Below are 217,500 nucleotides of genomic sequence, written 5' to 3' on the forward strand. Positions count from 1 at the left end.
TGTGTCTCCAAAACTAGACATGATAGGGCAAAACGGATGCCGTTTTTGGAATCAGCACCCCAAATATACCCAGGAATTGGTGTAATGTTTAAGGAAGCAAAATGTATGTTGGCCTGTGTGATAGCAGCTGGGGGACAGGACAGAATTTGCATAAGGGTGTCAGCCCAGGGCGAAGGGGGAAATTCTCTTTTCGCAGTACTGCAGCTGCAATCCAGATCAGGCTTCCGAGAAAGAAACAGTGGCGAAGAGCAATAATTACCGAACTCCAATCTAGGCTGCCACCTGGAGACCTGTATTTAGGTTCTGATTTCCCTGCATTGGTCTCCCTGACTTTTTCTCCATAGCTCCCCCCCCCCCAACAGTTTAGAAACTGCGCACGGACCTGGAGCTTGAGAGATGAAGCTATCAGTCGATTGTGCTCATAAAACACCCCTCTACCTGGAAGAGCAACTGATGACAGCAGACAAGTAAAAATCCAGAGTTGAAGATATTAAGAGTTCCTGGACACATTTTCCCGGAGCATTCTAATAGGATATGAAGACAGTTGGGCATCACTTATCCGGGGCCTGGAGAGCCATGATTCTGTTGATGGAGTGTCCTCACCAGGTCATCTGTGGCTTCCCGTGTGGTCCCCTGCCAAGAAAAACTATCTCGCCGAAGCTGTGAACATTCCCGGAAATGAATATGAGCTCTTGCGGCATAGAAATGAGGAACTTCAATTTCTGCCGGACCATTTTTCTCTGTCCCTTTCTAAGAGAGGAGCCTCCGTGATCGATGCAAACGGCAGGACGATGCTGGTTTCTGAAGTTCCATGCATACCAACAGAACGCCAGAGCCCCCGTTGTCCAGGTGCCAAATCTATCAAGCGATGAAGGTAGACCGTTCCTTGCTTGAAGGACTTGTTACGCAGCGCCTTGCAAAACATACTGGACTAGCTGGTGAGCATAATTTTCTTTTTGACTAGCATCAAAATGAGATGGCCTTTTCAATATGTGAAGAATAGCACACTTAATAACACTGGCCCAATAGGGCAGAGTTTCACATCCAGCTTCGGCTGAGAGCCTGGTTTCGGGGCCACAAGGTTTTATCTTGCAAACATGGAACTCAAATTTCTGCCCCAGAGGGCAAAGTGGCAAGAGGGTATCCTTCAATTTGTCTCTATTGCCCTTCAGAGCCTAAGACCACTTTAATTCCTTTCACTTAGTTTAACACACCCAGGGTGCAATCCTAATTCTGGATACTGAACGGAAGAGGACATGTGGAGGAGAGGAGAGTGGGGGACTAGAGCATCAGAGGAAGTCTGGAGGATAGTAGAGTGTTGGGCTAGAACCACAAGAACTGATCCTTGGTAACTCCTCATGTTTTTTAATTCCCAAATCCATGTAACAACCGCTAAAACTTCTCCTTGATATAATTATGACAAGCATTCATTCTGGGTTAACACAGAAAATTGAGCCACCAAGAAATCTAATTCACTTATGTACCATGGGAGCTGAGAGAATTATAATCCATAAATGGCATGTATTGCAATTATTGTCAGAAATTCCTGCCTTAAGCAGTTACGACTATGTGATTGCCCTGCAAATTGATTCTGATCACTGCTTTTCTGATGGGTGCTATTAAGATGCTCTTGTCAGTTGACTCAAGTAGGCAATGTAAGGATTTTTTCCCCCCTCTTTTAATGGCAAGGGGTTGTAGATCAGTGGCAGAGAACCTGCTTTGTAAGCAGAAGGTCCCAGGTTCAATCCGTGGCATCACCAGGTAAGGCTGGGAAATACCCCTGTCCAAAACTCTAGAACAGGGGTCTCCAAACCCCGGCCTGGGCAGCCCGTAGTCAGCCTCTTTCCGGCCCATGGTCAACCTCTTGTCTCCCGAAAGCCTCTGGCCCACTCAGCTGAACATGACCAGAACTGTGCTCTGATTGTGTCTGGAGGGTGTTCTGAAGGCCAGGGAGTTTGAATGAATGAGCACATTCATTCATTTATTCACTCATCTAAGTTCCATCTCGAATTTATTTATTTAAATTTTCTATTTGAATTTTTTTCCAGCCCTCCACACCATGCCAGACATTTGATGCGGCCCTCTGGCCAAAATGTTTGGAGACCCCTGCTCTAGATGCTACTAAACCTGGGTACAGTCTTCCCTAGCCTAACCGGCCACTTTCCACATCATGAACCAGACTAACATGTGCAACAAGTGGATCGCCTTAACAGATGTTGCTAAGGCATGAGTGATCCATGCCACATCCCAGCCCTAAATAGGTGCAACTGAACAGTGGCCTTATCCTGAGTAAGCCCATTGGTTTATCTAGCTCAGTTGTGCCTATGTTGATGCTCTCCAGGATTCCAAGAGCCTCCTAGACCTCCCAGGAGATCTCAGTGATTTAACCTGGGACCCCCTGCATGGAATACAGGACCTCTCTTACTAAACTGGGGGTCTTGTCTAATTCCAAAGCTGCCTTATTCCAAATCAGACCCTGTGGTCCATCTAGCTCAGTTTTGTCCACATTGGTTAGCAGTGGTTCTCCAAGTCCTCAGCCCGATCTGAAGATGGCAGGGATTGAAACTGTGACTTCCTGCATGCAAAGCAAGTGCTCAGTCATGAGCTGAGGGTGCTCTTGATGAACAGGTAGAGCCAGCGGCATCACAAGGGTTTGCGTCAGCCAATGCAAGAGCTCATTGTGTCACCCTATGATGGACTTCCTCCCATACCAGACCATACAAAATAAATTACAATCTCATATGCACAAGCTAAATGCAGAGGCATCATTAGGGTTGCTGTCACTCCCATAGACTTTATTTATTTGAATATATAACAATACAGGTCACCCAATAAATCAGTAACCAATTAAAAAACAACAACTAATGACCAACTTGATGACACTCACCCAACTGAATAAGCTATTAGGCGCTCATTCTACTATCAGCTCTGATAAGAGTGCCACAGGTTGAGAAACACTGATTTGCATTAGCTGTTCAGGGTTAAGAACATAAGAACATAAGAACAGCCCCACTGGATCAGGCCATAGGCCCATCTAGTCCAGCTTCCCGTATCTCACAGCGGCCCACCAAATGCCCCAAGGAGCACACCAGATAACAAGAGACCTGCATCCTGGTGCCCTCCCCTACATCTGGCATTCTGACATAACCCATTTCTAAAATCAGGAGGTTGCGCATACACATCATGGCTTGTACCCCGTAATGGATTTTTCCTCCAGAAACTTGTCCAATCCCCTTTTAAAGGCGTCCAGGCCAGTCGCCATCACCACATCCTGTGGCAAAGAGTTCCACAGACCAACCACACGCTGAGTAAAGAAATATTTTCTTTTGTCTGTTCTAACTCTCCCAACACTCAATTTTAGTGGATGTCCCCTGGTTCTGGTGTTATGTGAGAGTGTAAAGAGCATCTCCCTATCCACTCTGTCCATCCCCTGCATAATTTTGTATGTCTTAATCATGTCCCCCCTCAGGCGTCTCTTTTCTAGGCTGAAGAGGCCCAAATGCCCTAGCCTTTCCTCATAAGGAAGGTGCCCCAGCCCCGTAATCATCTTAGTCGCTCTCTTTTGCACCTTTTCCATTTCCACTATGTCTTTTTCGAGATGCGGCGACCAGAACTGGACACAATACTCCAGGTGTGGCCTTACCATCGATTTGTACAATGGCATTATAATATTAGCCGTTTTGTTCTCAATACCTTCTAGACAAGTGTTGTTCCCTGGACATATGTATTGGCAACCTTCAGTCTCGAAAGACTATGGTATCGCGCTCTGAAAGGTGGTTCTGGCACAGCGTCTAGTGTGGCTGAAAAGGCCAATCCGGGACAATCCCTTCCACACCGGGAGCAAGTGCAGTCTGTCCCTGGTCTGTCTCCCTGGCTATGGGCCTTCCTTCTTTGCCTCTTAGCCTCAGACTGTTGGCAAAGTGTCTCTTCAAACTGGGAAAGGCCATGCTGCACAGCCTGCCTCCAAGCGGGCCGCTCAGAGGCCAGGGTCTCCCACTTGTTGAGGTCCATCCCTAAGGCCTTCAGATCCCTCTTGCAGATGTCCTTGTATCGCAGCTGTGGTCTACCTGTAGGGCGCTTTCCTTGCACGAGTTCTCCATAGAGGAGATCCTTTGGGATCCGGCCATCATCCATTCTCACGACATGACCAAGCCAACGCAGGCGTCTCTGTTTCAGCAGTGAATACATGCTAGGGATTCCAGCACGTTCCAGGACTGTGTTGTTTGGAACTTTGTCCTGCCAGGTGATGCCGAGGATGCGTCGGAGGCAGCGCATGTGGAAAGCGTTCAGTTTCCTCTCCTGTTGTGAGCGAAGAGTCCATGACTCGCTGCAGTACAGAAGTGTACTCAGGACGCAAGCTCTGTAGACCTGGATCTTGGTATGTTCCGTCAGCTTCTTGTTGGACCAGACTCTCTTTGTGAGTCTGGAAAACGTGGTAGCTGCTTTACCGATGCGCTTGTTTAGCTCGGTATCGAGAGAATGAGTGTCGGAGATCGTTGAGCCAAGGTACACAAAGTCATGGACAACCTCCAGTTCATGCTCAGAGATTGTAATGCAGGGAGGTGAGTCCACATCCTGAACCATGACCTGTGTTTTCTTCAGGCTGATTGTCAGTCCAAAATCTTGGCAGGCCTTGCTAAAACGATCCATGAGCTGCTGGAGATCTTTGGCAGAGTGGGTAGTGACAGCTGCATCGTCGGCAAAGAGGAAGTCACGCAGACATTTCAGCTGGACTTTGGATTTTGCTCTCAACCTGGAGAGGTTGAAGAGCTTTCCGTCTGATCTGGTCCGGAGATAGATGCCTTCTGTTGCAGTTCCAAAGGCCTGCTTCAGCAGGACAGCGAAGAAAATCCCAAACAAGGTTGGTGCAAGAACACAGCCCTGCTTCACTCCGCTTCGGATGTCAAAAGGGTCTGATGTGGAGCCATCGAAGACAACAGTGCCCTTCATGTCCTTGTGGAAAGATCTGATGATGCTGAGGAGCCTGGGTGGACATCCAATCTTGGGGAGAATCTTGAAGAGGCCGTCTCTGCTGACCAGGTCGAAAGCCTTTGTGAGATCTATGAAGGCTATAAAGAGTGGCTGTCGTTGTTCCCTGCATTTCTCCTGCAGTTGTCTAAGGGAGAATACCATATCAGTGGTGGACCTGTTGGCTCGGAATCCACACTGCGATTCTGGATAGACGCTCTCTGCAAGTACCTGGAGCCTCTTTAGTACAACTCGGGCAAACAGCTTTCCTACAACGCTAAGGAGAGAGATGCCGCGGTAGTTGTTGCAGTCACCCCTCTCACCTGCCAGGAGTGCCACCCCACAGACTGCCAGGAGATGTGCTAACGACTACTGGCTCCCTGGACATGATATGAATTGAAGCTGGGACTTTCTGCATACAGTTCATGGTTTCTACCACTAAGCTCCAGCCCCATCCTCGGTGGCCAGGACCGACGTCCCTGTGGCCGGTCCCAATCCTGTCAATGTTTAGACTTCCTGCATCGAACAATAGTTCTGAGTTCTTCGTTTCCTGAACGGTAAAAGGTGACTGGAAAGAATGTTGTGTCTGGGCAGGGGAAGCTATGAAGATTAACTCATTAGCAGGGAGACACTGAGACACCATGGTGATGATGAGCGCCTTTCAAACAGCGGCACGGAAATGAATGGCTCTGTAGCCTGCGCAGGGATTGGATGATAAGGTCCGGAGACCGCATATTGAATGATGAAGATGAAAGGGAGTATTGAATAGCTGCCTCATTCACTGAGCATCATCCATCCTCGGTTCTGACGGGCAGCCAAGCTAGCACCGGAACGGCAAAAAATAGAATGTTATCATGCAATTAAGCATGGCCTCATACAATGCGCACGGTACGTCGGGCTCCAAATTGGTACGTCGGGCTCCAAATGTCATGTCAATTCTTGCGATGCCTGCCGTCGGAGAAGTGGACATTAAACACAATGCCCCCCTGTGTCCCATGGTTTATAGTCTGAATATGGTTTACTGTTAGGATGTGAGGTTCTGTTAGGTTCCTCAAGTATCCTAGTAAACACACTGGGCATGGTCTCCAGCCAAAGTGAAGTCCTGCTAGTTTCAGTGGAAGCCAGTAAAGCCCAAATTGGCACTGAAACAAACATAGCTTAAAAATGCCCAATGTTTGCTTCAGCGCGTAATGCCGTGGGAGTTTACTTCTAAGTAAATGCGCATAGGACAGGGCCACCAGTCTTGGAGACTAATTTTAAGGCCACAATGTAAAATAGCAAGTTGTTAAATTGACTCACTTCCTCCTCCCCCGGGGATATAGTCGGGGAGGTGGAAGGAGCATAACAGCAGAACTTCTGCTATAGCATAAGCAGGAGCATTTCATGTGCTGCCTTTGAAACGAAAAAGTCCGGCTCAGCAGGAGACAAACTGAGAAATTTGTCTAAGGGTAAAAGTGCAAATCTGCCTTGCCCCCATTGTATTGGCAACCTTCAGTCTCGAAAGACTCTGGTATCGCGCTCTGAAAGGTGGTTCTGGCACAGCGTCTAGTGTGGCTGAAAAGACCAATTCGGGAGTGACAATCCCTTCCACACCGGGAGCAAGTGCAGCCTGTCCCTGGTCTGTCTCCCTGGCTATGGGCCTTCCTTCTTTGCCTCTTTGCCTCAGTCTGTTGGCCAAGTGTCTCTTCAAACTGGGAGAGGCCATGCTGCACAGCCTGCCTCCAAGCGAGCCGCTCAGAGGCCAGGGTTTCCCAACTGTTGAGGTCCACTCCTAAGGCCTTCAGATCCCTCTTGCAGATGTCCTTGTATCGCAGCTGTGGTCTACCTGTAGGGTGCTTTCCTTGCACGAGTTCTCCATAGAGGAGATCCTTTGGGATCCGGCCATCATCCATTCTCACGACATGACCGAGCCAACGCAGGCGTCTCTGTTTCAGCAGTGCATACATGCTAGGGATTTCAGCACGTTCCAGGACTGTGTTGTTTGGAGCTTTGTCCTGCCAGGTGATGCCGAGAATGCGCCTGAGGCAGCGCATGTGGAAAGCGCTGTGGAAAGTGCATGTGGAAAGCCTTGCCCCCAGACGCATAATGAAAGGAGAGGAGAAGGTGGACTGGCTCATACCCCTAGGGAAGGGAGTAGGAGTGTGTAGACTTCATTTCATTGGATAAACAGCCTCGGAAGAGAGCAGTGGTGGAAACAAGCTGAACTTCTGACTAAGCACATATTGGGTGCCACTCTAGTACAGCGTTTCTCAATGTTTGTCCACTTTGGTCCAGATATTGGAAGTACCACTGGAAGTAACTGGCGATGATGTCATTGTCAGTTATCTCCTGGTTGGAAGGCCAGACACAACACCACAAACTCCAGAAAGAGGCAGGGCTTTTTTTTTTTTTGAATGCGCAAAAAATGCACACTGGAGCTCTGCATGCCAAGCTCTGACTACTGCTTGGGTCACATGGCATTGCTGTTCTCACTGCCAGGCAGCAGGGTCTGGCATGCCCCCAGACATCACCTCAACCACTGGTTGAGAAACACTGCTGTAGTATCTACTGTGTGTGTGTGTGTGTAGAGAGAGAGAGAGAGAGAGAGAAGAGCATATAAAATACTGTATACAGTATTTGGATTTTTTTACTCCTACCTTTTAATGTTGATGCATTTGTTTTACAGCCCAATCCTATCCACACTTTCCTGGGAGTCAGCCCCATTGACACTAATGGGACTTACTTCTGAGTAGACATGCATAGGATTGGGCTGTTAATCAGCTGCAACCCCTCCAGGAGTTTAGGATGAAATGACCTTAGATCTTTCAATGAAATGCAAGGGAAGCCCGGAATGGTGCTGACAGCGAATGGGAGGGGCTGTTGTGTTGCAGCATCTGCAGTATTTTCCGAGGCATCCCCCCCACCCGGCTATGCTACTGGACTGAGGAGACCTCTAGCAGTTGAAAATCCCCTGCAAGTAGCCTGGTTAGAAAAACAGCACCGCAGTGTGGTGTATTGGAATTGTGGAAGATCTTGTGAGGAGACAGACTGTGGGGTCTGCAGTGGCCCTTCGCTGTGGTGAATCTGGGAGACCTGAAGTGGAAGCCTGGGCTGTACAGCTGCAGCCATTGAAGGTCTTTAGGGGTAAAAGTAGCACCTGGAGGTTGAAGAGACTGTGACTAGCAGAAGGGGGGGAGTAAGTGAGAGGGAGAAGGGTGTGTGTGTGTGTGTGTGTGTGTGTGTGTGTGTGTGTGTGAGAGAGAGAGAGAGAGAGAGAAGGGTGTGTGTGTGTGAGAGAGAAGAGTGTGTGTGTGTGTGTGTGTGAGAGAGAGAGGTGTGAGTGTGTGTGTGTGTGTGAGAGAGAGAAGGGTGTGTGTGTGTGTGAGAGAGAGAGAGAGAGAAGTGTGTGAGGAAGAGAGAGAGAACGGTGTGTGTGTGTGAGAGAGAGAAGAGTGTGTGTGTGTGAGAGAGAGAAGGGTGTGTGTGTGAGAGGGGTGTGTGTGTGTGAGAGAGAGAGAGAAGTGTGTGAGTGTGAGGGAGAGAGAAAGGTGTGTGAGTGAGAGAGAGAGAAGGATGTGTGTGTGAGAGAGGGGTGTGAGTGTGTGTGAGAGAAGTGTGTGAGTGTGAGGGAGGGAGAGAGAAGGGTGTGTGTGTGTGAGAGAGAGAGAAGGGTGTGTGTGTGTGAGAGAGAGAGAAGGGTGTGTGTGTGAGAGGGGTGTGTGTGTGAGAGAGAGAAGTGTGTGAGTGTGAGGGAGAGAGAGAGATAGGTGTGTGAGTGTGTGTGAGTGTGTGTGAGTGTGAGAGAGCGAAGGGTGTGTGTGTGAGAGAGGGGTGTGAGTGTGTGTGTGAGAGAGGGGTGTGAGTGTGAGGGGGAGAGAGAGAAGGGTGTGTGTGGGAGTGAGAGAGAGAAGGGTGTGTGTGTGAGAGAGAAGGGTGTGTGTGTGTGAGGGAGAGAGAGAGAAGGGTGTGTGTGTGAGAGAGAGAGAGAGAGAAGGGTGTGTGTGTGAGAGAGAAGGGTGTGTGTGTGAGAGGGGTGTGTGTGAGAGAGAGAAGTGTGTGAGTGTGAGGGAGAGAGAGAGAAAGGTGTGTGAGTGTGTGTGAGTGAGAGAGAGAGAGAAGGGTGTGTGTGTGAGAGAGGGGTGTGAGTGTGTGTGAGAGAGAGAAGTGTATGAGTGTGAGGGAGAGAGAGAGAAGGGTGTGTGTGTGAGAGAGAGAGAAGTGTGTGAGTGTGAGGGAGAGAGAGAGAAAGGTATGTGTGTGAGAGAGGGGTGTGAGTGTGTGTGTGAGAGAGAAGTGTGTGAGTGTGAGGGAGAGAGAGAGAAGGGTGTGTGTGTGTGTGTGGGAGTGAGAGAGAGAAGGGTGTGTGTGTGTGTGTGAGTGTGTTAGAGAGAGACACACTGCTGGAGACGAATGTGTGGCTGCCATACCCAAGAGCTGCTGCTTGGAGAACTGAGAGGAGACCCTGCCACCCCCAGGCAAGCTGCCTACTAGTTACCTTCTTGTTGGTGCTGGGTTACACTGGTAGTTTTTGTATGTCGCTACAACCAGCCATGTTTGAGCCCTGAGGAACTAATTAGTTTAAAGTGGGCATAAGATCTCTAGAACAAGCTTGGAAAGGGAGTGTGGCAAAACATGTTGTTAAGCTCCTATTGGATAATACCCAGCACGTGGGCTGCATTCAGCTTGGGTATGTCTGCACTGCATGTGTCTTACACCAGCCTAACAGTGCAATCCTGTGCATGTCTGCTCAGAAGGAAGTCGCATTGTGTTCGGTGTGGTTTCCTCTCTGGAACATTTGAATAGGATTCCAGCCTGAGTTGGTCCAGTACTTATTTTGAATGCTTGTCAGATAAAGCTTTATCAAAAGAAAAAAGCAATTCCTTAGCCTGCAATCCTGTAAACACTTTCCTTGGATTAGGCCCCATTGAACACAATGGGACTTACTTTTGTGTAGACAAACAGGATCACACTGTTAGAATACTTCCAAAAATTTCTTTATCTTTAGCCTTTAATAAATGCTGAATTTGAGGCTGTCCTTGTTCTGAAATTGAATTCTTTCTGAAACAAGTACTGCTTTATACTGACCCCTGCTGGAAAGGAATCTTATGAGGAATTTTCTCTTTCCTTACTTCCAATTTCTTGACTGTTACAGTATTTAGAGTATTTTCAATAATGTACATTCCAGGTCCATGCAGGCTGCAATCCTATACATATTGACCTGGGAGTAAAAATCCCCTTGGAGCCAATGGAGCTTACTTCTGAGAAAGACACACAGAGGATTGTGCTGTGACCAGGTATCTGGAACAATAGTGATGCCCTCAATAAAACTTTAAACAAACCAATCAAACCTCAATCACATTTTAAACAAGACCAGAAAAAAACCCCAAAAACTCAAGGAGCAAGATACAAAATTGACACCCAAACGCTCTCTAAAGTAAAACTAGTTTAACCTGGTTCTAGATAACTAGAAAAAGAAGAGGCTTCTCTGAGGAACGAATTTCACAAGCTTGGTGCCACTGTAGAGAAGACCCTGGTCTGCATTGCTACCCAGAGCTGACCAAAGGTCTCTGATAGAGCATCATGCCAAATGCTGTCCCCTTACCTGCTAGGTGCCATCTCTATTCCCTGGATCTGAAAAAGAACTCGGAAACAGAGTAGAAATGTGGAGGAGAGCAGTGTCCCCTTAAGGTGCACTTGGCAATGTAGAAGTTTGGAGGTGATATCATCACCCAACATCCAGAAGCAGCACTGTGACAAGTCATGAATGTCACAGTGGAAGAGAGTCTTCTCCACAATCCCCTCTCAAAGACTGTTCTGGATAGCAACCTCAAATGAAAAGCTGATATATCAAGTTGCATGCATTGAAGACCCATGTGGCCTAGGGACACAATCCTATAGCCATTTTCCTGGGAGTAAGCCCCACTGAACTCAATGGAACTTACTACTGAGTAGATGAGCGCTGTGAGATTAATCGTCTTCCAGTTGGTTTCATTTCACCGAGTTTGCAAATACTGCAGACTTTGTATATCAGTTCTCTGTGTGGAAAAAATCTTTTGAGCCAATGTATCCTCAAAAGAATAAGGGGGGGAAAAATGAGTTTCTTAGGAATATATGCTAAGCAGCCTTGTGTCCAACACCTGATCAATCCATGCAATCCTGTCTCCTTCTGATCCATGGTCTTTGGGTCACAACCCAGCTGTATAATCTAACATCTTGTTGGCATCCTTCAGTCTCGGAAGACTATGGAATCGTGCTCTGAATGGTGGTTCTGGAACAGAGTGTCCTCTCCAGTGAGTGAAGCCTGGGTAAAGTAGATATGGAGGATAGACTGTTACCCATGCAGCAAATCCCCCCTCTCCACGTCGCTGAAATGGTCCAATGGAAAGGCAGAGGCCAATACGGTTGGTTCCAGCGGCGTCGCAGGAGTTGCCAGAACGTGACTGTGTTCAGCCATGAACTGCCTCAGGGACTCTGGCTCCGGATTTAGCCTCAAGGTTGACTCCTGAAGCCTTTTCCATAACTGGATGTAGCCACAAGGCAGTGGAGGTTTGGGATCACAGTTTTCCTTCTCTCAGATGAGCTGCCTTCCCAGGCTAACGAGTCCCATCTACCCAGTGGCTGTTTAGTCACCTCTTAAGACAAGTACAGCCAAACTGAGGGCCTAATCTTATCTCCAGCCCCCCAGGGATCATCTAACATAATCATAATCTAACAAAACTTAAGCAAATCCAGCAGAGGGAGCTATTTTCCTAGTTTTCACTAGGCTTTCAATAGGATTTCCATTCTTTTGGAATACCTAAATCACTCTTTTGCAGCATAAACAAATCCAGGTTACACTCAACTGGCCTCCAGACTTACATTCCCATTGTGAATCTGTCCCTTTGGACTGTTGTCATTTTTCATTTCCCAAGCAGGACTGAAAATGAAAATTATTTTTCAACGAACTGCAAAGTATCTGATCTCTTTCTTACTGAGGCCCCAAACCTCTGTGCATTTCTCTAGCCACATTTGCAAAATCAGATGTTCTCTGGTTCGTTCCCTGCAGAGATAGGTTTGGGCAAGTGTGAATTTTACTGTTTTTTCCTTATTCATTTTAAACAAGGTCTTTTTTTACCTTGTTGATTTTAGTGTGTTCTTGAACTGTCCTGACTGCCAACTGATGACATCTTTCCACATACCTCACACCTTCCTAAACATAAATGCACAGAATGTTTGCATCCTGTCTGTCTCAGTGGTTCCCAAACGGATGGGTTGTGACCCACCAGGGGAACCAGAAGAAATGCCATTTCCCTTTAAGGGGTATGGCCCAGAAATGGGTACCCCGACCACTGGGTGCACTTTTAAATGTACCGGTGTGTGTGTGTGTGTGTGTGTGTGTGTGTGTGTGTGTGTGTGTGTGTGCTGGCCTTTGGGACAGTCCGGGAAGCGCACAACCTCCCCTGGGGGCTTACCTGCTGCTCTAAATAGCTCCAAGCAGTGATTGACCAGAGCCCAGTTCTGGTTTTTGATTGAACCTGGACCCGACCAGAGGCCAGTATGACCCCCAGGTACATTTAAAAGCTTCTTGCTTCTGGTGGCAGTGCAATCCCCTGCTCTGTCCCTTCCCTACAAATACCACTGATCTAGCTATTTAGTGGTCTTTCTAACTCTGAAGGCCCCCCCCCCCAGGTGACTTACAACATTTTTACAACACAATAATAAAAATAATGGTAAGAACTCTTAAACCAGGGCTGAGGAAAGAAGAACTCCTCTCTAGAGAAGCTGGTGTTATAAGCTCCCTCTGACCTGGGGACTACTTCCTTCCTCTCAGAGAGATTTTGATCTCCACTATCTTTTTAACCTGGCCCAGAACATTGAGATGATTTAGTTTTGATTCTCATCTTCCTGAATTGGACTATGTTAGCTTTTCACCTAGCAGAAAATCAGCTCACTGACTCAGAAGTCCATTTATTTTAATAGAATTTGCTCCCAGGTCAGGTGAGGGTGCATATAGGATTGCAACTTCAGTGACTTGCAACTAAGCAGGCGAAAGGCTTCCACTGAACAGTCTTGGGCTTGAGGTAGGATGAAGTGTGACATGAAAGCTCTGTCCCTGATTTCCAATAGCTGCTTCACACATGCAAGCTAGTGGTTCTCAAATGTTTTACCATGTGTGGGAGGGGCCACTGGACAGTAATAAAGTGTGCTTTGCATGGAGAAGCTCCCAAAGTCTCTCTGGCTTTGCTGGGACAAGGTCTAGGAATGACCCCGAAACTTTAAAGAGCAGCTGACATTCAAATACTGAACCTGTGAACCAACCTGATGTAAGGTAACATCATAGGTTCATGTTGCACTGACCAGCTTGTGAACATGTTGGTGAGAACTCCACCTCAGACCCAAAAAAGCCTGCAATCCTAACCTCACTTTCCTGGGAGTAAGGCCCATTGAACACAACAGGACTTACTTCTGAGTAGACCTGGTTAGGATTGTGCCCTAAGTGGCAATGACATTGCCCTGCTTTTCTTTCACCTGGGGCCAACATTTTGAACCCAGTCTTTTTTTTGCTGCTGTGAACTTTTTGTGCATTATTAACATTCATTGCACAATGCATGCCATGTGCTAGATTTGGTCTCCCTTAGTGCTTCAGGCAATAAAGCATAAGCACATTGAGAGGTACTGATGTGGTGCTGGGGGTCAAACCTGGAAAGGGGCAAGCTTCTGCATTGTGACATCAAAGATGGTGGAGACATCATTGCATTGTGCAATTGCATTGATGTCACTGCATTGTGACATCAAAGATGGTGGAGAGGTTGCAACAGTTCACCGGTTGCTTTTGTAGTTTGCAGTCTCACCACTAGGCAACAGACCTGTGGTGGAACCAACTGGCACTAGCAAAAGTCACTAGAAGGTTTCCCGCTTGCTGATGCACGATGAGACAAGTTTGTGGTACTGCAGTTGTGTGAACAGCGGCTTCTGTGTCTCAAGCCCTCACGCAGAGGAACAGATTTGCAGAATTGGTGGTTCCATGGCAATGGAACTTAGCTGTGTGGCTGCTGGTGTCTCACACATCCCCAGAGTACTTGTGTGGGGATGAACAGCAAGAAAGAACATTCCATGGTCTAAGACCAGCACCATATGCAATGCCTATGCTTTGGGGGCTCGGGGGCAGAGTCTCGCACTGAATTTCCCATGGCACCTCTTCCCTGCCCTGATGATGTATTTGCTGCTATCGTTGTCAACAGATACTGAGTGTTCAGGGGTTGGCTTAGGCAGGTGGGCCATCCTGGGCTACGTGCTCCTGGCCAACCTCTGAAGCCGCCCACGACCTTGTGTTTTGATTGCCACAGAAACCGTGTATGCGAAATATACAGCCACTGTGCACGTTTGGCTTTCTCACTCCATCATGTGCTAGTTGTGTCACTTGGATTGTTCGGGATCCACACCTGTACTAATTACGCAACTGGTTTACTAGCAAGGTTCTGCAGAGATCCCTGGAAGGCTCCTAGCACAGGCCTGCAAAACACTTTCTCCTGAGCCAAGGAAAGAGTGAGGGGCTATAATCTTGGAGGTTTTGATCGAATGTGATGATGCATGGAATTGGTATTGGGTGTAGGCAGGGCCAGACCAAGACCTCCTGATGCTTGAGATGACATGCCAAATGCTGCCCCCTTAGCCAGCCTCATCTCCTTCCAGTTTCCAACGTACTAGCTTGGCATTCTCCTCCCCTCCACATTTTTTCCCCTCTCTATCTCCCTCTTCCTCTCCTAATCCAGGGCATGAGAGGAGCAGTGGAGGCAGGTAGGCAGACAGATATGGGTTCCTGCCACCAATCAGCTGCCTGGCCTTGGGTGTAGGCACCATAAGATGCTCCTGCAGACCCATGATTACAGCCTATGTATGATGATTGTGTGTTTGAGTTTCTCACTCTTGCAATAGCGGTGATGATTGTGTGGTTGAGGCCTGGTGGGAACTGGGCCTGTGAAGTTTGCGGTGCGTGCGTCTTTCCTGACATTGCTGCTTAATCCAATCTTCTCAATGTGCTTTTGGATGTTCTCACTCCAAGCTCTACATTTCCTTTTGATCCTGTAGCTGCTGCCTGACACCCACAGATGTTTTATTACAGCAGTCAGCCCTCATCTCCATTGTACACACCCTAGGGGCCTCTTGCTCCATCTTGCCTGGCCAAGAAACATGGCTCTTGGCATACAACAACAGGGCATCTTACCTCACCACTGGACCACCAACTAGCCATGCATGAGAACCATCAAGGCTAACTGTGGAGGAATAGTCAGGGGAAGAGCTGAAGTAAAACATTAGAACTGGAATCAGGTCACCTTTGTGTTCCTTCCCACACTATTCTGCATATGTGAACTCTTGGATGTTGATTGCCAAACTTGTATTCGTGGAAGCACTTGGCTTTTTTAATGCAATGATTTCGTCCTTGTTGGTGTGGATACATCTGTGAAAAATCTGCTAGTATGCTCTTCTTATCAAGCTGAGTTCTTAGCCTGCCTCATCCACAGGGTTTAGGTGCATTAAAAATGTTTCTATGTTCTTCCCAGGGCACTCCAATCAATGTCTGGATTTTTTTTGACCAACAAACAAATATAACCCCATAAAAATCCATCCCATCAAGATAAAACTTAGCCTAGATTGGAATTTTGCTCTTGGCAATACCTTAAGGTTGACCACCCAATCAAATGTGAGTTAATTTGCTTCAGTTAATCTGCCTCACATGTTCTTATCTTCTAACATCTTGGCCATCCCAAAACTATGGCATTTTAGTCTCCCTGTGGGTTCATCAAAACTTTACCTTGAGTTTATGTTTGGTGGGCAGGGCACTGGAAGCAAATATATCATCCCAAGCAGAGCTGGCTCACTCCTGAGGCTAACTGAGACAATTGCCTCAGATAGTGAATAGGTAGGCAACATCTCCACAACTGCCTACTTTCCTCCCCTGCTCCTCTCTCTTCCCGCCCCCTCCCTCAGATTTGGAAAGAACAAAGGGAACAGAGTGAAGAACGACATGTGGGCACTCTAGCCCACCATTCTCTTCTCCACCAGCTTCTGCTCTATTGCCTTTTTCATGTCCAAATCCAGGGAGCAGGAAGAGGAGGAAAAATGGTGGAGATCACTATGTTTGGGCGAAGATAGCACCAGGAGTGGCAAGTCTTTGACCAATGCTGATCCAAGGGACCAATGATGTGCTTATGGGGAAAAAAATCCCCTGCATGCCATCTTCATGCCTGCGTGAAGTTATCTGCCCCATAGCTCCTTCTCCCGAAGAGCCTAGCCACAGCTCTGTGGCTTGCCTCTTTAGCTGGGGGTTGTGGTGGCCCAGCAAACTGCAACAGATTCTCCAGTGTAAATGCCTTCTTTGGATCTCAGCCAGAACACTTTGTAAATTATAAATGCAAAGTGTAGCATCAGCGCCCGGCCTGAAAAGGAATATAATCGTTAATGTCTCGTATAAAGATATAATGCTCTTGACAATCATTTTTAGTTTCGAGGCAGTGACTATCCTGGGGATGCAAAAAATGTTATATTGAGGAGAGCCGTCATAAAAATGGGTGATGTTTCAACTCCAAGTGCTATTTATGGGACGGCGGATGCAATAATCCTTATTAACAAACTTGGCCTCATTTATCAGACATTGAGAGAAGGAGCTGCCTGGTTGTGGCTGAGCAATGATTTGGGGCGTATAATTTGGGACAATCCCATCAGACTGACAGGTCTCCAGAGGCCAAACCAAAGCCTTCGTGCTACCTGAGATTGATTGCTCAGCAGATGCAAAAGGATGTTCCTGGAGCATTAAGTAGAATGGTTAACATAGTGGTTTTGCCACAGCTTCAGGGGGTCATGGATGATACAGAGCTTGGATTCATTTCACTCTGGTTTGGGGAATGAACATGCATTGTCTTGGTTGATGACCTAGGTTAGAAATTGGGTAGGCAGGGAATCAGAGAAGGGGGAGGGGTGAAGGGGTGTACAAAAGCAGGTGCCCCCACCAATTCACTCAGGTGAGCTCGATCGGACTCAACTACAGAGGTCAGCTGTCACCGCAGGTACTTTCAACTGTCTGCCAGCTTCTACCTTATTGCATGATTCTTCCCCTCAAATAAAGATAGAAGGATTGTGTGAAAGCTGGTGTGGTCTGGTTAGAGTCCTGCACTTGGAGCAGGAAGAGCTGGGTTCAATTCCCCATCCATCCAGGAATCTTCCTGGGTAAACCTGGACAATCGCTACCTCGCAGCTGAATCCTACCTCACAGGATTGTTGTGTGAATAAAAGGAAGGGGAGGAGTCATGTGTACCACCCTGAGCTGCTTGGAAGAAGGGTGTTACAGAAATGTGATAAATACGCAGTGTGCAAATCATGTGTCCATTTAAAAAGTATCTATGTCATAGGAAGAGGGCCCTTCTGACTGTGCCACCAGCAGCAGGGGTGAGGGGATGGCAGCTAGAAATAGGGCCTTCTCAGTGGTGGCTCCTCACTTGTGCAATTTCCCTCCCCCTGGAATTAAGAACGGCTCCTTCTCTGAAGACCTTTCAGCAGGGCCTGAAGACTTCTTTTTTCAAGAAGGCCTTCGACTGACATAGTGGGCTGATGTTTTTAATGAGGTGTAATTTAAATAGTTTTGTATGATCCTGGGGTGTGTTATGTTTTAATTGTTTTTTAGTATTTTAATTAGTATAGGTTTTATTCTGTAAGCCCCCTTGAGTGTGGGAGAAAGGCAGGATATACGTTCTTCAAAGAAATGTGTGATGGTATCTGCTGGGTGGTTGAGAGAGGTCTCATGCTATGCTTCTACCATGTAGAGGCTAAGTGAACACCTGAACTGGGCTCTGCCATTCCAAAGAAACAAGGTCTTGCCTCCGTGCATGCATGTATTGCGTAGTGGTAAACCAAATATTGGATTCCAGGTAGGAGATCTTTCATGCTAATCCCATTGAAGCTCAGAGGAACATTCAGGATTTGATTTTGATCTTTATCATCAGTGTGACGATGACTGATCTACATTTGGGTTAGGGCTCACCACAGATATAGTGGGCGGTTGTCATGGCATGTGGGATACTTAGCAACACAACATGCTAGGCTCCAAATTAGCAAGCAGAGCTCCAAAGCATGCTTTTCTATGCTCAAAAAAACGCTCCCATCCACCCTGAGCCTCTTACTGGTGTTATTTGTGTGACATTTGGTCTCCCACCCCAGATCTGTCATCACCAGTAAATTCCAGTGGTACTTCAAATATGGTTGGCAACCTTCAGTCTCGAAAGACTATGGTATAAGCCTACAGCACCCAGTATTCCCAGGCGGTCTCCCATCCAAGTACTAACCAGGCCTGACCCTGCTTAGCTTCCGAGATCAGACAAGATCGGGAGATAGTGTTCAGTATAGGGAGGTGGTTGGCAACCTTCAGTCTCGAAAGACTATGGTATAAGCCTACAGCACCCAGTATTCCCAGGCGGTCTCCCATCCAAGTACTAACCAGGCCTGACCCTGCTTAGCTTCCGAGATCATGGTATAAGCCTACAGCACCCAGTATTCCCAGGCGGTCTCCCATCCAAGTACTAACCAGGCCTGACCCTGCTTAGCTTCCGAGATCATGGTATAAGCCTACAGCACCCAGTATTCCCAGGCGGTCTCCCATCCAAGTACTAACCAGGCCTTACCCTGCTTAGCTTCCGAGATCAGACGAGATAGGTGAACCATATGAAGTGCTATGGCAGAGGACAAATGAGAAGAAATACCGGAATAGACCTCATTGGGTTGAATTTGATGTCAAAAGCCCAGCGCACACCCTCTTCTTTTTACTCCACTTCTTGCATCGCAGGAACTGGGGTTGCTTGCTTCTACCTGACTTATAATAGCGACAACTAGCCCTCCACCAGGGAGTATCCCTGCTCAAGAGAAAAATAAACCTGTTTTGTGATGGCCTCATTGCCAATCAGGAGATCTCGGTAATAGCACGCCTTGAGATAGGTTGCATCTTTTTGCGAACAGCAGATAGAAGGCAAAAGATAATTCTGCTTGGAGAAGTTTTTTTGTTTGTAATTAAAAAAAAGAGTTGGGAATCACTGATATGCACTGATGGAAAGCTTCCCATTTATCTTTTTCTCAGGATCAACCAAGGAGAGGTAGGAAGGAGGTCTGGATCTCCAACCCCCTCAAGCACTGGGTGGGGAAGACTATTAATCAACTCTGAAGTATCTGTTACTGAAGGCTTCCTCCCTTCCCTGTCCTCTTTTGTGCAGTCACCATTGTTCTCAGCTAAGATAGAAATAGTTGCCTCTGTTTCATCCTAGCTCCAATCTTTTGCCTTATGACATGACCCAACTACTAAGGGAGAGCTTGTTTCATGTGCTGTCCCCAAAGGAGGTCAGGGTGGTGTGTAGCTGGGACAGAGTCTTCTCCATTGGGGGCCCCTGGGTGTGGAATTCCCTGCCCGTGATCTGCTTCACCCACAACTCCCCTCTTTCTCACAAAAACCCAACATCTGCTTCACACATCATTCAGCAGTTATTGGGGACTGACAGCCAGCGGCTTATGTTGACCCATGTCGGCCAGCCATCTGCCTGACTAACAGTTGCAGAGGACGAAAAGATTCTCCTTTCCATCCTTCTCTCTCCACTTCTTGGTGGGTGTGCCACTGCCACTTCAACCTCCATCTATTATGGGCTTTGCATCTATTATGGCTTAGTGTTTTTTTTCTTTATCCAGCATGTAATTAGTCTGTGGAACTCCTTGCTGTAGGATGTGATGATGGCATCTGGCCTAGATGCCTTTAAAAGGGGACCAGACAGATTTCTGGAGGAAAAAATCCATCATAGGTTACAAGCCGTGATGAGTATGTGCAACCTCCTCCTTTTAGAAGTAGGGCACCAAATGAAAATCCCAGGTGCAAGGGAGTGGTACCAGGTTGCAGGTCTCTTGTTGTCTTGTGTGCTCCTTGGGGCTTCTGGTGGGCCACTGTGAGATGCAGGAAGCTGGACTAGATGGGCCAATGGCCTGATCCAGTGGGGCTGTTCTTATGTTCCTAACTACAATTCCCAGGAAGCCTTGCAGGTCTCTTGTTATCAGGTGTGCTCCCTGGGGCATTTGGTGGGCCGCTGTGAGATACAGGAAGCTGGACTAGTTGGGCCCATGGCCTGATCCAGTGGGGCTGTTCTTATGTTCTTAACTACAATTCCCAGGAGGCCTTGCAGGTCTCTTGTTATCTGGTGTGCTCCCTGGGGCATTTGGTGGGCCGCTGTGAGATGCAGGAAGCTGGACTAAATGGGTCTTTGGCCTGATCAGCGGGGCTGTTCTTATGTTTTTATGCATACCTGTTCCACTTATGTTTCCTTTCCTCTTTGGTTGGGTTGGGCCACAAAGATGCAGCATGCCTTTGTGCCTGGCATGCTATGAAGCAAACCTCTTGGTGACAACTGGTCACTAGGGAATTGCCCAGCCATACCAGCAATTATTGGGGTGGAGTTGGGAGAACAGCCTATATATTTCTCAGGGTAAATCAAGAGATGTGCAAGAAGCCACGTGCCACTCAGAGAGGGCTGTGGCTTGGAGGGTTATTTATCGTTGGCATTCATATCCCCCCGTTTCATCAGGATTGATTGCCAGGCGGCTGGCAAAAAAAATCGGTGAAATGAGACAAAGGGCCCAAACTGCAATGGCAGAATTGGCCAGACCTAAACATATTCATGATGAAGCCGTGCCAATGTGATCACAGCCATTTTCAGTCCTGCAGCAAGGTTGCTGAGAAGACTGGACACTGAAAAGCAGGAGGATTGAGGGCCATGGATGCAAACGGGTGTGGAGAAAAGCGAGGAAATGTATAGGACGACCTCTGCTGTACCAGGCCAAATGGTCATTTAATTGTAATGGAAGATCAGAAGATCATCAGGTGGATGCTGTGGTGTTGACAGCGATTCCATGTTATGACAGCTGGCTGACAGCTCTGGGAAGGGCAGGGCTGGCTCCACAGCTGTAATCAATCAAGGCCAATGGAGACCTGGTTGGACACCTGAGCTTCATTTGACCTTGATGGGGCTTTGAATGAGCTAAGGAGGTGGCCCACAGCTGAGCTGCATTTGCACTTAATGGGACACAAAGGATAAAAGGCAGCTTCAGAAGGACCAAAGAAGCCGGACGCTGACCCAACCGGGAGCCGGATGCTGACCCAGAGGGAGAGCCGGAAGAGGGACGCTGACCCAGAGGGAAACCCGGACCCTGACCCAGAGGGAGACGCTACTTGACCCGGAGGGAACCAGACCAAGAGGGCTACCTGACCCAGACCTACAGGAGAAGGGGACTGCCAGGACTCTGCTGGAGGACACAGAAGACTGGGAAGACTGGACTGTGCTTTGGAGACCGGATTGGACTTGAATTAGAGGCTTCAGACCTTTACCCACTGAGTTAAGTGGAGTTTTGGGGAGGGAAAGCCTCTAGACAAGAGGACTTGCAGGGAGTGTCTGTGTTCATAGCAATAAATTTGGGTAGTTGCTATAGATGAGGAGTTCTGTGTTCATTCCTTTGCACACCACAGCGGTTGTTCTAGAGATAAAGAGGGTGTTAATTAGCCAAAAAGCGGGCATTAGAAAGGAGTTGAGATATTTGGACGGGACATTATTCCAGCATCTGTTCCCCAGAAAGGCCAACTAGACACCACTGGAGAATCCACAAGTAGGCAGGGACACATGGTCAGGGGAGGCAGAGCCTCTCACCTGTCGTACTCCAGTGAACATAGCCTCAGATTCCCCTGTGATTGCTCAGGCACTCCATTCAGTTTCTGAGGGGTTGCACATTTACAGCTCTCGCTGCCACTGCTGTAGCTTCTCCATGTAAAGTAACAGGCACATGCCTGTTCCTATAAAGGGAGAGACCAGAGCTGTGGAAGTGAGAGTGGTGATTGCACATGCACTGTGGCTTCTGGGTAGCCCCCAGAATGCCGTGCACTGCCGCCACAGCAAGTACTTCCCCGGACGTTCACTGCAAGTAGGAGATGATGGCTTAGCTCTCCTTTGCTCCCCTGTGGTTGAGCTTCAGAGGCATATTTCTGCTGAGCCCAGAAGACGCATATTGCCGGATCTCTCATGCAGTTGGCAAGAATCTCTCACAGGGCCCAGGGCTGAAGAGGAAGACTTGTGTGCAAATGCTGGGAAAAGATTCACGAAGGTCAACAAAATTAAAATCCCACATATTGCTTCAGGACCATCAGCCCGGGCTTGTACTACAGGTTCCAAGTCTCGTCATTCTTCATCTCGCCATAGGAAATCTATATCTGTTCAAGACTGACATATGGAGATGCTTTTCCTGAAATGTAACTTACAACAGTTGGCAGCAAACTCCATCACTTCCAAGAGGCACCAAGAATGTGTTGTGTCCTTTTCCATCTGCAGCAGGAGACCATCCGCCATAAAGGCTGGAACCAGAGCAATTGCTGGCAGGCTTCCATGAGGATTTCAGCACAGACAACCAGCTGAGTGTTTCAGCTCGGTTTCTACAAAGGGCCTCTAGGAGAGGCTCCTGAATGTCCTCTCAGGTTGTTCTTTTTATTCATGCAAAATATGCATCGATGGTGCTTTGAAATGATCAGAGGAAAAACTTACAGCGTGACCATGTCCCTCCCTCCTAAGTTCAACAGCAACAATGAAAATGGTTTGTCTAAAGCAGTAGCATAGCTAGAGGGGGGAGTAGTAGGTACTGCAGGTGCCGAAACGTATCATGGAAATGGTGTCTCTCAGTTGCCATCAGAGCCATTCCGAGCAGTGATGACAACACACCGGAGAGACACCATTTGATTCAGCAAGTGCCTGAATGTTGCTGTTGCTGCCTGGAATGGCTCAAATGGTGGGTGGGAAGGGCTGATTACACAGTGCATTGTGGAGCTTGTAGTACTTACTATTCCACCCTCTTGCTATGCTACTGGTCGAAAGCCCAGCCTTTGTCTCTTGGGGAGAGAAACACCATTAGCTCTTGGGGAACCTATCAACATAGAGCTGGCATATGGCCAGTTACCCTGCAGATGCCTGATCTTGTCTGATCTCAGAAGCTAAGCAGGGTCAGGCCTGGTTAATACTTGGATGGGAGACCGCTTGGGAATACCAGGTGCTGTAGGCTTCTACCATAGTCTTTCGAGACTGAAGGTTGCCAACCAACCATTTGTCCCTGGGACTTATGCATACAGCCAATACTGGCCCCTGGGAGCCCCCAATGGGGGCTCATGATGACCTCCCTCTTCTCTCCTCACAGCTTTGCTGTGGCAGTGGAGAGAATTGACTCAAAGAGTGACAGGATCGTTACTTCCTGGACAACTGTGTCCCGGTCAAATGCACCCCTGTATTAGACATTTGTGACTGTTCTTTTTGCATCCCGGACATTTTTGCACAATACATGTATATTTTGATTAGAGGTACTTTTTAAATTTTTTTTAAAAGTGGAATTAGGATTAGCATTAGGGCTGGGATAAGAGGCTTAGGATTTATAGCATGGGGTTTGTTGGCCAGTTGTAGTGGGATGCAAATGACCAAGACACACACACACAAAAAAACCATCCACGAACATTCAGGGACATCAAAGACCAGGACACATTGGAAAAGAACACAATTGTTCAGCATGCAAATGCTCTAGAACAGTGTTGCTCAAACTGTGGGTCGGGACCCACTAGGTGGGTCATGAGCCAATTTCAGGTGGGTCCCCATTCACTTCAATATTTTATTTTAATATAATAGACTTGTTGCTGCCGTGGTATGTGACTGCATTTGGGGGAATGTTACAGATCTATGCTTTTTAATAGGGTATTGTGCATATGCTCCTAGGATAGTGTGGGTAGGACTGCAGCCTAGGATTGTTAAAAATTTTCTTGCTTGATGATGTCACTTCTAGTCATGACATAACTTCTGGTGGGTCCTGACAGATTCTCGTTCTGAAAAGTGGGTCCCAGTGCTAAAAGCTTGAGAACCACTGCAAAGTATCTGAGAACATGAGAAGAACATAAGAAGAGGCTTGCCGGCTTATTCTGTTTCCCCCAGTAGTCAGGCAGCTGATCCTGGGAAGCCCACAGGCAACCTTTTTAGAGTTGACCCATTGCAGCTGCTGGGGCTTACTCCAAGGCAAAGAGCTTAACATCCCCTTAAATCTAGGAGATCTCTAGCAGCCAAATCTCCCCAGCGAGATGCAATTCATCCAGCACCACTGCAGCAGTGTGCAGGGTTGTTTTTAGTTAGGATTGGGCTACCCATCTTATTATTGGGAATAATGGCTTGGAAGGAAATCACAGGAAGCTGTAAAAACTAGGAGAGCATATGGTCGAGGACCAAGAGCTGCACCACTGCTCACTTTCCAAAGCACTCTGATGAGGCTGTGTCCAATAAAGAGGAAACCTGCTTTCTCCAGGCCAGGAGTTAGTAGAATTCCCATCCTAAAAAAACCCCTAAATATGCATGTTCAATAATTAAGCTGTTTTGCAAAACTGCTCTTTGGCTTAATTAAGAGGGAACTCTCACCACAAATGTGATTTTTCCCCCCCCTCCTCTTTGGAGACTGTTAAGTGTCATTGCAAACAGTATTTTTAATTAATCTGTACACAACACTTAAAAGATCAAAGTGTGTAATAAGCTGAAACTTGCCTGGGAATGTGCTTAAACTTCACCCTTTGATTTGTGCTCTTAGAGGAAGCTAATTGAATGCTGTGATTCATGCCTTTATATGGAGGGAATGGCATCTTACAAACTACGGTTCCCAGGTTTCTTAGGGCCAGGAATTTTGGCCCCTCAGGGCCAGTACAGAAAGCATCCAACCCCATCCTGGGTTTTGGAGCCCATTGGACCTGAGCCTCTCTGAACCCATCCCACTTAGCTCTGTTTCATGTTGCCCTGACACAATCTCCCCCTACCATTCCCACAGCACTAAGGTTGCAGTCCTATACACACTTTCCTGGGAGTAAGCCCCATTCAACATAAAGAGACTTCTGAGTAGACCTGTCTAGGCTTGTGCTCTAAGACACAGCCCCATGGGGTTGGTGTCAAGAATCCAATACCATTTATCCAATACAGTTTTTGTAGCCTTCTGTATTTATTTGAGAGTGTCATATTTTCTGCTGAGGGCAACCATGTGGTGCAGTCTACATTTTCCTGTTTTTTGTTTGATAACAAGGGTATCCATAGTCCACCATTGTCATGAAAACTGACAAAGCAATATTGCATCTTCAGGATTGGTTATACTCTATTACAGACCAAAGATTGCACTTCTTTGCATGGCAAATAATTAATTTATGGAACTCATGGCCACAAGATTAATTTATGGAACTCATGGCCGCTAGCTTAGATGGCATGTTTGTGGAGGTCATAAGAACTTAAGAAGAGCCCTGCTGGTTCAGGCTAAAGGCCCATCTAGTCCAGTTTCCTGTATCTCACCATGGCCCACCTTATGCCTCCAGGAGAACACAAGACAATCTGTATGCTAGTGCCAATGTCTTGCATCTGGCATTCAGAGGGCATATCTAGCAATGGCTACAAGTCACTATGGAAATGAGCCACCTCTGGGTTCAGAGGCACTATAACTGTGTGGTGGTTGGCAACCTTCAGTCTCGAAAGGCTATGTTATAAGCCTACAGCACCTGGTATTCCCAGGCGGTCTCCCATCCAAGTACTAACCAGACCTGACCCTGCTTAGCTTCCGAGATCAGACGAGATCAGGCATGTGCAGGGTATAACTATTTCAGGCCAAAGGCACATCCAGTCCAGCATTCTGTTTCCCACAATGCCCAACCAAATGTATCTCAACAGCGCATAAGCAAGAGATTATGGCAAAACCTTTTCCCATAGTTGCTCTCCTGCCACTGGTATTCAGAGACATGCATCCTCTAACCTTGAACATAGGGTAGAGCTGTCACGATTGATAGACATAGAATGCTGCCTAATAATAAATCAGACCACTTGTGCAGCTAGGTCAATAATATCAACAAAGACTGGTAGACGCTTTTTTCCCCTCTGCCCTACCTGGAGTTTCCAGGGATTGAACCTGATACCTTCTGAACGCCAAGCATGTGCTCAACTAACTGAGTACTATTTACTACCTGAGGAAGCCACCTCAGTTGACCTCATGGATGGGCCAGCCCTCGATGTACACCATTCTTATCTTTTCTAACCTCGTTCTCACTGCCATTCCCAAAGAATCTGAGGTAAAGCTGGGACAGCGTGACTAGGTGCAGGCCTAATTTATGGGCTTTTTTGATCCTGCAAGCTGTTCTTCAGCAGCCACGAGCAGGTTACAGCATGTGCACTAATTAAATGCTGCCATTGAGTTTCTATAGGCGCAGTGCCAGGAACAACATGGATCTATATCAAGTAACAGAATAAACAGCACCAGCAAAGTGTGAGAAACAGCAGCCAACCTCTGACAGAAATAAGTCCTCATCTGCAGGAGGAAGATCACATAGTTGTTCTTATTAATGTATAGGAAGAAGCAAGAAAAAAATGGGCGGGTGATCCACAGACTGGCCCAGGCCGGGTTATGTTGGGAAGACTGGTGAAATGGGGCAATGTCAGGAGATATATTTATTTGGTCCGTTTTTGTACCATGATTCTCCCAAGGAGCTCAGGATGGTGTACGTGGTTACTTCCTTTCTTTTGTCCTCACAACAACCCTGTGAGGTAGGGGAGGCTGAGAGATTGTGCCTGGCCCGAAGTTGTCCAGGAAACTTCATGGCTGATTGAGGATTTGAACCTAAGAACCCCGCTGGATCAGGCCAAAGGCCCATCGAGTCCAGCTTCCTGTGTCTCACAGTGGCCCACCAGATGCCTCAGGAAGCACACAAGACAACAAGAGACATGCATCTTTGTGCCCTCCTTTGCATCTGGCACTCCGAGGTAGCCTACTTCTAAAACCAGAAGGCTACACATAACCATCATGGCTTGTAACCTGTAATAAACTTTTCCTCCAGGAATCTGTCCAGTCCCCTTTTAAAGGCAACTGGGCCAGATGCCATTGCCATATCCTGTGGCAAGGAGTTCCACAGACTAATTACACACTGAGTAAATAAATATTTGCTTTTTGTCTGTTCTAACACTCCCAACACTCTATTTTAGCGGCTGTCTCCTGTTTCCCATTGCAGCTCGACTCACGAACCTGGATCTTCCAGGTATAAGTCCAATTCCCAAAACCGCTACACCATCCTGACTCTTTCTCCCTCTTAGTGGGGAATGCCTCTTCAATACTCATTTGAGGCAATGGGCCTGATGCTATGTTTTTAAGTGCTTGTGAAATGAGTAAACGAACCTCCAACTTCAATTTCTAGTACATGAGGGCAGTCATCAGTTAATTGCATGAGTTTTAGTTGATTGTTCAATCAGTCAATTAATTCTGCCCTCATCTGCATATGAAAATACAAGGATTTGCAAGGGAAACACACACCTGTGTTTTTAGATGGCATGAATGTGTCACAAGAAGAGACATCCCCCCCAGCTCTTATGCATAGATGATGGTCTTGGAAGAGGCATTCCTCCTCTTCCATGCAAGAGGGAAGGACCCTTAAAATTATGCTTACCATTCAGCAAAAAATGACCTAACCTGGCTAAGCACAATGAAATTGAGTGTTGGGCGGGTTAGGACAGACAGAAGAAAATATTTCTTTACTCAGCGTGTGGTCGGTCTGTGGAACTCCTTGCCACAGGATGTGTTGCTGGCGTCTAGCCTAGACGCCTTTAAAAGGGGATTGGACAAGTTTCTGGAGGAAAAATCCATTACGGGGTACAAGCCATGATGTGTATGTGCAACCTCCTGATTTTAGAAATGGGCTATGTCAGAATGCCAGATGCAAGGGAGGGGACCAGGATGAGGTCTCTTGTTATCTGGTGTGCTCCCTGGGGCATTTGGTGGGCTGCTGTGAGATCCAGGAAGCTGGACTAGATGGGCCTATGGCCTGATCCAGTGGGGCTGTTCTTATGTTCTTATGTCCTCCATATTTCTGTCTTTTGGAATCTTACTTCCAGTGTGGGGGTAGAGTTGATCCCCCCCTAGGATTGCACCACCTGCCTCTAGGGCTTTGCACTTGATTTCTGTTTGTTGAGCTCCATCCATCTTACCATCTCTCCTCACCTCCTGCTCTTTGACAACAACCCTGCAGATCCTGAATCTCTGGGGCCCTGACCACAATGGGCTCCACCTCTGGGTTGGCCAGCCTTTACTGTGGACCCCAAAGTGTGGTGGCACCGTCCACGCTGCAAAGCATACAGACGGGAGGAAGAGGCTCCTTCTGGTCATGCACTTGGTCACATTGGAAGCTTCCATGATTCTTGGAGGTTGTCTGGGTCCACAGTGGTTATGCATGACAAGGGTTTAGCCTTTCGAAAAGTTCTTGCTGATGAATTCTAATTAAGCAGCTGTTGATCTTTGAACCTGCCCTACTGTTAGGGATTGACTCTGGTAAACAAATCCATGTTTCAATTGACAAGGACAGAATCCTTTAATCACCTGCTGCTCCCTCATCTTTACAGCTTTGATCAACTAAGACTGATTCCATGTGTCTAAAGTAGCAGGAATCAAGGAAGTACCTCATTAAAGGGATGCACCTGATTGCAGAAGGAAACAAATCTTCCCCTTGTTGACTTATCCATCATTCCACCCTTCCTCCTATGAGCTCAAGGTGACATGCTTGACACTCCCTCCTGTTGTCCCAACCACCCTGTGAGGTAGGCAAGATCGGTACAATGTGGCATGGTGGAGAGAAGCTCTTACCGTACTAGAGCCAAGGGTCACCCAATGAAAGGGAGTGGTGGCAAATTTTGGATGGACAAAAGGAGGTACTTCTTCACACAGGGCATGATTAATCTGCGGAACTTGCTGCCGCAAGATATAGTGATGGCATCTTCTTAGATGACTTTAAAAGGGGATTGGAGAAATTCACGGTGGACCATCAATGGCTACAAATCATGGTGGCTACTCACTACCTCCAGGTTGAGAGACAGCTTTCGGGGACCTTGGAGCAAAACCCCTGCAGCTGGGTACCATCGATGGCAACAAACCAGGTTTCCATCACATCTGCTAAAGCCAGTGACAGCAAGGAGGAGGATTTGAGCCTATAGATGCTCTCAGTCCTCCACTGCTTCTTAGTAAGGCTTCCTTTGGTCCCTTTGTCCTGGTTGGCTTATTGGGTAGTGGTAGGTAGCAGTTTGGACACAAAGCATCCCCATGAGTTGTGCAGCCGGGATGATGAAACACCTGGAGAAATGAGAATTCTATGAGTTCTCTTGCAGAATAATTCTTGTAAAAATCCCATTTGAAAAACCACTGTGAGTATGAGAAAGGATGTACATAAATACTGTAATAAATAAACCAACCTATGGGGGGGTGGGGGTGGAAGGGAAACCTAAATTCAGAAATGACATTTTCTGCCAGAGCACCATGTTCTGCACATGTAAACCCAGAGCCACCTTTGATCCAGTTTACATGACCATGACTAGCTTGGAAAAAGGCATAACTGAGAGCCATACCCAATATGGTAAACATTTTTTTTAATACTGAAAACTAGGGGAAAAATGCAATTATTTGTCTTGTAGTCTCCTCTGCGATGCCATTATGTGTTAAAAGATTTCAAGTGCAAAATCAAGTTTAAATATCCCAATGAAATTATCCAATTTCGCATTATTTTGTGGAAGCTAAGTCATCTGATTTTTTAAATTTTATTTTTTTAAATTAATTAATTTATTTTTTTGCAAACTGTATGCCATGCTGATTTTATACCAGATGCTTATTTCCTCTGGTTCATTTAGTTTCTCAGCATTGCATACATTTTTTTTAAATTTAATTATTTGGTGTAAAAAGAGCAGCCGGTGAGTTGCTCATTTGATGGAAATGTAAGTGGGGGGTGGGGGAGAAAATGGCATATAATTATTGTTGTCCGTTCATTGAAGAACACTAAAGTAAGATAATGTCGGTAAATCATAATGGAGAATTGGTCTCATTGAAAGAGATAAGTCCCCAGGAGGTAATTCGTGAGACGTAAACTGTGAAGTGCATGCTGGGTGCTTAACGAAAAGTGTGTTCAGATCTACAGTGTGTTACCCATTTAAAAATCTAATAATACTAGGATAATAAACAGAACCATCCAATGTTGTCATAATAAGAATTACATCTAATTACTGTGAGTTATTGCATGAGTAATGGTTCTAGCTGGTTTGAGTTGTTTTCAATGACAGGACTGCTTCCCAAGTTCTGTTAACACCAGGCAGAGTAAACAGCTGCGTAAGCACGCTTTAGCAATATTCTGTGTTTTATGACTTTTATTTAGTAGAGTTCTTTAACATCCAGCTTTGCTTGGAAGCTGTCAGCACCTGCCTTGAGATCTCAGGATGCGATGAGAGTTTAAAGAATATCTCTGAACAAAATAGTGGACTTTTTTCCCCTACAGTGTTGAAGGTAGTCTGCTGGCTCCCCAAGCTATGGTTTACTTCAGGGGTGCTCACACTTTTTTGCCTCGAGAGCTACTTTGAAACCCAGCAAGGCCCGGAGATCTACCAGACTTTTTTTTACAGTGTTCGCGCCATCATAACATATAACATTTATGTGTACAATGTATGTTGGTGTACATTGAGCCCCACTTAGTATAACAGGACTTACTCCTGAGTAGACATGCCTAGGATTAGGCTGTGAGGCTGCAATCCTAGCCACACTTACCTGGGAGTAAGCCCCATTGAGTACAATGGGCCTTACTCCCGGCGTTTCCTCCCAGAGGCACCTGAAGGGGGGGTCGGCACTCCGTGATCTACTCATTTTGCCTCGCGATCTACCGGTAGATCGCGATCCACCTATTGAGCACCCCTGGTTTACTTTATAGTAATGTTTCTCAAACTGTGGGTCAGGACCCACTAGGTGGGTTACGAGCCAATTTCAAATGGGTCCCCTTTCGTTTCAATATATATTTTTAATATATTAGACTTGATGCTAATAAGGTATGTGACTGCGTTTGGGAAAATTACAGACCTGCACTTTGAACAAGCTACTATATATACTCTTTTAACAATGATAGTCAATGGGACTTACTCCTGGGTAAGTGTGGGTAGGATTGCAGCCTAGGATTGTTAAAAATGTTCCTTCTCGATGATGTTACTTCTGGTCATGACATCACTTCTGGTGGGTCCTGACAGATTCTCATTCTAAAAAGTGGGTCCCGGTGCTAAATGTGTGAGAACCACTGGTTTATGGACCATAACTTGAGGAACCAGTATACTGAGAGATGCTGGGGTTTATGGATGTCTGAGTTGTGGGCAGCTGTGGGCCCAATCCTATCCAATTTTCCAGCACCGGTGCAGCTGCAATGAAGCCCCAAGGTAAGGGAACAAATGTTCCCATATCTCAAGGAGGCCTCTGTGACTGCTGCCCCACCATAAGATGCAGTGCATGCCCCATTGGCACAGATGCACCAGCACTAGAAAATTAGATAGGACTGGGCCCTGTGCTGGCACTTTTGCGCAGATACAGTACAGGTGAGGACTCTTTATCCATGAATTTGACTACCCACAGGTTCCAAACCTACATATTGCCTCACTGAAGACCTCCCAGATGCAGGTCTTATTGTGTTTATAGTTTTTAAATGTCTTTCATACATATATATACATTTTATGTTTTTAATATGGTTTTAATTGTGAGCCGCCTTGAGCACCCTTCATTGGCTAGAAAGGCAGGATATATATACTATAAATAAAATAATAATAAATAATGCAACCGGTAAAAAAAGGGGGGGTCAGGTTGCACTCCTTTCCTGACAGTAAGCCCCACTGAAGTCAATGGAACTTAAGGCACAGATCTATCCGACTTTCCAGCATTGATGTAGCCGCAATGAGGTCAGGGAACAAATATTCCCTTACCTTGAGGAGGCCTCCATGACTGCTACCACATCATGGATGCAGCGCATGCCCCATTGGCATGGCTGCATCAGCGCTGGAAATTTGGATAGGATTGAGCCCTTACTCCCTAGTAGACATGCCTAGGACTGTATCTGTCCCCAAAATGTTCTAGAGACATTCTTTATCTATTGTAGAAGGCATGTTGCAATTTTGCATGCAAGTAGACTTGGGAAAAAGCAAGAGGCTGATGCTGCCAGCAATCGCCCTCGGTATTACAAATGCACAAGTGACCTTGTTTTCATCTGTCGGGTGTCGGCAAGGCTGTGCCAAGCCACGGGTTTGCCCTCTAGCCTCATGCAACATCCAGATCCCGAAGGAGGGGGCAGGTGTGTTTTGCTCCTGGTGACTCTCCCTGCACATGGCCGTGAGGTCATCTGCCATGGGAAGAGCTTGGAATGTTGGAGGCCGTTGCAACAACTTTCCGTGTCGGAAGAGTGGTGTGCAGGATGCCAGCCTCAGTGACTCAGTGTAGGCAGCACCAACAGGCCAACATAAACTAACCCTGGTGTTTCCTGGTCTGCATCACTTCGGCTGCTGAGCAACAACTAAAAGAGGAGGATTGCTGACCTGTTGGCAGGTGTTGCTGCCGTGAACGGGAGTCCAGCGGTTCCCAAAATTTGTAGCACCAGGGCCCACTTTCTAAAATGACACTCGGCTTTTTGAGACTAAAAAAAGTGTCACCTGATCAGCTGCTCAAGCCTCTGTTTTTACCCTTTTTTTAACCATGGTGGGGGGAGGCCACATTCTGGAGTGTTTCTACGCTCCATGCATTGGATTGGGACCCTTATGGTGGCCTTGCATTCTCCTTCATCTGGCCTTCGATAGGAGCTAAGGCACATTTACCTACTCAAGAGTAAACGTGCACATACGACTCAGTTTTGCTTTCCATAGGGCTCCCTACATTTTCCTTGTCAGCTTGGGGGTGGGGAGAGACAGCCTTCTCAAGTGTTGTGTTGTTTTTTTTAGGGTGCCTCCATTCATCAGATCGCAACTATTCCAGTGGCGTTGTGTTCCTCTCAGGCTGCCCTTCGAAGTGGACTGAGGTACGGTCACCTACCCACGAGTAAACGCACAGGTGCGGCTCCCCTTCACTTTCTATAGGGCTCAATACATTTTCCAGTTTAGCTATCAGCTCACCGGTTTCATGACCCCCCAACAATTGGGTTAGGAGACACGGGTGGATTGTGACCCACGGTTTGGGAAACCCTGTACTAGCCACCCTCTTCCTGGCCCTGTGGCTGGTAAGGTTCCTGGGTCAGATGCATCCAAACCTAAGATTTCAGAGACAGGGACTAATGATGACGTCCCAGACAGCAACTGTTGCCCTGCACATGCCTGATCTCGTCTGATCTCGGAAGCTAAGCAGGGTTAGGCCTGGTTAGTACTTGGATGGGAGACTGCTTGGGAATACCAGGTGCTGTAGGCTTATACCATAGTCTTTTGAGACTGAAGGTTGCCAACCACCAGAGCAGGGGTTGGTTATGTCGCTCAACTGTCATTGGCAAGGCAGGGGGAAAATCTGATCCTGGAGCAGTCTGGGCCCAGCAATGACCATAAAATGACCCAAAATTCACCTTTGCCACCCTGTGTGTCTGAAAAAGAAGCAAGAAACAGGGTGATTTTGGGAAAACCACCAATCCTTGAGGCTGTGCAGTGGTTTGGGAGTTGAACTTAGATCAGGAAGATCCTGGTTCCAATCTCCACTCAACCATGAAGCTTCCTGAGTAACCTTGGGTCAGTCTCTCTCTCTCTCTCTCTCTCTCTCTCTCTCTCTCTCTCTCTCTCTCTCTCATCTACTTCACAGGGTTCTTGTGAGGCCAGAAGAAGGGGAGGAACCATGTAGACTGCCCTGAGCTCCTTTTAGGAGGGGCAGTATAAAAATGTGGAATAAACTAAATGCGCAGTGTAGCTTTCTTTCTCCAGCCATGCTGATCTATGGCATCAAACTACTCGTATTAATATTACTAGGAATATTAACTTATTGTTTTGAACGCTGCCCAAATCGAGGTACGAAACCAAAGCGTTGCACTTCTGAGCTCACCCAACAGTTTCTGCAGGCTTCCAGGAACCGTACCTCCCCGTGCACAACAGAAGCCGTAGCCCCGCCAGGCCAATTATAACCAAATTGCAGCCATAGAGCCAAAGGAGTTTGCCTTCCAATGCTCCATGAGCATCTGTCTCATTTGCAGACTGAAGAGGGTAATTTCTTTCAGGAGATATGAATCAACAAGCAGGCATGGTGTTGGCCGTTTATATTCCCTGTGTGTGTGATGGTGATGATTGCAGTCCTGCTTTGCTTTGATCCTTAGTGGGTGGAGTTTCTGTGAAACCAGTTTGACGCCCCGATTATGCAATATCTCGTTTCTTTCCACTCGTGAAGCCTGAGCACAACTGCTTGGCCTCCTTCTGAGTAAAGCTTGCAAGCTTTGTTCGGTTCACTTCTAGCTGTTCTCCTGTGAACAAGGACGAACATGTTAAAAACTAGGACCGACATTTAATTGACTCAGTGGTTAATCGATTAAAAACCAATCTCAGCATTTCTCAGACTGTGGGTTGGGACCCAGACACCTTTAAAAGGGGATTGGACAGGTTTTTGGAAGAAAAGTCGATCACAGGTCACAAACCATGAAGGGTATGTGCAACCCCCTGGTTTTAGAAGTAGGTTACCTCAGAACGCCAGGTGCAAGGGAGGACACCAGGATGCAGGTATCTTGTTGTGTGCTCCCTGAAGCACCTAGTGGGAAACTGTGAGCTGGAGGAACCTGGACTAGATGGGCCTTTGACCTGATCCAGCAGGGCTGCTCTTATGTTCTTATGACAGCACTGTGAGCCTTTTTGATGTATGTCTGCACTGGCACAGAGGTTGATGTCCACATCATAGTGTTCTCCATCAGCATGGTGATCAGCACGTTGAACATAAGAAAATAACAAAAGTCCCTCTGGATCAGGCCAAAGATCCATCTAATCCATCCTCTTTCCCACAATGCCTCTGGGAAGCCCACAGGCTCGTGACGGTGGTGAAGAATCCGTTGCCCCTGAGCAAAATAGTGACTGCATACCTCACACGCGTGACACGGAGGCGTTCTCATCGCTGTCCTTAATTGGTGTGTTATGAGACGTTATGGTTAGGCAAAGACTCCAGTGGAGGCACCCAGATCAAAGCTCAAGCTCTGAACTGCCACACTCCGTCAGGTGTAATTTGCATTATGTACATTGGAAGTCTGGTTGATGCACACCCTGATTCACTTCGGTGGTTTCTTGATGGTAATCTGGTTCCTTCTCATTCTATGGAATGTTTTGGGGAACCTCCTGATAGGTATGATGGAAGCTGGTGTAATGGGATTACCAAGATGCTACAATTAGAAGTCTGTAATTCAAACCTTGCACCCACCGTCCTTTGCTCGGTGGGCTTGTTGTGTGGCCTTTTTCCCCTCGAGTAGGAGAACTCATAGTTCATGGAATCCATACAGCACCTGATTTGCATGCTGAAGGTTCCAGACTGAATCTGGAGGTAGAGCAGAGAAGCCCTATTTGAAATCCTAGAGACCCCACTGCTAAGCCAGTGTCGACAATACTAAACTGCAAGGACTAATTATCTGACTTGGGCAGGAACATTCCCTGATGCCATCTTTGATCCACCACCTTCATGCTTCAAAACCTACAAGCCTGACGGTGCTCCTCTTGAGCTGCTGTGAAATTGGGAAATGCAGGACTTCACCCCTACCCAAAGGAGCTCAGGGTGATGCACATAGTTCCTTCCTCCTTTGGTTCTCACAACAGCCCTGCAAGGTAGTTTAGGCAGAGAGAGAGAGAGAGAGAGTGACTGGCCCAAAGTCAACCAGGAAATTTCATGACTGAGTGGGAATTTGAATCTGGCTCTTCTAGGTCTAAGTTTTGTTCACCAGGACAGCACAAACGGAAATATTTTCCCCTAGTTCTCCCAAGCTCTCTAGCGATGGTAAAAAACTAAACATTTAAAAAATACCATGCTAATCTACTTTGCCCCCCCCCCCACACTACCTGTGATGGATTAATAAACATCCCTTGCCCCACCTACAGCGTTTGGGCCTCTTCAGCCTAGAAAAGAGATGCCTGAGGGGGGACATGATTGAGACATACAAAATTATGCAGGGGATGGACAGAGTGGATAGGGAGATGCTCTTTACACTCTCACACAACACCAGAACCAGGGGACATCCACTAAAATTGAGTGTTGGGAGAGTTAGAACAGACAAAAGAAAATATTTATTTACTCAGCGTGTGGTTGGTCTGTGGAACTCCTTGCCACAGGATGTGGGGATGGCATCTAGCCTGGACGCCTTTAAAAGGGGATTGGACAAGTTTCTATAGGAAAAATCCATTACGGGGTACAAACCATGGTGTGTATGCGCAACCTCCTGATTTTAGAAATGGGTTATGTCAGAATGCCAGATGCAAGGGAGGGCACCAGGATGAGGACTCTTGTTATCTGGTGTGCTCCCTGGGGCATTTGGTGGGCCGCTGTGAGATACAGGAAGCTGGACTAGAAGGGCCCATGGCCTGATCCAGCGGGGCTGTTCTTATGTTCTTATGTTCACCTCTCCTTTTCGCTCCAGTTTGGAAACATGGTTATTCTATCTGTGTTCAAAAATCTTGGCTAAGGTCAAAGTCAACAGAGAAGACTGGGTGGGTGGGAAAGTGGGCAGGAAGTAGGTGAGGCTTTCCCCATGGTGAGCAGTCACACACCCTCTTGAGTGCACACAGGTGCCAGCAGCAACACCGGGCATTGTGCCCAGAATGTCCTTTGGCTCCAGAGCATTCTGAAACCACAAACGTCCATGCTTTGCTTTGCCACCTGGGCCCTCTTTGGATTGGCATGGGCATGGAGAGCAATGTCACATCATTGGCAAGGTCATCCAGGCCTTCAAAATGTGTTGGGTGTGTGTGTGTGTGTGTGTGTGGAAGTGAGAACAAACAAGTGTTTCAGGGAAAAGCATGACTCAGGTTAACCTTTCCACAGCCCTGGAGACTTGATGGACTTTTGGCAACTAAATATAGACAATCTGGAATGAATTAACGAGCGCCATCAACTCAGGGCTGCTCACAGTTTAAATCTTCATTTGTCAGCAGGTCGAAGGTGGGAGTTGAAGCTATGATGATGGGGGGAGGGTACTGCAAATACAGTATTAGTGTTCTTTCTACTCAAGCATAGTAGTCAAATTATGGCATGGGACTAAAAGAGACATCACCTGAGATGGTGCAGGTGTTTTTGGTGGATGCTCAAAGGCAAGGGTCTCTAAAATTTTCGGCCAAAGGGACTCATCATGTATCTCCCATGGTATCGAGGGCAGGAAAAAAAGTTAAATATAAAATTTAAATAAGTTCCATTAGAGATAGATTAATGAATGAATAAATAAATAAATAATAATGACAACTAGGTATTTATATACCACCTTTCTGGTCATTGGATTACTCCTCTGACTTTATTCTAGGCGGTTTACATAGGCAGGCATTTCTAAATCCCTCAAGGGAATTTTTACAATCATAGAGGTTCTCTCTTTCAAGAACCAACATTTCAGATGGGTCTTCCTGGCTTTATCTCACTTCTGGCCTCCAGTTCTCCCACGCAGGCTGGCAAGCAGCTCCATCTCTCACATGGAGGGCAACCAAGACACTTCTTGCTTAAACGAAGAGCAGGTGGAATCATTCAGCTCGGCTTTGTCAGCTGCTTCAAGGTCTCGCCATTCTCAGCCGTTCAGGGATCTGCTGGTGTCCTCAAACTGGCGACCTTCTGATGTTATCTTTGGGCTAACGGAGGCTCTACCCTCTAGACCAGACCTCCTGCCCAAATGGGCTCAAATGTCCAGGATTTCTCCAAGCACAAACACAGCCCAAGAAATAAAGAACACGCTTAAATGGATCCCTTGCCGCACAGCACAACTCTGGTTGTGTCTGGTCAGCTGGGCCAGAGGCTCTCAGGGGATCAGAGTCTGACCAAGGGCTAGGTAGAGTCTCGCTGCATCTGACCCCCGGGCCAGGGTTTGGAGACCCCTACTCTAAGGAAATCCTTGCATGGTTGGGTCAAAAACTTTAGGCTTGCTTGGTGTGCATTACGGATGCAAAAATATCAACAGTCTACAAAAAGTCAGTGACTCCCACCCTATGGAACCCTGGGCCACTTGAGGTGCACACATCCCCTGTTTTGATTTTATTCCATCATACGTTAAGAACTAGATTCTTTTTGCCAGGCTTTTCCAGTTAAGTTTTCCTCAAATTACGATCATGCTGGCTGTTTTCTTCTGTCGCCTGGGGTTGGGTCTCTTTTTTGTTGTTCTTTATGGTTACTGTTATTTTAATTATGACTCCATCAGCAGCTTTGCATTGCTTGAGAACACAATCCTGTGTGTGTTTATCCAGAGTTAAATCCCATGGCATTCAATGGTGCTTACTCCCAGGTAAGTGTGCATAAGGGTTGAAACCATAGAGAGAGTAATGCAGGCTACAGATTTATGGATGGATGGATGGTTAGAGCAGTGTTTTTCAAGCTATGGGTTGGGACCCACTAGGTGGGTCATGAGCCAATTTCAGGTGGGTCTCATAGCACTTAGCTCAGCTGCCATTAAAATTACAGAGCTGAAAATACAGGGTACAGAGCTGTTGGATGCAGCGGGCTCCTGGGGAGAGGGGCCTGGTACTTTGCCCTGAATAGGCGAGATGATGAAAAAGTGGGAGGACTGTGTGGTTGGAGAAGGATCCAAGTCTGCTTTTTGCTTTGACATGAGCTGGAATTTTTGAATTCTAAGCTATGCAAAATAACATCACAAGTACACAGTGTAATGGGACCTTGGGCTGATCATGGCTTAGATTTGAAGCCTAAATTGATGGTGTCATTTCCAGGTTAATGACATCACTTCCAGTGGGTCCCGACAGATTGTCATTCTAAAACGTGGGTCCCGGTGCTAAAAAGTTTGAGAACCACTGGGTTAGAGCATCAGATCTAAGTTGGAACCTCATTTCCACTCAGTCATCATGAGGACCAGTGAATGCCTTTGGGCAAATCAGTCTCTCAACCTCCTAGGTTTTTTAGGGGAAAAAAAATGGAGAACCTCATCCTGAGCTTTTGAGATAGGAGTGGGATAAAGATACAACAAAAACTAGAGCTGAAAGACAGGCAGAAATTCAACATGTGAAGCCTTTCCCATCACTACTCCTCCATGCGGGTTCAGCTTCACAAGTTACATTTCTGCCTGAGTAGGGTTAAAAGTCAAAGAAGGGCTGCCAGTTCAATAACCAAAAGTTCCAAGCAAGTGTGAAGGAAGATAAAATGTATTTGAAGTCTCGGCCTCCCTTCCACCTGTCTGACTACAACCTGATACCAGTTGGGTAGCTTTCCAGTTGCCTCAGATTGTCCAGAGCAACAATTAGGATTATTGATGACTGGTGTGCTAATGGAACTGTTTTTGTCAACTGCACCATTGTTTTTTTGCAAGCTGTGATTGCAATCAGAGGTAATAAGCACTTTGCATGGCCACTTCATCTATTGTTCTCCATCTGATTGTCGAGACACTACTCCAAACTCTCAGATTGTAGCCTGGGCCTTTCAAAAATTACACACCAGACAAAAATGTAGTAGTTTTCACTGAATTTCCATCAACGGAAAGCTTCATTTGTTGCACTCCTGATTTCTTTAGTCCTCAGTAAGATTGGCAGGGGGAGCAATATGTCTTTAAAGAGAAGCCAAGATGGTGCAGTGGTTCTGGTGTTGGCCTTAGATCTGGAAGATCCAGGTTCAAATCCTTGCTCATGTTGGCAACCTTCAGTCTCGAAAGACTCTGGTATCGCGCTCTGAATGGTGGTTCTGGAACAGCGTCTAGTGTGGCTGAAAAGGCCGATTCAGGAGTGACAATCCCTTCCACACCGGGAGCAAGTGCAGTCTGTCCCTGGCCTGTCTCCCTGGCTGTGGGCCTTCCTTCTTTGCCTCTTTGCCTCAGACTGTTGGCCAAGTGTCTCTTCAAACTGGGAAATGCCATGCTGCACAGCCTGAATGGATGATGGCCGGATCCCAAAGGATCTCCTCTATGGAGAACTCGTGCAAGGAAAGTGCCCTACAGGTAGACCACAGCTGCGATACAAGGACATCCTTGCTCAGCCAGAAAGCTTATGGGGTGACCTTAGACCAGCCACTATCTTTTAGTATAACCTATCTCACAGGGTTGTTGTGAGGACAAAAGGAGGGACAGAACCAGGCACACCACCCTGAGGTCCTTAGAGGAAGGGCAGTATAAAAAGGTGAAAAGGGTGGCCCGAAACTTTTTAGTTCCTGAACATACCAAATGCTGCCCCCCTTACTTGGTGATGCGCCAGTCTCTGCTCCTCTAACTCTCAGGTTTGGAAAAGGATGAGAAGTACAAAGTGGACGTATGGAGGAGACCAGAGTGTTGGGCTAGCTAGACTGGAGCATTGACATGCTAGCCCATTACTTTCTTCTCCACATTCCCTCTTCCATTCCATCCCCAGCTTCCTTTTCCAATCTAGAGAGTGGGAGGTGGAGCAGTGGAGACAAGTAGATTGACAGTGGAGATTACCCTTGCCAAGTTGCTGCCTTAGGTGACTGCCTCAGTCAGCCTCATGGATGGGCCGGCCCTGTTTAAAGGTTTTGATAGGGCTATAAAATGTTCCATGACTATGGGAATTCTCTGAGACAAAACTCTGCCCTTTCTGAAAAAAACAGCTTGCAGGATTGAGCTGCTGATCTTGCACAAATCGCCTTCCCAATTAAAGGGTGTTGGCTGGAAGCATTCTCCTCCTCCCAAAAATGTGTTCTGTTTCTGCTACTGGGGATGATGAAACTGACATGTGTCTAAATGGGAGAATCCTCTTCACCAGGAGCTGGATGTTGGTTTTGTTAATGTAGTAATTCAAATTACCATCATTTTGTCAATTTTGACCCAGTTTTTATTCTGACTTGTCAAGTCATGACAAAGAAAAGCAATTCAGCCTGGGCACTTTGGGGTTTATTCTGTGCTTTCCAGCCAGGTGCTGGAAAATGAAGCAAACCTGGTGTGTGTTTTTAAATTCCCTCTGCAGCTGTGCAAATCCAATTGCATGTATGGGTGATACAACTGGTAGATTTGACAATGTGGGAAAAAACCAGTACAGTATATAAAAAAAAGGAAATAAAATGGAAGCGTATGATGGAATCCAGAGTCCATTTCTAAATTATTTCAGAAAGGTTTAAGGCAATGTTTCTCAAACTGTGGGTCGGAACCCACTAGGTGGGTAGCGAGCCAATTTCATGTGAGTCCCCATTCATTTTGATATATTTTTAAAAATATATTAGATGTGATGTTACCATGGTATGTGACTGTATTGGGGGAAATGTTACAGATCTGTATTTTTAACAAGCTAGTGTGTATATTCTTTTGACAATGTTAGTAAATGGGACTTACTCCTGTGTAAGTGTGGCTAGGACTGCAGTCTAGGATTGTTAAAAATAGTCCTATGTGATGATGTCACTGCCGGTCATGACATCACTTCTGGTGGATCCTGACTGATTCTCATTCTAAAAAGTGGGTCCCGGTGTTAAATGTGTGAGAGCTACTGGTTTAATGTGATGCTGCTCTTCCAAAATCAGTTTAATTATTTTGCTTGCAACAGTGTGAATGTATAGCTTTTTATTAATGCTGTTGAGTTTGGGTTTTTTTAATCATTATTTGTAGTATGGGTTTTTTGTGCTTTTTTCTGGAAAGATTTTACTTTGTAATTATCAAATGAGTAGTTATGTCTATAATGGTTATCATTCTCTGTTTCATTTTTGGATGTCTGACTTGAAGATCTACCCTATTGGATTTGGGAAGTGGGGTGAGAAAAGGTTTGGGATGGGCTTTTAACCCTGCTCATCAGGAGACAGCATAAAATGAATGATTACACAGGACAACACACATTTTGCTGTCTTAAAAGTTAGACCTATTCCATGGTATATTTGGAAGCCATGGCACAGCCTTCCTCATGAGGAAGCTGCTTGAACCATTCATGGTTACACTTTATGCCCGAAACTAGATGTGACAGGGCAAAACTAATGCCCCAAATTCATATGAAACCACCATAAATTTTGGAACAAAAGTTTTTCTGACCCTCAAAATTTGCAGGCCTGTATCTGAAGTTCTTCCAAATATGCCTTGTATTTTACAGCAAGACCACCACCCTAAAAACAATTATTAATAGAAAATTAATCAATAAATGCGGCACTCAAAGCATGGCCTGAGAAAGAGAAGGAGAAAAAGATGTTGCCCAATCCAGGTGAGGCTGCCATCACCTGGCTTGTGAGAGAGGGAGGTCTGGCTAAACCCCTTTCCCCCTCAATCTGAGGCTTCCAGGGACGCCTACTCTATCTAGCCATGATCCAAACTCCACATGATGAAGAATGAGGTGTAAGCATAAGTGATATAATTCTAGACTGTTCTATTTCAGATGGTGGTGAGAGGTTGTATTTTTGAATCTATGTCCTCTATGTCAGCAGTCTGGAAACAGTGGGTCTGAGACCCGCCAGAGTGTCATGACCCAGTTTTGGGTGGTTTGCAAAACTGATGGCAGATTAGGCTTGTGCACCAAGGGATAGACAAGCTGCTACTGGGTGGGAGCACTGCTACCCAATCACCATTATAGCCACATCCCTTGGCATTTATAACCAGGCAGCAGCCTCTAGGGCTAGGGTTCCCAACCCATGGTCCGCAGACCACTGATGGTCTGCAGCATCCCCCCTGGTGGTCCACGATGTCTCGGTGAAAAAAAAAAAAAATGCTCTTCCAGGCAGAAAAAAAGCCTCTGCAGCGCCAGCAGCCAATCAGAGCAGCTCAGAGCCAATCAGAGCATAGCCTTTCTCGGTCTCCTGCCTCCCCCCTCCACCTCCCTTCCCTCCTTGTCTGTGAGTGCCCAGACAAGCAAAAAAGTGAAGCGCAGGCGCCTTGTTAGGTGCGCGCGCGTTTGTGCAGCCTCCTGGCTCAGCTGCATGCAGGGGAGAAGTGCCCTGCCAACCACTGCCTCCAGCCTGCTGCCTCAATTCCTTGAGCCTGTGCCTTCAGGTGAGCCCTGGCAGCCTGGTTTCTCAGGAGTCAGATCAGGACTCCAGCCAGCCTGGGGAGTCCCTTTTGTGGGAGGGAGGGGGGGCCTGAGTGGGGGAGGAATGGGAGTAATGAGGAGGAGGAGAAGGAGCAGGCTCCCAAAGGCATCGCTGGGCTGGCGGGCTGGCTGGCTGGCTGGGGGGGCGGGTTTCCCTGGGAGTGGGTTTCTCTGGATGTGATTTCCCTGGGAGTGCAGACTCCAGCTGGCCAGGGAACACAGAGGAAGGGAGTTAGAGGCAGTGTGGCAGCCGGAGAGGGGAGAAACAATATGCTCAACCCCCAGCCCTCCCCAGTTGGCAGGATTGGGCCCCTTGGGTGTGCTCTTCTAACGCCCAGGGGTGGAGCAAGGGATCCAGGCAACCAGGTTTTGGCACCCCTTTTGGAGAGGGAAACAGGCAGCATCTCTGCTGTCTTACTGCAAGTTGCCCACCTGGGGAGAAGCAATCCCAGAAGTTGCAGAACAGGCACCACCGTAGCCAAATACAGCAGGTGTAACCCCTGACTCTTCCTCCTCAGAAAGCAGCAGCAGCTTTGTCCATGGGGAGCCCTCCCCCACCCCACTGCCATTCTGAAATGTCTGGTGCTTCTCCTTCAGGACCCACCTGCCTAAATTGTGTTGAACACTTTCCTAAGGACTCTGGACTCACAAGTGGGGGGAGCAGGGCCAGGGCTGTGTAACAAAAGGAACTGTGGAGGGATGTGTGTGCTTTTTGTTGGCTCATTTAACTACCTTGCATGACTTGTCTGTCTATAAGCCCCTTGTGCTTACCCTCTCCCTTTTTGAGGTGTTTTTCCACACTTAAAAGAGGCAAGGGCTGTGCGTAATGTGGTCTGGTGCGGGGGGGATTGAACTGGGTGGGTATGAAAACCTCTGAGTTGGGGGGGGGATTATTTTGTGTTCCATGTATTCCATGTAAACCCAAGACTTTCACAGCTAGTGAAGCAAATGCAAGCACAACCATCACATTAATTATTAAATAATCTTCTTATGTATCACAAATTTAATTGTATTTTTTTGTGTGCGAGGGTGGGGGGGTTTGCACGTGGTCCCCGCCGTCTCCAAATTTTGCCTTAGTGGTCCGTGAGCTCCTAAAGGTTGGGAGCCACTGCTCTAGGGCCTCTTAAAAGTCTGGGAACCACTGCCCTTTGCCAAAAACACCCTGCATGTAGTAAACCAGCAGCAAATCAGGGAGAAGTCTGTACTAAACCTTTACTCCCATGTGCTCGTTTTCTACATGCAATGATGGTAATTTTGCATGGGGAAGCATCATTAAAATATGACTCCCTCCCCCTGCAGTCTAAAGTGGAACAATCCAGAAACCAACCAACCCCTTTTTACCACCTCACTGTATACCACATGGTGATAGGGACTCCACGCGCAGTGGTGTGGGGGGATGGAACAGAAAGTGGGACAGGAAAAACAGGAAGGCTCTCATCGCACCAGGCTGTGATGAAAGGATCTGTTTTTATAATCCCTGGAATTTATTTCAGTTTCTCCACCGCCTTGCTGAATTTACTGTTTGTACGGTAGTTTCCGGCCGATCACCTGTGAAAAAAAGGATATGCACAATTATGGGATTGTTCTTGTGCCGCTTTAATGAATGCTGTAAGTAATTGCCACTGCTTTGCTTTGAAAGATATAAGGGTATAATGACTGTCTGGCCATCGCATGCCAGTGCTGTTATAAACATAGAGCACAGATATGGTTATTATTTTATGGAGACAAAAGACTCGCTAGTGGTGAGACCAGAATTAGATTGCCCTCAATGTATATGTTTAGCAGCCAACTTGAAAAGCTAATGTAAGATTAAGGCCACTGTCATTTGCCTTTGTGGATCTGGGAAAAAGATACTATAGTAATTAAAGGGCCAAAGAGATGGGCTGGTTGGATACTGATCTGCTTCTCCTTGGGAAGGCCTTGATGTGAGCAGGGGGTGGAGAATATATGGATAGGGAGAGGTTGGAAGTGCTCAGCTTCCCCTCAGCATCTCTGGGTGTTCTTGCACAGGAGGGATAAAGTGGGTCTTCCTGCAATGGAGAATGCAGGCTATGTTGGCCAAAATGCTCATCTTTATTGCAAATACCCAGGCTGGCCCATCCATAAGGCCAACTGAGACTGGTTGCCTCAGGTAACAGATTAGTGGTGACATCCACCTTTGTCCACTCACCCACCTCCAGCATATTCTTCTTCCTCCTGCAGCTTGGGTAGAGGGTCTGCAGAGGGGAATGGTGTGGAAAAGGAAGTGTGGAGGAGAAGTAAGTGGGGAGGGAGTGGCTAGGGGGCTGCAGCCACTCCTCTTTCCTTTTTACAAATTCAGCCTGCAACAGAAGAAGTGGCAGCAAAGTACTGCTGGCCAGTGTTATTAAGCGCACTCTCTCAGGCACTGATCTTTGGCCAGCTCTGCAAATACCTGGCTTCCTCTCTGTGTATAATTATCAATGATTCACAGAAGTAACTAGAGGCTGATGGGTTAAGCTACATTGGTGAAAATGGTTTCAGAACTATCCCAACATTAAACGAAAAGGAGGCAGCTGAGTATGACCAATGTAGTGAATCAGATGCCTGTGAGATTCTGACAAACAACACATGATGGAGTTTGTCCTTTTCTGTTATTTGCCCACTATCTAGAATCAGAGGTATACTGCTCCTCAATCTGGAGGCTCCATGGCCAATAGGCATCCATTGATGTAACTTCTATAAATGTGTCTAATGCCTTTTAAAAGCCATCTTGTGTCTGGAACCCCTCAGGGGAGAGAAAAACTGGGGAGGGGGCTATTTGCAGCACACACAGAGAGAAAATGTAAGTACCAGAATGAGGTCTCTTGTCATCTGGTGTGCTCCCTGGGGCATTTGGTGGGCCGCTGTGAGATACAGGAAGCTGGACTAGATGGGCCTATGGCCTGATCCAGTGGGGCTGTTCTTATGTTCTTATTTAAAACCAATTAGATACCCCCTTCTCCTTGGCACTCCAAAACAGCTTTGTTAAAAAAAAAAAATATTGTCATAGTTCACTCACACAAAAACAGCACATTAGTGACAGATTGGATTGGACTGCATTCTTTTTTTAACATAAAAAATAAGCAGAATGGCATACATTTAACTTTACATCACACAGGTCAGAATTTAAGCTTTCTCAGGCTGCAATTTTATACTCACTTTCCTCTGAGTAAATCCTATTGATAGAGGTAGGAGAAAACAGTTTTATTTTTTCGTGGATTTCAGTGTTTTCCAAAAGTCAGAAGTGCAGAAAGCAGTGCTGTGTGTTTTTATTCAAAATTTACATTATAATTATAAATTATAATTGCTTTACTAGGTAGGTGATAAAGGTGGTATAGTGTCAGCAGATGCAGTCACAGTCTTTACCCATGCACACCCCCATAAATTAAAAAAAACACAAATATAACAGTTTTGTTTTTCTGCAGATTTGGGGGTTTTGTTTTTGTTCTTGTTTGTTTAACTAAAATGAGAAGCGCAGAAAGTGGTGTTATGTGTTTTTATTTTATTATCACCATTTTCTCCCACTTCTGCCTAGGGCAGGGGTGTCAAACATAAGGCCCGGGGGCCGGATGCGACCTGCGGAAGCTTTTTATAGGGCCCTCAGGCTTTCAGCTGCTGAGTAGTGTTGAGGTGTTACTGCTGAAAGGGCAGCCCACATTAAAATTGGGCTCTCCCATATCTTGAAATATGATCAAGATTCACATATTTTCTCTTTTGTCATTTGCAGCTAATGAGTTCCTAAGTGAGAAAAAAAGTGTTTATTTTTGGTTATGACCTGTTTAATGACATCACTTCTTGCCTAATGACATCACTTCCAGCCCTCGGCAGGCATCATGTATGCTATGTGGCCCTCCGTATGAAATGAGTTTGACACCCCTGGCCTAGGGAATATAATGGGCCTTGCTTCTGAGTAGACAGGCAATAGAACTGCAGTGTTAGCGTCACATTTGAGGAAGTGTTGATGCAATATCTGAGCATGCATTCTGAAGGCCTGAGAAGGCCAGCCATCGCTGGTTTCAGAGATACTCCTGGAGTGATCCTTCTCTTTAGGAATTCCTGATTCCTGGACTAGCCCTGCATTCAATGAAAATGACTCTCTCTGTGCAGGTTCATCCTGGAGGAATGCACCTCCTATTATCTCAGGTCCTCCACCCCAGCAGGTAAACTCTCTTCTCTCACAACATACTGTAAGTCAGCCTTTCTCAAACTGTGGGTTTGACCCAGTAGGTAGGTCACGAGCAAATTTCAGGTGGTCCTCATTCATATCAATGTGCATTTTATTTTTAATTTATTAGACTTGGTGCTACCATAGTAAGCGACTGCATTTGGGGAAATGTTACAGATCTGTACTTTTAACAGGCTACTGTGGATATGCTTTTAACAATGATAGTCCATGGGGCTTATTCCCGGGTAAGTGTGGCTATGATTACAGCCTTTGGGATGTTTGGGGAATTTTTAAAAAACAGATCAGCAACTGCTTGAGAGGATTAGATGGGAGGCATTCTTTATTTTAAATAAATTTTTAAGCTTAAATTTATTTATTTACTTATTACTTATTTAATTAGAATTGATTTTGTCATAAAGGGTTAAAAATGTAAAAAGTTAAATATGTTCTTGCTTGATGATGTCACTTCTGGCCATGACATCACTTCAAGGTTAATGACATCACTTCCAGTGGGTTCCAACAAATCCTCATTCTAAAAAGTGGGTCCAGGTACTAAAAAGAATCACTGGTGTAAGTAAATGCACATAGCTGGGAGAGACATACATGTTCGCTTAACTACAGAGTTAATGCACACAGAACTATAAGCACTTTTTAAAAGTTATTTTTCCACCCCCTTTTTTGGAATAGCCCCACCAAGGTGGCCTACAAAGGTTTGAAAGCCTAAGGTAAAAATACATGATGATGGACAGGCAGCTTCCCTTAACACTGTTCTGACTTGCTTTGGAAACATGGGACTCCTTTTAAGGGTCTCCAGTGTGGAAGTGAGGCTGCCATATTGACTATAATGGGACTTATGTCTGAGTAGATGCATGCATAGTTGTTGGCATCCTTCAGTCTCGGAAGACCATGGTATTGCGCTCTGAATGGTGATTCTGGAACAGAGTGTCCTCTCCAGTGCGCAAAGCCTGGGTAAAGTAGATATGGAGGATAGGCTGTTACCCATGCAGCAAATCCCCCCTCTCCACGTTGCTGAAATGGTCCAATGGAAAGGCAGAGGCCAATACGGTTGGTTCCAGCGGCGTCGCAGGAGTTGCCAGAACGTGACTGTGTTCAGCCATGAACTGCCTCAGGGACTCCGGCTCTGGATTTTGCCTCCAGGTTGACTCCTGAAGCCTTTTCCATGACTGGATGTAGCCACAAGGCAGTGGAGGTTTGGGATCAGAGTTTTCCTTCTCTCAGATGAGCTGCCTTCCCAGGCTGACGAGTCCCATCTACCCGGTGGCTGTTTAGTATAGGATTGGGCTTAAAGGCTGCAATGCTATCCACACTTGCCTGGAAGTAAACCCTATTGACTTAACTTCTGAGTAGACACATGCATAGGATTGGGCTCTGAGGCTGCAATGCTATCCACAGTTACCTGGGAGTAATTCCCATTGAGTATAAAGGGACTTACTTCTGAGTAGACATGCCTAGGATTGGGCTCTGGGGCTGCAATGCTATCCACACTGATGTGGAAGTAAGCCCAACTGATTCAAATCGGACTTACTTCTGAGTACACAAATGCATAGGATTGGACTCTGAGGCTGCCATCCTATCCACTCTTACCTGGGAGTAAGCCCTATTGGCTGTAATGGGACTTACTTCCGAGTAGACCTGCCTGGGCTTGGGCTCTGCGTTTGCAATCCTAGCCACACTTCCCTGGGAGTACGCCCTGTTGACGGTGATGGGACTGACTTCCGAGTAGGCACGCCTGGTCCCTTCCCTCCCAGTGGGGCGGGGCCGGCGGCAGGTGAGCGGAGCGCGGGCGGCTGGGCAGCGGCGGCGGCGGGCGTGTCCCGGCGGGCAGGGCGGGCCGAGGGAGTACCAAGCCCGCGCCCCGCGCGCCGCCCGGCCAGTGCCAGCCCGGCAGCCTCCCCGACGGTGCAGCTCCAGCCCAGCCAGCGCAGCATGTTCGGCGTCCAGCAGCAGGTGCAGCCCACGTCGCTGCCCCCCTCCCTGGGCGGCCGGGCGCAGCAGGTGCCCTGCTACGCGCCCCCGCCCATGCCCTGCTACGCGCCCCCTCCGCCCGTGCCCAGCTACCAGCCCGTGCCCTCCTACGCCCCCCCGCCCTGCCAGCCCTGCGGCCCCCCCGCGCCGCCCCGGCCGCTGCCCGCGCAGTGCCCCCCGCTCTCCCGGCCCTTCCGCGAGCCCTCCATCCTGCCCCCCTCCACCCTGCCCCGCCCCTGCCCCGAGCCCTGCCCCCCCTCCGTCCTGCCCCCGCCGCCCCAGAGCTGCCCCATCCCGGCCCCGATCCCCTGCGGGCGCCCCGGCCGCCCCAAGCCCCTGCCCCTGCCCCTCCAGTGCCCGGACCCGGTGCCCTGCCAGGACGGCTGCGGCAACGGCGGGGGCAGCGTGGTCTACGAGCGCGTCCGCACCTACAGCAGCCCCGGGGGCAAGCGGGGGCCGCTCCTGGACACCCCCAACGGCTGCTCCCCGCGGGCGCCCTCGCCCTTCGACGCCACCCCGGGGTACCAGCAGGTCATCTGGAGCAGCGAGCCCGCCCTGCAGGTAACAGGCACCGGGGGGGGGGGGAGCCCAAGCCTAGCCACGTCTCCTCGGAGGTAAGTCCCATTGCAGTCAGTGGGGCTTACTTCCGAGTTAGTGTGGCTAGAACTGCAATAAGTGTGGCTAGAATTGCAACCTAAGAACCCATTCCTAGTCACGTCTACTCAGAGGTAAGTCTCACTGCAGTCAGTGGGGCTACTCCCGGGTAAGTGTACTTAGAATTGCAGCCTAAAAACCCGTTCCTAGGCATGTCTACTCAGAAGCAAGTCCCACTGCAGTCAATGGGGCTTACTCCCGGGTAAGTGTGGCTAGAATTGCAGCCTAAGAGCCCAGTCCTAGGTATGTCTACTCAGAAGTAAGTCCCATTCTAGTCCATGGGGCTTGCTCCCTGGTAAGTGTGGCTAAGATGCTATTCTTGGGGTCCTGAGCACTTTAAGGCTGCAATCCTAGCCACACTTTCTTGGGAGTAAGTCCCATTGAACGCAATAGGACTTACTTCTGGGTAGACATGCATAAGATTGGACTGTAAGGCTGCAATCCTGGCTGGCAGTAAGTTCCATTGAACACACTAGAATTTACTGCTGAGTAGAGGTGCGTAGAATTGGGCTGCAATCCTAAACCACACTTTTCCAGGAGTAAGTCCCACTAAACGCAATAGGACTTACTTCTGAGTAGACATGCATAGGCTTGTGTCTCAATGGTTCTTGTTCTCACATTGAGCCTGCAGAACTGTGGTTAAGAAGAAACGTTATCCCGCCTTCTACTTGCCTCCCCTTCTATCTTGGTTTTTGGTGTGCTCTCCTTGACTTGCCCGCCTTACTCTTTAGCCCGGTGTTTCTCAAACTGTGGATTGAGACCCACTAGGTGGGTTAAGGTCCCTATTCATTTCAGTGTGTATTTTGTTCTGATGCTGCCAAGGGATGTGACTGCATTAAGGGAAACGTGACAGACCTCTACTTTGAACAGGCTACTATGTATATGCTTTTAACAATGTTGGTCAATGGGACTTGCTCCTGGGTAAACGTGGATAGGATTCCAGCCTTTGGGATGTTTGGGGAATATTGTTTAAACAGACCAGCAACTGCTTGGGAAGGTTAGGCGTGTTCTTTATTTTAAATATATTTTAAAACTTATTCTTACTGTAAATTTTTAACTTACATACTTGATTTGATTCTGTCATACATGGGTGTTAAAAATGTTCCTGCTTGATGTTGTCATTTCCGGCCATGATCTCACTTCTAGGTTAATGACATCACTTCCAGTGGGCCCCAACAGACTGTCACCCTAAAATGTGGGTCCCGATGCTAAAAAGTTTGAGAACCTCTGCTTTGGACCCTGGATGGGAGATGGTTGACTCCTGGCTTCCCATTGCTGGTTGTGCTCTGGCTCTCTGCCACCTGGCTTTTGGTCAGATCTCACACTTGTAGGCCTAAAGAACATTCTGCCCCTCCTGAGAATTATGGGACTCTTTGCACATGTGTTGCAAGCATAGCGCTGCACAGCAGCAAGTCAAAACATTGCCCCAGGGCCTGCTGCCTGGATTCCCAGTACACCATGACTGCCTCCTCAACTCTTAATGAGCGTGTGGTTAGTTCAGCAGTGTCTCCAAGAGCTGAAATGCACACTTCTGATACTTTCTAAGGGTTGTAAAGAGGCATGGAGGTTGTCCTACCTGAAATTTATATGTGCTTAAGTGATTGGTTGGCAACCTTCAGTCTCGAAAGACTATGGTAGAAGCCTGCAGCACCCGGTATTCCCAGGCGGTCTCCCATCCAAGTACTAACCAGGCCTGACCCTGCTTAGCTTCCGAGATCAGACAAGATCTGGAGATAGTGTTCAGTATAGGGAGATGGTTGGCAGCCTTCAGTTTCGAAAGACTATGGTATAAGCCTTTGTTGGCAACCTTCAGTTTCGAAAGACTATGGTATAAGCCTTTGTTGGCAACCTTCAGTCTCGAAAGACTATGGTATTGCGCTCTGGATGGTGGTTCTGGAACAGCGTCTAGTGTGGCTGAAAAGGCCGATTCGGGAGTGACAATCCCTTCCACACTGGGAACAAGTGTAGTGTGTCCCTGGTCTGTCTCCCTGGCTATGGGCCTTCCTTCTTTGCCTCTTTGCCTCAGACTGTTGGCCAAGTGTCTCTTCAAACTGGGAAAGGCCATGCTGCACAGCCTGCCTCCAAGCGGGCCGTTCAGAGGCCAGGGTTTCCCACCTGTTGAGGTCCACTCCTAAGGCCTTCAGATCCCTCTTGCAGATGTCCTTGTATTGCAGCTGTGGTCTACCTGTAGGGCGCTTTCCTTGCACGAGTTCTCCATAGAGGAGATCCTTTGGGATCCGGCCCATAGGCTATATAAGCCTATAGCACCCGGTATTCCCAGGCGGTCTCCCATCCAAGTACTAACCAGGCTTGACCCTGCTTAGCTTCCAAGATCAGACGAGATCAGGCATGTGATTGGAGTCTACCTTAAAAAGCATACACAAAATCCTAGTTATTAAAAGTGTTAGGTGATTTTTCAGCTCTTTTTAGTTCTTTTTCTCCATTTCTCTGGAATTGTAGGTTTCAAAGAGGAGCTGTAGTGCTTTTGCTGAGCTGTAGTGTCTTGAGATGAGGGTGTGTTCGTTGTAAACATTGCAGCATTCTGGCATTCCCAAGTGACATTGAAATTTCCCATGTTTCTAAATTGAATGCAATACATACCTTCAGTTTTGAAACTGAACATATGCACATTATATTATCCTATAAACGTTCATAAAGTATATAATTAATATGAAAGGAAATGTATATTTTCTTTAACTGCACGTTGTTTTATTGTTAATATTGTTGTTGTTTTGGAATATTGATAGCATTTGTGAATGCATAAGCTCAGGCTCAAAAGTGCTTTTGATGACCCCTCCCCCATCAAATAACGACTCTGTTTTACTCCAGTTTTTTTAGCATTTGTTATATTTTACCCATTTGTTGTGGCTCTTTTATCAGTGGTGGATTTTCTTTGAGTTACTGGGGATTGTCCCCTTTTGAACATATGATTTATATGTTTGGGAGGAGGTGGCATTGTGCATACTAGATCCCTTGGACTTCTGAGCACTAAATGCGAGTGGCAATCTGCTCCACTATAAATCACCCATCAAGTTACTATTGGAATGTTTTTGTAGGAAGCTATTTTAAATTAAAATCAGTTGCACGGAGGTCATATAATAGGAGGGGATGCAGTCCACTTCCAACCTGTTTTGTTTCCTGGTTTTCGTGTGTGAACCATCCCCCAAGGACCCAGCTTTGTTGTGGAAACTTGGGGCTGGGTGAGGGGGAGACGAGAAGGCTGCACATTTGTGTCTGATATGACTCGGTTCACCGGTACGAGAGTTCCGCAGGACTTGGGAGAGCATGTTTGCATGAAAAGATCTTCAGCCAAGCAATTGAGGGGAAAATGGTGTGCTGGGTGCTGTTGATCTGTTGATAAGATAATATTTTGATGGAGCAGGCAGTCTCTTGGGCGGTTCTGCTGTGCAAACCTCATAAAATGAGGGCAGATCAGAGTACATTAATGCGCTTGCACAGCTTCCTTTCATGTGCGATCAAACCGCAGTCACCCATTTTGATGGCACTTGTTTTGGAAAATTTCCCATGAGTTCTGACTGAAACAATGGTTTATCTTACAAATGTGGGGTTTAGTGGGATTGGTTCTGTTTGTTCTGTCTCTCAAGTTTATACCCTGCCCTCTCACCAAGGAGTTCTGGATGGTTCTTTGAAAAGGTCAACAGGCATGTGGATGTGGGAGAACCTGTGGACATTATATATCTGGATTTTCAGAAGGTGTTTGACACGGTCCTTCACCAAAGGCTACTAAAAAAACTCCACAGTCAGGGAATTAGAGGGCAGGTCTCTTGTTGTCTGTTGTGCTCCCTGGGGCATTTGGTGGGCAGCTGTGAGATACAGGAAGCTGGACTAGATGGGCCTATGGCCTGTTCCAGCGTGGCTGTTCTTATGTTCTTATGTACACGTGTGGCAATCTCACTCCCGCCTTAAGGCAATTCTGGGAGGTAGAATTAGGCTGAAAGCTACACCTTGGATGAGTGGGAACTTGGATCTTCCCAGGTCAAGTCCAACCTTATCTCCAGCTGTTCTTGTGTCGAACGCAGCATTGGGAAATGGTGTGCCAAGGAATCTAGCGAAAGTTAAGACCAGAAGAAACCTTACCTTTTACCACGTGATTTTGCTGTTTTCTTGTGGCTTTGCTGGCTGTCTGATTGCAACACCATGCGAATATTTTGATTTGCAATTTGTCTTTCTATGCAGTTGACACGGGTTCCCCCTCCAAAAACACAGAACATACAGTCTTTTCCATCTTATTCAAGTAACATTTGGTAGGGAATGAACATAGTAATCAGTTCTTAATGCGTACTTAGAGATAGAGCTTCCTATTTCCAACAAGGTAACTGACACAGAAAGGGCGAGGACCTGACTGAGACTTCCTATGGGCAAACAGCTCTGTTCCCTGAACCTTTTAATTTTTTGCCCCCCAGTCTAAGCAAATTGCAAGTGACTAAACTCCTAGGCCATAAAGTGAAGGCTTGTTCTGGCTCTCAGATTTCCTGCCCAAGCAGTTTTGTTGTTGCCTGGAACAAGTTGAAAGGGTTCCTTGCGTGCTCTGTATGGGTTAGTTGCATGAACTCATAACAATCAAGCAAGTGGGATGAAATGCAAGCAAAACAGTGTTTGTATCAGAAGAAAGGGAGAAGCCCTGATGACAGCATGGAAGAATGGGAGATGGGAAGAATGGGAGATGGAGGTCTTCAAGAAAGCCCCCAAGTAGGAATCGAATAGCAGTTGTTGGTGGAGGGAAGGGCTCGGGGTTTTTTCAGATTCTCTCTTAACTTTTATTATTTTTATAAAAAGTAATCCCGGTGCTTGTGTCATTATAAGGAAACTGTACAAATAAGATTCTACTCCATTGTTGTTAAGAGCTTGAATTTAGCTCAAACTTGATGGGTTTGAGATGTTCTGGTGGACCACGGTGAGATACATGAAGCTGGACTAGATGGGTTCTTGGCCTGATCCAGCCAGGGCTCTTTCTGATGTTCTTTGTAACCTCCAACCTGCAACATGGAATCCACCTTCAGTGGGCAGAAAAAGTGGGCAAATAAGTGACCACGGTTCCTCCTGTCCTGCCAGGTGCTAGCTAATTAGCATGTGCTACTGCTATGTCATTCTGCTCCTCCTATCCTTCCAGGCCAATTGGAATGTAAGGTGGGGTAGAGAGAGGCATGGTGACAGCGTGTGCTCAGTTTTGAAAGATGGAGGGAGATTTTTTTTGGCCAAAATCAATCCCTCCACAGCTAGGATCTCCAGCTAGATTTACCACATCTAGGATTCTTAGGGCCCAGTCCTATACAACTTTCCAGCTCCGGTGTGGCAACAATGCAGCCCTGTGGTAAGGGAACAAATGTTCTCATACTTTTAAGAAGGTCCCAGTCACTGCCCCTCCACCACAGGATGCAGTGCACACCCCATTGGCACAACTGCACCATCACTGGAAAACTGGGATTGAGATTGGGCCCCCAGTCTGCTGTTCTAATTGTGCAGGCCTGAACCTTAAATGGTGATGGGCAGATGGTCACAACATGCACAAGGCCGACATCCATCCTGCTTGTTCGATGCAACAAGCATCCAACCTGCTCACCTGTTGAAGACTTTGTTCTATCCCAGGGGTGTCCAAACATTTTGGCAGGAGGGCCACATCATCTCTCTGACACTGTGTCGGAGGCTGGGGAAAAAAAGAATTAATTTACATTTAAAATTTGAATGTAAAAAATTAAATATAAAATTTAAATAAATACATTAGAGATGGAACGTAGATGAATGAATGAATGAATGAATGAATGATGGGCTCAAATGTCCAGGATTTCTCCAAGCACCAACACAGCCCAAGAAATAAGGCACACTTAAATGGACCCCCATTCCCCCACCCCACAAGCACAATTCTGGTTGTGTTTGGTCAACTGGGCCAGAGGCTCTTAGAGGATCACAGGCTGGCTGCGGGCTGGATAGAGGCTTGCTCCGGGCCGCATCTGGCCCCAGGGCCGATGTTTGGAGACCCCTGTTTTAAAGGGTCAACAGACAATATACTGAGCCAGGAATACCTCGTACAGTGTCGTGTCTACCTTTACATATTGATGATATAAAGTTATAGAAAACATATAGATGTTTTGTACAAACATCTATATATGATCACGGGCAAACTAGTTCTGTCCGTCCGCAGAGGAAGCTGATTGCACGCAGCGCTGATTGATACACGGGTCATCATACATCCACTCCTCCCTGGGCAGGTTTTGCAACATTAAAAAAAATGTGTGTTAAAAAGAGAAAAATAAAAATAAATAATGAATGAACTTGTAAATGCATAAAGGTACAAGCAAGACTTTAAATGGGGGGGGGGTTGACTGTTGATTAAATCAGCCTTAGAATAGAGAGAGAGCGCGCGAGAGAGAGAGAGAGAGAGCGAGCGAGAGAGAGTGAATTACAGGGCAAAGGTGCAGGAAAGACAGGCTCACCCTGCAAGTGAAATACTCTAACTCCTGGTTTTAGATGTACACAGCCTAAGACAGGGATGTCAAACATAAGGCCCCTGGGCCAGGTGTGGCCCCCAGAAGCAATTTATCCAGCCCCCGTTATAATTGGGCTCTCCCAGTAGGATAATTGTGCTCTCTCATATCTTGAAATTATGAACAAGTTTTGCACATTTTCTCTTCTGTCATTTGCAGCTAATGAGTTTTTAAGTGAAAACCAAGTGCTTATTTCTGGCCATCACCTGCTTAATGATGCCACTTCTAGCTTAATGTCATCACCTTCTGCCCTCAGCAGGCACCACGATTGCTATTCAGTCCACTATATGAAATGACACCTCTGGCCTGAGTGAATGGGTTCCGGTTGTCCTAGGCTACTTCCAGATCAGCTGGAGGCAAAAACCGTACCTGCTTCACTGTCAGGATTAACACAATCAGCTGAGACCCTTCACCTGAATGGGATTTAAGGCATCCTACATGTTAAGTACTGTAAACTTATGTGATCACCGACAGTCACATTCCCTGGGGAGCCCACACCACCGATATGGGACAACCTGACATCACTTGATAACTTGATTTATATGGTATTGCTACAGTGTAGAAGCCTGTAGGGAGAAGTGGGAAGCACACCAGACACATTTTGGAGTCCTAGGGTACAACCAAGGTCATAGTCACAGGGAGGGCTGTGGACGAATGGATCCCTAAGAGTTGTTATAGACCCCATCCCTGAAATGTGAGTTGAAAAAATTAAACGTGGCAAGTCTCTAGCTCTTTTGAATGCAGAAATACTGTATAAGGAGAGAAAAAAAACAAAAACCACAGGCCAAATTTTTATCCAAGAGGCAAAGGCCAGCCGAGAAACAATACAATCCAGAGGGGTTGATTCTATGGAGTAAGAACTGCACACAGAATAGCAATGCACCCTGGAAGTCTCCATAAACCAAGCCGGTCTAACAGGTTCTCTGCAAAACATGAGTCATTACTACTATACTTCATTACAGATCTGTTAGGGATCTCTTAAGCAAGCTGCTTTGTTGGCAAGACTTTGCCCTAAATGAAAACATTCCCCAGCACAAAGCGACACTGGGCCAACGCTCGGGAAATCGCTGCGATGCATGTGCAACGAGACCGGAACTCAACAGACTGGTTTGCATACAGTGGTTTGCAGATGGGACTGCAGCCAAGAATCAGCTGGGCGACAGCTTCCGGTCAACAGGATAAGACCGGAACTCAACAGACTGGTTTGCATACAGTGGTTTGCAGATGGGACTGCAGCCAAGAATCAGCTGGGCGAAAAGGCAGTCTGAGCATGTGTTTTTACCCCAGGTTCATCCCTGTCTACCTACTTCTTTATTTTTTGAAAATATATATATATATATATATATATATACTCGGCCTTTCCCCTGCCAAAGCAAATGCACAATGCTACTTGCAACATTTTATAACACCACAGATAAAACAATAAAGACTATACAAACGGTTTAAACTACTGGTTCCCAACCTGTGGCCCATGGACCACAGGTGGTCTGTGAGACCCTGACATTTGAAAAACATAATAGTCAGACCACAGGCTATCCTCATTTCACAATCTCCCCCAGAGCTTGCGGCATGGAAATTAGGAGGTTCCTATGTCTCTATAAGGCAGGGTCGGTGTACATTAACACTGCTTGTGGGAGTTCTTTTCTTGCTGAGCCATTGGATAGAAAAGGGGTGCCCAAACCCTGGCCCAGGGGCCACTTGCAGCCCTCGGGGGCTCCCAATCAGGCCCTCAGGGAGCCCCCAGTCTCCAATGAGCCTCTGGCCCTGCAGAGACTTGCTAGAGCCCGTGCTGGCCCGACGCAAGTGCTCTCAGCATGAGGACAACTGTTCGATCTCTCGCCTGAGCTGTGGGATGAGGGCTCCCTCCACTACTTGCTGTTTCACATCTGTGATGCAGCAGTGTCAGTGAAGGAAAGGCTGGCCTTGCTTTGTGCAAGGGCTTTTATATGCCTTGAACTACTGCAAGACCATTCATTCTTATAAGTTCCATCTCTAATGTATTTATTTAAATTTTATATTTAATTTTTTTTTCAAGCCCTTGAAACTGTGCCAGATATTTGATGTGGCCCTTCCACCGAAACGTTTAGAGACCCCTGCTTTAAAAGGTAGTGTGGCAGTGCAGAGTTCTGGGCACAAACCTCTCAAGCACCTGCTTTGTTGTGTGACCTCTCCAGAGAAACCCCAGGCATTGATTACCCAGCTGTTTAAACATTCAACAATTAAGAACATAAGAAAGGCCCCACTGGATCAGGCCATAGGCCCATCTAGTCCAGCTTCCTGTATCTCACAGCGGCCCACCAAATGCCCCAGGGAGCACACCAGATAACAAGAAGACCTGCAAGGCTTCCTGGGAATTGTAGTTAAGAACATAAGAACAGCCCCACTGGATCAGGCCATAGGCCCATCTAGTCCAGCTTCCTGTATCTCACAGCAGCCCACCAAATGCCCCAGGGAGCACACCAGATACAAGAGACCTCATCCTGGTGCCCTCCCTTGCATCTGGCATTCTGACATAGCCCATTTCTAAAATCAAGAGGTTGCACATACGCATCATGGCTTGTACCCTGTAATGGATTTTTCCTCCAGAAACTTGTCCAATCCCCTTTTAAAGGCATCCAGGCCAGATGCCGTCACCACATCCTGTGGCAAGGAGTTCCACAGACCAACCACACGCTGAGTAAAGAAATATTTTCTTCTGTCTGTCCTAACTCTCCCAACACTCAATTTTAGTGGATGTCTCCTGGTTCTGGTGTTATGTGAGAGTGTAAAGTGCATCTCTCTATCAACTTTATCCTTCCCATGTGTAATTTTGTATGTCTCAATCATGTCCCCCCTCAGGCGCCTCTTTTCTAGGCTGAAGAGGCCCAAACGCCGTAACCTTTCCTCATAAGGAAGGTGCCCCAGCTCAGCAATCATCTTAGTTGCTCTCTTTTGCACCTTTTCCATTTCCACTATGTCCTTTTTGAGATGTGGCGACCAGAACTGGACACAATATTAGCTGTTTTTTCCCCAATACCTTTTCTAACGATCCCAAGCATAGAATTGACCTATGTGTTTTGAGATCCTATCTTTGATGAGGCATTCCACCATCTTACCCAGTATAGATGTTAGGCTGACCGGCCTATAGTTTCCCGGGTCCCCCCTCTTTCCCTTTTTAAAGATCGGTGTGACATTTGCTATCCTCCAATCCTCTCTGGCACTGTGGCCGTTTTGAGGGACAAGATTGTGCCTGTTAAGTTTAAATATAATTTTTTTCCCAACCCCAAGACCCCTCTTTCTGTAATATTCTGATCTCTGCAACCTTTCAGGAGAGATGGGTTAATAGCAAATCGATACTTCTGGTTGGCTTTTGTCATTGGAGCTTGTAATGCCAGTGCTGAGCATTTTCTGACATTCTAAAAACTGAAGATGAATGTGGCCTCTTTGCAGAGCAGGGAAAGGTCATCTTGAATCTAGTTGCCCTGACTCACTTTGATGCTCGGAAATGTTGGTGAGTGTATACGTGCCTGAGTTCCAAGGTGATAACGGCAAAGCCGCCATCCGTCTCCAAAATCTGGAAGGAAGGGATTCTCATTCTGGAATCTGGGGACAGGGTGTCTCTAGTTACTCAACAGGAAAGGAGGTTCACTGTATGTGGGCATATTGGTGAGCTCCTCTCTGCCTGTGCCAAGATAGGCTAAGTTCTGATATTTAAAAGATGGAAGAAGACCAGTTTTATAAGCATCATTGTCTGAGCTTGGGGAGATTACCGATGATGATGCTGCATTCGCAGTGTACCGTGACAGTGGCCAGCCTCTTTGGCGAGAGTGCCGCGAGTCAAGTTCAGGGCGTGAGCTCGTACTGCTTCAGAGCCATCTGTGTGAAATTCTGATTCACCAGAAGCGGTTCCATTTATTTTAACTGGCTTTGCGGTTGCACCCAGCATTGTTCATGAGTGTGCTTTAATTTAATTATGGGTTCTGGGGAGTGCGGAAGTGGTTGCCTGTCTTCTCTCCTATCACTAATTTCTAAGTCCTTTCGACTTTGTGGATTCAGCTTTCTTGATGATTTGCTGGTTTTTCTGCACGGTATCGGCTAAAAGTGCACTTACTGGGACCTGCATCAGTGGGGCTGGTATAATTCTTTAATAGCGCATCATCAGTGTACCTGCAGGGGTGGCTCAAGACCTCATTGCACCTAAGATGATGTGCTAAATAAGGAGCGGAGGGGAAGTGTGGAGTGGGAAATGATGGACTTCTGCTCGATTCTCCTCTTGAATTCAGGAAGTGGGAGAAAAAGGACTGACAGAGGAGGGCAGAAGCAGGTGTCCAGTCTGACGGGGGCATCCCCACCAGTCTCACTCTATCAACTGATGCTTTGTGTGCATGGTACTTTACAGAGTTATCTAGGAGTCCCTGCTCCCAAGGAACTTACAATCTAAAACGGATAATAGAAGAAAACAATCAGGGAGGGCGGGACAGTGAAATGTAACAAGGTGACAGTGTGGGCAAGTGCCGTTGACACTTGCATAAAGCTGGGTTGTGGTTGAGAATTCTGATTAAGAGGATAAACCAACATCATGCCCAAATGTTCTGTCCCACTGAAATCAATTAAACGTGCCTTGGATTTGCAAGGTGCGAATGCAAGAAAAACATATTTTTAAGCTCATGTGTTCTACAAATATACTATCCAGAATCTTTACCCAGCATGTAATTTGTCTGTGACAACTCCTTGCCACAGGATGTGGAGATGGCATCTGGCCTGGATGCCTTTGAAAAGAGATTGGCCAAGCTTCTGGTGGAAAGTCCATCACGGGTTACAAGCCATGATGAGTATGTGAAGCCTCCTGGTTTTAGAAGTAGGCTACGTCAGAATGCCAGATGGCAGGGAGGGCACGAGGATGTAGGTTTCTTGTTGTCTTGTGTGTTCCCAGAGGCATCTGGTGGACCACTGTGAGATACAGGAAGCTGGACTAGCTGGGCTTTTGGCCTGATCTAGCAGGGCTCTTTTTATGTTATGTAGAATCCAGTGCTGGGTGCACCGAACTCGGGTTTGATGCTGTGGGATGGAGTGAGACGGCCCACGTGGGACTAATTTTACTATTGGGTGTATTAACGTAGATCAGAAACAAAATAGTTTTAGAACTTGAACATGAGAAGCTGCTTCATATTGAGTCCATTAGTCCTTCTAGCTCAGTCTTGTCAACACAGGTTGGCAGCAGCTCCCCAAGATTTTAAACAGGGGTCTTTGCCGCTCTTCTTGGAGATGCGGTCAGGGATTAAAGTAGAGACCAACATGCTTTATTCCTGAACTCCACTCCCATTATGGTGAAGCATGAAGAGAGATTCTGCTCTCCCCCCCCAATCCAGACTGCTGTTTGGAAACTGATTGCAAATGACCTCAAGCAGTTCCAATATTTATTATAGATATCTCACGTTTGCTTAAAATGAAATGTTGGGATACGGTTATAGTCGTATTTGTGACTGGAGAAGATAAAACACCGTTTCAACAAAACCAAACCCAAGGAACAGGCTGTGGGAAAAGTTTTGAAAGAGTCTCCCTGCAAACCCTTATTCAAGTGGCAGGCTGACAGTTGTAGGTTAGAGATGGGTTGGCTTTTCTCTATGCTTTTCCTGGCAAATCCCTTTTGTCTTTAACTGCTGCTTGGCAGGCAGAGATCAACAGGCAAAAGCTGTTCCTAAAATCACAGAAACCTGCTGGGAAAATAGAAAGCATCCTTGTTGCCAAATCTGTGCTAGAGCACCATAGCTATGGTAATAGATAGGTCCTGTTGCAAGCTTAAATACTGCAAGCTGTTCCATTCAGGGTGCAATCCTAATCCCTTATGTCAGTGCTTTCCACTGACATAAATTTCCTAAATTTATTAAGTATTTATATATTGCTTTTCAACAAAAAAAGAAGTTCACAAAGCAGTTTGCCCAGCATAAATAAAATGGCCCCCATCCTGAGTGACTGCAAACCTATAGCCATTACCTGGGTGCAAATTCCATTAATCACAGTGGGGTTTACTTTGATTAAACATGCGTAGGATTGCAGTTTAATAGGGCTTACCCTACTACTTAGGCAGCAGGGTTTGTTTGTTTTTTTTAAACACTTACAAAATCTTCAAAGAACGAGGGAAGGTCTCTTTTAAGACAGTGGGGAATTTGCTGCAATATGTCTTTGCCTCACTGGAAAAAACAACATCAATAAGCTTCCTGCTTCAAAATGTCTCCTTTACCCCTATGCAGATTTAACTGATCAACTCCTATCATTAAACAACCAAGATCTATTTAAGCTGCAATCCTTAAACACCGACCTGGGAGTGAGCCCTGTTTGTGCTGATCGTGGTGGTTGTTTGAGGGCCAAGCGCACAGTTTTGTGTGAAAGAGTCAGCCTCCCAGCTGGAGGTGTCTTTTATTCGTACAAGACAGCCCCATGGGGGAGTCTGTCTCCACAGAGACCAGGATGTGTATGGAGTGTTGGGTCAATCTTTCCCTGAATGCCCTTTGCAAGCCAAAAATCTCCAAATCTGTACCAGTTTAAGAAAACACCGACAAATCTGGGCACTAGATTTTGGCTGCACACTTATCTTGGAGCGTCACTGAATTTAGAAGAACTTATTTCTGAGTAGGCATTCATAGGATTGCGCAATTGATCACATTTTGGGGGAGGAGATTTTGAAATATCAAAAATATCACAGCATTTGTGAGAGAACCAGTGTGGCTTGAGTGGTTACTGGAGTGGGTGGGCTGAGTATTGGATTTAAGACACAGGTTCAACTTATCAGTGATCCGTGAAACTTGCTGGTGGTCTTGCTTCAATTACCTACGTAGCTCCCATTAGCGCTGGCTCAAGATTTCCTTGTGCTTGAGGCAGTGTGGCAAATGCTATGTCTGTTACCTGGTGCTGTGTCCGCCTCTGCTTCTCCAGCTCCCTGGATCTGAAAGGAAGCGTGGAGGGTAGGAGAGTGGTAGCCTAGACCAGGGGCTTCCAAACTCCAGCCTCGCGGGCTGGATCCGGTGTCACAAGGAAAGCCCCTCAGGCATGGCATGGTGGTGGAACAACCTTCCCTTTTTGTGCTACAGCCTGTTATCTTGGCAGCTGATGACTGCAGATGCACGCTGGTAGCTCATCAGTAGCGGCTTCCACTGGGAAATTGGTGCACAGAGCCTTCTGGGTCAGTCAGCAGCAGAAGTGGCTGCCCGGCATGAGTTTCGACAGTGATCAGTTGTGAAGAGTGCCACTCTTCTGTGCCACTGCTGTGCTTGAGGGGCTTTCGTTGTCACACATGGGCTGGAGCTTGGAGACTCCTGGCCTAGACAGAACGAGCTAACCACTCTCCTACATACACCTTCTCTCCATTCCCTTCCCAGTCCAGGGAGTGTGAGAAACAGTAGAGGTGAGTGGGCAGACCAGGGTGGGCTCCCCTGCCAGTTTGCTGCCTGAGCCAGATTTCTCAGTCGACCTCATGAATGGGCTGGCCCTGCCTCGCGGGGGTTCTTGTGCAGATGAAGGAACAGTTGTGTGGGATCCATTGTGCTGCCCTGAGCTCCCTGGAGGAAGAAAGGGTGAGATAAAAATCAGATGGGTAAATATTGAAGAGTAGGCTGTGTGTGGTACAATGGAAGCAAAGAGATGGCTTCGAACTGTAAAAAACAAATATGCTTACCGGATGGCAGAGTGATTGCTGTTTTTGCGGCATAAGGGTCCCAGTAGTCTGGAGACAGAGCTGAATAGCTGCTGGATGTTGTATTTTCTGAAAATGGGGCGACGTTCTTGTTTGTTTGTCCCAGGGCTCAATCCTGAAAGCAGCATCTAGCCGCTTGGGCGGCTCATCTAATTAAGTCCAATTAATACCTCTTGCAAGCCACACCTTAAGATTGTGATAAACTGCAGATTTAGGGCTCTGCAACCACGCCTAGTTCCCCCCTTCTCTCTTTCTCCCTTCTATTCTCTTTGCTTTGCCTAACATCCAACCCAGCGGTCCCCAGGATCAACTGGCCCTTCAGTCTCCCCCACAGTGTGCGTTTCTTTGGAATTCAGAGGAAGGTGGGGGCCAGGGGAGATCTCTGGAGATGGCTGCAGGTGAGCTGATCCTTACCTACTCTTACTAATAATCTGTACTGCTGAGTCACAGAAGGACCTGAAAGGGCTGGAATGCAGGCCTCAAAAGGCCAAGAACCTGAGATGCTGCCCTTCCCACTACAGTGATACAGTTTTAAAGGACAGAAATGCCAGCATCCTGTTTTCATTGTTCTCTGCTGGTCTTCCGATGCTTGACATTTAGAGCAGATCTGTGTGTTCAGAAACATCCCTGGTTGGTACACTGGTTGGCAACCTTCAGTCTCGAAAGACTATGGTATAAGCCTACAGCACCCATTATTCCCAGGCAGTCTCCCATCCAAGTACTAACCAGGCCTGACCCTGCTTAGCTTCCGAGATCAGACGAGATCAGGCATGTGCAGGGTAACAGTTGCTGTTGGTGCAGCCCTGCTTGGATTGCATCACTTCAGCAAGTGAGCAGGGATCATGGCCTTTCAAAAAGGTTTTGGTGGTAGGTCTTACTATCTTCCAAGTAGAAAATCCTGGCAGGTCATGGCGAAAAGGTTAGCTTTCCATTTGGATCGTCCAGGAACGTAACTAGGGGCAGTGATATTTTTTGGGTTGGTTAGCTATACCTTACTTTTCAGCCAGTTTAGAATCCCAAAGTGGCTTGCATTGCAATTAATATTTGTTGTTCATGGGTCTGCTCACATCTCAGAGGGGAAGGGGCAGGGCCGGGCCATCTATGAGGCCAACTGAAGCTCTTGCTTCAGGCAGCAATTTGGTGGGGGGCGGCCATCTTTGTCAGCCTGCTTTCCTCCACTGCTCCTCCTTCCACTCTCTGGATGGAGAAGGAAGAGGAAATGTGGAAGGGAGGAGAGTGCTGAGCTGGAACATTGAAGGATTGGGAGCACATCATGACTTCGATATGAGATGGACTGGGACAAAAAGTGTAATGTGATGGGAGCAGAGGAAGGGAAGTTGGGGGCCAGGGGAGTTTCTGCTCCCCTCACCCCTGCACTCTGTGTGGTCGTTTAGACATGAATGGAGCCAGGGGTAGCACTGGGTTTCCTTGGGGGCCTTTCAATACCAGGACTAGTACCCAGTGCACCAGAAGGGAGTGGGCTGGGTGCTGCGGTGACCCCAGTACAGGCCTTTGCCCCAGGGCATCCAGCAGCCTGACGCTGGCACTCAATGGAGCAGTCATGCAGAAAAACAAACTTGACTACCGCCCCATCGCGCCTTCTTTGGCTCCAACTCTCCCAAGGTCATGTTTGTGTTCAGATGTCTACCACGGAGCATATTTAGACACCCGCCTGTCAAACCGAACGTGGGATTCTGACATCCTTTGTAGAAGCTCCTGCCTAACTGGTAGGCAAGCCTGAAAGCCGGCCAGCGTCGCGGTTAGGCGAAACCTGCCGTGGCGCTTCGGAGTCTCTTCTTTGCTCCTGGATTTGGAACCCACCCTTCTAAATCTCTGCAGCTTAGGCTTCATGCCACCGTAAGATCTGCTTTGATTCTCTGCAGCCCATATGACTTGTGGGCTGATCGGAGGCCGGCGTAATAATTTTTGCAGCGCCTTCCACCTAAGCTGGGGAGCTTAGGAGCGTGAGTTGCCTGTTTCTCAGGCCCCCGAGGCTGTGGGGATTGTCGAGGCACGTTTGTGAGGATCTTCTCAAGGCCGTTTTCCTTGAGAAAAGTTTTCATAAGCATGTGTTTGCACCTTGATGTGTTATCTTCGGAGTATAAAGTGTGCACAGTTTTTTTTTAATCTTTTGTTTTGTACACACCTTGTTTTTTAGGCATTTGAGAGAGAATGTGTTTTATTATCAGAAAATAGTGGTCAGCCTTTGAGAGAACGCTGGGCTGAAGAGCTAAGCCTCTTTTCTCCCCTTCTCTTCGGATTTGCTGTCACCATAGGCTGCCGTGTCACTGGTTGGGACTGAAGGTTCCAGATCCAATTGCTATGTAGAATTCTGGGCTGTAGCATTTCAGACTGTACCACTTCAGACTGTGGGGGGGGGGGATAGTCATATGCACTGGCATCGCTAGGGGTGTGTGGGGGGTGCGGGCCGCACCAGGTGACATGCTGGGGGGTGACACACCCTGGGGGAGGATGGCTAACATCGCGGGGTTAGGAGCTACCATGCCATGCCATACCATACACCGTTGGATGCGGAATGGACAGCGGAGTGCAGTGCAAGAAACAGAATTGAAATTGCTCCTTTTGTTCAAAAGTTATGGCCAAAAAACCAGAAGGAAAAAATGCATGGAGCCCTAAGGAAAGTGAAAGTGAGTCGTTTCACCCGTTTACTCACGAGTAGGCAGACTTGCCTTAGTCGAGGCAGGCTGAGAGGCTCCAAGGACGTCAGAATGGTCCTCATTCAATGAGTGCAGCCCCCAAAAACACCGGAGAAGGAGGTTCCTCCCTCCCAGCTGCCTCCCTCCCAGTCTATGGAGCCTTATGGAAAGCAAAGCAGTCTCACAGTCGCGTTTACTCGCAAGTAGGCAGACGTGCCTCGGCTAGTGGTCAGGCCAGGCAAAGGGAAATGTGAGGACACCAGAATGGTCCTGAGCCGATGGAGCTGCTCCAGAAGGCAGCCTCCCGCCCTAAAAAGAACAAAAACGAGGCTTGAATGGTAAGGGGAAAGTTTTCTGTTTTGCACTTGTGAAACCAGGAGGGACGTGTGCTGCATCCTGGCAAGGTTCTTTGCCCTGATTAGGTGGGAAGATGGGACCCTGGAAAGGGGGAAGGGCTGTGTGCTTGGAGAAGGATCCAAGCCTGCTTTGACTTCCGAGCTGGTATGTTTGAATTCCGAGCCATTCAAAATTGCAGTACGAGCACACTGTGTGATAAGAGCTTTGGCTGATCGTGGCTTAGGTTTGAAGCCTACGTGGATGACGTTGCTTCTGGCCATGACATCACTTCCAAGTTAATGACCTCACTTCCGGTGGGTCCTGACTGTCATTCTAAAAAGTGGGTCCCGCTGCAAACAAGTTTGAGAACCAGTGGTTTATTCCATGCTCACTCAGCACCCTCCCGTTTTCTGTCGTTGGATCACACACAAGCGGAGTATCTGAACTGGAGTGAGTGGGTAGCAGGGAGGAGGTAGAAGCTGAGTCGTGCCAATGGCAGCGCTCCTCACTTTGATGTTCCCTACTTCATAATAGCGGGCATTGAGTTAGATTATTTTTCTGCACAGGGATTGTGTTGGGACTCATCCGTTAGAAGAGCCAACTTGAGTGTTTGCTCCGGGCTCTGTTGACCTAGTTTTGAGATGGCTGTTATCTAACATAGGAACGTTCTTTGCATCAAGACGAAGAATTAAAAAAAAAAAGTCATTCGGTTTTTTGGGAAGGGTATTTTTCAGGGTGACATGGATTTCAGCAACGGGGCTGAATGTCAAATGTTTGGGGTAGGATCCAACCAACCAACCTTAAGGCATTCTAAATCACAGTGATTTAAAAGGGAGAGGTGAAAGTTAAACATGTTTTTGAAACATATGTGACTGAAAAGTGCTTAGGGGCACAGGGCACTGAGGGCCCAATCCTATCCTACTTTCCAGCACCGGTGCAACCGCAATGCAGACCCAAAGTAAGGGGATAAATGTTCCCGTACCTGGAGGAGGCATCTGTGACTGCCTCCCCACCAAAGGAGGCTGTATATGCCCCACTGGCACAGCTGCACCGGCACTGGAAAATTGGTTAGGATTGGGCCCTGAGTCAGTAGGATCCTTGGTCCACTGCAGTATTGTCTACACCAGTGATTTTCAATTTTTTTTCCTTCCTCATGGCACGCCAACTTCTTTGGTCTTCAGCTCTTGTGATGTCACTTCCGGTAGACTCGTCCGGCTTCTCCAGCTCTGTTTTTAGGACAACTGTCTGTAGTAAAATATTGTCTGTCCCTCTTCCTCCCCTGGCCCTGCTTCAGCCAGAAGAGATTTTCCACCAGAAGAGTTCTTCAGCGATTTTTCAACTGGTTGAAAACCGTTGGTCTACATTGACTGGACGGTGGCCTCCACATTTCAGACCAGAGGTCATTCCCAGTCCTCCTTGGAGATAGGAGGCAATGAACTTAAGTCTGCCTGATTGCAAAAAAAAATAAAAAAAAATGCACTCCACCACTGAGCTGGAGCCTCTCCCCATGGGGGAGGGAGGGCTGCATCATGGCCCCTTGAATCTCCAACTTCTATTACAAATGTCACATATTTTTTTTTTTAAAGTGTACTTTTCAAACAGTAATTGGCTGAATGAGGACTCTGTTTCAGAGTCAACTTAGACATGTTGTTAAATTCATTCTAAGTCTTTTTTTTGAGGCTTATACTGAATTCAAGACAGCCACACTGTGCTCTGATCTGGATTGGGACCATGAAGCAGAAGTGGGGGAGAGTGTATAATCCTGTGCCGTCTGGCTGAAAAGATCCCCAAATCTGGTACTTGCTATGGTGGCACACAGCAGTTTCAGTGTGGGGTTTTCAGGGGGAAAACAGCATGGAAGAAAAAGGTGTGACCTCACTCCCCCCTTCCCCATGCTCTGGTTCCATTCTAGATTCCCCACCCCATGCTTTACTCTGTGTGACAGTGAGTTAGGTTTGTACCCTCTGTTTTTGTCCACACTAAGGGACAGGGTTTTGATTGGCTCTCAATGGTTGGCAACCTTCAGTCTCGAAAGACTATGGTATGAGCCTACAGCACCCGGTATTCCCAGGCGGTCTCCCATCCAAGTACTAACCAGGCCTGACCCTGCTTAGCTTCCGAGATCAGGCAACGTAGTGTGCTTTCAGAAAAAGCTTTTTTCCCCAGATAAGGTCAGTCCTTGGATGCCGGTGTCTGCATAAAGCTGGATCATACGAAGGATTTGGTTCTCAAGCTACCCACTGGCAAGGTCTCAAAAACACCTTCCTTGCTGTTCCTGGAGCCACTCATGCGCCGGGGCCTTTGATGCGATCCAGTTCTGTCAGTCCTGCCACCCAGCAATTGCCAAGAAGACATTTTAAGTGGGGGGGCGGGGCGGGGGGGCAAAATAGACTCCACCCAATGTCATGTAATGGCCAACCTGCCTCAACAGGACCTTGTGGCTTGCATTGGGTGTGCAGTTCTTTCTCTCGGGTTGTGTCAATAGCTTTTCATCACTTTCCACAGAGCAGCCATCAGGAGAATCTACAATAACCGGTGTGTTTTGATAGTATTGTGTACTCGAAGCTGACAGTGGGCCCTCCTAGATCTCAGAAATCTGGCCCGCGAGACCTTCCTCTCTGCCCTTCCAGTTGCTTCCTGTCCATGGCTGAAATCTGGCCCTTGCAGTTGTGGTGCTCCTCCCTAGCAGCTTACCAGCAATCAACCTATCGCAAGCACATGATTTTTGCAAGTGTATGTTGCAACTGTGCAAGAAGGGTGAGCCCAGTGATGATGTGTCTGTGCAGTGCTTTTGAAGAGAGAGTTCTATTCAGTGGTGTTGCTTGGGAGATTCCAGAGCTCCCTGTCGGCCTTCATCCCCCAACATATAGCTCCCCAGAGAGCCACAGCCCTGTTCCCAAGACTAATTTTGGTCCTGTGTGTGCATGATATTGCTAGCCTGACCAGTGCTGCTGGGGTGCTGGCCCAGAAGAGACTGGGGACTTGCATGGGGAAGATAAGGGAAGCCATTTGCCATTCTTCTCCCAAGAAACTCTGCACGTATGGGCGCTTGTCTGCATATGTGGGCACATGCCTGCTTACATGCAGGATTTGAAACAAGATTAAAGAAGAAATGGCGACAATCGGTTGATGTATTTCCATTGCATGGTTGCTTCTGTGTTCTGGGGGGAAACCTCCTCCAGTGTGTTGATAAGCAGCCCTTTGAAAAGAAAAAAGCATTGCCCTCCTCCTGTGTAGCAGTGCCACACGTCCCTCTGGCAAGGTTTGGCACACGGGTTTTTGCCCCACTGTAGTTAATCTGGCTGAGGTGCCCGCCAAGCCGCCGTGATGCAATTTTCACTGTTGCCCTTCCCCAGGCTTGTTGCTGGGGGAGGCGGATTTGCCCCACCCCCTTTGGGGTGAGGTACAAGGCTGAGGGTAGAGGGTGTGCAGCAGTGAGCAAGCCGCAGGTGCATTGTGGGTGTGGGAAGTAAGCTCCTGACAGCCTTGGTGAGCAATTGGGTGGATTTCCAGGCTAATCTTTTGCAGGTAGGCAGTGCATGGACTTGGGGGAAGCGATGCTTCCTGAATTAATCTTCAGTGCTTTCTCTTCTCCTCCACACTTCCTCCCCCTCTCTGGTTCCCACTTTCTTTTCAAAGCCAACAAGAGGTGGAGCATTGGAGGCTGGCGCACTGCCAAATAAACAAGGTTGCACTTTGCATGCACTGCCTCTGGTGTTGCAGTGTCTTGGGCAGAGGGGGGAGGATTCACATGAACACTCGTTTCACATCAGGACTTGACTTTACGCATGAACCTGTTCAGTGTTGGCCCCCCTCCCCAATGGAAATAATATGGGGGTGGTTCTGCCTTCAGCTGAATTTCCCATCGCTTTTATTTATGTAAGTTGAAGTCAATGGGACGCGATCCCAAAGCTGTGCATTTTGTCCAAGAGTCCATCCTTTGAATTATTCCCTCTTGTATCTCCGCATTTAGTAATTACTGCTCCTTGCTCTTTTCCCCCTGCAGGAAATCCCGTCTCCATCCTTGAAATTGTCTCCTTATTCTCAAGGCAGCGTCCGGAGGATTATTTTAGAGAATAACGAGCAGGTAGGACGGCTTGCTTACCTTCAGAACCTTCTGTGATATCATCAACCCTCCTCTAGAAGGTGGCTTGAATCAGCTGGGGTGGGTGTCGATATCTCATATTTGAAAGGCGAGATCCTGTTGATTCAAGATGAAATCCTCACCCCAAGCTCCCCGACTGCTTGAATCAAAAACTGGCTGAATTCCTCTTCCAACCATTTGCAGTCGGTGGGAGTAAATTGAGATGCAGGGATCCAATGTCCTCTCCTGGAACACAAATGGCAGTGATTCCTTCGCTTATTAGGTGTGGCCACTGCAGCTTTCTTCATATCATTGTCGTTTTGCTTTATGTTTTAATTTTTATAATTATTTTATACCTGCAGGAGCCTCTGTCTCCACTCCTCAGAGGGGGAAATAATGTGATCTATGAAAAGACAATCAGAAAATATGAGCTGCTCAATCCCGATCAAGTAAGAGGCTTACTTTTTAATGTGGCCCAGGCAGTGCATGACATTAAGTGCACCGCTGAGGGGGGTGTGTGTGTCCCCTGATTTGTGGCCTTATCACTGGTCTGTTCCTTTTTCTGTCTGAAGTGCCACAGAATGTTGTTCTCCTCTACCCTTGTGGTTGTCTTCTGTTCTGGCCCTCTTAGTGGCCTTCTCTCTGGAAGCCAGGGGCGGTCCATCCATGAGGCCAATTGAAGCAGTTGCCTCAGGTTGGCAGATGGGGGGTGCCCGCTTCTGTCACTTGCTTCTGCTGTTTCTTCTCCTCCTCTTCCCACTTCCTGGACTGGGAAAGGAAGGGGGGGCAGAGCAGAAGTTTAGAGGAGAAGAAAGAGATGGGCTAGACTGATGGAGGAGGAGAAGCTGGACATCATCAGCGAGCAGATCTGGGCACACCGCCTTGAGTACCAGTAATCTTGAGCCAACCCGGCTGGAAGTGCATCCCTCACCTTGGTCTGTCTAAATGAGTAGAGCGAGAACCTTAAAACTCTTTGGACTGGGGACTATATGCTGTTATTGAACCATATGCCTTCCAGACATCCTGTGCTAAGAGGGGTTTTAATTTTGCAGTGGTTTGGCCTTTGTTAATAAAAACTGTTTGACAGACTAGGGTCTCTGCTCCTGAGTTGACTGTTTGCCCGAGAGCGGGGATACGTTTGGGTTGTGTGAATCCCTAAGTGGACCCACTTCCCAGAATGTTCCTCTCCCCTCCCTTTTCACCATCATTTGCTTTCTAGACACAAAGAGAGCACCTGGTCCTTTGTAACCGCAGAAGTGGGGGGGGGGAATGAACCCAGAGGCAGTCAATAATACAGCTTAGCATTGCTCTCACAATGGAAGATCAAATGAGAGGTATTTTACTGCATTTTCTGCTTCCCTGATGTTCCAAGCCCAGCCTTTTTACAAGGTTTGTTTCCTTGTGAAGAAGCAAGACTGAAGATTTCCCTTCCTTAAAAAAAAAAAAAAAAAAAAGTCTGTTCACACAACTTTAGAAGTTGAGCAGGAAGGAGAATGTGGTCAGTGCTAACCTTTAAAGTAGCATCAGTTACCCAAAATAGCAACATGCCCTTAGAGGCCCTGCAAAGACAGCTTTTTAGCAACTAACTGTGAAGTTGGTGGGCCGCTGTGAGATACAGGAAGCTGGACTAGATGGGCCTGATCCAGTGGGGCTCTTATGTTCTTAACTACAATTCCCAGGAAGCCTTGCAGGTCTCTTGTTATCTGGTGTGCTCCCTGGGGGCATTTGGTGGGCCGCTGTGAGATACAGGAAGCTGGACTAGATGGGCCTATGGCCTGATCCAGCGGGGCTGTTCTTACGTTCTTATGGATCCCTAATGACTTCCATTCCTTTAGGAGAAGCAGTACCAAATCTCCCTCCAGCAAGCACCGTCTAGCCAGTGCCAAGTCAGCCAGCCGGTGGAGCAGGTGCAAGTGGTTCAGCAGTGCGAGAACACCCAGACGGGCAGGCCCTGTGACATCACTTCAGTCTGCGTCAGTGACGCTGGAAGAGGGAATCTGAAGAGATACTCCATTCAGAGCTGTGAACCAGTAAGAAAACTTCTTATTTAATCTATAATAATTTCTGGTGGCGTAGCTGGAGGGGGGGTGGAGCACTCAGGCTGCCATTCCTGGTGGGGGGAGCAAAACAGAGCCGTACTCCGTTTTGCTCCCCCCGCCGGGAATGGCTCCAAAGGGAGGGGCCGCTTGCCTGCCACGCTGCCAGTCTCAGTGCTCCGCCCCCCCTCCAGCTACGCCACTGCTAAGTTCCCAAAGACTTTGTTTTTGTCTTGCCTTGGAGACCCAACTAATAGTTTGGGAGCCTCTGAGATTGCGGCACTATTGAAGCTAACCTGGTGTGTTGGAAAACCATGGAGAGCTCCCGTGTCAGAGGAGGATGTAATTGTTTAAGCCAGTGGTGTTCAACTGTTTTCATCTCCCGGCACACTGACAAGGCATTAGAATTGCCAATGTACACCATTCTGCCAGTGGAGGCTCACGTCCCCTGTTGGCCCTACTAATAAATGACCTTCCCCCAAACTCCTGTGGCACACCTGTGGACCACCAGTGTGCCACGGCACAGTGGTTGAAAATGGCTGGGTTAAGCAGTGATCCTGCGCCCCCTGGAGCTTAAACCTTTAGGTCCAGTTTGTGGATTAGCTACAACCAGGATAAGAATGTTCAGGATCCGTCTCTGTGCTTCTAAATTCTCTCCCCTCATGCTGATAGGAAAATAGCCAAAATGGGACGTTCCACAGGGAAGATATTGCTGGATACTGACTAAACTTCAGAGGGTTGTGGAGTTTTATAACTTAAAAAAGGGGTAGGGGGTAACATAAGTCCCCCAAGTGCTTTATTTACAGGGAAGTCTAAGGGTTAGAGAGAGAGAGAGAGAGAGAGAGAGTGTCTTGGATTCCTAGAGAGGTATCACTTACTACCAGGTGGGAAGCAAAGGATTTTTACTTTCACTTTCACCGCTGTTGGGGCAAGATTTTGCAGAGCACCTTATAGTTTGCTTTGTGAATGTTGAGGCTAGAGAAGGACGGCCTGGGGTGGTATAGTCCATGCTTACTAATTCAAGATTTTACCATCTGCTGCCTGGGCAGAGCAGGCCTCTAGCCTTGTGTGAATGAGCCAGCATTTCCCAAATGCTGACCGTTGCCATTCCAGGCACTGTCAACTTTCAGAGTGGAAAGAGTGCCTGCATCAACTGGGAGTCCTCCAGGGGTGTGGACGAACCCGAACAAAGAACTTTATTTCGCCTCCCCCTTAGGTGAAAATCTTTCCGGAAATAAATGATCAGTCGGATTCCCGCTACTTTGGCGAGCTCCTCGCGGAGCTGAACCGCAAGAGCAGCGACCTCTACAACTGCTTGTTCGAGCACGTCCAGAAGCTTGGAGGAAGGTATTGTTGTTCCCACTCCTACCTGTGGTATCCTTGGAATCTCAGGAATGTGTTCCTAAAGTCCTGGAAGGAGGGCTGGGTGGCTGAACTGCGTTCTGTTTGCAGTGACTTAATGATCTGTTGAGGAAATAGATTCTCTTAACTGAATGCCGTAGGTCTTGATTTTTGCATTCAGAACAGTCAGAACCTGACTCCTCAGTATTGCAGCCACAACATCTGTGTTGCATGATTGGAGAAAAGAGTGTGTGTTTTATGTAGAAAGTTTCCTACTTATTAGTATGGGAGCTTTATGTAATAGATACAATTAATGAGCAATGTGATCGCACTTGTTTGTTTGGACAAAGTTCTAAACAACACAGTCGCACTTGTTTGTTTGGACAAAGTTCCAAACAACGCAGTCCTGGAACATGCTGGAATCCCTAGCATGTATGCACTGCTGAAACAGAGACGCCTGCGTTGGCTTGGTCATGTCGTGAGAATGGATGATGGCCGGATCCCAAAGGATCTCCTCTATGGAGAACTCGTGCAAGGAAAGCGACCTACAGGTAGACCACAGCTGCGATACAAGGACATCTGCAAGAGGGATCTGAAGGCCTTAGGAGTGGGCCTCAACAGGTGGGAAACCCTGGCCTCTGAGCGGCCCGCTTGGAGGCAGGCTGTGCAGCATGGCCTCTCCCAGTTTGAAGAGACACTTGGCCAACAGGCTGAGGCAAAGAGGCAAAGAAGGAAGGCCCATAGCCAGGGAGACAGACCAGGGACAGACTGCACTTGCTTCCAGTGTGGAAGGGATTGTCACTTCCAAATTGGCCTTTTCAGCCACACTAGACGCTGTTCCAGAACCACCTTTCAGAGTGCAATACCAGAGTCTTTCGAGACTGAAGGTTGCCAACAACAGATCGCGCTTGTATTACCGGATGGAATATTTACTGTAGAACAGTTTCTCAACGTTTGTCCTCTCCTGTACTACTTCACATGGTCCACCTATTCAAACTACCACTAGAAGTAACTGGGCAATGGCATACTGTTACCCTGCACAAGCCCGATCTCATCTGATCTCGGAAGCTAAGCAGGGTCAGGCCTGGTTAGTACTTGGATGGGAGACCGCCTGGGAATACCGGGTGCTGTAGGCTTATACCATAGTCTTTCGAGACTGAAGGTTGCCAACCATACTGGGTTGGGAGGCCAGATGCAACACGACAAACATGAGTAAGAAGCTCAGGGTGGACGGGAGTGCTTCTTTGATCGTGGAAAAGCATGCTTTGGAGCTCTGCCCACTGAGTCAAGCCTCCTACCACTGTTTGTTGTGTCACATTCCTGCTCTTGCTGTCAGGCAGCAGGTGTCCAGGGATCCCACAAGTACCACCAGGCACCACCTTAAGTACCACTGGTGGTACCCGTACCACTGGTTGAGAAACACTGATGTAGATGTTTTGTCTTGTTATGAATTTACAACCATTGGAGTGAAAATTTTGTTGTTTTTGACAGATGAAAGCGATACAGTGGGTGTCTGCAGGGGATCTGTTTCAGAACCCCTGTGGATACAAAATTCTGCGGATAATGAGAACCATGGGGGGAGGGGACAAGCTGGCATGAGACCTCATAAGACCACCTGGACATGGATATTCAAATGTTGGCATCCTTCAGTCTTGGAAGACTATGGTATCGCGCTCTGAATGGTGGTTCTGGAACAGAGTGTCCTCTCCAGTGCGTGAAGCCTGGGTAAAGTAGATATGGAGGACAGACTGTTTCCCATGCAGCAAATCCCCCCTCTCCTCGTCGCTGAAATGGTCCAATGGAAAGGCAGAGGCCAATATGGTTGGTTCCAGCGGCGTCGCAAGAGTTGCCAGCTGTGGCTGTGTTCAGCCATGAACTGCCTCAGGGACTCCGGCTCCTGATTTTGCCTCGAGGTTGACTCCTGAAGCCTTTTCCACAACTGGATGTAGCCACAAGGCAGTGGAGGTTTGGGATCAGAGTTTTCCTTCTCTCAGATGAGCTGCCTTCCCAGGCTAACGATTCCCATCTACCCGGTGGCTGTTTAGTCTGTTAGTCGCCTCTTAAGACAAGTACAGCCAAACTGAGGGCCTATTCTTATCCCCAGCCCCCAGGGGATGGATATTCAAATATGCAGATGTCAAGCCCACAGATAAAGGGGGTCCACTGTACTTCTGTCATGCAAGAGGAAATGAATGAGCCTTGAAAAATAAGTTGTCCTTGAATATTATGTGAATAAATGATAACACTGATGATTTGGAAATAATCAAAGCTTATATTGTCTTGTGTCTTTTACAGGAGATATGAAATTGAATGCCAAGTAAGTATGCAGAACAGTTCCACTATTCATGATCAATGGCTACAATTCAGTAAAACTTGCAACCAATACTTTGGCCTGATGCAGACCATAATGTCTAACCATGGTTAGCACTACTAATCAAGCTTTATTGCCTTAATTCAAACGTATAGGAAAAACCATGCTTTAGCTTTCTAGGCAAGCCCTTCCCCCTGAGAACAGGAAATACAAAACAAGGCTTAAAACTACAATCATGTGAGCAGTGAATGGCTTTTGAAGGGACCATCAAGGCAATTTAGTAGTCTCATTACTTTTCTCATGAGAGTGTAAGAATAGCCATGCTGGGTCAGGCCAAAGGCCCATCTGGGTCAGCATTCTGTGTCCCACAGTGGGCCCACCAGCTTGCTCTAGGAAGCCCAGAAGAAGGCATTGTCCTCTCCCATCATTGCTCCCCAGCAACAGGTACCCAAAGAAGTATCAAATGTTCTAACCATGTTGCTAACTATTTTTGCGTGTTAAAATATGCACTTGCAATGTATAGATTATACCAGTGCAATTGGAACATTCTCAGATTAACCAGTAGGACACTACGAAGCAATGGGGCCTCTGAGGACAGGCTTCTAGGGAAATCTGGGGGCTGGCACCCACGTTATGGCTGTTGTGCAAGGGGCCACATAAGCTGTTTCATATGGCGGTTATGGTGTTGGTCTCCAGGGGATGAGCACAAGGGATTTGGTGGTCACCCTGAAGTCTTGGGTTGATCCTGCATTGCACAGCAGATATATTGGTATGTCCCCATTCCACAGCACTTGGTGTATGCACAAGTTGATTTGTAGTGAGAAGGAAGCATGAGTCAATCTGCATGAACAGTGTTTGCTCCACCTGCAAAACCAAAGTATTGGAATCAGTTCTGACTTTGGGCTCTTTCTAGGCTCTTTTGGGCTCTTCATAATAATTTGTGTTTATTACAGGTTGTATTTGATTATTAACAAATAGAGTATTCTTAAAGATAAAAAAGGTATAAAACAAATTATTTTTCTTATCTTCTTTTAAAACAGACAGAAGATATTGAGAGTTTGATTCCTAAAGGGCTTTCAGAATCAACAAAGCAGCAAATCCGCTACCTCCTGCAGGTAGGGTCTGTTTTCCTTTGTGTTTGGAAAACTTTTCTTTGAAAGGCCATCTAAGCAATGCTAGATGGTCTTGTGCTACGTATTTTAATCCTTATTTGAAATAATTTGTCTTCCTGATGTATGAAGAAATGTCACTGGAGATTCTGACCCATGTTCAGTACAAATGAGCAAAAACATCAACTTGTTCTGTTACGCTCTCTGTTCAACTTGTACACACAACCATCAAGTAGAGTGCTTTTGCTTTAACAGCTAAAGTTTGTGGGGATCTAACACATCCTTTAAACATATTTCAAGTCAGTCATGTCTCTGTATCAGAAACTGCCTGATTCGTACCTTGATGCTCATTTGAGTTCGCGTTAATACCATGTTCTAAAGTAACCCTTAAATGCATTATCTTCTGCCCCAGATGAGAGCAACAGCTGATAAGTCAATGAGGCTAGTCCTTGCCACGTTCAGCAGCCTTCGAGAAGAACTCGTCCATCTTCAAGATGACTTAGGGGTAAGTAACAGGGATGACTAAGACTGTGGCCAGATACTTTTGGCAAGTGTCACATGGATCATGATTTCTCATACTGCAGTCCAAAAAGGAAGTTCAGGCATACCCAGAGGAATTCTTGACTTTTATTTTCTGTCAAATGGCAGAACTTTGTGTTGTAACAATAACTGTGTTTAACCCAGTGAAAGTTTGTGATAATGTTATTATAGTTAATATAGTTACATTGCCACTTGTGAGCCTCTTGGGGGCGGGAAACCATTTATTTATTTTGCTGTGTAAACCACTTTTTGAAGTACTCTTGTTGAAAAGTGGTATATACAGTGGGCCCATGGGAACTGCCTGCAGATAGCAAATTCTGTAGAAAGTTGTATCTGTGGGTGGACGGGGGGGGGGACGGGGACGGGACCCTGGAAAACCAGAAGTGCCTTTCGGAAGCCTTCTGAAGCATGGCAAGGCTGGACCTCTCCGTGTCTCAGAAGGTCTCCTGAACATGATTAGACTGCACTTCAGTTGCCTCCAGGAGGTCTCTGAGGTCCTCAAGCTGCAACTTCGCAACCACATACATTCAAATTCACAGGTGCCAAGCCTGCCGATAAGGAAGGCCCACTGTACGTATTCTTAATCATAATAAAAAAGCAGTATAAACCACTCTAGCCATTTTTTTGGTTGAAAATGGTATATGGTTGTTCTTAATATCATCAACCCTTGCAGTATCATGTAGCAATTTTTCATCCTCTCTTTGCTTGGCTGAAGCCAAAGTTGTACTAGTTGCTTGTCCCTCCAAGAGGCTCCTCACCACACACCCACACCTTGCTGCAGTGCAAGGTCTTTACTGTGCAAGATCTTTGAAGGGGAACTAGAAGACTTCTCCTTACCCTGGAACTACTAGAGTTTCCTTTTATCCCAGCTACTCTTGCAGGGTGGAGATGTGCCGGCCCATCGGGTTGTGGCTGGGATTGCTGATGATGTGGATGTTAAATCATGCTCTGGTTTTGTTCCTTCTATGCTTCTTTTTGATCATCTTATGGGCTTTTGTCCTGGGAAACTTGATTCCAGTTTCAAGGCAACTGAGAGATCCGTTGGGGTTATGCTTCAGATCACTGGAGAAAACCCTTTCAGAACCGGTTTTCAAGTTTGGTTTGATTCCATGCAATGGGAAAAAAATCTTACTTTTCCCCACTTAAGCGTCTTGTCATCCCCACATCCACCAGTGCAACACCTGCCCCCTTGAATTTACAGTTGTGCCTTTTGTGATGAGCGGTTTGGTTTTGCAGAAACTGGAAACTGATAAGGAGCTGCTTGAGAAAGACCTGGCTTTTAAAGCATGCCAAGTGAAAGAATATGAAACACTCTTGGCATCCGTCCGAGAGAACAATCGCCAACAGCAGGTAAGCTTGCATCCTTATCGCGAATGAAATAATGGCCCCCAGTGTGGATGTCTGTTTAATCAAGAATGATTTCTGCACAGGTAGGCAAAAGGCCAACTGATTTCTACATTGCCTGTGTTGTTGGGAGGTAGATGTTTATTTTTCCAGGAGCTGTTGTTCAGTTGTTGTTTTTTTTAAAATTTTTGCCAGAACCTTGCGTACTCTTATGCCTGCCCCGGCTTCTAATGGGAATGTATTTAAGTTGCAAAACTGGATGAGATTTGGACATTTGGGCAATTATTTCCCTACTTATGGGGGAAGATGCAGAAGTTCTCCTTCAAATATTATGAACCTGCAGAAGCTATAAGGCTGAATTTCTCCATTGAGTACTATCAAGTAGTCCAAACTTTACTTAAACTATGTTGCTTGTTGCTAAAAGGGGGAGTTTATGCGTTCAACTGTCTTCCAAAGCTAACCTGAATTCTCCCTGATATGCTAGCTTTCTATATGCAGGGGTTTTTTGTTCTTTCAAACAGAAGCAATCAAACACACAACTTCTTCCCAGCCTGTAGCCTGGAGGAATACCCCCCAGTCAAAACATTACCATTTGATACTACCAACTCTATAAATTCCCCCCCCCCTTTCTGCACCACTAACAGGGTTTTCAGGGTTGCCACTTGAATAAAGAGTCAATCATTTTAGTGATGATTTATTAATCTGCATGCAGTTGCACATGCATAAATTGATAGTTTTGAAGAAAAAAGTGGCACGCATTGTCTTCGGAGGCATCTCCCACCTGAGTGTATGTGGAAGAGAATGCCTCTTCTCAGCATACAGCATACTTTTTCATAAGCATACTTTTCAAAAGTATGCTTATGAAAAAGCATACTTTTTCATAAGCATACTCAGCATACTTTTTCATAAGTATTCACATTAAAGAGAAGTAACTCTGTTTGAAAAGTGTTGCCTGATTGAGGTGTTTAGTTTTTGCTGATTAAAAGGTTTTTGCTTGACTGAGTTAACCAATTCATCCTGTAAAGATTGCAGCCCTATAGAGTCTGCAGTGCCATCTTGGGTGCATGCCCCAGGTCGTCCTCCCCCCCCCCCAATAAAGCTCCTCTGGATGTTGTTCCACTGTGTGCATTCTGTGTCCACGGAATGCAATGCTGAGCACATTCGGGCACTAAGAAGTTGAGTGAGCTGAGCCTGTCCACGGGGCAGTGAGCTCTGCCTTAAATGTGATTAGATTCTGCGAGGGACCAGTTAGCTAAACCCTTCTGTCTTCTGTGGTGTATTCGCAGCAAGCCCTCCGAGAGTGCACTCTGAAGTGCCGATCTCTGGAAGAGCAGCTCCTCTCTCTTCGGCACACTGATGGGGAGAGGGAGTTTCGCCTGAAGGACCTGGAATACAGCAAGCGGGCCTTGGAGCAGGAGATCCAGAACTTGAGACTCCAGGTAAGGCATCCCTTTGTTTCCATTCCTTGGGGGAGCCAGCACGCCAGTCTCTTCCTAAAGGATTCCTCAGGCCTCACTGAAAGTCACTAAGCCATTTATACAGCAAAAGAAGTTGGTTCCCTGTCCCAGGAGGGGCTCCCAATCTGGAAAGAAGCCTAAGGGAGATATTAGCAAACAATTCCCGGGGAAGATGCTCTGATAGGATGAAGAGGGACAGCTGCTTTCCTGCTGCTAAATATAAAGAGAACCACCAATGGAAAAAGTCCTCTTTGCCCAGTTAGCAGACAACTCTCTCTCTCTTCGCCTCTCCAAACAAGGATTTAATTCCTCTTTTGTCCTCCTTGTATTAGTCTAATGATGGGTGATGCTGCATGAAATCCTGGAACCAGCAGTGTTCCAGTGTTACCCCAACAGTGCTACCCCAACAGTGTTTTCTGCAGCAAGTGGCCTAAGGTGCAGAAATAATACATGTGTACAAGCGGAGTCTAGGGAACCTTTTAACACTGGCATTTCCTGGACCTGCCCCAGTTTGCTGCACTGCCCTCAGCCTCTTCGTCTCATAAGAGTTTTGGCAAGCTTCATAGCTCACTGGTACAGCTCATGCTATACACTTACAAGATCCCAGACTGTGTGGGTGCTGAGCAAGGGCTGGGAATCGCAAGTCAGGAACTGAATGTGCAAAACCTCTCAAATTGTTTCCTGTCAAAGGGAGCCAGTGAGTAACTTAGATGGGTGAAGTTGCATAAGAGACTGGGATTGCTTTAAGCTATTTCTGCCCAACGTTGTATATATGCACCAGGGATCAAATGCGTACACCTCTGGGCTGGGCAGAAAGGGGTTAACTGAGGGCTTGCCACTCTGGCTCTGTGACGTACACTTGTGTATTTTTGTATTCCATAGCCACTCTCTGAGTGTTTATTATTTTGAGGTTTGCATTGCGACAACCCTGTCAAGCAAGTATGTATGTATCATCCCCATATTGGGAAAGGTTGAGGCAGCAATTCTGTCCTGGGCGTAAGCCCTATGGATCATAATGGGACTTACTTCTGAGAAGACATGCATAGGATTGTGCTGTGAGCGTTGGCTCAGAGGTGAAATTCAATCTGAATTCCTGATTCTAGTCCTAGTCGTTCCTGGCACCACCAGTTACCTAAATAGAAAAATAAATTAAATAAAGGGAGCTACTGCAGTACTGGGATAGAGGGAACAGTATATAGCAATTTGTTGGCATCCTTCAGTCTCGGAAGACTATGGTATCGCACTCTGAATAGTGTTCTGGAACAGAGTGTCCTCTCCAGTGCGTGAAGCCTGGGTAAAGTAGGTATGGAGGATAGACTGTTACCCATGCAGCAAATCCCCCCTCTCCATGTCGCTGAAATGGTCAAATGGAAAGGCAGAAGCCAATTCGGTTGGTTCCAGCGGCGTCACAGAAGTTGCCAGAACGTGACTGTGTTCAGCCATGAACTGCCTCAGGGACTCTGGCTCCGGATTTTGCCTCCAGGTTGACTCCTGAATGGCCTTTTCCATAACGATGTAGCCGCAAGGCAGTGGAGGTTTGGGATCAGAGTTTTCCTTCTCTCAGATGAGCTGCCTTCCCAGGTTGACGAGCCCCATCTACCCGGTGGCTGTTCAGTTGCCTCTTACAACAAGTACAGCCAAACTGAGGGCCTATTCTTATCCCCAGCCCTCAGGGGAATATAGCAATTACTTGGCTGTGATTCAGTGACTTTCATGGTGGTGATAGCCCAGCCCATAGGTGTACACATTTGATCCCTGTTGCGTATATGCAACATTGGGCAGAAATGGCTTAATGTGATCTTTTATACTGTCGTCACAGCTTGTGCTTCCTGTAGATAAGGTATTCATACTCCCAGTACAGGCATAATCATAAGCTACTTGAATAACAAATACTGTAGGTTCAAAGGTTACTTTCAGGAATATACTGTACACCTTGATGCACCCATAGATTCAGGTTGAGGTATTGCATTACTGTATATACTGTATATATTTGTTAACGTATATACCAAGAATACAAGAGACAAGATGTGTTAAACAGTTAACTTTCTTTAGGTACAGTATATATCAGCGGTGCCGAAACCCTGGCCCGGGGGCCACTTGCGGCCCTTAGGGGCTCCCAATCCGACCCTCGGGGAGCCCCCAGTCGCCAATGAGCTTCTGGCCCTCCGGAGACTTGCTAGAGCCCATGCTGGCCCAACGCAACTGCTCCCAACATGAGGACGACTGTTCGACCTCTCACCTGAGCTGTGGGACGAGGGCTCCCTCCACGACTTGCTGTTTCACATCTGTGATGCAGCAAAGGAAAGGCTGGTCTTGCTTTGTGTAAGGCCTTTTATAGGCCTTGAGCTACTGAAAGACCTTCATTCATTCATATAAGTTCCATCGCTAATAAATTCATTTATGTAAATTTATTCAAATTTTAAATATGAATTAATTCATTTTTTTCCTGGCCCCTGACACAGTGTCAGAGAGATGATGTGGTCCTCCTGCCAAAATGTTTGGACACCCCTGGTATATATAAAAAACATATGTAGGATGAGAATTGGCACACAATGGATGTATTTTCAGGAACTTCACAAAGAGTGTACTCGTATGCATGTCTAGTCAGATGTAAGTCCCATTGTGTTTCATAGGGCTTACTTGCAGGAAAGTGTGTACTGGATTGTAGCCTTAGGAGCTTTTGCATAGCACAGTCAAAAGAATATCACATTCAAGGGCATGATCTCAAACCCAGCTTGCAAAGAGTCAGGGAAGAGGTGAGGAAGTCCTACCTGGTTTCCTCCAGGGCCAGACTGAGAAGGCTTATTTCTTCCCTAATCTCTTACTGGACATTAAAAAGGATTAAACAGTGTTTTGGAATCAGGAGGCAGGGTGGTTAACTAGTGAATATGCTAGAGAAGATATGTTTAAAGATAAGGGGTGGGATGTAGAGATGAAAGAGGCCAATAATTTGATTTTGGAGCAAAGGAAAGGATCCCAGTGTCACCTCTGGTCCTGGAAACTTAGGAAAAATTTTGTAAATTTGCTGAGATTTTTCCCCCCATTTTGCCTACTCATGAGAAAGCACCAGCATCAAATTAAACTGTGCACCTTCAGTGGAAACCCTTTTACTTCCTTGGACTCATTTTTTGAGCAGGAAAAACATGTGAAAATGAATCAAAGCCAAAAGGCCAGCTGTCAAATCTAAAGCCATTGCTGAACCAAACTCTAAAACATTTTCAGAAAAAGCCATTTTCTTTTTCCCCCCATATCACGGATGTCCCCCATTTCACGGATGACAATGTTTTGTGTTTGAAAAGCTGAGTTAAGTGAATGTCTTCTTCTTGCACAGGCTTCTTCCAATCCTATGATCCAGACCACCACTGATGAACTCTCCAGCCGCTATGTGGAGATGATCAACCAACTTAGGGAGGATAAAGACAGACAGATCTCCAGCCTGCGGGTATGTTTTGCATTGTTTTGGAAGCATATGGGTTCAAGTCTACAGGGGAACCTTATAGAATTCTTTGAAAAGGTCAACAGGCATGTGGATGCGGGAGAACCCGTGGACATTATATATCTGGACTTTCAGAAGGCGTTTGACACGGTCCCTCACCAAAGACTACTGAAAAAACTCCACAGTCAGGGAATTAGAGGACAGGTCCTCTCGTGGATTGAGAACTGGTTGGAGGCCAGGAAGCAGAGAGTGGGTGTCAATGGGCAATTTTCACAATGGAGAGAGGTGAAAAGCGGTGTGCCCCAAGGATCTGTCCTGGGACCGGTGCTTTTCAACCTCTTCATAAATGACCTGGAGACAGGGTTGAGCAGTGAAGTGGCTAAGTTTGCAGACGACACCAAACTTTTCCGAGTGGTAAAGACCAGAAGTGATTGTGAGGAGCTCCAGACTGGCAGAATGGGCAGCAAAATGGCAGATGCGCTTCAATGTCAGTAAGTGTAAAGTCATGCACATTGGGGCAAAAAATCAAAACTTTAGATATAGGCTGATGGGTTCTGAGCTGTCTGTGACAGATCAGGAGAGAGATCTTGGGGTGGTGGTGGACAGGTCGATGAAAGTGTCGACCCAATGTGCGGCGGCAGTGAAGAAGGCCAATTCTATGCTTGGGATCATTAGGAAGGGTATTGAGAACAAAACGGCTAGTATTATAATGCCGTTGTACAAATCTATGGTAAGGCCACACCTGGAGTATTGTGTCCAGTTCTGGTCGCCGCATCTCAAAAAAGACATAGTGGAAATGGAAAAGGTGCAAAAGAGAGCGACTAAGATGATTACGGGGCTGGGGCACCTTCCTTATGAGGAAAGGCTAGGGCGTTTGGGCCTCTTCAGCCTAGAAAAGAGACGCCTGAGGGGGGACATGATTGAGACATACAAAATTATGCAGGGGATGGACAGAGTGGATAGAGAGATGCTCTTTACACTCTCACATAATACCAGAACCAGGGGACATCCACTAAAATTGAGTGTTGGGCGGGTTAGGACAGACAAAAGAAAATATTTCTTTACTCAGCGTGTGGTCGGTCTGTGGAACTCCTTGCCACAGGATGTGGTGATGGCATCTGGCCTGGACGCCTTTAAAAGGGGATTGGACACGTTTCTGGAGGAAAAATCCATTACGGGGTACAAGCCATGATGTGCATGTGCAACCTCCTGATTTTAGAAATGGGTTATGTCAGAATGCCAGATGCAAGGGAGGGCACCAGGATGAGGTCTCTTGTTATCTGGTGTGCTCCCTGGGGCATTTGGTGGGCCGCTGTGAGATACAGGAAGCTGGACTAGATGGGCCTATGGCCTGATCCAGTGGGGCTGTTCTTATGTTCTTATGTTCTTAACTTACGCTCAGCAGGAAACCTAACATAAGGAGAGTTCTGCTGGATCTGGCCTGTCTAGGCCAGCATTCCATTTCACACAGTGACCCACTAACTACCTCTGGGAAGTCCACAAACAAGAGATGACAGTAGACGTCTCTCCTGTTACTCTCCCGCTGCTACATTCCTGCAAGTGATATTGATACAGGAAGCTGGACTAGATGGGCCTATGGCCTGATCCAGTGGGGCTGTTCTTACGGGATGTTTATCTGGCATTTTTGTGGCTGTACAACGGAGGGCCAAGCTTAATGTAAATTCAGGCATGGCCAGCCCAACCAACTGCAAAATAATCTCTCAGCAGTATGAGGGACCTTCAGCTAAGGGCAAGAGAAGCTCTCTCTCTCTCTTTTTTTTTTTGGATCCTGCTTGCCCTGGGCATTCCAAAGGACTTTCAGTCCAAAAGCCCGAAGTTGAAATCTCAAGATGGTTCAAAGTGCAGGAAAGTTAGGATAGACAAAAGGAAATATTTCTTTATCCAGTGTGTAGTTAAACTGTAGAACTCCTTGCCTCAGGGTGTGGTGATGGCACCTAAAGGCCTAGATATCTTTAAAAGGAGATCAGACAGATTTATGGAGGAAAAGTCCATCACAGATTGCAAGCCATGATGCCTTTGCATTTTAGAGGTAGCATATCTCTGAATGCCAGATGCAAGGGAGTGGCAACAGGACAGTTATCATGTTGTCCTGAGTGCTCCCAGAGGTATCTGGTGGGGCCACTGTGAGATACAGGAATCTGAACACGGCCTGATCCAGCAAGGCTCTTCTTATGTTCATGTATCTACCTCTAATATTTGCAGCAACAACAAATATTAGGTTGATGGGAGCTGGCGTAGGGAGAGCGTTGCTTCCCTCAGGGTTCCTAGTGAGTTCATTTGGGATTTGAAGCATATGGAACTTCATATTTCATAGCTCCTGTTTCCTACTCACTGTACTACACTCTGTGCTGAGAAGGCCGTTAACCAATTTCCTTCAGCATGTGCTGGAATAGTCTTTCAGCTGTCATAAGACTCTTATTCTGTTGCAGTGAACACAACTAACATGGTTGCTACTCTGGAAGTTGTGAGCCAGTTGTGTTTCCATCTTTGCCAATTCTGTTGCTTGACTGTCTTTTCAAGCCTGTCAGTAGCAAAACTCCCTTGTTTTGTGGCTGCTCAGCTCATGCTCTACTATTTCTCTTCAGTCCCAGTTACGCGAGTACCAGACAGATTTGTCAAGGAAAGCTGGGGACGATGTTGACCTCCAGATGAGACTGCATGAGCTGACTTTAAAGCTGGAAGAGAAAGAGGCTTGGATTAAGCAGCAAGAAGACGTGAGTAGCACAACTGCAGAAAGAGCAGTGGGAGAGGTCTGTGTCCATTGTCCTGGCTTTCTCTCCACCTTCCACTGTGACCCTGTCCTGTCCTGAAGTTGAGGGAGAAAGGAGGAGACGACCAGAAAGAGTTTGGATGACTTGATGCTTTGGGTTTTTATTTATTTGTCTGCACAAATACGTCTACAAAAGATCCATAATGCGAGTTGTGTATCCCTGCCTCCGGAAGTTAAACACAAGCCAGTTTAGAAAGAGTTTCCTTGCATGTTTCCTTGAGGTCAGTGGGAGTGGAGTGAAGCCAACTTCCTCTGGCCCACCTATGATAGCTTTAGTCGCAATAGCCTTGCATTCTTGCAGGTTTGAATATTTTCCTTCTGATTTTTCACCCTTCCTTTTTAAAATTATCTCAGGAACTCTTCAGGTTGAAGCAAGAAAAGCTGTCCATCAATCCATCCCAAGGAGTAACAAAGACAATCATCACTAAAAGGTAAGGTTGTCATTTTCTGGTTTTAAGAGCATCCATTGTAGATACTACCAGAATTCCATAGATTTATCCGTTGCTTTAAATGTCATTTGCATGTCATCCTTTAATTCCATTTTTCCCCACCCTTCCTCCAAGGAGCTTAGTGTGGCATACATGGTTCTCCCTGCTTGCCTGTTTTACCCTCACAGTAGCCTTGTGAAGTAGGTTAGAATGGAAGAATGTTGTCAGTCTATACAGTAAGCTTCATGGCTGACTTGGGGGTCTCTGAAGCCTTAGTTCAACACTGACCACTACACAACACTGCCTCTTGCTAATGGATGGTGGTGAAATATGGATTTGGCTTCATTCACTTTATATATTTTGAAGATGTTTTTACGTGCCATGTTAAGCAAAACATAGTGTGAGAGTGGCCCCTATATACACAGCAGCTTGAAATGGAAACAACAACAACAACAAAGCACTTTCAGCAGTTAACAGACTTGCAACACCATTAGTGGAATTAAGATTCATTTGGGCTTCCCCCAGATGGTGAAAACAATGGGTGGAGAGCAAACAGAGAAAACTACATCAAAGAATATACAAGCTTTTATAAACAAAAAGGAAATATAAACCACATTTGCAAGAAATGTTACTGTCATTTTCTATCCTATTGCTATATCAATGCTTAATACAAAAATAATGTATGCATAGCCAACCTTTGGACCATCAAAGTATGTAAATTAAGAGGGGGCAGTCCACTTCCCCCAAACTATGACCCACTTCCCTAGTCATGACTAACTTAGCTTAAGATAAAACCCAGTGCTACTGTTATACATTTATGAGACCATTTATAGTTAAAATGATCTCATAGCTAGAGGTGTTTGAAAACAGTGTTATTTATTTTACTCAGAAGTAAGCCCATTGTGTTCAGTAAGACTGAGGGCACAACCCTATCCAACTTTCCAGCACCAGTGCAGCCACAATGCAGCCCCCAGGGTAAGGGAATAAATGTTCCCATACCTTGAGGATGCCTCTGTGACTGCCTCCCCACCACAGGATGCAGTGCACACCCCATTGGCACAGCTGCATCAGCACTGGAAAATTGGATAGGATTGGGCCCTTAGGCTGTAACCCTATCTTACTCACCGGAAACAAACACCTCTCTCTACTCATAGTTAAGAACCAAGCTAAACATGATGTGGGAGATCCTTGAGTTCGCTTTGACAGTTTTCACTGCAATAATAATAAATGCATTACGTCCACCCTTTGCATACACATCAGACTTTTTGAATGGTGAAAGCACTGCACACATTTTATTGCGATGTAACCTTTACAGCAACTTTGTTAGTTAAGATGTATTACCCCCTACTGCACATGGAGAAGACTGAAGCTAAGAGGGGAATGGCTTGCCTAAGACCACTGAGCAATTGTGAGATTCAAACCAGAGTAGTTCTTGGTACGCAGCTCATGCTTGAAGCCATTCTATAGAAGTGTAGAATTGTTCAGCGGCAATACTGAGAGATGCTTTTTTCCAAATATCAGGTACAAGAACCAATATCCTATCCTTGGGCTCTTGTCCGATGACTACAAAGTTACATCGCCCATCAAAGAATCCCAGACGATTGTAATTGAAAAAACAGGAGAAATGTGGAAGCAGGTAAGTGATTTCTAGGGTAATGTTGTTTCCAGAAGCCACCTAAGATACAGAAATCCAGTGACCACCAGTAAGGGCTCCCTGCTAGATCTAAGAGTACAATTGGTAGACCCTACAGAAGAATCTCTTTACGCACTGAGTAATAGATATTCCCAGGCTATGTCGGACTGTGCAAAATTTCTACATACAAAATCCTTTAGTATAGGAAACATTGTTAGTAATTGGATTTTGCTGTTTTTGCATTAATGGTGCAGCAGATCTGGCAATGAGAACCTTTTCAAAGTTGTGACAAATGAATTTGTGGAACGACAGAGCTAAAATGTTTTGATCCAGGACCTTCATTCTTAACTCATTCTTGGCCTCAAGATCTCTTAAATAATAAACACGGGTGCCCAAGCCCTGCAATCTCTTGGGGTTCACCTGTTATGGGTTTAAAAAGCCAATTTTGCTTTTTTAATGGCAGTTTTGCAGTTTTTATGGCACCTAACCAAAGAATCAGGTGCCATAAGACTTTTTTAATTTAAAAAGAATACCATTGCAAGCAGAGACTAGACAGCTTGTTTGTTGTGCTGGCAGAACTAGTGTAGAGGATTCAGTTTCAGTGATTTAGCCAGTGCCCAAAGGCTTGGATCTAGAGATCTGTGTGGTTCAGCTTGTACAGTGGCCTTTCTCATTTCCTCCCCCTTCCCACTGCAGCCTCTTCAGTCCCCCCCCCCCCACCAAGCTCTTCCTGATCAGAACTGTATGATGTGGGATGGGGGGGGCAGCACATAGAAGGATTATTTGGGACACACTTCCTTGCATGAATAGAAGCACCTTCAAGAGGTGTCGCGTAAGGGGAGGGATGAGTGTTTCCACAGTTCCCACTTCGTGTGCATTGCTTTTGTCATGTTCTGTCCCCTTTCCTTCCAGTTCAACTGGAAGGAGGGGCTGAGACTGGCATGGGAACAATGTGCCTTTTTGGGAAGTGGTGGGAGAGAATGATGAAGCACAAAGTGCCACGGCAGGGAAGAACAAGAGTGGGAGGGAGACAAAGGGAGACTAAAGATTGGGGGGGGTGGCTTGGCCACAGCAGCCCCTCCACAGCCTGTCTCTGGTGGAAGTTACCTCTTCTAGATGCACTAGCCCAGACTACAAACCTGAACCTCAAAACAAAATGGTGGCAGCATCACTGCCATAGCCCACCTGTTTGGGTCTTTATGTAGAACAGAGGTCTCCATGTGCAGGGATTGTGCTCAACAGATTAAACTGATTATAATAAGTCTTCTTGTATACAAACACGAGTGTTTGATTTGTGAAAGCATTTCTAATGATCATGAGTACAGTGGATGGTGATAACAGGCTTTGTTTCTTTTTCAACAGGAATCCTTTACAGCTGATTAAAGAAGTCCTTGCTTTCTTCAAGAATGAACACATCCCCTGGACAAGTCATTACTAAGAGGAGTTAATATACAAATGAATGTTACTTTTGCTTTTCTGTAGGGTGTTTTGTTGTTTGTTTCCATAAATGCTTCAAGTCTGAAACTTAAGACCAGCCCGGTTCAGGGGAAGGCAAGCTACTGGATAGAATTGATTTAGGAGGAAAGTCTAACTTTCACTGTTGACTCTCAAAAATCCATGGTTTTCAAATGTTCTGCTCTCAGCCATAATGTCAGCTTGTCAGCTGACAAAACACCAGTGTGTTTGTCAGAGAACCCTGACATGTTGAAGTGGAGCAGGAGGCATGTGCTAGGATTCACCATGTTCATGCACTGGTCAAGCTTGTTTGGTCTTCCCACTGACCCATTTGAAAGGGGACTGAGACCCACAACTTGTCAGTTGCTTGGACGTTGCAGGGGAAGATCGGTGATGATGGATAAACTCCAGGGCTGCTGAGAAGCCCTGAGAAGCCCATATTTTTGTGTTTAGAGGTGATTATCCTTCCTGGTGAGGCCAATTTTGCTTTTTAAAACAGTTTTTGCCAGTCTCAAAACTTTATGCAGTGACTTGTCACCATGCTGATCAGTATACTTAAGCTTGCCACTAGAGGAAGGCAGTTGGATTTCTTACCATTTGATGCTCCTGGTTTCAGTTTTGTTTCTTGATATCTGTGTGTGTGAGACAGAATGAGCTGCCTACTGCATCTGAAGATTGAATGCATCTGCTGAAATGGACTGTGGATCACAAAAGCTGCTGCTGAAAATAACTGGCTAGTGTTTATGGTGCTACAGGTCTCTTGGTTTTGCTGTTGGCATTTGTATTGGCTAGGGATATTCAAACTGGGAATTTATCTCAGTGGAGGGAAAAGGTGGGCTCTTGTTCCCCACAGAAGATTCTTGAGGCTGTTACATTAAAAATTTGGAGGAAAACATTTGCATTTAAGAGTAAGCTCTTTCTCAGGAAAGTGTATCTGTCCTTACTGATCGTCTGGTGCAGGAACAGTGGGGTTCCCTAGAACAGCTTGAAAACCACTGCTGTAAACCATGTCTATTTGCTGGTCACATTTTTCATATCATCTTGGTCAAAAAGAAAGCAGACATGCATTTTTGACTGTAACTGATGTCTGACTAAAGTCAACTGGTTTTTGTTGTTTCGTGAAAAAAATTTTTTGAAATATAATCCAACTGTCCTCCTGGACAGTTGGTAATGATGAGGTTGCTTTTGGTTGCATTGTTGGGTAAGGTTGTGTGGCAAGACAGAGTAGTTGAGACTAGATTGCAAACATGTTCTTTCAAACGCATAGTACTTGTGGCATAAAAATTTCAATCTATTGGGCATCAACTGACTAAAAGGACAATTTTCCATTGCATGCCATTTGTTATGATCAATAGGGATGAATAGATGCCATCCAGAGAAAATTGTTATACTTGTTCTATCACCCAGGCAATTGCCACCAGAGTTCATGTGACTCTTTCTTGCAAGTCCACAGAGCCTTTATGAAGACTTGAAAAAAAACTTTGCTACCAAGACTCTCCTCCAACTTAACTGCTGAATCTGGAATGCTCTCAGGGAGGAAGAGCTGGAGCTGTTTCAGGTGTGGCATATCTCTTCATCTTTGAATGTTCAATGGCTCAACATTTTAATGGTGTTTCTGCCAAAGTGTGGAAGTGACTGGGTCTCTGTCCAGATTGCTTATAAGCTACGTTAGAGGAACGAAAAGAGAAGAAATTGTGAGAACATATATAGAAAGGTTGGAGTAGATGACTTGGAAATACTGTATATCCCATTCTATGTAAGATGCAATTATGTCTTAGGACTGATTTCTTTAATAAAATATTATTTAATTTGTTTTAACAAGGGGGACTGATGGGTGCGCTGTATTCTCTGATCTTATGCCAATAACTGTTTTGCACAGTGCTTTTGTTTTCTTATTTGTGTTCCTTGTACTGGGGGTGGGGGGAACTACTAAACAACCCGCTAAAGTTGTTTTATTAAAAAGAAAAACCACCGCAATTTGGCAAAAAAAAAATTTCAGAATCTCTAGACTGATGGCTTGAATATATGCGCAACTTGCACTTTTAGATTGAGGAACTGAAAAATAGCTGGATTGCTCTCTTCTAGGATTTCAAAGTAATTGAAATTTACATGGAAATTAAATTTTTTTTTAAGTGGCAGGTGGTTTCTTTAATATGGGAAAGCTTAGATACCTTGCGGCTTAATTCTGCTGTTCATATGTTGTCAAAATGACCAGTTTAATTAGTTGAAACTTTGGCTCTGTAGGCCACAGCAAGTTCCTTGGTGGTTTCTGCTAGAGGTGGTAAACACTACAAAATGATATTGTTAGGGATATGATAACTACAAAATGATATTGTTTAATGGATTTGGAGTGTCAATCATAACTTGTGACCCACCAAACAGAGCTCAGGCTGCTTACTACCCATTGCCAATCTCTCCATGTGCAGTCCCAGGCAAGCAGCAGATCCTAACCTCAGGAGGGCCTCCCATTCAGGGTGAGTGAACTGCTTCTGGCATGGTGTTTGTCTTTGTACAAAAAGAATATTGGGTCCCACTGCAGTTCCCCTGATGGCATCTAACTGAAATGTGGGTTGAGCAATCTGCTAAGTTGTCTGGATGTTATAACCAAGCGGTAGCTTGAGGCTTGCCTCTCTCTTTTGGCTTTTTTGTCTGTTCTAAGAGAAAGCTGGAAAATCAAACTAAAGAGACCCTCATAAGGGCAAACCCAGTAAGATGAATGAAAATTGGGCTTGTCCAGTCAGCTGCTTTGGCACAATTCCTAATCATGGGCTCCTAAAATCACAATTCCTAAAAGATGGTCAGAGTTTTGTGGCTAAAAATGGTTCAGTGCAGGGACCGGCTGTGTGGCTACACAATATCACTTTGCCAGATTTTTCTAACAATTTGCTTTGTATGTATGGGTTCCCCCCACCCTCTTTTTCCTAGCCTGACAGAACTGCATTTTGTAGTCAACATGAACAGTCTATTTCTGTATTGATAAGCTCTTGACAAGGGCATAGATGACTATCTTTGTTAAATAAAATAAGAAAAAAAACTGTGTTTGATTTCTTTCCTGTATCCTGAACACATCTTTAAAGGACTTCTAAACACGTGACCTATCACTGAGCATAATTGCTTCACTTATTTACCACATCTAATGCATTCATGGTGGTTTAGTTTTAAAATAATGACTTATACTGCAATAGACAACAGAACTGGAGAATAAGCAATTCAGCTATCACTGCCTTAGCTGGTTCTGGGAGGAGAGAAGCCAAATGGCAGGTGGTCCCAGGTAGAAATTAGTGAAAGCACCCACTAAAAGTCCAAGGTCCTGGTAGGAAAATGTAGATACAATAAGTATCTGATACCTTACAATACAATAAGTATTTAATACCTTACCTTTTCACCTCGTAAAACTTTCTCCACGCAGGGGCTGTGTGGTTACTATGGCACCATCACTGTGAAAAGGAGGGAAAAGAAAGAGGAATTGGTACACATAAGGGGAGAGCGGCCATACCATTGGGGATTCACTGACAGAAAAGAGCCACAACCACTAAATGCTGAATGTCTACTGTAAGCCATGCTCTGACCACTTATCAAGTGAAACTTTTGAAGCAATAACACAGAAAGAAAGATTTGGATGTTATTCTGGAGTAGGAGATAGTTGAGTAACTTGTTTTTAAAAAGGTTACGGGCTTAAAGCCAAACAGCTTCTTTAGGCACACCCAAAAAATTGAATGATTTTCCCGTGTGGGATGGGAATGCTTGTGAAATACAAGCCCACCCAGTGGGCCCATAGAATAAACAGTTCAGTTCTTGGATACTGGCCTACATTTAATTTTTTTAAAGCTTTCATGTTAACAGCTGAATGGCAGCAGATGTATGGAGATATTTTGCAAGGTGCATTTAGAAGTATTTGTCACACCACCTGTAAATTCACAACACCAGCAGATCTTGGTGATTACTCTAGCCAAGGTGTGTGCCCAGCAAGGCAGTCCTTATCCTCAAACATCTCATTTTTACAATTCTGTGAGATGAAAAGATGTTTGAAAATGGAACTACTGAGGATAAAAGGACTAAATTATGGAAACAGTCTGGAACACAAGCACATTTAAGTTATGCTAACATGCTGAAACAGGGACTAAGCACACACCCTGATCTAACACATTTATTTGCAAGTTAAGTTCCATTATTCATTGGTGCCTACTTCCAAGTAAATGTGCTTTGAGGTGCAAATTCAGTTACTAAACTCCATACTAAACTGCAAAGCAGTTCCATTTCATTTTGAGGTGTCCACCCCTTCTGTGTGACACCTGCTAAACAGCCGTTATTTTTTCTAACGCTATGCTAACTGGCTTGGCTCATGGAGAGACAAGTGTTAACTTTGAGTTTAAAGTAAATTTTTATTTCATTCCAAAGCTTGCACACACACCCCCTTCCCTCCGATGAGGCAATTAGAGCTATGACTGAATGCCTTTTTCCACAGCAGCCCACTGAAAGCATGTTTCATGCAAGCACTCATTCAAATTATTATTTAACTTTATTATAATAAAAGAACACACAAAATGAAAAGAACAAACATGAGCACATTCAAATTAAACAGATATGCTTTCCTTTAACACACATCTTTCAAAAATATTAGGAGGAAAAATGGAAGTCTTTTTCTGAACATAGGTACATATTGTTGGGACATAGTAGCATACTCAATTTTAAAAGAGATTCCAAACAAGGGCCAGTAAAACACCAGCTTGGAATTTTTCTAATAGGCTTAGCACAGCTACATGTGCATTTTGCTTACTTTAAATGTCACCTTTTGAACTTGACTATCACAAATCCAATCAATGACTAACAGTGGTGTACCAAAATTCACATCACAACAACAGTTCACTGAGATATGAAAAGAAGGCACCAAGAGGTAATATTGCTACAGTGCCTGTTTTAAAATTTCAAATGATTACTCACCAGCAAGATGGAAGAAGGAGTCCTACCAACCATCCTTTCCTGTAAACAAAAGTAAAATGCTGGCACATTCTAACTGGAAACTCAAAAGCACAATTATTTCCCATGCTTACCATAAATGTAAAAATTTACTGTAAAATTCTGAAAAATCACAATCAGGACACTACACGACTGACATCTTAAAAAAGCAACAAGGACTACGATATACTTCTGGCCTGGCCTGAGCAAAGACTGCAAATTTTTCCAAGAAGCTTGGAGTGCAAGAGATGCATTTTATTGTATGCTCATTACAATGAGTAACACATTTAGAAATAATAATCCCACATAACAGTGACAAATCTTATTTTACAGCGTGTACATCATTTTTTACAGCCACATAAAACACAAGTAGTTTTCTAAGGTTTCCCAAAGTTAACTTTCTGGAGTTTAGAAATATAAAAAAAATTTATTCTCAAGGAACTGATTCTCATCTGGTGCAAAAACAAAGTATGAACATTATCCAAAACACAAAGCCACAATATAGTAGCATGAAGTAAAGTTACAATTTTATCATGTGAACAGCTGTGTGCAAACATGAAGCAACTTAAAAAAAAAGTTTTAAAAAAAGTACACATTATATGCATAACATTTATGAACAGGTTTTTTTTTTTTTAAATTAAATAGCCCTAGACCAGCTTGTTATATTAAGCGCCATTTTGATTTGCAGCATGCTAACACAAAGCATTGTTTAAAGGGATGCATATTTCAAATGTATACACTGTAAACTGAAGATCCACCTCCAAACTTGAGTGTCAGCATATTGTTCTGGTTAAATACTGCATATATAACTTTCTTACAGATTGAGAATGCATGTTTCTAGTATGACGTAGGTATTGTATGGTTTGATTAAAAGGTGCAACTTTCATGTCTATACTGAACATTTTATAGTAGCAGGTAAAGACCACAACAGTCCAACCTGCCAGAAATACTGTCCCTAGCAATTCTCAAGGCGTTCCTAAGTACTGTACTTTCAATCTTGATAGTCTTTTTTGGGGGAAGATAATAAAGTAGCAAGAAAAACAACAGTGCCAAGTTTTAGCATGAACAGCCACCTTTTGTTAAAAAAAAATTGTTAGATCGGTCAAAAGGTACTTTTCGTCATTTGCCATACTAAACATTCAACTGCAGTTTCAAATAAAAAAGGGAAATTATATACATACACGTTTTTAACCTTAGCACCAAACAACACCTTTTGAGCTCAAAAACATAATGCTCTATTTTTAACACCATATCCTGCGATAAAAATAGATTAGCAGCTCTGAAAAACATGTTTAAAAATTGCTCATTGAACCTAAATTGAATGAAGGAAACCAAGTTTCCTGATGTGTCTGTTATTTTTTTTAAAACAGGACAGATCTCAAAATTTGACCAATTCCCATATTTCCTGGCACAATTTAAAAATGTAGTAACCAAGCAACTGGTGTCTATCTCTGACTTTGCTGTTCGACAACATCATAGGATAGACTTGTCTTAGCAAATATTTTTAAATAACTCTTGTCCCCAATTTTTACTTTCAGAGACAAATGGCGTTATTGATAAAGGGCTAAGATAACTGTCTTAGTATTTTCTTTAGCTTAACAATGTATAATACTTTAAACAGAAGACATTCAGAGTCTCTTTCTGCAGCTTTTTGGACATTCATTCATCTCTGCTTTTTATAGTGTTTTTTAGGTTCTGATGAGCAACCATAATAGGGCCATGAGATCCCGTCAACCCTAATACTTTTTAAGACTTTTAATACAAAGAATGTAAAGTTATGACTTAATATCAAGCTTTGAAACCAGGAGAAACAGTTCATGAGAGTTTTCTTCCCCAATTTAGCGTATCAGTTTCTAAATCGCTTCCCTTCCACAGCCCACGGATTACATGAGAGCCTCCTTGTGATGTCTCATTATATGCTGATTTTTCTCTGATGGCCGGCGGAATCCCTTTTTGCAGTATTCGCACCTATGTGGATAGTCTTTCGTGTGTATTGATATGACATGCCGCTTGAAGCCCGATGCATCTGTAGTGCTATACTCACAATACTGGCATTGATAGACTTTCCTTCCACTGTGGGTCTTCATGTGCTTCTTCAGTTCCATTTGCTGCCTAAATCCTCTCTTGCATCGTTTGCACTTAAAAGGCAAGTCCTTGGTATGAACTGAGAGGATATGCCCACTTAGGACAAAAGGATCTGAAGTCTTAAAGTCACAGTGCCTGCACTGGTGTATCTTTTTACCTTTATGGGTCTCACTGTGCTTTTTGAGCTCCGACGGGCGGTGGAAGCCTTTTTCACACACCTCACACTTGTGAGGGAAGTCTTTAGTGTGAACTGATATGATGTGCCGTTTCAGGTCGCTTGAGTTGGTGCTCTTATGGTCGCAGTGTGAGCACTGATGTGTTTTATGCCCTTGAAATAACTCGGTGTGCTGCTGGAGTTCTTTCTCGTCTGTGAACGCCTGAGGACAATGTTCGCATTTAAAGGGCAGGTCTGTCCCATGCTTGGTTTTGATGTGTGTCTTCAGATTGGACTGATCGGCACAACGGAAGACACAGTGCTGACACTGGTAAGGCTTCTCCCCTGTGTGGGTCCTCATATGTTTTTTGAGCTCGGAAGGGTGGCGGAATCCTTTCCCGCATTCAACACAAACATGAGGGAAATTCTTGCTATGAACTGCAAGCAGGTGTCTATTGAGCAGTCCTTGCTCTGCTGTCTCATAGTCACAATATTTGCATTTATGCAGCTTAGGTTCCTTGTCCCTTAAGATCAGTTTATTTGAACTGAGGGGGCTGGCTTCTCTATAACGCCTGGTGTACTCTGTGAACTCGTGCGTCTTATCGACCTTGTTGATAAGCTTGTGGCTTTCCAGGTGGTTATGGAAGCTTACTTTCTTGTTAGTTGTAAAATCACAGTCTGTGCATTGATATTTCTTCTTAATCATATGATCTGGGTGATTTTTCATATGCCTTTTCAAGAACCCCCTAGATTTAAATTTTTTCCCACATATATGACACGGGTAGACCGTCAAGGGCTGTCCATCGGGACCAATTATGACAGCTGTTTAAAAATAAAAGCAGAAAAGTCCATGTAGTAAACCATAACCATAACAACAAAATCAGACACCAATGCAGTACTGCAGACAATAATCAAAAAGAAAATAATGACTTAGAGCCCAAGACTAAGCATGTCTACCTCAGGAATAAGTCCCATTATAGTCAATGGGGCTAGTTCCCAGGTAAATGTGGATAAGATTGCAGCCTTAAAAAGTTACAGTGGTTATAACTGTTTGTATCATTACGGTAATGTCAGTTTCCATACTACAATCCTATTTTCAGTTCTTCCTAATCTTACCAGTGCAAATAAACCTTGGCTGTCAACATTACTCCCACCATTTGCTCTGGTGCTTTACACTTTGGAACAAAAGATGGAAGATCAGAGCAGTTCCTGAAGCCAATGCAGGACTTACAGCTTCATGGTCAAAATGAGCCCAGAGCTAAAGCTATAAAAGGACAGCCTTTCCAAGTTTCTCCCTCAAGACATTTGCTTATTATGCCTGTCAAAGGTATACTTTCTTTTATTTACAGAGGAGTAGGCAACTGGAGAACTACTAGCAACCTGCACATTTAAATTCATATACATATATGTACACATGAACATTAAACTTATGTTTTAATCCAGTAGACTCTAAGTTTCTCCTCAATAAATAATTACATTTCTTATTTACTTTCTATATTGTGATGCAAAAAGGAGCTTAGCCAACTTATTTCTGGGAGTTGTGCATTATGTCATATAGCCACACTTGGCTAGAACAGCATAGTCATGCATTCCCAGTCTTCCATGAGGGGCAGATTCTCTGATTTCCAGTATTTGACACAAAGGACCCTTGCTGCACTAATTGTGTAAGAAAACAACTCTCTTCTTTAGTTCTTAATACATTTTGCTGTAGACATTAATTAAAATAGCAGAGTGGGTCCATGTCAACCAAGATATTTATTATATTTAGAGTTTTCTTTAAACACAATATACCGCATTTTGGTGTTTAAGATACTTTCCAGAAATTAAAATAGATTACTTTTCCAGTTAGAAATAATACTGGGGCTGCATCTGCTGACACTATAGCACCTACCTAGAACACTTTTAAAATTAACAATTAAAATTAACAAAAATGACAACTTGGAATAAAAACACGTAACACCAGTTTCGGCCTTTCAAACTACGAAATCTGCGAAAAATAAAACCATTTTCAAACACCCCTAATATATGTTACTTGTAAATATTTAACCAATATTTTTGCCCATGGGAGAAACCCACTGTAAATCACAAACTGCTTTTTCTTCCTTCCTGCATTTCCAACACATTTGATCCCAAGTCCCCATACTGAATGGCAGGTTCTAAGCATTTTGTTTCTGCTGGCAGATAAGCTTAAATAACCTTTTGCAGTTCCTGTTTTGTGATCTTTACTACACTAAAAACACCTAAAGGAGAATATCTTCCGAATTCCAACCCAACATGCCAATATATTGACATAATTAGGAACAATAGGAATTTGAGATGAAACTGTGTTATAAGTAAGCCAAGGGAATTATAAAGAATATAGACAATAAAATGAAAGGGTTAAAAATAACTCATTTTAGCTTCCTGCCAGAATTTTTCTAATGATTCTAGAATGCAGAAATAGCCACCTGCCTTCTCTCATCTGTTTTACGGCTTAACAACTACCAAAACATGGGTAAAAAATACCAAGCAAATGATTGTACCTGTTTGCCACTGCCTGGCTTCCCCTCTCCTCCTCTTCTTGGCCTTCTGTTTAAGCAGTCTGTTGGTGCTGATGCTGTCACAGATTTGCAGATATTGTGTTGCATTACCATTCTTGTTTTCTAATCTTGCATCCAAATTGGTTCCTGCAATAAAAGACAAGATGTTCAGTTCCTTGTCAGGGCTTATTTGGGAAAACTGTTGGCACTAAGACTAGGATGAGGTGCCTCTGGTTTAAAATGATGCTAAAAGCATCAGAAAAATCTGTGGTACTTTTGTTTAATAGCACAGTCAATAAATTTCATATTTTTACTTTTAACAGTCATTCATTAAATTTGCAATCCAATCCACTTTTTAAATTAGGCTCAGTGGGATTTACTTCTGAGTAAACATGCTTAGGATTGTGCTGTACAGCTCTTTATAGTGGTTCCAAGGTGATACAATGGATACAAAGAAGTGGGTTGTCACATATGCCGGTCTACAGCTCTCTGCTTGAACCCTGAGCCCCCTTTCCAGTATCAGCCCAGAGAACTTCTTTCCTTTCCCACTAGCCTTCTCATGTAGTTCCTTCACCAATAATGAGATGGAGGCTACTGTTTTTATCAGCAGGTGTCAAGCTTAAAATGCCACATGAAACAAGTTGGGAGTGGTTGCCTTTGCTTCTATCACAGCAAGGGCACCATGGCTGCAGCTGTGGCTAGTCCTACCCCAGTGGCAATGAAGTCAGTTAACAGTATTTAAAGGGGAAATTATATGCTATATAATATAATACACACACACACACACACAAACACACACACACACAGAGTACTTATTTATTGTACTAGTATTTGTCTACTATATTAAATTGTTGATGGAGCCCATGTGTAGTTAACACCCTCCCTTTACAGTATAAATATGAACCATTTTTCATATCCTCACCTGGTGTCTGACAGTCTTCATATCTCCTGGGAAGTCTTCTATCATCTCCTAGAAAAACCAGTTACTGAGTGAAGTAATTCACAAAAAGCAACTGCATGAACACAACCATTTTGAAATGTTCCAACAGAGAAAGCAATTGAGCTAATACCTAGGTTTTATTCATTACCAATCCTTGCTTTTTAAAGCACACTCAATGGGGTGCTGTAGCAAACCATAATCACATGCTTGCACTTTATATACAGGGCCTGGAAATTGCTTCCAAACTAACTACAACTAATTTCTGCCTCCAGTAACTTATCTTTTCCTTTCAATGTCATGCATGCAGTTGTTATGCTACTTCTCCTCATGCAGGCAAATAAGCATCACTTAGCCTTTTAATGTTCACATGGCATGTAAGGAGATGCCCACTTCCTAAGCAGGAAAAAATCATCTACGCTAGGAAATTCTCTTTGCATTAACATGTCCAGAGGACTGTATTACAGTAGTAACAAACAGGGCTTTTTATGGTATTCACAGTACAATCCATGCCTGTCTATTCAGAAGTCAGTCCCATTATATTCAGTGGAGCTTACTCCCTGAAAAGTGTGTTTAGAATTGCAGCCTCTGTTCACTAAACCAAAATGCTCCATTAGTAAAGCCGTAGTTAATAAAGTACATATTTCTGGCCACTTCATGTTTAATGATGTCACTTCTGGCCCCCCATAACATAATGGGGAGCCATGACCCACAGAGGTCAAGGGAGACATGGGCTGGAAAAGTTTGAAAACCACTGGTTCAAGGTTGATCACCTAACCTGGCCAAGCATGATATTCCAATGGCCTGGAAAATAATCCAATTTACCAGGTGCTAGTTTGCATGTATGCACGAGAGCACAGTAGAATTCTATGTCTAGGGCATGTTTATACTAGCACTTCTATGCCTGCCTCTCTAATACTACTGAGAGGTGTGAAGTATCATGATAGTTATCTTCTGTATGTATATCTACATCTGCCCCCAAATAAGTTTACTTGGCAATAGCTGAGACCTTCCTTACTAATACTGTTAAAGGACATTATTATGCAAATACATTTCAACTGGAAATGGCTGAGAGTACTGTGGGTGAATATTTTTGTGTAATAGGTCATATTACTTTTAGATAACTTCAAATTACTTCAAATCTTCTTAGGGCAGAAGGAGATGGATGAAAGGCACTCAGCTCCACAGAAGCCCTGTGAATTAAGTGAGGAGTGGGAAAGGGGGAAGGGACTCTCATGGAGAGAGAATCTAGCATCCTACCATAAGCAGCAGCCCATGCAACAGGAACAAAAGTTTTATTCACACCAGAATCTTCAAGCTGTGCATCAGGAAGTGATGTCGCTTCCTCTTCACCCACAATAACTTCCATGTAAACTTCATCTGCTATTTCAGCACAATCTAGATTAAGATTTAAGAGAGACAAAATTAAGGATAATTGCTATGGAACCTAAATTTAAGCTTACTCATTTTATCTATTTGGTGCAGCACCTTTCGACTAGTGACTAAGCCCTTCTGTGAGAAACTAAAGTCAGGATGCCAGATGCAAAAAACAGTCCTGAAGCACATTCCTGCACCCCCCTCCCCCCAAATGTTTAAACCCAGTTGCAATAGGCTTAGCATGATTTCTGGGTGCAAATGACTGACCTAAATAAAATTCTCATTTGAATGCATCAGCCATCAAAAATCAAAGCTGAATCACACTTTCCTGATAACGAAAATACTTATCATATATGTGACATTTTAGGGCATGCAAGATACTTCATATGCATTCTCTCAAAAATCTTCACAGCAACCCTGCAAGGTCAGTAGCACTATCCTCATATTGCAGGCGTGTGTGTGGTGTGGTGCTGGTGAGTGACTTTATGAAGGTCCTGAGTTTACTATAAGATATTAGAGTTGAACTAGGAACACTCACTCAAGATCAGCCTTGTCATCAAGGTAACAAAAGTTATCGGCCACTCAACCCCCTAGTCATGGGTGGCAGTTTAATTTTCTTTACCTTTTTTCTGCTGCTCCTCTGTCAGCAGCAATGGCCTTATCAGAGCTTATCCAGGGCTGCTTACATTTGTGGCTGGGTTTTGAGAAACATTTTTTGTCATACCTTTATGGACAACAGAAGCATTAGAAGCACTGATCATTTTTTGTACCCACCTCTTGCCAGCTGCTATTCATGTTCCTTTAGAATGCACCAAAAAATAACCCCAGAACAGGACACAGGGTCACTTTCTGGCACATTCTAAAGAACAAAAAAAGTCTAGCAGGAACAGACCGCCAGGAAAGTTACCAGCACTTCAAGCACTACTAAAGCCACTGCTGCCCAAACAGGTGCAGAAGAAAGTTTTTAATAAGAGAAAAGCCATGCCAACACCATTTGCCAGGTAAATGCTTAATGCCAACTCTGCTCTGAATACACGATGTCTAAGCAATATTACAGACATTAAATTTTAAAATTTAAAGTGCTAATTATCAAAATAAACAACTGTGAAAGAGAAAGCACTGTTAGATGTGCTTGATGGCACCTTACTGATTTATTTCTTATCACATGCTGCAGAACATAACGCATTCTCAACAATGAGTAATACGATCTAATCCAAGTAGAAGTAATGCAAATTGATAGTGAGAAACTACTGACAATTGTAGGTTTTATCTACGAGTTAAGAAATGTATTATTCATTAATGGAGGTCTTATCTATATGCTACAGTGAAGGTCAGAAATGTTGTCAGTGTTGATATTTACCTTGTCAATGCAAACTATCCAAGGCGCGTCTTATTAATGGCCCACAAAAGCAGAAATAAAACAGTGAATGTTTACAATTACATACATGTGGTAGTCAGCATTCAGTGTAATACCTCCAGCAAGGGTCCCTTGGTAACCATGGATTTGGTATCCATGGATCCAGTTATCCGCTGTTCCCTGTGCCCATTACCTTTGTTTATCTTGTTTATGCTCTTACAAAACAATTGGCGTCCTGCTTTTACAGGATGCTATAAGCAAAAAGCTTATCAGCAGGCAAGCAGGCAGGCAGAAGGGACAAGCTTCCTGCTTCCTGTTAACATTCTCTGAGTCAGCCCCTCTAGTGTGAAGACTGCCTGCCTGCTTATAAACTTTCTACTTATAGCATCCCGTAGAAGAAAGATGCCAATTGCTCTGTGTGAGGATAAACAAAGGTAATGGGTGTGCGGAGGGGGGGGGGGACAGGAGGTTATCGAGATAGGCTTTCCCCTTATCTGCAGTTTCTGGTATCCTTGGGGGGAGGGGGCAGAAACCTATCCCCCAAGGATACCGGGGATGCTTGTATCTATTTTGGGACATTGTGAAAATGCCCCTGGGATTGCCAAGATTCTCATGTAAATGTCAACAACCAGAACAATTCTGGAATTTGCCAAAACATATAGGTTTGCTTATATAGCTTTATTGCATGTGTATTTAGTGTAATTTCATAGAGAAACTGCGTATCCAGACAATTGACTATCTGCATATCAGATAAAAAGATTGTGATATGACAAATGAGTCATTTTACAACACCAGGGGTTTTACAGTTGCTTGAATTTCAACCTGTCTGTGAACAAGTGCACATTATGTACCAAATACTGCCTCTTGGTTGTGTATGAGCTAGGGGAATTGGGTGAGTGAGTGTTAGGATTTCTGTCCTCTTTTGAAACTTCAAGGCTCACTTAAGAACACAAAGATAAAATCCACTCAAGAGTACACCTCGCCGTAGTTACAAAAGAGGCAGAAAAATGAAAATATTTTTTTTGATGACAATAAAATATGTGGTGTTCTTACTAATGTCTTCGTCCTCCTGAGAGGAATCCTTAACAGCCATATAAACCATCTTCTCTCGCTGCACTCTGCCCACGCCTCCTTGCTCTATAACTCCAGTTACAGAATGCCCATTATGGAAGTCACTCTCTGTTACAATTTCTGTTCCACCTTGAAGAGAAGGAATAATTTTCAATGCATAGCATTTTAACAGAAAACTAGTCCTATATCAATAAAATGTTTCTATTTCTCTTCTGTGCCCTGGATGAAAGAAGAGATGGACAATTAGGCAGCATTGCTCAAATATAATTAGGAGAGATAGCACAGAGAGGCAGCATTTTATTTTGTATGTAGCATGACAAACTCACATAGGCTGGGCATATGACAGGCATGAGCAAGCAGGGTATCTTTACAGTGTGTGGGGAGAGGGAGAGGTTCTGGAACTGGAGTGAGATAACTGAGGCAGAAGTGGTGGGGGGCGGATTTCATGCTACTTGGAATGTAAAGGAAGAGCTTTCATTTTATTTGCGATCTATTTGCTCTAAATTGTCTTATGAAAGGTGATGAAAGAGATGTCATTGAAGAGGCTACTACAAAGAAGTATTTGTTTTGAACAGAGTAGACATTGTTAAACAAGCTACTGCATAAACAGGCCAAGATACATACCTATTTCCACATCATCCTCTGCTTCAGCTTTAAATATGTAAACTTTAATCACTTCAGAACCAAAACCATCATCCTTTGAAACATCATCATGGGACACTTCAGTGCTGATTTTTAATGGTGTGTTTCCGATGTGATCTAGTTTTTCCCCAACATCATCCACTATAAAAAAAAATACAAATTACAAAATTACAAAAACAGTTAAATTGAGGGAAGCTGAGAAGCAACTGTTAGCAATGCTACCCAAGAATCCTTGGTTCTTCTATGCGCAAAACCCAATGTAACTGCCAATAGGAGGCTGGCATGCAAGCCAATCACCTTGTTGTTGTTTATTTTGTGAAGATTTCACATAATATAAACAGATTTGTTTTAATGCATTATTTTTCTATTTTAAATAAATCAACCGTTTTGCCTCTAAAAAATGTCAGCAAGTGCACTGCAGAAATGTGCCTGTTAAATTAAACGCCTGATTAAGTGACTAAATAGACCATGAAATTTTGTGTCTGTATTGTGTTGCTGTTCTTTTTCCCTCCTCAAAATATATAGTATTAAGGGGAAGGATGCACCTTTCCATTTAAAAAAAAGAAAAGAAATGAATCTTGTCTGCTTTCATCTTTGCAGGATTTGCAAAATATCAAAGTATCTAATTGCACAGGTGTAGCTTGCTTCACATACAGAGTAAGTCACGTTCCAAAATAAAAAAGGGCAATGTAACCACTTTTGTATAAAAAGTCCATGAACTCCCTAAAAAGGCCGGTACACATAAAACCCTTCTGATTTCTGAGACTGGAAAGGGCTATGGGACTATACAGTATTCTTGTACTGGAATTCCTCCCCTTCGTACACTCTTTAACCACGGTTAAGGCTTTGGCTGGTCTGGTCTCATCCATGTAGGCTTCAATCTTTACTAAGATTTGCTTGCCAGCTTCAGACACTGGTTAACAAATTCTGTTTAAGAGTGAACCATTTTAAGTCCAGTGCCAAACTAAGTCCTAACCACATCAGTTAAGGTTGATGAAGGGGGGAAAACACCATATGATCCAAGCCTGATCCCAATCCAGTAACTCATAAATAAAAGAAACCCACTAAAAATGTTCTTTTAACCGAGCGAAGAGCCCTGTTAAGTCAAGGCAGTTAGATCTAAGCCAGCGATTTTCAACCAATGTGACATGACACTTTGATGAGCTGCAAACGGTCCAAAGAGGTGCTACAGGAGTTTGGGGGGCGGTCATTTATTAGTAGGGCCATTGGGGATGTGAGGTGTGCCTTCTCACTGTGCCGTGAGATGAAAAAGACTGAAAATTGCTGATCTAATTAAGCACCATTTACTTTGCTGAAAATAAGATGCTTGAAAGGGCACCTCAGTGCAATTTGTTATTAAGAGGTCATATCACTTTGTAAGAATCATTTTCCCCCCAAAAAGCATATAACTGTTGTTTCAGATTTGGAAACTATATGTACTTATTTATGTGAACTATTTAAAACAGGGGTGGCCAACTTTTCAACTTGAGGTCTCCTGGACTTTTAACAATTGTGCAGAGGGAGGAATTTCAGCAGGTGCAGTTTGTCATCTCACAGATGGCTCCTGAAGTTGAAAGGTCGGCTGTCCCTCTTTTATAAATACAAAATGTTTATATCTCACATTTCCTCTTTCCATCAGGAGGAGTCCAACAGAGCTTATACTTTTTTCTACATAGCAGCAGTAGTACAGTTACATCTCGTTCCCGGAACCCTCGGATAAACAAAATCGTAGGTGAGGGCACACCAGACCTCTAGACCTAAACAGAGCTGCCCTCTAGTTGTGTCCAGAGGTGTTCTTCTAAGGCCTTCCAGAGGCCTTAGAAGACATTCGGAGGTCTAGGAGGCTGCATGCAGCCTTCCAGAGCAGGGGTGTCCAAAGTTTTTGGCAGGAGGACCACATTATCTCTCTGACACTGTGTTGGGGGCCGGGGGAAAAAAAAAGAATTAATTTACATTTAAAATTTGAATACATTTACATAACTATACATAAATGAATATATTAAAGATGAACTTATATGAATGAATGAAGGTCTTGAAAGAGCTCAAGGCCTATAAAAGGCCTTGCACAAAGCAAGGCTGGCCTTTCCTTTCCTGTACTGCATCACATACTTGAAACAGCAAGCAGTGGAGGAAGCCCTCATCCCACAGCTCACGTGAGGGATCAAACAGTCGCCCTTACACTGAGAGCAGATGCGTCGGGCCAGTGTGGGCTCCAACAAATCTCCAGAGCGCCAGAGGCTCATTGGAGACTGGGGGCTCCCTGAGAGGAGATTGGGGGCTCCATTGAGAGGCCTCGAGGGCCGCATGTGGCCCCAGGGGCGGGGTTTGGGCACCCCTGTTCCAGAGGCTTCAGAACACCTCCAGGACGTGACAGGAAGGCGCTTACAATTGCGTCTGGAGGGTATACGGGGGACCCGTGTTGAATTGCATCCGCAGATGCAAAATCTGCGAATGCAAAGGCAGGACCTATAACTGAACACATACTACATAATAAGTAATACTTTAACGTAACAGTGTATCTTTCCTTCATGTGTGTTTACACTGCCTCTGCTGGATGTCATTTAATGATACCTGCTAAAACTGCAGCAGTTTTTGGTGTCACTGATGAAACCTGTATTTCAGAAATCTTTGAACGAGTCAGAACAACGCTGAAACTAACGGAACTAAATAGAAATAAAAAAGCTAATCACTCAAAAAAAATTAAAAATATGACTGTTACTATTAATTCTTGCAAAATTAAGCTTCTGAGACTGAACAAATGTTTTTAAAGAGATGGCTTTTTTAACAGTATGAGCACAAGCCATCTCATCCCACCCACATGGTCTGCACACTTAACTGCATTACAAAGCATCTCCACAGAATGTAATGGAAACATGTGCTCATGTTCTCCCCCCACCCCACAGCCTTCCCAGGCAAAGCAGGGCAGCTGGATTCACATATAGACAGTTCTCCCATTGGAAGGGGCAGTTTTGTTCCTCACCAGTGCAGAAGGAGGAATGTCACTGGGGAAGGAAAGGGCTCCTTTATGCCCTGTGGAGATCCATACTATATGAGCAAAAGTGCACACAGTGGAAGGGATGGATTCTGCCAATAGTGCATAAAAGGTCTTTCTTCCCAAGCTGTGGTTAACAACTCAACAGTCTGAACTTGGATCAATACAATAAAAGTTTTCCTCTTCTGGAATATAATAAGTTTACTTCTTATTACTGAAGGTAAAGAATTCTCTCAAAAACAGTTAGGCGGATCGGTTATATTGCTCAAATGTGCCTAAGTCAGAGAGGAATTCAAAAGTCGATACTGACTCAAAAAAGCAATGTACAGATGCTTGTGGCTAGCAAGCCTAAAAATATCAGACTCTTCATAAGCACTGAAGCAACACTGAGACACAACAACTAGAGGATACAGGCTAAAACAGATGCTGTCAAGACAAGGTGATTACATGTGCTTTATACATATATATTTTGAAAGGCAAAAAAAACTTAGGGCACAAGCCTAACTAGGTTTACTCAGAAGTAAGTCCTATTGTGATAAATGGGACTTACTACCAGGAAAGTGAAGTTAGGATTGCAGCCTTAGAAAAGGAAGCCTCCTGCCTTTTGTGCTGCAGTAGTTTCCTTTGCTTAAAGTTCTAGCTGAAGTAGGTTTTCCAGTCTGTTTAGTGAGTTTTCCAGCCTGATATAGCATAGCCAAGATCTGCACATTCTATTGCACAGGTTTGAGTCACACAAATTGTTCAAGGAGAACAATAAAAAAGGATCTTTATGAATTAATGCTGCAAACTTACACCACCTGACAAAGAACACTAGCATTTTCAAGGTGCCAGAAATACCAATGCAAAAGCAAAAAGGCAAAAAAACCCCATAATTTATTCAGTTAAAAAGATATTGATATGCCTCTTACACACAAATTATTAACAGTATTATTAACAGTATTAATGTAACTTGCAAGTTCAGGGTAAGTGCTAAACCCGCTCTCAACTGTTTTTCATACTTCTTCATTTCTCATGAATAAGATGATAAAAAATAGAAATGCTAACTGTTTTTACAATGACTTTCCTTCTGCAGATTAGTTTGGACACAAGTTATGCTCTCCCATTGTACCCATCCTATATAATCATACATATGTAATTACATATGTATTATATAGGTATGATATTTTACATATGATTACATATACTGACAGATATGTATAACATTACATAGAATCACTATAGACACTCCCCCTATAAGGCGATCTCACAGATGATGCGAGGGCAGATTTTCAGACAAAAATCATGGAATATTCCATGACCCTTGGATGTCGGGGGAGGGGGGAGAGAAAGGTGCTTGTGAGGAACAGCTGCACCTTGCCCTAGAGACTGATTGAAAGGGAGGAAAGAATCAGAGACGTACCACTATTTTTGAAGATACAGGTGAAGCCTGTTTATCCACAGATTTTTCATCCACGTATCTGGCTCAACGCGGGTCCCCAGGACCTGCGTTGAGTCAGGCTCAGCATCACCTGAGCCCTCCGAAGGGGACCGGAGCTGTGCTCCAGTTCTCTTCAGAGGGAGAAAGGGGTGAAAAATCACGGGTTTGATTATCTGCAATTTTCAGTATCAGCAAGGCGTCTGAGAATAGATCCCTCACGGATAACGAGGTCCCACCTGTTTTAACAAGGTGCTTATACAGTACTGTGTGCCATTCCCCTCTTCTGTGTAATGGAACAGCCCAGGGAAGGGAGGGAGGAGAAAGGAAGCGAGGACAATTTTTTCCAGTCTCCAGTTGTACTGAGCTTGTAGTGGGCAGGCCTTAAGACCCAGCAGCAGTCAACCTGCCTGCTGAGTCAAAGTGTAGGGTAGTTGCAAAGCATCTCCCTATAGGAGAGAGCTGTTGGGTGAGGTAAAGCATGGCCAGCCAGAGAGTGAAACTGCACAGGGTGAGTTCGTGCCTGCCGCTCCTCTGGGCTTCTGCTGGCCAACCCAACACCCCTGAGTGACCCGTAACTGCCCTGACCCCAAGTGACCTGCAGACAGGACAAGGAGATGGTCTATGCTGGATAATTTTGGTAAAAATTTCTCACCTTATCAGCAAGTATCTACAGTATACAACCTATCTAATGATAGTGCATGAGTAATCTATGAAACTAACTAAGTGTAAAGTCCAAATTGATTATAAGAACTGAACTGTTCCAAGTACTCAAATGTAATTACATCCTTCACCAGTTGTTGCCTGCTTATCCTTGCTGAATATCCTTGCTTCTTTTATCATGCAAACAATGACAATGAAAATATCCTAATACATTCTAGTGCTAAAATAATAAAGTAAAATATTTGTAGCACTATGTACTATAACATATTAAAAAACACAAAGAATATCTTACCTCTACATTTTTTTCCCCCAAACATATCTGTTAAAAACCAGAAGTCCCCTTTGCCTGGAAGTCAGCAGCATTACAACAATCAGTATTTTAAAATCATCATCCAGGAATCAGTTGTGTACACCACACAAAATCAACAGTTGCTGAACAGGCCTATTTCTCAAATATGTCCAATTTATCAATAAAACTCAAAAGACCCCAAAACATTTATTTGAAACAGAATGAAGTTTGAATTCAGTGTTGTTAGGTAGAACAAAAACGATATTTGAATAGAATACGGAGCTTTTAGCCTTTAGGGTGAAATTTAGTGTCATACCCAACTTGGCAAGAACTAAAGGAACAACTGTAAGGCCAGGTTCAAACATTGCTTGCTATATGTGATTATGGTCAAAAAGCCCTTCCCTATGCAGGTGGTTCACACAGCATGGAGCAGTGCCCAAGAGTCTCCTCCACTGGCTGGCTTCAACATGTAAAGTGCTTATATGCATTTTTAAACTGAGGTGGACAGAAGAGATATTTAAACTTTTCTGAAATCACCTGCAAAGGAAAAGGTTTTTCAGCCGTGATCACATCAGAAGTAAATCTCCCCATGGAAAGTGAAATCAAAATACAGTTACAGGGGAGCCCCCGTATCTGTAGATTCACTTATCTGTGGATCAGGTTCACACGCCCCCCCAGTGCACGCCCCCTCTGGAGGCATTTGGAGCTCTACTTGTCTCGACCCAGTGGGTCTGCACTGATAACAGTTTAAGATCAAAGTAGTAGGAATGAACCGCACTCATCAACTTGGACTCTACTAAGTTCACTAAGTATGTGTATTGCAACTACTGAAAAATGCACACTAGCTTTTCAATTCCTGATTCAACAGATCTTTGCCCTGGACAAACCCTACTTCAGTTTAACAACTTTCAATTAATAGGTCAATGCATGGAAGCTTGCAGATGGTATAAGCAGCATGGCACAAGTATGAACTCAGTACAGACATTCCAGTCTAATTTGTTTTCAGTCTTACAGTAACACTGTCATTTTCAAACCCACAGTTTCAGAGTCATACTGTCTAGCCACATAATGAGACCATGGAAGAAAAAAAACCTGAATCAATCTCTTCAAGTATCAGAGCTATCAATATAATATTACATTTTTCATAACACAAATAATTGCAGAATTAGCTATGAGAGAATTTCAGAAATGCCTGTCTGAAAAAAAGAGAGGAGAATCTTGCCCACCTCCAACTTACCTTTCGTAGCTGTTTCCAGGTGTGAGATGTTCAGAGTCACCGTAGATTGCCAGCTCCCAAGTCATGTGATGCCTCAGCATGCACTATGCCAGTGATATCACAACCACCATGGAAGCCCCTGAGATACGCACCACAGTTTAACAGCTATGCAACATTTTTGAAAATTTGATTTTCCTAGTCTCTCTCACAGGGAACAATATAGGAGCGTATTTATAATTTTAGTGAACTATCCAACACCAGATTGCAAGGGAGGACAACTTTTGGACAACACACCAGATGTGGCCCAGCCACCCATTACATGGCATCATTTCTGAACATGTGTCCTGCAGTTTACTATGCTCATGGCCCACACTGTAACACCATGCACTGCTAGCAACCAGCTCCACTGGACTGCCACACTGTTGCAGTGAAACTACTTGGGGCAGTGGAGCCCTTTTAACACTGAAGGCAGACATGCCTGTTGGCTAGAGAAAATGGCTCAGCACCAAGATAAAATTGCCCACCCCTACTATATGTAATAGATTTTTTTTTTTTAAGGAGGTGGTGGTGGAACATTACCTTACACCTAAAGGACAGCTCCAGTGTGGTTCTGTAGTGGGTATAGGATCACCAGCATTATACATGCAGTGTCATCATATGGATCAAGAGCTAGCAATCCACAGTGGGTGCCTGAACACCGCAAACCTGAAAAACAAAAAGGACGTTTTATGTTACTAGTGTGGAATTTTATACTGCCTATCTGAGCTACACTTTAATGTACAGTGGGCCAACTATATCCGCAAGGGTTTGGTTCTGGGACTCATTAAAAAAGGATCTCTGCAAACTACAAGCAATCTAAAATATGTGGCACACTGTGTTTAAACAATGTTGACAAAGTTGATCCCAAGCCGTGATTCCTGAGTCATAGTATTGGTTGGTTGAGCAGTTTACTCTTTGTGGATAGATTTTTCCTTGATGTGTGTTGCTTGGGCTGCATGCTTTTTGGTGTCACTGTTTTGTAGAATTTGTTACAGATGTATTTATGCCATTAAAGGTTTACTACTACTACTACTACTACTACTACAATGTTGACTATTTCTCTGGAAATCTCTTCCATTTTGACATTTCATTTTCATTCGCATTTTATATGAAAGTACTAGTGCTTAAAAACAATTTAAAAATCTGTTCTGGTCTGCTGTAATGTCACTATTTCACTATTTCAATTCAAATGACTTTTGCGCTTTGCTGACCAATATGTCTACTTGGATTTTTCAAACATGAAAATGACCTCTCACAAATCAGGAAAAAAATAGCCAAGCCATTCATACTCAATACAGTGTTCTACTGTCTAATCCAGCCATTTTCAACCACTGTGCTGTGGCACACTGGTGCGCCATGAATGGTATGCAGGTGTGCTGTGGGAATTTGGGGGAGGGTCATTTCTTAGTAGGTTCATGGGGGATGTGAGGCCCCCACCAACAATATGGTGTGCCTTGCCAACTGTCAGAAACTGATGGTACCTTTACCTTGTCAGTGTGCCATGAGATGAAAAAGGTTGAAAATCACTGGCCTAATCTGTAACACCTTTAAAAACTCAAAACAATTTTCTAAATATTTCAGATATTTGAGCACAACTCCACTATAAAAAAAGTGAGGTTTTTGATTTACTTATAGAATTTATACCCCACCTTTCTATCCCGTTAAGGGCACTAAAGGCGGCTTACAAATTAATAAATTTCCTGGATGACTGATAGCTTAAATTATAGTGCAAATATTACAGAATATTACTGCTATTCCGATTAAACCAGACATAGCTACTTATTAGGAACCAAAGGCTTGCTTCTCTTCTGACACAAGAAAGAGCATATAAACATGGCTGTGTCTGTGTTTATGAAACTTGGGTTTAAGTTTATTTTAGCACTGGAATAAAAGCAGTGAGTGATTAACTACCATGATGCTCACAAGACCACAAACATTCTATGGTAGTCCTTGGAATATTTAAAAACTGCCAGCAAGTCCCCCTTAGTTTCAGGCTTAAGGTATCCCCACATAATCACTGGTACCTAGTGCTTCCTCTATGACAACATCAGTTTGCACCACAGTCAAGAACTCAAGAGCACTCCTCCCTCCTTCTCCTATAGCTTTATGATGAGCGCAAACATCTGCACTATTGACCATTAACCATAGTTAGCTTTAAACCAGGGTTTGAAACCAATTTCAAAGCATCATTTCAAATTCTTGTTTAAAGCTAACATTGATCAACTTGGTGGAGATGTAACACTAACCATCATTAGTGCTCAAAAATGGAAGAGGGGCTGAGAAGAGCATGAGTTGGAGAAACACTCTCAATTTCTGATGATCACCATAATTCACCCATGTTCTTCCTCGGTTAAACATATTCAGATTCTTCTACCTTTCTTGAATCACTTTACCCTTGACAATTTATCAATGCTATGACTCTCTTCTGAACTATTTCCAATTTGTCTGTATCCTTCTTTTAAGTACAAATACTCAAAAACACTTGAACAAGATGTTACAAAGGCTGAGTGGAACTATAATGTTACTTTCCAAGTTTTAGGCCGCAATCCTAACCAACTTTCCAGCACTGACTTAAGGGTAATGCAACTCTGAGGTAAGGAAACAAACACTGCCTTACCTCCATGACTGCCCCCCAACTGCAGGATGAAGCACATGCCCCAGTAGCACAGCTATGCCAGTGCTGGAAAGTTGGTTAAGATTGTGCCCTTAGTCACACATCTGCTAATATAGGACAGGGCTCCACAAATTCTGGGTGCCAGGTTGCCATGATGGTTCAAAATTGCATCATAGTGCCTGAGAATGAACACAAGGCTAAAGGACTGGCAATACTATAAAGCAGGGGTAACAGTAAGTAAAGTACAATAAACTTCAAATGTTTGAGAGCATGAACAAATATTACACACGTTTTTACTGTTGTATGCTCATTTTGTAAAATTTGGTTAGAAAAACATATACATGTTAGAAATACATATACACAATATTTATTCATGTACAAGTATGTGCCAAATAACTACGATCCAGACAATGATGGACTACATATACAATGGCAGTCCCATAAGAATAAAATGGAGGCTTGTAGCCTAGAAACAACAGATTATACCAGACTGTCCCACTAGATGGTGCTGTGCACTAAGAATGGTTGCACAATGACCAAACCACCTAACATTCCTCAAAATATACCCGGACATTAAACAATGCATACCTGTATGCAGTTTTTACATTGTTAATCTGTATTAGTTTCAAAAACCATAAAATAATTTCTTAAATATACTTACTCACCACAAGCATTAAACCTGCATTTTAATCCAGCGGACTCTCAGTTTATACTCAGTAAATACAGGTGTGCCTCCGTATCTGCAGGGGTTCTGTTCCAGAACTCCTTGCAGTTAAACCACGGATACACACTAATACCTCCCCCCCCGCTCCAGAGCCGATTCCTCCAGAAGGTCCTTTGAGTCCAGCAGAGGCAGCGGATGGATGTCTGCAGCCTCTGTCGAGCTCAGACTGAGCCTTTAAGTTTAAAAAAAAATGTGACTTCTGGTTTCTCTGTGAAACCAGAAGTTGTGGTTTTTTGTTTTTTGTTTTTTTTAAACAGAAAGGCTCAGTCTGAGCCTGCCAAAGGCCATGGACGGAGTCCACAGCCTCTGCTGGGCTCAGAGGACCCTCCAGAGGTGAGTGGAGCAGAGCTCCCCTAGCCGCCAGACGGAGCATGTACGCGGGGGGGGGGGGGGAGCTCTGTGGACCTGATCCGCAGATAAGTGAATCAGCAGATACAGGTTTTTGTGACCCAGTATTTTCCTCCTCTTTGGAGAAGAGGAAAAATAGCTCAGTTTCTGTGCTGTCTCTGCCAATATTAGCAGAGGGTTAGGAGAGCTATTTCTGGCACCTTCCTCCTGGTGGATAGAATTGTGTGTGTGTGTGTTTTCCTGCAATGCCCCAAAAGATGCTTTAGTCTTGGCATTGTTAGAGGGAAAATGGCAGCCCCCACAAAACTTAATGGCTCCAATCTGGATCCATCATCCACCCCCAAAATGGCCTGAATCAATGAAAACTGTAGGGTATGGGGGCATGAAAGTTACTGGGAGGAAGCCACCATGAAGAATTTTGATGCCCCAATCTGGATCCTTCACCCCCCCCCCAAAAAAAAGCCCTTAAGCTTTTACAGCATACAAGGTGCATTCTAAAGAACTTTTGAATACATAACCTGCACAAACAGGAAAACAGGACTTCATCCCACTATAGTTAATAATCACCTTTCATCAGATCATACCAAGTCTGAATTGTATCAGTTTCATGCACATTCTCAACTCTACTTACAAGATATCATTAAGTAGTCTTCAGATGTGCTCTTGCCATCATCATCATCTTCAGTTTTTATAGTAACTGTAGAACCCGGAACAGTGCCAGCTGCCTGAATCACAGTTTCTGTATCTGAATTGGTTACAAGAACCTCCTCCGAAACCACTGTGGGAGAGTCAGCTCCTGATACGGAATCCTGTACCACATGTTCCAAATGTCCATCAGGGCCCGTAACAAGATCAGCCACAAAAACCTGATCAGGAACTCTAACAGTTTCTGTTATAAGATCCGAAGTCAAAACATGATCACTGGTATCTAGTGCTTCTTCTATAGCAACATCAGCTTCCAACACAGATTCAGGAACAATCACACCTTCCGTGACAACATCAGTTTCAGTTATGATATCAGGTCCTTGGACAACTTCAGCTGCTAAGCCATGATCAAGGGTGATTCCATCATCTGTGACAACATCAGAAACTAGTACAGTTTCGGGGACTGACACAACAATATGATCTCCATCAATATGAGCGGTACCAGCCATTCCAGCCACTATGAAACAATTGTGAATGAGGAAAGGTATTAATAGTCGCATTGCTGCAGTACAAAAACATGAATCTAAGGAATACCTCTAATGAACAGCTAGCTAAAGCACTTTCCTGCTCCTAATACATTTAATTATAGTTTAATTTACACCCAGTAATGTAACACAACTGTTGAAAAAATGAATAGCTTTGTGTGAAATGGCACAACATTACAATAGTAAGAGTACAAAAGAGCCAAGTGTTCTATCATTGTTTATGGTGAGATTCTGCCTTAAGGTAGGGTGGGTGGCAGTGGCTCACAGGAGATACAGTCTTCTGAAGAGGAGCAGCAGGACAACAAATCTTTTACTAGCCTTACAGTCCAATCCTATCCACACTTTTCTGGGAGTAAGCCCCATTGACACTAATGGGACTTACTTGGGCTGTTACTCTGTTAAATTTGTCTCACTCTGAATTGAAGAATTCGGTTTGATTCAATTGATTATACGCTTGTTCAATTTCCAGTTATGCTACACTAATAACGACAAAACAGAACATTACATGTCTTGCAGTCTGGCCCAGTGGTTCCCAAACTTTTTAACTACGGGACCCACCTAGGTTTACTAGAATTTTAAATAAGATCTAGAAAGAAATGATGTTTTATTTATAACTAATAAGAACCAGAAAAAAGACCCTCAAACATTTATCTCCCTGCATGCAGACACGTTGCAAACTGCAGGAAATGAGCTCTTAGCAGGGTAATTAGCAGCTACAGTATCTGATTTTTCAATAGCCTCAGGGTTTGAGGCAATTTGTTACTTGATTTCTCCATCACCCTTTTGCGACCCACCAAAAATCGTCCCCAACCCACCAGTGGATACCAACCCACAGGCTGGGAACCACTGATCTAGTCTATGCATGTTCATTTTAAAGTAAATCCCACTGTATTTAGCTGGGCTTACGTGGTGTGTTTAGGACTGCAGTCTAAAAAGAATGCAATTCTCTATATACAACTTGAGAATACAAATAAACTTGTAGTCTTGCTTCTGAGTAAGCACTATTAAGATTGTACACAATGGAATGTAAACAATTACAATAGTTTTTACCTGTCATCCAATATAGTACACTGTAGCTTAATTAAATTCAGATAATTTAATATTGTACTGTGATACTATTTTCAAAGATTCCTTTGGCAACCTCTTTGGCAAGTCTGCCACAATTCAGACCTGAAGGAAGAGATAATGCAGTTCAAGTGTGCAGGGCTACACACAAGCATCTCCATTTGCCTTGGTGTGGTCTTTTCTCTAGCCTACTGAGGTGGCAGATGTGAGCCACAAGATAGGTAGGCAGGAGTGCCGGGGCGAGCTTTCGCTACAGACAGGCTCACAGATTCTAATGCTTCTGCACAGGAGTGCCAAGAAAGCTCACTCTCTGTCACAGTGCAGGTGCCAGTGTCATAGGTTGTTCATCCATAACATAATGCAGCCCATTAGCAAATGTTTCAGTTAAAAAATAAAAGTTGTGGGTTTGTTTATTTTTACCAAAATCCTGCATAATCATAGTGTGAGGCATTTTGGACTCCTGCGTCTGCAACCCAAGACTTCCACCACCTGGATCCATAATCAGCTGCACTCATTCACGAACTGTGAAAAGAAAATAATATAGTAATTACTACATGCTCTAATATGATTTAGCATAAATGCAATAAATATAACAAAGCAATGTCTAAAAGCCCTTATGCATGCTTAGTTGGAAGTAAGTTGCAGCCTAAGGCTGAAATCTAATACACACCTACTTGGGAGTAAGGGCTCAATCCTGTCCAACTTTTGGGCACTGATTCAGCTGTGCCAGTGGAGCGTGCACTGCATTCGACGGTGGAGAGGCAGTTACGGAGGCCTCCTCAAGGTAAAGGAATATTTGTTCCCTTACCTTGAAGCTGCATCAGCACTGGAAAGTTGGACAGAAGTTAGAAGCCCTAAATGTCACTAAACTCAATACAACTTGTGAACAGACATGCATAGGATTGCAGTGTTAGTTCTATGCAAAATTCAGAGAAGACACATTTAGAAAGCAATCTATGTGGAGCTATTTCTGAAGACAGCTTGAAGGCTGAAGCCAGTACAAACCATGACAATCTGTCTCTTACTGGAGGGGGTGTTATTAGAAACTTAATACAATTCAATGCAATTCTCCTGACACAAAGCACTGAAAGGCTTAGATCTACCATATTTTACCCTTCTCCTCTCATATATAATACCACAACCTATGAACTAGCAATATCTGGAAAAAAAGTTATAAGCTGTTTCTCAGTCAAAGAAACACAGCAGGTTATAAATCAACTTTTAAAAAAAACTCCACAAAACTGACACTATTCATTAAGGTTCTTAACTGAGGCATTTTTCCTGATCACATCGACAAATCTCTGAGAAATATAACAAGATTTTAAGATATTTTTATTATTAGTCTTTTGAGGCTGGAGTAAAATCCAATGTAAGGGGAAGTCACAAATGACAGAGGGTCAATCCTATCCAACTTTCCAGCAACGATGCAGCTGTGCCAATGGGGCATGCATTGCATCGCACTGAGTGGGACAGTTACGGAGGCCTTACGGAGGTAAGGGGATGTTTGTTCCCTTATCTCTGGGCAGCACTGTGGCTGCAACGGTGCTGGAAAGTTGGATAGGACTGAAATCAACAAGGCAGTAAAAATACAAAGGGATATGTCTATACCAATTACATGTCAGTACTGAATCATCACTCAGCCTTAGGCTATGGTTGCAGACACTTTTTTAAACATAAGCAGCCAATATATGCTTATTTATAAATGTCCCACTGAGTTCAATTAGGTTTACTTCCAAGTAAGTGTGCACACGATTGCAACGTTATTCCAGTAACTTTATCACTTTTTCCCTGTAATATTTCTGGCTACATGCATACTCTATCCTACTCTTTTGGTGCACATTTAGAAAAAGCTGGATGAGAAGGAACCCATATAAAATTCACCTCCCTGTCTAGCTTGCCTCACTCAACAGGCCCACGGCACAAGAGGGAGTGCAACAATGCCAGCCAAACAGATGCTAGCCATGCTGTATACATGTCTGAGAGAATAAGTCTATATTTTGCCTGTACCTGGATGGGATAGCAGGGCTGCCATTGTAGGTCTCTTACCCAAAGGCGGCAAAAACCTGAAGCTAATCCTGGTTCAGTGGGGCTTACTTTAAAGTAACTCTCCATAGTATGAAAGCCTAGAAAAAGGTGCAGAATACCAATGTATAAATTCTGAAATAAGATCTGGATACATTATTTAAAATAATAGGAATATCCAGGTGAGCAGATCACCATGGGTCTTTCACATTAACAAAGAAATACTACATAAAAAACAGTGCGCACACCCCATGTAGGAACTCCCAGAAGAGCAGCAGCCATTGTAGTCTGTTGCAGTGCAAACAACAGACAGCCCAACCCTATCCACACTTTCCTGGGAGTCAGCCCCATTGACTCTAATGGGATTTATTTCTGAGTAGACAGACATAGGATTGGGCTGACAGACTCTTAAAGACCTTAAAGACTCCTTTCAGCACAACCTTTTGTGTACCATGGTCCATTTCATCAGATGCATCTACAAAAACTTGTGCTGAGATAAACTGGTTAGAAAAGGAGCAGTGATGGTGTTTGCTTGCAACTGTCACTCTGAACACATTTGTACCAAATCCAGACATTTACAAGGGACTGAGTCCTGCTGATTTTTGATAGTGCTTATTACTTATCACGGAGGCCAATTGCAAAGAGCAGCCCAGTGCAATAAACTCAAAATTCTGTTTTTTAAATCAGTTATAATAAAGTGAGTTCTAGTCCATGACACTTCCAGCGCAATCCTACACACATCAACTCAGAAGTAAGCTTCACTGAATTCAATCTTAGTAACTTCTATGACTGCACCTGTCACATATTTAAGTCATTTCTGCCCAATGTTGCACATACATAACAGGGACCAAATGTGTACATCTGTGGGTTGGGTAAAAATGGGTTAAGGTGCAGAGACTCTTCGTTTGCAGTTGTTGCTGCAGTGTCCAGTCAGCATGGATGAAACTGCAGTCTGAGATTTTATAACCCAAAGGCTGTAATCCTATATACAAGTAGGAGTTAAGTCCCATTGAGAGATCAATCTTATCCAACTTTCCAGCACTGATACAGCCATGCCAGTGGGTTGTGCACTGCATCCTGTGATGGTGGGGCAGTCCTGGAGGCCTCATCAAGGTAAGGGAATGTTTGTTCCCTTGTAACTGCATTGATGCTGGAAAATTGGATAGGACTGGGCCCTAGAGCAAGACTTACATCTGAGTAGGCATGCAGAAGACAGTGCTGTAAACACTCTAAGGGCCTAATCCTATCCAACTTTCCAGCGTTGGTGCAACTGCAATGTAGACCCTAGGTGAGGGAACAAATGTTCCCTTACCTTGTGGAGGCCTCCATAACTACCCTCTTACCACAGGATGCAATGCACACCCCATTGACATGGCTACACCAGGGCTGGAAAGTAGAATAGGATTTGGCCCTTATTTGGCAGTGAACCCCCCCCCCCCTCACTGAACTCAATGGGGCTTTACTCCCAAGTACATTCGGGCACAGAAACAGGAAAGGTTATTTCTGCAAAGTGCAAAAAAGAGGTAAAAAAACTCCTCCTAACAACAAACACTGCAATCCTATGTACACTCACCCACAAGTATGCATCACAGAACAGCGTGGGACTTCTGAGTGAGCATGCACAGGATCATACAGCTGTGAGAAATGGCCCATTTATAAACAGCGGCTACATCCCAGTAGGCAGGCAGAAGACCGCACTATAAACACTCTTATTTGGATGTGAGCCCCCCACTGAACCCTGTGGGGCTTTACTCCAAGTAAACTTGAGCACACCATCAGGAAAGGTGGTCATTTCTGGAAAGTGCAAAAAAGAGGAGAGGAAGAACACTCCACTCCTCTTAAGGAGAATGTAGCACTCAATCCTATGCACCCACAGCTGTGAGCATGCACCACAGAACGATTCGGGAGCTGTTGATTACTTCTGAGCAAGCATGCACAGGACTGCACTGCTAGCCATGAGAACTGAACCATTAAAAAAAATCAAAGCAAGATCAAATCAATCAGATCAATATTCGAGTTGATATCAAATATCAACAATATTAAAAAATATATCTGTGTGTTTATGTGTACATATAGAAGTATACACACACATTACACACACAATTATTTTTCACATTTTTATTCCACCCTTCCTCCCAGGGTGGTGCACATGATTTCTGCCCTCCTTTTTGTCCTCAGAACCACACTGTGAGGTAGGTGAGGCTCAGAGCTGGGGACTGGCCCAAGGTCATCCAGGAAACTTTGTGGATCTTCCAGGTCTAAGACCAACTCCTGAACCACTATCTATCTATCTAGTGAGAAAAACCACTGTTTATATATGGTTGATATACATAAATATACATATTTACACATGGCTATTATATATCTTATATATAAAACCATTTTATATACATATATACATATGCATACATACATATCTATATCTACATCTATATCTATATACAGTGGTGCCTTGCATAACGAATGCCCCGCGCAGCGAAAAACTCGCATAACGAAAGAGTTTTTCGATTGAGTTTGGTAACTCGCATAATGAAAATTTCTGGCCTTGCTTCGCATAACGAAAAAATTTTTAGGTCCGTGCTTCGCATAACGAAAACTTTTTAGGTCCGTGCTTCGCATAACGAATTTTTTAAAAATTAAAAATTTCGTGTATGCTTCAAATTTTAGAAATCCTCTGTACAGTATGTATGCCTTTAAAGAGCACGTAATAAACACTTTGTAAAACAAATTTGACTTCATTTTGACCTTTTTTGCCCATAGGAACGCATTAATTAGATTTCAATGCATTCCTATGGGAAAACGTGATTCGCGCAACGAAAATTTCGCATAACGAAAGGATTCGCGGAACGGATTAATTTCGTTATGCGAGGCACCACTGTATATTCTATCCAATCCAACCAATATTTCATTTCATTTGATATCAGATATTTTTTAAAAATCAAATTATTTATATATATATATATATATATATATATATATATATATATATATATATTATAATAATATACATTTTGTGTGTATGTATGTGTATATATGTGTGTGCATATATGTGTAATTTATGTGTGTAATTTATGTGTGTAATTAATATATAATATACATAAATATAAATAACGTGTGTGTGTGTGTGTAGTTTATATAAATTTACATATATATACACATTTACACACACACACACACCTCTGGCTGCAGACCAGGCGCCTTGCGGTCTCCCGAGCAGGGCGTGCGAGGCGCGTGCATGAGGCGCGCCTCCCAACAAGCGAGAGAGTGCGACGAAGAGCGCGCCCGTCCGCCGCCGCCGCCTCCAATCAGCGCCGCGCTGCGCAGACAATGAAGCGCGCCTGGCGGCGGCGGAGCGCCTACTCCGGGACGGGGAGGGCCGGCGGTGGGCACAGCCTCCTTCCCGGGGCGGGCGCGGCCAAGACAGCGCCTGCCTGACAGAGAGCCGGGCCGGGCCGGAGGGAGGCGACCGCGGCCAGCGCGGGGGGCCGAGGACGGAGCGCGGCGCCGGCGCGAGACGCCTCCTCGCAGCCCCCGGCGCGACGCCCCCCGCCCGCCCGCTCCCCCAACCCCCGGCCCGGCCGCCTCAGCCGCCGCCATCTTGCCTGCCGCCATCTCGCCCCGGCGCCTGAGGCCGCAGCGGGCCTAGCACTGCGGCGGGGAGAGCCCGGCGGCAGCGCTGCTGCCTGCGGCCTGGGGCCGACCCGCGGAGAGCGGGTGGCGGCGGCGGGGCTCCGGTGACGAGGCCCGCCCGGCGCCCCGGCCTGTGCGGCCTCCCCCCCCCGCGGCCGCCACCGTCCCCTCTGGCGCCCCCCCCGTGCGCCCCCCGCCTCCTCACCTGGGCCGGGCGCGGCTGCGGATCGGGCGGTGGGGTGGGAGGCTCTCCGCGGCCTGGCATTCGGGGCGCCGCGGCCTGCACCAATCAGGCTTGGGCCGGGAAACGGCAGGCGGCGGGAGCGCGCGCGGCCTGCTCGCCCCGCGGGAGCGCGCGCCTCCCCCCTTAGCCCCCCCGCCGCTCACGTCACTCCGGCGCGGCCTGCAGCCTCCACCAGCGGCCGCACTCGCGCGGGGGGCGCGTGCGCGCGCAACTGCGGCCCCCTCGCGCCCCGAGCATGCGCACAAAGAGCTACCGAAGCCGCGCGCCAGCAGTCCCTGCCCCCACTAGGGGCTCAGGCAGGCGAACCACAAACAAACAAAGGGGGTGGGGTCCGGCCACCTGGAGTCACGTGGCTGCAAAAAAACGAGGCAGGCGACGAAGCGAACCCAAGAAATGGGGGTTTGATTCTGCGGTTCTCCCTGCAGAACATGAGAGCTCTGCAAGGCTGAGCACATCGCCACCTTTTTTTGTTTTTTTTAATGTGTTAAACATATTAACGTTCATATATTCTTGTATTACATTGTATACAATAATTGTGTGTATATTCCAAACAACACAGTCCTGGAACGTGCTGGAATCCCTAGCATGTATGCACTACTGCAACAGAAGTGCCTGCGTTGGCTCGGTCATGTTGTAAGAATGGATGATGGCCGGATCCCAAAGGATCTCCTCTATGGAGAACTCGTGCAAGGAAAGCGCCCTACAGGTAGACCACAGCTGCGATACAAGGACATCTGCAAGAGGGATCTGAAGGCCTTAGGAGTGGACCTCAACAGGTGGGAAACCCTGGCCTCTGAGCGGCCCGCTTGGAGGCAGGCTGTGCAGCATGGCCTTTCCCAGTTTGAAGAGACACTTGGCCAATAGTCTGAGGCAAAGAGGCAAAGAAGGAAGGTCCATAGCCAGGGAGACAGACCAGGGACAGACTGCACTTGCTCCCAGTGTGGAAGGGATTGTCACTCCCGAATCGGCCTTTTCAGCCACACCAGACGCTGTTCCAGAACCACCATTCAGAGCGCGATACCGGAGTCTTTCGGGACTGAAGGTTGCCAACGGTCATACATATATACCCATATCTGTATACACACACACACGTGTATATATATGTACATATAAGGCGGGGGATACAGATATATATGTGTGTGTTATAATTATAATATACAAATAATACAATACAAAATTACATTAATAATTATATAATAAATTATATATATTCTATTATATATATATAATATATATATAATACATATTATACTAGACAATAATTGCTCTATTATAATTTTGTATTATATTATTGTATTATAATAATATAATACAATACCAAGATCCAGGTCTACAGAGCTTGCGTCCTGAGTACACTTCTGTACTGCAGCGAGTCATGGACTCTTCGCCCACAACAGGAGAGGAAACTGAGCGCTTTCCACATGCGCTGCCTCCGACGCATCCTCGGCATCACCTGGCAGGACAAAGTTCCAAACAACACAGTCCTGGAACGTGCTGGAATCCCTAGCATGTATTCACTGCTGAAACAGAGACGCCTGCGTTGGCTTGGTCATGTCGTGAGAATGGATGATGGCCGGATCCCAAAGGATCTCCTCTATGGAGAACTCGTGCAAGGAAAGCGCCCTACAGGTAGACCACAGCTGCGATACAAGGACATCTGCAAGAGGGATCTGAAGGCCTTAGGGATGGACCTCAACAAGTGGGAAACCCTGGCCTCTGAGCGGCCCGCTTGGAGGCAGGCTGTGCAGCATGGCCTTTCCCAGTTTGAAGAGACACTTTGCCAACAGTCTGAGGCTAAGAGGCAAAGAAGGAAGGCCCATAGCCAGGGAGACAGACCAGGGACAGACTGCACTTGCTCCTGGTGTGGAAGGGATTGTCACTCCCGGATTGGCCTTTTCAGCCACACTAGACGCTGTGCCAGAACCACCTTTCAGAGCGCGATACCATAGTCTTTCGAGACTGAAGGTTGCCAATACTATAATATATATGTACTACATATTATACTAGACAATAATTGCTCTATTATAATTTTGTATTATATTATTGTATTATAATTCTGCACTTAAGTTGTACTGAAAATGTGTTTATTTGTATATTAATGTTATTAGTCACTAATAACAATATACAAAACACATTTGCAATACAATTTAAGTACAGAATTTTATAATACAATAATATAAAACAATATTCCTTGTATTGGCAACCTTCAGTCTCGAAAGACTATGGTATCGCGCTCTGAAAGGTGGTTCTGGCACAGCGTCTAGTGTGGCTAAAAAGGCCAATCCGGGAGTGACAATCCCTTCCACACCGGGAGCAAGTGCAGTCTGTCCCTGGTCTGTCCCTGGCTATGGGCCTTCCTTCTTTGCCTCTTAGCCTCAGACTGTTGGCAAAGTGTCTCTTCAAACTGGGAAAGGCCATGCTGCACAGCCTGCCTCCAAGCGGGTCGCTCAGAGGCCAGGGTTTCCCACTTGTTGAGGTCCATCCCTAAGGCCTTCAGATCCCTCTTGCAGATGTCCTTGTATCGCAGCTGTGGTCTACCTGTAGGGCGCTTTCCTTGCACGAGTTCTCCATAGAGGAGATCCTTTGGGATCCGGCCATCATCCATTCTCACGACATGACCAAGCCAACGCAGGCGTCTCTGTTTCAGCAGTGAATACATGCTAGGGATTCCAGCACGTTCCAGGACTGTGTTGTTTGGAACTTTGTCCTGCCAGGTGATGCCGAGGATGCGTCGGAGGCAGCGCATGTGGAAAGCGCTCAGTTTCCTCTCCTGTTGTGAGCGAAGAGTCCATGACTCGCTGCAGTACAGAAGTGTACTCAGGACGCAAGCTCTGTAGACCTGGATCTTGGTATGTTCCGTCAGCTTCTTGTTGGACCAGACTCTCTTTGTGAGTCTGGATTATATTTTATTATATTCAGTTCAGACACACAGCTTGTGTGTGAAAAAGAATGATCAAACAATAGAAAACGGGAGGGCACTGAATGAACATGGAGAATAAGATCTTTGTGTGTTCTTGTGAAATTTTTAAGTGCTACTTTTAAGAAAAAAAACATCTTGCTTTTGGTGCACTGAAACCTTTTTCTGCAGAGTTGTTTGTCATAAGTAATAAAAAACAAACACATCAATTTTAGAGTATCAAAAACATATTTCAGACTGCAGCTGCTACTGTAGAATTCCTGTTGTATGTACAGATCTCCTAACCTGTACATACATCCTAATCTCCTAATCCCCCATGATACAAGGTTCTCATCCATTTCTCATGTGCCTGAAAATATGTCTTCAAGGAGCAGTCAGATTTGTATGCTGCAGCAAATGCAACCAAGACCTTTACTTTAAAGACTTTAAAGACAAACCCATTCATTTCACCATAAGTTTCTTTGGACCTTTCATATAAAAATATTTCTGCTTTTCAACTTTTTCCAGTTTGTTCTCCAAACTTTCACTTCCAATATATCTGATGCACAAACTTCTAGGGAACACAGTCAAATGAGCAAAATGTTTATTTTTTTTACGGACGTACTGAAATAATCGGCAACTGTGAAATTTGGAATTCAAGAATGCAAACATTTACTTAAAAGTAAAACTTACTGAGGGCCCAATGTCACCCAACCATCCAGTGCCACTGCAGCCCTGTAGGTAAGGGAATAAATGTTTCCTTACCTTGAAGGGGCCTCAGTGAAGGCCCCCTCCATTGCAGGATACAGCGTATGCCCTATTGGCACAGCTGCGTCAGCACTGAAAGTTAGATGGGCTTGGACCCAGAGTTCTGTTGGACTTACGCCCAAGAGACATGCATAGGATTGGGACAGACACAAAGATAGGACACAAGGACATAACTTACAGGAAGTAAGGTTTGTGATTGTACAATGCTGCTGCTTTCTTCTCCACTGCAAATTATGAAGCTTCAATTCCAATGTATACAATGCAAAAATAAAAGTCTATCCATGTGTGCTTCATTTAACTTGCAGCTTCAGCTCTTGTTTACAACAGGTCACTTTCTTTTTCACTGTTCAGCAGGGTAAGGAGCGAGGCAGAGAATGAGAATATGCCCCTAAATTGCAGGAAACCAATTTTGGGAATCGGTGAATGTGTTCTTAATTGCTTTTGTTCTTAGCTGTAGAACTGGAAATGAGAACAAGAAGCATATTGTATGCCATGCATTCTCTGTCAACCAGCGGGGAGCTCTTTTGTGCTGCAAAAACAGACTGAATTGACTGCACAAGTTGGGTAAACTATGCCAGTGAGAGGCTTTTCCTGTTCTTTGGTTTTTATCTGGTGGAATGGAGAGTTGGATGCACAAATGGGAAAGTAATCTCCAAATTGAGGGATTCCTTGACCTTAGGATATCACATTCTCTCAGTCTCAGTTTCCCATCTGGAAAATGGAACAGCAAGACCCTTTACAGGGATTTTGTAGGGGAGAATAAACTTTGGGGATAGCTACCCAACTATTTAAGGCTGAGAGTTACAGAAGCCATTGTTAGCAGCAAGATACATGATGGTTGGCAGGAGCAGTTGAATTTGGAAATTAAAAAAGAGGAGTTACCATTGATTGGAGTATTACAGAAATCCAAACTGTGTGATGTTGAGGCAGTTTTCTCCAGGAAAAGGTGCATGCTTGCTAAAAGAATTTCTGATCTTACACAAGGGCCTGCTGATGAAATACTTGCTGCATCTTCATAGAAAGATGCAACTCTATATGACAGTAAAAGACGGTGAGCATCTTTTACTGCAAATCAAGTCTTTAGGAAGTTAATTTTGTTTTGCTTTAATGTGAAGACTACACTGAAACCATTCGTACGAACACCATTCCATACAAGGTCCACGTTTGTTAAAAGCCGCTAGTTACATTCTGCGGGCGCCCAAACTTATAGGGATTTCCACCCCTTTCGGCATTCCGATAATTTGCGGGTTGAGGGCTGCTGTAGCTGGGCCGAGGAAGTGCTGGTATGTCAGAGTTCTGGAAAGGAAAGGAAAAAAAGGGAATAAGTTTGTGCCAGTGTTCCAGTTCCTAGGGCAGCTAGGGATTCGATATTCTAGCTTGGATTTGATGGATTTGAGAGCCATCCAGCTGGACTTGCCAACACTAGTCCACAGTGATGAAAGAATTTATCCTTCTGTGTCATGAATGTTTGCAATTGGGTAAAAAGAGAGGACCAATAGGGAGAGAACACTCCTCTCCTTCCTCCCCAAAGACACCTCTCTGTGTACCCTGAAGCTGACCTAGGATGGAACATTCAAACCAGAGCTCTAGGTTCATACCACAATAGCCTTGAGCTTTCAGATGTAAACTGGAGTCCCATGACTGCCTGGCATCACCAGAAAACCACAGCCTTAATGGAAATGTAGCTCACACACTTAGCAGTTTGCTCACCTGATTTGGGAGTGGGACCTTGAACCTTCCGTTAATTTGAAAACAAATATATCAGAGCTTGTGGGGGTAAGGTGCCAAAAATGGGATAAATGAGAGCCACCCAGCAGGAGTGGCCACAGCAAGACATGTGAGAGTTGTAAGCAGTGAACTGGGCTTTGCAAAACACCAGCCAAATCAAGATGCAAGCTATGAGGCTGTCCAGCTAGGAAAGAGTTAACTGTAGGAAGATCTTTCCCACCCATGCCAGGAGGAAGCTGAACTTGTTCAGGCAGGGAAGTCTTTCTTAGACACTGTTTTGCTTTATTTTGAACTTGGCCTCTTGCTCTCAAGTACAGAATGGAGTGTCTGCCTTTTTGCTTGTTCCATTTTCATCCCCAAAAGCTTTCCCTTTGATTTGTAAAGCCTACCTAGTGTTTTAACCAACAGAGCAACTGTCCCTGCAAGGAATATGGCCCCCTTTCAGCACTATCCTGGAGACAGCAAATGGCCCTGTGGTAATTTCTCTGTGATTTAGTGGCTAGGATTGAGCAGGGTGCATGTTGAGAAGACTTTTGATCCCCTCCCAGTCATTCTGTCCTCTTTGGTGTCAAGATAGGTTGGGCATAGGGTTGGGATTCCATTGAATTAGTGGGAACTGGAGACACCACCTTTTGATTGCCGACCCTTGAGATTCATCTCCATGTTTTGTTGATCAAATAACAGCCCCTTGTATAAGTGAGGTTGTTTGTACATACAGTAATCTGTTGCATGGCGACAGCAGTGAATGGATTTTCTTCTTCGTAATCCACATTGGGTAACTTGCTTCCCCAATAACTAAGCGGCTGGACTGGAGGAGGCTGGTTCCCCAAAGCACTGCTGTTTACTGAAATGGCTTTTCTCAATGGTTGCGATGGAATATAGCTATCACAATAAAATTAAATGCTTTGTTTAAAAAAGGTTAAAAATATATAGACAATATATAGACAAGTATTTATTTATTTAAAAGATTTATACCCCACTTTTCCTTAAAAAAAGATCAAAGCAGCTTACAAGATTAAAATACATAAGACAAAAAAACTTACATTAAATGTAATTAAATACATAAAAACATAATAAATAGGTACAGTAGTTAGATAAACAGCAATAGAAACACACAGCCCAACACGATAATAAGAAAATATTACTGCTAAGTAAGGCAAATGCCCATCTGGGAAGATTCCAGTTCTAAAGGTCCAGTCCTATCCAGTTTTCCAGCACTGATGCAGCCATGCCAATAGAGCACATACTGAATCCTGCAGCTGGGGTGGGGGGGGAGTCATGGAGTCCTTCTCAATGTTTGTTCCCTTACCTCGGGGCTGCATTGTGGCTGCATTAGCACTGGAAAGTTGTATAGGTTTGGGCCCTATCTCACTAAACTCAATACAACTTGTGAGTCTAGAAGCACTGTTCACAATCAGGTGTGCAGCCACACACCTTCCAGTCAAGCTCCATGCAACATGGAGACATTTGTGACACTGTCCAACTGCCGAAGGGGTCAGCGGACTGGCATAGTCCCCTTAGGGAATATAGCCTATGAGTGAGGGGGATCCTGCGTCTTGGACTCAGTCTTCCCCATCTGCATTATGGAGCTAAAACACTTGCATGAAGGAATGCTGCAAGGCTAACTTCACAGTAATACATGTGGATAGCTTTGTGCACTCAGAAACCATCAGTCAAATGGTAGACATTATTATTCTGACTCTCCCAAGCTCATTGAATGTCTGTAAAAGCCATCATCACTCAATTCTGTAAGCATTTTATCTTCTGACACAGAGAAAATGTGAAAAGGAGGCCAAAAATTAAAGCTCACAAAAGGACGTCCTACCTGAAGTCTCTAACAGGGAGCGGCTGGACCTCGGCATCAGGTTGGTATTGGAGCGAGATTTGGGGGAATTTAAAATTTGGTGCAGCGCCAGCATTCTGTACCCCAAAAAACAAATACACAACAGGAGTGGAAAGTAAACCACGTGCCTGAGCATGAAAGTCAAGATACTTGTGTTCTCCACTCAGATGTTTTTAACATCTGGAAACCCAGGAGAAGGGGTACTCGCAGCGCTAAGCCCTCAGCGTAAGGATTACGGTGCATGCGTCTCCCACTCAGATATTTAATGCCTGGAAGCCTAGAAGAAGGGGCTGAAACCCAAATAGTCAGTGGCGTTGCTAGGGATGTTCAGGGACTGCAGGCCATGCAAGATAATGCGCACGGGGAGGTGGCACCACTACTGGCCAAAAATTTTTAGTATTTAGTCTTGGTATTTTCGAATAATACCGTCATGTTATATATCATTCCATGTGTAATTTCATGCAGAATGCAATGAACCCAACCACCATCAAAAGTTATAGCCATAAAAACCAGTGGTACAGGGCAATGGTACATCATCACACCCACTGCCCAGGGCATTGCCCTACCCACTGGAGGTCCATCATGGGGGTGACGCACTAGCCTCCCATCCCGGGTGACACAAACCCTCGTGACATAACTGGCTGCAGTTGAACTTATGTGCACAGTTAACAGTATGTCACAAAGGCATCTCCATCTCCAACAGGCAAAATTGTACCATGCTTCATTAGAACAGAGCACAGATACTGTGGGTTGCACACTCAGCTTTATCTGGTCACAACTAAGAACAATAGTCCCATTGATTTTAGTGGGACTTTGAGCACACTGTATGCATATCTGCTCAGCAGTCTCACTGCATTCAATGGAATTTACTCCCAGGAAAGTGTGTATAGGATTGCAGCCTTACAGGCCAATCCTATCCAACTTTCCAGGGCCAACGCAGATGTGCCAACGGGGCATCCTGCAGTGGAGGTGCAGCCACAAAGGTCCCTTCAAGGTAAGGGAATGTTTCTTCTCTTACCTCAGGGCTGTATTGGCACTGGAAAGTTGGATAGGATTGGGCCCTTAGTCATCACTGACATCCAATCTAGGCATGCCTCCTCCATAGTTCCACTGAGTTTAGTGGGACTTCCACCAAGGTAGCCTTACTGCAGCCTTAGTAGTCACTAACTAAACTAAGGCTGCAATCCTATGCACCCTTTCCTGGGAGTAAGCCTAACCTAACACCATAGAGCTCATTTCAGAGTCGACATGCATAGTGAAAATAGCTTTCAGCGACAGGTACCCAGTTACCACACACAACAGGGATATATTTCTAAAATCAAACAGTGCCATCTACTGGTGAGAACAAAGCATCTTTCAAAAATTTCCTTTACAAAATAATAAAAAATAATCATAATAAATCCACAGCCACAACACCCCCCCCTAAATTAATTAATTAAAAAAAATTACCTTTACACCTTTTTGTGGAATGGCGTATCTTGGGTCATCAGCAAGGTTAGGAACATATTCTGGGATAGGCTGTGCTTGTGCTCTCACTTGGCTTGGAGGAGTGCTGAAAGAGATGTTTGTGTGTCATTTAAAAAAAAAAATATTTCTTGCATATGTTTAGATTCTACTAAAATCCCAGTGTATAAGTGAGTGCCCCCCACTTCTGGAGCTCCGTGTCTATTGGAGTGGAGTGTTGGATGGGAATGAACATTTTCATGTCTGTAGTTCAGTGATTCTTAAACCTTTCAGAACAGGGATCCACTTTTCAGAATGATAACCAGTTGGGACCCACCAGAAGTGATGTCACTGACCTGGATGTGATGTCATGGTCAGAAGGGACATCATCAAGCAGGACAATTTTTAACACCCCCCATATGACAAAACCAAATCTAATGAATTAAGCAATTAAAATAAAAGTTTACAATAAGCATAAGTTTTAAAAAAATTTAAAATAAAGAACCCTCCCAAGCAATTGTTGATCTTCCAAAGACTGCAATCTTATCCACATTTACCTGGGATTAAGCCCCATTGACTATCATGATCGACTATCATCATTGTTAAAAGCATATACATAGTAGCCTGTGAAAAGTACAGACCAGGAACATTTTTCCAAATGCAGCCATATTCCACAGTAACATCAAGTCTACTATGTTCAAAATAAAATACACATTTAAACGAATGGGGTCCCACCTGAAATTGGTTTGCGACCCACCTAGTGGTCCTGACTCACAGTTTGCGAAACACTGCTGTAGTTATTTAAGAAGCAATATGGGCAATGAACGTGCAAATAATGTAAATGTCCCTGCAAAGTGCTAGTCCCTGAAGCTGTTTTCCAGTGGATTCGGTTTTTATACTCATGTGTGCTTTGCCTCAATTTACAGTCCTTTAGAGAAATATGTATAAGATAGGAGCATAAATGTGAAATAAACTATTGTTTGTCTCTGTGAAATCTATACATTGGACAACATTTGCCTTGACCTCCAGAAATTCAGTTTACACTTTCTGTGGCTGCCCTTTTTTTCTGGTTTTTCAAGGGAGGTGAGATGGTGGGGCTTAATTTTACCCTATATGCCCCTCCACAGGTGATTTACACTCTAAATATTACATCTGCACCCATCTCTGTTTATAACACCACCTTAGGAGGTCTTGGTCCTGCGAGGTGTACCAAATGCTGCCCTCCCTTACCTGATGACGTGACAACCTCTTGACCCATCGATTGGATTGGAGAGGGGGACAAACAAGAAGAGGAAAAGTGGAGGAAACTGGTGGGCACGGAGATGGTCTAGCTCACCACTGTCTTCCACACTTCCTCTGTCCCTTCGTCCTCTCTTTTTCAATCTAAGAAGAGGAGGAGCTGTAGAGGCAGATAAGCAAATGAAAGAGGGCACCCCACCAATCTGCCCCTGATGCAACTTTATCAGTCTGCCTTGTGGGGGGAGGCAGCCCTGTTCATGGCTATATTTGCAGTTTCTAAGAACTGTACAGCCATCATCCTTGGCACATAAAGCTTATGATCTAGCAATTAACCCACACACAGAAGTTTCCTTCTGTGCAGACATTGCCCTCACTGGCTCAAGGCATCGGTCTTCAGAGTTCCAGTATATTAAATATGATGCACAAACAGCATAATATCACAGGTTTAATAGGAAGGGTCTGTAACTCGGTGGCAGGGCGCAGGCAGGAAAGTCTCAGGTTCAGTTCCCTGCATCTCCACGTCAAATAATTTAAGGCGACAGAGTTAGGAACAGTCTATGCCTGAAATGAGAGATGCTGCCAATCAGGGCTTTTGTAGAATACACAAAGCCCCCAAATATTGCTAGAAACCATTGGTCCATCTAGGTCAGTATGGTATATGTTCTTATGTTCTTATGATGGAGCACTGGTTTAACTTTGCATACAGCCTGACAAGCTGCTGAATCCAGACACAGAATCCAGACTATTCCATCCCTTCAGTGCCTACAATTACTGGTTTTCAACATTCCTAAATGCGTTTTTTTTTTTTAAGTACACATATGTTTCCTTTACAGCCCAATACCCAAGAGCTAGTCTGCAAGTAAAGAACAGTCCCATATTGAACGTTTTCTCCTGGGTGACATAGTTCAGACTGAAGGCAGGGGACTGTAAGCTTGACTGATCTCCCTAGGTATCTAGATGACTCATTCCATCACATGGTCTCCCTGTTTGATGGAATCTCCCTGTTCAGAAAAACTCAAGAAAGCCATAAACCATCAGTCAAAGGGTATCCACCCTGATGTTTAATTTAAACCAGCCACTTGCCCTTTGATTTCTATTATGGGGCTGAAACCTTCCTATTTTATACAGGGACCCCTGTACTTCACATTCTCCATTTGAGATTCACATGGCCTCATCCTCTGTCTTCTTACTCAGAAGTAAATCTCATTAAACTCAATGAATGGAAGCGCACGCAGGAAGTGCAGGAGCCTTCACTGAAAAGATGTAATAACTGACTCTGAAAATTGAAAAAACCAAGGGTTTTAATATGACAACCTGAGTGGGAGAATTTCCACTGCATCTGAAAGAGACTTACCCAGGTCCTCTCGGTTTTTTCTTCCGTTTGTTGCAGCAATACATGATCCATTGCATTGAAACACCCACAACTGCAGCCAGTGTCACTGCAGGCAGGGAAGAGATGATGATCAAGTCCAGAGTGCTCCAAAGTTGGTCACATTTCGGACCCATGTACCAGTAATTTTCCCACTTGACCCGGTAGGAAGGGCACCTGCAGACAAGATAAAGCAAGCAAACGTGGAAATAGTATTTGCAACAAGAAAAAAGTACAGCTGGCCTCTGGATTCTAAACCTCGGACTGGGATACTGTCTCTGCAACAGGTGGAGGGAGTGAGATGGGGTAGTGGCAGGCTCCGGTTTCCTTTATTGCTAGGAAAGGATGACTGGGGATGGTCACACACTTAGGTTCTTCATTGAGTGTCTCCAACATTTACAATTCAAATTTAAGAGCAAAAGAAGCCTCCAGGCAGCAGGTGCTGAACCAGCCCTGATTTACCTTCCCACATTCTGCCCTACCTGCCAGAACTGGCCCAAGATCAGCTCTGGCACCCAAGATGAAAAGTCCCATAATCCTCCCTTGGTATTATAAGAAAGCTCCTTTGAGAAGTGTATGAACATTCATGAATGTTCACTTTGAGAAGCGTATGAACAGGCACCAGCACCAGCAGATCAATTCAGGTGGATCTCCAGCTCGGGGCTGGTATCAAGGGTTGGTTAACTTGGGTCATCAAAAGTCCCACTATGGCTGCCCCTTGAAGCCTTGGCGGGAAAGGATGGTGATCTCTAGACAGGATGCCAAGAGGAATTGAATTATAGGTAGAGAAAGATGGCAGCCACCAACATGGCTGTCCAATTCCCCCATAACTAAGGGGGCCCACTAAGATCCCTGGCCGTGGCCCTCCATGAATCTGATACCAGCACTGCCCCAAGTGTGAGAATTTGGCCATTCTTGAGCTTGTGGCCAAGCCACACTTTCCATCCTCCCAAGCTCCCAAGCTCCCCGACTCTCAAAATATATAAAAAATAAAGAAAGGACTTACTTGCAAAAAGGCATTTCATCTTTACAACCGCAGGAAATCCCTTTTGGGCAGAAATCAGCTGTATCGCCTTGGCAGTTTTCAAAGTCAGCAATGCCAGTACAACTGGCTGTAAACAGATAAAAAAGTTAAGCTGTATCAAACAATCTCTCTCCCTCTCCATTTTAAGGGCCTCATCCCAGCAGCCTCTGCTGCAAGAAATACAGGCTGTCCCCTGGCATAAGCCATCTTGGCTGAGTAATTCATTTATTGTGCCCATGCATCTAACCGCCATTCTGGAGCAAAAACATATTTTCTCTGTTTTTTCGACTGGGATTGTGCGCATGCCACAGCATGTGTGATCTTGGGAATGGCCTTCCTTTCTGGATAGCCCAGACAGGCTATCCAGGAGGCCAAATGCAGCAGTCACCTCAGGTGGTGGACTGGCAGCTACTGCCAGCCTACCTCTGCCGCTCTTTTCCTCCTTCTACTCCCTAGATTTGAAAAGGAAGAGGGTTATGGAGAAGGGGAAGTGTGGAGGAAAAGGAAGTGGCAAGGTAGAGACTCTTATTTTGCTTTTTAATAACATGATAGAATTATAGAGTTGGAAGTCCAAGGCCATGTAGTCCAACCACCTGCTTCATCTTCATCATCATGGAAATAAATATACAGTTGAATACTCTTTTGCATAAAAATTCTATCCCTGGCTGTACTTATTAAAAGCTTCCTTTTCCCAGGAGTCTAAAGAGAAAGCAAGCAAACCTTTTCCCTTATATTTCACCTGTAAAAAACCCACACCCACATTTCCTCTATTTGGCTACCAGAGAACCCAGAGTAGCTTGCTATCTTTAATTACATTGCTCCATGGTTACTAGTCTATGACAACTTGCCTGGGTTTCTTTCATATTTCTACCAAACCTCCTTTTAAAGCTTCAATTTTATACCACCCCAGGAGCCCCCTTTAATCCCAAAATGAAACATGGGACCCAGATAATTGCATGTGTGTGTGTTCATCTTACTCTCTTTTTCAGAGGATGACGAGACCCAAAAGGAGGACAGTGTGTGTGTGTGTGTGTGGGGTGGTTTCCTTAATAGTTGTTAGTATGCAAAGATTTTTCAGCAGGGAGCGCTTGCTCTTAAGACAACTGTATCTTCTGCAGTAATCTCTGCTACTCAAATATCAGGTGAGCCCTCCTCCACCTTTGCATCTGGAAATCTCTGTCCCAGGTTCGAAAAAAAGGTAGACAAAAAGAAAACAGTGATGGCACTGCCACTGAAGGTCAGTTCACAGCCTACTTGTGAGCATTGCCACTTTAGAATCAATTATCTAAGGCAGTGGTTCCCCAAATTTTTTTTTTTACTTGTGTGCCCCTTGGCAGCCCATTTCTATAAATTGTACCCCTCATATTACCTCTGCAAGGCATTCTAATGCCAGCTTCGCAAGGCATTCTAATACAGACCTGCCTTTTCCCACCATTATTCAATTCTTTTTCAAGAACCCCTAAAGGTCCTGGCAAGTACCCCTGGGGGTAGTTGTACCCCACGTTGGGAATCACTAATCTAAGAGTTTAAAAAAAGAAAGCAAAAATAAAATCCATATTTTTTTCTCTTGAGCAAGAAGACCAACCACCACAATGCACAAATCCTAATATAGCCTTCAACTCTTATGTGATTGAAACCAACCCCTTTTAAATCAATCCAGGTCTAGAGAAGCATTTGCCATCATCATTGCTGGTTTTTGTGTCTAGGAAATCATGTAAAAAAATCTACCCCCATTTTTTTCTTACGTTCTGTAGCTTGTGCAGCCAGCCAGCCGGTGGAGAGCAGAAACAAGAGAGCAAAGGAAATGCTGGAAGTCAACATCATGGAATCCTGTTCAGCATCGAGAGCTAATCCAAGTCTCCTTGCTTCTCCAGATTTTCACTTTTTGATTGTACTGATGAGAGCAAACCAAAGGTCATAGATATTGATGCTGATCATCAAGAATTACTAATTAACTTCTTTTAAGAGCCACGCTAGAAGTGACATGAATCATGCTCTATAGAGGAATCTCTTCCTCTATTCACATTTCTTCATTCTTTTCCTTGTTCCTATATCACATATAATGAATACATTGTTGAGACTTTAACCTATCTTCTCTGTAATGGAAGGTATGGTTCTTCCTGCAAACACCTGTTATTGGAACTTTGTATTGCCTCATCAGCCTATCTTATCATAAATCAGAATTTATCTAAGGCAGGGGCGTCCAAAGTTTTTAGCAGGAGGGCTACATCCTCTCTCTGACACTGTGTTGGGGGCCGGGGCAAAAAAGAATTAATTTACATTTAAAATCTGAATAAATTTACATACATTTACATAAATGAATATATTAAAGATGAACTTATATGAATGAATGAAGGTCTTGCAATAGCTCAAGGCCTATAAAAGGCCTTTCGCAAAGCAAGGCTGGCCTTTCCTGCTGCAACACAGACGTGAAACAACAAGCAGAGGAGGGAGCCCTCATCCCACAGCTAAAGCGAGAGGTCCAACAGTCGCCCTCACACTGAGAGCAGTTGCGTTGGGCCAGTGCGGGCTCCAACAAATCTCCGGAGGGCCAGAGGCTCATTGGAGACTGGGGACTCCCTGAGGGCCACACTGAGAGGCCTCGAGGGCCACAAGTGGCCCCAGGGCCGGGGTTTGGGCACCCCTGATCTAAGGTATTAGCCCAACTCTGTCTATCTCAATGACACATTTCTGAAAGATAGACTGCTCCTTCCTCAGTCAGCACCAGGCTTTTCACTAAAGAACTAATTGGCCACATATAATTTGACATGGTGGATAACGTATTGGGCTTGGACCAAAACCAGAAGACTTGAGTTCAAATCCCCACCCAGCTATGAAGCTTACTTGGGTGACTTTGGGCCTGCTGCAGTCTCTCAGTCCAGCCTACCCCACAAGGGTGTCACAGTCAGTTCTAAACCTTGTCCTGGCACCTCCCATAACCACTCTCCTACTAAGACTATATACAGCAACCACAAAAGCCTGTCATCTTTAAATTTCTTCATAAGTGTATTTTCTTCTTCTGCCATTTATCCCTATTTTGATACTTTATTTAAAGGTCCGACTCCTTTCATTCTAAACCCTTGGAGTGGTTTACAATACTTTTAAAATGAACGGACCAAAACTTAAAAGTCCTCAGAAGTGCACACACACAAGTGGCAAATGCAGAGGCCTCAATTCAGCAAAACTGTTGGCGCAGTCTCTCCATTCAAGAGAGGTCTAGACTTTTGGGACATACCTAATATAATTCTGGGGCCACTGTGATGCCATTCGAGCCTAAAAAAAACAACACATACAGAACTGCAGAACACAGCGCTTTTGAAAACCTCTCAAACCACGGGGCAGATTCTCAAGTAAATCAATTCATTTCCTCAAACTAAAAAGGTGTAAAGGTCAGGGAAAGTCCAAACCACCCCGTAACTTAGTTCCTTCTAGGAACCGCAGAACCAAGGACAAAAAAGGCTGTAAGCTTTAAATCAATAGATTAGTTAACAAGCGTAGGGCTTATCAACCTTTTTTTCCTCCCCATTCCCTACCCCCCCCAGTACAAGATCTTAGAGATCGCCTGCTCCCGTACAATCCGGCTCGTCCTCTTAGGTCATCAGAGAAGGCCTTTTTACAAGTGCCGCCACCTAGGGAGGTACGTGGGGCGGCTGCAAGAAATAGGGCCTTCTCAGTAGTGGCACCAACGCTATGGAACTCCCTTCCCCCTGAGTTAAGAATGGCTCCCTCTCTTGAGACCTTTCGGCGAGGCCTGAAGACCCTTCTGTTTAAACAGGCCTTCTGAGTTCTCGGCCTTTTAACATCTTTTTAACATCTTTTAATATTTTTTACAGGCCTGATTCTTTTATGACTTGCTGCTGCTCTATGCTCTTTTTACCTATTTTTTACTCTGTCTGCTGTTTTTTATGATGTGTTAATATGTTTTTATTTGTTTTTAAATTATGTTTTTATATGTTGTAAGCCGCCTTGAGTCCCTTTGGGGAGAAAGGCGGGATAAAAATAAAGTTATTATTATTATTATTATTACTCCCCTATGCAGATTCCACTTTTCTGCCTACTCCTACCACCAGAGAAGGTGCCACCAGCTGGAGTATGCACAGTTGTCCCAGCAGCAAGGGTGTGGCATCTCTGATCACTGCTGCCTCCTGCTATCTCCTCTGCTCCTCTCCCTTCTGATCCAACCTGCTGCCAATCCATCTCCACCCCTGGTGGAGTGAGGCCAGACAGAGCGGGGTCCTGCAGAGCCAAGCACCACCTGCCATGAAGTCAGGTGCATAATATAATGCGCTGACATGACTGGTGGAGAAACTTTAATTCAGTGGTTCTCAAACTTTTTAGCACCAGGACCCAATTTTTAAAATGACAATCTGCCAGGACCCACCGGAAGTGATATCATTATCCTGGAAGGAATGTCATGGTCAGAAGTGACATCATCAAGCAGGACAGTTAAGTTATGTAGGAGTCACTATCCCCATAATGCAGATGCGGAAGACTGAGGCCTCAAGTCTTGCCAAAGCTCACCTAGGGAGTTCATGGCAGAGATGAGATTTAAACCTGATTCAGCCTGAGCTTGATCAACAGTGCAATCCAATGCATGTTGACTCAGAAGTAAGTGCCACTGGACTCCATGGGGTTTTCTCCCATGTAAGCCTGCACAGGATTGTAGTCTCATCCACTATGGTACACCATTAATCCAATTGTTTTTTCACTCCTGACTAAAAACGCATCTCTATATCTGGATAGTTACTATAAAGACTGATATTCCGCTTATCTGTCAAAAATGTTGACATGCACAGTGGCTAAAGGCAGCTAACCTAAAGCAAACAACCATTCCAACTCAATAAAACCCCCAATGCAGAAAGGACCAGTTTCATCAATAACTGCCACCTCCCAGCAATAAGACCCCCACATCTCCCAAAGCCCTTCTAAGGAACTTATGGCCATGAGCCAGAACTTAAGGCCATGAGCCTATCCTAGGCTGGCTTCTGGGGAGGGGGCATTCTACAACTGCGGAACAGGGATTAAAAAGACCCTGTCACAAATGCCCACCTACTCAACAACAGGTGCTGGCAAGTCACAGAGCAAGACATCTGACACTGAACAAAGGGCACAAGAAGGGACACACGGAGGGATCAGTTCTTTAAAACAAACATTTGTTTAATGCTGCTGGAAGTGCACATGCATTATCTTGATGTGGCTCTTCCAGCAATACTGCAAGACATGTGTTTTTATCCCCATTTTTCAGAAGGGGAAGACTGAGGCTGAAGGAGAGCAGCTTGCTCAAAGCCAGACAAGTGAGTTCTTAGCAGAAGCAAGATTCAAGAGAAATAAGCCCCAATCTGAAGCTCACAGCCCAATCATAAACTGTGCCAGAACAGGCAGCTCAGTTGGCCTACCCAGTATCCAGCACGGAGTTGGGGCTGGTGGTGGCTCAGCCCGGGGCAAGGGGAATGTAATCCCCAGGGCAAGGGAATACGGCAGCAGCCCCAATGGAACTGTGCCACCTAGAGGTGATGCAGTTCCAAGCTGCCTGGTGCTGCGCCAAGTTGCCCAGGAGTGGGGCAAGGGCCGGATGCTGGTTCCACCCCTCACCTGGTCCTGGGATGCCCATGGACTCACCCTCCCCAGAACACCCCCGTTTAGTCCTTCCAAAACCCCCGTACCAGACCATACTCAGCTGACACAGACTAACCTATGTGCCAGCTCAGAGAGAACTTATTTGGCAGAGGCCAGCGCACAGACATGTGCCAGCCTTCATCCTGTGTTCCTCCAGCCTTCCTCCACAAGGCTCCTCCTTCCACAATGGAGCGGAAGTATCTTCCTGCACTTCTGTGATACCTCCAGGCCGGTTAGGATTGGGCCCCCAGTCTTCTATCAGCTTTCAGTTTTTAGAAGTTACCTGGGTCTAGGCTTTGCTACACTTCCAGGAGGAAAAGAAATTCAAAGGTGTGAGTTGGGCACTGAGAAAGTTTCCCTACAAGCTGTTCTAGTTTGGCTCTGGTGTGCAGAGACTCCCTCCACGAGGTGTCCTTGGCCATCTCCAGGGAAGAACCCAAAACGTAACCATAGTTGACCCACCGGTTTCCTTGTGTCTGTTTCCATTTCTCACACCAAGTCACTTATCACAGAGGGGGAGATTAGGAGAGGCTGAGTGGGGAATTGTGATGCTGATCCCATTGTGACTCTCACTTGATGAGGGTATGCTGGCTTAGCCACCCACTGAAGCAGCAGGGCGGGATGGGAGTTGGCCAGCAGCAGAAAGCAAGAGCAAGTAAAAAAGGGCAAGAAAACTGGGTGGGAATGAAGGCAGACCCTTTCCTCTTTTTCCGTGCTTCGCCTAACATTAGCCCTTTGAGATGGTGAATGAAGACCCACCCCAAGCAGAGGCCCAGCAGCACCCAAGTTTCTGTGTGGGAAGCGATCGAACCCGCTGCTGCTCTCTGCTCTCATTATGTCGAATGCTGACTGCCCAAACCGCTTCCGGGTTCGCCCAGCAGAGCCGCAGGACTGCCCAGATATCCTGCGTCTCATCAAAGTAAGCGGAAACAGGAAACCAGGTGATGGGGTGCCCAACAGTCTAGTCCCACATGTGCTGGCACAGCAAATACGTGCAAGAAAACCGGGTGCAGTCGGAGCCTGCCCAGAACCTCTCCCATACTCCTAGCCCAGGAGTCTCCAAACTCTGTCCCATGGTGCACCAGGATAATAATCTCAGGTGCGGCATGGCAGTGGAGAAGCCTTACCTTTCTGCAGCACAGTCTCCTATCTTCATACCTGATCTCTGCAGAAACTCATGCTGGGCGGCTGCTTCCACTGCACATTGCCCCAGAAGGCTCTGCGGCCCGATTTCCTGGGGGAAGCAGCTGTTCAGTGCAAGTTTCTGCAGAGATCAGGCACGACGATAGGAGGCTGCTTCTCACCACTGTTGCGCCACGTCCTAGATTATCCTGGTGTTCTGGATCTGGCCCGCGGGCCGGAGTTTGGAGATCCATGCTCTAGCCCGGGGGTCTCTAAACCCCGGCCCGGGGGCCAGATGCAGCCCACGGCAATCCTCTATCCGCCCAGCAGATCTCCTGAGAATCTCTGGCCCAGTTGACCAAACACAACCAGAGTTGTGCTTGTGGGGTGGAGAAATGGGAGTCCATTTAAGTGTGTGCTTTATTTCTTGGCCTGTGTTGATGCTTGGAGAAATCCTGAACATTTGAGCCCATTCATTTATTCGTCCATCGAAGTTCCATCTCTAATGTATTTAAATGTTATATTTAATTTCTTTTCCAGCCCTTGACACTCTGCCAGATATTTGATGCGGTCCTTCGGCCAAAAATTTTAGACTCCTGCTCTAGCCCGCCGCTCTCCACTCCACCTTTTTTCCTGCTCCCTTCCTCTCTTCCTTTTCAAATCCAGGAAATGGGGGGAGGAGGAATGGAGGTGGGCAGGTGGAGGTGGGCATCCACTGCCTGAGAGTAACACCTCAGTTGCTCTTTGATTCCCATGAGGATTCTCTGTGGCCTCAATGGAAATGGACAAGGACTGACAAACCTCTACCCTTGGTGACCTCCATCCTGGCTCTCTGGAGTGCTTCCTCCTGGCCCTTCCCCAGCTTTTTATCACCCTGCTCCCAAACTGCACACGTTTCTCATTCCTTACTTGTATGTGTTCCATTTCCTTGCTCCTGGGCAGCCATTAGGTTGCCTTCTTCCTTGTTTAGGGGTAAATGCAGCTCCTCCAAGCATCTCCCTGATCTTTGCAAAAGGACCCATCTGCGGGTCATCACCATCTCATTGCTTGTGCCAGTAGCACAGACACAGCTTCCCATGAGCACATCCTTGTCAGACTGGGACCTGTCTACTAGCCATGATGGCTACATGCTACCTTGAGGTTCAGGAAGCATGCTTCCACCTCCTGCTTGGGTCTTCCTGGGGACAGCTGGTTGACCACTGTGGAAAACAGGAAGCAGGACGGGTTGGGCGCAGCAATCTAGCAGGGCACTTTTTACATTCTTATGGTATGTTCTCTCCCACACCAATCTGAAATGCAAATGAAATAATTTCCACATTATTCCTACCTTCAGAGGCTGAGCTTCACTCATCCACTGGACTGAAGCACACCATTCCCAGTGGTTCTAGAGAGTTCCTTGCTAACAAGCTTGACATTCTGGTTTCTTATCTCCACAGGAACTAGCTGCCTATGAAAACATGCCTGAGGCGGTAAAACTAACAGAAGAGGGTAAAGATGACAACTGGCATGTTGCATTTAGAATACTGACATTTTCATTTATTTATTGCGTTCTTATCCCATCCAAACTACGGGGAACTCAGGGAAATATATGCGGTTGGGTTCCCAGGGCTGGCCCAAGACTCCCAATGCTTGAGGTGGTGCACCAAATGCTGCCCCCCTTTACCTGGTGGCAAGCAAACAGTCACTGCTCCTCCTTCTGAAAAGGGAGAATGAGATCGCAGAGGAAGTGTGAAGAGAACAGTGGGCTAGAACATATTTGGTAGGCTCAGAGACACTCTAGCCTGCCACTCTTCTCCACAATTCCTCTTTTGTTCCTTCTCCTTCTTCCTTTTCCAGTCTAGGGAGTGGAAAGAGTTGGGCAAACACAGGCATCCCTCATTAACCCATTACTTGTTGCAACTGCCTCAATTGACCTCATTGATGGGCTAGCACTGTGTCATTCCATTAGGTGGGAATCATGTTTTAAGTTCTACCTTGTATAAAAACACTCAGCCCAAAGAAAACTAAATAAAAAGGAGATCGACTTCTCCCTGACGTGCTAGGTTTCTATGGGCAGGGATTTTTCCCCCTTGGGAAACGCTTTGCAGTCTGCATAGTCTGGTTTTGTATCAGGCATGCACATGGTCATGAGGCCTGTAAAAGTAGCACTTTTGACACTTGTTGCAGTCAGAGGACAGGGTCCTGACAGAACCCAACAAATGGGTTCTGGTGGAGCTCCAGCTATTCTGCTCCCCAATCTCCTATGGCAGAACCCCCAAATTTGCCCTGAGTTCAGTTTTGCATGGATGCTTTTGGAAAAATTGCAATCATATTTGTTCATTTATATTGCTATTAATTGCATAACTTACATCAAACTTTTTTCAGATTTACTTAGAGATGGTTTTGGACCCCGTCCTTTCTTCCAGTGTTTAGTAGCAGAGGTGATGCAGGACGAGCAAAAAGCAGGTCAGCTTCCCAGGAAAACAAAAATGTCATTCATTTTTGACTCACTGCAGAGATGGCGGCAAACCTGGACGTGGCTTGACTCCACTCCAGTTCCAGACCTAGAAAACTTGGCAAAACTCCACGTGGCAGAGCCACGGCGCATCTTGAGAGAATGCAGCACATCTTGTGCAGTGAGTAGCAGCTCTGCCGTGTTCGGGTAGCTGCTGTGTCACAGCCCTGCAGAGCTCCACTGACACCCCCGCTTCCTGTGATGGTCACGGGGGGGGGGCAAGTCTGACCCCAGACAACTAGGCGTCATTCCCTCCCCATATCCCTGGACCTGGTACCCAATGGATTCCATGATCCACCAATCCGGCCTCCCGCAGTGCCTACTAATGTTGTTCAGAGGCTTACCAAAACAAATTTTAAAACAAATTTTCCAAATAATCCAGAGGCTGTGGTCCTATTCACACTTACAGGGGAGTAAGCCCCCCTGAATAGTATTGCTTGAAGCATATACTTAGCCTCTTGAAAGTACAGATCTGTTACATTTCCCCAATTCAATTACCATGGTAATATATTAAAAATCAAATACACCTTGAAATAAATCAGGACCCACCTGAAATTGGCTAACGACCCTACTAGTGGATCCCAACCCACAATTTGAGAAACACAGCTGATCTCTATAGCTGATATCTATAGCTGAGTTTTTAAATTTTAAATACTCACGAGGATATTGAAGTGTGTTACTGTTGATTTATCTGTACATTTGGATACTGTGCAGTTTTCTCGGACAGTGGTGCTTTTGGCCATAAGCAATGAATCTGTAAGTATATTTTTACATTGATGGCATATATCCTTATATAGTGGGTTGATTTCTCCCCAGGTCCCAATATTGTAGGTTTCGCGATGTACTACTATACATATGATCCTTGGGTTGGCAAGTTGCTGTACCTGGAAGACTTCTATGTCATGGATGATTTCAGAGGTAAAAAAATACAGAGGTTCTCACTCTTTTCCCAATATGAGCCAAGTAACTTTTCCGCTGAGCCATTCAGAGAGTTCCCACTGCAGCAAACTCCGTATTTCAAAAACAATGAATACGACTGGGATCAAAACATTGATCGTGTGTGTGCAAGTTTTCTATTATTCTGTACATATACACCCCTATTTTCCTCATGGATCGCTTCAAATGGGTAGGGGGGAGACAACAGAAATAGTTTCAAATGCATAAACTATTTAGCTCGGTATCTTGCTCACCAAAGGTGTCTTTTCATCCTGTTTTGGTAGGTTGGGGCATTGGAACAGAACTCTTAAAAATATTAAGCCAGGTAAGTTGATAATTGAATTCAAGACCTTAAACATTTAGTGTTGGGGGCCTAATTCCTGATTGCTGGTTACAGATGGGCCGTTTAGCTCTTTCAGTTAGTTATGAGTAGAGGTAGGAGAAAACAGTTTTATTTTTTTCGCGGATTATGGTGTTTTCCAAAGTTGGAAGTGCAGAAAGTAGTGTTATGTGCTTTTATTCAAAATTATAATTGCTTTAAAATAGGTAAGTGGTATAGTGCCAGCAGATGCAGCCACAGTCTTTACCCTAACCCCCATTAAGTAATAGATAAAAACCAAACAAAACTTTCTTTTTTTTTACAAAAATGAGAAGTGCAGAAAGTGATATTATGTATCTGAGGCATGGGGAGGCGGCGTGTGGCTTGTCCACACCTTGGAAAGCCTCCTGGAGGCATCCAAAAGACATTTCCAGATTTTTGTCCCCAGGGGATGTTCTGGGCATCTGGCCTTTGGGGTTGTTAACCTTGGTTGTTAACACCCTGGGGGTGCCAAAAGTTTTTGTGCCCCTGGGTGTCACAACCCTTAGCTAAGCCACTGACCTCAGGAAAAACTTTTTTAAAAAAACTTCACTTTGAAGGGGAAAGTTATGATTTCATGGGGGGTTCTTTTAAACATAGCTCTGGCCGTGATAAAACCCCTACCACCTTAGTTAACTGGACAGCTGAATTAGCCCCAAGCTCAGAAGCATAAAAGCACTTTGCCAGCTAAAATGTTCTATGGAAATTATTCATGAAATCACCAGCGACTGTTTTTAATGACTTAAGTGGAAGTCTGACAATAGCGGGAAACATTATTTTGTCAAGTCCATTTTATTTGAATCTTTCAAGGCTCCGAAGAATTGGCAAACAACCATTAGCCATAACAATTTATATTCAGAACTCTAAATGGATGTATTCTATTCCTGCACATCACTGTACAATTGGTCCAGATGAGAACATCGTGGTAGTTTGAGAATACATGAAAACTGTTTGTTAATTTTGTTTCTTTAAATTCCAAGCTGCATTTGGCATGATACCACTTGGGCAACAGAAATAACTTATAGATTAGAAACACGTTGCCCAGCTCAGGGTGCGCAGACCTCTGGGAATGGCAAAGAATGAAAATGGGAGAGAATAAAAGCACATCAGCAGGCTGGAAAAACAAAAAGGATAGGAAAATTTAAGGGGCTGAAAAGATGCGTCTATTATTTGAGGCTCCAATGAGATCAAACGCCTGGCAGGTTCAAGCAAAGAGGGGCTTCCCAGAGGCCAAAGAGATGCAAATTCTGCACTCTATGGAGACAAAAACGAATTGTATTTATTTTGCAGTCTTCGTCTTTTTCTCAGCCTTTGACATAATCAAGCATCTTTGGGCTCAGAGGATGAGCCAGTTTCCCAGAAACCGAATAGGTGTTTGATAGAGCAGAGGTGGCCAAACTTGCTTAATGATAAGAGCCACAAATGATAAACTTCAGATGCTTGAGAGCTGCAGGAGAGATGGTTTGAGACCTGCAATGTTTAAGAAGCACTTCAATCCTTAAAATATATTTACGCACCATGAACATTAAATGTATGTTTTAATCCAGTGGGATCTCAGTTTATACCCAATAAATAATCATAAACTTTGAATATTTTTAGTTTACCTTTTATATTGTGATGCCAAAAGGAGTTCAGCCAACATATTTCCAGGAGGAGCACATTACATGTTAGAGAGCCATGACATGTGGCTCGCGAGCTGTGATTTGGCCACCCGTTATATAGGGAAATCGCTTTCTGCCAAGTGGGACCACTGGTGGATTATTTAGCTTGCTGCCGTCAACCCAGACTGACAACAGACCTCCAGGGTTTCGGAAAGGAACTTTTCCTTGCCCTACCTGGAGATGCTACCAAGCAGGGGATCTGGCCCCACTGGCATGCACTGACTCCACCCACTGATCTGTGGCCACTCCCCTTCAGCCCCACTGGGGCATCAGATCAACACTTTTCCTGCTGTTTCGGGCTTCCCTTTCTTGGGTCATTATTATCACTGGTACAATAACATATCCAAATGATTAGGCACTGGCAACGCAACCCCACCATTCAATTGCGTGCGTTTTCCCTTTTCGAGCAGATCGCAATTGACAGCAACTGTGGCTGCATGCATTTTCTTGTCGTCGTGTGGAACAAGCCATCCATCGAGTACTACATGAGGCGTGGCGCTTCCGACCTTTCCACTGAAGAGGGCTGGCATCTCTTCAAGTTTGACAAAGAACACCTTGTCCGAATGGCTGCTGGAGAGTAAATGGAAGGGCCCGCCCCTTCTACTGCTCCAAGCTCTGAATGCAATAGGCTCAACCAAGTATGCAAAATCGCTCTCTCTTTCTCCTGCACCAATCTTCCAATTAAAACTGGCTAAAAAGCAGGATAGTAACACCAACAAACATTAAAAATAGTTTGCCTGTTTTAAGACTGGCATTATTTTGATACACTCCTGTTGTATTATTGAGCTCTGCTGGTCCTTGTATTTTTATTTCGCTTCATGTCGTCTTGCAATGATTTTCAGGTGGCCTAAGTCCAGTCTCCCAACATACCTCTAAAAAGGATATTGCTGAACTGTAAAAGGTGCAGAAAAAAAGAAACCAAATGACCCGGGGCCTGGATCACCTTCCTTAGGAAGAAAAGTTCCAATATGTACATCCTGAGGGGATTCGTTTCCAGCACCCCCATGGATATCAAAACCTGGAGATAACTAAATCCATGGGTTGTGGTCCAACAGGGCCTCCAGATGTGACCAGAACCCTGTTCCACTCATATCTGGAGCAGTTCTGAGGCCTACAGAGACCATGTGAGGCCTCAGAAGGCTCCCAGACGCAACCACAGAGCACCTCCAGTCATGTCTGGGAGCTCAGATCCAGCCTTCCACCATGAGTTTGGAAGAGGTGGTGAGTTAAACCTACAGGTCCCAAATCTGACAATTAGGAGTTTGGATACAAAGAGGCAAAGAAGGAAGGCCCACAGCCAGGTAGACAGACCAGGGACACACTACACTTGCTCCCAGTGTGGAAGGGATTGTCACTCCCGAATCAGCCTTTTCAGCCACACTAGACGCTGTGCCAGAACCACCATCCAGAGCGTGATACCAGAGTCTTTCGGGACTGAAGGTTGCCAACCAAAATATAGTTTCAAAAAAAAGGAAATTAAGAAGGTGGGATATGATTGAGGCATATTAAATCACACTGAAGATGCAGGCTGAAATAAACTCCCCCACTATAGTTTCCACTGTAGGGACCCGTCTTAAGATGTTAAGGAGACAGAGGTGTGTGCCTAGCTATGGATTTGCTGTACGTTATCTCCCCATGGGTGTGATAACCCCAAATTCCCCCTCAACTACTATCTGAGAAATACAATGCTTTTGTTGCAGTGTGCCAAGTCACCCTTGCACTCAAACCTCCAAAGCAAGAAAGCTGCTTAAAATCCATTGCACAAATCTGTAAAGCAATTATCCATAGAGATGACCGCTATCACTGTTTTATCCCTTCCTGTTTCTGAAGGTTAAGACGAGGTTACAGGGCCAGTCCAATAGCAAGACCCTGCAATTTGGGTATTGACACCCCCTCAATAAAAAATAGCGAACAACGAACGTTTCAATGCTTCTTTAGTATATTTAAAGTTATAATTTCTGCATTTGAGCAGAGGCGGCATAAAAAAATCTATCAACAGGAGGACTACAACCCACCTGAAGCACTTTGACAGCTACAGAGCAAACTGGCTCTCTGTATCAAGAGGCCGCAGACAGAAATGAGCAATAGAAAAATTGTTTGGTGGAAATGGAGGAGTCCACTGGCTGTGCTATGAGAATACTTGATCAAAGACCACCCCACCGAATACAAGTGCAAGTTACATAACGCCAGCTGAATGTCCCATTCATTGTGTTTTGTACCCTGGAAGATTTGCAGGTCTGGTCCATTAGCTTCTTGTGCTGTACATGTCTGCATCTTCTGGGCTGGACTGACCATGGTCCATCAAGCTGGGATCAGGTTTAAACTTGGATGCCTTCAGCGCATCTGTTAAACACATTGACACTGTTACAATGTATGCGCTTGCCACCTTCAGGAGAGATCCTAGTTAATATCAGAATGAGCTGGCACAACATAACTGCAGTGACGGCCACCTGAATTTCATACCTGTTATGACACTTGGCACTTTCAGTTCAGCTACAGAAGGCATAGATTCCATCTGGGTAACAGCGTTCTCTGGGTGAAACTGCAGTTCAGATGCTTTCACCTTCTCCTTTGATTCCTTGGCTATCATATGAGCTTCTGTGATGCTGTGGTCTATACTGGAGTCTGGAACTGAAACTTTCTGGGGCGGAAGATAAAAAAGGGAATTGTAACATAAGCCAGACCAAAAATGATAGCTATATGCATGCTTTGTGGTCACAATGCATTACAGAGTGGTTTCCAAATACAGATTTTTAATATCACACCCAGACGGTTGTTTGGCAATAGAGAAGCCTACGCAACTACAAAATGGAACTGCTGTAGAGGAAATGGTTAGAAACCAGTTTTAGATTTGCAGCCCAGGGAAGGAGAAGCCTCACTCCCTTCACAACTATGTATTCACTGCTACGTTTTCCTGGCAGCCATTCTGAAGGAAGTGCCGTTGGGGGTGCGCAATACCAAACTGGATCTGGTAGATCTCAATGATCTTCACTGAGATGGACTAATAAATTGCAACTATTTAAGTGATGCCTTATGAATCGCCTTGAGAGATCCCCATACGGGTGGGAAGACAGGATATAAGTGCTTCAAACGATAAATATCTCTAATGCCTCACTCCCCTTCTGGGTCTGCACGTGCTGGTGGCCCTGATCCCTCTGGATACAGTGCAACTGCTAACATTAGACATAGTCTATACTGGGCCAGCACATCTGAGCCACTGCCTTTGGGGTAAGTTAGGATTGGGCTGTAAGTTCTTTGCTAACATAGAGGTTCTTGTTACAGGCTACCAAATAATGGTAGGGGAAAGATTTGTGAGCTGTGTTTTTAAGTTAGGGCTCCTAAGGACTTAGACCAGGCGTAAAAAACACCCAACTACTTGGTCATCAGCTACAAATAAGCATTATAATTGGGCCATAAAGTGAAATTCTTTACTGAATTGGTTCTTTTTATTTGGGCCACAAATGGTAACTTTTTCAGATACCTGCAAGACAACTTGCTTTGAACATCAAGTCATAGCCCAGGAAGAACCTGGCACAGTGATGACTGGCCCAAGCTACCATTACTGTGACTACTCATCCTGACACAAAGCCTACGTTTGTGTGACTTCCACTCTTCCTGTCACCTCTGCCTCTTCTTCCTGCGCACATTAAATCAAGGCTGCAATGTTAAGTCCACTGACTAGGTTAACTGATATGTATGTATGGGAGCACACGAGGTTACTGCCAAAATCTTTGGGGCCTTTGAGCCTCATCGTGCACAACATAGCAGTGCTGAGCTTCCATGATGTTACCGTCTTTCTGCAGGCCAGCAACTAGAGATTTTGGGGTGAGGGGACTATAAGAGGATGACTGTAGAACATGAACACAGGCAGCGCCATACATTTAGAGCTATTGTACGACATGTTAATAATAATAATAATAATAATAATAATAATAATAATAATAATAATAATAATAATACAGGTATTTCTATACTGCCTTTCTAGGTCGTCAGATTTCTCCTCAGACTTTATTCAAGGTGGTTTACATAGGCAGGCTAATTAAATCCCCGTAGGGATTTTTACAATTGAAAGAAGGCTCTATCTTTCAAGAGATACAACAATTCAGATGTTTGGTTCTGATCTGGCCTCCATCCTCCCACGCTCAGAGCAGATGGAATAACTCGGCTCAGCTTGTCAGCTGCTTCAAGGTAGCACGGTGCCGGTGGCCTCGAACTGGTGACCTTCGGATGTTATCTTCAGGCAAACGGAGGCTCAACCCTCTAGACCAGAACTCCTGCCCTGTTATTGTGTAATGCTAGAAGCAGAGGACTTAGGGCCATTTCTTGGCCCAAACAATGTGTGGTGGAAGCAACTTTGCTTATGACTGAGCTGTTGGACATAAAACAGGGAGATCTGTACTTACCGAGAATCCCCCTTCTCAGTGGTCTCCATGTCCGTCTTAGTCCTTACAAGTGGGTAGCTCCTCCCTCTCAGGTAGGCAGACCAGAGTCTTTTGGTCATCCTGAGGGGAAGGGCTGCCTGGACTCCCCAGACTGTCCAAGCTTGAAGAGCCCTGCCCCTAACGCCAGATGTCCATCCAGAGGCACTGTAGTCCTCTGGTGTCACGTGCTGCGTTGCGTGTTGGCTCGGGGGATGAGTGCAGAATGGGCCCAGGTGGCGCAGGGCCCTACCCCAGGTTTACTGCTACTCTGCGTTGTACTGCGTCCCCCTGACTTTACGATTCTGGTGTTCAGCATGTACGGCTGCGAGGGCAGGCGGACTAATCCGGACATGGAGACCACTGGGAAGGGGGATTCACAGTAAGTACAAATCTCCCCGTTCTCCAGTGGGATCTCCATGTCCGCCTTAGTCCTTACAAGTGGGATGTGCCCAAGCAGTGCTCCTCAAGGGTGGGAGCTGCTGTAAGCTTATAGAGCCACGCTCTGGAGGACGTGCCTTGTAGTATTTACATACACAGGCACTGGGCTTTAAGATGTCTTAGCATATTTGGCATCAAGGACAGTCAGGCACGCCTGCGCAGTTGAGCACGCTCAACCAACCTTGAAAATATGTTGGGTCATTGAACTCTGTGCCTGTGAGCAGCAGAATGTTATGAAGGAGAATCATATCTAGGAATGTGTTTGTGGTTAAGCTAAAACTAGCGAGTAGGCAGCCAGTATAATCTTATTAACCTTTAATAACCCTTAATGTTGTAATAGTATTGTGTCATGTTTTTAAGATTTAATAAAGGCTGAGCGGGCTAGCCAGGAGCAGCGCATTTTCTCTTGATCTCCCAGCATTCTGCTTCGAGCTCTCCTGCCAGCATTATACCCTTTGAATCTATGACTGCCGCCTCATCCTTGCTCTGATTCCTTGCTATTTCAGTTCCTATTAACCCTTCAGTGCATCTGCTTTGTGTACTCTCAGCAAGCCACCAGGCCCTAGGCCTTATGGGCTTCCCAAGCAGCATCCAAACTGCGACATCTTTCAGTGCTCTGCACTCCCACCAAGCAACAAGGCCATAACAAGCCTTGGGTGCTTCCCAAAGCAGCATCTTGCGCTGCTACAGCGCCTTGCGAAAGCTGCATCCCCAGAGATGAAGGCGTCAAACTTGATAAATGTGTTAGGCGAGCTCCAGGTAGCTGCCCTGCCTACTGCCTCCAGGGAGGTGAGAGCCCTGAATGCGGCTGAGGTGGCGGCCCCCCTGAGGGAGTGGGCCACTATGCCCTCAGGGGGGTCCTTGCCGGATGCCCTGTAGGGCTCGGCTATGGCCTCTCTAACCCATCTGGAAATGGTGGGGGGAGACACCTTCCTGCCTTGGTCACTAAGGTAAAAAGGTAAAGATAAAAATAATAAATTACCCTCTTAGCTTCTCCAGTGTGTGTGTGTGTGGGGGGGGGCAGCCCCTCCCCTCAGTATGACCAAAAGACTCTGGCCTGCCTACCTGAGAGGGAGGAGCTACCCACTTGTAAGGACTAAGACGGACATGGAGATCCCACTGGAGAACTGGCTGCACATTTCTCCCCTTATATCGCCATACACAAATGGGCCTGACACCTCTTAAAAAACAAAATGTGAAAGTGCAAAGAGATGCCTGAGGGGGCCTTGAGGGAGCCAACACCCCCAAGACATCCATGGAACTGTGTTTTGGACACATGCACTTCAAAGTACAATGCAAATTAAAATACCCACACGCTGCCTACCTTGGTAGCTTTATTCTGGGTGAGTGGTACTTCAGCAGTGGATTTTTTTGTCCATAGCGATCCGATGGCTTCATAGGTTTTATGGCTTACAGCATAAACCTTTTTGCCCGTCACCTAGTTCAATTTTAGAAAACATTACTGTACTACACCACCAGCTTTAAAAATACTCTTGTGTAGGCAAGGCTAATCTGACTCCTCCACTAAATTGTGTGATTCACCCCACAGCAGAAGGAAATGCCTTGCAGTTATGGAGGACAATCGAGTCCAGGTTTTAAACTTTTAAAGTCTGGAGTTGAACGAAGGAGTTGTGAGAATTTTAAGGACATGGCGCATACAGAACTGTGGCATCAGTTCTACGTGTGTGACACTTAGAACATGACAAAAGTTCACTTGCATTGGGAGCGCTTACCTTTGCGACGAAGACCGACTGAACTGGGTAGCAAAAACATACACCCAGAGTGCCGAGACCCAACGGATAGGCAATTTTCTTAAATCTGGACCCTGTAAAAACCGGAATCAGTCATTTAAAATGAGGGCACTTGAAATGAATGGGGCCTGTCACCAAAGAATCCTCAGTCTGCTCAGAGCAACAGTGGACATATTCATTTTAAAGTAGCATCACCCACACTTGAGCCGCTTCTGAAGGAGTGATGAGGGGGCACATAAAGGGGGTTGAAGGTGGCATGCCACTCAGTTGGTCTGCAGGCAGAAGGTCTTCAGGAGGATGTTGTAGAGTGCTGCCTCTACATGAGTACAACCACATCCCTGCCTATGGTTGTGTTGGGGAGTGTTGGCATGCACTCAGCTGCTCATGGATACCACCACTGCTCTCTGTGCTGCGAGGAGGGGCTGTAGCTCAGTAACACAGCCTGTGTTATGTTCACAGACAGTCCTGGCTTCAACCCCAAACTTCTCCAGGGAGGGAGAGAGATCCCTGTCTGAATCCCTGGAGAGCTGCTGCCGGTCAACAACCGTGAACTAGCTGGCCAAAGGGACTGGCTCAGAATAAGGTAGCTTCCCAAGCCGACAGGGAAGCTGCTGTCACATGTGCCAACCTATTGCCTGGTTAACCTGCTGTTGAGGTTGTACACGCGGTGCAGAAACTGACTGGGTGAATATAACCCAGAGCCCCAAATCTTAAATAATCCATACCGTCAAGTCCTTATCACTGTGGAACAGGCATCACTTACCTTTCCTTGCCAGAACTACCCCAGTCAATCCAGAGATTGTAATTGCGCCGACTTTGGGGAGAAATTCCGGAGGTGGATTCTTCAAGTAAATATAGGCATCTTTAAAAACAAAAACAGACACCAACATCGAAACTGCAACACCAGAAGCCTATTTGATTTCACTTTGCGGTTCTAAGAATGGCAGGCAGAGGTGGGAAATCAGAAGACCCACCTAGTCTGTCACACTGCTCACAATGGCCAACCAGAGGTCCCAGGGAAGCCCACAGGCAGGAGAGGAAGGTCAGACCCGCCTCCAGCTATTCCTTCCTGCACCTGGCATTTAGGGGCACAAACACCTTAATAATAACTATTAGCCATTTAGGGGCATTTAGGGGCACAAACACCTTAATAATAACTATTAGCCACCAGCAGGTTTGTCCTCCATGAATTTGTTAAATCCCCTTTTAAAGTCTCCTAAACTAGTGGCTGTTGCCAACTTATCCAAATCATAAATGCCAACTTCACCACGCGGTATGTACAGTCAAGCAATATATTTGTAGAAACATCAGGATGCCCTTATTATCTCCCTCCCCAAAATGTGAACCAGATTTATTATTTACATGGCCAAAAGTGCATGGAGAGAGAATAGGTTTAAGCTTTGCATATACTCACCCACCTTTCCCAAACTGTACAGAAGATATTATTCCATTCTTGATGGAGAGGTAAGCACCCTGCAGAAACAAAACAAGTCAATTTTTCTCCATCTGAGCTTACACTGATGTGGTGAGAAACTCACAACTTTTACCTATAATGATCAAAGAACTGCTTTCACAAAGAGCAGGAAAGAGGAGTGTAAACTCTTTTAGTATGAGTTATTTGCAAGGAGGGAAAGAATGTGTGTTTGTGTCAACCACTGGGGGAAGAAATGCCTGTTGTGTTACTGGAATCAGGATCAATCCATATAACACAAGCGGGAAAAACTAAAATGTGACACACCCCCAGCTCCAATATTGCAAAAGTCATACCATAGGCAAAGCACAACATACTGAATGTGAAATTGATGTTCTTTCTATAATAATAAGACTGTCACAGAGTGTCATCAATGTGCAAGTTGATTTCCAAGGAAGGAGATGGCAGATCCCTGCCCCAAGGAGCTCACAATTAAAAAATGGCCACGAGGCAGACAACAGAGGAAGGGACTGGGAATCTGGCAGGGATAACTGGGACAACAATATGGCATCATTTCACATATGCATACTTAAGGTATAGCTCAGTGGTTCTCAAACTCTCTGGGAGCTTGAGAGCCACTAAGTTCTTGCATGGGCAGGAGGGGGGAGGCAGCTAAAGCAGAAGTGGAGCGCGATCGCTCCGCATCTACTTTCACTGCTGCGGGAAAGCCCTGCTTTCTACTTTCACTGCTGCGGGGTCGCGCCGGGCTCCCCGCACCCCCGGGGAGGCTGCAGGGGCTTGGGCACGTGTACCCAAGCCCTTGCAGCCCTTTTGAGCAGCGCCATCCTGGGGATTATGACACTGCCTCCGCCCCTTAAGGGGGCAGGGGCCAGGGCCCACAGGCTGGGGCGTCGTGACACCCTAGTTTGAAAAGCCCTGGTATAGCTACTGCACAGTATAGGCACTATAGGACCAAACATTTTTACTAGGAGTAAAACCCAGCTTTTGCCTTAACTGTGACTTATCCAACATTTGATGGCCATATAAAAATCCCTCCCCATGACTAACAGCTGGAATGCATAAAGTTTGTTTATGCATATCTTAGAGCAAAGGTTCTCAAACTTTGAGGGAGCTTTACTACCTCAGGAATTCTTGCAGGGGAGGGGCTAGGGCAACAACGCGATCCCCAGGATCGCGCCGCTAAGGGGGAAGAGGGGGAGTGCTTTGCACTCACGTTATGTTGGCAGGGCTGCAGCAGGCTGCAGGAGCCCTGTGCAGCCCTGCACAGCGCTCCCTGAGGCTTGGAACATTTGCTAAAAGAGGGCGCAAAGCACCACCTGCAAAACGGAAGTGCTTCTTGCCCTTTAGCGAACGTTCCAAGCCTCGGGGAGTGTTGTACAGGGCTGCGCAGGGCTCCCCGCACCTCCTGCCTTCTTGAAGTAAGTGCAAAGCACCCCCCCACCCCCTTTAGCAACGCGATCCTGGGGATCGCATCACTGCCTCCCTCCCCTTCCCCCACCCCTTGAAGGGACGGGGGAAGCGTTACACAAACTGGTGGGTCGCGACCCAGCAGTTTGAGAACTACTGTCATAGAGAGTAGTGTAATGTTTGACTTTTCCCAGTTTGGAGACCAGACCCTCCACGTCATACCACAAGCAGGTTGGGAAGCCCCCCTTGGTTTCAGAAGACACTTGCTGTCAAATGTGCGCAGAGAGGGTGCTATTGAAACATACAACAGTTTGGGGCATGGAACTCCTGCTGAAAATTTTTTTCTCAAATCTAGGCTATAAACAACAGGGTAATAAATCCATCCTTCCAAGTCATCTGTTATCAGACTAGCAGGTTCTTCTCCTTCTGCCACTACCACAGGCAGACTTAACTGGGGGTTGCTATTCTACTGCATTATCTATAGCCACTCCCCCTCAGCTGCAATACGAGGATAATACTAGGTAGTTATTTTATGGAGCTGACCTAAGAACTACATTGAGAAGCTACATGCTAAGTGTCTTGAACACTCAAAAGTCTTACACAAAAGTTGCAGTGGCACCTTTGGGGGCAAACGGCTTTTTATTTTTTTTATGGAGGGGGGAATTTTATTTCCTGGCACAAGGGGTGTGCTAAATCCCACCTTCAGCCACACTGCAGTTAAACCAGATTCTTTCTCCCCATCCACGGCTGATATTTTAAAGATAAATAAAAGACCCTCACCCAGCAGAGACTGCTGTGTTTGACAGGGCCCCACACTGCACAACTTTTGGGGGGAACAAAACCTGGATAGTTGTTTTGAATTTACACCACAAGAGGTCACTGCCAACACAGCTGAGAAACACAACAAAACAGTAGGGGTGGGAAGGAATTCTTTAAATTAATGAGGCTCAAAAGGCTTGGGGCTGATGAGCAACAAGGAGGCCCAGAATGTAATTCATTCTTGCTCCAGCTTTCTACCAATAGGAGGAAAATACTGTGAATGCGAAAGTTCTATGACTTTCTTTTTTAAATTTTTTTTTTATTAATACACACAAACATACACTGCAAACACACACTCCACAAACAATAGAGGTTGCAGGACATCATCTACCAAATTATTTAATACATCATTCTACATTCCTAATCTGCTATTCTTCTATACTTTTAACCCTCATTAACCTGAAAAATAAGGGAGAAAATTAAATGAACAAAAAAGAAAAAATAGAAAATATATAATTATCTCTAAATACCCTAAATTATACTTATAGACTACATATACTTCTTAGACTTTCTATATCATCATTTCTACTGTTCCTCTTTATATCAACCTTCTAGACTCCTTCCAATACCTAACATACAAAATATGTTTTATTAATATATGTTACTTCATATGATATATAAATCCTTCTTATCTAACTTTCCCTTTCTAAAAATTAAACACTTATTTTACCACACTAATAACCATTTTTACTATCTCTAAACTTAACATCCCCAAGTATATTTTCAATTACATATATATTTTTTAACATACAAATTTAACAATTTTTACTATCATATCATCATTCCAAAGCAATCTCAAACACTTTAATTCCAATTCTAATTCTTCTAAATTAACCTAGAAAATACTAACATATCTCTTATCTCAAATATAAAAATATCTACCAAATCATTACTCTATTTTGAATATCAATTCTTCTCCTTATCTCAAATTCTGTCCACTCATCTTAATATCTTACATTTCTTCCATCTCTTTTTCCTAATAAACTTCACATAAATCTTTCTCCACAATCGGTGCTTTAATAAATGTCCTCTTCTTGTTACTTCCATCAAATCCAAATTCTGGCAGATCCTCTCCTTCTCTTGATCCATTTCTATGCCTGTCAGTCCAACTGTTTCTTCTTGGCTCTGATCCGATGACATCTGAATACTTGTCTTCTGAGCTGCTCCATCAGTCTGCAACTCTATCAAAGTTCCTCTTCCAGGTTGTTGATCAATAATCTTCCCCTCCATTAAGCTTTTTTCTTTCGTGTCACTCAGTTTATTTATCTTGTGACTTAAGATTTCCACACTGATTTGAATTTGTAAAAATCGAATTCCTTGCTGATGACTAAACAGAATTAAAGTTTGTAATTTTTCTTCCATGAGGTTTCCCCATTCTTCCTCTGACATTTTTCCCTTTGCAATTCTCTTTTAATCCACTAGATATCATAAGCAGCTCTTTTTACTGTGGAATGTGGAATGTGAAATGCAAGACCTTCAGACTAAACAAAGTCAATTCGCCGCTCAGTATCCTTCCACATATTTAAATAGTCCAAAATAGTCCAAGATAAAGTCTAGTAAAATTAGTATCCAATATCAATTTGCAAAATTTGTAAAGTTATATCAATCAGATCATAGTCCAAATAATATCAAAATCGCACTGTAACATCTCAGGTTTAAAAAAAAACACCAGTAAGTCGAGGGAATATCCCCCTTCTCCTTTTTCTCCAGAATATTCTCCAGATCTGAACACAGATCAATTGTTGAAGCAGAGATTTGCATAATACAGTCAGCACTTACTTTGATCTCCTAATTTCCTTCTTCGTAGATGTATCACTGCAGGGGTTTTCACAGCTTAGTGGCGAATTTCGCCATTTCTCCTTATCTGCCTGGCTGTGTCTAGGGAAGAAAGCCCCCCGGTCAGGCTCTGACCTTCTCGAGACACTTTATACTGTCAGGATGACAAAGCCTCTCCTGGCTTTGTCCTCGGATTTCCTTGAATCCGCCAAAAATAAGGAGAAAAACAGACTAATTCCAAGAGCTCTGGAATCTGCTGCTCATGCACTGCCTGGCCCCGCCTCCCCTAGTTCTATAACTTTCTAATGAGTTCTATGACTGTAAACCAGATGCGTCCAGTTCAGGATTTCCAAAGTAACTGCAATTCAAAGGCGTTCTTCCAAAAAAAATGGTGGGGGTGTTTTAGTGTTTTTGAACGTTTCACTTTACTACTTTTATTTCAAAAGTTTGGCTAAGAAGTTCTTAGAGCTCAAAACGCATTGGGAACCCGGAAATGAAGGAATCCTCTTTCCACAAAGCCTTTGCTGGTCCACACCAGCTCTGATGCATTCAAATGCTCATTTAGGGCAAGACAATCAGCTTCGCTACTTTTCCTTACCTTGCACCCATTAAGATAGTAAGCAGCTGTTCCCCTTATTGAAGAAATCCCAGTTTGCAAGCGGCCAGGCTTCTCATCAACGTATCTTGATTTCTGAGATGGTGCATTATAAATAGACAGCTGGAGAGGGAAGGAGAAATCTCACTAAGCGGGTCTCATAACGGTAAAGGAAATATTCCTGCATTCAACTTCTACTGGTATTTTCACACCATCTCCCTATTGCAGAGGTTCTCAAACTTCTCCAGAGTATATCTCCTGAGATAAGTGTTTGCAGGAGAGGGGGTGAAGGCAGTGATGTGATCCCCAGGATCATGTTGCTAAAGGGGGGCTGCTTTACTTACTGAGGGTTGCTGTAACATCCAGGAGTTTCGGGGAGCCCCGTGAAGCCCTCTGCAGGGCTCCCCGAGTGTTAGAATGTCAGCAGAAGTTATCACAAACCACTTCCTGGTTGCAATCATGGAACTGGAAGTGGTTTCCAATCCCTTTTCCCCCAAAATTCTGGTGCAGCAGCCCTCAGCAAGTAAAAGCAGCCCCCTTCACCTCCCTTTAGCAATGCAATCCTGGGGATCGCATTGTTGCCTTCTCCCTTCCCCTTAAGGAGGCAGAGTCCAGGGCTCTCATTGCCCCAGTTTGAGAACCACTGCCCTACTGGATCGGTGGCATGGGCAAGACACTATTCCCTACATGTTTTGTTTTATTTTACCAAGTTTCTGCAACACTGTACGGTCTCTTGCAAGGCAAAATTCAGAGGAAAGCAGATGCATCAAACAGTTTATTTATAAAAGGCGCAGGGAAACCTTATAAATCCTACCTGATGTGCCTTAATTTGATGGGATTTTGGGTTGTCTTCTGTTGCAGCATAGACATTCATAGATGCACATGCCAACGTAGTAGGAAGCGCTGCCCATTTTGCTATCTGTGTGGGGCAAGGGGAGGGGAAAAAGAGAAATCCAATATATATTAATTGCTTAACAGGAAAAACATATTCTTCCTTTCAAAGATCCAATTTACATCTATCGACCTGGGAAAACTATTAAAGTGGTTCACAACACTCCCCCCCCCCCCACAAGTACTTTAAGTACAGAAAAATTCAAGGACATTTTTAAAAATATAGTCCTTTCCATAGGATGTCAGAAGTTGCTTTCACAGCTGTCAAGGATCAAAATGCAAGGAATCAAAGATGTTTATGCTCAATCTGCATGGAGGGCAAGTTGCTTACTATAATTTCTGTACGCTCCCCCCCCCCCTTTTTACAGGTAAATTTCTTAAGTGGTCAGAAGTTTCTTGCTGCAGGGCTGACATGACTCTAGAAAGCACTGAGTACACAGATGGTAACATACCCAGACCAAATCATCACATTAACGGGAAACATAAAAAAATGAATCACAGCGGATATTCTTATCATAGTCACAATAAAATGCCACTTGAAAGGAGGGCGACTGCTCATATACAAACAATATCTGGACTTGACTTCTAACAGAAAATAGTCTACTTATAGTGCAGGCAGGACTGGGCACATGATCAAAGATCCTTCTAATTTTTTATTGTGAGAAACGCTTAATCTATTTTATCTTGACACTCAGGCCTGCAACTGCAAGAGACCCCTTGCTCTGCCACTTGAGGAAATGGTATCTAGTTTTGGGGATGGTTTAATTGTTGCATTTTATTATATTTGTTGATCCCTGACTTGAGAAAGACTATATTAAAAAGACAAGCAACACATTTTCTAGAGAGAAGGCTGTATGTTAACCGCTAGTCAAGCTATAAAACCCAGTCAAGCATGTGGGGAGATAAACCTACTGTTCACTTATTTCAGCTGTTTGTAATCTGTTTTCAATTTAGAGCAGTGTTTTTCAATGTTTGACCTCCACTTCACATGGCCCACCTATTCAAAGTACCACTGGAAGTAACTGGTGATGATGTCATTCAGTTACTTCAGGATTGGGAGGCCAGATGCAATGCAACAATCACCAGTAAGAGGCTTAGGGTGGATGGGAGGGCTTTTTCGAGCATGGAAAAGTATGCTTTGGAGCTCTGCACTGCACAGGAGTATGCACTGAGCCTTCTACTGCTGTTTGTTGTGTCATGTTCTTGATCTCGCTGCTGGGCAGCAGGTGTCCAGCGAACACCACCAGACACCACCTCAAGCACCACAGGTGGTACCTGTACCACTGGCTGAGAAGCACTGACTTAGAGCAAACTTCATTGTAGCTGCCCCTTATCTCAAATTCTTCCCCAAGACCTGCCTTTGGTGCTAAACTCTAGTGTACCCGAGTTACAACCAAATACATGTATAGATGCCTCCCCCCCCCGGTATCCGCAGGGATTCCATTCCAGCCTCCCTGTGGATATGGAAATCACGGATACAGGGTTACACTATATAAATATAAACACTATATAAACATATATTCTACGTCCACTACAGTACCTTTGTTTTTTTCATTAGCAGCACTTGAAGCACAGGTATTTCTTGCTTAAACAAGGAACACTCTTGCTTAACTGAAGAATGCAACATGCAGACAATCTGCCTACATGGTATAGGGAGGAGACTATCAGATGTTAACAGGAAGCAGGACAGTTCCTGTTTCCTGTTAACGTTTGGTTAGTCTCCTTGTAGCATGAAGGCTGGTTGCCTACACCTTGCTTTCCTCAGTTGATATTCCTTGTTTAAGCAAGAAACACCCATGCTTCAACAGCTACTAACGAAAAACAAAGGTATTGTAATGGGCGCAGAGGGTGCCCCCCCAGATCAGCAGATAAGTGAAACCGTGGATACTGGATCCATAAATATGGGGGGGGGTGTGCCTGTACATGAAATAACTATACATCCTTTACACATCAATTGTCGTTATCTACAAAAACCACACCAATAAATTCCTGAGTGAAATAAGCATCACTTAAACACAGAGCATGGAACTCTCCAGCAAAACATTCTCAACTCCTAGAATGCAAAAAAGCAGGAACCGACTGTTAAATCTGAGCACACCAGTGTAACTAGTTTTGTGGCTTGAAGTGTCCTTCCAAAAGAACTGAATTCTGGTCCACGTTTTCCATACCCAGAGTATCAAACCAGCTACTGCAGATAATGAAAAAGAGAAGAAAGCAAATGGACTCACTGTGTTGAAGGAACAAAGGAATGGACAAATGAAGCAGCGGAGGTGAAAAAGAAAAAATGCAAAGGTTACAGATTTGAAAAAGCAGAGAAGCCGATGACTGGATCTGGAGTTATTCAGGGACCCACAAAGGCATGAATACCATACAGAAAAGGAAAGCAATCAATTTTTTCTTCCACCCCAGAGCAAAAGTGGAATAAATTCTTATACTTTGAACATTTAAGGAGCGAGAACTTAGAAAAGAGAACGTGACAGCCCGCCAAGCACATTGTGATTAACTCACGAGAAGATGCACTTGCGAAAAACATGGTCACAGACAAGATGTTCAGAATCTGGCCTACAGGGTGATAAATACTCTCACTCAGATTTAATCTGGACTTCTAAAACCAGAAGGTGCTAAGGGGGATCCTCAGCATCCCACAGCCACCCTTAATTCTGATTTTTTTTCCCTGAGCGTGTGCTATGCTTTGAGATGTGTATCTATATGCCTCTCTCTCTCTTACACACACATACACACAGGAATCTGAAGTTCTGAGTCTGTAAACTGCATAAAATAAATATTTATTTAGCATATGGCATATAATACCTGGACATATATCAATTAGACTAGATCAAATGTCAATGTCCAGTTTGTCCAGCCATTCAAGGACAGAGTTACCTTCACTGAAAAAGTCAGACTGTGGGCCAGTATAAGCCCTCACTTTGCAGTCAGACACAATGTGGTACATGGTTTGGCGGGAGAACCCACAACCACACTGTGGGGTAAATACTAGCCCCCATTTAAACATTGAGTCCTGACTAACACCATGTAGGGTACGGATCCTGTTCAAAGATCCTGTGTAGAAGTTTTTACATGTGATGAAACACACATCCCACAATATTTACACAGGGAAGAGCTGTGCTGTGACTTCTGAAATTAACTCAGATCTTGAATGGCACTAATTGCTTTGCTTTGGGATGTCTACCGAAGTCAACTGCATGATGACTAACAAAATGCTATAGCACTGTACATCACTGCCCAGCAATTATTTCGAGGCAATTATCCAGGAGGAAGCATTTACTCAGAAAAATCCTATTACAGTCACAAGCCTCAGATACATGGACAAGAGTGAAATTCTGCCCAAGGAGCTTTCTGTCTTAGACAAATTTGGAGAAGTTTAATGCTTTGTGCAGCTGTTCCTCGCCCTGGAAGAAAGCATCTCAGAAAGCAATCAAAGAGCCTTTCAGTCTTCAGCAGGATTCTCAACGCTTTCAAGACTGGAACCTGGAGCTGACAGTTTGTTCGTCTTCACACAAGCTTTAACATGAATTTGGTTGCTTATTTAAGTGGTGGGTAACAGGCTGGACAGCAGATCAGGACTTCCCGATTTCAAATCTCACCTCTGCCACAAATGCACTCGGTAGCCTTAAGAAAGTCACTCGGCCTCAGTCTTTCCCATCTGCAATATGGGGATAAAACTTGCTCGCCTTTCCGGGCTGTTGTAACAACACCATCAACATAACCACTTCCCGAATCTTGTTGCACCTTAACCTTTATTTCAACAGTCTAACCCAGCTCATGTATGTTCATGCTAAAAACCAAGCATGATTATTTCAAAAGTGTCACAAGACACTCTTACCCCTTTTACAAGGCAATACACATGCAGGACATTGGACACTCAAAACATTACACAAATGCTAAATATAAACTCGTACCATTATTTATAGGATACATTTTCCATTTCTGAGCACCCTCTCTCTATCTCTTTCTCACTCTCACACACAAAGATGCAGAAGTAACAGCAAACAGAAAGCCCACAACTGGACATGACCAAAATGTAACACTCACAAGAGGCGTGAAATGGTTTTTGCACTGAATCAGAATTAAACTGTAGAATGTAGTCAGCTGAAAGAAGGTTACAGCAAACAGAATTGGGAGGGCATGGTATAGACTTAATGAGAGATGCAAGGAATGCCATCTGGAGCAAAACCAGCTGATGTAGCTGTCACACCACTAAATGATCACACTCCTCAGTCACAGCTGCCATTCTTTGAAGTCATTTTACATGGCAATTTGCCTTTCAGAGAAAGGAATCCCAGGTAGGGATCCTGTTCCACCGCTACTGTGTCTTGACACTAAGGTTGCACCTTGAGGGCTGTCGCGAACACAGCACCGTCAACCATGTTGTACTTGGGGGATGTGCCATTCTACCCTGGCCAGCGAAGGTGCCCAAAGGGCACTTCTGAATTACCAAAAGCTGCTGGAAAGTTTCTCTTTCCATGCTCAGGTGACTATACTTTCCTAGGTTGGATAAACCTTTTAAGCACATTTACTGTAGACGTAGTTATCACCTAAGAAGCCTTCAACTGTTTTTAGGTGTTAAGGAAGAAGAGCAGCTTTACTAAGTTCAACACAAGAATTAGCAAGGCTGCCTAAGTCCAATGTTAGAGTCAGAGAAAAGAAACACACGCTCTGATGTACACAAAACTGAGAAAATTCCTGCTTAGCTACAGAATGACCAGGGGCCTGCCACTATCTCTCAGCATCATCAACCTCACTGGTTTGTTGTGAAGCCAGAAGGAGGGGAAGAACTATGTAAACTACCCTGAGCTCCTTGGAGGAAGGGTGGTATGTGAAAAATAATTAAATGGTGTCTCCAAGGACTGGTTTCTGCTTCAGGAAATGTAAGAAAGGGTACAAGAGGATGCAAAGACCTTTACACAGTGGATGCTCTTTACACTCTCATACAACCTGTATGACCTATCCCTATCTGAGTAAAGAAATATTTTCTCTTGTCTGTTCTAACTCTCCCAACACTCAATTTTAGTGGATGTCCCCTGGTTCTGGTGTTGTATGAGAGATACAGTGTAAAGAGGATCCGCTGTGAGATACAGGAAGCTGGACTAGATGGGCCTATGGCCTGATCCAGTGGGGCTGTTCTTATGTTCTTAAGACAGGCATGGGGGGGAAATGACTGTGATTCTAGGTGTCCCAGGGGCAACTCTTGACACATCCCATACTCAAGAGATTTTTTTGAGACTTAAATCCTTACTGAAGCATTGCATGAGCAGGGGTGCATTTTTCAACACACAGCTGAAATCAAAAGGGGAAAAGTCTTCCCCATAATAAAGACGGATCATTCAAAAAGCAGCTTGCAAGGATTCCCCCAGGACATCCACCATGCCGAAATAAGCAACCAAGGCAGAGGAAGGCAGCAGAACCTGAGGAAAGCAGGAAGCACTGCGGGAAGGAGAAGGGTTGAAGGGCAAAGAATAAGTTCCTGCAGAAACCCCGTCAGTGGTTTTCGCTTTTTAGTACCAGCAACTACGTTTTAGAATGACAATCTGTTGGGACTCACTAGAAATGGTTAGATTAACCAGGAAGTGATGTCATTAACTCAGAAGCGACACCATCCACTTAGGCTTCAAACCTCAGCCACAACCGACCAAAGGTCCCATTACACAGCACACGCTCGTGCTGTTACTTGACATAGCTCGGAATTCAAACATTCCAGCTTGGAAGTCAAAGCAAAAGGTGGATCCTTCTCCAACCACACAGCCCTCCCTCCTTCCCTGTCCCAACTTCCTACCTATTTGGGGCAAAGCACAAGGCCTCTCTCTCGCTGGGAGCCTACTCTGCCCAGATGTTCTGTACCTTGTATTTCCAGTTCTGTATTTTCAATGGTGGCTAAATTAGATGCCACATGAACCACTTGAAAGTGGTTCACGACTCACATGGCGGGTCCTGATGCACAGTTTGAGAAATGCTGCCCTATGTAACAGTATGAGATCAAGGCTGCAATCCTATGCACAGTTTTCCTGGGAGCAAGTCTCACTGAGCTCAGTGCAATGTACTTCTGAGTAGACAGGCACAGGATTGGGCATAGAAACTGCTTTGCAAGAAGCTTAAGAAAAAGGGCAATAGTAAAGCTAAAATACGCTCCCTTTGGGGCCAGTGGGGGGCAGAGATAAGAGGAAGGCAAGCGCCACACGCCCTTCTCCAAAAGGCTGACGTTTCTGAAATGCCAGGAGGGCCCAGAGCCACCCTTGCCCAGCTCTGTGCCACGGGAAGGAAGTCAAGGGTGTACTAGGAACATGGGAGGGAAGCACTCCACACATGCTCATAGATACCCTCCCAGCACTCTGCCTGTGCTTGGAGATGCCCTCATCACCACCGATCAAGTTGGAAGGGTGCACTAAGTGGTGCAGGAGGGGAGCGTTCTGCACATGTTCAGAGATACCCCATCACCTCCTATCATGTTGGAAGACCATACTAAATGGCATGGAAGAGGAGACATCCTCCCCGTCACTCTGCACATGCTCAGAGACACTCCATCACCTCCTATCTCATTGGAAGGGTGTGCTGCATGGTGCAAGGAGCACTCTGCCCATGGTCAGAGAACTTCCCAGGCACTCTGCACATGCCCAAGGACACCCCCATCACCTCCTATGATGTTGGAAGGGTGTACTTAGGGGTGTGGGAGGGGAGCACTCTGCACACACTCAGAGACACCCTCTCCAGCACCCTGCACACGCTCAGAGAGCCTCCCAGGCACTCTGCATATGCCCAGGCACTCTGCACATGCTCAGAGCCAACCCTTCACCTCCTATGACGCTAGAAGGGCGTACTGAGTGGTGTGGGCGGGGAGCGTTCAGCACACACCCAGAGACACCCTCCCTGGCACTCTGCACACGCTCAGAGAGCTTTGCAAGCACTCTGCACATGCCCAGAGCCACCACATCACCTTCAATGGCGCTGGAAGGGCGTGCTGAGTGGTGCGGGAGGGAAGCACTCTGCACACGCTCCGCTACCCTTCCTGGCACTCTGCACACGCTCTGCAAGAGGCACCTGCCCCGCCACCCCCTCCTGGCGCGCCTGGAGCGCTCTCCGTGGCCTGGCGCTCCTCTTCACGGCGGGGGGGGGGCGACAAAGGGCGCCAAAGCGCCCCCGGCCGTCGCCTCAGCTGCCGGGCGCTCAGGAGGCGGGCGCAGGAGCCACTCACCTTGGCCGCCATCTTGGCCCCGCCTCTTTTCCCTGGGCGGGGGAGCGAGCCGAGGTGCGCCCGGAGGCCCCGCCCCACGCGTGACGTCGAAGGAGGAGGGAGGGGTGGAGAGAGTCGGCCGTGATTGGTGGAGCGGCGCGTGACGTTTCGGTCCCGCCCACCGCGCCTTGCTCAGCCTCGTGCGGGGCTGAAGGAGAGGGGGAGGAGCTTCCCTTGACGCCCTGCAAGGCTGTGCAGTGGTCTGCAGTGGTCTCATCCATCAGCCAACCAACTGCAGAGCCCTGTTCCTTTGCAATGACTCATGCATGCATGCATGCATTAATTAATTAATCAGTCAATTAATTAATTAAACCAATTTCTTTATTAATTAATCATTAAAATAATCACTTGATCATTATTAATTATTAGTTTATTGCATTGTTTGCAATTAATTCATGCATTAGTTAATCAATTAATTGCAGAGTCCTGTTCCCTTGCAAGGAATTAATTTAAAAATAATTACTTAATTATTAATTCGTTTATTGTATTGTATTGTATTGTTTGCAATGAATTCGTGCAAAAATACATTAACCGGTCAATCAGCCAATCAGTTAATTAATGCATGAATCCATCAGAAGACTCTGTGAGGGTCTGTGACCATCCTAGCCATGCTTTCCTGGGAGTGAGCCCCATTGATTGTAGTGGGACTTGAGTTCTGAATAGGCTGCCATCCTGCTTTCCTGGGGAGTCACAGCCCAATCCTCAGAAGTAAGTCCCATTAGAGTCAAGGGGGCTTACTCCCAGGAAAGTGTGGATAGGATTGGGCTGTCAGTCTCTTTGAACATGGTGGCCCATTTACATGCAGTGAGGTTTCCTTTGCTCAGGTGCCTTGCAAGAAGTGGGGGTTACTTGCAAGGCTCCACCACACCTCTCATACTACTCCTTTCTTACCTGGGTCACCCTCCACCATCCCCTATATTGGGCAAGTGATGACACCTTTGGAGAGGGGTGGTCAGTGTCTGAAGTGCTGGGAATCCCAATGGCTATGCTGGGGAGGGGTTTGGCCAGTCCAGGTCTCTGCTGGTCAAGATTCAGGACTGAGTTGAGATACTGCAGGAACATCTGATTGGCTCATTCCATTCATGAGGTCAAGTGAGGTGGTTGTCACAGCTGAACAAACTGATGGAGCGGGTGTCAAAGTCATGGGGTACCACTCTTCATCCTTCCCCACCCACTCCTTAGTTTTGGAAAGGATCAGAGGCACACAGAAGTGAGGAGAAGAAGAAGTGAGGCGAAGAAGTGGCAACATCAGAGATGCTCTAGCCTGCCAAACTCCTCTCCCTCTCTTCCACACTTCCTCTCTTCCATTTTGAATCCAGAAAGAGGAGTGGGAGTGACTGGTGCCATAACAAATAGGGGGTGGTGGCATATGGGGCATTCATATAGGCTCTGGGACGCCTTGGGCCAGCCCCACTGCCAGGAGTTGTTTTCAATAGACGCTGGAAGTGGTGTGGTTTAAAATTGTTTCAGGAAGAAATTATTCCATCGCCTCCAGGTAACAGATGTTATCTAACTAGCTCAGGAAGGAAAGGAGAAGTTAATGGCCTTGGTAGCAGAGATTTAACCGAAATAATGACAGCTCCTTGGAGACCTGGCTCACAGTATCTATATTCTAAGGACCCTATCAAAAGTATGGCTCAATTAGCTTTATCTGATTAGGAATTACAAAATGCCTCCAAGTCCCGAGTCCCGACTCTGTGTGTTTCTGGTGTGCATTGGCGACGTGGGTAGATGTTGTCCTTGATGATTTTCTGCACAGACAGACTGATGCTCATGCCAGGAGCACAAATCACTCTGAAACACAAAGGCACCTGCAGCAGTGATGGATTAATTATCTTCTCTGCCAGGATAGCAGAGACTTGCAGCTCTTTTCACCTCCTGGGTATGCTGCAGCCCTCAATATCCCTGCCACAAACTTACCAGTCATTTTTTCTTCCTTACTACAGCGTGGAATTAATATGCAGCACGTGCTCTGACAGGATGGTGACAGAGTCCCTACACAGCCTTAAATGGCTTCAGTTGCAAATCCGCAGTCATGTGCATATGGACCTTGTGACCACTGTATACAGAATGGGGAGACAGCTACCAACTTCCATGGTATGTCAGATGCAAGAGAGGGCACCAGGATGCAGGTCTTTTGTTATCAGGTGTGCTCCCTGGGGCATTTGGTGGGCCGCTGTGAGATACAGGAAGCTGGACTAGATGGGCCTATGGCCTGATCCAGTGGGGCTGTTCTTATGTTCATGGTTTGGATAGGACAATGATGGAGGGCAGGCCCATTAACAGCTACTAAACACAATAGGCCGAGAGGACCTCCATGATCAAAAGCAGTATGCCACTGAATACGGATTGCTGCGGGACAACAGTGATAGTGGGGGGAGGAGTTATTGCCTTTTCAGATGCATCTGGGTGGCCACAGTGGGAAATAAACCAGACTTGACAGACCCACCTCAGACTGAGCTTCTTATGTTCAGGGTTCAGACAAATTATAGTGCATCTAGATATTAGTTTTTATTCTTCTTTAAGAGATGTACACACTGCTTTTCCTGGAGCACAAACTAGTTTACAAAATAACAATAAAATAATCAAAAACATAAAAGTGAAATAAAATAAATGCGAAAATGCATTTAGTGCTGCATTTTAGAACACTTAAAGCAATGGTTCCTGAACTTCCCAGCACCATGAACCACCTTATCGTCCGCAGTGGGTTGCAATGTGCTACAACACCTTCTTGGGAGGGCCCGGAGGCCTTTCCTGGGTTGTGCCAGGGTGATAACCTACTCTATTGGCCTTTGCAGACCCCCGAATGGCCTGCATAAGCATCTGGAAGTGACTTCTAGTGAAACTGAAATTTGTGCATGAAAACTGGAAGTTGTGCATGACAACTAGAAGTCTCTTCCAAATGGTTCTGTGGACCATTAGGAGAGCCATGGAGGCCAATAGAGTGGGTCACTTGCCTGGCATGGCCTGGGAGAGGCCTCCAAGCCCTCCTAATCCTTCTGGAATGGCTCTGATGTGCGGCCAACTGGAAGCATGGACCCACCATGGATAGGGTTGCAACCCACACTTTGGGAAACCCTGACTTAAAGGTTTATATTTTGCTTGCCGATAATTACACCTTTAAAACCAGAGTAAATGTGGTGTGGGGAACAGTAGTAGTGTATTTCTAACGGTTGTTCTCGAGGGTCAGACTAGCCATTAATGGGATGTGCACTTTCCCCGTATAAAATGGATCAGGTATTCCATAATGATCCTGATAGTGGCAGGCCAAACATTGTTCTTGGATTTTCTTGTTCCAGCCAAGAATTTCCTTAGAATTTCATTCCCTCACTCTGAATATGTGATCATTGAAGGATGTGATCCTGGCTCTGTAACATACTATTAACGACAGTTGCATCAAATGTTCATATGCAATCATTTTCGGTAAACAAGGATGGTTTTCTGAAGGGAGAAGCAACTGTTTCTTGAAACCCATTTCTTGGTTGCTGGCTGCTCACACTTCTACTTGCTTCTCCCCTCCATTTTGTCATTTCTTTAAACAAATATGTTTGCTTCCTTGTCCTGATAACGTGCTCTTAGCCAACCATGTTTGTGAATGATTTCGTTACACTGTAGTGAGGTCAGGAAGCACTCACTTTGAATTGGCTGTGTTACTAGGGCATGAAACCAGTGCAGTGCAACAAAGCCAATTCAGAGCATGGGTGAAGTTTCCTGTTGGGCAAATGTTCACCTACCTTGAAAAAAGTTAAGCGCATGACCCTGATTCTGTAACAGTCTGATAACTGTGCCAATGTATTGTTGTAAGTGCACCAGCAGATGATGCAGTTCAGCTAGCAATCTGACTCTGTGAGCCGTGTGGATGAGAGATCATATGGAAATCAAATGGTGTTTTGATTTTGGGGAAGAAAAAGTGGAATATAAATGCCTTTAAGAGGCTGATTTTAGAAATGGGCTATGTCAGAAGGCCAGATGCAAGGGAGGGCACCAGGATGAGGTCTCTTGTTATCTGGTGTGCTCCCTGGGGCATTTGGTGGACTGCTGTGAGATACAGGAAGCTGGACTAGATGGGCCTATGGCCTGATCCAGTGGGGCTGTTCTTATGTTCTTAACTACAATTCCCAGGAAGCCTTGCAGGTCTCTTGTTATCTGGTGTGCTCCCTGGGGCATTTGGTGGGCCGCTGTGAGATACAGGAAGCTGGACTAGATGGGCCTATGGCCTGATCCAGTGGGGCTGTTGTTATGTTCTTAACTACAATTCCCAGGAAGCCTTGCAGGTCTCTTGTTATCTGGTGTGCTCCCTGGGGCATTTGGTGGGCTGCTGTGAGATACAGGAAGGTGGACTAGATGGGTCTATGGCCTGATCCAGTGGGGCTGTTCTTATGTTCTTATGCTGTTTTTGCTGGATCTGTAATTGGAGATGATTCTGAAGTTATAATTTTAAATTCTATTCAGTGCATTTCAGGCATTGCGAAATCAGGAGCATCAGTTGGAGATGTTCAAAGTGAAGAGCCTTCCAGAGGACCCTGTAGTTCAGAGGTGCCAAATTTGTTTCATGCAGTGGGCTAAATAGTATTCACAGTGCCTGCTTAGGGCTGGAAGTGATCTTGTTAAGCAGGAAGTGACTTCATTAAGCAGATGATGGTCAGAAATAAGCACTTTGTTCTCATGCAGGAACTCATTAGCTGCAAATGATAGAAGAAAAAACATGAAAATCTTTTTCATATTTTCAAGATACGAGAGAGCCCGAATATTCCCAGGGGAGCCCAGTTATCATGCAGGCAGCCCTTTCAACCACACCACTTCTGCCAAGGTATCGCTTCACTGCTCATCAGCTGAGAAATGCACTTCGAGGTGATTCCTTGGCAGAAACAGCAGTGCTGAAAGGGCAGCCCATGTGATAATTGGGTTCTCCCAGTGTCTCGGCAGTGTCGCCCTCTCTCACCTCTCTTGGTTTGCCCCTTCCCCTGTAGCGTTCCTTGTCTTCTGAGGCCTCCTCCCTTCTTGGCCTTCCGGAAACTCGGCAGAAGCAGAACTAGCTAAATGTGTGGTGCTTGGAAAGCACTTTGGCCGGATAAAGAGGGGCCATAAATATTATTGTAAGCCGCCTTGAGGGCCCTTAAGAGGGGGGAAAAGGTGGGGTATAGATATCTTAAATAAATAAATAAATAAATAAAGTTAATGGGGGTTACACCAACCCTGGTTGGAATCACTGCATTTAGATTGTGTGCACGATACTGTAATTTTTTCTGTATTGTCTGGTATGGGAGGAGGTCCATCATAGGGTTGATGTAATGAACTCTTGCTCCGGGTGGCACAAACACTAGTGATACCTCTGACACCTGTGTTGTAGTTGTTCACTGTGAACTTCCTTGTAGGACCGAAGCACAAAGCAGGTTTCCCTGTTATTTTAATACTAAGATACTTAAGGAAGTTATAAGGTACTAACGAAAAGAAAAGTGCCAAGCTGCAGAGAATTTAGTTTATTGAAGTCCAGATTTACAACCAAAGTTTACAACTTTTCCCCAAAACAAAAGCTACTTTTGAATTTAGGAAGAATAAATGTCCTTTTTTTCAATAATGTACAGTCTATATATTTGTTTTTTTTTTAATAAGTTAATATCTTTGAAAAAAGAGCAATATGTTCCTTTTATAATGTTGCAGTGCAACTTACACCTTACACATCTGTGCAATGTACCATGAGGTATTTGCCCAGTGAGCAACACACAGTGAAATTTCCCATTCGTAAATTCTCATTGTAGACACGCAAAAAGTTGATGAGTTAATCTGTGATCAGGAAAAAAAAAAAGCAGCCAAGTACAGTATTTCACAGATAATTTTTTTTTTCTAAAAACAAACAAAAAAATAACAATTTAAAAAACCCAAATCAAACTTAACATTCATTTCCTATTATCAACTAGTGGATCATTTTCCAGAGCAGGACAGGTATAAAAATCAGAAATACTTTGGTGAAACCAAAACAAAACCAACTGGAAGTATCCAGGGGTTGAAATGGAATTTTAGTTGTCTGAGTCCAAAGCTATGCATTTTCTACCTCTGTGCGTCCCTCACATGAAGGCTGTATTCTGTGTAGGTAGAGATACAGTTCCAGCCTATAGAAAGATATTCCTCCACTTACTTGCAGGTAAAGGTGAAGGATACGTATGGAGGTTCTCAGCTATGAGGCAGAACGGAGACGGCTAAGGAACAGACTGGATGCCTACCTGATTTGTGACTGGGCAACACATTTTGGTTCTCTTTTGCAGTTAACTTGGAAAACACACAGTAGGTTGGCGTGAACAACTCACAATACAGTAAGACCATTGCTTAAAGCTATTGCGCTTCAGAGACTCCTTTTTCCAGGAGGGTTCCTGCTATATAACGCTTCTCTCTTTATTACAGAAAATATTTCTAGATAACAAAAGATTCTTAAAAATAATCAAGCACAACGTAAAAGAGCAATAAATAACAGTTCTGCCTCTAATATGTATTACCCCGTAAACAAACATGGTTAGAAGACACAGAGTGGTCTCCAAGTGTTTTGTTCTTCTCAAAAGACAAGGCGCTATAGAATTGTTTGAAAACAGTCCAGAGTGAAAGTTTGGTTTATAACTTCCTATTGCTACGGAAAAGATAAGAATGTTCCTATTTACAAAAGAAAAGTCCGCTGAGACCCTGTAGCGTAGTCGGCGACTGATGAGGACTTTGACTTCGCAGGATTCTCAAAATACATGTATTTGACTGTTGGACGGCAGGAGACCAAGGACGGTTTTCACAGAGGGTTGAAGGTGGTGTAAGGACACCACAATCTTCTTTGTTCACAGGGTTTTGCAGGCATTTGTGGAACTCATCACCTATTTGTCCAAATGTAGCAAAACCAGAAGGTTTCTTGACCACCCCTCTGGTGGACTACCACCCATAGCTAGTGGGATCACAAGCAGCAAAGGCCCATGATCATGCTACAAAAGCCTGCAGAACAAGTTTGACCAGAGAAGACCAAAGAAATGAGTGCATAAACCATGTGGGAAACAGTGGTTTGGATCCAAACATGCCCTTTCCTCACGGAAGGGCTATTCTTATACTTCACACCAGCTCAACCTGTGAGAAAAACTAAGGCTGGAATCCTATACAGACTTGCCTGGGAATAAGCCCCACTGAACACAATGGGACTTCTGAGCAGACATGCATAGGATTATGCTGTAGATCCAGAGATGTTGTTCTACTTGTGCAAGTTCTTTTACAAGCACAGGACTGGCCCAAGACCTCCCGAAGCCTGAGGTGGTACACCACTGCAGCCCCCCTAATCTGGTGGGGCACCACCCACCGCCTCTACCACTTGTCCTGCTTTTCCTGTTCTTTGGATCAGACAAGAAATAGGGGAACAGTGTGGAAGAGGAGGTGTGAAAGAGAGGAGAGTGGATGGCTAGAATGCCTCTAGCCCACGACACTCCTTTCCCTTTGAGAGGGAGGAGTAGTAGCAGAGGTGGGTAGCAGCTACCCACACTGCTGATCTTCTACCTGAGGCAACCAGTTCAGTTGGCCCTGTGGGTGGACTGGCTGTGTACAAGCAGAAGCAAAAAGAATTGCTGTAAAACCCACCATCATCTCACGGACCTGTACACATTTGTGGACAAGCACCAGTGGCCATTTCCTTCCATTTCCTTCCTTCCTGTTGCTTGGATCCAAAGCAGTGCTTCTCTCCTATAACCTTCAGCTCTCTTGAAAACTCTTACGTTGGTCTCTAGCCTGAGATTCCTTTTAACAGTGCAGGTTATGACTGAAACATAGTATGAATGCTTTGCTATTTCAACCCCTGCAGAAAAAAAAAACATTACTACAGCCTACTTCACAGTTTATATGTAAGTAAAGTGCAAGCCATAGTACAAGGGTGTCATACATTTTCATACATATATGCATGATTTCTTTTTAAATCAAAGGCTCTTTGTACAAATCTTATCATCTACTTAGTAAATTAGACAAGAGTCACCTATGGCCCAGCAATTAAATGGTGTTACAAAGAATATTTTCTTTGTAGTACAGCTTCAGTGTCAAATGTAAAAAGATCTTTAATACAAGTGCAGATGAGTTCCCCCCACCCAAATTTTTCCCCTCTGCCCAGTTCCTTTAAAGTCTCACCTATGCTCCACATTTGAACCAGTTCCACTTCCGTTTCAAACCTGTTCAACTGTCATGGCTCCCTAACTCCCATGGAATTTCCATAACGGAGTCCCATAAAGGGTTCACAATTGCTAATGAGTAATTCTTAGGGCCTGGGCAGGACTCTGGCCCCAACCCCCCTTTGAGGAAGCCTGCGGGTCCTGGCTTGAAATCAGTTGCAGAGTGGTTTATTAAGTGAGCTAGATACAGCCTGATGGGAATATTTGGGGCTTCTTTGCCTGAGGATGTATAATACTCCACTAATTGGGGGCAGAGTTTATTGGTTGCTTCCCCTGAAGCAACAAAGCTCTCTACTGTCTTCATCTTTTGTCTTAGCGCTTTGCCACCCATAGTACTCCATATACGAATGTACGCAAGGGTATTATTGCACACAGCATAGTGCTTAAAGGACTCGACATCATGCAAAGTGATTGCATATTTCAATTAAAAAACAGTTACATTTTATTCTGTGGTGGTTGGAAAATTATGTCATCCAGTCATCTTCTGCAGAAGCTCCATTGATCTGAATGGGAGCCATGCAGCCCTAGCACCAGGTCACTGGGCTCCATGGGACCTCCAAGATGACACAAGGGGCACTGAGGATTCAGAGGTTGGGTGGGATGACTTGGCCAACCCCTGACCCCTGGAGCTGTGCAAGAGCCCAATACGATTCTTACAGAGCTTCCATTCATATTAATGGCCCTTATGCAGAAGCTTTACTCAGCAGATTGGACTCAATAAATATTACATAGTGCAGTATCTTTTTATTTTTTTAATGAGTTTTGTGATCTTTCCTAACCTTTTGAAAGTTTTTTTTTTCCTTTTTGTTTCTAGGTATGAACACATGGAAATAATTTTAACAGGGTGTTTTATTTTTATGTCCCTTTGACTTCTCTCAGGGAGGTTAAATAAATAATTAAGTGCATGTACTAGCAATTTTCAACCGGTGTGCTTCGGCACGTTGGTGTGTCATAAAAGGTCCACTGGTGTGCCATGGGAGTTTGGTGCATAGCGTTGAAAATCATTGAAAAACTCATCTGTGTTCTGTGGCTCTGTTTCTAGGGCAATTGTCTGTAGTAAGGAATTGTCTGTTCCTCTTCGCTGGCAGATTCAGTGGAAGAAGAGGGAGAGACAATTCATTACTGCAGACAATGGCCCCTTGAAACAGAGCCGCAGAACCTGGGTGAGTCTCCTGAAAGCCGGAAGTGACATCTCAAGAGGTGGAGACCACAGAGGTCAGTGTGCTGTGAGAAGAATGTTGAAAATTGCTGGCATACACCATAGATCCTCCAGGAATAAGCATTCCATTTTAGAATGACTTTGGATATTTTATTTCTCAGATGTGTTAAAATACAGGGTTAAAATTAAGAAAAGGAAAACCTAAGAAAAAAATAATCTAAATATGCCAATTAGTTGAAGACGGCAGCAGAGTAGCAGGGTGTGCACACCTCTGTCCACTCCACTGCTTCTCTTCCCCCCATTATGAGTATCAGAAAAGGAAGAGAGTGATGGGCTAGAACACCTCTGGCGGGAAGAGTAGTGTGTGGCACATCACGAAGTAAGTGTGGGGGGGAGGGAACAGCATTTGGCACACTGCCTCGGGTGCTGAGAGGTCTTGGGTCAGGCCCAATCTACATAGAGTCACTGAACATGATTTGCTTGAAAAGACCAAAGCAATAACTTTGCAGAATTTTAAAACTTTTGGCAGCATATTTTGGGAGATGAATGAGGTGAAGTCACCCCTTGATCCCTGGAATCTCCAAAACAGACCACCTTTGGTTTCTTCCACTTTAGCCAGGCTGCCCCTCCAGTTTTAAGCATCCCTCTGTAGCTTTAAAAGTGGAAAAATTTCCTTTAGTTATTGTATCAGTACACCCTTGAAAGTTGTCTGTTGATGCTGAGCTTCACTATGCAGCCACAGCTGTGTTAATTAGATCAGCTAGTTAGATTCCAGATACCTACAGGTTTGGGTCTATCTGATGCCACAGGTCTCAGATGGGGAATCTGGCAACCAGACCCAAGAGGCACCACAGTCCCTGTGCCACCATGACAGTTTGCCAAGAGAGGCAGCTGCTTGCCTCTTCTCTGCTGCACTTGAGATACCACCAATAATCAGGAGTCACAAGGGAACCAACTGGTCCTACAAAGCTTCGGTTTCCGTCCCAGTTTCTCATGTTGTGCAATTTGTTGCTTGAGTCAAGCCAAGTTGTTTTCAGACTGTCTCCTCAACCTGCCTCTAGACTTCCAGCCAGGGTTGGCCCAAGATCTCCTGTTGACTGTGGCATGTGCTACCCCACCAATCCTGCAAAACACCAGCTGCCATTGCTCTTTGGATTCAGAAAGGAAGAAGGGAACAAAGTGTGAAGGAGAGACAGACAGGTTAAAACATTTGGGAACCACTGGGCTAGAATGTCTCTGACACTTCCCCCTCTTCTCTGTTCCCCTCTTCTTTTAAAAGCTGATTCCAGTTCAGAATGCTCCCCGTATTCAGCGTTTACCTCTGCAGACAGACACTGAGCACGTGCAGTGTGAAAGGGAGTGGCTAGGATGCACATCATTGGTGGGATGGGTTAAGGGGCATGTTGAAGACAAGTCCCTCGTGCACTTGCTCTCCACAGAGAGCAAATGTGCAAAGAGGGCTACTGTCAGTTCAGTGTCTTTGGAGAACACTGGATGACTTTGCTTGAATAGAAAAGGGAATGAATTCTGAGTCAGAAAACCCATGACACTGGGTGAAAACTGTGGACAAACCGCTAAAGAAAAACCCAGTAAAAAACTGAACTGGAAGTATGCAACTTGAGAAAAACCCGTAAAGAGAACTAGACAATTTAATTATTATAATTATGACATGTGTCACCCTAGAAGAGGCATCCCTCCTTCTCTCAAACGTGGGAGGGAATGACTCTTCCAAAATGGGGCGTGTTGTGTGCGGTTTTTGTAAGTACTTAAGTATTTAAGAAAAAAATAAAAAGAATAAGAACTAGGATAAAACCAGGCTGCTCAATGAACTAGGCTGCCTAGTCCTATACACACTTTCTTGGGAGTAAGCTCCACTGAACACAGTGGGACTTCTGAGAAGACGTGCACAGGACTGGGCTGCTAGTCACTCAAAACGTTTTAAACTGATGCATCCAACCAATTAATTCACCACATGCTGTAACCCTAAGAACTACCCCAGTCCAAACAGGACCAGGTGGCTTGCTGCATCCACCCTCCCTAGTTTGTTCTACCCCATGCCGCACATGGTCATGCATGCATGCAATGTGTCAATGGTATTGCGTTGAAAACTTGGCACCAAGAAACACAGCTAAGGCCACTCTCCATGGGTGTGTGTGTGTGTTCCTGGTGCCCAACTAGGTGGACTGATACATGTGGATGCATGCATCAGTGTGCAGCTTGGGGGGGGGGTGACACACATGGAAGAAGCAGCAGCTCAAGTGGGACGGGGGGGGGGGTGTCTGAAGCTCCTATAAGTTACATTTGTTAGAGTTACAGAGCCATCTGCAGCTTAATCTGTTCTGCCAATCTGAAAAGGATTGGTGTTGGAGAGAAGGAAAATGAAGGCTGTTCCACCTTGACAGCCAGGTGGCCCCCTACCTGAAGAGTTTTTCCCTGAAAACCCTACAAGCAATTTTTATATGTACTGCCTTAGTGCCTAACTCCCCACCCTTACCCCCCCATGTGATCAAAATACAGTACAAGTTCTCTGGGTCCTAGCTCCCTGCTCCCATGAGAGCTCTAATGAGGAAGACTTTTTCCCTTGACCAGGTAGCCAGTCACCAGCACCCCTGAAAGATTCAGCGTATGATTAATCTAGCACGGTCTGAGTCACTCTCCTCCATGCTTCTTCCAACGCTATAGCCCAGCACTCTCTTCTTCCAGCTCTTCCTTTTTGAATCCAGGGAGCTGGAGAAGGAATAAGCAGTGGAGGCAGAGATGCATGGTTGGGTCCCTCCTGCCAAACATGAGATGACTGCTTCATTTGGCCTCATGGATCACATAGTGCAGTGGCGTAGCTAGAGGGGGTGCAAAGCACTAAGTTTTGCAGGGAGCCTCACCACAGCATGCAAGGGGCCCCTCCCCTTAGGAGCCAGGCCTCTGTTTTGCTCCCACCACCTGGAATGGCTCCAAAGGGGAGGGGCGGTGTGGCAAGGCTCCCTGCAAAACTTAGTGCTTTGCACCCCCTCTAGCTATGCCACTGATGTAGCTAATTGTTATTGGCAGAAAACTGTTAGAGGAAATCCTCTTCCAGTTAAATATGCCAGTTCTGAGTTGTTTTCTGATTTGGGCCTTTAGAATCACAGCACAGCATACTTGGGAGTGCTGTGTTGCTTGCAAAACCTCAGCACAATTTCAAAAATTGTGGTGTGAATATGAAACAACCAAGCCAGCTGTTAGAATGTACAGCAAGGGCACCTGAAAGCCTTCCACTCGTAAGGTGAAAGTCCTGCACACACAGTCCCATGTACCATGTTCACCACCTGCACTGGCTTAATTATGATTCTATAACCTTCTCTTCTACTCTTTTTCTAAAAAGCATATACAACTTGCATGCCGTACACCACTCAACGTGGCCTCCTCATTCCATTCCAACTTCCTCATTCCATTGCTTATTTCGGCACACAGTGTTCCTCCCATATGTGAACAAATGTTAGAAGGACACAAGCTCTCCTCCAACTGTTCATCAGTGGCAGTGCGCAAACTACAAAGTGTGTATTGCGAAAACATTCAAGGTACATGATCATCGACAGCCTCACAAATGGCTGAATGCTCTCACCCACATGAAAATCAAATAACTGCTCCTCACACAGCCCAAATTAGCATGCTAGGGAAGAGGCTAAATGAGACTTCTGTCCTTGATGTGTTAGTTTGTCGCATGCAGGGAGATTATTAATATTATTATTTTTAACTGGGGGAACATTCAAACATGCAGACTTCCCACCCGTAAATATGATCTGGTACAGCCCAGTATATCTGATGGACATCAGTCCATCTAGACCAGGGGTGTCAAACTCGTTTCTTTCAGCAGGCCAAACAGAATTCATGATGCCTGCCGAGGGCCAGAAGTGATGTCATAAAGTAGTAAGTGATGTCATTAAGTAGGTCATGGTCAGAAATAAGCACTTTTTTCTCCCTTAGGAGCTCATTAGCTGCATATGACAGAAGAGAAAATACACAAATGTGATCCTATTTGCAAGATATGGGAGGGTCCAAGTATCACGTGGGCTGCCCTTTCAGCAGTGATGCCTCAGCACAGCTCAACAGCTGAGAGCATATGGTGGTGCTGGGAGAGCCCAAGGGTTGGATAAAGAGCTTCTGGGGGACACATATGGCCTGTAGGCCTTATGCTTAACATATTTGACACCCCTGATATAGATGTTGGTGCAGCACAACTGAGAAACTTATCCATCTTAAAGGGTAAATCTATCAAAGAGTTCTAATCCTGATGGCTAAATACCACCTCCAGGTTTACAGACAGTGTGCCTCTATCTGAATCCCAGTTGCAGGGGAGCAATAGAGGGAGAGAGATATTGTCTTCCTCTGCTGTTTGTGGGCTTCCCAGAGGTATCTGACTGGCCATTATAGGATGTAGGATGCTGGACTAGATGGGCCTTTGAACCAATGCATCAGGGCTATCCTTTTTTGAAATTGTCCATATTAGTATCATCCCGCCAAACTTGTCCCACTGATTGCACAGGAAAAACTAAACACATCTTTCTAGCTCTTGCACTGACACCAAGGGGGATTTTTTTAAAGTGCTTCACTTCAGGTGGACTATGCCCAAGGCTGTCCCTATTGCCAGTGCTTCGGTTATTGTACCAAGAGGGAGGACTTAAGTACATTTTTATGGATTTTGCAGATTGAAAGTTTGTATTCATTTTAAAGCACAAGTCTATGCCTATTTATTCAGAAGTAAGTCTCACTGCATTCAGTGGGGCTTACTTCCAGGAAAGTGTGCAGACAATTATGTATGGGATGGATAGAGTGGATAGAGGGAAGTTCTTTTCCTTCTTGCACAAGACAAATATCCACTAACATTGACTAGCGGGAGAGTCAGAACAGATAAACAAAAATGTGTGGAAGCCCCTGCAAAGGATGTGGTGATGGCACCTGGCTTAGGTGCCTTTAAATGGGAATTGGGCAGATGGAATAGGAAAAGTCTATCATGGGATACAAATCATGATGACTGCATGCAACCTTTGGGTTTCATAGGTAGTTTATCTCTGAATATCAGGGGCAAGGGAGTGGCAATAGAATACAGATAGCTTGTTGTCTTGTGCATTTCAGAAGAATCTGGTGGGCCTCTGTGAGATACAGGAAGCTGGACTAGGTGGGCCCTTGGCCAGATCAAGCCAGGCCCTTTTTGTGTTACGATTGCAACCTTGGTTTCATATCCTAAATATATTTTAATTAAATATTATATTTAGTTACATTAATGATGTAACTGCAGCATCAGTTATGTTCCGGGGTTGCTATCTTTTCTCCTTCCTTTTTAAATCACTGCATCTACTATGGCTTATGCAAATGGTAGTCTTAGGAAAGTAGGGTCAGAAAAATCAACTCGAAATGCATTCCCTGCTTTTGAGATGTTTCTTGACTAGATTTCCATCCTCCTAAATCAATTGACCTTGATGCTGAGCTTGTCTTTGTATGTGGCCGTTATTTGATGTTTCACTAATTTGATTGCCCCTCCAATGATAGTACTGGGCAAATATATATATATATATATATATATATATATATATATATATATATATATATATATATATATATATATATATATATATATATATATATATTTAAAGTACATCGTTTTTGAAATGTTAATTCTGATGTCCTACAAATACTTATTTGGGTTCAAATTCAATTGAAAGCACTTGGGACTTGCTCAAGAATTGCCATCATTGACGCGTGGTGTATTAATGACTACTGCTTTGCACAGGTAACAGAATGAGGCCGTGAAATGCTGATGACAGAATGGAATGCATGACTTTAAGTTAGAGTTACTTCAACCCTCCCCCCCTTTTGAAAATCAAAGCCAGCTTGGCAAGAAAAGAGCTGGGCTAGAATATTTCTGCCTGATGTGATAGTTTTCTAATTGGAAAGAGCTGAGTTTTGGCAATTTTTCTTTTTGGTGGAGGAGCATATAGAAGTGGGCATTCTTAGGCCGCTGTGAGATACAGGAAGCTGGACTAGATGGGCCTATGGCCTGCTCCAGAGGGGCTCTTCTTATGTTCTTAACTACAATTCCCAGGAAGCCTTGCAGGTCTCTTGTTATCTGGTGTGCTCCCTGGGGCATTTGGTGGGCCGCTGTGAGATACAGGAAGCTGGACTAGATGGTCCTATGGCCTGATCCAGTGGGGCTGTTCTTATGTTCCTAACTACAATTCCCAGGAAGCCTTGCAGGTTTCTTGTTATCTGGTGTGCTCCCTGGGGCATTTGGTGGGCTGCTGTGAGATACAGGAAGCTGGACTAGATGGGCCTATGGCCTGATCCAGTGGGGCTGTTCTTATGTTCTTAACTACAATTCCCAGGAGGCCTTGCAGGTTTCTTGTTATCTGGTGTGCTCCCTGGGGCATTTGGTGGGCTGCTGTGAGATACAGGAAGCTGGACTAGATGGGCCTATGGCCTGATCCAGTGGGGCTGTTCTTATGTTCTTAAGTGGGATCCCCCCCTGCCAGCAAATGAAGTGGTACAGACTATCCTACCACCTCAGTGTTGCTTTTCAGTTCACACATTCAACAGGGCCCACTGATCTTGTTTCCTCCATGCTTCTGCATGGCTTCCTTTTTGAATACAGGGAGCAAGATAAGGAGGCGAGGTGGGGGTGGGCACATTAGCCAGCCATCTCAGTTGGCCCTACATTCAACTGCATGTTGTCAAGTGACGAGAAATTTCCTATTGCACATGCATGTATGAACTGGACCTTAATGCCAGGTCAATGCGTTTAACATGAGATTGCGAACAAAGGATTTAAACCAGTTTTGACTTGGCTTACGTATCTATTGGCTAAACAATGCGGTTGTTGTCTGATATGCATTTGCCGCAAGAAATGGTTACATGGGAGAATTAAATATGAACTACACATATTATTGCGAAATGTGAAGCGCATTTAAAAAAGTTCACGGAGAAGAAACTGTTGATGTCTGATCCCTCCCACTTGGGCAGCTTAAATTAAATAAGGTATACATTGATGCTGAGAATCAAGTGCTCCATGCACGCATTCAGCAAAGCGGCTTAAGTCAAAGCATGATCGAGGAGAGAGCTTGTGTCTGCACACCCTGTCCTAAGAGGTAACTGCCTTGCCCTTGTATTCCATCTATTTTATGTAATGACTATATCATCCATGTACATTACTATGTGCATATATCCAAAATATCAATTTTTTCCCCATTTGATGTCAGTGCTGAGTATTGCGCCTTTTTGAATGCATGCATGTAGGAACCAGTGTGTGTCTGCAGCAACAGACATTACAATGAATGTGGGCGGGTGCGTGAAGTGCAATGCCAGTACTGCTTATGAGTTGGCACACTTAGCCAAACGGGCATGCAGTTAGGCAAATGTGCACATAAGGCTAAAGTTAAGTAATAAGGGTGCAGTCCAGCCACCACCCCCGCTGCACACTCTCCATTCATTCCTGCAGATGGCGCGGTATCCATGCGCAAGCTCCACTGGAGTGATTAGAGATCTCTGTGACAGCCATGTGTGTGTGGGGGGGGGGCCAAGTGCTTTAAACAGTCTTCATTTAAGCAAATAATTTGCAGTGATTTTGCAAAAATTTTCACGATGGGAATGGCAAGTTCTCTTTGGGTGAGACCCACTTTGGGACCTGTTTCTTTAATTAAGATCTGCACACTGCCTACAGTACATATCGCCAGGGCTGGGTCTGCTTATAGGGCAGGATGAGGTAGCCCACCTAAGGGAGCAGATTTTGGAGTATAAATAAAAACTGAAAATTGTCAATTATTTCCTTCTACTTTTTACCAGCTATGAAATGGGGGAGGGGGGTGACATTTAGATATTCTACCTCAGGCACAAAAATACCTAGGCCTATTTATATTTACTGATAGCAACCAAATCAATACCCTGGTCAAGGCTCCTATAGGGCTCTGGGAGTGTGCCAGTATTACTACATGGCTTCTGTAGGCCTCTGGCATGTCTTGACAAGGGTTAAGTTGTTTTGAACAACGAATTTGCAAACTTATTTGACTCCAAGGGACACTGTAATATAGAAATCATAGTTTTCGGTTCAGACGTGTTTTTGTTTTCAGCTGAGTTCTTTGTTTTGAGGCAGCAGAAGACAGTATCAGAATTTTGTGGTTCACAGGTCTGTGGCACTAAATTCACAGTGGATGACTGTTGGCAACTGGAAGAGCTGCCATCTTCAGAAAGAGGCTTTGCATCCTCGGGACTACATGACGGCACAATGGCAACCGGAAGCCACTTTATGGGACAGCCTTGCCAGGCAGACCGCTTTGTCCCTTAAACCTCTTCTGTGCCACGCGTACACACATTCACTCCCACGTGCACGGGAGTCTAGAGCCGTTCCTCTGAAAAGCAGGCACGTTATTGTAAAAATACCACAGCGTTTCAACGGCATGTACAGTTTGTGCCTGGAGAGGCAAAGGAAAAAAAAAAGAAACCAAAAAGACATTTTGCAGGATATACACTATAAATTTTAAGGCACACCGAAAGGGGTTAAGAGTTTACCATTTCCTTGCTACTATTTATTGGTAATGCCGACAGCTTAAATGTTTGTTCCCTAGGAGTGGCCAACGCATTTATGGTTTTTGTATTTTTTTTGTGTGTTTTTATGTGTAATGTTTTCTTTTTTTCTATAAAAAAAGAGATAGAGAGGAATAAAATGACTTATGAGGATGGGTTTTTCAGTGTCTTTAAAAAATAAAGTTCAGCTGGCATGTCACGTTTTATATACATAGATATGGTGACATACGGTATATCTACATATATAAAATCATAGGAGAGGTCTGTTTATCTACACACTAGACTTTAGTACAGTACTCATAAGTTTACGGGTGGTCTGTTGTTTTAATTATGCCTGTGAACATTTCTGCACAGCTCCTTCCTAATGCAGAACCCCAACAGCAAACAAACAAACAAACAAAGAAATTAACCTCAACAGAACAGAAGACTGTCTTCTCATGCAATGCGGTAGGCAACCTGTGGCACTAGTTTCTTATCCAACCTATTTACAATACAGCAGAGTACATTATTTACACAGGTTACAGTGTTTTTGTCGCAATGGATTTCTCAGTCCCCTTTCCCCCCACCCCACCCCACCCCAAGTGTTCCCAGTGCTACATCTTGTCAGACGTGCGTTTCGATGAAGGAATGCGTGTGTGTCAGCAAGGGGGTCGGGGTGGCAAGTTCAGAGGCTCCATTCTGAGTTTTCAGAGCGACGCTGTACTCACAAATGTCCACGAAAAATTCATAGTTCTTTATTTTCCACTCTTTGAATTTCTTGGATGTCAAGCTGGTATCGTGGAGTAGCCTGTTGATAGTCGCAAGGTCTCCTTCTTTTGCCTGCCAAAGAAGACACTTTCTGTTCAGATGCAAAATCAAACTGTGACTGACATTTTTCCTACTGGGTAAATATCAACGAGAGAGTCTACATAAGCAGATATGGAGAACAAAATGTTTTCTCTACATATCACGTTGTTTTTTCACTCGTATACTTTCCAGATCTTCCCAACCAAGACTTTGTGCAGCTAGAGAAGGCACAGGAATGGTGTCAAGAGTTCAGGAACTGAGCTACAATCCAAGAAGTTCCTTGTGTGAAGAGCACCTCTGCCATGAACTCAATCAGCAGTCCACTTAGGAAATCCACCCTCTCTCGGCCTCAGCCCCCATTTGCAACATCTTGCCCCCTCTTCTTAAAGTCTGTACCCCTATGCCAATTGTAGCCAAAATGGAACCAACCACAAAGAAGTTGGAGATTTCTTGGTACTCTCTGAACTCTAGAGCAGTGGTTCTCACACATTTAGCACTGGGATCCACTTCTTAGAATGAGAATCTGCCAGGACCCACCGGAACTGATGTCATGACTGGAAGTGACATCATCAGGCAGGAAAATTTTTAACAAACCTAGGCTGCAATCCTACCCACACTTACACAGGAGTAACATTACTAATATTGTTAAAGGAATATAAACAGTAGCTTGTTAAAAGTACAGATCTGTAACATTTCCCCAAATGCAGTCACATATCACGGTAACACTGAGTCTAATATATTAAAAAGAAAATATTGAAATGAATGGGGACCCACCTGAAATTGGCTCGTGATCCACCTAGTGGTTTCCAACCCACAGTTTGATAAACACTGCTCTAGAGTTTTCAAACTTTTTAAAAAGGGGGCAAAAAGCCGCAAAATGCATTTTTCCCCTTTTTTTCTTTAAAGGTTAAAGAGAGAAAGGGATGTTTTCCTAGACAAGCATCACTGTTAATTGAAACTTTTAGGGGCAGGGCCAGAAAATAACATCTAACTTCAATGTTTCAGTTCCAAGCAAGGATTTGAAACAGAGTTTAAGGATCAATGTGTGATGCAGAGGGGGGAACAGATTCAAACCGAGAGAGAACAAACAGCAACCAGAAAAACAGGTGGAAATTTGATGGGAAGATCTGAAATTCAGAGAAAGAAACTGCTGGCAAAATTTGGACAGGAGAAAAAGAGACAGAAGTGTGAAAACAGGAAGGCTTGCTGCTGGAGGTGGACAATTCCTACTCAGCCCATGCAGCCTTACGATCCAGGACGTCCTTATTCTCAAGTTCGGTAGGGCTTTCTTCCAGAAAAAATGTGCATATTTCAGCATTTTGTTGTGATGCCTCTTGTGAGAAGAATAACAGGGAACTGCCTTATAGATTAATGAGTGCAAAAAGATAATGTATGTGAAACGCTCTGAAAATGCAACTACAGGTCCGTCCCCCTTATCCATGGATTTGGGACCTATGAATTTAACTGCAGGGCTGGACCTGAGCTCCCAGACATGACTGGAGGTGTTCTCTGGTCACATCCAGGAAGCTTTTTGAGGCCCACAGAGGCTGCACGTGACCTCTGTGGACTTCAGAAAAGCCTCTGGAGGTGCCAGAAATTTACAAAAACTGGAAGTGCCTTTCCAACACCTCCAGAGGCGCTTCTCATGCGTGGCCTCTGCAGGCCTTGGAACACCTCTGGACACGACCGGAGAAGATCTCCTGTTGCATCTGGAGGTAATATTGGCAAATCTGCAGATTTGCTTGTCCACGGCGGGTCCAAGAATGGAACCCTGTGGATACAAATGCCTGACTATATTGTAGATATCTCCTTTCCTGGTAGGAAGTAAACCTTTGAGCAGGGCTAGGATACAAATGTGAAAAAATAAACGAACAAGACAATGATCCACCAACAATTTTTTTTCATTATAATTAACATTTAGTAAGTAAGATCGATCCTTTGTTTGGATGCAAATTACACCTTGTTAGCCTGTCTTGTATAGCAGGGATAGACACTCACTTTTAAAGTACTCTTGAGAACACGGATGTGATTAAGTTTTTCGTTGATAACAGGGTCATTGCATCTCTTGATGAAGGACTTCCGGAACTCCTGCTTGGTGGACGGGCGCTGCTCTCCAAACGCGGACAAACTAGCTTGCTCCAGAGATTTGTACAACTCATGTAAACCATCAGTACTTTCCCTTCGCTCCTCTGTGTTTTCTGAAAGAGAAGGAAACTTCCTTCTTGTCAACACTGCATAGATTTTCAGTGGAGAAGATGAAACAGAAAATGGCGGGGAGAACCTCAAACGTGAGCTTCGCTTGAATGTTTTTTTTTTCTTCTCAAAATAAGCAGAGATCATTTACCATATACGGCTATTAACCCTTCTGTGTACAGCTTGAACAGTAAGCAAACATACCCACAGGTGGCTTCTGTAGACTTTGAAGGCACCCTGCCCTTCAAAGATAAAAAGTGCCCTGGAAGCTGCCAGTGTGAGCAAGTGGTGACGGAGCTTGCAGAAGGTGAAGACAGTCATCTCCAGGGAACTTTGTCAGCAATGAAACTCCTTTTGCCACCACCAAAGGTTCAACAGATATGAAGGTACCTCATCCTATAGTAGATCTCTGATCTAGCTAGACCAGCATTTCTCCAAATGTGCTCCTGGGAGCCCTGGAGCTCACTGAGACCACTTTAGGAGCTTCACAAGCATCAGTGGCCCCAATCTGCCCTTCCCTGCCAGCACTCTGGGTTCCCTGAGACTCTGTGCATGTGTGGAAGTGCTCCCTGAGACTCTTTTAAATAGTGCAAAGGGCATTAGAGATGGCAAAGTTTGAGAACCACTGAACTAGACCAGTGGTTCCCAAACTTTTCAGAAGTTTGGGAAGCACTAAGTCTTTGTAGAGGCAGGGACAAAGCAGTGACAAAAGGGAGGGTGGTCCTCCAGGTCCTCTGGGGTTCAGAGGAGCCCGCAAAGCCCTCTGTAAGGCTCCCTGCACCTACTAAAAAATAGCCCCTTTTCATCGAGAAACCAGAAGTGGCTATTTCTTCCGTATTTTCAGCCATTTGGAGGTGCAGAGAGCCTTGCAGAGGGCTCTGCATGCTCCCCAAACCCCCAAGAGCAGGGGTGCTCAATAGGTGGATCATGATCTACCGGTAGATCGCGAGGCAAAATGAGTAGATCGCGGAGCCCTGTCTCTCCAAACTGTTAATATGTCAGTTTTGTCTAGTGACTAGACAAAACCGACATATTTAGCTAAACTGACACTGAAACTGACACTTTAGCTGCTCTTCAGGCATGCAGCAACAAAACTGACGAAACTGACTAGACTCCAGCAGGGGCTCCATACATTAAAGGGGGTGTTTGTCAGACGCTTCCTTCCCCCCTGGTAGATCTCTGGGCCTTGCTGGGTTTCAATAGCTCTCAAGCCAAAAAAGTGTGAGCACCCCTGCCCTAGAGGACCTGTAGGACCCACAGTAAGTTAAAAAGAACCCCCTCTGTTACCCTGCACATGACTGATCTTGTCTAATTTCGTGAAGCTAAGCAGGGTCAGGCCTGGTTAGTACTTGGATGGGAGACCGCCTGGGAATACCGGGTGCTGTAGGCTTATACCATGATCTCGGAAGCTAAGCAGGCTCAGGCCTGGTTAGTACTGGGATGGGAGACTGCCTGGGAATACCGGGTGCTGTAGGCTTATACCATGATCTGGGAAGCTAAGCAGGGTCAGGCCTGGTTAGTACTTGGATGGGAGACCGCCTGGGAATACTGGGTGCTGCAGGCTTATACCATGATCTCAGAAGCTAAGCAGGGTCAGGCCTGGTTAGTACTTGGATGGGAGACCGCCTGGGAATACTGGGTGCTGTAGGCTTATACCATAGTCTTTCGAGACTGAAGGTTTGTTCCCGGTAGCAGCACGATCATTGGAATTGCATTGCTGCTTTCCCCCTTCCCCCCTTAAAGGGAAGGGGGCAGTGCTTCTTAGGCTGATGGGTCACAACTCACTGGTTTGGGAACCACTGAACTAGACCAATACAATCTACTTTGACTGACAATGGATCTCCAAGATTTCTGACAGAGATCTTGAACCTAGATTGAATCAAGGACCATCTGTAAACAAAACAGACAACTAAGGCTGCAGTTCTATATGCACTTTTCCTGGGAGTAAGTCCTATTGAACACAGTGGAACTTACTTCTGAGAAGACATGCCCAGGATAGTACTGCAAGTTTGTTGCAAGCCCTTAAGCGTTTTACCTTCTTCGCCCAAGCTGCTTTGTTTTTTAACTGGCTGCTTTTCTTCAGATCTCTCTTCTGTTATGCCAGAGGGTTTTACGCGACCTTTGACTCGGACGTCTCTGTTCCGTGGAAGGCTTTGACTGCGTTGCTTCTGGGGCTTGGTGTGAGTGCTGTGACCTCTGTGGCATTCCACCAGTGGGAAAGGACCATCTTGCTCCTGGTTGTGTCGTCTTTGGACCGGTAGCGTCGCTTGCCGTCGCCTCTCTGGTGACATCCCGAGTCGGCCGCTCACGTATTCTGGGTCAGGAGGAACAGTCTGGAGAAAGTGGAGCCCTGAACTAGTCAACGGGGTCTCTATGAGATCCTGCCATGAACGTCTTTCTCTGTAGGGAGGCCTGCAGCCTGAGGAGTGCGTGCTTCCCGATGGATCCTGCCGGGAATCTTCCGCAGAAGAATGAGAATAGGTTGATTCGCTGGAGAAGTGTCGGCCGTGTTTAGGCTCAGGGAACGGACTGGAAGAATTCATCTAAAAAGAATCACAACAATCCATTATACAACAGTGTAATGGGGACCTATAGGGAAAACGTGATATGGGTTCAGTATAAGACACCTCCCCTCCTCTGCTGTTCTGTTACCACCTGTTGCTGCTCCAGTGATGTTGCTAGAGGGTGTGGGCTGCACCTGGTGACATGCATGGGGGGGGGGGTGTTATACCACTACTGGCCAATGTTTTTAAAATCTTGGTATTTTCAAATAATACCATCATGTTATGTATCATTCGATGCGTAATTGCATGCAGAATGCAACAAAACAAACCATGTTTAAGTATTTCTAATCTATCAAAAGTTATAGCCAAAAACCCAGCAGGTATAGGGCAATGGTGCATCACTATGCCCGGGCACTGCTTCACTCACTGCACAAGAGCAGGTCCATCACGCGGGTGACGCGCTGGCCTCCTGCACCAAGTGACGCAAACCCTAGTGGCGCCACTGTGCTGCTCTCATAGTTGCTACCATGCTAGAGACAACATTTCTATCCATGTAGATCGGACTACCGCGCATAAGTCATATCTAGCCATGCCAGGTGTGTTTGCCTGTATGGCTTGCTGACTATATCATCACAGCATTCCACGGAGGTGGGATTTTTATTAGATATTCTGCTCTTGTTTGGGGCATAAGCAGTGTAGAAGCAGGCCACCACACTAGAGTGGGTCTAGCAGTGGTGCAATCCAACAGGTCTGATTGTGCAGAAGCAAATCACAGCTGCTTTGCCAGGCACGTTTGGGAGGTGGATTTAGGCCTGGATGATCCAGGTTCAATACCCCCCTCAGCCACGAAGCTTCCTGGGTGACCTTGGGCCAGTCACTTTCTCTCAGCCTCCCCTACCTCACAGGGTTGTTGTGAGGACAAGAAAGAGGGAAGGAGCAGCTGTGTAAACCGCCCTGAGCTCTTTGGAGGAAGGGCGGTATAAAAATGCGAAAAATAAATAAATAAATTTAATTTTTATACCACCCTCTCCAAAGAGCTCAGGGTGACGTACTCAGCTGCTTCCCACCTTTTGTCCTCACAGCAACCCTGTGAGGTAGGAGAGGCTGAGAGAAAGTGACTGGCCCAAGGTCACCCAGGAAGCTTCATGGCTGAGGGGGGAGGGATTTGAACCTGGAAACCACTACACCACCCTAGAACACATGCCAGTGTTCAATTGGAAAGCTGTGCATGCGTCAAATGAACGTCTGCAAAAGCTCTGGTCTTTCTGAACCATTTTTAATGGCTCACAAAAGCCCAAATATGCCCACAAAGGGACAAAACCTTGATGGGGTGTAAAGGGTTGAGCGGATAAACAAGAAATTTGCAAATGGTTGTCTTGCTTGCAAATATTTGACCTTTGGTGGGCACATTTGTCCTCAACTGGATTACGCGTGTGAACACTCCAGTGGGGGAATCTTCAATATTTTGAGCTTGCCTGGCAGAATGTTCACAATGCTTCTAGCTAGGGCACTTCCTAATAATTTCATATTTTGCCCCTCTCCCCATTCTTGGTTGACACATTTTTCTGCCCAAGAACAAGGCCTGCTGTAAGGTGATGGCAGGTCAAGGTTTCTCTTAAGGCCTGTTCAACTTATACCGAGTCCAGCAGTGTGTTGGGGAGGCCCAGAAATGTTGGGGGGGGGGGATACTTCCTAAATGGATTCCCATAACTGGAACGTATGTTTCAACCACATAAAAAGAGAACAAGTAAGGGGAGGAAAAAAAGTCTTTAGAGAATTGCTGAACTCATCCAGGTTTAGCTAATTAATTAATTAATTATTATTATTAATTTGATTTGCATTCCACCTTTCTCTTCGAAAGGTACCCAATTTAAATTATTCTAGATCTTTCTTATTTTAATGCTGCATTAAAAAAAAGAGAAAAAGGTAAGAAGAAAAAGTGGAAAAGCAGAAAGGGAGGGGCTTAACCTGTATCCCAGTTGGTGGAACAGCATCACATGGGTGAAAATCAGTCTGAGCTTCACCCATGTGATGCTGTTGCCTCCGTCATGCTCTCTTTGCTTGTGGCTGTGCGAGGACCACATCATTCGCGCTGAAGCAAAATCTGAAAGAAAAATAGAGAGAGTCCTATCTGCACTTAGAAACACAGCTGAAGAAAAAGAAGAATCGTAACCATAAACAGCCCACACATTTTTGGTATATCAGCACTGCGTGTTCACTAACCACACAATAAGCATGGCCTTTTGAACAAATCCAATAGATTAAAAGCTGTGTGTGTATGTGTGTGTGTGTGTGTGTGTGTGTGTGTGTGTGTGTGTGTGTGTGTATTTTCTAAGTCTTGATTGCAAAGCACATAATTTAAAAAAACCTTTGTATCAAAAACTTATAGAGAAGTTAATACAAAAGACAAAACAGAGTAGGAAAAAATACTCTGCAAAAAGCCTTAACCAAGATCACATAAGTCAAAGATTAAAAAGTTCTTAAGTGCTTCTCTCTGCCAACAAGCAACTGTTACCCTGCACATGCCCGATCTCGTCTGATCTCAGAAGATAAGCAGGGTCAGACCTGGTTAGTACTTGGATGGGAGACTGCTTGGGAATACCGGGTGCTGTAGGCTTATACCATAGTCTTTCGAGACTGAAGGTTGCCAACCACCAAGTGCTTCTCTCTTACCTCACAGTGTGCCAGTTGTTGGATTTGAAAAGGAAGAGGGGAATGGAGCAGAAGAGGAGGTGCGGAAGAGAGAAGTATCCTTGTTAATGCTCTAGCCAGTGGTCTCCAAAGTGGAGACTGCTGCACACCAGCAAAGGCTTCCACAATACAGACGGCACTTACTGTTCTACCAGGAAGCCTCCACAAAGCACTTCCCCCCATGTTTCATCGCATCCAGTCGCCTCTGCCTAGATATCTGGGCTCTAAGCCTTCTGGGGCATCAGAAGCCGGAAGCAGCTGGACGTGGTGAAGAATGGGGGCACATGGAGGCCCTTTGCGGAAGCTTCCCTGTGGAATGGTAAGCAATGTTCACGCACGGGTCGGCTTAGAAAGGGTGCCAGCAATCTTAAGCATGTCTACTCACTGAATTCAGTGGGACTTACTCCCAGGAAATGGAGTAAGATTGCAGTGTAAGTGAACAAGACCAAGCAAAACACTGGCTGGTCTCTTCCATCTTTAGCATTCACTCTACTCTTGCTGCACTAGATGTATAAGTATTCACATTGCACACCCTTGCACTTGCTATCTTATTTTGAATTTAATTGGAGCCCCTTCCCAAAATCACAAGGAAAATGAAACACCAAGAGTGGCCTAGTTCAGTGCATGTTGTTCATGACTTACCGAGGGGGTGCGGTGGTAGGTATCACAAAGTGTTGCGGGTCCCTCTTGTTTCAGTGTTAAGGAGCCATCAATTTCTTCTTGGTCACTTTCACTCCAGTAATCTGCTAAAAGAAGTTTGCATTTTCCATTGAAATGGACGCTTCTTTTTAAAGATATTTGCTTCAAATGATTGTTTTCTAAATGCCAGGGGGCAAGTGTGCATTTCTCCTAAATTGTTGTTGAAAGAGGTTCTATTGCTTACAATTTTGTTTCATAGCAGTTTAAACCAGCGGTTCTCAAACATTTTAGCAACGGGACCCACTTTTTAGAATAATGATCTGTTGGGACCCACCAGAAGTGATGTCATTAATCTGGAAGTGATGTCATGGCTAGAAATTCCATCAAGCAGAAAATTTTTTAACACCCTCCATATGACAAAATCAAATCAATTAATTAATTGAGTAATTTAAAAATAAATCAAAAGCTTACAATAAGTATAAGTTTAAAAATGTATTTAAAATAAAAAGGTGCGCACTAGATCCTGCAGTGGGGAGGCAGTCACATAGGCCTCCTCAGTGTAAGGGAATCTTTGTTCCCTGACCTCGGGGCTGCATTGTGGCTGCACTGGTGCTGGAAAACTGGATAGGATTGGACTCTTAATTGCTGACTGCCCTCCTTGCCCTGAACTGATTGTAACCCACCCACAATCTGCTCCTGCCAGCACCTTACCTGCTTGGTGCAGCTGGGTCAATCAGTGGTGAGTATGCAGAGCTGCCGGCCGTTTGCACCAGTGGCTCCAACATGCTCAGCAGTGACATGCTAATTTACGGCAGTGCTGTGGCCTTTACAACAAGAGAATGTGCGATCTACCTTCATAAAGGCCCCACAGGGTATTCTCCCTGGGTATTAGGAATGACTCTTACTTTGTCCTGCTTTGGAATAGAAGTTCACCTGAGATCACCTGAGCTTCCTTGTTCCAGAAACTGGAACAGATGCTTTGCCTCTTGGCAGAGTAACAGAGATCCTAAAATAACTTCAGCTATCAAATGTGCTCCTGAAAAATCCCTCCTAGGTTATGACCATGTCTATATTCTGGTGTCTAGAATATTTCTCAGAGCTGATGTCCTTTTCTCTTCTCTGATGATGTCTCTGGTTAATAGTAATAATATAAAATACCTATTAATATTTTTTGTGCTTTTGTTATTGATGGTTTGTTGCAAGCTGCTTTGGGTCCCCTCAGGGGCAGGAAAATGCAGTAAATACATACATATAAAAATAAGATCACAGAACATCAGCCTTACCTTCATCTGACCGAATATCCTTGTCATCAGGTGTATAGCCAATGGCGGCAAGACCCAAACGGTTCATCCATCTGACAGAAGAACAAAAGAGACAAGGCCATTTTTTAAAAAAAATGCTAGAAGTGACTTGGAGCACTGGCACCCCACATTTGCTTTCCATATAGAATGAAACATTTTTTTTTTTAAAGCAGAGTGAAGGAAGCAGAAGACAAGACAGCTGGATACATTTCAGAGTGTTGAAAACTCAACTCACCATTTCCAGCGCTTATAGTGGGGGAATGGAAACACAGGTTGGCCCTTGTCACCTGCAGTTTGAACATCTGCGGATTTGACTCAACGCAGATGACAAGGGCCCTGCCGATCTTTTAAATGAAAAAAAAGAGCATCCCTCTAAATAGCGATTTAAAAACCACTTTTCTCACCATTGTAGAGCATCAGAGTGGCAGGCAGACGGTCTCCAGGGATTAGAACAGCTATTTCCGGGTCATACCCCAGCACGCCTCCCCTCTCTTAGCCGTTGGTTGCCCCAGAATGTAACATGGAAGCATTTAATCCATTGATTCCCAAATATTTTTACATCTGGCCCCACCTTAAAAAAAGTTTCACTTTACCAGCCACTTGAGCCTCTGTGGTTAAAATGTGATTGGGCAGCAGTACTCCCCCGAGAAGCAGGTTGTTCAACCCTTGATGCACAGAGCCTAATCTGCCCTGCCAGTTTTGCGAACCACCAAAAATTGGGTTGTGATTCACTGGTGGGCCCTGGATCCACGGTTTGAGAACCGCCAGTTTAATCACTTCCGTGTTGCATTCTTCAGCAGCAAGGGCCAAGTGAGGGAGTCGCTTGCCTCAGCGTGACCTGAAAATAGCTGTTCTTATCCCTGGAGACTGCTTGCCTGCCACTCAGTCACCCTACAATGGTAAGAAAAGCAGTTTTAAATGCCTATTGAAAGGGATGCTTAAAAAAAAAAATCAAACGTGTTTGACTATCCACAGCTTTCAGCATCCATGGGGTTCCAGGAATAGAACCCCTATGGATGCCAAAGGCAGACTATACACCATTCTTTGTTCCCTACCAGGAAATTTGCAATGGGGACACCATACACCTGGGCCAATATACAGTGGTCCCTCCTTTTCCATGATCTTGGTACCCATGGATTCCACCATCTGCGGATCCTGAGATGGCAGGGCAGTCTCTGGTGCTCCTGGAAGTCACTTCTGGGTTGCGCCAAGGCCTGCGACCACCTCCCTTGGCCCTGGCACACTCAGTGGTAGTGTTTCCACACTCTTCCACAAAGCATTATGGGGTGCGCTAAGGCCAAGGGAGGTGGTTTTGGGCCTCAGCGCAACCTAGAAGTGGCTTCAGGGCGTGCCAAAGACTGCCCTGCGGCCAGCGCAGTTTGCGGTGCTAAGGTAGGCAATGCATTTTTTTTTTTTTGCTTTTTAAATGTTTCTAAATGGACCATCTGCAGATTTTGGCATCTGCCAAGGGTCCACTGTACATGTGTGCCCAATTCACTCAAATCTTCCCTTTCAAAAAACTGAGAGGAATATATTGCAGTGTCACCTCCTCTGCAAGGCACTCACATCTCAGGTATTTCAATCGGTGCCTTAAGGGACTCAGGGTAACAAAAGCATGAAGCTCACTTAATAGAGAGTCTTGCCTGGAGCGGGTCCAGCAGTAGTCTGACCATTACATTTAAGCTCAAGAGAAAAGAGATTTCTGAACAACAATTTGTACTGTTCCTGGGGCATAAAACAACAGCAATGGATAATAATCTATATAATCAATGAATAATAATCTAATCTTAGGCTATAAACTACGTAATACAATGCACATGAAAATAATATCAATATTCAAGGAGCATAGTCTTAACTGCAGAGTCTCACTGAAGCCGTTTGGAAGCCACACTCAGAGCCAGGAATATGGATTTATAAGGCGTAGAAGTCTCCAGCTGCCCTACTTTTGGGCTCATATTCTATTTATATTCTATTTCCTCGTGACTGTGCAAAACGACAAGCTTTCTCAACGACGTTCTGAAGCCATTTTCTTATTTGCTCAAAGGTAACATTTACATTCTTTCCTTTGAACTAAAAGACCTTGACAACAAATTCATGATTAATTTCTTTCATCTACAGAAGTTCCGTTCCACTCTTTCTTTTCAAACAAACCCCCCCCCCCAATGCTTCCACTTTCTAAGCAGGCATCCTACCTACAAGAGCATGGAGCTTGTGTTCTTATAACAGGGAAGGTAAGAAGAATTTTGGTAGATAGAAAAGTGAAGTATTCTAAGCATCATGGATACAAAAAGTGCTCCGATTTTGACATAAGTATACATCTGAACTCAGAAGGGGCTGGAATGGCTAGTGGGTACCTCTGCTGGTTCCTGACACCTTCTGACACTGCATTTGAAATGTCTCATATATGACAACTGCCATGCTGGATGAGACCAAAGAGCCATCAGGCCTAGTATTCTGTTTCCAACAGAGGCCATCCAGATGTTTTTGGATGCTCTCAAGGAAGGCAATGAACAAGCCCTATTGCTTGTTACTAACTTCTGGTGCTCAGTAGCTTTGAATCTGCAGGCTGTATACAGCCATAATTTCTAATAGTCTCTAACAGGCCTCCCCTCTTCCATGATTGTTTCTGATATATGGAATGTAACATCACCAAGTAGGAATAAAATAAAGGGGATCTCACGATATGATGGGAGCTGTAAATTATGGGAGGCATACACGTCTCCACTTGGAGGGCCAAAAAGCTTAAGAACAGAAAATGAGATTCCACGATCCCATCGATTATTTAAGGTCTTGAAGCGAGGCTTATGTGCCTCTGGTGTCAAGGAAGAGAAGTTTGATCTTCTGTGATCTGAACCAGGTTTTTATGCTCACAGCAACGCATCTCAACAGCAGTGGCACAGAATGCTTTTACTCTTCATTATTTTTTCACACAAATAAAAGAGCGATCCCAAAACGATGTCGGGTCAGAATTCTGAACCGATCGTTCTTCAGCACTTGAACGTCAACCAGATGCTTCCCTTTCAACACTGATTCATCATAAAAGCACATGGCCAGAGGAGTCTGGACTTATCAAAAATAAATCCCCTAAAATATCACCCAAGGCCTTCCAGCGCCTGTGGTGGTGTGCCTAATGCTGCCTCCATCACTCAGCAGCACCTCAGCCACCACCAACCTCCTCAATCCACTCCCTGAATTTGAAAAGTAAGGAAGGAATTAAATGAGGAGGACACAAAGCTCTAGCCCACCGCTAGTCTGAGCATGACATGAACAGTGTGGCTTACATCCAGTGGCGGGTTGCAGGGAGAAGGAAACAGACCTGGGGTACCTTTCACTCTTAATCTGCCTCCGCCCCCTTCCCAGCCTGCCACAGATGCCCCAGTCTGCTCTCCATTCACTAAAAAACGAACAGGAAGTGTATTGGAAGTTGGCAACCCAGCCACCTCCTGCTGCACAATGCTCCTTCCCCATGTGGCTCCTTTAAAAAATACAGTGTAGCAGTGCAATGCTACTGGGGAAGCACCCAGGGTTTAGGAATTTGGTGCTTGAGGGAGAGTGCTAAAAGCAGAAGCACTCTGAGGGTTTGAAAGTTAGAACTAGAGCAGCAAGGAGTCAGAGCAATGAATGAGACACAGCAGGCATTCAGAGGGTTGATGCAGGGAGAGCTGAGCAGGAAGTAGGACGGTATGAGATTGAGAGAGAAGTCCGTCCTTCCGGCTAGCTTCCTCAGACTTTTATTCATTCTCAAAACACATGATGACAATAGGGGAAATTACTGAAGGTTGCTGAAGTCTGCACTGCTAAGAAACCTGCTGGCTCTGGCTTGACCGCAATACACATTCCTGAGATATGTGCTTCTTCATAACATCCTCTGTTTACAGGCTCTGGGTGAAGACTCAGCAACTGGCCCACTCTGGTGTGCCTGAGTGGGGGGGGGGAGCAGATTTGCCTGCCTACCAGTTGCCATGTTACCAAGGCTAAGCTCAGCGCCTGTGTAGATAACCACTACAATACAGGGTGGGACACATTAGGTGCTCTCCCATGGCATACTCTGCACCTCCTATTTTGTTCAAAGGGACCATACAAGGCAGGAGCAATGTGAGGGGATAGGGGGTTGGATTCCCACATTCTGCACAGTTTTGGGAGAGCATGCATGCCTCGAGAGATTGGGGTGGCATTAGTTGGGGCTTTGGGCGAGGCAGTGGATCATCTTGGGTCATCCCTGGTCTAGCCCACCACTCTCTCCTGTAGATGGACCAGCTGTGGCTATAGGTAGCAACGGCTATTTCAACAATCTAAGCATTTCTGCTTTGGGCCTTTGGGAATTAGAGGTAGTAAACATTCATTATTTGAGTATGTGCTGATGTTCACACATTTCCTTTAACAACAAAGCAATCCTATGTATGTCTATGGAGAAGTAAGTTGCACTGAGTTAAACAAGACTTTCAGGTGTGTAGGTTGCAGCTTTTCTAACATAATGTGGGAACTGGAACTGAGATACATTTAAAAACATCTGAAAACATGGGTGCTTTTCTGTGTGTGCACGAAACATACCAGAAATGTATACATCACTAATTATGTCATTATCTGCTCAGACCAAGATTCCAAAAATCTACTAAGCTTCCCCTCCCCGAAACTACTAGCTTCCTCTTAAAGATGTACAGAAATGCCCACAGTTACAGAATTCAGTGACATTTTTTTTTCTTTTTTCTTTATATAAAATGCCAGAAAAGACAATTGCATCGTATCACTTTTTCACCTCTTGAGGGGACGAAATTACAAGAAATGAGAATTGTAAGATGTGGTGGCAAAAGAGATTCTGGCTATCATTCTGAATGCAAACACATTAAAAAAAAAAAAAAAGACCTGGGGTTGTGATGCTAGTGGATGAAAACTACTGACATTCAGAATTAGAGTTACAGCCTCCCTGGGGATGAATTTCTGCAGATCAGATGTTAAAAACCTTTTTCTTCCTTCAAGGTCTAAACAGATTTTTTTTTTCCTCCAGCCACTATCTAAAGATTGGCAATTACAAAATATAGCCTTATATCTTTAGATGGAGGTCATGGTTCAGGATGTGGACTCACCTCCCTGCATTACAATCTCTGAGCGTGAACTGGAGGTTGTCCATGACTTTGTGTACCTTGGCTCAACGATCTCCGACACTCATTCTCTCGATGCCGAGCTAAACAGGCGCATCGGTAAAGCAGCTACCACGTTTTCCAGACTCACAAAGAGAGTCTGGTCCAACAAGAAGCTGACGGAACATACCAAGATCCAGGTCTACAGAGCTTGCGTCCTGAGTACACTTCTGTACTGCAGCGAGTCATGGACTCTTCGCCCACAACAGGAGAGGAAACTGAGCGCTTTCCACATGCGCTGCCTCCGACGCATCCTCGGCATCACTTGGCAGGACAAAGTTCCAAACAACACAGTCCTGGAACGTGCTGGAATCCCTAGCATGTATTCACTGCTGAAACAGAGACGCCTGCGTTGGCTTGGTCATGTCGTGAGAATGGATGATGGCCGGATCCCAAAGGATCTCCTCTATGGAGAACTCGTGCAAGGAAAGCGCCCTACAGGTAGACCACAGCTGCGATACAAGGACATCTGCAAGAGGGATCTGAAGGCCTTAGGGATGGACCTCAACAAGTGGGAAACCCTGGCCTCTGAGCGGCCCGCTTGGAGGCAGGCTGTGCAGCATGGCCTTTCCCAGTTTGAAGAGACACTTTGCCAACAGTCTGAGGCTAAGAGGCAAAGAAGGAAGGCCCATAGCCAGGGAGACAGACCAGGGACAGACTGCACTTGCTCCTGGTGTGGAAGGGATTGTCACTCCCGGATTGGCCTTTTCAGCCACACTAGACGCTGTGCCAGAACCACCTTTCAGAGCGCGATACCATAGTCTTTCGAGACTGAAGGTTGCCAATACAAATCTTTAGATGACTCAGATCCCAATCCTATGGGAACTGAACTATCTCCATATAAGGCCGTTCCTGTATGCCCTGCTCTTGGCAATCTTTTCCCTGTGGATGCTGGAGAATGAAATTTTGCAAACATGCATGTTGAACATATGCTCTACTATGTTTCTCAACATTTATCCCCCGCAGTACTACTTTGCATGGTCCACCTCTTGGAAGTTGCTTAGTTGGCAACCTTCAGTCTCGAAAGACTATGGTATTGCGCTCTGAAAGGTGGTTCTGGAACAGCGTCTAGTGTGGCTGAAAAGGCCAATTCAGGAGTGACAATCCCTTCCACACTGGGAGCAAGTGCAGTCTGTCCCTGGTCTGTCTCCCTGGCTATGGGCCTTCTTTCTTTGCCTCTTAGCCTCAGACTGTTGGCCAAGTGTCTCTTCAAACTGGGAAAGGCCATGCTGCACAGCCTGCCTCCAAGCGGGCCGCTCAGAGGCCAGGGTTTCCCACCTGTTGAGGTCCACTCCTAAGGCCTTCAGATCCCTCTTGCAGATGCCCTTGTATCGCAGCTGTGGTCTACCTGCAGGGCGCTTTCCTTGCACGAGTTCTCCATAGAGGAGATCCTTTGGGATCCGGCCATCATCCATTCTCACGACATGACCGAGTACCACTGGAAGTAACTGGTGATGATGCCATTGCAAGTTACTTCCAGATTGGGAGGCCAGGCCTGATGCATTAAACAGCAGTAAAAAGCTCAGGGCAGACAGCAGGGCTTTTTTGAGCACAAGAAAAGATGCTAGAGCTTTGCCTGCCAAGCTGAGCCTCCTATTGCCGCTGCTTGTTGCATTGTGTTGCTGGTCTTGCTGCCAGACCGGAAGGGGGGGCGTCTTATGAATACCTCAAGTATCACTAGTGGTGCAAGTACCACTGGTTGAGAAATGCTGCTCTACTGCACTGTATCCCCCACCCCCAATTTGTCCATGGATAGGAACAGGAAAGAATACAAATGCAAACATAATTCTGTTGACATATTTGTGCTGGGTCTAGGATGTGGTCACCCTGTGCCGTGGCTTTCTTCAACCCTTCCCTTGCTGCTGCTATCAAGGCACTCAATGGATGCTAGAGCCTGAGTGCTTCTGTGAGGGAATAATATTCCATATTCCCCCAAGCCCTTCAGATGCCTGCAACAAGGAAGACACCAAACTTAAACTGTACACACTTGACTACTGTACACACGTCACACAAAAAAAGGGTTTCAAAGACCACTTTTATTGGGAGCATCAGCAGAATCTCTAAATAGAGACCTCTTTTCTGATGCTGAGTGTCTCCTGGTTGCAACACAGGCACAGATGGAAGGCAATTCTTTGGCACACACAAAAAAAGGACATTTCTCATTAAAATCTCGCCTGATTCACTTTGCAAGGCATCCCACAGTAATATGCCAGGGAAAATAATTTACCAGATGCCAGCAAGGGACTCGTTGTGCTGAAGGACAATTTGATGTCAAAATGTTATTTATGAAGCACAATATGGCAGGTCAATAAGCTTTGCAAACTGTGCACAACCCACGGTTGAGGATGGTGGCAGCCCGACATATATACGTGCAATATATAAAATTACTAGAAAGTGCCTCAAAAACTATATAAGCCCTGACATGGTCCTAATTGCTTTACAAATGAATGGAAATACAATTGAAAAGAGTTGGGATGGAAATAGCAATGCATGTTTTCCCCCATAGCTTAGTGGAAAACTCATTAATTCTGCCTGAGTGGTTTTCACAAGTGATCTAATAAGAGTGTTTTTGTTCCTTCAAAGGTTCTGAAGCAAAAACCAAAATTGGGGGGCGGGAGGGGGGAGAACCTGATTAACAACAAGCTCTTCAAAAATTGGAGACAGATTCAGGCCTGGCCCGAGACCTTCCAGCATCTGAAATGGCAAGTCAAATGTCACCTCTCCTTACCTGAGACTGCACCAGCCATGATTGTCACACTTCCCCCTGCTTCCTGGATTTAAAAAAAAAAATGGAATAGGAAAAAGGAGCAGAAGGGGTGCTCTAGCCCATCACTCTTCTCTCCTCTTGACTTCCTCCTCCAGTTCATCCCCCTCCTTCTTTTCTAATCCAAAGGATAGGAGAAGGAAAGCATTAGGGGCAGGCTATCCCTGCCAATTTGTGACCTGAGGCAACTGCCTCAAAGTGACCTCATGGATGAGTCAGTCCTAGACAGCAATACACAGGAACCAGGAAAATTGGGACTGGGGTTACAGTTGTATGGAAAGGGCACATTGGTGGACAATAATACCATCCCACCTCTGCGCTCCATCGCACCTCCCCGCCCACTGAAGGTTCTCTCCACTTTCCAGAAGGGAAAAGGCAACATGGAACCAGGAAGCTGGGCAAACATTCAAACTCACAAGTATGAAGAGTGCTTTTGTTAGGTGAGAAGTCAAAGTGCATTTATTTGGAGAAGATTTTCATGGGCAGATTGCAACTCCCTTTGTTTTTTGAACCAATTGGTTTTTCTGCAGGGACAGCAGCAGGGGTCAAGCATTGGCTGAGGCCCCACAACCATCAAAGGGGCAACATTGGCCCAGACATTCATGCTGCAACAGTGCCTAGCACCCCATTTACAAATGGAGGTGTCTCCTGAAGCCTTTGCATTGCTGTGGGGTCTCTCAAGGTGTATGGGTCGGTGGGGAGGAGAAGCCTGGTCCCTGCTGTCACTAAGCTAGTAACTAGTAACTAGTAGTAGTAACTAGTAACTTTATTTATTGTCATTGTGCTACAGCACAACGAAATTTATGCACCTTTGAGATACAAGCATAAATATATACAACAATTCCAACAGTCATTACACACTCACCTACACATTCTATACGACATGCATCATAATATAAAAACAGTATAACAGACCATAATGCTCAGGAGCATGGTAACGACTATATCGCCTTATTCAACATAATTATGGCTGTGGGATAAAAACTGTTCAGGAATCGTGTGGTGCTGCTCTAATACGTAGTTCTGTATTGTCTACCCAAAGGCAACTTATGAGCTGGATGGAAGGGCTCTCTCAGAATACTTTCTGACTTCTGCAGACAGCAAGATGTATAGATGTCCTCCAAAGCTGGTAGATGAAGGTTGATGATGTGCTGCGCGATCTTAATAATTCTCTGCAGAGCTTTTTTGTCCCCTGCAGAGCAATTTCCGTGCCACACCAAGATATCATAGGTTAGGACACTCTCAATGGTGCAACGATAGTAAGACACAAGCAGCTGCTGTGACAAATTTAACCTCCCAAGCTTCCTCAAAGAATATAACCGCTTTTGTGCCTTTTTTATCAACATGCTGGTGTTAATAGTCCATGAGAGGTCCTCTGTGATGTAAATAGCTAGGAATTTGAAACTAGCAACCCTCTCCACCTCCTCACCATTTATGTATAATGGTGTGTGTACATCCCTCTTTTTCCAGAAGTCAATTATAAGTTCTTTAGTTTTTTTTGATGTTAAGTGAGAGATTATTTTCTTTGTACCACAATAACCACTCCTGTACCTCCTTCCTATAAGCAGACTCATCATTCCCGCTAACAAGCCCCACCACTGTAGTATCGTCTGAAATTTTATAATTTCATTGGTGTTACGTGATGGGGTACAATCATGGGGAATATACGGGGAATAGAGGAAGGGGCTCAGCACACAACCTTGGGGAACTCCTGTATTTAATATCAAGAGTGGAAGAAAGATAAGAGCCCATCCTAACTGACTGTGGCCTATTTGTCAAAAAGTCCTTTATCCACAGACAAATGTCTTGCTGTATGCCCAAACTAGTCATTTTAAAAAACAGCCTGCTAGGTAGAATGGTGTTAAAAGCAGAACTATAATCCACAAATAACAGCCGTACATATGTACCCCGTTGTTCCAAATGACGCAGGACTGTATGTAAAACAATAGAGATGGCATCATCAGTCAACGCATTACTCCTGTATGCAAACTGACAACGGTCCAAGGTGGGTGGAAGACCAGACTTAATATGTTTCAACACCAGCCTCTCAAAACACTTCATAATTACTGAAGTTAGAGCCACAGGTCGATAATCATCATAAGCCTAGAGAAAACTAAGTTCTTAGTTTCCAGCAACTTGGTGTTGTCAATCTTCTTTGCAGCATGCATATGACACGCACGTACTTACACAAATTCCAGAAGGTGAGCCGCACAGAACAAAGACCTTGTTCACATGCCAGGAGGTCTTGGGCTGTGTCTCGTAAACCACCATGCACACAGATGGTGCCACATCAACCTGCAGGGACCTCTCCTTTGACCCCTGTTGAATTTAGACATCTTTGGAAGAGCGTACTTGTTTAATTAATACCAAAAATGTAGTTTACACTCAAAAATTTTGAAAAAATGCAGTCAAACTTCCTGCATGCGCCCCCACATGTTTGGCTATGAAACTGCTTTTCCCATCAACCATATCTGGGAAAGTCCATCTGCCTTGTCTGAGGAGCCTAAAGCTAAAAAGGCACAAAAAACAATCACAACTGATGTGAAATTAGATGTGATCAACCACCTTCAGAGAGGAGAGTTGGCCGCGTGCTTGGTTTAAGTGCGCACCGTTCATACCATTCAAGACAGAGCTGAGAAGAAAAAGAAAAATGCTCAATCAGGGACAGCTGCAAGGGCAAATGTCTTATGTCTGGAGTTCTACAATGGAACACATGGAGCATATTCTATGATTGTAAACCAAGGAAGCCCTCATAATTCCTATTGAAGGCAGATAAAAAGGCAGATAAAGGGCAGGAGGTCTGGTCTAGAGGGTAGAGCTTCCGTCTGCCTGAAGATAACATCCATAAGGTCGCCAGTTCGAGGCCACCGGCACCGTGCGACCTTGAAGCAGCTGACAAGCTGAAGCCGAGCTATTCAATCTGCTCTGAGCGTGGGAGGATGGAGGCCACAATGTGAAACCAGATCAGAAAGAAACATCTGAATGTCGTGGTTCTTAAAAGATAGAACCTTCTTTCAATTGTAAAAATCCCTACGGGGTTTAAATAGCCTGCCTATGTAAACCGCCTTGAACAAAGTCTTGAATAAAGACCAAGAAAGGCGGTATATAAATACCTGTTATTATTATTATTATTATTGTTATAAAAAGTCACTTCTGGTTTTGCCTTGCAGAGCCTTGCAGAGGCGGGGGTGGATGTGCACAACCTCTGTAGGGCTCAGAAGACCCTCTGGAGGTGAGGGGAACATAGCAGGCGGGGGGCCCCTGATGATTCGAAAATAAATGAAACCACGGGTACGAGATGAGCGGGTACACCCCCCCCATATTTCTTAACTGTCCCCATATCCTGGTGAAATGGTAAAGACCCCGTCTCTCTCCCAAGTCTTCTATACCTGCTGGCAAGAGAAGAGGCTGAGTTGGTATCACTAGCTTTGGTGGATGTCTTTTATAGGAGAACGTTAGCTGGATTCACTGGAACTCTTCCTACAATATTCTTTGAAATTTGTGCTGCTAGCAGGAGGGCCGACTTACAGAATTTGCAGGCTGCCTCCTACTGAGAGGTATAAAAGCCTCTGCAAAATACAAGGCTCTTATGAGCTATCATGTGAAATTATCCACAATACATCCAGGATAGGCATCCCAACCCAAGAGCACTAGGCACCCAGATCAAAAACTGCCATGGGGTTATTTCAGATTTCCAAGAATTGGTCTACATTTACCTTGGGGGAAAAAAAAAATTTGTAGCCTTGATGCACTTTTAGACTTCTCTGTAAGAACTATCATTCCAAAATCGATGCAGGCTCAGGGACTGTGTTACTCATCAACAGCACAATGTACGAAAAGCCTTGTCACAGCACACAGCACGCAGCTTTTAGGTGGTGCACATCTAGATTTATGAAGTGTGAATGATGTTGGGAAGAGGAATTTGGAATAATGGATATTCCAAACTGGAAAATGTGTATATCATAAAGAACCACATTTGGCTGGTTCTTTAGAAATGGGTTAAGTCAGAATGCCAGATGTAGGGGAGGGCACCAGGATGAGGTCTCTTGTTATCTGGTGTGCTCCCTGGGGCATTTGGTGGGCTGCTGTGAGATCCAGGAAGCTGGACTAGATGGGCCTATGGCCTGATCCAGTGGGGCTGTTCTTATGTTCTTATGTTCTCAGAGGGCTCTGATTGGTGGGGTATTTAGGACAAAGGAAGTACTTCTTGACATAGTGTATAATTTGCCCTGTGAAATTAGCTACCACAAGATGAGGTGATGGTCACTGGTTTAGATGGCTGTGAAAGGGGACTAGATCAATTTACAGAGACGTCTGTGGGCATTCATTACAATCGTTATATGCTACCTCCATAGGCCGTGTGTCTTCAATATCACTTGCAGGAATGTAGCAGCGGGAGAGTAACAGGAGAGACGTCTACTGTCATCTCTTGTTTGTGGACTTCCCAGAGGTAGTTAGTGGGTCACTGTGTGAAATGGAATGCTGGCCTAGACAGGCCAGATCCAGCAGAACTCTCCTTATGTTAGGTTTCCTGCTGAGCGTAAGTTAAGAACATAAGAACATAAGAACAGCCCCACTGGATCAGGCCATAGGCCCATCTAGTCCAGCTTCCTGTATCTCACAGCGGCCCACCAAATGCCCCAGGGAGCACACCAGATAACAAGAGACCTCATCTTGGTGCCCTCCCTTGCATCTGGCATTCTGACATAACCCATTTCTAAAATCAGGAGGTTGCACATGCACATCATGGCTTGTACCCCGTAATGGATTTTTCCTCCAGAAATGTGTCCAATCCCCTTTTAAAGGCGTCCAGGCCAGATGCCATCACCACATCCTGTGGCAAGGAGTTCCACAGACCGACCACACGCTGAGTAAAGAAATATTTTCTTTTGTCTGTTCTAGCTCTCAGCAGTCTAGCCCACTACTCTCCTCACCCCCCACACTTCCCCCTTTTCCCTTTTAAATCCAGTGAATGGGAAGAAGAGGAGCAGCAGGGACAGGTGGGCAGATGAAGACAGCTGCCCCATCAATCCACTCCCCAAAGCAACTACCAGTCAGTCAGCCTTAGGACAGGCTGGCCCTGAGCATGCTTGATTTCTCACAGTTGGGACATGAAAAATTCTAACAAGAACACATCACTAGGGTTGCCAACTCTGACTAAACATCTCTGCAAAGCCCCCCCCCCCCCGCCACACACACACAACATGATGCGATGTTGGAAGTTTCTGGAGACCCTGTGAAAATCTTCAGGATTGCTTTCAGTGGTCATCTGGAGATTGATGCTGATTTCTAGAGGCTCCAGGCCAATCCTGGAAAGTTGGCACCCCAACTCTTAGCTTACAGTAGTATCCTATTTTTTTTTTTAAAGAAAATAACCACAATGTGCCTGTTTTCAATTACTTAACAGCAATGCAAAGTATTCCCACTGATCAGATTAAAACTCAGTATTGTGTCTTTCTCATCTCTTCAATAGCCCACATGCATTTCAAATGGCGGCTTTCGGCTTTGCTTTTTTCTTGCTTTGTCAACACCAAAGCCAAAGTATTGTGTTTCAGCCAAGGATTCTCTGCAGTCTTCAGCAAGCATCATCTGTAGGAGGGAACTTAAATATTAATTTCACTGCTTTTCTCTAACTGGAATTAATGCGGGCAACCTTTGGATCCAGCCACAAAATGCACCCTCAGCTCCCATTTGGATTCCTAAATGGGATCAACTGTATGAATAAATATCACATTCTCTGCTGGTTTCTGCAGATGTGATAAATACCGTGCAGTACATCCAGATACACAGTCCAGGAAGGAACTCTCTTATTTCCAAGTGTTTTCGTGCGATGGAATATATGTGCGTGTGTGTGTTTGGCTTTACTAGGCGCTGAGCGGCCAAGACAAACTGGGGACAAATGTATCAATTTCATAATTAATTCATGGCAGAGAACACAAGTGCATTAGGGCAGACCTGGCAAAATGATGTCTGGGCATTAATTTTGCAAAGCAAGGTCTGTCTGTAACCAGCAGAACAGCAGGAGAGATCCATCAGAACAGCCAGGTGGGTTGTAGGAGAATCTCTGTCTGTTGATCCTTAACCCTTCTGTGACCCAATACAGATGCAATCCTGGCTTAGATGCCAAATGTCTTGTGTCTCGCTTGAAAATGGGAAGCCAGCCCTGGGAATGGGCGTTCATAAGAAGAGTCCTTCTAGATCAGACTGAAGATTCATACACAGTCCTGGATCTAGTTCCCCACACTGGCCAGTTACATTGTAATAAATTCACAAGTACCCCAATATAACTAGGTATTAAAACTGTAATACAACCAGAGTACAGCTTTTTCTGGCTCCCGATGGACATAACCAGGGCTGGCTCATCGATGTAGTCAACAGAGGCGGTTGCCTCAAGCAGCAGATTAGCACAGGGTGCTACCTCTATCTGCCTAACTCACTTCCACTGCACTTCTTTCTCCTCCCACTCCTTGGGCTGGAAAGAAAAGGGACAGAGCAGAAGAGCAAGTGTGGAGGAGAAGAGAGTAGTGGGCTAGAGTGTCAGAGATGCTCTAGCCCTTCACTTTCTCTTCCTCCAAATTCCTCTTCCATTCCATAACGCTCTTTCTTTTCTAATCAAGGGAGTGGGAGGAACAGCGGCTAGCACATCACCACACAAGGAGGAGTAGCAGCTGCTCTGCCATCACAGGTGAACTCCATGTTGGCAACCTTCAGTCTCGAAAGACTCTGGTATCGCGCTCTGAATGGCGGTTCTGGAACAGCGTCTAGTGTGGCTGAAAAGGCTGATTCGCGAGTGACAATCCCTTCCAAACTGGGAACAAGTGCAGTCTGTCCCTGGTCTGTCTCCCTGGCTATGGGCCTTCCTTCTTTGCCTCTTAGCCTCAGACTGTTGGCCAAGTGTCTCTTCAAACTGGGAAAGGCCATGCTGCACAGCCTGTCTCCAAGCGGGCCGCTCAGAGGCCAGGGGTTCCCACCTGTTGAGGTCCACTCCTAAGGCCTTCAGATCCCTCTTGCAGATGACCTTGTATCGCAGCTGTGGTCTACCTGTAGGGCGCTTTCCTTGCACAAGTCCATGACTGCTACTTATATGCAACAATTCTAAGAGCAAAGCAAGAAAAATCCACTGGTCTACCCAAAAGAGACCACGCCAAAAAACCATACTAGCTGTTAGGAAGATGAGAAATAAAATATCTTTTGGAAATGCTAGGATTTTGTTACTACCCACCTTGCCGCCACCACCACCATGCACCCAGCAGAACTATGTTTAAAAGGTCTGTGATTGCGTTGTGGAAAATATCAAGACATAAATAAAAGTAATTCTGCTTTTCAGTGCTATCAACTTTTGTTTGTCAGCAAGAAAATAATAGGCAAGAGCACTTGATTTCAATAGAAAAGGAAAAAATACCCAAATTACAGCAATCAGAGAAAGCATAAAAACCTCTCCACTGATGTAAACATAACATAAAACAGACCAGCTTTTCTTTCATGTTCAGTTTCTTTTCTTCTTTCCTTCTCCCCCCATATGTTGTACCTCTGTTAGAGCAAATCTGCCCCTTAAGGGCCCAATTCTTTTCAACTTTCCAGTGCCAGCTCAGCACCTCAGCTCAACAAACTTTCCCTTACATGGAGAAGGCCTCTGTGGCTGTCCCCCTACCATGGCATGCAGTGCATGCACCACTGGCAGGGTTACACTGTTGCCGGAAAGCTGGATAGGATTTGGCCCTTAGATTGCTCAGGAGATGCAACAGCCCACTGTATTCATGGTACTGTTTCACGATTAAAAGAACAGAACAGAAAAGAACGACTTCCACACTCTGCCAATCCAGAAACAGATTCTGATGTGCGGCAACTCAGAAAACTTATTCAAGGGGCATTTACTCTCTAGCTGGAAGCAATAAAGCAGGCTGAATCTGCAAAGGTGATATACTCAATTTAAAGGCACAGCAGCCAGAGTAGCCTTAAAAATACTTTGTTCACACACTAACAGGCTGGAGCTTCAACTTCATTTTTCCTTAACCAAAAAAAAGAAAAAAAAGAAAAAAAGTAAAGTTAAAAGAAAAAGTCTAATCAAATCTGGTCTGCAAAAATACGGTAGGGGTATGTAGAAGATACTGGAAGTAGAAAATCTGAAACTGGCAGCAAATGGATGCTGCATAGAAAGTGAGTGAACAACAGATGGCCACTTCAGTGAAAAGGGCGAGTGTGAAGGCTCTCTCTGTCTGGGAAGTTATTATAGAGTAAATGAATACTGCAGGCAGTAATTGGACTTGATGTGAAATGTTGGAGGGAATGTACATGTGCTAACAGAAATATAATAGCATATAGACATAACACATTTTGAAGGTACTTGATGTAACTCCCACTTTGAAGCTTAAGACACCTGGCCAACTCTGAAATGAAGGCTGGCCCATTCATGCGGCTGTCTGAGATAGTCTCATCTGTCTGCTCCAACCTGCCTTTGATCTACTTCCTCCTCAAGCTCTCTGGTTTTAAAAAGGAACGGACTGGAAGAGGAAGTGTGGAGGGCCTGTGCTCTACCCCATCACCATCCTTTATACTTCCTCTTCTGGTCCATTCCTCTTTGAATTAGTGAGTGGGAGGGAGAGGGAGAACGTGGCTGGCATGCTGCCTCATCTTCTGGAAGGTCTTGGATCCGGCCCTGTATGAGAAGCTACTAGGAATAATGGCAACATGTATACTCAACAAATATACATAGATGTAAAGTGTGCGTGGGTATATTCGATTCACAAATGCAGACAAATGTGGATGCCAGCAAAACTTGCATGTTTGTAGATAACAGTACAATACTTGGAGGAGGGCCAGTCTGACTAGTGCCCGACTTTGTGGTCTACATATATCCTAGTTAATCCAACCCAATGTCCATGCTGCAGACAAACTACACAACCACATTCAGTAGATTTAGCAGTACAGGTCCAGCCTATTTATACACGGATTTTTTATACACTGGATTTGACTCAACAGGAATGGCCCCTGCAAATGAGAAGGAATGTGCTGATCCCTGGAGAAGGGGAAAATGCACCGCTTTAAAATCAGTTTAAAAAACTGAACAGTCCTTTAACAATAGCCTCCTTAATGACAGAGAGAGGGCAGCTGGCTGACAATCCATCAATCCTTCTCTCTCCAGCGGCCCCTCCCTTCCCCCTGAGCACATTTGCATTGGTGAAGGGAGGGGCTGAGTGAGGCGGTTGGAGGAGGACTGATTGATGGATTATCTTCTTAATTACTCTTACCTTAGAGTCAAAAGGTCAGCAAGGCTGTTTTTAAATCACCGGAGCAAAGAAATTTTGTTTTTTAAATGGATTTGCTATAGCGCATTTTTTTGCCATCCACATGAGTGCTTGGAAGGAACCCACGTGAATAATTAGTCTCAACCTGTACAGTTTATCTGTTGAGAGCCCTGGGAACCTCAATATACACAGAGGAGCTGAAACAGTCTCTTTCGTTTGGCCCCTCCAAAAATATATATAGCCAAACAAAACGGTTCTAGTTCAAGACCGTATATAAATGCATCTTACCTATTCATTTCTTCCAGGCAATCTGTTGCAAAATAGAAGCTCTTGATTTTGGGGTGGCAAGCTTTGAAGGCGCTATGAGAGAGGGAGAAAGAGGGGACTGAAAATTATTGCACTTAAAAAAAATAATCAAAGACTGGTTAAGAAAACACCAGAAGTTCCTTGTTCGGGCTTCATCCACACATTACATACACTGTTCCCCAGGTGTTTTCCTGGGCACAGCTATCTAAAAATCGCCCGTCAAATTGCTATAACCATTTTGCTGCTGGTTATTTTTGTTGTCCACCCTGAACATGCGGATGGAAAGGCAGGAGAGAAATCTAACCACCAAGTTAATTAATCAGTGCTTTAAGCAGTAGGTAATGAGGTTACAACCTCTCACTGTTGCTGTTGCCACGCCTGTAGCACTTAAAATATCCCACTTGCTCCAGGCCCGTTGCCCCCATTTTTCCTTACAAATAGCCCAATGAGGTGGGCTAGCCAGAGGTTTTCAACAGGTGGGCCAGGACCCAGAAATGACACTTACCTGGTCCAGTGGGTGTGGTTGTAAACCGTGGCAATGTTGCGGTGCTGCTGCAATTTGCAGCATGCACACGAAATGGCTGCTGATGAAACATTTTGTTTTGAGGCTCAGGCTCGGTTTGGACAAGGTGAGGGGTCCTAGATGAGTTGATTCCTGCTGTAGACTTTGGTTTGGAAGGGCTGCTTTGGCCAAGACTCCCCAGATTCCAGTGGGCTCCCTAAGTCTCCTACCCATCCACATGCTTCCCCAAGCCACAGCACTCCCTCTGCTTTGAACCATTTCCCATCTTCCTATTTTTAAAAAGGGAAAGAGGGGGGACCCGGGAAACTATAGGCCGATCAGCCTAACATCTATACCGGGTAAGATGGTGGAATGCCTCATCAAAGATAGGATCTCAAAACACATAGACAAACAGGCCTTGCTGAGGGAGAGTCAGCATGGCTTCTGTAAGGGTAAGTCTTGCCTCACAAACCTTATAGAATTCTTTGAAAAGGTCAACAGGCATGTGGATGCGGGAGAACCCGTGGACATTATATATCTGGACTTTCAGAAGGCGTTTGACACGGTCCCTCACCAAAGGCTACTGAAAAAACTCCACAGTCAGGGAATTAGAGGACAGGTCCTCTCGTGGATTGAGAACTGGTTGGAGGCCAGGAAGCAGAGAGTGGGTGTCAATGGGCAATTTTCACAATGGAGAGAGGTGAAAAGCGGTGTGCCCCAAGGATCTGTCCTGGGACCGGTGCTTTTCAACCTCTTCATAAATGACCTGGAGACAGGGTTGAGCAGTGAAGTGGCAAAGTTTGCAGATGACACCAAACTTTTCCGAGTGGTAAAGACCAGAAGTGATTGTGAGGAGCTCCAGAAGGATCTCTCCAGACTGGCAGAATGGGCAGCAAAATGGCAGATGCGCTTCAATGTCAGTAAGTGTAAAGTCATGCACATTGGGGCAAAAAATCAAAACTTTAGATATAGGCTGATGGGTTCTGAGCTGTCTGTGACAGATCAGGAGAGAGATCTTGGGGTGGTGGTGGACAGGTCGATGAAAGTGTCGACCCAATGTGCGGCGGCAGTGAAGAAGGCCAATTCTATGCTTGGGATCATTAGGAAGGGTATTGAGAACAAAACGGTTAGTATTATAATGCCGTTGTACAAATCGATGGTAAGGCCACACCTGGAGTATTGTGTCCAGTTCTGGTCGCCGCATCTCAAAAAAGACATAGTGGAAATGGAAAAGGTGCAAAAGAGAGCGACTAAGATGATTACGGGGCTGGGGCACCTTCCTTATGAGGAAAGGCTACGGCGTTTGGGCCTCTTCAGCCTAGAAAAGAGACGCTTGAGGGGGGACATGATTGAGACATACAAAATTATGCAGGGGATGGACAGAGTGGATAGGGAGATGCTCTTTACACTCTCACATAATACCAGAACCAGGGGACATCCACTAAAATTGAGTGTTGGGCGGGTTAGGACAGACAAAAGAAAATATTTCTTTACTCAGCGCGTGGTCGGTCTGTGGAACTCCTTGCCACAGGATGTGGTGCTGGCGTCTAGCCTAGATGCCTTTAAAAGGGGATTGGACGAGTTTCTGGAGGAAAAATCCATTATGGGGTACAAGCCATGATGTGTATGCGCAACCTCCTGATTTTAGAAATGGGTTAAGTCAGAATGCCAGATGTAGGGGAGGGCACCAGGATGAGGTCTCTTGTTATCTGGTGTGCTCCCTGGGGCATTTGGTGGGCCGCTGTGAGATACAGGAAGCTGGACTAGATGGGCCTATGGCCTGATCCAGTGGGGCTGTTCTTATGTTCTTATGTTCCTAATTTGCGTCCTTTGCCAGGCTGGTATTTATCCTGATGAAACCTCTGAGGATGT

General features: G+C 45.1%; 5 protein-coding genes, 1 long non-coding RNA gene and 7 pseudogenes across 8 annotated transcripts in view; 6 read left to right on the top strand and 7 right to left on the bottom strand.

Annotated features, from left to right (window-relative positions):
• Positions 1-18,214: 18,214 nt before the first annotated feature.
• Positions 18,215-18,337, bottom strand: LOC136663495 (5S ribosomal RNA; annotated as a pseudogene).
• Positions 18,338-22,925: 4,588 nt separating this feature from the next.
• On the top strand, positions 22,926-23,043 carry LOC136663471 (5S ribosomal RNA; annotated as a pseudogene).
• Positions 23,044-25,528: 2,485 nt separating this feature from the next.
• Positions 25,529-25,647, bottom strand: LOC136663303 (5S ribosomal RNA; annotated as a pseudogene).
• Positions 25,648-33,135: 7,488 nt separating this feature from the next.
• LOC136663292 (5S ribosomal RNA) lies at positions 33,136-33,252 on the top strand (annotated as a pseudogene).
• Positions 33,253-49,035: 15,783 nt separating this feature from the next.
• Positions 49,036-90,845, top strand: POF1B (POF1B actin binding protein). Its single transcript, XM_066640192.1, has 16 exons — positions 49,036-49,626; positions 49,662-49,676; positions 70,900-70,980; positions 71,340-71,426; positions 72,813-73,007; positions 74,230-74,360; positions 76,650-76,671; positions 77,706-77,780; positions 78,187-78,279; positions 79,551-79,664; positions 80,945-81,097; positions 84,447-84,557; positions 87,158-87,286; positions 87,697-87,773; positions 89,292-89,406; positions 90,766-90,845. Exons 1-16 carry the CDS (start codon positions 49,036-49,038, stop codon positions 90,784-90,786), a joined length of 2,010 nt encoding a protein of 669 aa, XP_066496289.1. The 3' UTR covers positions 90,787-90,845.
• LOC136663343 (5S ribosomal RNA) lies at positions 64,578-64,697 on the bottom strand (annotated as a pseudogene).
• LOC136663301 (5S ribosomal RNA) lies at positions 75,370-75,490 on the top strand (annotated as a pseudogene).
• A 5,203-nt stretch (positions 90,846-96,048) lies between the features above and the next one.
• On the bottom strand, positions 96,049-124,553 carry ZNF711 (zinc finger protein 711). 3 transcript variants are annotated; one of them, XM_066640138.1, is made up of 10 exons: positions 124,368-124,553; positions 120,518-120,633; positions 118,931-119,032; positions 116,887-117,417; positions 105,939-106,097; positions 105,297-105,443; positions 102,770-102,907; positions 101,495-101,542; positions 100,576-100,719; positions 96,049-98,875 (listed from the first exon to the last, which is right to left on the bottom strand). In XM_066640138.1, the coding sequence occupies exons 3-10, from the start codon at positions 119,007-119,009 to the stop codon at positions 97,698-97,700; spliced, it is 2,424 nt and encodes an 807-aa protein (XP_066496235.1). In that variant the 5' UTR covers positions 119,010-119,032; positions 120,518-120,633; positions 124,368-124,553; the 3' UTR covers positions 96,049-97,697. The 3 variants fall into 3 exon arrangements, with proteins under 3 accessions (XP_066496235.1, XP_066496236.1, XP_066496237.1); XM_066640139.1 differs by lacking the exon at positions 120,518-120,633; XM_066640140.1 differs by lacking the exon at positions 105,297-105,443.
• Positions 124,554-130,192: 5,639 nt separating this feature from the next.
• LOC136663173 (uncharacterized) lies at positions 130,193-135,735 on the bottom strand. The gene is made up of 4 exons (XR_010795019.1): positions 135,678-135,735; positions 133,091-133,193; positions 131,624-131,718; positions 130,193-130,680 (listed from the first exon to the last, which is right to left on the bottom strand). It is a non-coding gene; the product is annotated as an uncharacterized lncRNA (long non-coding RNA).
• Positions 135,736-143,167: 7,432 nt separating this feature from the next.
• On the top strand, positions 143,168-149,484 carry SATL1 (spermidine/spermine N1-acetyl transferase like 1). The gene is made up of 6 exons (XM_066640193.1): positions 143,168-143,251; positions 144,891-144,942; positions 145,819-145,899; positions 146,765-146,866; positions 147,169-147,209; positions 149,314-149,484. The coding sequence occupies exons 1-6, from the start codon at positions 143,168-143,170 to the stop codon at positions 149,482-149,484; spliced, it is 531 nt and encodes a 176-aa protein (XP_066496290.1).
• APOOL (apolipoprotein O like) lies at positions 148,833-169,709 on the bottom strand. The gene is made up of 9 exons (XM_066640126.1): positions 169,641-169,709; positions 162,357-162,461; positions 161,546-161,665; positions 156,932-156,986; positions 156,277-156,375; positions 155,496-155,587; positions 155,087-155,200; positions 151,367-151,544; positions 148,833-151,246 (listed from the first exon to the last, which is right to left on the bottom strand). The coding sequence occupies exons 1-9, from the start codon at positions 169,650-169,652 to the stop codon at positions 151,149-151,151; spliced, it is 873 nt and encodes a 290-aa protein (XP_066496223.1). The 5' UTR covers positions 169,653-169,709; the 3' UTR covers positions 148,833-151,148.
• An 18,453-nt stretch (positions 169,710-188,162) lies between these two features.
• LOC136663086 (connector enhancer of kinase suppressor of ras 2-like) overlaps positions 188,163-217,500 on the bottom strand; it is a 319,906-nt gene continuing 290,568 nt past the window's right edge. Inside the window, exons 19-24 of the mRNA XM_066640022.1 lie at positions 215,109-215,180; positions 197,656-197,726; positions 196,376-196,479; positions 192,574-193,081; positions 190,344-190,543; positions 188,163-188,378 (exon numbers count right to left, since the gene is read on the bottom strand). Of these exons, the coding sequence (XP_066496119.1) occupies positions 188,163-188,378; positions 190,344-190,543; positions 192,574-193,081; positions 196,376-196,479; positions 197,656-197,726; positions 215,109-215,180 (1,171 nt within the window). The remainder of the gene's footprint in view (positions 188,379-190,343; positions 190,544-192,573; positions 193,082-196,375; positions 196,480-197,655; positions 197,727-215,108; positions 215,181-217,500) is intronic.
• Positions 195,539-195,659, top strand: LOC136663449 (5S ribosomal RNA; annotated as a pseudogene).

This window comes from Tiliqua scincoides, chromosome 12, assembly GCF_035046505.1.
Source record: "Tiliqua scincoides isolate rTilSci1 chromosome 12, rTilSci1.hap2, whole genome shotgun sequence".
Lineage (NCBI taxonomy): Eukaryota > Metazoa > Chordata > Lepidosauria > Squamata > Scincidae > Tiliqua > Tiliqua scincoides.

What these genes read in the sequence shown, in the direction of transcription:
- POF1B (XM_066640192.1), top strand. Translation starts at nt 49,036, where the DNA reads ATGTTCGGCGTCCAGCAGCAGGTGCAGCCCACGTCGCTGCCCCCCTCC. An exon ending in GATATGAAATTGAATGCCAA is followed by an intron (nt 76,672 to 77,705) that starts GTAAGTATGCAG and finishes CTTTTAAAACAG; the next exon opens with ACAGAAGATATTGAGAGTTT. An exon ending in AAATCCGCTACCTCCTGCAG is followed by an intron (nt 77,781 to 78,186) that starts GTAGGGTCTGTT and finishes CTTCTGCCCCAG; the next exon opens with ATGAGAGCAACAGCTGATAA.
- ZNF711 (XM_066640139.1), bottom strand. Translation starts at nt 119,009, where the DNA reads ATGGATCCAGGTGGTGGAAGTCTTGGGTTGCAGACGCAGGAGTCCAAA. An exon ending in TATGATTATGCAGGATTTTG is followed by an intron (nt 117,418 to 118,930) that starts GTAAAAATAAAC and finishes ATTGTTTCATAG; the next exon opens with TGGCTGGAATGGCTGGTACC. An exon ending in AGCCAGGCAGTGGCAAACAG is followed by an intron (nt 98,876 to 100,575) that starts GTACAATCATTT and finishes ATTTTTAAACAG; the next exon opens with CTGTCATAATTGGTCCCGAT.
- SATL1 (XM_066640193.1), top strand. Translation starts at nt 143,168, where the DNA reads ATGTCGAATGCTGACTGCCCAAACCGCTTCCGGGTTCGCCCAGCAGAG. An exon ending in ATATCCTGCGTCTCATCAAA is followed by an intron (nt 143,252 to 144,890) that starts GTAAGCGGAAAC and finishes TTATCTCCACAG; the next exon opens with GAACTAGCTGCCTATGAAAA. An exon ending in GCAGGACGAGCAAAAAGCAG is followed by an intron (nt 145,900 to 146,764) that starts GTCAGCTTCCCA and finishes ATTTCTCCCCAG; the next exon opens with GTCCCAATATTGTAGGTTTC.
- APOOL (XM_066640126.1), bottom strand. An exon ending in GGTAGTTCTGGCAAGGAAAG is followed by an intron (nt 155,588 to 156,276) that starts GTAAGTGATGCC and finishes CGGTTTTTACAG; the next exon opens with GGTCCAGATTTAAGAAAATT. An exon ending in AGTGCCAAGTGTCATAACAG is followed by an intron (nt 151,247 to 151,366) that starts GTATGAAATTCA and finishes TGTGTTTAACAG; the next exon opens with ATGCGCTGAAGGCATCCAAG.